The sequence below is a fragment of the Balaenoptera borealis genome (genome assembly GCF_965194805.1).
Source record: "Balaenoptera borealis genome assembly, chromosome: 18".
In the NCBI taxonomy this organism is placed as follows: domain Eukaryota; kingdom Metazoa; phylum Chordata; class Mammalia; order Artiodactyla; family Balaenopteridae; genus Balaenoptera; species Balaenoptera borealis.
The window spans coordinates 1,332,191-1,578,618 of record NC_138877.1 but is presented as its reverse complement, the minus strand read 5'-3'; the positions used below and the strand labels follow the sequence as shown (position 1 = coordinate 1,578,618).

The following is a 246,428-nucleotide window of genomic DNA, read 5'->3' as shown; positions in this document are numbered from 1 at the left end:
AGCGCTTCCCTTCGCCTCAGCCCCGTGGGGAGGCGTCCCTCGCTCCCGTCATGGCTGCGGGAGGAGACGACGTCCTCCATCTTGTCGGGGCCGCGGGGGGAACTGGGGGCAACTCCGACTCGTCCCGGGAAGCCCGGGCTGGGCCCCGCCGCCCGGCCGCCGGGACGGCGCCCGCTGCCGGCTCCGCACCTGGCCCCGGCCGGCGCGACGGGGCCCGGGCCAGACGCCGCTCCCGCCTCCGCTGGCCAAGATGGAGGCGGCTGCGGGTCCACGAGCCGGGCGCCTGCCTGTCGGAAGGGCTGGGCCGCCCCCGGCGGGGCCGCCGCGTCCCGGCCCCTGGGCCTCTGCCCTCGTCGGCCCCGAGGCGGACGGGTCGACCCCGTGGCGGGAGGGAACGCAGGTGCTGGCCGGGCTGGGCCCGGTCGGGCCGGGCGAGTTCCGACCAAAGTGACACCTGGGCGGCGGGACTCGGCTTTTGTTCGCCGTCTACACCTATGTCCCGGGCGCACGTCACGGGCTGTGCGGGTCCCGAGGTTCCACGTAGTAGGAGGCGAGCGGGGAGGCCGCCCTGGCGGCCGTCGGTGGGACTGCAGCCGACGCTGTTGGGGAGTAAATGGATGGATAAAGTGGACCCAAATTTCAGGATTGCCTACTAGTAAATAGACGGGTGTTGTTACACTTTAAAGTTCAACACGATGGTAAACAACATGAACTTTTTTTTTTAACATCTTTATTGGAGTATAATGCTTTACAATGGTGTGTTAGTTTCTGCTGTACAACAAAGTGAATCAGCTATATGCATACATATATCCCCATAACCCCTCCCTCTTGCGTCTCCCTCCCACCCTCCTTATCCCACCCCTCTAGGTGGTCTCAAAGCACCGAGCTGATCTCCCTGTGCTATGCAGCAGCCTCCCACCACAGTGTTCCATCGCAGCACTCTACAATAGCCAGGACATAGAAGCAACCTAAGTGTCCATCGACAGATGAATGGTTAAAGAAGATGTGGCACGTATATACAATGGACTATTACTCAGCCATAAAAAGAAACGAAATTGAGCTATTTGTAGCGAGGTGAATGGACCTAGAGTCTGTCATACAGAGTGAAGTAAGTCAACATGAACTTTTTAATGAAGTTATAATCATCCATGAAGGTCTCAGTAAAGACCGACTTTATAGAGACGCCACTTAGCATAGTCTAGTAGAAAGTGAGATTCATTACGAATAAAACAATCAAGTAGTCCTCACACCTATGGCTAAATGCAATAAATATACTGCTCTTAATTTAAATAATTGGAGGATGTCCAATATGTATTTAAACCCACTTTCTCAAAATGGCATCATTTATTTTTCTGCATTTTATTTCTTAATTATAAAATTTTTCAATTTTTGATAAAACAAAATAACCTTGTAAGACTCTGTGTATTACACAGTACTGTCCTACATTGACATTCTTGATGTCAGTATCTTCACAACAGAAATGTCCCCTATTACCAAATGCAGGGCAACACTAATCACTCCGTGAAAACTTACAGTACCATCCCCTTTCTGTCGCCATGTACCGTTGCAGTGAACTTCTCTTCATTGAATTTATAGTTAGTTAGAAGGCTTAAGTAGAGGTACTTCCAAATAAGCTCTGTCATAGACTTCAGTGATAAATTGGATTGCTGCGTGCTGTTCAATTTAAGGAAGCTCTATACTGCTACTAATTATGAAATTATTGATGTTTTATAATTAATTAACAAGACTAATAATTACTGTAGTATATATTAGTCACATTTTGTATTCATTCAAATCCATTTGTGCATGAAAATGTTCACTGGGTTACCTACGTGATATCAGGGAGAATTTTAGCTGAGAGTTGAAAGCTGGGGGAAGAAAAGGTTTTGTGTCATAATTTAAAGAAAAACTACACTTAATTTTATAGAAAAGTACTTATAACAATAATTATTTGAATGTTCACAACAGAACTATTCATAATTTCCAAAAGGTAGAAACAACCCAAATGTCCATTAACTGATGAATGCATAAACAAAATGTGGTAGATCCATACAATGGAATATTATTCAGCAGTAACAAGGAATGAAGTTCTGACACAGGCCACCACATGGGTGAACCTTGAAGACATGATGCTAAAGGAAGTAAGCCAGACATATTCCAAAAAAGTGTATGGAGTGTCTTTTTGGAGCAAATTGATTGTAATGATGATTGGACAGCTCTGAGTATATTAAAAACCATGGAATTGTTCACTTTAAGTGGATGAATTGTATGGTATGGAATTATAACTTGATAAGGCTGTTACTAAAATTGTGTGTGTGTGTATGTGTGTGTGTGGAGTTATTCTGTACTAACCACAAAAGCATACTAAGCTTTGCAGGAAGGCAACATGAAGACTTGAGCAGAGGACTTGCATTTCAAATACTTGTTTGGCCACTCAAACCCTTGAGCAAGTTATCTTCTAAGGCTCAGTTTGGCCATTTATAATATATAGTATTGCAGTGTTGTAAGGACCAAATAACTCCTATGAAAGCAATATACAAATATTAGAAGTTGCTAAGAGAGTAGATCTTAAAAGTTCTCATCACAGGACTTCCCTGGTGGTCCAGTGGCTAAGACTCCATTATCCCAAGGCAGGGGGCCCAGGTTCGATCCCTGTTCAGGGAACTAGGTCCCACATGCCACAACTAAGAACTCGCATGCCATAACGAAAGATCCCGCATGCCACAACGAAGACCTGGAGCAGCCAAATTAATAAATAAATTTTTTTTTTTTTTTAATAAATGGAATGTACTGGTTCTTTTTTTTTTTTTTTTTAGAAATTCACTTTCTTTTATTTATTTATTTATTTATTTATGACTGTGTTGAGTCTTCGTTTCTGCGCGAGGGCTTTCTCTAGTTGCGGCAAGTGGGGACCACTCTTCATCGCGGTGCGCGGGCCTCTCACCATCGCGGCCTCTCTTGTTGCGGAGCACAGGCTCCAGACGCGCAGGCTCAGCCATTGTGGCTCACGGGCCCAGTTGCTCTGTGGCATGTGGGATCTTCCCAGACCAGGGCTCAAACCCGTGTCCCCTGCATTGGCAGGCAGATTCTCAACCACTGCGCCACCAGGGAAGCCCTAAATATTTTTTTAAAATAAAAAAATTCCTCATCAGAAGAAAAAAAATTGTAACTGTGTGGTCATAGATGTTAGCTAGAGTTACTTTGGTGATCATGTCACAATATATACATATATCAAGTCATTATGTTGTATACTTGAAATTAATATAATATATGTCAATTATACCTCAATACAAATAAGTGTTAGGTACAATTGTATTTTTGGAAACCAAGAGCTCACCAGTAATTGAGATGCAATATAACAGCTTAGGAGGCAGGCTGCCCAAGTTTGAACTTGCTTTACCCACAACGAGCTGGGTGATTTTAGGCATATGTTAATTTTTTGAAGAACCTCCATGCTGTTTTCCACAGTGGCTGCACCAGTTTACATTCCCACCAACAGTGTACAAGTGTTCCCTTTTCTCCATGTGATTGGTAGCCATTCTGGCAGGTGTGAAGTGATATCACATTGTGGTTTTGATTTGCATTTCTCTAATGATGAGCAATGTTAAGCATCTTTTTGTGTGCCTGTTGGCCATCTGTAAGTCTTCTTTGGAAAAATGTCTATTCAGATCTTCTGCCCACTTTTTTTTAATTAATTTTTATTGGAGTACAGTTCATTCACAATGTTGCATCAGTTTCTGCTGTACAACAAAGTGAATCAGTTATACATATGCATATATACATTCTTTTTTAGATTCTTTTCCCATTTAGGTCATTACAGAGTGTTGAGTAGAGTTCCCTGTGCTATACAGTAGGTCCTTATTTGTTACCTATTTTCTATATAGTAGTGTGTATATGTCAATCCCAATCTTCCAATTTATGCCTCCCCCACTTTTCTACCCACTTTTTTTTGTCAGGTTGTTTGTTTTTTTAATATTGAGCTGTATGAGCTGTCTATATATTTTGGATAATAACCCCTTATCAGTCATATCATTTGCAAATATTTTCTCCCATTCAGTAGGTTTTTCATTTTATTGATGGTTTCCTTTGCTGTGCAAAAGCTTTTAAGTTTAATTAGGTCCCATTTGTTTGTATTTGCTTTTGTTTCCTTTGCCTTAGGAGACAGATTCAAAAGACTATTGCTATCATTTATGTCAAAGACTTTTCTGACCATGTTTTTTCCAGGAGTTTTATGGTTTCTAGTCTTACAGTTAGGTCTTTAATCCATTTTGAGTTTATTTTTGTGCATAGTATGAGAAAGTGTTTTAATTTCATTCTTTTACATGTAACTGTCCAGTTTTCCCAGCAACACTTATTGAACAGACTGTCTTTTCTCTATTGTTTATTCCTGTCTCTTTGTCATAGATTAATTGTTCATAAGTGTGTAGGTTTATTTCTGAGCTCTCTATTCTGTTCCATTGATCTATGCATCTGTTTTTGTGCCAGCACCATACTGTTTTGATTACTGTAGCTTTGTAGTATAGTCTGAAGTAAGGAAGCATAATTCCTCCAGCTCTGTTCTTCTTTCTCAAGATTGTTTTGATTGTTTTCTTAACTTCTCTTCCTGATAGTTCATTGTTAGTGTATAGAAATGCAACAGATTTCTATATATTAATTTTGTATCCTGCAACTTTACCAAATTCATTTGATGAGCTCTCTCAGTTTTCTGGTGGCATCTTTAGGATTTTCTATGTACAGTATCATGTCATCTGCAAACAGTGACAGTTTTACTTATTCCTTTGCAATTTGTATTCCTTTTATCTCTTTTTCTTGTCTGATTGCTGTGGCTAGGGGTTATGAAATTTTTTGATCATGACAATCACTAGGATATATATTATACATGGAGACATAGTACAAACCCACCTTCATACATAATTACATATCTGAATCAAAAGTTTCATATAATTGTTTCATTTACTACCTTAGATGGATTTTAATATTTTCTAATCTATTTAAATCTAGTCTATACTGTTTTTTGTTTTGTTTTTTGTTTATTTGTTTGTTTTTTAATGAACAGTGGTTCCAGCCCACCAAATTGACTACATGGCTTACAAACCATGGTTTGAAAAACATTTTTCTAGAGAAAGCAAATCATGGATAAATTAAGATTCTAAAACAGAAGTGAAAACACAAGATGATACTGAATACTGAGAGTAGTCTGGAATGAACTATAGGTTGAAAAACTCATTTTTAAAAAAATAGAGATTTAAGTTGCCATTCTTCCTAATATATGAAATACTTATTCCTTCCTAAAAAAAAAGCTTTACATTTGATGAGACTGAAATGCAGCTGATGAGCAAGTCTCTGGACAAGCATTGTAATGATCTGGAAGAGAACACAGAACTGACATTCATCAGCTCTGTGACCCTGGACCTTCCGGAGCCTCAGTTTCTCCTTCAATAAAATAAGGGAATTGTGCATAATATGCTCTTGAAGTAAAGTCCACTTTTATCTTCACAGTTTTCTCATCCCTCAGGATCCCAGTGTGTCCTCCAGCCCCTCTCACTTTCCTAACTTATTATGAAGGTTGCCTTCCTCTCAGTTCCTGTGGCTTTTTTATTATTAAATAATCCAATGTTTACCACTATATATGTGTGTATATATACATATATATGTGTGTGTATATATATATATATATATATATATATATATGTATATTCTTTTTTTTTTTTTTTTGGCCACACCACGCTGCTTGCAGGATCTTTGTTTCCCAACCAGAGATCGAACCTGCACCCTCTGCATCGGATGCACGAAGTCTTAACCACTGGACTGCCAAGGAAGTCCCATACCACTATATTCTTAAGAAAGAATGCTCTTCGCTCCGCCTTACCTGTTTCACACTTGAGTACAAGGACCCACCATGTTTCTCATTTTATCTCCCAGGCAGCATTGCCCACCCAAGTGCCTTCTAAGCTTTAGCGGTCCTGACTGCAACCAGAAGCAAATTTTTAAAAAGAAACTTATATTCAGTGATTATGGAGGTCCTCTCCAGTAATTAAATTCTATGATTTTTATAAAATCATAAGCTGAAAATAATGATTTAAAACTTAATTTTTGCCCATTTAAGGGTTCCTTATATTATCAACTTTCTTTTTTTTTTTTTGAGTTTCTGTACTAGGTAGCTATTATTCTCTAAGAGATTAAAACCTAAACTTAAGCAAGTCTAACAGTTTTGAATTTAGCATACTTACTTTTTAAAATATTTTTCCTACTTCCATAGTTAATAAATTCAGTCAGTGACAAAAGCAAAAAACAAACAGTAACAACAACAAAACTTGGAAAACCTGTGCAAAAAGTGCAAAAGAAAAAGAAAATTACCTGTAATTCTTTACCCAAGGATGGCTATTGGTAACATTTTTTTTCAACAGACCTTTTTTTTTTTTAGCAGTTTTAGGTTCATGGCAAAATTGAGCAGAAAGTACAGAGTTCCCATGTACCCACTGCCCCTACACATGCACAGCCCACCCCACTATCAACAATGTCCAACAAAGTGGTGCATTTGTTGTGTCAATGTGGATGAACCCACATTGACACAACATACTCACTCCAAGTCCATAGGTTACACTAGGGTTCACTCTTGGTGTTGTACATTCTGTGAGTTTTAACAAACGCATGATAGCATGTACCCAACATTATACCATCGTAAGAATGGTTTCCTGCCCTAAAAATCCTCTGTGTTCCACCTATGGAACTCCATCCCTGTAACTTGTGCCAATCCCTGACCTTTAGTGAGAAGGTCTATAGTTTTATATTTTCCAAAATGTCATATAGTTGGAATCATACTATGATTCCAAAGGCTGGGTAAACAGCCTTTTCAGATTGACTTTCTCCACTAACCAGTAAGCATTTAACATTCCTCCATGGCTTTTCTGGCTTGACAGCTCATTTCTTTTTAGCGCTGAGTAATATTCCATTGTCTGGCTGCACCACAGTTTATTTATCCATTCACCCACAGAAGGGCATCTTGGTTGCTTCCAAGTTTTTGGCAGTTATGAATAAAGCTCCTGTAAACATCCATGTTCAGGTTTTTGTGTGGACATATTTTCAACTCATTTGGATAAATACCATGGATCAAAGTGAACTTTTGCATTTCCACTGGTAATGATGAGAGTTCCTGGTGTCCACATCTTCATCAGCATTTGGTGCTGTCAGTGTTTTGCAGTCTCACCACTTAATAGGTGTGTAGTGGTCTCTCCTTGCTATTTTACATTGTTAACATTTTGATGTATCAATATTTTTCCACAGAATGTCTTCAAATATTTATATCACCAATAAAAAATGTCTTGTTAGAAGTGAAGAAGAGATTCAGTAAAAAACTGGTGATATCTAGAAGAATAAAATCATCATTGAGGACTTCCCTAGTGGCACAGTGTTAAGAATCTGCCTGCCAATGCAGGCGACACGGGTTCGAGCCCTGGTCGGGGAAGATCCCACATGCCATGGAGTAACTAAGCCCATGCGCCACAACTACTGAGCCTGTGCTCTAGAGCCCGCGAGCCACAACTACTAAGCCGGCATGCCACAACTAATGAGCCTGCTCTCTAGAGCCCATGAGCCACAACTACTGAACCCATGTGCCACAACTACTGAAGCCTGCATGCCTAGAGCCCATGCTCCGCAACAAGAGAAGGCACCGCAATGAGAAGCCCCTGCACCACAACTACAGAAAGCCCGCAAGCAGCAACGAAGACCCAAGGCAGCCAAAAATAAAAATAAATAAATAGAGAAAAAAAACCTGTTTAAAAAAATCGTCATTGAGAATAGGATCATCATCTCTGTTTTGTTGTTGTCAGATAGGTAAAAAGATTTTAAGATGAGATGCATACGGTGGAGACTAATATGTAGCTACAGAAGACTTGCGCTTTGGCTTCCTTCTACCCTAAAACAGAAATCATGTCCAAGGATCTATCCATGGAAAAGTGGGACCCGGAATGACTGCATACTCATGACAGGTAGAGAAATTAAAAAAAAAAAAAAAAAAAAGACATGCTTATTTTTTATGTGTGATGTGATATAAAACGGTTGTGGGAAATGCTTTTGAGACACCATATCTATGTCGATAAGAAAGTAATTTTGAATTCAATTGTCATTTTTTAAATGCAATAAAGAATTGTAATCAGGGTTAGAGTCATCAAGCATGATAAGACAGAAAAGTTTTATCAGCTAATGCTTAGTGGTACTGTATAGCACAGGAACTATATTCAATATCTTGTGATAAACCATAATGGAAAAGAATATGAAAAAGAATATATGTGTAACTGAGTCACTTTGCTATACAGCAGAAATTAACACAACATTGTAAATCAACTATACTTCAATAAAATGAAAAAAAAAAACCCTAACGCTTAGTGGTAGTAACAAAAATTAGTCATTGTTATAGCATTGTGTGGAACTTTTAAGATTTTAAAAAATTAATTAATTTATTTATTATTTGGTTGCACCGGGTCTTAGTTGCGGCACGCAGGCTCCTTAGTTGTGGCATGAGAACTCTTAGTTGTAGCATGTGTGTGGGATCTAGTTCCCTGACCAGGGATTGAACCTCGTCCCCCTGCATTGGGAGTGTGGACTCTTATTATCCACTGAGCCACGAGGGAAGTCCCTCAGATCTTTGATGTTCATTCCTTCCACAAATGTTAACTGAGTGATGCCAGATACTATGACAAGTGCAAGGGATAGAACAATGAATAAGACAGATATAATCCCTAGCCTCATAGAGAGTATAGTCTACACTCGATTAGAAAGATCTGACAAACACTAAAATGAACGAAAATGAACATGAATAAAATAATTACAGTTGAGTGCTCGGAAGGAATTAAACAGAGCTTCTTAACAGGGAATATCAGTGGAGACCTGTGCTACTGATCGTGGGAAACCTTTCTGAGCAAGTAACATTTAAATTGATATCTGCCCTAGGAGCAGCCATTAGAATAGCAAGGGGAATATTGTTCTAGACTGCCGGAAAAGCAAGAATTAAACCCATCCTAAGAAGTGGAGATGAGCAGGGTGGAGCGTAGTGGACCAAGGGAAACAGTGACACCTCCTGAGCAGGCAGTGCCCAGCAAGAGCAGTTCAAGGAGGGTTTTGTAGGCTGTGCTGAGGAGTCTGAATTTTCTTTTCGTGCCTGGAGAAGCCATAAAGAGGGTTTTTAAGTGAAAAAGTTATACAGTATGATGTGAATGTTAAGCAGATAACCCTGGCCACTTTGTGGAGGATGGCTCGAGGGCAGCAAGAGCAGAATTTGGGAAGCTGATTTGTGGTCTGGGCAAGAATTGGTGCTGCTGGCCTCAGCAGGGAGGTAGAGCGGTCAGTAGGTTACACTGAGATAGAAGGGTGCGGGGTGCAAATGCACACTGAAAGTTACTTCTAAGACGTAGGAGGGACTTCCCTGGCAGTCCAGTGGTTAGGACTCCAGGCTGCCACTGCTGATCCTACAAGCCGCGCTGCGTGGCCAACAAAAAAAAAAAAAAAAAAAAAAGACTTAGACGCTAGTTTAAAGTTTAGACGCAAAGACTTTCTGATATTAAAGTGTTAGCAAATCTGATCAATTTTGTTCAAGAAAAGATGAGAAGATTCACACACACAAAAAGCTATCTATCAAGAAGAGCAGCTGATAGGAGAACAAGAAAGTAATCCTAATTTGAATTGACTGGATTTTTGAAAGAAATATAGTCCAAACTTTTGTAAGTAAAACGTTATTGAGCGTTCTACTTATGAGTGCTTTTTACTTTCTTTTTCCACAAACTTGGAAAAACAGCTGTTAGGAATACATTAATGCTTCTGAATACAAATAAATGACTGTTATTTGTAACTAATTTCAAAGCTGTCCAAGTTCTGTTTTTCTAATTTAATTATTTTCATATAATACCATAATAGTTCTTTATAATACTAGAAATAAACTTGAAGCGTTTTTTTCTTTCATTTTGTTCTTGTTTTATGTGTTTTTCAGTTAACCGAGCTGCCCTGGAGTCGCCCAGCTGCCCAGGTGTATATACAGGATCACCCAACTGCCCAGGTATCTATCTATCTATCTATCTATCTATCTATCTACCTATCGTCGCCCAACTGCCCAGGTGTATATACAGGATCACCCAGCTGCCCAGGTATCTATCTATCTATCTACCTACCTATCGTCGCCCAGCTGCCCAGGTGTATATACAGGATCACCCAGCTGCCCAGGTATCTATCTAACTATCTATCTGTGTATCTATCGTCGCCCAGCTGCCCAGGTGTCCCGGAAAAAGACCTGGGGCGGCGGGACCTGACGGGCGTGGCGCGGCTCTTTGGGTGGCCAGTGGGGCAGGGCTCCCAGTCCCACCCTAGGACACACGGGCCCCCGCCTGCAAGGCGCAGCCCCCGCCGCAGGCCCCGCCGGACGTCCCCCCGCCGGCGGAGGAGGGGGCCGAGGGGCAGCCAGCAGACGCGATGTGAGAAGCGGGAGGCAGGCTGCGCAGCCCGAGGGCAGAGCGGCGGCCGCCGTGCAGGTGCGGGAGCGCGAAGCCGCGGACGAGGCCGGCCCCGGGGAGCTCGCGTCCCGCAGCCTGCGTCCCGGGCGCGGACCGGCTGCAGCAGCGGGGCCCGAGGTGAGTGTGCAGCCTCGGGCCGTTTCGGAAACGTGCCGGTGGAGGGCGGGAGGCCGGGCTCGGGAGAGGGGGCTCGGGCTCTAGAGACCCCCGGCCGGCGCGCGCCGCGGGGCGGGAGCCCGTCTGGGAGGCCCGGGGTCCGGGCCGCGGCCGGGGAGGGAGGCGGGGGCCGGCCGGGGCCGGGGTTGGGGGCACGAGCTCCGCGGGGGCCGGTGGGGGGGCCGGCCGGTGGGCGGTGGCTGCAGAGCCTCCGGGGGCCCGGGCCGGGGGCCGACCCACGGTGAGCGGCTGGATCTCAGGTGAGGGGGATGGACGGTGCCAGCCCCCGACCTCGGCCTGCATGTTGAGCCCTCGACCCTCTCCCTCACGCCCCCTGCCCGGCGCTAGGTCACTGCCCACCCAGTCCTGCCCCCGGAGCTGCGGCCCCTGGGCCTGCTGCGCTGGGAGCGCCCTCAGGACGGTCTTCGGGGTCCGCCTTCCCCGCAGGAGGGTAGAGAGTAGAAGGCCTTTCCGCGGCTCCAGGATCCTGCCAGGCGGTCCGGGGGCTGGCCGTCCTCTGGAGCCGGTGCGGAGGTGTGGGCAGAGTTCTGCTGTAGGTCAGCCCAGGGACTTAACGAAGCGCTAGAAACTTCGTCTCGTACCGAAAGACTTCGTTCGGGATCAGACTGCAGGCCCGAGCGATGCTTCTTGCCGCCCCTTTTCACAGGGATCGCTGGGAGGAATGATCCTCCTCCTGGGTGTCTCGCAGGCCTCCCACACCACCTATCGTGGACCACAGGACCCTCTGTCCCCTGCTGACACCTGTCCCTTCTTCCCGGCTTGGTGGCCACGGTGGATCCCCTCTGCCCTGGATGCTGTGAGTTTAATGCTGGCGGGGGAAGCAGAGGACGGGAGGGACCAGAAGCAGGCTCCCGGGGTCAGCTTTCTTGCTCTGCATCGTCCTGGTCTTAGGGGCCTGAACAGCACCCCGTCTGTGAGAGCTCCAGGCACCTACAGAGCCGCGGGCCCCCGCCCCTGGCTGCTGGGTCGTGCGCTGCCTGGTCCTTGGCGCCATCTTCCCTGTGGCCGAGCATCTTCCCTGACCACAACGACATGAAGCGGGAAGTCAGCCACAGAAAAAGAAATGAGGAGAAAATCATTACATGGAGACTAAACAACGTGCGACTAAAAAAAGCCAGTGGGTCAACGAGGAAATCAAAAAGGGAATTAAAAAGTACCTTAAGTAAGAGTTTCTATAAAATTCTACTTTTTATACATTATTAGTTGAAGTGCATAGTACATTGTGTCGGTTTAATCAAAGTTAGCAATGTAATTCATATTTCATTGGTTAAAAAGTGTCTAACACTTAGCTTTATGGGCCTAGAAGTTTTTCAATTAAAACTTATTTACATATTTTTGTTGCAGAGTAATATCATAGGATGGTCGCCAGCAGACTTTCAAGAACAAATATATATTACACTAGGATAAAATTCTATGGGGGAAGTAGAAAGGAAATGAAGTTCAAGTGAGAAAAATGAATCATGTAAAATTTCCTACTACTGAAGAATTTCTTGTTCATGTACTTTTTAAATTTTTTCTTATTTATTTATTTATTTATTTATTTTGGCTGCGTTGGGTCTCCGTTGCTGTGCGCGGGCTTTCTCTAGTTGAGGCGAGCAGGGGCTACTCTTCGTTGCGGTGCGTGGGCTTCTCATTGCGGTGGCTTCTCTTGTTGCGGAGCATGGGCTCTAGAACACGCAGACTTCAGTAGTTGTGGCTCGCGGACTCTAGGGAGCACAGGCTTCAGTAGTTGTGGCGCACGGGCTTAGTTGCTCCGCGGCATGTGGGATCTTCCTGGACCAGGGCTTTAACACATGTCCCCTGCATTGGCAGGCGGATTCTTAACCGCTGCGCCACCAGGGAAGCCTGACAATACAGTATTTAGATGCCATTGAACACATTAATAAAACTGACTTAAGATTTGTATTTTTAATGGACATATTTGCACTACACAGAAATTATGTTAGATGTCACTTTATATGTGTAAAAGGGTTTATAGTTCATCAAAATCTTTCTAGAAAGTATGTGAGCAAAAGTTTAAAGACTGTTGTTTGAAGGTCCAGCTGAAACATTACTCCCTTGGTCGAGTTTCCCCTACCCTTTTCCCCTCCTCTTCCGCAGAACTTTGCTACAGCGAAGAAAATACTGTAATGTAGGTGGAAATATTTGTTGTCTACAGGTCTTCCCCCTGTTCTCTTGGGGGGCAGGAATGATAGGTTATTTATCTTTGTATTCCCATGCGCGTTGTAGCTATAGATGCAGAACATATACTTACTAATTTAATTCTATTATATAGTTCATAAAAATTTTCCTAATATAGGGCATGTCCTAGAGTTTAAAGTGGGAATAGGTTATAGCATGTCTCTGGGGAAATATGCATTTTAATCCCCAAATGCACTGACAAAATGTCTGGTTCTACCTAGAGAAACTGAATTGAAACCAAGTAAATGGCCCCAAGCCATCTGCAATATAGTCCAGTGGGCCTCTCTTACAGAAACATCAGGAAAGCTAAGTGAAGATGTAAGAGTTATTTGGAACTAATTGGCTTAAGAAACAAAATCTTTTGTTGTTTTCAGAAAAAAATCTGGAGGCCAGTTAGTATTGCAAGTGGGGAATGGGGAGGAAGCTGGTGTGGTAGTGACCAGTGTGTAATGTAGCAAATATCAGATCGTGTAATAATCAGACAGTTGGAGAAAACTTAATGACTTTGTTTAAATAAACTAAGGGGACATGTTTGCTTTGAATCGCTTCCAAATTCTGAGTAGGTTAATAATTTTCTTCTCTCCATCACTGCGTGGAAGAAAAAAGCTGCTTAATCATGGTGGCACCCAATTTTGGCTTACCATTAAGGATGAACACTTTTTTTTTTTTTTTTTTTTTGAGCACGAAGCATGTGGGATCCACCAGGGATCGAACCCGCGCCCCCTGCATTGGAAGTGTGGAGTCTTAACCACTCGACCGCCAGGGAGGTCCCTAGGATGAACCCTATTTCACTTCTTTATTTTACTTCTTTCTTTTCCTTCCTCCTGTTTTTTCTTTCTTTCCTTTAAAATTAGGTAAATTAGACATTAAGACATCAATCGGAACCCTCTTCACAAATCTTTCAAGTCCAAATTATTAATATAATAATATTCTGTATTTGATTCTATGCTTACACAGGTATGTTTACATAAACATTTATACTCTTAAAATATAAAATGGAATCGTATTATTTATCACTCTCACATTGGCTTTTTCAGTTAATGATATGGTACAGACATGTTCCAGATCAGTACAAGTAGGTCCACCTAATCCTTTTTTTTATATATAAATTTATTTATCTATTTATTTTTGGCTGCATTGGGTCTTTGTACGTGCTTTTCTCTCTAGTTGCGGCGGGGTCTACTCTTCCTTGCAGTGCTCGGGCTTCTCATTGTGGTGGATTCTTTTGTTGGGAGCAAGGGCTCTAGGCAGGCTGGCTTCAGTAGCTGTGGCACGTGGGCTCAGTAATTGTGGCTCGCGGGCTCTAGAGCGCAGGCTCAGTGGTTGCGGCGCACGGGCTTAGTTGCTCCGCGGCATGTGAGATCTTCCCGGACCAGGGCTCGAACCCGTGTCTCCTGCATTGGCAGGCGGGTTCTTAACCACTGCGCCACCAGGGAAGCCCCCCACCTAATCCTTTTTGATTGCTGCTTAGTAGTCTACAGTATTGCTATGTGGTACTGCCTTGGTTCCCTCATTTGTAATCGTTAAAGGAAAAATCCATAGGCCCAAAATGGCATCACTTGTGCTAAAGCCTAGATTTAACGCCTAATCTAATTACAGTTTCAACCTTCCCCAGAAATGTAATCTTAACCAGACAGTTTGGAATTTTCTGGTTGGCACCAATGAAGTAATCCCATCCTCACCCCCACCCCTCCCCCTGCCCCCAACCAAGAGGAAGGAGAGGCAGTCTGCATGACAAAACCCTTGCCCAGTCCTTTATCCCAAAAAATGATGTCCTGGCCCCAAATAACCCTTTCTTTTCTTTTGCTAATGACTTCCTTGCCCCACCCTCCAGCTTATAAAAACCTTCCATTCTGTACAGCTCCTTGGAGGGCCCTTCTATCTGCTAGAAGGGATGCTGCCCGCTTCATGAATCTTTGAGTAAAGCCAATTAGCTCTCCAAACTTAGTTGAATTTTGTTTTAAACACAAGTTAGGTGTGATGATAGTACTGACCACATGGGGTTGTAATGAGAGTTGGAAGCTTTGATATACGTGAAGAACTTAGTATTGTCCTGGCACACGGGATGTGAACTGCGGAAGTTAGGGAGAAATACCCTGTAGTTCCACCTCCTTCATGGCTAATAGTAGATATTCTGCAAAAAGTATATTCCCTAATTTGTAATTATTTGTATATTAATTACTGCTTAGGGTATTTTCAGTTTTTTTACAATCACAAATTTAGCTGCAGTAGGCATCCTGAAACAAAAATCTTACAATTTTTAACTTCTTAACAATTTTTTGCTTCTTAAATAACAATAAAAACTGTTAACAACCAGTGCTGATGAAGTATGAGAAAAAGAGTTACACTCATGTACTAATAGTTGGAATACAAACTGGTAGATGAATACAAATATCTGTTAGAGTTAAAATTTGCATATACTATGATCTCATTCTTTTTTAAAATTTTTTTTGAAAATTAAAAAAAATATGGAACGCTTCACAAATTTGCATGTCATCCTTGCACGGGGGCCATGCTAATCGTCTCTGTACCGTTCCAATTTTAGTACATGTGCTGCTGAAATGAGCAATGATCGCTCATTCTAACTTTAGGACTCTAATCTACAGAAACAGATATAGACTAATTTTCAAAAATTCAGATATGTATTAGGTTTTATGTACTAAATCAAATATTTATGAGAAAACTTTTTAAAGCTAATCCAAATGCATTTTTTCTTTTGTCAAAGCGGAATATTAACTTGGGTCATGTGGACAAAATATGTCCTATCAGTAAACAAAGGATGTTGTGGTCATAAAGCCCTCAGGGATGGCATCCCCACTCCCATCCCAAGGTGTGCCCTGAGGGGATTCAGGAGGGAGAAAACAGGATACTGGCCCTGGATAGTTAAGATGCATGTCAAAAGAATGGTTTCAGGGGCGACTTCCCTGGTGATCCGGTGGGTAAAACCTCGAGCTCCCAATGCAAGGAGCCAGGTTTCATCCCTGGTTGGGGAACTAGATCCCGCACGCCACAACTAAGAGTACGCATGCCGCAACCAAGACCCGGTGCGGCCAAAATAAATAAATAAATTTATTAATTAAAAGAGTGGTTTCAGAGAATTAAAAGAATTAAAACCATTAAAAGAATGGTTTCCGAGACTTCCCAGGTGGTTAGGACTCCAGGCTTCTACTGCTGGGGGCGAGGGTTCGATCCCTGGCTGGGGAACTAAGATCCTATATGCTGCTCAGCCAAAAAAAAAAACCTTTCCTAGTAAATCTGAGAATTATAGCAATTAGTAGATACTAGGTAAGAAACTGTAAACCTCTCTTACTTGACTGACTACTCATCAATGCTTTTAAGTTCTTTCTCTTCTTTTGAAAAAATTGCATGCCTTTTCTTGACTTAGAAAATCCCTTATCTGCAAAAATAAGGCTCTAAATAGGACAATCCATGATTAAATGAGCAGACAAGAATAAAATATTATATGTACCAAAACCACTAAATGTTCTAAGATCGGTGCGATGAGGTTATTTTATGGGAAAAATTACATATGACACAATCCATTAATTCTGGAAAAATCTGAAACACACCGTCTTCGTGATAAAGTTTACTCTTTAGAAAATAGCATTACAGAGAAGTTCTTCTATGTTATATCCTTTACACGTTGGACTTTGAGAATTAATTAAAAGGCGTAGAAGAGACACAGATTTTCAAAAACTTTATTCTTGCTGGCTAGAGAGGCCCTCATTCCATCTAACAAGTACAAATCATGCTTAGAATTTTAAAGACTCTTTTGAAACCCTCCTCATAATGTATTTTGATTAGTGACATAGAAGCTGAAAAGGGTTACAGAGAGGTTAAAACCCTTGCCGTTCACATAGCTAATTGGTGTTGCTAATAGTCATTTTTTATTTCAATGAAAAGGAACTCTAGAACAAACCATCTAGACTTGTATACTACTTGATAACCCTTCCTAGGTCGTTCCTCTGTATCCTACATTAGGAAAATTGCAGCAGTTTACTGAGCAGCGACTCTGGCCCAGAGAGTTGATGAGGAAAACCTCACGCTAGCAGCCATTATTTATGGCTAGGCTGGAAGCAGCATGACTTTGGTCCCAGGGGTAAGAAACTTGATGTAGAAGGGATTTCACTTGACAGCTGAGATGTCATTCCCTCCTCTGATATCCTCTCTAACTACTGTGGGGAGATACTACAACCCCTGAGGAAATGAAGTAAGCTAGCATCTTGTTAACCAGGAGTGTCTCAAAATGGACAAAAATAATTTGCGTTGCAGAGATCAGCATTTGGGTGATCAGAAATTGCCTGCAGTTGAACTTGCTGCTTTCTTGATGCAAAGGAGCTAGAAAAAGACAATAAATCATACCTGTGTTTCTGTTAAGATGGGGAACTAGCATAGGATGCTGGCTTCCCTCACCACTAAAATCAATTTTGGAAGAATTTTGTCATAAAAATTTTGTTAAAATATTACTGGGGTGGTCTTGGCACCCCTGTAAATCACTTGACAGCACTGGGGAGGGCTTATTTCTGGGCTATTTATTCCACTGTTTATAGGTCTGTCTTTAAGCCAGTACCACACTGCTTTAATTACTATAGTTTACAGTAAGTTTTGAAATTAGGAGCTGTGAGTCCTCCAGCTTTCTTCTTTTTCAAGATGACTTTGGCTTTGGGATCCCTGGAGATTCCATATGAATTTTAGGATGGATTTTCTTTTTCTTTTCCTTTTTTTTTTTTTTTTTTTTGGCCACGTGGCATGCAGGATCTTAGTTCCCCCACCAGGGGTCGAACCTGTACCCGCTGCAATGGAAGTGTAGCATCTTAACCACTGGACTGCCAGGGAGGTCCCAGGATGGATTTTCTATTTCTGCAAAATCATTGTTGGGATTTTGATGGAGATTGCATCGAGCCTGTAGACCACTTTGGGTGATATTGTCATTAACAATATTGTCTTCCAATGAACACAGGATATGTTTCCATTTATTTGGGTCTGCTTTAATTTCTCACAGCAATATTATGTAGTTTTCATTGTATGTCTTTCATCTCCTTGGTTAAGTTAATTCCTAATTCCTTAGCATTGTATTTGTCTTTGATGCTCTTGTGAATGGAATTATGTTTCTTAATTTCCTTTTTTGTTTGCTTATTATTAGTGTATAGAAAAGTAACTGATTTTTTTGTGTGATTTTGTGTCCTACTACTTTCCTGAATCGGTCTGTAAGCCTTGTTCCTGATTTGAGAGGAAAAGTTTTGAGTATGATGGGTTAAAACCCCATTTAGCTGTGGGGTTTTCATGAATGACTTTTATTATGTTGAGGTAGTTTCCTTCTACTCCTAGTTTATCAACATTTTTTCTTTTTTGGCTGCACCAGGTCTTAGTTGCTGCATGTGCGATCTTTGTTGAGGAATGTGGCCTCTTTTAGTTGCGGCATGCAGGATCTAGTTCCCTGACCACGGATTGAACCCGGGCCCCCTGCATTGGGAGCGCAGAGTCTTAACCACTGGACCAACAGGGAAGTGTCCTTGTCAACTATTTTTATCATAAAGAGATCTTGAATTTTGTCAAGTGCTTTTTCTGCATCAATTGAGATGATGGAGTGCTTTTTTCTCTTCATTCTTTTGATTTTAAAATTTTAAAAACTTTAAATCCGAATTCAGTTTGCTAGTATTGAGTATTTTTGCATCAATGTTCATAAAGAATATTGAACTTTAGTTTTCTTTTCTTGTAGTGTCCTTGTCTGGCTTTGATATCAGATTATGGTAGCCTCATAGAATGAATTAAGAAGTGTTTCCTTCTCTTCAATTTTTTGGAAGGGTTTGATAAGGATCGATGTTATTTCTTCTTTAAATGTTTGGTGGAGGGGCTTACCTGGTGGCTCAGTGGTTAAGAATCTGCCTGCCAGTGCAGGGGACATGGGTTCAAGCCCTGGTCCGGGAAGATCCCACATGCATCGGAACAACTAAGTCCATGTACCACAACTACTGAGCCTGTGCTCTAGAGCCCGCGAGCCACAACTACTGAAGCCCACGTGACACAACTACTGAAGCTCACGCGCCTAGAGCCTGTGCTCCACAACAAGAGAAGCCACCGCAAGGAGAAGCCCGTGCACCTCAATGAAGAGTAGCCCCCACTCGCCGCAACTAGAGAAAACCCGCGCACAGCAACGAAGACCCAACGCAGCCAAAAAATAAATAAATAAACAAGCAAACAAATAAATTAATAAAATAAATATATTAAAAAAAATGTTTGGTGGAAATCACCAGTAAAGACATCTGGTCCTGGGCTTTTTTTTATTGCAAGGTTTTTGATTACTGAGTCAATCACTCTATTAGGAGATCTAATCAGATTTTCTATTTCTTCATGATTCAGTTGTCATAGATTGTGTATTTCTAGGAATTTATTCATTTCATCTAAGTTATCCACCTTGTTGGTGTACAATTGTTTGTATGATACTCTTATAATTCTTTTTTTTTTTAATTAATTAATTAATTAATTTTATTTTTGGTTGTGTTGGGTCTTCGTTTCTGTGCGAGGGCTTTCTCTAGTTGTGGCAAGTGGGGGCCACTCTTCATCGTGGTGCGCGGGCCTCTCACCATCGTGGCCTCTCTCGTTGCGGGGCACAGGCTCCAGATGCGCAGGCTCAGTAATTGTGGCTCACGGGCCCAGCTGCTCCGTGGCACGTGGGATTTTCCCAGACCAGGGCTCGAACCCGTGTCCCCTGCATTAGCAGGCAGATTCTCAACCACTGTACCACCAGGGAAGCCCAAATTCTTTTTAATTTCTTAAAATCAATAGTAATGTCCCCATTTCCATCTCTGATTTTAGTAGTTTATCTTCTCCATTTAAAAAAAAATCTTATTGAAGGAGATTTATTTGTTTATTTATTTATTTGGCTGCACCTTGACGCACATGGGATCTTAGTTCCCCAAACTTAGTTCCCCGACCAGGGATCGAACCCACCACATGCCCTGCATTAGAAGTATGGTGTCTTAACCACTAGACCACCAGGGAAGTCCCATGTCTTCTCTCTTTTTTGTTTAGTAAATTATCTAACCATTTGTCAAGTTTGTTGATCTTTTCAAGGAACCAACTTTTGGGTTTTTTGATTTCCCTGTTGTTTTTCTATTCTCTATTTCATTGATCTCTTCTCTAATCTTTGCTATGTCCTTCCTTCTGCTAAGTTTGGGGTTCGTTTGGTCTTCTTTTTCTAGTTACTTATGGCATATAATTAGGTTAGTGATTTCAGACCTCTGTTCGTTTTTACTATAGGCATTTAGGGCTATAAGGTTTCCTCTTATCACTGCTTTTGCTGTATTCTATAAGTTTTGGTGTGTTGTGTCTTTATTTTTATTTGTCTCAGTGTATATTCTAATTTCCCTTGTGAGTCCTTCTGTGACCCTTTGACCCTTTAAGAGTGTGGTGTTTTTTGTTTGTTTGTTTTTTATAAATTTATTTATTTATTTTTGGCTGCATTGGTTCTTCGTTGCTGCGTGCGGGCTTTCTCTAGTTGCAGCAAGCAGGGGCTACTCTTCGTTGTGGTGCATGAGCTTCTCACTGTGGTGGCTTCTCTTGTTGCGGAGCACAGGCTCTAGGCACACGGGCTTCAGTAGTTGTGGCACGTGGGCTTCAGTAGTTGTGGCTCGCAGCCTCTAGAGCGCAGGCTCAGTAGTTGTGACGCACGGGCTTAGTTGCTCCGCTGCATGTGGGATCTTCCCGGACCAGGGCTCGAACCCATGTCCCCTGAATTGGCAGGCGGACTCTCAACCACTGCACCACCAGGGAAGTCCCAAGAGTGTGGTGTTTAATTTCCACATATTTGTAATTTTTTTTTCTTTTTCTTTTTTGCTGCATCGCGTGGCTTGTGGGATCTTATTTCCCACCCCCCCAACCCCCAGGGATTGAACCCCTGCCCCCTTCAGTGGAAGCGCAGAGTCCTAACCACTGGATCGCCAGGGAATTTCCTCTAGTTTTCTTAATAGATGTGAAAGGTGGTATCTCATGTGGTTTTCATGTGCATTTCCCTCATAGTGAGTGTTGTTGAGCATTTTTCATGTGCTTGTTGGCCATTTGTACATCTTCTTTGTAGAAATGTCTATTCAAGTCCTTTGCCCATTTTTTAATTCGACTGTTTCCCTGTTGTTGAATTTTAGGAGTTCTCTATATATTGCAGATTATAATCCCTTATCAGATATGTGATTTGCAAATATTTTCTCCCACTCTGTGGGTTGCCTTTTTACTCTGTTGATAGAGTCCTTTGATGTGCAAAAGCTTACTTTTTTATGAAGTTTGATTTGTCTATGTTTTCTTTTGTTGCCTGTGCCTTTGGTGTCATGTACAAGAAATCATTGCCAAATTCAAGGTCATAAATATTTAGCCCTATGTTTTTTTTCTAACAGATTTATAATTTTATCTCTTACATTTAAGTCTTTGATCCTCTTTGAGTCAAACTTCGTATATGGTATTAGGTAAGGATCCAACTTCATTCTTTTGCATGTGAATATCTGGTTTTGCCACCACCATTTGCTGAAGACTGGAAGATGAAAACATCTTTCCATTTGTTTGTGTCTTTTTAAATTTTTTCAGCAATGTTGTGTAGTTTTCAGTGAAAATGTCTTTTACCTCCTTGGTTAAATTTATTCCTAAGTATTTTATTATTTTTTATGATCTTATAAATGAAATTGATTTCTTAATTTCTTTTTCAGATTGTTCCTTTTTTTCTTTTTTTTGGTCATGCTGGTGTGAGGATCTTAGTTCCCAACCAGGGATCAAACCGGTTGCAATGGAAGCATGGAGTCCTAGCCACTGGACTGCCGGGGAATTCCCTGCTCATTTTTAATGTTTAGAAATGCAATTGATTTTTGTGTGTTGATTTTGTATCTTGAAATTTTACTGAATTAGCCTTAACAGTTGTTTTTTTCCCCCCATGGAATCTTTAGGGCTTATTTCATATAAAATTGTGTTATCTATGAACAAAGATTGTTTTACTTCTTTTCCAGTCTGGATGCCTTTTTTTTCTTATTCTTGCCTCCAACGCTATGCTGAATAAAAGTGGAGGAAACTGAATCCTCATCTTATTTTTGTTCTTAGGGGAAAAGCTTTAAATTTTTCACCATTGAGTTGTTGATTTTTCATATATGGACTTTATTATTTTGAGATCGTTTCCTTCTATTCTTAGTGTATTTTGTGTTTTTGTCATGAAAAGCTGCTCATTTTGCCACATGCTTTTTTGGCATCATTTGAGATTATCATGTGTTTTTTTCTTTTTTCCCTTCATTCTGTTAATAGAGTATATTACATTGATCAGTTTTTGTATATTGGAACTTCCTTGCATTCCAGGAATAAATCCCACTTGCTCATCCTGTATAATCCTTTTTCTTTTTTTTTTTTTTTTTTTTGGCTACGCAGCGCAACATACGGGATCTTTGTTCCCTGAACTCATGCCCTAAGCAGTGAAAGTGCAGAGTCCTAACCACTGGGCTGCCAGGGAATTCCCTATAATCCTTTTAATATACTGCTGGATTCAGTTTCGAATGACTTTCAAGAAGGGCGCCAAGACTATTCAATGGGAAAAGGACCACCTTATCAATAAATGATGATGTCAAAACTGGATGTCAACATGAAAAAGAATGAAGTTGGATTCTTTTTTTCTTTTATTATTATTTTTTATTTTATGTGGTTAAGAAACACCATCATAACCATTTAAAAAATGTATGCTACAATAGTGTTAACTATATGCACATTTTCTGCAACAAATCTCTAGAACTTTTTCATCTTGCAAAACTGAAACTGTATCTATTGAACAATTTTCTTTTTCCCTCTCTCCAAACTCACTGACAACCATGATTCTACTTTCTGTTCCTAACATTGTGACTATTCTAGGTACCTCATATAAGTAGAATCATATAGTATTTGTCTTTTGTGACTTGCTTATTTCACTGAGCATAATGTCCTCAAGTCATCCATATTGTAACATGTGACAAGATTTCCTTTTTTTAAGGCTGAATGATATTTCATTGTATGTATATACAGTACAACATTTTGTTTATCCAGTCATCCACTGGTGGACCTTTGTGTTGCCTCCATCTCTTGGCTATTGTGAATAATGCTGCTATGTTTTCTTTTTTTTCTTTTTCTTTTTTTTTTTTGGCTGTGTTGGGTCTTCGTTGCTGCACACGGGCTCTCTCTAGTTGCGGTGACCGGGGACTACTCTTCATTGCAGTGTGTGGGCTTCTCATTGCAGTGGCATCTCTTGTTGCGGAGCATGGGCTCTAGGCATGCGGGCTTCAGTAGTTGTGGCACGTGGGCTCAGTAGTTGTGGCTTTCAGGCTCAGTAGTTGTGGCTCTCGGGCTCTAGAGCACAGACTCAGTAGTTGTGGTACACAGGTTTAGTTGCTCCACGGCATGTGGGTTCTTCCCGGACCAGGGGTTGAACCCATGTCCCCTGCACTGGCAGGCGGACTCTCAACCACTATGCCACCAGGGAAGTCCCAATGCTGCTATGTTTTCAATTATTTTGAATTTATACCCTGAAGTGGGATTGCTGGATCATACGCTAATTAAATTTTTAATTTTTTGAGGATCCTCCATACCGTTTTCCATAGTGGCTGCACTCTTTTACATTCCCAAAAATACTGCATGAGAGTTCCAAATTTATTTTGTTATATTAAGAACACTTAACACGAGATCTACTCTCTTAAATTTTAAAGTATACACTATATTATTGTGAAGTTCTATATATTCCTTATCAGATATACGGTTTGCAAATATTTTCTCCCATTATGTAAATTGCCTTTCACTCTGTTGATTGTTTCCTTTGCTCTGCAGAAGTTTTAAAGTTTGATGTGGTCTCATTTTTCTATTTTTGCTTCTGTTGCCTGTGCTTTTGGTGTCATGTCCAAGAAATCATTGCCAAATCAAATACCATGAAGCTTTTCCCCTGTTTTCTTCTAGGAGTTTTATAAGTTTGAGGTCTTACATTTAGGTCTTTAATCCATTTTGAATTAATTTTTGTATATGGGGTAAGGTAGAGGTCCAGCTTCTTTCCTTCACATGTTGATATCCAGTTTTTCCAATACCATTTGTTGAAGAGACTGTTAAAAGGTAAACTGAGGCATATTAAAATTTTTAAAGAGTTTATTTGAGCAAAAATCGATTCAAATTTGGCAGCATCCAATCTGGCAGATAGAAAGGAGTTTCAAGAAGCTGTACAGAGGGAACTTCCCAGGTGATCCAGTGGTTAAGACTCTGTGCTCCCAGTGCAGGGGGCCCGGGTTCAATCCCTGGTCAGGGAACTAGATCCTGGATGCCGCAACTAAGAGTCTGCATCCACAACTAAAGATCCCATGTGCTGCAACTAAGACCCAGCACAGCCAAATAAATAAATAAATATTTTTTAAAAATCTCTGGTGGTCAAGTGGTTAGGACTCTACACCCTCACTGCCAAGGGCCCAGGTTTAATCCCTCGTCAGGGAACTAAAATCCCACAAGCCGCAAAGTGCGGCAAAAAAAAAAAAAAAAAAAAGAAGCTGTACAAAACGAAAGGCTTTTATAGGCAGAAGGGAGCAGGAACAGGGAAATTATATGAGGCGAAACTGCAAAAATCATGTTGGTTATTACAAAGTTACTTTCCTTTAGGGGATGGAAGGGGTCTATACGGCAGATTACTTAAGTAGTAATAATCTAAGTAAGACAACTAAAACTATAATTAAGTCTCAGTTTTGTGACATGGGGCTTAGCATAAGCAACTACATTTTGGACCTTTGCACTGTTATCAAAGACCATTTGACCATGTACTTGAGGGTTCTTTTCTGGGTTCTCTATTCATTCCATTGGTCTACAAGTCTGTGTTTATGTCAGGACCACACTGTTTTGATGACTGTAGCTTTGTGGCATGTTTTGAAGTCAGGACATGTGATACCTCCACTTCTTTTTCTTTTGAAGTTGGATTCTTACCTTACACCGTATATAAAAATTAACTTGAAATGGATCAAAGACCTCAGATGAAGTGCTAAAACTATAAAACACTTAGAATAAAACGTAGGGGGATAGCTTCATGACATTGGATTTGGCAATGATTTCTTGGATATGACACCAAAAACACAGGTAACAGGAGCAAAATTAGACAATAGGACTATATCAAAATTAAAAACAGCAAAGGAGGGGCTTCCCTGGTGGCGCAGTGGTTGAGAATCTGCCTGCCAATGCAGGGGACACGGGTTCGAGCCCTGATCTGGGAAGATCCCGCATGCCGTGGAGCAACTGGGCCCATGAGCCACAATTGCTGAACCTGCACGTCTGGAGCCTGTGCTCTGCAACAAGAGAGGCCGCGATAGTGAGAGGCCCACGCACCACGATGAAGAGTGGCCCCCGCTTGCCACAACTAGAGAAAGCCCTGGCACAGAAACGAAGGCCCAACACAGCCATAAATAAATAAATAAATAAATTTAAAAACAGCAAAGGAAACAAGCAACAAAAAAAAAAAGGAAAAAAGAAACAATCAACAGGGTGAAAAGTCAACCTATGGAATGGGAGAAAATATTTATAAGCCATGTATCTGATAAGGGATTCATAGCCAGAATATATAAAGAGCTCCTTCACAATAATGTATTGTACACTTACAAATGTGATCAAGACCCCTGTGAACTAAACTCTGACACAGGGCTGGAGAGTTGATATCACCCGAGGTAGGACAGTGAAGGTCTAATTGCCAGCTTTGCCAGCTGAGAGCAAACTGCTCCTGGTGGGCCTTATGGACAGGGACGTGTTCTTTCTCACCTCTAAGCTCTCACTCCACAAGTCCGGGAACAAGTAAAGGGGTACAGCCAGCTGCTGAGTATGTCTATTCCAATTATGCATTGTGGAACTGGGAGAAAAACACAGGATGTGTTTGGGGACCCACGGGGCTCACTGTGTGAAAGACGTGAGCTAAACCTCCATTGATCACCTGACCTCCACAAGCCCCTACTCTGACTGGGGGGCCACAGGGACATAGGGTCTCCTGAAATCAGTGTCCATTCAAAGCCAGTGTCCAGTAGTCCCTGAAAAGTCTGATCATTTCCTTTTCCCCAAAGCACAGTGAAGCTGGTAAAAGGCCATCTGTGCCTTTGGTGAAGGCTGGGAGGAAGATTAACAGCATGAATTTCGGGCAGTGCCCTGGGAACCTTGCTCTGAGGACCTGTCCTCTTGTTCATTCAAGGGCTCTGAACCTGTAAACTAGCTCAAGTGTGGGAACTGATTGATGGGCCATGATGCCCTGATTTTCTGATTCAGGTGAGACTTTCATTCAACTGACCTAGAAATTTTCTGATTCTACACATAAAGTAAGGATGTAATAGGCTTCCTATCTATCTTATCTGTAGGAACACAGTCAACTAGCCTTTGGCAGTGGGCCCCTCCCACCTGGGATCCAGTTATTCCCTGGCATTTCGGTTTCCCAAAGCATGACTGCAGTTCCCACTGGAAGGTCCGGCCGACAGAGAAGAGTGACCACGGAGCTCTTCAAGGGTGCCAGCTCTCCCCTCACAAATGTATTTCTCCCAGTGTTAGTGAAAGGTAGGTGTTCTGGACCTTCCCAGTGCTGGTGAGTAAGTCTTAAAAGACAAATCCACTCTTAACATTTGAAGCTCCCTAAGCCTTTGTCTCCCTGCCTCTTCATTAAACTAAGGCAGTTCTGCTATTTCCAGCTCACGATTTGGGCAACTTTTGGTCCACGTTTCAGCCAACCAACCAGATACCGTTTTCCAACTCCCAGGCGGCAACATTCAGTGCAGACTCTCTGCTTCGTGCGCTCGAATCAATAAATTAGCCTGATCTGGACTCACATTCCCTCCACCGTTCTCCCAGCTCTCAGTGTCCGTCCCCACCCTTCCCCCAGACTCCTGGCTGTAAAAATTAGAGACTCAAGGAGTTCTTTGGAGCGCAGTACGCCTCCTCAGGGGCCGCACTTCGTGCCCCCCCTTTAGGTACCCGTTGGCACATGACTAGCGAGTCACGGGGCTAGGGTGGCCGAGGCGGTGGCTCCTGAGGGGAACCCCCTGCGAACTGCCTCAGGCCAGGCAGGGGCGAAGAGCCCGACTCCACCTGGGAAGGGGAGGGGGGCCGGGGGGCTACTTCCACGGGGGGTGGGGCTCTCCACCTGTCAAAAAGACTCATCAGAACTCGGGGCTCAGTGTCCCCACCTTCCCCAGGGTCTTCCCCCCCCAACCCCCCTCCCTCCACCTCGCAGAATCCCCTGCTCGCAAAGCAGCACCCTCACCTCCACAGCAAACACACGGTGGGACTGGCAGTTCGCCTTGTGACTCACTGTAAATCACAGCAGGAGACTGTGCTTTTTTGTTTTCAGCCACTTCAGCCCTGGCGCTACAAGAGATAAGAGTCTCCTTCAGGGAAGACACAGCCACCTTCGGGTCATTATACAACACTTGAGCTGGGAGTCTGAGTACCTGAGCTCATCCTTTTCTTCCACTACTTTGTCCAGCAACTAGTCGATCTCATTATGTTCATTAGTTTTTCCAAAATGCTTGCAAATATTTACAGTAGCCAGGACATGGAAGCAACCTAAATATCCATCAACAGAGGAATGGATAAAGAAGATGTGGCACATATATACAGTGGAATATTACTCAGCCATAAAAAAAGAAGAAAACAATGCCATTTGCAGCAGCATGGATGGACCTAGAGATTGTCATACAGAGTGAAGCAAGTCAGAAAGAGAAAAACGAATATCATATAATATTGCTTATTTGTGGAATCTAGGAAAATGGTACAAATGAACTTACTTGCAAAGCAGAAAGAGTCACAGATGTCGGAAACAAACTTACAGTTACCAAGGGGGGAAGGGAGGTGGGATGAATTGGGAGATTGGGATTGACATATACACACTGCTATGTGTAAAATAGGTAAGTAATGAGAACCTACTGCATAGCATAGGGAACTCTACTCAGTGCTCTGTGGTGACCTAGAAGGGAAGGACGTCCAAAATAGAGTGGATATATGTGTACCTGTAACTGATTCACTTTGCTGCACAGCAGAAAGTAACACAACATTGTAGAGCAACTGTACTCAATATCAATTAATAAAAAATAAATAAATAAAAATAGAAGAGATTGCAGAGGAAGAAAATGCTCACAAATATCATATTCACAGTCATCTGCCTCCTTGCTTCTTACAAGCGATCTATTAGGAGTATCCGATGGATATATTTTGTGCGTCTCGATCGCCAGATCACACCATGGACTATTAGTAAGCTGTTTACTACTGGAACTAGGGTCATTAGCATCTTTATATAATTAGATTAGGGGCCAATTCCAGAAACTCCAGGCCAATTCCGAAAACTCATCCTTAATACTCGGCTCGTCTAGAGCCACTCTTGGCACCACAATCTATTCGTCAGGGTTCTCCAGAGAAACAGAACCAATAGGGCAGGTGGAGAGAAACAGAGACAGAGAGACCTTAAGGAAATGGCTCCGTGACTGTCTGCACTCGGCAAGCTGGCAGCCAGAGACAGCCGACAGGACAGCTGCAGCCTCGTCCCAAGGCCTGAGAAGAGGGGAGGTCATGGTCTAAATCTAGTCCAAATCTGCGGCCTGGGAACAGAGAGATGGTGTAAGTTCCACTCTGAGTCCTAATCCCAAGACAGGTGAGGGCCAGCATCCCAGGCTGAAGACAGTCAGGCGGAGATGGAACCCTCCCTCACTCAGCCTTTGTATTCTAGCCGGGCCTTCAGTGTCTTGACTGAGCCCCAGCTTCACGGGGGGTGGGGGGCCACCTTCACTTGGAGGGGGGGCGCTATCTGCTGTACTCAGACTGCCGGTTCTAATACCAACCTTGTCCAGAAACACCCTTCAAGACACACTCAGAATAACGTGTAACCAAATATCTGGGCACCCCATAATCCAGAGAAGCTGGTACGTTAAATTAGCCATCACAGCCTAGTTTCCACTCCTCCAACCCTTCGTGATGTTAAAAGCACCTAGTTCCTAGTACTGAATCCTGTATCAGTGAGCGTCCTCATAAGACATTCAGTAACTGGATGACATTTTAATAAAAGTACTATTTTAAAGGATGAAGGGAAACTACAAGGTGGAGGGAAACCACGGAGGAGAGTGTCATGTAGAGCCAGGGACCGAGTGTGCCCTGAGGAGGCCAGCAGGGCTGTACCCGACCCGGAGGGAGAAAGCTGAACGAGAGGCTTCGAGGTGGAACTGTGGCCTTTGGTCAAGGGACTCAGCCGAACCACAGTGACCCCACGGGGATGTTTCCACTTCACTCTCCTTCCTCCCTAGGGTTGTCAAGTTTAGCAAACAGAAAACAAGACACCTAGCTCATTTTGAGTTTCAGTTAAACAACAAATGATATTTTAGCATAAATGTGTTCCAAACTTTGCCTGGTGCACACTTACACTAAAAAATTATTCATTGTTTACCTGAAATCCAAGTTTAACTGGACATCCATATCTTATCTAGCAACATGATTCTTCCCTCCAGTTTCCTTCCAGACTCAACTGGAGGTCAGAGGGCACAGGAGCCTGTGTGGTGTGGTCCATGCACGTTCACCTTCGCAGATCAGAGGGCAAGATGGAAGAAAGTGGAGAATGGGTGTGGGGAGACAAATACACGTACGTAACAATCCTCTCCTGATTAGAATACCTGAAGGGCACCTGTTGTCTGCATCAAACTCTGAATAATAAACCCTTTACTAGGTTGAGAAACTTTCTTCTTTTTTAGGCCTTTATTTTTTCATGGCAGCTTTAGGTTTACAGCAAAATTAAGAGGAAGGCACAGAGAGTTCCCGTAGACCCGCCCCCGCCACGTGTATCATCCACGGATACCAACATTTCCCACTGTAGGGGTACATTTGTTACAGTTGATGAACCTACATTGACACATCATAATCACCCTAAACCCATAGTTTACCATAGGGTTCATTCTTGGAGTTGTACATTCTATGGGTTTATAAACACGTAAAATTATAGTATCACACAGAGTATTTTCACTGCCCTAAAAGTCTTCCATGCTCTGGTTATTCATCCCTCTCCCCACACAACCCCTGGCAACCACTGATCTTTTCTTTTTGTTGTCTCCATAACCTTGCCTTTTTCAGAATGTCATAATGGTGGAATCATATTGCATGAAGCCTTCTCAGATTGGGTTCTTTCACTTCATAATTTACATTTAAGTTTCCTCCATGCCTTTTCATGACATCGTAGCTCATTTCTTTTTCACACTAATATTACATTGTCTGGATGCACCACAATTTATTTATCCACTCACCTACTGAAGGACATGTTAGTTGTTTCAAGTTTGGCAATTATGAATGAAGCTGCTATAAACATCTGTGTGCAGGTTTTTGCATGGACGTAAGTTTTCAGCTCATTTGGATCAATACCAAGGAGCATGGTTACCGGATCATATGGTAAGAGTAGGTTTAGTTTTTTAGAAACTGCTGAACTGTCTTCCAAAGTGGCTGCACTGGGGCTTCCCTGGTGGTGCAGTGGTTGAGAATCCGTCTGCCAATGCAGGGGACCCGGGTTCGAGCCCTGGTCCAGGGAGATCCCACATGCTGCGGAACAACTAAGCCCGTGCGCCACAACTACTGAAGCCTACACACCACAACTACTGAAGCCCGCACGCTTAGAGCCCGTGCTGCACAACAAGAGAAGCCAGCACAGTAAGAAGCTCGTGCACCACAACGAAGAGTAGTCCCTGCTCGCCAGAACTGAGGAAAGCCCACGCGCAGCAACAAAGACCCAACGCAGCCAAAAATAAGTAAATAAATAAATAAATAAATTTATTAAAAACAAAAAAGTGGCTGCACCGTTTTGCGTTCCCACCAGCAGTGAGTGAGAGTTCTTCCTGCTCCACACCCTCAGCATTCGGTGTTGTCAGTGTTCCAGATTTTGGCCATTCTAGTAGGGGTGGTATCTTATTGCTGTCTTTATTTGCATTCCCATAATGACATATAATGTGGAGCATCTTCTCATATGCTTATTTGCCATCTGAATATCTTCTTTGATGAGGTGTCTGTTAAGGTCTTTGGCCCATTTTTTAAATCAGGTTGTGTATTTTCTTTCTTTTTTAAAAAAATATTTTATTTATTTATTTATTTTTGGCTGCATTGGGTCTTAGTTGCAGCGCATGGGCTCTTCCTTGAGGCGCATGTGCTTCTCTCTAGTTGTGGCTCACAGGCTCAGTAGTTGCGGTGCTCAGGCTTAGTTTCCCTGCAGCATGTGGGATCTTAGTTCCTTGACCAGGGCTTGAACCTGTGTCCCCTACATTGGAAGGCAGATTCTTAACCACTGGACCACCAGGGAAGTCCCTTTATTTATTTATTTATTATTATTATATTTTATTATTTTATTTTATTTTTGGCTGCATTGGGTCTTCATTGCTGCACGTGGGGGCTACTCTTCATTGCGGTGCGCGGGCTTCTCCTTGCGGTGGCTTCTCTAGTTGCAGAGCACGGGCTCTAGGCATGCAGGCTTCAGTAGTTGTGGCTCGCAGGCTCTAGAGTGCAGGCTCAGTAGTTGTGACACGTGGGCTTAGTTGCTCTGTGGCATGTGGGGTCTTCCCAGACCAGGGATCAAACCTGTGTCTCTTGCATTGGAAGGTGGGTTCTTAACCAATGGACCACAAGGGAAACCCCTGTTTTGTTTTGTTTTTTAAGTATAGTTGATTTACAATGTGTCAGATAGGTTGTGTGTTTTCTTATTGTTCTGTTTTTAAGAGTCCTTTGTATATCTTGGATAACAGTCCTTTATGAGACATACCGTTTGCAAATATTTTCTCCCAGTCTGTGGCTTGTCTTCTTGTTCTCCTGCCATTGTCTTTCCCAGAGCACAAGTTTTTCATTTTAATGGAATCCACATTATCCTTGATGTCTCTCAAGGACGGTGCCTTTGGTGTTATATCTAAAGAGTCATTTCCATACCCAAGGTCAGCTGAGGTTTCTGCTATGTTATCTCCTAGAAGTTTTATAGTTTGGCATTTTACATTTAGGCCTGTGATCTATGTTGATTTAATTTTTGTGAAGAGTGTAAGTTCTGTGTCTAGATTCTTTTCTTTTTTTTGTATGTGGATGTCCAGTTATTTGAGCACCCTCTGTTGAAGGGATTATCTTTGCTCCATTGTATTGTCTTTGCTCCTTTGTCAAAGATCAGTTGATCTATACCCATGAGGGTCTATTTCTGGGCTGTCTATTCTTTTCCATTGATCTATTTGTCTATTCTTTCACCAATACCACAGTGTCTTGATTACTGTAAACTTATGGTAACTCTGGTAGTGAGGTAGCATCAGTCCTCCAACTTTGTTCTTCTTCAGTATTGTGTTGACTCTTCTAGGTCTTTTCCCTCTCCTCATAAACTTAAAAATCAGTTTGTCCATATCGACAAAATAATTTGCTGGGATGTTGGTTGGGATGCCATTGAATCTATAGATCAAGTTGGAAGACTGACATGGTGACAATATTGAGTCTTTCTATCAGTGAACATGGACTATCTCTCCATTTATTTAGTTCTTCTCTGATTTCATTTATTAGAGGTTTGTAGTTTTCCTCATACAGATCTTGTACATATTTTGTTAAATTTATATGTAAGTATTTAATTTTGTTTTTTTGTTTTTTGGGTTTTTTTAAATAGATCTTTATTGGAGTATAATTGCTTCACAATACCGTGTTAATTTCTGTTGCACAACAAAGCGAATCAGCCATATGCATATACATGTCGCCATATCCCCTCCCTCTTGAGCCTCCCTCCCATCCTTCCTATCCCACCCCTCTAGGTCATCGCAAAGCAGCAAGCTGATCTCCCTGTGCTATGCTGCTGCTTCCCACCAGCCAACTGTTTTACATTTGGTAGTGTATATATGTCGACGCTACTCTCACTTCGCCCCAGCTTCGCCCTCCCACCCCATGTCCTCAAGTCCATTCTTTATGTCTACCCCTTTATTCCTGCCCTGCAGCTAGGTTCATCAGTTCCTTTTTTTTTTTTTAGATTCCATATATATGCATTAGCATACAGTATTTGTTTTTCTCTTTCTGACTTACTTCACTCTGTATGACAGACTCTAGGTCCATCCACCTCACTACAAATAACTCAATTTCATTTCTTTTTATGGCTGAGTAATATTCCATTGTATATATGTGCCACATATTCTGCATCTATTCATCTGTTGATAGACATCTAGGTTGGTTCCATGTCCTGGTTATTGTAAATATTGCTGCAATGAAAACTGTGGTGCATGTCTCATTTTGAATTATGGTTTTCTCAGGGTATATACCCAGCAGTGGGATTGCTGGGTCATATGGTAGTTCTGTTTTTAGTTTTTTTAAGGAACCTACATACTGTTTCCCATAGTGGTTGTATCAGTTTACATTCCTACCAACAGTGCAGGAGGGTTCCCTTTTCACCACACCCTTTCCAGCATTTATTGTTTCTAGCTTTTTTGATAATGGCCATTCTGACTGGCATGAGGTGATACCTCATTGTAGTTCTGATTTGCATTTCTCTAATAATTAGTGATGTTGAGCATCTTTTCATGTGCCTCTTGGCCATCTGTATGTCTTCCTTGGTGAAATGTCTGTTTAGGTCTTCTGCCCATTTTTTAACTGGATTGTTTGTTTTTTGAGAGTGAGCTCCATGAGCTGTTTGTAAATTTTGGAGATTAATCCTTTGTCTGTTGTTTCATTTGCAAATATTTTCTCCCATTCTGAGGGTTGTCTTTTTGTCTTGTTTATGGTTTCCTTTGCTGTGCAAAAGCTTTTAAGTTTAATTAAGTCCCATTTGTTTAGTTTTGTTTCTATTTCTGTTACTCTAGGAGGTGGGTCAAAAAAGATCTTGCTGTGGTTTATGTCAAAGAGTGTTTTTCCTATGTTTTCCTCTAAGAGTTTTATAGTGTCTGGTCTTACATTTAGGTCTTTAATCCATTTGGAGTTTATTTTTGTGTATGGTGTTAGGGAGTGTTCTAATTTCATTCTTTTACATGTAGCTGTCCAGTTTTCCCAGCACCACTTATTGAAGAGGCTGTCTTTTCTCCATTGTATGTTCTTACTGCCTTTGTCATAAATTAGGTGCCCATATGTGCGTGGGTTTATCTCTGGGCATTCTATCCTGTACCATTTATCTATATTTCTGTTTTTGTGCCAGTACCATGCTGTCTTTTTTTTTTTTTTTAATTTTTTAAAATTTATTTATGGCTAAATTGGGTCTTCGTTTCTGTGCGAGGGCTTTCTCTAGTTGTGGCAAGTGGGGGCCACTCTTCATCGCGGTGCGCGGGCCTCTCACTATCGTGGCCTCTCTTGTTGCGGAGCACAGGCTCCAGACGCTCAGGCTCAGTAATTGTGGCTCACGGGCCCAGTTGCTCCGCGGCATGTGGGATCCTCCCAGACCAGGGCTCGAACCCGTGTCCCCTGCATTGGCAGGCAGACTCTCAACCACTGCGCCACCAGGGAAGCCCCATGCTGTCTTGATTACTGTAGCTTTGTGGTATAGTTTGAAGTCAGGGAGCCTGATTCCTCCAGCTCTGTTTCTCTTTCTCAAGATTGCTTTAGCTATTCGGAGTCTTTTGTGTTTCCATATGAATTGTAAGATTTTTTTGTTCTAATTCTGTGAAGAATGCCATTGGTAGTTTGATAGGGATTGCATTGAATCTGTAGATTGCTTTGGGTAGTATAGTCATTTTCACAATATTGATTGTTCCAATCCAAGAGCATGGTATATCTCTCCATCTGTTTATGTCATCTTTGATTTCTTTCATCAGTGTTTTATAGTTTTCTGAGTACAAGTCTTTTGCCTCCTCTGGCAGGTTTATTTCCTAGGTATTTTATTCTTTTTGTTGCAATGGTAAATGGGAGTGTTTGCTTAATTTCTCTTTCTGATTTTTTGTTGTTGGTGTATAGGAATGCCAGAGATTTCTGTGCATTAATTTTGTATCCTGCAACCTTACCAAATTCATTGATTAATTCTAGTAGTTTTCTGGTGACATCTCTAGGATTTTCTATGTATAGTATCATGTCATCTGCAAAAAGTGACAGTTTTACTTCTTCTTTTCCAATTTATATTCCTTTTATTTCTTTTTCTTCTCTGATTGCTGTGGCTAGGACTTCCAAAACTATGTTGAATAATAGTGGTGAGAGTGGACATCCTTGTCTTGTTCCTGATCCTAGTGGAAATGCTTTCAGTTTTTCACCACTGAGTATGATGCTCACTGTGGGTTTGTCATATTATGGCCTTTATTATGTTGAGGTAGATTCCCTCTATGCCCATTTTCTGGAGAGTTTTTATCATAAATGGGTGCTGAATTTTGTCAAAAGCTTTTCCCGCATCTTTTGAGAAGATCATATGTTTTTTATTCCTTAATTTGTTAATGTGGTGTATCACATTGATTGCTTTGCGTATATTGAAGAATCCTTGCCTCCCTGGGATAAATCCCACTTAATCATGGTGTATGATTCTTTTAATGTGCTGTTGGATTCTGTTTGCTAGTATTTTGTTCAGGATTTTTGCATCTATGTTCATCAGTGATATTGGTCTATAATTTTCTTTTTTTGTGATATCTTTTTCTGGTTTTGGTATCAGGGTGGTGGTGGCTTTGTAGAATGAATCTGGGAGTGTTCCTTCCTCCCTCTGCAATTTTTTGGAAGAGTTTGAGAAGGATCAGTGTTAGCTCTTCCCTAAAGGTTTGATAGACTTCTCCCATGAAGCCATCTGGTCCTGGACTTTTGTTTGTTGGAAGATTTTTAATTACGGTTTCAATTTCATTACTTGTGATAGGTCTGGTTATATTTTATAATTCTTCCTGGTTCAGTCTTGGAAAATTGTACCTTTCCAAGAATTTGTCCATTTCTTCGTGATTGTCCATTTTATTGGCATATAGTTGTTTGTAGTAGTCTCCTATAATCCTTTGTTTTTCTGCAGTATCAGTTGTGATTTCTCCTTTTTCATTTCTAATTTTATTGATTTGTGTCCTCTCCCTTTTTTTCTTGATGAGTCTCACTAAGGGTTTATCAATTTTGTTTATCTTCTCAAAGAAACAGCTTTTAGTTTTATTGATCTTTGCTATTGTTTTTCATTTCTATTTCATTTATTTCTGCTCTGATCTTTATGATTTCTTTCCTTCTACTGAGTTTGGGTTTTATTTGTTCTTCTTTCTCTAGTTGTTTTAAGTGTAGGATTAGATTGTTTATTTGCGATTTTTCTTGTTTCTTGAGGTGAGATTGAATTGCTATAAACTTCCCTCTTAGAACTGCTTTTGCTGCATCCCATAGGTTTTGGGTCTTCCTGTTTTCATTGTCATTTGTTTCTATGTATTTTTTTATTTCTTCTTTGATTTCTTCAGTGATCTCTTGGTTATTTAGTAGTGCACTATTTAGCCTCCATATATTTGTGTTTTTTGCAGTTATTTTCCTGTAATTGATTTCCAATCTCATAGCATTGTGGTCAGAAAAGATGCTTGATACAATTTCAATTTTCTTAAATTTTCCGAGGCTTGATTTGTGACCCAAGATGTGATCTGTCCTGGAGAATGTTCCATGTCCACTTGAGAAGAAAGTGTATTCTGCCACTTTTGGGTGGAATGTTCTATAAATATCTATTAGATCTATCTGGTCTATTGTGTCATTTAAAGCTTGTGTTTCCTTATTTATTTTCTGTTTGGATGATATGTCCATTGGTGTAAGTGGGGTGTTAAAGTCCCCTACTCTTATTGTATTACTGTCGATTTCTCCTTTCATGGTTGTTAGCATTTGCCTCATGTTTTAGGATGCTCCTATGTTAGGTGCATAAACATTTAAAATTGTTATATCATCTTCTTGGATTGATCCTTTGATCATTATGTAGTGTCCCTCCTTATCTCTTGTAACAGTCTTTATTTTAAAGTCTATTTTATCTGATATGAGTATTGCTACTGCAGCTTTCTTTTGATTTCCATTTGCATGGAATATCTTTTTCCATCCCTTCTCCTTCAGTCTGTATGTGTCCCTAGGTCTGAAGTGGGTCTCTTGTAGACAGCATATAGATGGGTCTTGTTTTTGTATCAATTCAGCCAGTTTGTGTCTTTTGGTTGGGGCATTTAATCCATTTACATTCAAGGTTATTATCGATATGTATGTTATTATTACCATTTTCTTAATTGTTTTGGGTTTGTTTTTGTGGGTCTTTTTCTTCTCTTGTGTTTTCCACTTAGAGAAGTTTCTTTAGCATTTGTTGTAAAGCTGGTTTGGTGGTGCTGAATTCTCTTAGCTCTTGTTTGTCTGAAAAGCTTTTGACTTCTCCATCGAACCTGAATGAGATCCTTGCTGGGTAGAGCAATCTTGGTTGTAGATTTTCCTCTTTCATCACTTTAGGTATATCCTGCCACTCCCTTCTGGCCTGCAGAGTTTCCACTGAGAAATCAGCTGCTAACCTTATGGTGATTACTTTGTATGTTATTTTTTGTTTTTCCCTTGCTGCTTTTAATATTTTTTCTTTGAACTTAATTTTTGTTAGTTTGATTAATATGTGTCTTGGTGTGTTGTTCCTAGGGTTTATCCTGTATGGGACTCTCTTTGTTTCCTGGACTTGGGTGACTATTTCCTTTCCCATGTTAGGGAAGTTTTCAACTATAATCTCTTCAAATATTTTCTCAGACCATTTCTTTTTCTCTTCTTCTTCTGAGACCCCTATAATTCAAATGTTGGTGCGTTTAGTATTGTCCCAGAGGTCTCTGAGATTGTCCTCAATTCTTTTCATTCTTTTTTTCTTTATTCTGCTCCTCGGCAGTTATTTCCACCATTCTGTCTTCCAACTCACTTATTCATTCTTCTGCCTCAGTTATTCTGATATTGATTCCTTCTAGAGTATTTTTATTTATTTATTTATTTATTTATTTATTTATTTATTTATGGCTGCATTTGGTCTTCGTTGCTGTGCACAGGCTTCCTCTAGTTGCGGCGAGTGGGGGTTACTCTTCACTGTGGTGCACGGGCTTCTCATTGAAGTGGCTTCTCTTGTTGTGGAACACAGGCTCTAGGCACACGGGCTTCAGTATTTGTGGCATGCAGGCTCAGTAGTTGTGGCTTGCGGGCTCTAGAGTGCAGGCTCAGTAGTTGTGGTGCATGGGCTTAGTTGCTCCACAGCATGTGAGATCTTCCTGGACCAGGGCTTGAACCCATGTCCCCTGCATTGGCAGGCAGATTCTTAACCACTGCACCACTAGGGAAGCCCTAGAGTAATTTTAATTTCAGTTATTGTGTTGTTCATCTTTGTTTGTTTGTTCTTTAGTTCTTCTAGATCTTTGTTAAACATTTCTTGTATTTTCTCAGTCTGTGCTTCCATTCTACTTCCGAGATTCTGAATCATCTTTACTATCATTACTCTGAATTCTTTTTCAGGTAGATTGCCTATTTCCTCTTCATTTATTTGGTCTTGTAAGTTTTTATCTTGCTCTTTCATCTGTGACATATTTTTTTGCCATCTCTTTTTTTTTTTAATGAGTGGGATTGTGTTCCTGTTTTACTGTTTGTTTGGCCTGAGGCTTCCAACACTGAAGTTTGTAGGCTATTGGGTAGAGCTGGGTCTTGGTGCTGAGATGAGGAACTCTGTGAGACCTCACTCTGATGAATATTCCCTGGGGTCTGAGGTTCTCTGTTAGTCCAGTGGTTTGGACTCGGAGCTCCCACCACAGGAACTTCCCCCCAGCCTCGGGCTCATGAATCAAGATCCTGCAAGCCACGTGGGGCGGCAAAAAAAAAAAAAAAAAAAGAGAGAAAAATAACAAAGTAAAAAAACAAAATTAGACTAGGAAACTAACAGATATGTTAGAAAGAATGTAAAAATAAAAATATAGATGAATCAACAACCTGAAGGTACATCAGTACCACAATAGTAAAAAAGAGGAGGAGGGAAAGGAAAAAAAGAAAAAAAAATGGTGGGGAGGAAGGCCTTGGCTGTGGAGGGCGGGGCCTAAGGAAGGGCAAGGTTTGGGCAGTGGGCGGGGCCAATGCTCAGGACCCACAAGGCTGGAGAAGGCCCTGGGAACTATGGGGGCTGGGGCTTAGGCTCAAGGAACAGAAGGGCCCAGGCGTGCCCCCCCACCCTGGTCTCAGAGGGCAGGGACCTCACCTGGGAGCCCAGCAGGCTTCCTGGGCTCAAGCGCAGATGCCCTCCTCTCCTCTCCTCCGGTCTGGGGTCTGGGAGGGTCCCTCCTGCCTGCCTCTCCTGATCTCCCTGGCCTCAGGGGCGCTGACCTTGTCTGGCTTCCACTTCTCCTCCACCCTCGGTCCCCCTGCGTCCTACCAGTTTACTTGGGGGTTCCTCCCATATCCTTGGGGGTCAGAGTCCCCCACCAGCGGCCGGCAGACACCCTAGTTGTGGGGAGACCTAACTCCGCGTCTTCCCACACTGCCGTCTTGACTCCACCCCCTAAGTGTTTAATTTTGGAGGGTGCTAATGTAAGTGGTATTTTGTTTTTAATTTAAAATTCCACCTGTTCACTGCCGACATGTAGGATAGCAAATGACCTTGTATCCTGCAACTTTGCTATAATGGCTTTTTTTTTTCTTTCTTTTTTTTGGCCACATGGCATGTGGGATCTTAGTTCCTTGACCAAGGATCAAACCCGTGCCCCCTGCAGTGGAAGCTCAGAGTCTTAACCACTGGACCACCAGGGAATTCCCCAAAATATTTCTTTTTAATCCGTTGAAATGATTGTATGGCTTTTCTTCTTTAATTGATTCAATTTATTGACTGTGTTAGGCACTTTTGTAGGAGCTCGGGATACACTAATCAACAAAATATAAAAATTCCCACCTCCTTGGCCCCTTGAAGGGCAAGGAGGGGACCCTTCCTGTTTCTTCCCAGCTGAGGGACCATGGCCAGACCCTGGCAGGCTACATGGCTCCTGCTGGCCATTCTGGTGACCTGGTACCTCATTTATGGAGCAAGAAAGAAAACCTTTATGAGTGTCCAGTAGTGTCTGCAACAGAAAATAATGTGACAATCACAGTGTCTTTTGTGACCAACGAGGAGAACAGGGAAATGCCAAGTAGCTTCCATGTGGTTCATGTCCTTTTGCTCCAGAAGCAGCAGATTTCTGATCACATGGAGTCCCCCCATTTACACCGAGATGAGGGGACCACCTGTCAAAAGCTGGAGATACTAACTGTCTTTCAGGAAGGAGAGCTTTACAGCAAATCTAGTGCTACTTTTCAGTGTTTTTTACTTTGGTTTGGAAAGTACAAAATTCTGCACAAACATTGCAACAGTGACAGCTAGCTCTCCTGGAGCACTCCAGTGGTTACTGTGTTTGAGGGTGTCCTGTAATGAGCAGTAATTCCCAGTAGAGTTTATAAATGTTTGTTGACACATACAGAAATAAAAATGCCTGCCGTCCTACTTTGTAGAGACACAAAGTAGAATAGAGGTGACCCGGGCTGGGGTGGAGGGAACGGTCTGTCATCGCTCAGTAGGGACAGAGTTTCTGTTTGGAATGAAGAAAAAGTTCTGGAGGTGGATTGTGATGATGGTCACACAAGAATACGGCGGTACCTAGTACCCGTGAACTGTGCAGTTAAAAATGATTAAAATAGGGGACTTCCCTGGCAGTCCAGTGGTTAGGACTTTGCGCTTTCACTGCTGAGGGCCTGGGTTCAATCCCTGGTCGGGGAACTAAGATCCCGCAAGCCACGTGGCACAGCCAAAAGAGAAACAAACAGAAACATGGATCCCCTTGGTAAAAAAAAAAAAAAAAAAAAGAAAGAAAACAACAATGAGATACCACTATACACCTGTGAGAACGGCCAAAATCCAGAACACTGATGACCCCAAATGCCACCAAACGCTGGTGAGGATGTGGAGCTACAGGAACCCTCGCCCGTGGCCTGTTGGGATGCCAACGGCACACCTGCTGTGGAAGACAGCCTGGCAGTTGTCTTAGTCTTTTCCTGCTGCTGCAAGAGAATAAAGTAGAATTATAAACAACACAAATTTTTTTTCTCCCGGTTCTTGAGGCTGAAAGATCCAAGATCAAGGCACCAGCAGATATGGTGTTTGGGGGCGGCCCTTCCTGATCAAAGCCAGAGGTCTTCTCACTGTGTCCTCACAGGGCAGATGGGGTCTCTTCTGTGGGGACAGTGATCCCCTTCACGAGGGCCCCATCCTCATGACCTAATCACCTTCCAAAGCCCCACCTTCTAACACCCTCACTTTGGGGTTTACAACTTCAGCATATTCAGTTTCTGACTGCAGTTTGTACAGAGCTAACTACACTTTTATCATAGGACCCAACAAATGCTCTCCTTGGCATTTACCCAAATGAGTTGAAAACTTATGTCCACACAGAAACCTGCACAAAAACATTTATAGCAGCTTTATTCATAGTTGCTAAAGCTGAAAACTTGTCCTTCAGTAGGTGAGTGGACAAACAAACTGTGGTACATCCATACTGTGGAATGTTCTCAGTGCTGAAAAGAAATGAGCTATGAAACCATGAAAAGACATGGAGAAAACCTAAGTGCATATTGCTAAGTGAGAGAAGCTGATCTGAAAAACCACACGCAGTGTGATTCCAACCATGTGACCTTCTGGAAAAGACAAAACTATGGAGACAGTGAAAAGATCAGTGGCTGCCAGGTGGAGCACAGAGGACTTCTAGGGCAGTGAAACTCTTCTGCTTTACTCTAATGGTGGATACGTGTCATTATACAGGCACCAAAACCCACAGAACGTGCAACACCAGGAATGACCCCAAGTGTACACTGTAGACTCTGGGGATGAGGATGTGTCAGTGTAGGTTTACTGGTTGTAACAAATGTCCCACTTTGTTTCACGGTGTCCATAGTGCAGAAGGCTTGTGGGCTCAGGGAGCACACAGGAAATGTCTGTATTTTCTGCTCACTTGTGCTGTGAACCTAAAACTGCTCTGAGAAATAAAGTTCATCAACAAACACACACACGGTGGTTCCTCAAAAGCTAGACATAGAATTACCCTGTGGCCCAGTCATTGACCTCCCAGGTATGTATCCAGAAGAATTGAAAACAGGGATTTAAAGAGATAGTTGGACACTAAGTTACAATATTATTCACAGAAGGCAGAAACGACCCTAAGGTCCATGAGTAGTTGATGGATAAACAAAATGTGGTCCATCCACACGATGGAATATTTTTCAGCCACAAAAGGGAAGGCAGTTCTGTACATGTTACAACACGAACCTTGAACATGTGCTCAGTGAAACAAGCCAGACACAAAAGGACAAGTATTTCACGAGTCGAGTCACATGGACCACCTAGAATAGTCACATTCGTCGAGACAGAAAGGAAAATCATGGTTACCAGGGACGGGGGAAGAACAAAACTGAGAGTTATTGCTAAGTCGGTGTTGGGTTTCTCTTTGGGATGATGAAGAATTTGGAAATGGATGGTGGTGATGACTGCACAACATTGTGGATGTAATTAATACCACTGCACTGTACACTTCACATGATGAAAGTGGCAAATCTTAAGTTAAATATATTTTACCACAAATTTTTTAAAAGGGCAAAAACACCACCTATTTCTCAAATTAGAGAAGATAAAATTTCCACACAAATAATACTGAGCATCTGTCAAAATTTTACTTGAATCATTAATGTGGATTTCTATGAACAGTGATAAAAGGGATGCTGTCATATGACTGCTAGATTATATGTAAAATCAGCATTAATATGCTATAGCAAAATAAAACCAGAACCTTCGGGGTTATAGTCTTTACTAGTCAGGAAAAATTTATCACATTGTATTATCCAGCTCAGGCTGCTGAAACCGAAGACCACAGTCTGGGTGGCTAACACAACAGAAATTTATTTGTTCATAGTTTTGGAAGCTGGAAGCCAAAGACCAGGATGCCATCAGGATGGGTGCATGGTGAAGTCTGTCCTCCTGGCTTGCAGTGGCTGCCTTCTCACCGTGTCCACACCAGGCCTCCTTGCTCTCTTGCCCCTTCCTGCTCTTGTGAGGCCACCAGGTCTACCGGACCGAGGCCCCGCCCAGTGACCTCACCTCACCTTCATTCCCTCCTTAGAGGCCCCACCTCCAAACACAGTCACACGGGGGGTCAGGGCTTCAACAGAACTTGGTGGGGGACACAATTCAGTCCATGGCACACATCTTACTAGTTTTTTACAAGTTAACCTTTTTTTTGGTGCGGGGTGGGGGGGGGGCTGGGGAACGCGCCACGTGGCTTGCGGGATCTTAGTTCCCTGACCAGGGATTGAACCCAGGCCCTCGGCAGTAAAAGCCCGGAGTCCTAATCCCTGGACCACCAGGGAATTCCCAGGTTATTATTATTTTTTTTTGTGGCTGCTTTGGGTCTTCATTGCTGCACGTGGGCTTTCTCTAGTTGCGGCGAGCAGGGGCTGCTCTTCCTTATGGTGCGCGGGCTTCTTATTGCGGTGGCTTCTCTTGTTGCAGAGCACGGGCTTTAGGCGTGCGGGCTTCAGTAGTTGTGGCACGTGGCCCCTCATCATTTGTAAACAGCAAATTGTTATATTTCCAGAAGTAGAAGACACTCAGGCTAGCTCGTTAGAAAGTGCTAGAGCCAGATATTAAGTTATGTAATCACCTTTTTTTGTTTCCAATTTTGGAAGATTTTCCTAAACAAAATAGATTATGGACATCTCTCCAGGTTAATTGATAAAGCTCTAATTCATTTTGATAGCTGAACGACTAATCCACAGTGCAAATGTTCTACAAATAATCTATTCCCCAATTATGGACTGACAGGGTTTTTTCCCAACTTTTTAGCACTGCAAGTGATGTGCTTTTATATCTTTGTGTATATATTTCTTGATATTGAAGCTCCAGTTCCTATAAGATAGGTTCCAAGCAGGAATATCTAAATCAAGGGAAATAGATATTCTCATTTAAATGCTATGGCCACATCTCTTCATGAAGTTTGACAGTTTTAGGTGTAGTCCTGTGCATATTTCTAACCTCGTTAGGTCAAAACAACCCTAACAAGGGACTTTCCTGGCGGTCCAGTGGTTAAGACTCTGCGCTTCCACTGCCGGGGGCACAGGTTTAATCCCTTGTTGGGGAACTAAGATCCCATGCCAAATGGCGTGACCTTAAACAAACAAAACCCTAACAAGATTAAAAATACTGATATCCTGTTGACAGCTGTTGACATCCCATGAAAAGATGACAAGTAAATTTCATGCTATGAACTTAATGACAAAGACTGCTCAAGCTCCGAAAATATAACCATATCTCTTTTGGTTTAGAGAAAATGTTAGTATTTTTCTGTTTTTTTTTTTGTTTTTTTTTAAAAAAAGCTCACACAGAACAACTAGGATGAAAAAAAAATCCTCGGATGATATCTACAACAAAATTAGATGGTACAGCAATCCCAAGATATCCGAAACATGAGCATACAGCAACAAACCACCTAATGCTGCAAGAGGTAAATGGTATCAGCATCTGTGCCAGAGGAAGCAAAGAGAAGAAACAACACCAGAGAAAAGTCAAATCCCCAAATGACCAATCGGTATTCCCAGGAAGGCCTGTGAGCCAACTTGAGAGCAGAATCTGAAACACCAGCGGTTTGTGCAACGTGTTGTCAGTAAGATACAAAGGTGCTGAAAGAGACTGCCACCCCAAACTCTCAAAACTAACCAGCCTAGTCTCTCTTTCTAGGAGTGTTAAAGATTTAAGCAGCTCAGGAACTAAGGAGGAAAATGAAAAAGAGAGTCCAGATAAAACAGGGTGGATTGGGAGGCAGTCCTTTTATTTAGTCTCAGGTCAGCGGCCTTTTATTTTTTAACTTTTCATAAAGGCAACAGAAGATGGAGCCATAGAGCTGTAAAGTCAGGAAAACAAATTACACCTCCCATCTTAAAGTTTGGGAAACTACTATAATGTAAAAATAAATAACTGAAACAGATCCATGCTGAATCTTATATAAGATTAATATTTTTTAAAAATAGAGAGTAAGAAACCAGATAAGTTCCCTAAAGAAAATAAAAGGAAGACATGCTTACAAAACAGACGGAAACAATGGCCTAGTGTTTCAAAACTAGTTAAAAGACATTAAAAATTATAAAGAATTGAAAAAACATGTAAATAAGAACCAGAGAAAATCAGGGATGAAGTAACATAATTCAGAAAAGAATCACTTCAGGACCTTCTCTCGTGGCGCGGTGGTTAAGAATCCGCCTGCCAATGCAGGGGACACGGGTTCCAGCCCTGGTCCAGGAAGATCCCACATGCCACGGAGCAACTAAGCCCGTGTGCCACAACTACTGAGCCTGTGCTCTAAAGCCTGGGAGCCACAACTACTGAGCCTACATGCCACAACTACTGAAGTTTGCGTGCCTAGAGCCCGTGCTCCACAACAAGAGAAGCCACCGCAATGAGAAGCCCGCGCACCGCAATGAAGCATAGCCCCCACGCACCACAACTAGAGAAGAGCCCGTGCGCAGCAATGAAGACCCAACGCAGCCAAAATAAATAAATAAACTTTAAATAAATTTATTTTAAAATATATATATATATATAATTCAAGAAAATTTTGTACCAAAATTTAAAAATTGAAAGGACAACACTCTGCATCTGGGAAAACTGACCCTGAATGACGTACATGGAAACATATTTTTTTTTTTTTTTTTTAAATTTACACCATGTTATAATTTAATTAAATTCCAAAAAAAGCAGGGAAAGAGAAAATACAATAAATACACAAAAGAGGTACTGGCTTACGATGTATATTTTTTAAATTTAAAAAAAAAAGAACAAAAGGGAAAGATCTTAGAAGTACATACGCCTAAGGTATCAGAAGGTTAGGAAAAAGAATTAGATTAGATATAAATGAAATACAGAATAAAAACTACAGAAAATAACAACACTACAAGTTGGTTTTCTGATAAGAATAACAAAATTGACAAACTCTTATTGACACTGAATATCAAAAAAAGAGATAAGACCAAAATTATTAAATCAGAAATCAAAGAGGGTACATTACAACAGACTGAAACTGATTCTACAGAAATCAAAAAAACTAGAAGAAAATACTAACACAGTTCTATGCCTAATTTTAGATAACCTAGAAGAAATGGATAAATTCTAGGAGAAACACAACCTGCCAAGACAGAAGCATGATGAAATTAAAAATCTAAACAAACCTATAATCTGTAAGGAGATAAGTCACTAATCAAAAACCATTCAACATAGGAAAGCCAAATAACTTCACTGCAGAATTCTATGCAAAATTTAAAAACAGTTAAGACCAACCTTCCTTAAATCCATCCCCCCAAAATTGAAGAAAATGAAACAGTTCCAAACTCTCTCTCAGGTCAGAATTACTCAAAGACCAAAGTCAGACAAAGACACTACAAGATAATCTGAGACTAAAGTCGCTTATGAATAATGATGGAAATATCATCAATAAAATAGTAAACTAAAATAAACACAACATTAAAATTATTATATACCATGACTAATGGCATATAATTTTGAAATATAAGGATGGTTCAACATATGAAAGAAAAAGACGATATGATCATCTCAATTGATGCAGAAAAAGCAGCTGACAAAAGTCAACAGCATTTCATGATAAAAACACTCAATAAACTAGAAATACAAAAAAGTTACCTCAACATAATAAAGGACATATATTAACAACCTACAGCTAACATCATACTCAGTGGTGAATAACTTAAAGCTTTTCCTCTAAAATCAGGAACAAGTTGAGAATACCTGCCATCACTATTTCTAAAAACATATTACTGCAAGTCCTAGCAAGAACAAAGAGGCAGAAAAAGAGATAAAAGGTATCCAAATAGAAAAAGTAAGCATTACTTTTTCTCTCTGTTGACAAATGACATAATTTAATATGTAGAAAACTCTGAAGGTTCTGCAAAAAAAACCCAGGGAGACCAGGTTCCTGTAGGTCTCCAACATCACGTCACTGTACAAGGCCCTCTGAGCAGGGTCCAGGCATTCCCACTTCTCCTGAGAGAATTCTATGGCCACATCCTTGAACATCAACTGTTCCTGAGAAAGAGCCATTGCAGACTCCAGTTCTTTCCTCTTCCTCCTCTTCCAGGCTTCTTCCTCAGACAACATGAGTCTTTAGAGGTCTATCCTGTAACGGCGACGTCTGGATTTACGCGGGGCGGAGGGCCGGCTGCTGGGATTTAAGGTTCGTAGTGACGCCCACACCGGAAGGTGGAGAAAGGTGGACCGCGTTGCACTGACTTAGAAAGGAGAAATTTAACGCTTTCCAGGGACATGGGCTCCGAGCTCTACGCTTCCGTTTCCATAAAAAAATCGGAAACATATTTTTTTAATTGTTAGACTTTTTAAAAAAGAAATGAAAAAGAAAATATTCTTTGGGGTCCAAAGTACAAGAAATGAAAGAAAACTGATTGTCACCAGAGATTCTTTTTTTTTGTTTGTTTTGTTTATTTATTTTTGGCTGCATTGGGTCTTTGTTGCTGTGCATGGGCTTTCTCTAGTTGCGGTGAGCGGGGGGCTACTCTTCGTTGCGGTGTGCGGGCTTCTCATTGCGGTGGTTTCTCTTGTTGCGGAGCACAGGCTCTAGGCACGTGAGCTTCAGTAGTTGTGGCTCGCAGGCTCTAGAGCACAGGCTCAGTAGTTGTGGTGCACGGGCTTAGTTGCTCCGCGGCATGTGGGATCTTCCTGGACCAGGGCTCGAACCCATGTCCCCTGCATTGGCAGGCAGATTCTTAACCACTGCACACCAGGGAAACCCCAAACACGTTTTTGAAAACTGCTGTCAGTAATTATGTTGGTGTTAGTGTTGTTATTATTCTAAGTCTGTTTTATGCATATTATGGGCTACAGCATAAGAGAAGTTTCTAATTATATCACTCCTAATGTCCTTGAGAATGAAATTTTCAGTGTGAAAAAAGAAGGCACAGATCTACAATAGAATAGGTTAAGTGAACACCTTTAGTTCTAAATTTGAATTGACAGTATTGGTATGAACTCAAGAAGTGTTTCCTCTTTGCAGGAGAGGGAGTATAGATGGAGACAGGTTTCCCGGCTTTGTCTATTGAAGTGCAAGGACTGGATGACTGATTCCAGGTCTTGGGTGGGAAATGTATACCGTGAGCCTGGAGCATCTCGTCACCCGAGGTAGTGAGGACCCTAGTCGTGTTATGTTTAAAGTACTTGAAAGCTAAATTGAAGAGGCTCCCACTTGACAAAGATAAGGCAATCTGAGCAGTAAATAAAATAATTTCCATAGACTGAAACACATCAGATATGCTTAAAACCATGAGCCTTTTATGATATTTCTTGTAAAAAAATTGGTCACCTTTGATAGATATGAGGGCCTATTGGTTGTTGAATTGTAAGAGTTCTTCATATATTCTGGATACTAGACCTTATTAGATATATGATTTGCAAGTATTTTCTTGCATTCTGTAGGTTGTCTTTTCACTTTCTTGACAATTGCCTTTGATACACAAGTTTTTTTAATTTTGATGAGGTTCAAGTTATTTAATCTTTCATTGCTCAGGTTTGGGTCATGAAGATCTACCAAGGTCATGAAGGTTTACCCTATGTTTTCTTCTGAAAGTTTTATAGTTTTAGCTCTTTTATTTAGGTTATTAATCCATTTTGAGTTAATGTGTTTTTCGAGTTAATTTTTATATATAAACCACTTGTAAAAATGTACACATTTCATTGCTTTCCATATAGATATCCAGTAGTCCAAGAATCACTTGTTGAAGAGACTATTCTTTTCCCAAATTGCCAGAGAAATTAGCAAGAAAAAGTAAAGAGCAAGGCATGGATGTACCTTGAGGACATTATGCTAGGTGAAGTAAGCCAGTTACAAAAAGTCAAATACTGTATAATTCCACTTATATGTCAAAAATCATAGAGACAGAAAGTAAATGGTGGTTACCAGGAGCTGGGGGAGGGGAGAACGGACAGATGGTGTTTAACGGGGGGTAGAGTTTCAGTTTTACAAAGTGAAATACGGGGCTGGATGGTGGTGATGGTTTCATAACAATATGAATGTACTTAATACCATTGAACTGTACACTTAAAAATGGTAAATTATGGGAATTCCCAGGCTGTCAAGTGGTTAGGACTCCACACTTTCACTGCTGAGGGCGAGGCCAAAAAAATAAAAAGGTAAATTTTATGTCATGTGTATTTTACCACAATAAAAAAAATTTTTAAGAAAGTTTTTATGTGTCTATGTAAGAGATCCAAAAGGAAAAATTAGGGATAAGTAGGGTGAGGCAATATTTTTTAAAATAGTTGAGAATTTTCCAGTATTAAAGAAAGATATGAATTTCCAGAATGAAAAAGCATACTTAGTTCTGCACAAGATAATTAAAAGAAGTCCTCACAGCAAAAATCATAGTAAAGTGACAGAATATCTAAGACACAAAAAAATTTCCAAAAGAGAAATTAAAGTGTTTATACAAAAAAGTCAAATTATAATAATTATAAACTTCTCATTAGGTACAATACATATCTGAATATAATGCAATAGTATTTTTAATGTGCTGAGGAAAAACAATGGTCGACTTAGACCTCTATATCTACTTAAACGACGTTTCAAGAGTGAGAGCAAACACACACTTCCCATGACAGAGGCTGTGCGGTTTCCCCCTCATTGCCCCTCACTGAAAGAACGAATACATGCGATATTTCAACAAGCAGGAATTTTAAACAAGAACCGAAAAATGGCATTCAGGAAGCATGGTAGAGAAAGAACATGTGCATAAAAGAAAAAAAAAAAAAGGAGAAGAAAATAGGAAGAAAACATATGTGTATATATGCTGGAAAATATAAATAATCATGCACTGCATGAATTAAAAGTGTGATAAGAATCATGTCTAATTGGAAGAGAGTTAAATTAAGGCAACCCCTGTGGCAGGAGGTGTAGGCCATGGCCTGGCGGTCAGCCTCCGTGGCTGAGGAGGCCACCAGGCAGCGGTGACAGCGGGCGGGCCAGGATGATGTCACCCGGGTTGGTTAGGACTGATGGCCTCTCAGCTCCAAATTCACCCTTTTGCCTCCCGGGTGAAATGGATTTGGGTCCTTCGGTGTTTTTTCTCCTCCAGCCGGCACGACGCCGAGGCGGCCGGCAGGGGGCGCGGGAGAGCGCACTGCAGGAAGGAAAGGACTCGCACCGGCCGGATGTTTGACCTCCAGACCCCGCGCTGCACGCGAGGCCGCCTGCAGCCCGGGGCCTCCCCGGGTCCGTCCCCACGGGCTCCAGCTTCTGCGGGGTCGAGGCTGCAGGGGACGGAGGCAGCATCTTCCCTGGCGCCAACCCCAAAGGAGGAGTGACCCGCTGAACCCGAGTGAATCCCAGCAAGCTCCAGGGAGGAGACCTCAGTCAGTTACCTGGACACAGCATCAGGAATTCTAGTTAAGTGCCAGTGAGTAGATTTCCAGAAAGTTCTGCTGGTGCCGCCCTAACAAGCATTCTCCGACACTCTTGAGAGTTATGGTCACACCACACCCTACAGACCCTGCGGGTGAGGGGTCTTCCTGGGGGCTCCGCTTAGCCTTGAAGGTGGCAGCCGCTCCTCACGCTGTCACTCTGGTCTCGTCCCTCCTCGCCAGCCAGTTCCTGCCACCCAGCCTCCTGTTCTAGGAGTGAGTCACACCTCGAGGGCAGGAGCTCTGCAGACCGTCCTCGCTTCCCGCGCTTCCCAGCCCCCCTCAGATGTGGTGGCTCGTGACGGACTCACAGGAAGTTATTATAGTCACGGTGTGTTACAGAGAAAGGATACAGGTGAAATCCACCCAGGGCGAAGTGCGGGGGTCCAAAGGCAGATCTCTGGTTGTTCTCCCCATGTGGGAACATGGGGGGCATTGCCTCCCCGCCCGCGGGTGTGATGTGTGCACACAGTATAGCCAACCAGGCAGCTCACCACACTCCTGGTGTCCACGTTTTTATTAGCCATCAATCACACTCTGCCCCTGTAGGCAGAATTAACTTCTAGTCTCCAGCCCTTTCTGGTGGCTGGGCTGATCCTCTGTCTCCACTTCCTCCTGAGCTTGGAACAGATGTGGCACAGCCAAAGCCCCCATCCTAAATCACACTCTCAGACTGTCTGGTGGCCAAAGCTCCAGGCAGACAAAGACTCCCCTTATTTCATAGACCAAGAGATCACCTCCCAAGAGCTGAGGGTAAAGGCCAGACCTCCGTTCACTACACACCTGTTACAGTTTATAAATTTTTATACTACTTTATTAGTTGGAATATCTATAGAGAGAATCTTTGTATTAGTAATTTCCTAATTCTGAGATACAGTTTCTACAGCAAAAAAAAAAAAATCAATTATTTCTCTTTAGTTACCAGTTTTCAAGATGATGAAGTATTTTACAATTATCCTTCAAAGGGATTATTTTATTAGGATGAGCACGTGATTAATTCAGGGATTGAAACATACATGATGGTTTTAATCCTCTGTAGTTATCATTTATTGATGGTCATAATGTGTCACCCTGGTCATTTCAGCTTTGCTCCTAAGCCCTTTCGCTATGATCTGAGTCATCCTTCATGTTTCCTTGCTCTCTGTTATGACAAGATGTTCCAGGATCATCTGATACATTTCCTGCCCCACACCTGATGCAGTCATTTCTCCAGGGAGCCTGGGGTTTTTAGTGGAAAACGATTTTAGTGTGACTCGAGCCTCACCAGCGGCACATGGCAGAGGTGATGGATATTACCCTCTTAATTAGGCTGCATTATATAAGGACCCCACTTAGCAGACTGCAGAGATATTCTCTTTGCTGGCTCAGTGAAATGAGCCCTTATTTGGGTGGAACCTACATGTCCAGGACTCGTGGGCCACCTCCGGGATTTCCAGACAGCTTCTAGCTGACAGCCAGCAAAAACCTGGGGCCCTCAGTCAGACAGCCTTCGGAAAATGAATGCTGTAAATGCCTGAATGACCTTGGAAGTGGGGTCTTCCCCAGTCACGCCTACAGGTGAGAATGCAGCCCCCCCGCCCCCCAATCCCTTAACTGCAGCCTCGTGAGACCCCGAAGCAGAGGACTCAGCTAAGTCCTACCTGGGTTTCCAACCCAAAGACACGGGGGAATAATCATTGCATTTTTTTAAATTAAAAAATATATAATTTCTTAGTTTTGGATAACAGAAGTCCAAAATCAGTTTAACCGGGCCAAAAGCGAGGTGTTGGCAGGGCTGCATTCCCTCTGCAGGTTCTAGCCCAAATCCATTCCTTACCATTTCCAGCTTCCGGCGGCTACCACGCACCTTAACTTGGAGCCACAGCATTCCAACGTTTACCTCCATGGTCACGTTGCTTTCTTCTCTCTGTGTGTCAGATCTTACAAGGATCCCTCTTATAAGGATATATGTGACTGCATTTAGGGCCCACACTGATTCTCCCATAATCTGCCTAATTCAAGACCCTTAATTCAATTACATTTGCAAACCTTTGCCATATAAAGAAACATTTACAGATTGCAGGGTTTAGAAACTGATATCTTTGGGAGACATAATTCAGTCTACTACAGTTAGTGAGACCCATTTAAAGTTGGCTCATGTGTACTTTTTAAAAACTTTTTATTCAAGTTTTTTTTTTTAATTACACAGCATTCAGGTTGTCTCTCCGTGTGTGAGTTTTGGCAGGTTGTGTCTTTCAAGGAATTGGTCTATTTCAAGTAGGCTATGCCCAAATTTAATTGGTTTCTGCTCTAATTCTTATTATTTCTTGTTTTCTGCTTACTTTTTATTTAATCTGCTTTTCTTTTTCTAGTTTCCTTAGATGGAAACTTAGTTGACTAATTTTAGATCTTTCTTCTTTTCCAGCATATGCATTCAGTGCTATAAATTTCACTCTATGTACTACGTTCACTGTATCCCACAAATTTTGGTAAGCTGTATTTCCATTTTCATTTAGTTCAAAATACTTTAGTTTCTTTTGGGATTTCTTCTTTGACTCGTGTTATCTAAAAGTGTGTTGTTTAGTCCCCGTTTGTTTTGGGATTTTCCAGTTATCTTTCTGTTATTTAATTCTAGGTTAATTACACTGTGGTCTAAGATCAGACACTGTAGAATTTCTATCCTTTTAAATTTAAGGTGTGTTCAATGACCCAGAAAGTGATCTACCCATATGAGCTTGAGAAGAATGTACACTTTAAGGGCTGTAAGTCTTCTTGGAAAATCGACTCTTTTATTAATTAATGCCCTTCTTTACCCCATCTTTTTTTTTTTTTTCCCCAATATTTATTTATTTGGCTGCGCCTGGTCTTAGTTGCGGCCTTCGGGATCTTAATTGTGGCATGTGGGATCTAGTCCCCTGACCAGGGATTGAACCCCGGCCCCCACTGGGAGCACGGAGTCTTTTTTTTTTTTTTTTTAACATCTTTATTGGAGTATAATTGCTTTACAATGATGTGTTAGTTTCTGCTTTATAACAAAGTGAATCAGCTATACACACACATATATCCTCATATCTCCTCCCTCTTGCGTCTCCCTCCCACCCTCCCTATCCCACCCCTCTAGGTGGTCACAAAGCACCGAGCTGATCTCCCTGTGCTTTGCGGCTTCTTCCCACTAGCTATCTATTTTACATTTGGTAGTATATATAAGTCCATGCCACTCTCTTGCTTCGTCCTAGCTTACCCTTCCCACTCCCCTTGTCCTCAAGTCCGTTCTCTACGTCTGGGAGCACGGAGTCTTAACCACTGGACCACCAGGGAAGTCCCTACCCCTGTCTTTTGCCTTTTGGTATGCCTTATATGTCTTGATTGCCAGACATAATATGCTGGGTGAAAGGAACTGCTGTGATTAGGCCCTTCGTAATGAGGTGGGGAGAGAGGGGAAGCCATCCAAAGCCCTATGACTGGGTCTTGGTCTTAGGGAGCCTGTGAACTTCACAAGCGTTTCTCTGTTGTTTATTTCTTCACCATTTCCCGGGAGAGGATGGCCAGGGTGGGGGTGAGTTGGATATTTGCCTTCTCTCAGGTGAGAGGCCAGAGGGGGCTGAAGCTGGGTGTTTCCCTTCCCCCAGGTCAGGTTAGGCTCTGGTTACATAGTTTCTCCTGAGGGCAGGTTGTTGAAAAGAACGGTGTGCTCTGGCTTCAAAACGGTTCCCTTTTCCTGCCCACTGCAGGAAGCAAGAAGGGATTTTTCCTGATATTTACTGTAAGAACCTGGTCAAGCTCCTGGATGTAAAACTCACAGAACTGTACCCGCCCCCGCTCCCCGACTGGGTCCTCTTCAGCTTTTTAACTCTCAAAATTATCCGCACTGAGGGACTTCCCTGGTGGTCCAGTGGTTAAGAAGCCGCCTTCCAACACAGGGGACACAGGTTCTTTCGGGGAACTAAGATCCCACATGCCGCCGGGCAACTAAGCCCGCGCGCCACAACTAGAGAGTCCATGCAGCCAAAAATTAAAATAAATAAATATTAAAAAAAAATTATCCACACTGAGCCTCCAGCCACTCTTCAGGTTTTCCGACCATAGCACTGGTTCGCATGGGCAGTTCCACTCCCGGTCTTGCTCTGGCCAACCAGGACTCCCTGTGTTGGACGGTCTGTTCCTCCACTCCTGAGGGATGTGGTTTGCCTTGTGTCCTCAACTCACTTATCCTGGAAGAGTTGTCGATTTTTCAGTCTATTTAGCTTTTCATTTGTTTTTAGGACAAAGTGGCAACTTCCAAGTGCCTTAGATGTGGAATCAGAAATTGAACGCTGACATTCTTCCTTGTAGTTTTGATTTACAGTGCTCTAGTGATTAGTGATATTGAGCAGCCTATCATGTGCTATTGGCAACTTGTATATCTTCTTTGGAGAAACGTCTATTTATGTCCTTTGCCCATTTATAATTGGGTTGTTTTTTGCTACTGAGTTTCAGGAGTTCTCTATATATTCTGGATATTAATCCCTCACAGATACATGATTTGCAAATATTTTCTCTCTTTCTGTGGGTTGCCTTTTTACTCTGTTGATAGTGTCTTGTGATGCCCCCCAAATTTAATTTTCATGAAGTCCAATTTGCTTTATCTTTTGTTACCTGTGTCTTTGGTGTCATATCCAAAAAATGATTGCCAAATCAATATTGTGAAGCTTTTACACAATGTTTTTTTCTAAGAATTTTAGCTCCTACATTTAGGTCTTTGATCCATTTTGAGCTAATTTTCTATGTGTTGTCGGGTAAGGGTCTAGCTTCATTTTTCTGCATGTGAATATCTGGTTTTCCCAGCACCTTTTATTGTAAACACTCTTCTTTTGTCATTGAATGGTCTTGGCACCCTTGTCAAAAATCATTGACAATGTATGCCTGAGTTTATTTCTGGATTCTGTTGCATTGTTCTATATGTCTAACTTTGTGCCAGAGTCACACTGTTTTTTGCTTTTTTAATTGAAGTATGTTGATTTACAATGTTTTGTTAATTACTCTGTACAGCAAGGTGATTCAGTTATACATATATATATATATTTTTTTAAATATTCTTTTCCATTATGGTTTATCACAGGATATTGAATATAGTTCTCTGTGCTATACAGTAGGACCTTGTTGTTTATCCATTCTATATATAAAAGCTTACATCTGTTAACACCAACCTCCCACTCTATCCCTCCCTCAACCCCCTCCCCCTTGGCAACCACCAGTCTGTTCTCTATGTCTGTGATTCTATTTCTGTTTCATAGATAGGTTCATTTGTGTCATTTCTAAAAAATTTTTTATTTTATTTATTTTTGGCTGTGTTGGGTCTTAGTTGCAGCACGTGGGATCTTCGTTGAGGCATGCAAGATCTTTCATTGCTGCGTGCAGGCTTTCTCTAGTTGCGGAGAGTGGGGGTTACTCTTCATTGTGGTGCACGGGCTTCTCATTGCGGTGGTTTCTCTTGCTGCGGAGCACGGGCCCTAGGCAAGCAGGCCTCAGTAGTTGTGGCTCTTGGGCTCTAGAGCACAGGCTCAGTAGTTGTGGAGCACGGGCTTAGTTGCTCCGCAGCATGTGGGATCTTCCCGGACCAGGGCTCGAACCCGTGTCCCCTGCATTGGCAGGTGGGTTCTTAACCACTGCGCCACGAGGGAAGTCTGATTACTGAACTTTTACAGTAAATTTTGAAGTCAGGAAGTGTCAGTCATCCAGCTTTCTTTTTTTCCAAGATTGTCTTGACACTTTGGAGTCCCTTGAGACTCCGTATGAATTTCAGAATGGATTTTTCTATTTCTGTAAAAATGTCTCTGAGATTTTGATAAGGATTGCATTAAATCTACAGATTGCTTTGGGTAATACTGACATCTTAACAATATTAAGTCTTCCAATCCGTGACCATAGGATGTCTACTTATTTATGTCTTTTTAAATTTACTTCAGCAATGTTTCGTAGTTTTCATTGCATAAGTCTTTCATCTACTTGGTTATGTTAGTTAGGTATTTTATTCTTTTTGATGCTACTGTAAACGGAATTATTTTTTTGTTGTTTTTGTTTTGGCTGCAACGTGCCGCTGCGGAATCTTAGTTCCCTGACCCAGGATTGAACCCGGGCGACCGCAGTGAAAGCGTCAAGTCCTAACCACTGGACCACCAGGGAACTCCCTGGAATTGTTTTCTTAATATCCTTTTCAGGTTGTTCACTGTTAGTGTACAGAAATGCAACTGATTTTTGGGTTTTGAGTTCGTATTCTGTTACTCTGCTGAATTCATTTATTAGTTTTTAAAAATTATTTATTTTTGGCTGCATTGGGTCTTAGTTGCGGCACATGGGATCTTCGTTGAGGCATGCGGGATCTTTTGTTGCCGCATGCAGGCTCTTCATTGCGGGGCACAGGCTTCTCTCTAGTTGTGGCCTGCAGGCTCCAAGGCACATGGGCTCTGTAGTTTGTGGCACACAGGCTCTCTAGTTGAGGCGCGCCAGCTCAGTAGTTGTGGCATGCAGGCTTAGTTGCCCCTCGGCATGTGGGATCTTAGTTCCCTGACCAGGGGTGGAACCCACGATCCGTGCTTTGTAAGGTGGATCCTTTACCAATGGACCACCAGGCAAGTCCCCATTTGTTAGTTCTAAAAGCTTTTCTGTGGAGTCTTTAGGGTTTTGTGTATGTAAGATTATATGATCTGCAAAGAGAGATCATTTTACTTCTTCCTTTTCAATTTGGATATCTTTCCTTTCTTTTTCTTACCTAATTGCTCTGGTTAGAACTTCCAGTACTATGTTTAATAGTAGTGGTGAAAGTGGCATGCTTGCCTTGTTCCCGTTCCTAGAGGAAAAGCTTTCAGTCTTTTACCATCGAGAATGTTAGCTGAGGTTTTTCATACATGACTTTTATTCTGTGGTGGTAGTTTCCTTCTCTTCCTAGTTAGTTGAGTGGTTTTATCATGAAGGGTGTTTCTGCATTTTCTGAGTCAAGATGGTCTTGTGGTACAGTAAGTACCACAGGACTTAGATTACACGGGACTCTCATCAATCCATTCACAGTGCTTTTGTCTTCGTTGATCTGTGTCTGTCACTCAGTAAACCTGTGCCTTTACTATTCTCCAGAAGAAATAATCAAAGGGGGCTCAATCTGTTTTTAAAAAAGAAGGAAAATCACGTTAGCCGTATTTCCAGATATCATGGTCATACGGTATTTCACCAACTTCTATTAAAACCAACAGCGTCGGCTGCAGTCCCACCAACGGCCGCCAGGGCGGCCTCACCGCTCGCCTCCTACGCGAGCCGGGAGCGGCATCCGGGATGGGCCCCGTCGCGCCGGCCGGGGCCAGGTGCAGAGCCGGCAGAGGGCGCCGTCCCCGCGGCCGGGCGGCGGGGCTCAGCCCAGGCTTCCCGGGACGAGTCGGAGTTGCCCCCAGTTCCCCCCGCGGCCCCGACAAGATGGAGGACGTCGTCTCCTCCCGCAGCCATGACGGGAGCGAGGGACGCCTCCCCACCGGGCTGAGGCGAGGGAGAGCGCTTCCAGTTTTCGGAGCGCGCGGGTTCCCCCGCCGCCGGCCTCTGGGCCCCCGGCTCCCACCCCAGTCGCCGCAGCCCCTGCCCGCTCGGCCCTCACGGGGCTCCCAGACACTGGACAGGGAGGGCGTGGGGGACATCAAGGCCGCGGCGATCCTCGGGCGGCGTCGCTCGCAGCCGCTGCGGGGGCAGGCGGCCCGGCTCAGGCCCTCGGGCCGCCCGTGGCCAAGCCGAGGGGGGTGCGGCGGGCACGCGAGTCTGCGACCTGACTCTCACGGGCCGGGCCGGAGTGGGGCCGGGGAAGGAGGAGGTGGGGGTGGAATAGAGGTGCGGGGGTGTGGCCTGCGCCTGATGGACAGGGCGTCGGACCACCCCCTCGAGGGGGGGGTCCTGGAGGCAGGTGGGCGCAGCCAATGTGCGGGCCCGAGCCGCCCGGCCCGCCCTCTCCTGCCCCCAGGGAGGGCGTGGGGGCGGGGCCTGCCGGGCCGCGCCGCGACGCCGGGGCCGCAGCGTCCGCCTCCTCAACCGTGCTGAAGCCGGGACTGGACGGAGCGGAGTTGCGGTTGTTGCCCAAGGGGGGGGAGGGCTGGGGGCGGGGAGGTTCGTTCCGCGGAGCCGCAGCCAGAAGCGGGTGAGGCTTGTCCCCGCCGAGTCTCCAGCCCAGGACCGCCGACAGTGGGGGTGGCCGGGAGCGGCTCAGCCTCCGGAGGCGGAGGCGGAGGCGGAGGCGGAGGCCCAGGCCCTGGGAGGCGGAGATGGGTGAGGGCGGCCCCCGGAGCCTCCCACCGACCCGGGACAAGCGCCCCGCGGCGCGGCCGCCGTCGCCGCTACCGCGTCGGGGCCTCGGGCTGCCGGCGGCTCCGCTGATGTCCCAGGCGCCTTGGCGGGCGGCCCGCGGGCTGCGGGAGTGCGGGCGCGGCCGCGAGGGCCGGGTGAGGCGGCCGCCGGCGGCGGCGGCGGCGGCGGGGGTCGCTAGGGGCCGCCCGCGGCGGGGGCCGGCGGCAGGGGGGAGGGGCGCCTCCGTGGGCGCTCGAGGCCGCGCTCGCACCGTCCCGGCGGCGGCGACGGCGCGAGGTCCCCAAGTTTGGCGGTGAGGGCGCGGGCCGCCCGCGCCGGTCCCCTCCTCTGCCGCCGGGGCCGCGGCGCGCCGCGTCTTCTCGTCACAGTTTATCTGGGCGAGTTTCTAATGGCGGACGCGGAGCGGGCAGGTCTCGGGCTTCGGGCCAGTGCGGGGGTTTCCGCCCCGCGGCGACGCGAGCTGCCCGCGAGTGGGTCCCGGCGCGACGGGGACGGCGGAGGGTGGGCAGAATCGGGGGATAGGATTCCCCGCTGGCGTCCAGGCTGCGCTCGCCCTCCGCCTCCCTCCTGTTGTTCGTAGGGACCGTGTAGTCTCGTGTGGTCGTGGCGGGGCCTTGCTGTTTGTACCTGGCGTCTCGGCGGCATTACGGTGGGGGAGGGGGGGAGAGCGCGGAGACGCCTTGACCTCTTGTCCCTTTGCTCCGTCTCGCTGGTGGTTATGAGCCGGTGCTACGTCCAGCTCGGCTAGGACTAAATCATTTGTCGCTCTTCATTCTAGGACCAGGAATCGCCTTCAGGCCAGTCTGGTGGACGTGTGTCCGAAGCTGAGGAGGACCGCGTCGCCACCGTGAGTAGTTGTCCCCGCGTTTCTGTCGAGTACCGTGAGCGCCGTGCCAGGGTGCGCCTCCGTGGCGCTTGCCTTTCTCTTACCTTGCAGGCGAAGAGCGGGTTTCTGGGGCGGGCCCTGTCGCCAGAGCCAGGCCAGGGTGATCCCTGGGAACGCGCTGGGAGCGGGCGCTGACATTTTACACCGCTGGTATTCTCCAGGGTTCTAAAACAAGAGTTAAAGGTAGCTCCGTTTTCAATCTTTCTGGTTAGCTTTTTTTTTTTTTTTTTGGCTTATGGATAGAAATAATTTTTTTCTTCATCGCTGGATTAAGAAAAATTAGTGAATGTGCTGTTGTCAGGTCGATGGAGGCGATACTTCTGTGTGCGTTTGTCGTCTCTTTGAGGAAGATTTGTGTTTACGCACCCTGACAGCCCTCTAGCCAGGGTCACGTCAGGAGATAGTCTTTCAAAAAAAAAAAAAGAGGAGATAATCTAGTTCTCACCCTAGCCGTGATTCTGAGACTGACCACGGAATTGGTAGTGACAGCCTCCATTATGAAGTTAATGTGTTGTTTTCTTGTTACTGAGAAGTAACCTATGTGCTGTTCACTTTGGTACAATAAAATGTCTAGTGCTCTGTTAGCTGTTCAGTTAATGGCTTTAACACCAATCCTTGCCTGAATCAATAATTTTATTAAGAGTCTGAAAATGATGATTTTTTTTTTTTTTCTAAATCTTATTCTCCATGTATTATCTGGGATTCTGTATAGTGTTAGGTCCTGCCTGTTTTGCCCTTTCGGATCAGTTTTCCACTGGTCATCAAAAAGAAACCTATGATTAGTGCATCTCTCATAGTAGTGTTCCTGCCTTCCCTCTGCCCTTGTAAATCCTTGACAAACTTGGCTTTGCACGTAGGCTGTTACGCGTCACAGCACACTTCATTAGTTAGACAGCTTTTAGGAATGGATATTGTTTCAACTGGGTCATGTTCATAGGATATCTGAAGTGGTGATATTTCACGTTACTTGATAGTTTTGTGAGATGAAGGGATGTGGGTAGGATGCTAGAGCTATGAGGGACCTTCATAGGGAAAGGGAACTAGCGGGGACTAAAAGACTGGCAGGAGATCAAGTCACTGACTCAGGTGTTACCACTTAGAAAAGCCATTTTTCTCAGCAGCGTGTTCCTAGCATGGTTGAACGCAGTGTGCAAAGGGCTAGGTTTAGTGCCAGCCAAATTGGGGTTTACATCTCTGCTCTCTTATTACTTTGGCAAGTGCAAACTAAATAAGAGTCAATAAATGCACATCTTATTCAATTAAATACATTTTTATTATGCACATTTTATAAGTGAGTAAATTGTGTCTGTCTTCCCGATTGCTATGAAAATTGTAAATCGCCTAGCCCATAAGTTATGTGGGACACACACACACACACACACACACACACACACACATTGTTAATGGTGGCTGCAATTCTTATCTTTGTTTTGTTTCCTGATATTTCTTCCGCTTTATCTTTCAACCCTTTTACTGAGCTTTCCATTTCTGCTAAGCTTTTCATTTCCAAAAGCTCTTTTTTATACTAGACATATTAGTTTTATATGGTCTTTTGCTTGTCATGTATCTATCTAGAGTACTGATAGTTTGTGGGTTTTCATTCTCTGTTTTCTTTTTCCTGCATTTTTCTCTTTCCTTTGTTTTTTGTTTTTTTTTTTCTCTTTTAACAACTATTTTTCTTATGAGAAGCTTTTTCCAGATAGTTCATAATTCTTGACAGGTCTACTCATGATTAAGAATTGGGAAATGGAGAATAGATTGGAAGAGTGAATGGAACTTTCAGCTTGGAGCTTCACTGTAGGATGGTTCTTTTTTGGCCAATTGATGGAGAATCTCTAAAGTCGTTATTTTTAGGTCTTTCCTTTTTTTGGGTTCCTAATTCCACAGAAAGGAGTGTTTCGGAGAAAGAGGTTTTCCAGGGAATAGTCTGCTGCTTGGAAGATAGAAGTCTGGATGCCAGCTCTCTGGAAATCAAGGGAGAGAGAGGGGCATTTCATATGCATGCTATTGAAGCATTCACCAGTGCCTGGTGAACCTGAGACAAAGACCTTATGTTCTCTCCTCTCCAAAGAATAAAAGTCTAGAGCTTGGGCCAGGGTGGGGAAAGACATCACCAAAATGGAGGGAGGGAGGGAAGGGTTTTGGGGTTTCACATCCTCCTGTTTTAGCCACCTGCTCCCTTACAGGCTTTGAGCCTCGTGAAGATTCTGCAGCGTAAGTCAGGATGTTTCTCAGCCTTTTCCATCAGGATTTTAGAGGTTGGCTGTCTCAGGCAGAGTTGGTTAACAGCTTATCCACCTGCTCTTTAGCTTATCAAATTTTGTTCCTTTTGTTTCTTCTCTTTGTTTTTCCTTTCCTTGTCAGTAGGAACTTTACTGTTGTTATGGGGGTTTTAGAAGTGATTGAAGTTAGTTGTGTGTGATCAGTCTACAGTCTTAATCCCTACCAGACTATTGATTTCTAGATAGTAGTTTTGTACTTAGACACTTAAGTAATTCTCTTGCTGTTTGTCATAACTGTTCATTTGATTTTTCTTTTTTCCTGTTTCATTACATTTGTGAGTAAAACCTCCAGAATCATCATACACCTTTATTTTGTTTCTGATTTTAAATGAGAATGCTTGTAGTATATCTCACTATCATGAAGCTGGCTTTGGAATTGATGTTATTTTTATGTAAATATAAAAATATTTTAATATTAAGAAAGAGCTGTTCTGTGACAGTGTAAGTCCAGAGGTGCCGTAGAACGTGTCCTAGAACTCATTAGTGTTCAACAAGTTTTTATAGCATACATCCTTTATCTTTTATAGAGTCGCAAAAATATAGGTGTGCTTATAGGTGGCCAAAAAATGAACATTTGAAGCAATAATTAAATAATTAAAAATATTTTCTTGGTGATTTTAACATTTGAAGACTCATGAGCAGGTTAGTTTACCGTTCTCATCACGTACTAATCTTGTCATATTAATATCTCACCATTTCTATTTTAGCAGCTGTTTTTTTAACTGATTCGTTTTAATATGTAAGTTTTACTTAATTGTACACAAACATAATTGAATATTGAATGGCTACTAAATTATTCAATTGGTTTTTTTTTAATAGAAGGTGATCTCAGGAAAATTCATGATACTCAGTTATAACTTAAGAATTCAGCAGAAATTTTTGCAACTTTAAAAAACCGTATTTAAAAAACTAACACTGAACTGCACACTTAAAAATGATTAAAATGGCATTTTATGTTGTATATATTTTACCATAATTTTTGAAAAAAAAGATAATTGTAGCAACCTTTAGGAAATAAAAACTGCTATGAGTTGTTACTAAAAGTAAACACAATAGGGCAAACTGCCCTTATTTGTGTCTTTGTTTTAGTGTTAACTCTTGTCTTTACCCGTAATTAAATACCTTCTTAACTTTGCAGGGTTGTTACCCACAACCTAGAGATAGTTTGCGTTTAAGAGTCTTGCTCGGGTTTCAGCCTAACTTTCTGTTCTTAGGACAATTTTTTTTTTTTTTTTTTTTTTGGCTGCGCTGCAAGGCTTGTGGGATCTCAGTTTCCCGACCAGGGATTGAACCCTGGGCCACAGCAATGAAAGCCTGGAATCCTAACCACTAGGCCACCAGGGAACGCCCATTAGATTCTGCACTTCTCTGTGTGGATTTTCCTTTGATTTTATATTAATTTTCATTGCATCAAACTGAAGATCAATTAAACATTAAATAGTTGTAGATGAATAAGATACCACAGGAAGACTAGGTAAATATTTAAGATTAACTAGGCACTTGTTGAAATCCTAAGGTGTAGGCAAAGTATTTGCCTGAATACCCTCTCAATGGAGAGGAATTTAACATTTTTTGCACTCTGTAATATGTACAGGCAGAGAGAGACTAGGGACTTGCAAGTTAACTTATCGCAGTTAAAACCTCAGAGTCCTTTTTATCCCCATTGGCAGTTTATAGTTTAGAAAAGTAAAACTTAATGAAGTGAGGTAATTTGCTCAGTGTCTTAGCTAAACTCTAACTTTTTCTCTTTTTAGATAATATTATAGAAATGGTTAAAACTTTTTTGTAGTCTTATGTTTATGGAATTAAGAAAGTGATGGTTAAATTGTATACACAATGACTTTTAATAGTGGTTAGGGTTAGGTTTTAATTTTTTTACAATCTGGAATTTGAAAATAGGTGAATACTTAATCTTTTGTCAGAAATAGATGACTACAATGAGCTGAGCATAAAGAATGCTCTTTCTGTTACTTTCTTTGGGAAGATTAAGATAGGACCTAACAGCCACCAGAGGGTACTGTGGAGTGAGCTATAGCTCTTTTCCAAAAATTGTTCTTTTCTGTTCTAGGTTTATTCAAATACAGAAAGGACTGAGAGAATTCGTATATAACAGCTCTTATATTTCATAATTCAGTTTAGGCTGAATTATTGCCTCTTTTCTCTGAAAATCAACCACATAATAAGCTTACTGGATGAGTGTTAACCATGATCCTAATTTTTGTATTTCCTTTATAACCCTTTTAAACTGGTTCCTTAGATTTGTTATTTCTTTATCTTTGAACTAGAGTTATTTGAATGTTGATTTTGTTTTAATGAATTCACTCATCTTAATAAAACAAGTAATTTTTTAAAAAATTGTATACAGTAATTGCATATAATGTAGTGGCTATGAAATAGATTATAGAGTCAGATTTCTTGGATTTGAGTCCTGACTCTACCCTTTCCAGCAGTGGAGACTTGAGCGGGCCAGGCGGATTACTTAATCTTCTTATCTTCTGAGTCTTAGTTTCCTGATGGATAAAATGGGAAAAAGAATAGTTCCTGCCTCACCTTTATAAGCATTTACTGAATTGCTATATTTAACGCCATAGTACCTATTAAGAATAAACATTACCGATTGTATGACTGTAAGTACTATCACTTAAAATTAGTTGGGAAAATTTTAGAATAGAATGTTACTTAGCATATTTCAATATGAGATGTTTAAAATTGAATGATGACTGCTGTATGAGTGACTTTTCTTTATTATTCAACACCCATACAGATCCTACCTCCTTCACTGTCTTGAGCCTCTAAGAAAATTGAAGCCAGCATGTGTAAACTTACCTCAGCTTTCCATCTATTATTTCTACATACTTATATACGTTCTAATTACAACTGGACAAAACCTTGAACAGCATGGGTTTGGACTGCACGGATCCACTTATACATAGATTTTTTTCAGTAAATACTATAGTACTGCACAATCCAGGGTTGGTTGAATCTGCGGATATGGAACCTTGGATTCGGAGGGCTAACTGTGGGACTTGAGCATCCATGGATATCCTGGGACCAGTCCCCTCGTGGATACCAAGGGACAGCCATACACTTACCTTTTCCCCTCTCACTTTTGAGATAAAGGTGACTTTTGTTCATGATCAGTTTCACTACCAGCTATGCACGCATCCTCCTCCTCCTCTTCTCTCATCTGCTTTCAGAGCTGTGCTTCATTGGTCGGTCACCTCTCCAGATTCTTCCAACTATGTCTCTGCTGGATCCTTTTCGTTTGTCATTCTCTAGTGCATAGTAGGTACACAGAGGTGTTTGCTGAATAAAACACAAAGTGGCTAAGAATTTGGAGCCTAAGAATTTGGAGCCCTGAGTTTTGAGTCCTATTTGGCCTTACCCAGATTCGTTTCCTGATCTGTAAAATGAATTAAATTATATCTACATCATGGGTTTTTCAGAATTTTGTATAAAAAACCTATAGCATAGTGTCTGGTGATTCCTCAACAAGGACAAAAAAAATAAAGATTCAGAAACGTTTAATGTTGGAAGCAGAGAATTTGAAAAACAATGACAGAAGACCCTAGGGAAATAGAGTTTGGACGATATCATAGTCATTTTAGTAGATAAAAGTATATTTAGTATAGTGATTGTATTTGGACCCTGAGTTATTGGTAATTGATGGAATTATTTTGAACAATTTTCTGTTTCAAGGAAGGACTTAGATAAAATCACATAAAGTAATTTAAAATTTCACTTGTGCTATTTAATTGCAATAAAATGCAATGATCATAGTATACTAGAACTTGTTTTTCTTTTCTCTCTCTGTCATAGGTTTTTTGGCATAGATAAATGTTCAGCGGGAGGATTAGACTTGACTGAACAGACTCCTGTTTTATTAGGGAATAAAGCCATGGCAGCTAGTTTCATGGATGTAGCATTTGGTGACCCAGCTAGTCCTTTAGTTAATAGATCCAGAAACTCGTCAGTGGAGGATGATGATGATGATGTTGTATTTATTGAATCTATACGACCTCCTTCAAGTTCTGCTCCAGTAATAGCTGATCAAAGAAATTTTATATTTGCTGCATCAAGAAATGAAAAGCTACAAGGAAATTATTCCATAATTCTTCCTTCCTCAAGAGATTTGGCTTCTCAGAAGGGAAGTATAAGTGAGACAATTGTCATTGATGATGAAGAGGACATGGAAACAAATGGAAGGGAAAAGACAATTTCTTCTAGTTTTATTGAATGGGCACTCCCTGGAAGTAAAAACAGAACCAAAGATTTGGATTTCTCCACTTCCAGTCTTTCAAGAAGTAAGGTAAATGCTGGAATGGGTAATTGTGTTATCACTACAGAATGGACTCTGAAATTCATATTACTAATGTTACAACCTTAGAAACAGGTATTAAGCTCTGAATGATGGGCGAGATATGAACTTAATGATTACAAATATAACATCACTATAGAATACCAGCTTGGGAGATGTCGCTAACGGACTGCAGTCGAGTAACTTTGGTGTTAATATGCAAACATACACCCCGTCTTTAACTTCACAGACCAAGACTGCAGTAGGACCTTTTAATCCTGGTAGAATGAATGTGGCAGGAGACGTATTTCAGAACGGAGGATTTACAGCTCATCATAGTCCTGGTAAGCAGTAAGTGATACTAAATATTTTCTTTCCACCCTAAGTAAATAATCTTTTGGCTGTTACTTTTAGTACCTATATCTATTTTATTCTATATGTGAAATATTTTTTGTTAACTTTCGTATTAAAATAGAATTTTTTGCTAAATAAAACTGTGCAGTCTACTCTATTTTACCCAATGTGATTTATATGTGAAGTGTTTTTTTTTTTTAAACTTTGGGTTTATTTATCTATTTATTTATTTATTTATGGCTGTGTTGGGTCTTTGTTTCTGTGCGAGGGCTTTCTCTAGTTGCGGCAAGTGGGGGCCACTCTTCATCGCGGTGCGCCGGCCTCTCATTATCGCGGCCTCTCTTGTTGCGGAGCACAGGCTCCAGATGCGCAGGCTCAGTAATTGTGGCTCACGGGCCTAGTTGCTCCGCGGCATGTGGGATCTTCCCAGACCAGGGCTCAAACCCGTGTCCCCTGCATTGGCAGGCAGATTCTCAACCACTGCGCCACCAGGGAAGCCCTGTGAAGTGTTTTAATTGAAAACTCCCATATCTACTACCTCCATCTTTGTTTACTAGCATCTTTATTTTAATGTAAAAGTCATAGAATAAAAAGATGGATAGTGAACTAAAGGATTAAAGTAATATTACATGACAATTAAATTTTATTTAATTTGTAATTACATAACCTGACCTTTCAATTTTTGCTTTTCACGTGTTTACCTTTAGACTGCTTGTCTCTGATTTTTGGTTTTAAATCAGCACTTTATTAGTTGCTTCATTTTAAATTTGGAAAACTTTCTTACCTTTAAATCAGAGATTTGTTTTTTTCCCCTATTTTTTGGCCGCACCACGCGGCATGCAGGATCTTAGTTCGCTGACCAGGGATTGAACCCCTGCAGTGGAAGCACTGAGTCTTAACCACTGGACCGCCAGGAAAGTCCCAAATCAGAGACCTGTATTTTTAAGACTCTTATGAAGCCAGTTGTGTTCTGGTAAAATATAATGAAAGTTATTTAAAATTTAGCAAATCTTTTTTGCAGATTTTTCATGACTTGGTGTGCTGTTTGTTTTTTCAGTTTTTTTTTTTTTTTTTTTTTTTTTTTTGGTGTTTGTTTGTTTGGGGTCATTTTAGTGCTTTTAGCTATCAGCCAACTTAGAATTTTAGGAAAGGACTGGAAAGTAATTAGAGCTAAGAACCGAATCACTTGTTGTTTTAATGGAATGCTAGTATTTTTTTTTTCTTAAAAAATTTTTTTAAATTAATTTTTTTCTCTGGTTATGAGAATATTACAGAACATTTGAAGGAAATCATAGTTAGAAATAAGAAAATAGTATCTGTCACCTACCTCACTAAGTAGAAGTGACTGACAACTTAAAATTTTGGTTTGTTTGCTTTCAGTCTTTTGCCTCTGTGGTTCTAAAAATAGAATTTAGAGCATATTGTATTTAGTTTTGTGTTCTCTTGATTTATTTAATCTAAATTTTAGTATGTTATGTCATTTTAAAAATAGAAGTTTCAGTGAGTATAAAATATTCCTTTGTCTGAGATATTTATTCCTCTACTTTTTAAGCATTTATATGGCTTTTCATTTTTCACTATTGAAACTCCACACACTAAATGTCTTTGTTTATATTGTTTATTATTTCTGTAGGACAGTTGTTCTCAAACTTTTTGGTCTCAGTTTCACTCTTGGAAATGATTGAGGATCCCAAAGTTTTTTGTTTTGTTTTTAATCTGTTATCATATTAGAAATTAAAACTTAAATTTAAAAGGTATTTATTCATTTAACAATAATTATTATGTGACATATTTTTGATGAAAGATAACTACTTTCACTAAAGAAATTTAGTGAAAAGTGACGTATTACAGTTACACAAATCTTTTTGAAGTCTGGCTTAATAGAAGACAGCAAGGTATATCTAGCTCCTCAAATCTATTTCTACATTGAATGTGTTACAATATTTTCTTTTGTTTGAAGTATAAGAAGAAAATCTGGCCTCACGTACATATGTGGTTGTAGAATGGAGCAATATTTTAGTAGCCTTTTTAGTTAATTATGGATAGTTTTTTCCTTTTCCTTTTGACACAGCACCAAAACTTGATAAGTGGTAGTTTCTTAAAAGTTCTTACAGTGTGAAATCTGAAACTATATAATGAACTTTTCATACTTTATTACATTAAAATTCATTTATCTTTGAATGAATTTTACCTTTGTATGATTTGGTAACATTGTGCTTTGGTTATTTGGAAAGTGTTGATTCACTGAGTTACCTAGGTCTTCTAAATGTTGACACCTTAGAAAGCTGTCACGCTAGCAGTGGTGGATGCAGGTTTTCAAAGATTCTGATTTTCACTCGAAAGCTCATATTTTCTCATTGGCAATAAATACTGTTATTTTTTTGAAGTGAAAGGCTTATTTTAAGAAAATGTCAATAACCAGTTTGTTTTGTCATTCCTTTAAGGCTAGTTCAGCTTGCGATGCAACAGTTTTACAAGTGCTTTTCCACTCTTTCTCATTGTTCTTTGGTATGAAACAGAAGTGGCTTCTGGATGCTTCCCTGTTCATCATACAGAGTATTAAGATGTAGTCAGAGGCTGAAATTTAGTAAAATTAATACTAATTTTTACCTTTTCACCAAGGACTTCTGTTGCATAATAAATAATTTCACTGGCCTTTGTCCCTGGTTCTTGGGAGAGAGAATAAATCCTTGAAATTTACCAGATTCCTAATAACTAGTGATTAAGGCTGAGGGTCACTGGAAAGACCAACTGTGTGACTTGAGTGTTGGGCCTTTGAGCCAGCCCAGCCTCCATGGAGGAGAGAGAGGCTGGGATTGAGTCCAGTCACATGCAGCGAATAATCCCACCAGTCACACCCACACGATGAAACCCAGTAAAAACTCACCTGTGCCGGGTGGGTGACGCTACCCGCTTCCTCAGAGAGAGGGCACAGAAGCTCTGGCATTGGGACCCTTCCTCACCCCGTATGTCTCTTCATTTGGCTGGTCCTGATTTGTATCCTTTAAATAAAACTGATCATAAGTATAGAGCTTTCCTGAATTCTCTGAATCTTTCTAGCAAATTATCAAATCTGAAGGGGCCTTAGGAACCTCCCAGATTTACAGCCAGTTGGCCAGAAGTCCAGGTGGCGTGTAAAGTGAGGGCAGTCTTGCTGTGGACTGTGCCTTCAGAATGGGGGCTGGTGCTGTCTCCAGGTGGTTAGCATCAGAATTGTGTTGACCAGTTGTTGTTGGAAGAACAACAGAAGTACAGGTGCTACTTTTTCTTTCTTTTGTGCAAGTGCCTGATAGTGAAGAAAATTTTACTAGTACAGTTTGGTTCCACTGCCAGCAGTTTTACCCATCATTGCTTCTGCACCATTAGTGCAGATGCCAACACGATGAAAAAGGCAAATAATCTTAGTTTTATTATGGAAATAGTTTGGCCTGGCAGATCCCCTTTTATTTCTTATGTAATGTTGAATAGAAGTGATCAGAGTGTAAAGTTTTGTCTTGTTCTTTTTTTCATTGGCCATGCCTTGCGGCTTGCAAGATCTTAGTTCCCTAACCAGGGATTGAACCCCAAGCACTCAGCAGTGAAAGCGCCTTCTGTTGTCTTGTTCTTGACTTGGGGTGGAGGGGGAGCATTTGACATTTCATCATTTAGCGTATTCGCTTATGTCAAATATAATAAGCTTTTTATGTTCATAATTTATTTAATAGCTTGTGTCTAGTCTTTGCAGTTATAAACAGGTTTCTCATGAATATCTCTAAGTTTGTCACACATTTTCTAGTGAAAAGTTTCTGTAGGTGAAATTGCTAAGTCAAATGTCAACGTATTTTTAAAGCTTTTCATGGTTAATACAGAATGGTCCTCACCAAAAAATTATGTTTTTTGTTGTTGTTTTAATACTGTAAGCTCTCCTCAGGGGTAGGAGTATTATTAATGTTTGCTAAACTGATCATTTAGAGGTGATATCCTCTTAATGTATATACATCATTGAACTTTTAAAAATACTTTTGCAGACTTTTTATGAATTTGTTCATTCATGTCTGTCATCTACGTATTACTATGTACATCTTTTGTTTATTGATTGAGTGAAACCTGAGAAATAATATTAAAAAATTGTGATTTCTATATTGAATGATGTGTTAAGCTTAAAAGCGGTTGAAGATGATGTTGAAGACTTGAAATAATGTCCATTGAAAATCATTCTTTTGGATCTGTTTCTTTCACTCTTCTTTTTAAAATCTTTTATTGCAATGTAATTGGTTTGTTTCTTTCACTCTTATTTTTTGTTTTGTAATTATTTCCTAAATTTTACATGTATATTTTTGCAAGCATGAATTACATCTTATGTATGTAAGTGAAGTTAGAACCAGAAGGCTTGCCATGTATTTCTTTTATGTTTCAGCCTTGACCATTTTTCACCTTCTGGAGTAAATTGAAGTTGTGTATTGAATGGTGAAGTGGATCAGTAACATGCTTTTCAATTTAAAAGCATAGCACATAGACTGATACTTAACTGTAAAAAAGCATACTGTAGTTAGATGCTATACTGTTACTTCACTCAAATTGTGGACATAATTGAGACTAGCAAAAGTTGTTTGATAGTAGTTTTGACTACTCTTGGATGTATTTTTATTCTTGTCATCCCTTTATCTCATTAATTCAAAACTGTATTTTATATTACAGTGATAATTTTTTCATGCCATGAGGTATCAATGATTTTAAAAAGTAACAGACAAGAAGCATTAAAGGACTCCCCTGACATTCATTCATATATTTGAAGACGTTCTTAACTACTTCAAATTTATTTATCTATTTAAACTATTTTGTTTGTGCTGTGGCAATGAATTTCTGTTATCTATGAAGTATGGATGAATTTACAGTGTTCCTGGGTTCTCTAAAGTTCTGTTTCGGGGGGAAAAAGTTACAGAACTATATCCTTTATTTATTTTATTATTATTTTTAAAAAATAAATAAATTTATTTATGGCTGAGTTGGGTCTTCGTTGCTGTGCACGGGCTTCTCATTGCGGTGGCTTCTCTTGTTGTGGAGCACGGGCTCTAGGCGCGTGGGATTCAGTAGTTGTGGCTCGCAGGCTCTAGAGCTCAGGCTCAGTAGTTGTGGCGCACGGGCTTAGTTGCTCCACGGCATGTGAGATCTTCCCAGACCAGGGCTTGAACCCATGTCCCCTGCATTGGCAGGCGGATTCTTAACCACTGCGCCACCAAGGAAGCCCTATCCTTTAAATAATACCATTTGGTCCAGAATTCTAAAAAGAGGGTCTACAGATTTGTCAGGTAAAGAGTGATGGTGAAGATGTCTCTGAAGCTTTCTGAAAGATGGAGTCACTTGTCAAAAAGGACTGTCTTCTTGTCGTTGCTCTTTTCACTCTTTGTTTAAGTTGGATGTAGCATAGTGAAAGCTGTCTAATTTTAGTATTAACCCTAAATTTTGTTTTTGCTTGCTGTCAGCTTTTGTAAAATTAACCAATTTTACCAGAAGACTTACAGAGTAAGATGGTGACCATTGTATTACTATTGTAATTGTTGTTATTATTTAGAGTCAGGGCTCCCCCAGAGTGTCTTACTTTAGTTGCTGTTTGCTTCCCACATCTACAGAATGAAGGTTTTCCAGCACAGAAAAAAGAAAAAAAATAAGAGCAAGATGAGGATTTCTGGAGTTGAGTTATATTTGAATCTAGGGCTTAAGGGTTCAAATTTTATCCTATAAAATTATGGTTCTGCATAAAGTACAAATAAAACTGTGTAATATCTTACGAAAATAAGATCGTGTCCATTAGAATGGACCTTTGAGTCATTTAATCTTTTCATTAACCTTTAGGGTAGACTGCATTTCAGTGAAAGTTCTTCAGCCATCATGTATCTTTATGTAAACAGCAAAATTTCATCAAAGAAAATACTCAGACTTAGAAATTGTTTTTGCATCTGTGTTGTATTTTTGTTGGATTGTAAACATTTCTGGCCATGATACTGATTCTAGGAAGTTCTGCTTCTGATAATAATAGACTTTAGACTAATAATCCCTGTCCCTCCTGCAGAGAATAATGGGGGGGAGGGAGACAAAACATATAAAATATCGAAAGCATCACAGAGCTACAAATACACTGAAAAAATGAGGTTTCTCATATCTGAGAAGGAGCCTCAGAGGAGTCATCTCTTACTTGGGGTTGCTTTTCTCTAATGGGTATGTGTTCAGTTCCAGAAAAGGCTGCTAAGAATCTAAGGGGAACTTTCAACAGACTCACAGGGGCCCACAAAGAAGGACACTGATTTAAAAAATATATACATCGACCTTTGGATTGGGGATGCTAACATACTCCAGATTGTCAATTTTTTTTTTTTTTCAGTTTTTCATGTAAAACTATTAGGGATATGAGGAGGCAGGCCATATAATGAAATAAGAGAAAAAGCAGACAATAGAAGTGAACGCACAAGGGTTGCAGGTACTAGGAGTATCAGACAGTCTACATTTTAACTGCAGGTTTGGCACAGCTGAAGAGAGTGTGAATGAACTGGAATATGTATCAGAGTATTATCTAGACGGAGTCAGAACCAAAAGGGGGGAAATACAGAAAAGAATGTAAGAGACTTAGGACATTTGATGAAAAGGACATGTAATTAATGTCCCAGAAAGAGGAAGAAAGAAATGAGGCAGAAGAGATGTAACTGAGGATTTTCTAAAATGGAGAAAAACATCAACCCTTGAATTCGAGAACCTTTACAAATTCTGAGCAGGATAAATATCCAAGAGACCATTAAGAGACATGTAGAGAAATCATAGTCAAAAATTGGAAGCAATCATCCGCCTGTAGATGGTAGCCTCCTTCTCCCCTGAGTAGCAAAGACTGCTCCCATGTCCTGCCTCCTGTCTGTCATACACAGTGGGGTGTTGCTCCAGGAACTTTTGCTGTGGGCAATAAACCCAATAGCCCCTACCCAATAAACCCTTGATGTCCCCCCACCAAAAAAAAATTGGAAGCAATCCAAATGTCCATCAGCAGTAGAGTGATAAATAGTATCAGCCACACAATGGAATACTCAACAATGGAAACAGATGAACAACTACCTTCAGTGTGAATGAAACAGATGAGATGTTGAGACGAGGGTACATACTACATGATTTCATATGCGAAGTTAACAATAAGGCAAAACTTATCTTTAAAGTGAGGATAGGGATGGCTTGTGGGAAAGGAGGGGAGTGACTGAGTGGAAAAGACATGAGGATCCTGGAAGTTTTCTGTGTGTTTATCTGGGTGGTGGTCATAGAAGTACATATTCATTGTGAAGACAGTCATTGAGCTGTGCACTTAAGATTATAAACTTCATGTGTATGTGTTACTCTTTAACAACTAAAAACCCCACTGAGACACTGAAGTAACTTCACTAGCAGACCAACTCTAAAGAAATACTAAAAGGTTGTTCTTTAGGCAGAAGAGTTTAGATGCAGGAAGAAGTCAAGAATCTCTAAAACTTGGGACTTCCCTGGTGGTCCAGTGGTTGAGAATCCGTCTCACGTTGCAGGAGGCGCCTCTTTGATCCCTGGTCGGGGAACTAAGATCCCACATGCCATGGGGCAACTGAGCCTGCGGGCTCTGGAGCCTGCGCGCCGCAACTAGAGAGCCCACACACCGCAACTAGGACCTGATGCAGCCAAAAAATAAGTAAATAAATAAATAAAATAAAAAAGAATATCTAAAACTCAAATAGTGGATCTGGTACTTACTGGAATTCTGGGCAAATCACCTCTAGCTTCTAGGCCTTAATTTTCCTTGTATATAAGGAGGGATTTGGATTAAATCCTTCTGGGCCCCTTCTCTTAAAATTTATTCTGGGGATAGAGCATGGAAGAATTTGGTTGAGAGACCTTTTATTTCAGCGGTCCCCAATCTTTTTGGCGCCAGGGACTGGTTTCGTGGAAGACAGTTTTTCCACGGACGGTGGGGGGTGGGGGATGGTCCGGGAGGTGATGCGAGCGATGGGGGGATGGGGGGTGGCAGGTGAAGCTGTGCTCGTTTGGACTGCTACTGGTCCCAGGCCCAGGGGTTGGGAACCCTGTTTTATTTGGCCTGTAGACACTAACATGATAAATAAAATAAGAATTTGATGAAATAAGAAACTTTGAAATTAGGAGACATTAAATAGTTGCAGTATAAACAAAGAAAACATTTGCTCTATTTATGTATGCATCAATGCTAAAGTGAAAAAAAACTGCAGAATCTATTGAGCAGTATAGTTGATGTCTCACTTTACATAATTATATATAACTCTATCCCCTTTAAGTATGGATAAGTGTACAAAATTAAAAAGCCCAGAGAATTCCCTGGTGGTCCAGTGGTTAGGACTTCACACTTTCACTGCTGAGGGGCCAGGGTCAATCCCTGGTCAGAGAACTAAGATCCCACAAGCTGCGTGACGTGGCCAAAATAAAAACAAAAACAAAACTTTATGGAATATACTTCATATTTGCCAGCGTATCTTCCTGCGGAGTGAAAGAATTCCTTTGGTTACTTGTTCTGTTTTGTTTTTGCCTGTTAAGATAAAAATATCTGGAAAAGGACAAAATTAGAAGCAGCAGTGGGTAGGAATTTAGAAGTGAAAACAGAGTTGTTAGTGTTGGTAGTATTATGAGAGGTGTTTAGAGCTATAATAGGTGGAAGGGCCATAGACCTTTACCTAACAACAAAAACTATTTTTGAAGAGAGATGACAATAATTCAGTACTCTTCGGCCTTGTTTCTCAAAGCTTCACCATTACTCAAGAGGTAGTTAGAAATGCAGAATCTCAGGCCCCTCCCTAGACTTACTGATTTAGAATCTCTGTTTAAACAAGATTCCCAAGTGATCGTGTATGCATGTTAGGGTTTGAGAGGCACTATTACCTGTACATAATATTGTACCATTTTGAAGCTAACAGTAATATACGATGGAGTCCCGTGTGAAGGTAGGAAAGCTGGGTCTCCTGCGTAATCCACCACCTACACTAATGCCTGGGAAATAGTCTAGAAGGCTGGCAGGTAATTGTAGACAGAGTTGTCTTAAAATGCTATGTCTAAATTACATGTACTTGGAAGTATTTTGGAGGGAAGTGCACTAATATCTACAAATTACTTGAAATACATAGAGGAGATAGATTATTTAGCGGGGTGAATAAATAGAAAACATGATAAAGCAAAAAGTAAAATAGTATAGAATCTATATGATGGACATATTTTTCACAGTAAAATTCTTTCAGCTTTATATGCTTTAAATTTTTCATAATAAAATGTTAGGTGTGTTGGGCTTCCCTGGTGGCGCAGTGGTTGAGAGTCTGCCTGCCGATGCAGGGGACACGGGTTCGAGCCCTGGTCTGGGAGGATCCCATATGCCGCGGAGCGGCTGGGCCCATAAGCCACAACTGCTGAGCCTGCGCATCTGGAGCCTGTGCTCCGTAACAGGAGAGGCCACGATGGTGAGAGGCCCGCGCACCGCGATGAAGAGTGGCCCCCGCTCACCGCAACTAGAGAAAGCCCTCACACAGAAACGAAGACCCAACACAGCCATAAATAAATAAATAAATAATCATTTAAAAAAAGAAAAAATGTTAGGTGTAAAGCTGTTATGAAAATGGGTATCATATACCAGATTATAATCTTTATATTTGTATATTCGCTTTATTTTATAATGTGTTAATATTTTTCTCTTAGAAAAGAAAAAGTACCTTAGGAAGTACCCTGTGTACAGAACATAATGCTTTACTACATGCATTATCTCATGTAGTTTTGTTTTTTTTTTCCCCTGCTGCACGGCTTGTGGGATCTTAGTTCCCCGACCAGGGATTGAACCTGGGCCATGGCAGTGAAAGCGCAGAGTCCTAACCACTGGACCTCCAGGGAAGTCCCTCTCATTTAGTCTTCATAACGCTGATAGGTTGGGTATCATTGTGATTTGTAGCTGAGACTACCAGTACCTAGTTTAAATTGCTTGTACAATCTCTAGCACAGAGGGTCTGACTTGGAGATGCTGGCTACCGCATTGCACAATTCCGGGGCCGCCATTTCCAGTGTTGGCACAATAGAGCATCAGTCACTTAGAGTACAAAGGGGAGAGTCCCCCTGGGGTTGTACAGCAAGGCTTCCTCACTCTTCTCTTAGACTTGTGCAAGATGAAAATTTTAAATATTTTTCTGATGGGAGTTTTTAACTGTTCCATGACTTTTCTTATGTGTTTTCTTTTTAAGATTCTTGGATCTCCCAGTCAGCATCCTTTCCCCGTAATCAGAAACAGCCAGGGGTGGATTCTTTATCACCAGTGGGCTCGCTTCCTAAACAGATCTTCCAGCCTTCTGCCCAACAGCAACCCACTAAACCAGCTAAAATCACTTGTGCAAACTGCAAAAAGCCTTTACAGAAGGGACAGACAGCGTATCAGCGAAAAGGATCAGCTCACCTCTTCTGTTCTACCACCTGCCTCTCTTCCTTCTCTCATAAGCGTACTCCAAAGAAACGCAATGTGACATGTAAAAAGTAAGCTGTACCTTTCAATATGGTTCCATATGATTGGATACTGGCAGTATGAATTTGTGTCCTGAATGTACTTAGAGAGTTGCGGAAGATTCATGGATAGAATTGATGCACAGGTTTCTTCAAGTTTATGTAGCTTGAGTTATCCTAGCATATGTCAGAGCTGTGGGTCATTTGTATTGTACTTACTCTTGGCAGGAAAATAGAGTTTAGATATAGAAATAAATCAACCCTATCCCACCACTGCCTTTGCCTCACCGCCTTCCCCATCCTCTACCTTGGTTCTACCCGGTTGCTAACACCCTTTTTGAATGCTTCTAGAAGTCATAACCTGTGGCAAGGTTCTAAAGGTCATAATCTGTGACAACAGAATATTTTTATCTCTGAATATCTTTCCATATTATTTAGGAACTCTTAGCAGTTAAACCAAAATGAGGATTTTTCTAGATCCAAAAATTATAATTGATTCTTAGGATTAAATCATGAGAAAATGAAAAATGTCAATTACTGTTCATATATATTTGACTTTTATTAAAATGCAGTGTTCTTAGGGCGTTCCCTGGTGGCCTAGTGATTAAGATTCCAGGCTTTCACTGCCGTGGCCCAGGTTCAGTCCCTGGTGGGGGAACTGAGCCACTCAGCATGGCCAGAAAAAAAGAATGCAGTGTTCTTAAATTGTGTCTATCCCTTGTGTTTCAGAGGTGCACCTGCAAAAAAGGCTACTCTTGTTCCTCAAGGGGAGTCAAGTGAATCCTTCCAAAAATTTTGTAGTACATCTTCGTCTCCCTATGAAGATAACCAGAATCTTCGAAAAAGAGTTCTGAATAAATCAAGATGTACAGTCTGCAGTAAACTAACAGAGGTCTGTGATTTTATATCCTAAGTTATTATCTAGGTTAACAGCGATAATTTTAACTTTTAGGTGCTATTATATGTTCTGCCATCGGCCTAATGGATGAGTCTTGAATCGACTCAGTGAAGTTGAAGGGAAGAATAAGCATATGTTAGAATTGTCTCATAACAAATGTCCCATCCCATAGTATGGGGGGTAATCATCCATTTCTGTGGAACTGAATGTACTCATAAAGAGAGCAATAGTTTTATGGTGGATTTCGTTCTTATTAGCCACACTAAATGAAAATGTAGGTTCAGGACATGAAGGAAACAGCCAGTCCTACAAGAACGCGTAGAACAGGTGGAGTGAAAGTATGGAGGTCACTTCACATTTCTTCGGCGGTACTGCCATCTTCCCAGGCATCCAGGGAGTCACCGCTTAACATGGTCCTCGGTGACTGAATTCGGTCTGGATTACCCTGAAGCCGTGTAAATCCCAGACACAATTTTCTCTCAGCTCCCGTAGAGCTGAGCAAAGCAAGAACTTAGGTATACACAGACTCCATCCTGAATGTGGGTGATACTGGTTCCCTTCGCCCACCCCCTACCCCAGTTTTCTAGGGCAGTGAAGTTTATAATACCTACAAATTACCAATCCACTTATTTTTAAGCAGGTCATATCAAAACCTGCTAACCAATTCATTTCCTGTAATTTTTTTTTAATAAATTTATTTTTTTAATTTGTTTCTGGCTGTGTTGGGTCTTCGTTGCTGCACGCAGGCTTTCTCTAGTTGTGGCAAGTGGGGGCTACTCTTCGTTGCGGTGCACAGGCTTCTCATTGTGGTGGCTTCTCTTGTTGCAGAGCAGGGGCTCTAGGCACGAGGGTGTCAGTAATTGCAGCACGCGGGCTCAGTAGTTGTGGCCCGCAGGCTCTGGAGTGCAAGCTCAATAGTTGTGGTGCAAGGTCTCAGTTGCTCCACAGCATGTGGGATCTTCCCGGACCAGGGCTCGAACCCATGTCCCCTGCATTGGCAGGCGGATTCTCAACCACTGCACCACCAGGGAAGCCCCTGTAATTAAATGTCTGATTTTGTTGCTTTTTGTTCTGTGAATCTTATTTTTCCTTTTATAAGATCAAAGCACGATTTTACAAAGAAATCAAAGATGAAAATGAAAGAATAGTGAAATGTGCTTTTTTTAAGTCTTTTACCTGAATGTTTCTTCCACTGAGAAATTACTAAAGGTTCTTTATTTCTGTTGAAAAAACTAGGTATCTCATTTATGGTGCTAATCCAGTTCATTTATTTAATAAATTGGTTTTTGTTTTTAGATTCGGCATGAAGTCAGCGTTAACAATGTAACACATAAGCTGTGCAGTAACCAGTGCTTTAACAAGTACAGGTTGGCCAATGGTCTAGTGATGAATTGCTGTGAGCAGTGTGGGGAGTACCTGCCCAGCAAAGGTGCTGGAAACAATCTCCTAGTCATTGAAGGTCAGCAGATGAGATTTTGCTGCCAAAGTTGTGCTAACGAATATAAACAGGTAATTCTTTTTTAATGAGTTTTTTTTTTTAAAGATTTATTGATTGATTGATTGATTGATTACTATGTTGGGTCTTCGTTTCTGTGCGAGGGCTTTCTCTAGTTGTGGCAAGTGGGGGCCACTCTTCATTGCGGTGCGTGGGCCTCTTTTGTTGCAGAGCACAGGCTCCAGACGCGCAGGCTCAGTAATTGTGGCTCACGGGCCCAGTTGCTCAGCAGCATGTGGGATCCTCCCAGACCAGGGCTCGAACCCGTGTCCCCTGCACCGGCAGGCAGATTCTCAACCACTGCGCCACCAGGGAAGCCCTCATTGTGGTTTTAATTTCCTGATAACTACTGTTCCTTTCTCATCACTCATATATCTTCTTTTGTAAAGTATCTATTCAAGTTTTAGCTCACTTTTTTTATTGGATTGTCTTTCTATTATTGAGTTGTAGGAATTGTTTATATATATTCTGGATACATATCTTTTGTAAAATAAATGTATTTGGAAGATTTTTCTCCTGGACAGTGTTTTGTATTTTCGTTTTCCTAATGTTGTTTTTGAAAAGCCCAAGTTTTAAATTTTGATAAAGTCCAATTTACTATTTGCCTTTCTGATTAGTACTTTTTGTGTCTTGTTTAGGGGCTCTGCCTACCAAGGTTATGAAGATATTTACTTATGTTGTTTTCTATAAGCTTTTTAGTTTTAGATTTTATGTTTACATCTGTGATCCATCTCAAGTTAATTTTGTGTATGGTGTGAGGTAGGGATTAAGGAAGTATCATCTTCCTGATTTCAAGACATTAAAAACCTCAAAACATCGCATCATACACCGTAAATTTGTACAGTTTTTCTTTATCAGTTATACTTCAGTAAACCTGGGAAAAAAGACATTAAAAAGCCATAGTAATCAAGGTGTTATGGTATTGGCATATAAAGATAAACAAATAGATCAATAGAATAGGCAGGCCAGAAACAGAACCACACAAATATAGTCAGCTGATTTTAGAAGAAAGTACAAAATCATTTGGATGGGAAAAGCAAGATTTTTTCAGCAGATGGTGCTGGGACAATTATTTTTTTTTGGTATGGACATAAATAAGCCAGACCTCAGATTATCCCACACAAAAATTAAATTAAAAAAAATTAATTTAACATGGATCCTCAATGTAAAACCAGGAATTTTCTTAACCCCATTTCACTGGATGAGAGTTTAAATGGTTAGTTAGCTTTTAGGGAAAAGTAACTCAGAAGTGCGAGGCTTATTGCACAGTAGGGGAAATAGTGGGGATACCCATAGTTGATTTTTTAGTTTTTGCAAGGAAGGCTTATTTATGTTATCTTTATTATCTTTGTATATATTATGCTTCATATTTAACAAAGCCTTTGGGTGCAGCTTATAGAAGATTGCAGTAACGTTATCTTTTCAAAAGACTACATGTCAAAAATACCTTTTGCTTGAGGGCAGACAGCAGAAGCAAGAAGAACTACAATTCTGCAGCCTCTGGAAGGAAAGCCACATTCACAGAAAGATAAACAACATGAAAAGGCAGAGGACTTTGTACCAGATGAAGGAACAAGATAAAACCCCAGAAAAACAACTAAATGAAGTGGAGATAGCAACCTTCCAGAAAAAGAATTCAGAATAATGATAGTGAAGATGATCCAGGACCTCAGAAAAAGAAGGGAGGCAAAGATTGAGAAGATGCAAGAAATACTTAACAAAGACCTAGAAGCATTAAAGAACAAACACCTAGAAGAATTAAAGAACAACAAACAGAGATGAACAATACAATAACTGAAATGAAAAATACACTAGAAGGAATCGGTAGCAGAATAACTGAGGCAGAAGAATGGGTAGGTGACCTGGAAGACAGAATGGTGGAATTCACTGCTGTGGAACAGAATAAAGAAAAAAGAATGTAAAGAAATGAAGGCAGGGCTTCCCTGGTGGCGCAGCGGTTGAGAATCTGCCTGCCAATGCAGGGCACATGGGTTCGAGCCCTGGTCTGGGAAGATCCCACATGCCGCAGAGCAGCTAGGCCCGTGAGCCACAACTACTGAGCCTGCGCGTCGGGAGCCTGTGCTCTGCAACGGGAGAGGCCGCGATAGAGGCCCGCGCACCGCGATGAAGAGTGGCCTCCGCTTGCCACAACTAGAGAAAGCCCTCGCACAGAAACGAAGACCCAACACAGCCAAAAATAAATAAATAAATAAATAAATAAAAAAGAAATGAAGGCAGCCTAAGAGACCTCTGGGTCAACATTCAACGCAACAACATTCGCATTATAGGGGGGTCCCAGAAGGAGAAGAGAGAGAGGAAGAACCCGAGAAGATATTTGAAGAGATTATAGTCAAAAACTTCCCTAATATGGGAAAGGAAATAGCCACCCAAGTCCAGGAAGCGCAGAGAGTCCCAGGCAGGATAAACCCAAGGAGAAACACGCCGAGACACATAGTAATCAAACTGACAAAAATTAAAGACAAAGAAAAATTATTGACAGCAACAAGGGAAAAACGACAAATAACATACAAGGGAACTCCCATAAGGTTAACAGCTGATTTCTCAGCAGAAACTCTACAAGCCAGAAGGGAGTGGCATGATACGTTTAAAGTGATGAAAGGGAAGAACCTACAACCAAGATTACTCTACCCGGCAAGGATCTCATTTAGATTTGATGGAGAAATCAAAAGCTTTACAGACAAGCAAAAGCTAAGAGAATTCAGCACCATCAAACCAGCTCTACAGCAAATGCCAAAGGAACTTCTCTAAGTGGGAAATACAGGAGAAGAAAAGGACCTACAAAAACAAACCCATAACAATTAAGAAAATGGTCATAGGAACATCCATATTGATGATTACCTTAAACGTGAATGGGTTAAATGCTCCAACCAAAAGACACAGGCTCACTGAATGGTTACAAAAACAAGACCCATATATATACTGTCTACAAGAGACCCACTTCAGACCTAGGGACACATACAGACTGAAAGTGAGGAGATGGAAAAAGATACTCCATGCAAATGGAAATCAAAAAAAGCTGGAGTAGCAATACTCATATCAGATAAAATAGACTTTAAAATAAAGAATGTTACAAGAGACAAGGAAGGACACTACATAATGATCAAGGGATCAATCCAAACAGAATTTATAACAATTATAAATATATATGCACCCAACATAGGAGCACCTCAATACATAAGGCAACTGCTAACAGCTATAAAAGAGGAAATCGACAGTAACACAATAATAGTGGGGGGCTTTAACACCTCACTTACACCAATGGACAGATCATCCAGACAGAAAATTAATAAGGAAACACAAGCTTTAAATGACACAGTAGACCAGATAGATTTAATTGATATTTATAGGACATTCCAACCAAAAACAGCAGATTACACTTTCTTCTCAAGTGCACACAGAATGTTCTCCAGGATAGATCACACCTTGGGTCACAAATCAAGCCTTGCTAAATTTAAGAAAATTGAAATCACATCAAGCATCTTTTCCGACGGCAGCGCTATGAGATTAGAAATCAATTACAGGGATAAAAACGTAAAAAACAAACACATTGGAGGCTAAACGATATGTTTCTAAATAACCAAGAGATCACTAAAGAAATCAAAGAGGAAATAAAAAAAATACCTAGAGACAAATTACAATGAAAACACGACGATCCAAAGCCTATGGGATGCAGCAAAAGCAGTTCTAAGAGGAAAGTTTATAGCAATACAAGCCTATCTCAAGAAACAAGAAAAATCTAAAACAATCTAACCTTACACCTAAAGGAACTAGAGAAAGAAGAACAAACAAAACCCAAAATTAGTAGAAGGAAAGAAATCATAAAAGATCAGAGCAGAGGGCTTCCCTGGTGGCGCAGTGGTTGAGAATCTGCCTGCCAATGCAGGGGACACGGGTTCGAGCCCTGGTCTGGGAAGATCCCACATGCCACGGAGCAACTGGGCCCGTGAGCCACAATTACTGAGCCTGCGCGTCTGGAGCCTGTGAGCCTGTGCTCCGCAACAAGAGAGGCCGCGATGGTGAGAGGCCCGCGCACCGCGATGAGGAGTGGTCCCCACTTGCCGCAACTAGAGAAAGCCCTCGCAAAGAAACGAAGACTCAACACAGTCATAAATAAATAAATAAATAAATTTAAAAAAAAGAACGTGAATTTCTTTAAAAAAAAAAAAAAAAGATCAGAGCAGAATAAATGACATAGAAACAAAACAATAGCAAAGATCAATAAAACTAAAAGCTGGCTCTTTGAGAAGATAAACAAAATTGATAAACCTTTAGCCAGACTCATCAAGAAAAAGAGGGAGAGGACTCAAATCAATAAAATTAGAAATGAAAAAGGAGAAGTTACAACAGACACCGCAGAAATACAAAGCATCCTAAGAGATTACTACAAGTAACTCTATGTCAATAAAATGGATAACCTGGAAGAAATGGACAAATTCTTAGAAAGGTATAACCTTCCAAGACTGAACCAGGAAGAAATAGAAAATATGAACAGACCAATCACAAGTAATGAAATTGAAACTGTGATTAAAAATCTTCCAACAACCGGGCTTCCCTGGTGGCGCAGTGGTTGAGAATCTGCCTGCCAATGCAGGGGACACGGGTTCGAGCCCTGGTCTGGGAAGATCCCACATGCCACGGAGCAGCTAGGCCCGTGAGCCACAATTACTGAGCCTGCGCATCTGGAGCCTGTGCTCCGCAATAAGAGAGGCCGCGATAGTGAGAGGCCCGCGCACCGCGATGAAGAGTGGCCCCCTCTTGCCGCAACTGGAGAAAGCCCCTGCACAGAAACGAAGACCCAACACAGCCATAAATAAATAAATTAATTAATTAATTAATTTAAAAAAAATCTTCCAACAACCAAAAGTCCAGGACCAGATGGCTTCACAGGTGAATTCTTTTTTTTTTTTTTTATAATGTTGAGCATCTTTTCATGTCTTTTTTTTTTAATTAATTAATTTATTTATTTATGGCTGTTTTGGGTCTTCGTTTCTGTGCGAGGGCTTTCTCTAGTTGTGGCAAGCGGGGGCCACTCTTCATCGTGGTGCGCAGGCCTCTCACTATCGCGGCCTCTCTTGTTGCGGAGCACAGGCTCCAGAAGCGCAGGCTCAGTAATTGTGGCTCACGGGCCCAGTTGCTCCGTGGCATGTGGGATCTTCCCACACCAGGGCTCGAACCCGTGTCCCCTGCATTGGCAGGCAGATTCTCAACCACTGTGCCACCAGGGAAGCCCATCACAGGTGAATTCTATCAAACATTTAGATAAGAGCTAACACCCATCTTTCTCAAACTCTTCCAGAAAATTGCAGAGGAAGGACCACTCCCAAACTCATTCTATAAGGCCACCATCACTCTGCTACCAAGACCAGACAAAGATAACACAAAAAAAGAAAATTACAGACCAATATCACTGATGAATATAGATACAGAAATCCTCAACAAAATACTTGCAAACAGAATCCAATAACACACTAATAGGATCATACACCATGATCAAGTGGGATTTATCCCAGGGATGCAAGGATTCTTCAGTATACGCAAATCAATGTGATACAGCATATTAACAAATTGAAGAATAAAAATCGTATGATCATCTCAAAAGATGCAGAAAAGCTTTTGACGAAAGTCAACACCCATTTATGTTAAAAACTGTCCAGAAAGTGGGCATAGAGGGAACCTACCTCAACATGATAAAGGCCATATACGACAAACCCACAGCAAACATCATTCTCAATGGTGAAAAACTGGAAGCATTTCCTCTAAGATTAGGAAAAAGACAAGGATGTCCGCTCTCGCCACTGTTATTCAACATAGTTTTGGTAGTCCTAGCCATAGTAGTCAGAGAAGAAAAAGAAATAAAAGGAATACAAATCAGAAAAGAAGAAGTAGAACTGTCACTGTTTGCAGATGACATGATACTATACATAGAGAATCCTGAGGATGCCACCAGAAAACTACTAGAGCTAATCAATGAATTTGGTAAAGTTGCAGGATACAAATTTAATGCACAGAAATCTCTTGCATTCCTATACACTAACAACAAAAGATCAGAAAGAGAAATTAAGGAAACAATCCCATTCACCATTGCAACAAAAAGAATAAAATACCTAGAAATAAACCTACCTAAGGAGACAAAAGATCTGTAGGCAGAAGAGTATAAGACTCTGATGAAAGAAATTAAACATGATACAAACAGATGGAGAGATATACCATGTTCTTGGATTGGAAGAATCAATATTGTGAAAATGACTATACTCCCCAAAGCAATCTACAGATTCAATGTAATCCCTATCAAATTACCAGTGGCATTTTTTACAAAACTGTAACAAAAAATCTTAAAATTTATATGGAGACACAAAAGACCCCGAATAGCCAAAGCAGTCTTGAGGGGAAAAAAAAAACGGAGCTGGAGGAATCAGGCTGTCTGACTTCAGACTATACTACAAAGCTACAGTAATCAAGACAGTATGGTACTGGCACAAAAACAGAAATATAGATCAATGGAACAGGATAGAAAGCCCAGAGATAAATCCACACACATATGGTCACCTTATCTTTGATAAAGGAGGCAAGAATATACAATGGAGAAAAGACAACCTCTTCGATAAGTGGTGCCGGGCAAACTGGACAACTACATGTAAAAGAATGAAATTAGAACACTCCCTAACACCATACACAGAAATAAAATCAAAATGGATTAAATACCTAAATGTAAGGCCAGACACTATAAAACTCTTAGAGGAAAACATAGGAAGAATACTCTTTGACATAAATCACAGCAAGATCTTTTTTGACCCACCTCCCAGAGTAATGGAAATAAAAACAAAAATAAACAAATGGGACCTAATGAAACTTAGTTTCTTTTGCTGTGCAGAAGCTTTTATAAACAAGATGAAAAGACAGCCCTCAGAATGGGAGAAATTTTATTTGCAATATTGTGCACGAATCAATGGACAAAGGATTAATCTCCAGAATATATAAACAGCTCATGCAGCTCAATATTAAACAACCCAATCAAAAACTGGGCAGAAGACCTAAATGACATTTGTCCAGAGAAGACATACAGATGGCCAAGAGGCACATGAAAAGCTTCTCAGCATCACTGATTATTAGAGAAATGCAAATCAAAACTACAATGAGGTATCACCTCAACACCAGTTAGAATGGGCATCATCAGAAAATCTACAAACAACAGATGCTGGAGAGGGTGTGGAGAAAAGGGAACCCTCTTGCACTGTTGGTGGGAATGTAAATTGATATAGCCACTATGGAGAACAGTATGGAGGTTCCTTAAAAAACTAAAAATACCCAGCAATCCCACTACTGGGCATAAACCAGAGAAAACCATAATTCAAAGAGACACATGCACCCCAGTGTTCATTGCAGCACTATGTACAGTAGCCAGATCATGGAAGCAACCTAAATGCCCATCGACAGACGAATGGATAAAGAAGATGTGGTACCTATATGCAGTGGAATATTACTCAGCCATAAAAAGGAACGAAATTGGGTCATTTGTAGAGACGTGGATGGATCTAGAGACTGTCATACAGAGTGAAGTAAGTCAGAAAGAGAAAAACAAATATCGTATATTAACGCATATATGTGGAACCTAGAAAAATGGTACAAATGAACCAGTTTGCAGGGCAGAAATAAGAGACACAGATGTAGAGAACAAACGTATGGACACCAAGGGGCGAAAGTGGCAGGGGTGGTGGTGGTGGGATGAATTGGGAGATTGGGATTGACATATATACACTAACATGTATAAAATAGATAACTAATAAGAACCTGCTGTATAAAAAATAAATAAAATTCAGGGCTTCCCTGGTGGCGCGGTGGTTGAGAATCTGCCTGCAAACGCAGGGGACACGGGTTCGAGCCCTGGTCTGGGAAGATCCCACATGCCGTGGAGCAACTAGGCCTGTGAGCCACAACTATTGAGCCTGCGCATCTGGAGCCTGTGCTCCGCAACAAGAGAGGCCACGACAGTGAGAGGCCTGCGCACCGTGATGAAGAGTGGCCCCCGCTCGCCGCAACTAGAGAAAGCCCTCGCACAGAAACGAAGACCCAACGCAGCCATAAATAAATTAATTAATTTTTTAAAAAATAAATAAATAAAATTCAAAAAAAATTTATATTGATTACATGTTGAATGACAATATTTTGGGTATAAAAGGTTAAATTAAAAAATGCTCTCTGGTAATAAATAACTATCTTAGGTCATCATATTTGTACGTGGGTGTGTATGTGTTTGTGGATGGTTGACCTGTACCTGCTTAGGCTCTGTGCTGTTGCTCAGTTAAGAACAATGAGTTCATAAACTTCAGACAGATACACTGCTTACCCTCTGAAGAACGTAAGGATGGCTCATAGCTTATCAGTCTTTACTTTCTAAACGAACACCAGAGGGAGGTGCAAATGGGAAAATGAACATAGTCAAAACAGGCAGCAGCCACATATTCAGAATTGCTGGAATAACTATCCTGCCTGCCACTCTGATCCCCCCCAAAAGTGTCTTTGTCTCTTCTACCATGTATGTGTCAGTCACGCACATAGCTCATAAGCAGTTGGCAAGTACAGGAATGATATTTCTGTTTAATACAGAAGTTTTGTAAAGGTGCTTTCCCCCTACCACGTTAGTGTTTATAAGTGGTTAGTGGCAGGCCTTCACGATAGAAAGCCTTGGTGATATATGAGGACCTTAAGGAAAAACTGAAATCTTGCAGTTAGTGGCTTATCTCAGAATAGCATGCACAGTCATCAGTGTAAAGATGGAATCTGGGTCTTGGCCACTGACCTAATGGGGGGTGATTTTGTCCCCCTGGGGACATTTGTCAAGGTCTTCCAACATTTTTTTTTTATCACAACTGGGAGAGTGCTCCTGGCATCACTGAGTGGGGGCCAGACAGGCCTTCACAACAAAGCCAAGTATCAGTGGTGCCAGAGTTGAAAAAGGATGAGTAGGCAGCTGGAGGGTGAGTGTGTGTGATAGGCACAGTGAGAAGGAGAACTAAATTTGCATCTTCCTCATTGAGAAGTCAATAGTGATGCCTAAAACTGGGAGGAAAATCAGTAAAAGCAATACAAACATGTTATTTTGATATTTGGAAGTGAACACGAAAAGAATCAGCTAAAAATGTTGAAAGTAGTTAACTTCTGGGAAAGGGGTGTTAATTAGTTTAATTTGTTTTAATTAGCCAGGTATAATTAGTTGATGTTCTTTATTAAGTGTATATTCAATTTCAAATAAATAAAACCTTTGAAATATGTTAAAGATACTGAATTTCAGAGAAGTGTCTTACCCAAAGTCACACAGCTAGATTTGACCTCACACTTGAAACCTTAATTAACATGGGGAACTAAGATCCCGCAAGCCACGTGGTGTGGCCAAAAAAATGTATATAGTATATATGCTCTAGTGCATCTGATACCAACATTTAATTATACGTAGGCCATGAGTTCCCTGAGGCTAGGATCTACATTGGATTCAATTTAGTGATCTCCAGAATGATGAGTCTTAGATGTGCGGGGAATTATAACAACTTGACTGCCTACTCACTGCTGAGAAACTCAGGAAGGAAAGAAAGAAGCCCAAGGCTTGGGTTTGGTAATGTTAAAAAAAAAAATAACACTAACAGTCCTTGGCGTTCTGTTTCTTCTTAAATATGCTTTTCTGGTATAGTCTTATCCAATCCCATAGTTTCAATTAATACATATTTTGATGACTTCCAGAATATAGATCTTATTCCTTCAGTTTCACACTAGTACATCCATCTAATTTCCATGTGAATGTTCCACAGATATCTCAAACTCTGTGTCTAAAACTGAAACTCCAAACCTGCTTTCCTTCTTTGTTTCCCAAATCAGTAAACAGCCCCATCCGGTCAGAAACTTCCCCCATCCCGGCAGAAACTTCTGGTTATATTTGCTCCTCTGTCTTTGTCCCCAGAGCCGCTCAGTTACCAGCTAACCCAGATTCTATTCCCTACCCTCTCCCGGTGCTGTCTCCAGCACCACACCCTCGATGTGCCCGCCATCCCCTCTTGCCCAAACTGCCCCCACAGCCTCCTGGTCTCTCTGTACGCTGGCCTTCCTGAGCACCGGAGACGCTGTGCCATCAGAGCAGTCTTTCTAGAGCACAGACCTGATCGTGTCACTCCTGCTCCTCTTCGCTCAGCGCTGTGTCTGCGTTCGGGACTGAATCAGAACAATGCTCTTAGTTCCTTGAGCTCCGTTGTATACCGTGGTCAAGTTGTACCCTGTACTAAAATGTTACAGCTAGCAGGATGCCCTTCACAGTGTATGCACCTGTGTTATTTTGACTGTGTTTTTGCATTTTTGTTTTACTGACTCCAGAAGAGCTAATGTGTCTTTTCATGGGATGGAGTCATACACTGTGTGGCACCTTGTGACGGACTTTCACATGTCATACTGTTTTCAAGGTGCATCCAAGTCATAGCATATATCTTTACTGCACTTAACTTTTATTCCCAAATAATCCATTGTATGGATAATACCACATTGTTATTTCTCCTTTTTGGCTACTGTGACTAGTGTTGCTGTGAACACTTTGTGCAAGTCTTTGTGCGGACATATGTCTTCATTTTTGCATTGTTGTTAACTTTGAGGAGTTGCCCCTGTGTTCCCCGGCAGCAGCACCATTTTACGTTGCCACCAGCGCCTGAGGAGGTTCCGGTGTTTCCACACGTCTGGTAATGCTTGTCATCATCTCTCTTTTCATTGTAGCCATCCTAGTGGGTGTGAACGGGTATGTGGTGGTATTGATTTGTAGTTCTTTGATGATTAATGATAAGCATCTTTTTCATGTGCTTATTGGGCATTTGTATATACATTAATTTTTTTCAGTGTTAATAATTTAAAATTGTAATCTATTTTTCCTCAGATGATGGAAACAAACTCAAAAAAAGTGCTAGCATCAGAAAACAGGAAAAGGAATGCTGTTAGAGAAGAAAATGAAAGAGAATTGTATGGGTCATTGAATATACTTTTGGAAAAAATAGAAAGAATACCAGTGAAAAAGGAAAAGACTTCAGAACTACAAGTTTCAGCAGAATGTAGCCAAGATACATCATTGGTCCAACAGGATGTGAATTTACCTCCTTCTGTGTCAACCATAGCTGATAAATTTCAAGAGCAACTGGAAGAGAAACAATCAGAAGACTCCATTATACCAGCTGTGCTTTCTGCAGATCCAGGTACATGGCCCCGAGTTTTGAGTATTAAAGAAAGGGACACTCTAGTTGAAAATGATCCACCTCAAGTGAGAAATTTTAATTTTCCAAAGGACAGTACTGGGAGGAAGTTTTCAGAAACTTACTATACAAGAATTCTTCCAAATGGTGAAAAAACCACTAGATCCTGGTTACTTTATTCGATCTCGAAAGATTCTGTGTTTTGTCTGTATTGCAGACTCTTTGGGGAAGGAAAAAATCAACTAAAGAATGAGAATGGGTGCAAAGATTGGCAGCATTTATCCCATATTCTTAGCAAACATGAGGAGAGTGAAATGCACATCAACAATAGTGTTAAATATTCAAAATTAAAATCTGATTTGAACAAAAGTAAAACTGTGGAACATAGATTACAGGAGAAAGTGGGAAAGGAGGGTGTGAAGCTGTTGTACACCTTAGACCCGATCTGACATGATGAGGTCACACACTTACTCAGACCTGTACCCTGACAGTCAGGTGCCTCGTGCTGAGGCTCCCAGACGGAGTGATTCATCAGCTCATTAGCAGTAAGTATCATAGCAAGTAGCTAGTAAAGATGGTTTCTGCTCCAGCTTCTAAAGCTAATTGGATTTGTAGTGATTAATGCCGATTTCAGTGAAGGCAATTGTTGATCTTTTCAGTTTTTCAATTCACACCTTTTAAAATGGGCACTTCAGGACTGACATTTGACTGGTGTGGCTAATACTCTGAAAGAAGGAGGGAAAGACTTGAATTTATCAGTACCAGTCGAACAAGGTACTTATGTGAACAAGCATTGTTACTCAGAAACAGAACGGGGATCTGAAACTGCAGCTTTTTGCTATTAAACCAAATACTTATGGTTTATTTCATTTGGGCAAAATGTTATTTTATTATTTGAGCAAAGCAGCATCATTTGTTATGTTAAATAGATTAAAGTGGTGAATTTGTGTTTTATTGGTTTTGTTTTGTTTTAACTTAATTTGTAAATGTTTTAGCTTTTATTGTCATGTAAAAACTATAAGCATAAAGAGTGTATACCTATTTTTATGTTGGTACAAATATAAGAAATATTAAAATAAAAATATAGTAAGTTAACCTTTTTGTGTTGTGGCATTTTTTTCTTTTCATCTAAAGGAAAAATACACTTAAGAAAATCAAGGGTGTCAGTTTTTTCAAGTGGTTAATCAGTGTTCCCTTCACCTTGTATTTACTAATTCTCCCTTTGTTTCTTGTTTCTGACAGCAGTTCTGTTGTGTATCCCATCCTTACATACACTTGTCTCAAGGCTTTTCCTGTGAGCGGTGCCTGAGCAGATCAAGATGTGTCCTTGGTGGGGCCAACACGGGAGCGCTTGCAGACTCTAGGGGAGGCCAGCGCAGAAAAGTGTTTGGGGAATAACCAGGAAGATCATTCTCATTAGTTTATAACCGTTTTGTTTTCTGACAGCTGGACCATTTCAGTCTTTCATATTTGGGCCTGAATGGGGCTCCGGGGTGTTTCCAAAATCCAGCCTCCTCCACAGGCCTGCGGGGATACTCCGAGCCTATCCAGTTCTGAAGTCCCTCTGCAAATGGTTTGTGTGCCCATTATTTCATGAACACTTACCTGTTAATCAAATGACAGATTTGTCATGTGATTGTCTTAGATAGACGCTTGGGTATCTGAGCAAACTAATGAAATCAACCAGTGGCCACTTTATCCATTGAGAAAACAAAATTAGATCCTCAACTTTTAACTTCTTTCATTTCTTCAGCATACTGCAGGCACACCTATGAGGCACGTGGTAATGAGTTAAATGTGAAAAATTCAAAAGATGTAGGTGCTGGGTTTATCCGTGTTCACTGTAAATTTCTTCCAACTTTTTGATGTGTATGAAATTTTTCATAATGAGATATTGAAGAAAAAGTCAACTGTAAATTCAGAAGATGATAAAAGTAAATCTCTCTAGCCTGGTGAATCATTTAGTTTCTTTTTCCTTATCTAGCTCTTTTTTTCACATTGTAAAATTAGTATGGACTCACCTTAAAGAAGGAAGAAAGAAAACAGTAAATGAAAGTCCTGCTTACCGTCCCCCACTCCTCTGCTGCAGGATTTGTCACCTCTGATCTGGACATACCCAGGGTCTGTTTCCATCATTTTAATTTCACTGAGAAAAGGCATTAGAAAAAAATTATCTCCTACTACAAATTTAATATCAAAAATTAGGAAGGGCAGTTCAGAATAACAGTCCTCAAGAAATGGCAATTTATTGGTTTTGTCATCTCACAGAGCACAACTGAATTTTTTTCATAAACCTCAGATTTTCAAAATTGCTGTCTTCAAGACTCTTACATTGGGGCTTCCCTGGTGGCGCAGTGGTTAAGAATCCACCTGCCAATGCAGGGGACACGGGTTCAACCCCTGGTCCAGGAAGATCCCACATGCTGCAGAGCAACTAAGCCTGTGCACCACAACTACTGAGCCTGCACTGTAGAGCCCGTGAGCCACAACTACTGAAGCCTGCGTGCCTATAGCCTGTGCTCCACAACAAGAGAAGACACCACAATGAGAAGCCCGCACACAGCAACAAAGAGTAGCCCCTGCTCCCTGCAACTAGAGAAAGCCCGCATGCAGCAACGAAGACCCAACGCGGCCAAAATTTATTATAAATAATTAATTTAAAAATAAAGAAAAAAGAAAAGACTCTTACCTTGAGCCATTTTCTTCCTGTGATCCTCCATCCCTCCCTTACTCAGTACTGTAGTCAGTCAAGTAAGAGTTGCTAATAGCCACTGTGTATGTATAAGTTACAGTTAGCTGTACAGGATGGAGAAGTGAATGAGTAATTGGATCAAAGAGCTCAGTCAAGTTCGGTGGAGGGAGTGATGCTGTATCATTTTAGGTCGTATCACTTCTGTTTCAAAGCTCTGAAGTTCCCCGTTGCTTTCAGTTTGAAACTCCAGCTCCTTGGCATCAGTGGTAGACCGTAGGGAAAGAGGTGGTGGATAAAGACAACGTGAAGTACAGAATTTGAGAAGTGGAGCATATCTCTCATAATGTTGAACTATAAAGTGTGACCATGTTAGGATGAAATTAAGAATTTGAGAAGTTAACTAGAGTTGAAAGAATAATCTGAGCCACATACCCAAGTCTTTGTTTTTGAGAAAGTGAGAAGTTAGTTTGGGAAAATAGTGATGTGATATTCTGGACTAGAGAAGGTTTTCAAAAGCTTATGACTGATTTTTTTTTTAAGCAGCTGAGTTGTGTTTTGTTTTTTTTTTCCTGGCCACGTCGCACAGCATGCCGGATCTTAGCTCCCCAACCAGGGATCGAACCCGTGCCCCCTGCAGTGGAAGCGTGGAGTCTTAACCACTGGACCGCCAGGGAAGTCCCAGCAGCTGAGCTTTTAAGCTTGGAGAGTAGATGGTTATGAATCACTGCCCTGGAAGTCACATTTGGAGTGAAGAGCAGTTATTCCAGTTCATGCCTACAGATAGAGCAAGGGAAACCTAAAACCCGGGAAATGCGACTAACAGCTCACTCACACGCGTGTTAAAAAGACTTTCATAAGCCACGTGCTTACAAATTAATAGAACTGTAAACCTCCAGTTTACCAAACCAAACTCGGGTCGCCCGCCCGAGGCACAGCAGTCAATCCACTGACCCGGCTTGTGGGGAAGGAAAGTAGCATTTATTTGCAAGGCACCAGCAAGGAGACCTGGCAGCTAGCCCTCGAATGCCCCGAATTCCCTGGTGGCTTCAGGGCAAGGGTTTTTAAAGACTAAAATTAGGGTAAGGGTCTTAAGTGTGTGATCAGCTCATGGTTCTTCTGATTGGTTGGGTCTTAACACACAGATTTCTGTCAGTCTGGCTCCAGTTTGCCTGGGTCTCTGACTTTGTTAAGCAGTTTCCATGCGGCAGGGCCCTGGTTTCTGTGAAATGACTGAAGGCTCTGCTCAGATTGTTACCTACATCCCTTGAGGAGGAACTGGAGGTCCTGCAACTGATTTATGGCTCAACTGTTGTTCAAGCTACTATTACTTGTTTCTGCATTTTCTCACTTCTCTAATTATTAGCTGCTTGAGTCTGCTCTTTGGAACTCAGGGAAGACCTAGGAGATCAAAGCTTTTCCTACAAACGAAAGGTGGGGAACATGGAGAGGCTTATACCCAGGAAAGCCGCACAGGGTCCTACTCAGTTTCACTATTGAAACTTACCAAGGGAGCAAAAAAGAGAAAAATAACCAATATGAAGAACCACTGGAGATCCTATGGACACTAAAAAGTAAGAAAGTATTGTGACCAACAGGTCAAAGAGTTTGACAAATTTGATGTGATAGACTAATCACTTGAGAAACAACTTACCAAATCTGTCCCAAGAAAAAATAGAAAATCTGAATGGCTTGTCTCTGTTTAAGAAGTTGACTCTGAAATTACAAGACTTATCACAAAGAAAACTGCAGGCTCAGATTCCTTCTCTGGTGAAATCTTCCCTAGGGAAGAGACAATACCCATCTTGAACATAAACTCCCAGAAAATAGAAAGAAAAGGGCACTTCACAACTTGTTTTACAAGGCCAAAAATATCCTGACAAAGATACTGAACGAATATCAAAGAAATAACAAAACCTGACAAGCATAATACAAGAAAGAAAAGTTACAGGCCATCTTCTTTCATCCATTTACTTTTTTTGGGGGGGTGGATATGCCACGTGGCTTGCGGAATCTTAGTTCCCCCACCAGGGATTGAACCCTGGCCCACGGCAGTGAGAGTGCTGAGTCCTAACCACTGGACCACCAGGGAAGTCCCCAAACTCTTATTCGCATAAGGATACCAGTCATATCAGATTGGGGCCCACCTAATGAAGGCATTTAAACTTAACTACCTCTTTAAAATATCATCTCCAAGTGCAGTCGCATTCTGCGGTCCTTGTGGTCAGGACTTTAACACGCGTGGGGTTTCGAGAGGACACACCAGCTTTCGCCTTGGCACAAGGACACTTACTATTGGGCCCCAGCAGCCTCGACCAGCTTCACCTGTAATTCCTTCCTACCCATCCCTCCAGGGACTTGGCTTTCTAAACTTCCTGTTTCCCCGAGAGGCAGACCCTGTTACGACTCCAGGTTTTGTGTAAATCGTCTCTTTACCTGGTTTGACCTTCCTCACCTCCCTTATTTTTGTTTGCATATTTATTTGCAAGCAGAACCCTGCTATGTGTTCATAATTGATAAGTTTCAGGAAACGATTTAGGTATCCTTAAATGCACAAATTCCCCTCAAGAAAGAAGGTAATTGGCAGTGCTGACAGGCTTTGGGGAGGCCCGTAGCTCTCAATCTTGGTTACATCAGGTGAGATCATCTAGGCACCATTGACAGGCGGAAGGCATGACCAAGAACCGCAGGCTTGCAGGCCAAGAGCTTCTTCCTGTATCAGTGCAGGTGTGGCCTGTGCTTTCACTCTCCGCAGATTCGTATTACATCCTTGAACTGAAAAATGACTGCATCTCTTTGTGTTCTTCCGCTAAATAGCTCCGATCAAAGTTTAAAAACTCTATGGTCCTGCCTCCTCCTCCTTCTGTGGGTGAAACTCTGCTTATCCGTAAGTCGCGGGCTTCCCTGGTGGCCCAGATTGTCACTCCCTTTGCAGAGAAGGACGTTGTCTGGTCAGGGCCTCCTAGTGCCGCCGCTGTGGGCACGTGGAGGCTTTCACAGGGCAGGGTCCCCGCCCGAGGCTCCCGCGGGGCTCTCGGGGCGAGGGCGCACCCCACCCTGGAAGCCCCGGCCCTGATCCAGCCTCTGCGCCGCCGCCCATCGCGCAGATGGGGCTCCAGGAGCCGGGCCCAGGTGCATCACCCCTCCTCCTGGTGCCTCTCCTGGGCCGCAGGGCGCGGGCACTGGCGCACAGACCGCGGGCCGAGCCCCGCCTGCGGGTGGTGGGAGCGGAGGAGGTGGGGACGCTTGGGGGGCACCTGCGGGAGCCGGGAGAGAAGACGGGGCCCGTGCCTGCGGCCTTATCGAACTGACCTTAAAACAACTCCGGGGCGTCCCTGGTGGTGCAGCGGTTAAGAATCCACCTGCCGGTGCAGGGGACATGGGTTCGAACCCTGGTCTGGGAAGATCCCACATGCCGCGGAGCAACTAAGCCCGTGCGCCACAGCTACTGAGCCTGCGCTCTGGAGTCCGCGAGCCACAACTACTGAGCCCACATGCCTAGAGCCCGTGCTCCGCAACAAGAGAAGCCACCGCAGTGAGAAGCCCGTGCGCTGCAACGAAGACCCAACGGCAGCCATAAATAAATAAATAAATCTATAAAAAATAAAAATAAAAACAACAACAAAAGCAAACCCAAAAGATCCTCCAAAACTGAAAAGCAATGAAACAAGGAGGGAGGTCAGGGGGGAACAGAAGAGAATATCCAAGAACTGTGGAAGTGTAAATGCAAGTCATGGGAACACCAGAGGAAGAAGAAAGAAAGGAACAGGAGAAATATTTGAAACAATAATGACTGAGAATTTCCCAAATTAATGTCAGATACCAAACCACAGATCCATGAAGCTCAGAGAGCTCCAAGCAGGATAAACACAAAAACAAACTACACGTGGGCATGTCGTGTTCAAACGACAGAAAATTAAAGGAAAAAATCCTGAAAGAAGCCAGAGCAAGAAAACACCTTAACAATAGAGGAACAAAGATTATAATTACATTTGACTTCTCCTCAGAAACAAGGCAAACAAGAGAGAGTGGAGTGAAATATTTAAAGTGTTGAGGAAAAAAAACACCATTGTAGAATTCTGTTCCCTGCAATCTTATCCTTCAAAAGCGAAGGAAAAATAAAGACTTTTTCAGACAAAGATAAATTGAGGGAATTTGTTGCTACTGGATCTGCTTTGTAAGAAATGTTGAAAGATGTGCTTTACAGAGAAAGAAAATAATATATGTCAGATACTCAGATTTATATAAAGAAACTAAGCACTGGAGAAGGAATGTGAATATAAAATAAAAACTTTTATTTTTCTTATTCTTAATTGATCTAACAGATAACTTTGTTCAAGATAATAATAGCAACAATATATTAAATTATACATATATATGCTTGTATATGGATGAAATGAATGACTGAAATGATACAAGGGATGGGAGGGAGGAATCAGGATTATTTTACTATTACAAATTGCACTACCTGTGAAGTTATCAATGTTATTTGAAAGTGGTCTTGGATTAGTTGTAAATAAATGTATATTGCAAACTCTAGGACAACCACTTAAAAAAGTAGAAAAATAAGTACAACTGATATGCTAAGAAGGAGAGAAAATGAAATTATAAAATGCATAGTTAAAACCACAAAAGGCAGAAAGTGTGGTCTACAAAAATAGGAACATGATACACCATAATGGAAAAGAATGAAAATGAATGTATTATATGTATAATTAAGTCACATTGCTGTACAGCAGTAATTAGCATAACATTGTGAATCAACTATACTTCAATTAAAAAATATAAATATAGGGCTTCCCTGGTGGCGCAGTGGTTGAGAATCTGCCTGCCAATGCAGGGGACACGGGTTCGAGCCCTGGTCTGGGAGGATCCCACATGCCGCGGAGCAGCTGGCCTGTGAGCCACAGTTACTGAGCCTGCGCGTCTGGAGCCTGTGCTCCGCAACAAGAGAGGCCGCGACAGTGAGAGGCCCGCGCACCGCGATGAAGAGTGGCCCCCGCTCGCCGCAACTAGAGAAAGCCCTCGCACAGAAACGAAGACCCAACACAGCCATAAATAAATTAAAAAAAAAAAAAAAAAAGACTCCATGCTGTCAATGCAGGGGACTCGGGTTCTATCCCTGGTCAGGGAACTAAGACCCCACAAGCCACGTGGTATGGCCAAAAAAAAAAAAAAAAAGTAAATGGATGATTGCAGGATACAAGGTTAATACACAAAAGTCAGTAATGTTTTTACACACCAGCAATGAACATGTGGAATTTGGAATTACAAACACAATACCACTTACATTGCCATCCAAAACAAATGAATACTTAGATATAAATGTAACAAATTATCTACAAGATCTATATGAGGAAAACTACAAATCTCTTATGAATGAAATCAAAGACTAACTAAGTAAATGGAGAGATAGTCCATGTTCATGAATAGGAAGACAATATTGTCAAGATGTCAGTTCTCCCTAACTTGATCCATAGATTCAATGGCATCCCAATCAAAATCCTAGCAAGTTATTTTGTCGATATGGACAAAAACCGATTCTTAAGTTTACGTGGAGAGGGAAAAGATTCAGAATAGTCAACACAATACTGAAGAAGAAAGTTGGAGGACTGATGCTACCTGACTACTAGACTTACCATAAAGTTACAGTAATCAAGACAGTGTGGCACTGGCAAAAGAAAAAGAGATCCATGGAACAGAATAGAGTCCAGAAATAGACCCTCATGGGTATAGATCAACTGATCTTTGACAAAGGAGCAAATGTAATACAATGGAGCAAAGATTGTCTTTTCAACAAATGGTGCTGGAATGACTGGACATCCATATGTAAAACACTGTATCTAGATACAAACCTTACATCCTTCAAAAAGTTAACTCAAAATGGACCACAGACCTAAATGTAAAATGTAGAACTATAAAATTCCTAGAAGAAAAACTGGAGAAAGTTTAGATGGCTTTTGCTTTGGTGCTGACTTCTTAGATACGCCAAAGGCACAATCCGTGAAAGAAAGAATTGATAAGCTGAACTTCGTTAAAATTAAAAGCTTCCGTTCTGTGAAAGACAATGTCACAAGAATAAAAAGACAAGCCAAGACAAGCCATAGGTTGGGGGAAAATATTTGCCAAAGACACATCTGATAAAGGACTGTTATCTAAAATTTACAAAGAACTCTTACAATTCAACAATAAGAAAACACCTGGTTAAGAAATGGGCCAACGACCTTAACAGACACTTCAGCAAAGATGTAGATGGCAAATGAGCATATGAAAAGATGCTCCATGTTGTATGTTATCAGGGAAATGCAAACTCAAATAAAAATGATATACCACTGTACCCCTGCTAGAATGGCCAAAATCTGGAACACTGACACCACCAAATGCTGGAGGATATGGAGCAAAAGGAACTCTCACTCATTGCTGATGGGAACGCAAAATGGTGCAGCCACTTAGGAAGACACTTTGGCTGTTTCTCAAAAACCAAACCCTTACCATATGATCCAGCAATCTCGCTGCTAGTATTTACCCAGAGGATGGAAATATTAAAAGTCCACACAAAAACCTGCACACAGATGTTGTTGTTGTTGTTGTTTATAATTTAATTAATTAATTTATTTTTGGCTGCATTGGGTCTTCGTTGCTGCGTGCGGGCTTTCTCTAGTTGCAGCGAGCAGGGGCTACTCTTTGTTGCAGTGCGCGGGCTTCTCATTGCGGTGGCTTCTCTTGTTGCAGAGCACGGGCTCTAGGCGCGTGGGCTTCAGTAACTGTAGCACGCAGGCTCAGCAGTTGTGGCGCACGGGCTTAGTTGCTCCGCGGCATGTGGGATCTTCCCAGACCAGGGCTCGAACCCGTGTCCCCTGCATTATCAGGTGAATTCTTAACTACTGTGTCACCAGGGAAGCCCCAGACACAGATGTTTATAGCAGCTTTATTCATAATTGCCAGACTTGAAACAACCAAGTTGTCCTTCAGTAGGTGAATGGATAAATAAACTGTTGTACATCCAGACAGTGTAATATTATTTAACATTAGAAAGAAGTGATCTATAAGATCAGGAAAAGACATAGAATACTTTAAATGCATATTATTTAGTGGAAGAAGACAGACTGAAAAGGCTACATAGAAATGTTCTGGAAAGGCAAAGCTATGGAGACAGTGAAGAAATCAGGGGTTAACAGGGGTTGGATGGGGAGAGGGATGAATAAGTGGAGAACAGAGGAGATTTAGGGCAGTGAAAATACTACGTGGGATACTACAATGCTGGATACACATCATTATACATTTTTTCAGACCCACAGAGTCTGTACAACACCAAGAGTGACCCTAATGTAAACTCTTGACTCTGGGCGATGATGACGTGTCAGTGTAGGGTCAATAAATGTAACAAATGTCCCAAGTGGTGGGGATGTTGATAGTGGGGAGACTGTGCAGGTGGAGGGCAGGGAATGCGTGGGAAATCTCTGTACCGTCCCTTTAATTTTGCAGGGAACTGAAAACAGCTCCAAAAAATAAAGTCTTAGAAAAAAGATGATATTAATAGTACATACCTTAAAAGATTGTTGTGATGATTAGTAAGTGTAAAGCAATTAGAATAATTCCCAGCACATTTTGGTTTGTAACCACTGCGAGTGGGGTGTTACTGGCATCTACTGGGTAGTAGCCAGTGATGCTGCTAAACATCTCCTCACAAAAAATGATTATTTGGTCCAAAATATCAACAGTGTTGAGGTTTAAAAAACCTGCTCCAATGCTTCTGAGGCACCCTGGTGTGGACGGTCTGACCTAGGGAATGAGTGTAGCAGAAGAGGAGAGGAGGACTTGGACCTGTGGTTCTCCAACGTTCTCAAGTGAAGATTCCCAGGAAAGACAGAGAGAGTAAGGAGTGGCCAGTGGCTGTGAGAATATCAGGGAACATCGTAGTGCAGAAGGTAGAATAGTGTTTCAAGAAGGTAGGAGGGAAGCGATCGATAATAGTACTTGTATTTATGATGCCAGATTATTTTCCAAAGACTATACTTTAATTCATTTAATAGGCACAATAACTCTGTAAAGAAGGTATTCTTCCCACATTACACATGAAAAAACTCAGGCCCAGATCTACAACATCAAATGCTGCTGAAAGATCTGTGATATGACTGCTGCATCTGGTCAAAGTGGAAGCTGTCTCCCATGGTGACATGAGAGGTTTCAGAGGCATGGAATGTGGGATAGACATCTGATCAGTGTGGCTGAAGAAGAAATCAAGGATGAGCAAATTGAGACAGAAAACAGACAACTCTTGTTTCCTTCCTTTCTTTCTTGACTAAAGAAACAGTAGCTAAAGGACAACGTGTGGTGTAGAGAAGGTTTTTTCCTTTTCTTTCCTTTTTTTTTTTTCCCAAGATGAAAGTTTTATCAACAGTTTCTTTTGCTGATGGGAATAGTTCCGTACAGATCAAGTAACTAAGCACTTGGAAGGGGATTAGGTAACTGCAGAAGCAAAGAACTTGAAACCTGCCATCCAGTGGTTTGGCCTAAGAGGGGATTTTTGACCATTCATTCATTGTAACAGGAGGGAAGGCAGCGCGTGTAGCTACATATGGAATTAGGTTGGTTGATTTGGTGCTGATAGAATGAGACAATTTCATTTACTGTGCCTTTTTTTTTGGAGAAATTAATAAATTTGACAATATCAGCTGTGAGTGAGGTGGGGAGGATCTCAGTTCCCCAACCAGGGATTGAACCCGGGGCCACGGCAATGAAAGCGTGGAGTCCTAAGCACTGGTCTGCCAGGGAAGTCCCAAGATGTACTTCTACCTTTCCAAAAACTTCTCTGTATCTCTACTTAGTCAACCCCTCCCTACCTCCCAGCTCCTGGCAACCACTGATCTGTGTTCTGTAGCTAGTTTTCCAGAACGTCATATATTCGGTATGTAGCCTTTGAGTCACATTATTGCGTCTATCAGGAGTTTATTCCTTTTTACTGCTGAATATATTCTATTATATGAATGTACCACTGTTAGTCTATTCACCAGTTGGACATTTGGGTTGTTTCCAGTTTTCGTTGATTACAAATAAAGCCCTATGAACATTTTCATGCAGGTTTTTGTGTGAACACAAGTTCTCATTTCAGTTGGATGAATAGGAGAGGGATTGCTGTTCTAAAGTAAGCATTTGTTTAAGTTCGCGAGAAACTGCTGAACGGTTTTGTAAAGTGACTGTGAATTCATTTCTTTTTAATACTCAATGAAGACCTACCACGTGCCAGGAGCTGTACTGGGCAGAACTGAGTAGTTTGGCCGACCCAGATTATGGCTTGAAGATCTTAAAATATTTGCCATCTGGCGCTTTGCAGAAAACGTTTGATGACCCTGTCCTAGGGTGTGGTCCATAGGTGTTCACGGAGTCCTTCTCTGAGGTGAATAATCAACACCACAATTATGTTATAGAATTGGATTTTTCACTAGGAAATATAATAAAAACTTGCTCTTGAAAAGGGCAGAAATGTGTTTTTACTTGTTTCAATCACTGGGAAATACCTCGTTATTCAATGCTATGTATAAAATCTGCAAGTTTTCACTTTCTGCTGTCATTGAAAACTGAGCTGGGCATCTAAGAGAATGTGGATATTTCCCGAATCACTGCGTTTTCACACACTGCTGCAACTTCCAACATCACTGTTACCTACGGAGTTAGGGATCTGCCTTCCTCTCAGCCGTGGGAAGGCTGCGAACAGGGACGCGCGCAGAGCGGTGCGCATGCGCGCGCCACCAGGGCCCCGTGGGCGCAGCAGTACGCAGGCGCGTTGGCACCGGCGCGGCTTCGGCGGAGGGGCGGGGCTTGTGCGGCGTCTCTCCTTCCCACCGCGGTTGTGGCGGCGCCATCTTGGGCGAGCGGCCGGGGCGTGAGTGCGGGCGGCGGGCTGGCAGCGTCCTCGAGCGCGTCCTTCCCGACCCCGGTTCTGTGCGCGGACATCGACACGCAGGTCGAGCTCTAGGCCGGGTCCTGGGGGGCACGCGCTGAGATGATGCTGAGAGGAAACCTGAAGCAAGTGCGCATCGAGAAGAACCCGGCGCGCCTCCGCGCTCTGGAGTCGGCGGCCGGCGAGGGCGAGCCGGCGGCCATGGCGCTCGCCCTTCCCGGCGAGCCGCCCGCGCCCGCCGTGCCCGCCGAGGACCGGCCGGCCGAGGAGGGCGGCTTCACCATCGACATCAAGAGCTTCCTCAAGCCGGGTGAGAAGACGTACACGCAGCGCTGCCGCCTCTTCGTGGGGAACCTGCCCACGGACATCACCGAGGACGACTTCAAGCGGCTGTTCGAGCGCTACGGCGAGCCCAGCGAGGTGTTCATCAACCGCGACCGCGGCTTCGGCTTCATCCGCCTGGTGAGGGGCGGCCGGGGGCGGGGCGCGGGGCCCCGGGGGCCGAGAGGTCGTCCCTCCCCTCCCCCCTCCCTCCTCCCCCCTTCCCCCTCCCTCCTCCCCCCCTTCCCCCTCCCTCCTCCCCCCTTCCCCCTCCTCCCTCCTCCCCCTCCTCCCCTCGTCCCCCCTCGTCCCCCCTCCCCTCGCCTCCCTTCCCCTCGCCTCCCCTCGCCTCGCCTCCCCTCGCTTCCCCTCCCCTTCCCTCCTCTCCCCTCGCCTCCCCTCCCCTCGCTTCCCCTCCCCTCGCTTCCCCTCCCCTTCCCTCCTCTCCCCTCTCCTCCTCTCCCCTCGCCTCCCCTCGCCTCCCCTCGCCTCCCCTCCCCTCGCTTCCCCTCGCCTCCCCTCGCTTCCCCTCGCCTCCCCTCCCCTCGCTTCCCCTCGCCTCCCCTCCCCTCGCTTCCCCTCTCCTCCCCTCAGCGCGTGCCTCGTGTGAGGGTGCTTCCCACGAGGACTTACCGCTATTTTATGTCTCGCTTATACATTGTGATACTAGAATAGCACATATTTTACCCCTTTTGAGTCTGAACCTTAATAGGTTTTCCGACATCATGCATAAACTGTGCCTCCCTAATTATCTTTAAAAGAAATTTGAGCAGTGAGTTTACACTTACAGGACAAAAGAGCTACTTTATTAGGTTTTTCTGTGTGCTTTGTGCTCGCAGTGTCGCTTATACAAAGTTAATGTAATTCGTGTTTAGATGGATTTTTTTTCCCCCAACAGAATATCTTTCTTAGAGGGAGAACGTCTTATATAAATAAGTGGGTTTTGTGTCTGTTGTCTTTCTAGTTTGATCCTCAAATTTTATGTTCATTGCAGTTTCCCGAAGCTTTCTTTTTGGAACTTAAACTTTCCAAATCGAGTTCTCTCCGTGAGTAGACAAAGGCAAAATTTTAATATGTAGAGAAAACTGATTATAATTCAGTGACACTAGTGTTAGAACATTTGAAGATCTAAATGGCTTCAAGAGAAGGGTTAGACATTTTCTTAAAATTCAAGTTTAGTAATTGGCATTTTGAACATAAAATTATAAGTATGTTTAATTATTCTTTGGACATTAGAGAAACAGCCTTTCACTTGCTAAAATTATTTTTAACGTAAATCCAAAATTTATCTTAAAGGAAGTTAGGGTTTTAGACTTCTACAATAACGTATTATAGGCAACTTTTAGTAAACTTTCCAGAAGGGTGTTATTTAACATTTTCACAATCTTTGGCCTCTGGCACCATCTTGTTCTATTTGAAGTCGACATTCTGGAGGAAGAATGGTAAGGCTGCATTTCCCTGTTTTGGAAGCCTTATACTTAAGCCAATAAACATTTCTTTTTTGATGTGGAAAAATCTTTTTCCTTGCTAATTTTAAAGCTACTAAAAATTCTTCCTCCCTCAGTGTGTCTGCACTGTCCAGTAGAATAGCCACTGGCCGTATGTGAGTGTTCAACACTTGCAATGTGGCTGTTGTGGCCGAGGAGTTGACTTTTAAATTTTATTTATTCTTAATTAATTAATTTTTTTTTGTAATTTTTTTCTCAGTTTCCCCATTTTTATTTTTTATTTTTTTTCACACTGTATTTTTATTCTTAATTTAAATAGCCACATGTGGTTTGTGGCTACTATATTGGAAAATACAGGTCCTCGCTTTTTTTTTTTTTTTTAAAGCTTGCTCCTTCCCTTTATTTATTTATTTATTTTATTTTTGGCTGTGTTGGGTCTTCGTTTCTGTGCGAGGGCTTTCTCTAGTTGTGGCAAGCGGGGGCCACTCTTCATCGCGGTGCGCGAACCTTTCACTATCGCGGCCTCTCTTGTTGCGGAGCACAGGCTCCAGACGCGCAGGCTCAGTAATTGTGGCTCACGGGCCTAGTTGCTCCGTGGCATGTGGGATCTTCCCAGACCAGGGCTCGAACCCGTGTCCCCTGCATTGGCAGGCAGATTCTCAACCACTGCGCCACCAGGGAAGCCCTCGCTTTTCTTTTCTTTAAAAAAATTATGGAATTATGAAATGGGGAGGTGAGAAGGGCTGCTGTTGTCCGCTCCTTTGAGATATGCTCCTCTAGACTCCATCACCCTAAATTTTTGTGTAGGAATGTTAAAAATTTGTCAGTTGGAAATTAGAATTTAGTTTATGAGATTTACTTCATGGATAATTTTACTGTTTAATCCGAACTCTGTGTTTAACAGGTAGATTTAAGAGCTTTAAATATTTCTGAGTTATTATGTATTTTTTTCTACTTAGAAAAATCATAGTGCATACCTGATCTGAATATAAGTAATGGTATGGTGGCTATAGTGTGTACTGGTGGTGTAGTGGCTCTAAAATAGTGGTATAATTTGATCTGATTTGTGTTTTTAGGAATTCTTTTTACTTGTTTAGTAGTTAATGTATAATTTATTTCTAGTTAATTGTAGTTTTCCAGTTAATTGATGAGGTGAGGCAACATTTTTGAGATGGTGTATGTAATGGTGGGGAAAAGAATTTAAGTGGCAGCTACTCGTGAGGTTCTAACCCAGATTGTGAGTCCATGGTACATGAGCGATGAGAAAGACTGTGTGTAATTTGGACACATTTTGTGGAATTTTAGACCCAGACTCTGCTTTTTAGGTTTTGGATGGTTACTGACAATTTAGATTGGATAAATTAACTGAAAAGTTGTAGTTCATTTTAAAGCAAGTTTACTGTAGTTAAAACTGTCATTAGTGTGACTGGAACTTGGTTTCTGCTTTTATTTTCCCCTACTTTTAGCTTTAGTAAACCAGATTTCTGGAGCAGTGATTCACAGAAGTGTGGTTGGTCCCCGTCCAGTAACTTCGGATCTCTTCCTAGTGTAAGCAGAAGTCCACTTAAATTATTTTCCCTGCCATTCATGCTAGCAGTGCTGACCCTAAACCATCTCAAAAATTGTTCACTGGGAATTTCTTAGAAAAGCAAATTCTAGGGCCTCACCCTTGATCTACTGAATCAGAAAATTTGGGGTTGGGGCCCAGCAATTTTGAGATTTAACCACCCTTCGATGTTATTCTGATACTTGTTAAAGTTTGAGAACCATTGTTCTAATTAAAGAATTAAAATCAACTGAATTTACTTTTAGTCAGTCATTGGGGACTAAACCCCCTCCTCTAGCTTTTTTATGTTTAATTATGAAATGATATGTGCTTCTTATAGAACGTTCAAATATTAGAGGAGACGTAGCAGAGAATGTAATGGGCCTGCCCAGCATATAGTTTGAAGTCATCTTTTATTTCAGGGACATTCTCTTAATTACAACTCTAACATTAGCAGATCTTCCCTACCTTAGTACATTTACTAAACATGATCACTGTTAAACATTGTGTAATTTTTCCATAAAAATCAAATTGTACCATACACATTTTATTGTGCTTTGAGTTTTTCATTTAATATAAACATCTTCAACATCTTTTCATGGCACTAGATTCTTTTTAATGACCACATTGTATTTCACACTATGAATGTACTGCAGGCTACTTAAGCAACTTTACTGAATGACCACAAGGATTTTTTCATTTTGCGTCAGTGTATTTCCTTATACTTATTAACTTATTAGTACTCTTGCGGTGGGGAATTTTCACCATTAGTAAACAATGGGAGAAAAGATCATGTGCTTTGGAAAGAGCTGTTGGAAAGTGAAAGTGGAGCCAGTGGAAATCATTAGACGCTAGTTGAAGCAGTCTCTGTTTTGGGGTAGTCATGTAAGTTTCTTTTTGTTTGTTTTTTGTATTCCTTTCAGTTAAGAACCTGTAGTTTTACGTTTTATGAAGAGTGATGCAGGGATACCAGCTGGAAGGCTGTATTTATGGTGATGGAGGTTGTGAATTTTGTATAGATTGAAATCAGCATTTGTGTGTGATCTTGGACAAGTTACTTTGAACCTTTATAAGCCTGTTTCCCCATATGCGAAGTGAGGATAGTAACAAAACGCACTTTACTAGATTGTTGGTAAGGATAATGAAAGATAGTGCACACACACGTGTGTGTATATGTATATATATGGGGGGAGGAATGAATGGCTGGCATGTAGTAACCACTTAATAAAAGTTATCTTATTGTCATTGGGAGCTATGAAGTAAAGAAATCTTTGATTCATTTCAAATACATAATTTTAATTGACTTTACAGTTACTTTGGTACACATTTGGAGCAGTGGTTCTCACATGGAGTGGTTTTGCTTCCCAGGGGACATTTGGCAATGTCTGGAGACATTTTTGGTGGTCAAACTGGGGGGTGGTTCTACTAGCGTAAACATCCTACAATGCACGGGACAGCCCTCCACAATAAGAATTATCTTGCCCCTAATGCCACTAGTGCTGAGATTGGGGAACCCTGATGTAGAACCATTTAAAACCATAAAAAGTATAAACTTTGAAGATGGACTGTGGCATTGAAAATTCCTGACAGCATAAACATTTTATTTGGCCAGAAAATATTAAAAATTGAATTTGTTGCCAACAGTAAAAAAGTACTTGATTTAACATAAAAATGGAGATTTCTTGCTCATCCTGAAAAAAAGAAGATACGTGACATTGTCACTATGTCTGACTGAATCTGAACAGGAGATGCCCTCTAGAAACACTTGACAGTTTTACAAAGTCCTCACCAGGCTCTCTCTATTCCCCTGCCCACAAACATACTGTTATGAATAATTTCAGAGTATAGAAATGAACATTCATACACTTAATGCCTAGATTCTACAATTAAATTTTGCTGTGTTTTTTTTCACATATCTCTTTATCTCTTATCTCCATCCGTCCATCAGTCCATGAATCTTAAACACTTCAGCATGCTTATCATTAACTAGAGTCCAATATTGTTTTTTAAGGTATTTGAAATCTACATATAATGAAATGCACAAATTTTAACTGTATGATTTCATGATTTTAGATCAAGATGTTATCATCACCCCATGAAATTTCCTCACGTTTCTTCCCATTCGCAGTTATATGTATGGCAGCATTTTAATTCAAGACTCTATTCCTAAAATCTGCCTCTCAGAGTTGCTGGATTACCTGACATCTTAGCTGCAAAGGACATATCCCTTGTTAGATATTCGTGAAATGTTTGCTGGTACTACTACTACTGTTACTAAGTTAAGAGTAATAAACAAAATGGCCATTTTGAATATCTATAAAAAGGTTAGGTTCATTTGTCTTTGTAAAATTAGTTCTGTAGGTAGATTTTTGCTTAAGTGCAGTAATTTAAAACTGTTGTGAACATTTTAGGGATTGAATAAAAAGCTATTGTGACCTTAAGACTTTTCATAAGAAAGTACATTTGTACTTTTCTCACAAATGCATATAAAGCCTCTTTCAGTTTTTGCAGGGAAGTTTTCACAGCACAAAAAGAACATACTTGTAGTAAGTTTACTAGTTTGTTGTTTTAGATGCCTATGTTTTATACCAACTTTGAATTCTTCAAGAAGGAAGTTCTCTTAACTTGTAGTTTCAGCAATGAACATATTTTCTAGTTTATAATAAGTGTATGTGCACTTTTCTGTATAATGGAGAGAACTCTTTTTTTGGGAGAGAACCCTTACAGCCCATGAATGTGTGTTTGCTTCTCTCACTGAAGTGGTGAGAAATGTGTGGCCCATGAAAGTATTTCAGAAGAGGTGATTAATAACACCTGATAGTAGTTTTTTACAGATAATATAAAAGAGAAATGGAAATAAAAATGGAAAGGGATTTGTCTGGCATTGGAGAGGTGGTATGCTTTATTAAGATACAAATATCAGAACCATGGAGTGTATAGAGAATTAATATATTTTCAGTAATAGTTTCTAGTAACTGGTAATCGGTCTCAAAAAGTAATTATGTGTTTCTTTTAATACATGTAGGAGATTTATCAAAGATACTACTTTGAATATTTAATAGCTGGTAATTTGTTTATGAGTAGATCATCTTTAAGTGATGACTTTTTACACGACATTGAGGTTGGAACTTTCTACTTAAAATGTTGAAAATTAATATCTTTAAAATATTAATAAAATGCATGTGATACCATCATTGAAAGACACAAAAACAAAATGACCTTATCAGTCATTTTCTAAAGCTGCCCAGCTCTCCTCCCTAGAAACAAACCACTATTTAAAATTTTTTGTTACTGTAATTTTTAAAAGGTGATTTTTTTCTTCCTAAAAAGGAGTCCAGAACACTGGCTGAAATTGCAAAAGCAGAGCTGGATGGCACCATTTTGAAGAGTAGACCTCTCCGAATTCGTTTTGCTACACATGGAGCAGCCTTAACTGTCAAGAACCTCTCTCCGGTTGTCTCCAATGAGCTTCTAGAGCAAGCATTTTCCCAGTTTGGTCCAGTAGAGAAAGCTGTGGTTGTCGTGGATGACCGTGGTAGAGCTACGGGAAAAGGCTTTGTGGAATTCGCAGCAAAACCTCCTGCACGAAAGGCTCTAGAGAGATGTGGTGATGGGGCATTCTTGCTAACAACGTGAGTTTAAACGTCTTGTCATTCTTCTATACAGTTACACATGGGCTTCTCTCTGTTCTCACTTCTTTATTTGTAGTGCATTCTCTATGTTGCCTTGGCATGTGGTAAGTAGGTGTTGAGTAAATACTCAGTGAATACAAATAGGGTATATTTATGTACCGTCAGGAGTCATACTTTTTTCAGACTTCAGTGTACTGATCCATTCTACATGAATCTCAGGAATGTTTTGTATTACAATTTTTGTTCAACTTACTGAACGTCTATTGTGTGCAAAGCAAAATGTTACGTTTAATGAATGAATGACATTTTAATCAACTTTGAAGTATAATTTACATGTGTTAAAATGCACCCAATTTTGCATGTAGAGCTCAGTGAGTTTTTAAAAATGTATGTATGTAGTCATGTAACCTACACAGTCAAGATATAGAACATTTCCAGCATCCAACAAAAGTTCCTTTGTGTCCTTTTGCAGTGACTCCCCACCTCTTATCCCTGCCTAGAGCATCTTATCCCTGCCTAGACCGCTCTTGATCTTTTTGTTATTATAAATTAGTTTTGTCTTTTCTTGTATTTCATAGAAATGAAATTAAATAGTGTGTATTCTTTCATGTCTGATTTGTTTTGCTTAGCATGTTTATGAGATTTCATCCATATCACTGGATCAGTATTTTGTTCCTTTTTATGGCTGAGTTACAACTTTGTCCGGTGACCTGTGGGTGGATGTTCAAGTTGCTTCCAACTACTGGCCATTGTGAATAAAGCTGTTATGAACATTTGTGTACAAAGCTTCTTGTGAACATTATGCTTTCATGTGGCTTGGGTAATACTTAGGAGTAAATGACCATATGTTCAGCTTTATAGGAAACTGCCAAAGTGTTTTCCAAAATGTTTGTACCATTTTACATTCCCACCAGCAATGACTGAGAGAGTTCTAGTTGATCATGTCCTCACCAGCACTTCGTATTTTCAGCCTTTTAGATATTCTAGTGAGTGTAGTGGTGTCTCATTGTGGTTTAAGTTTTATTTTCCTAATGACCAATGATGAGCATCTTTTCATGTGCTTTTTGGCTATTTTTGTGTGTTTTGTGAAATGTCTGTTGACATTTTTTTGCCTGTTTTTTAATTGACTTGTTTGTCTTACATTATTAACAAATCTGGGTACAGGTCTGTATTAAGACTATTTCTCCCAGTCTGTGGTTTGCTTTTTAATTTTTTAAATAGTGTTTTTCAAAGGCAGAAGTTTTTATATTTTGTGAAGTCCAGTTTATTAATTTATTTTCTTTCATGCTTTGTTCTTTTTGAATCCTTGTATGATATCTTTGCCTTTCCTCAGGTAGCAAAGCTTTCTCATGTTTTCTGGAGAAATTTTATAGCTTTTTATTTAAACCTGTGATTCGTATTGAGTATGATGGGAGGTAACAGTTTATTTATTTGTCATAGATATCTGGGTGTTCTGGCACTATTAATTGAAAAGATTATGATTTCCCCTTTGTTACCTTTTACCTTTATCAAAAAACTGGAAAAAAAATCTGTACTCTTTTCTGTTTAATTGATCAGTATGTCTATTACACCAGTACTGTACTTTCTTAATTACCTTATTCTAAGCTTTGAAGTCAGATAGTATCATCCAACTTCATTCTTTTTGCAAAATTGTTCTGTTTATTATCATTTCTTTGTATATCCTTACTGGTTTTAAAATCAGCTTGTCAATTAAAAAAAATTCTGCTGGGCCTTTTTTTTTTTTTAAACATCTTTATTGGAGTATAATTGCTTTACAATGGTGTGTTAGTTTCTGTTTATAATCTGCTGGGCTTTTGATTGGAATTGCTTTGAGTTTACAGATCATTCTGGGGAACATTAACATGTTCTATCAACCTTTACCAATCCATGAATGTGATGTATCTCTCCATTTACTTAAAAATATTTTAAAGTAATTATGATGGTCATTAAACCTGTTGCCATATTAACATGTCTTTCCTTTCAGTTTGCCCACAGGAAAGCTCTGGATATGCATTCTTACTTAGTCTTCAGACTGAATTTGGTGTAAAAGTTCCTTAGTTGATTACTGAATTGATTTCTTTTATCTGATACTGTGCCCACCTCTGGCACTTGTGCTGTTGATTGGGATCATTCAAATATTTTAGGATTTGGGGAATTGGATACAAAGACAATGTAAAAAAAATTGTTTCCTGGCCCCAAGGAGCTTCGTTTGGTGATTTGTAAAGCATTTTTCAGTTTGTTTTTGACAGTTAAGCATTTGTGCTAAAACTGTTTTATAGCAGATGTAGCATGAATTACAGCTCTGCCAACTTGTTCTCTCAGAGACTTGGGTCTTGTTCCCTTTCCTTAGAGATGCTCTCTCTCCAGATCATCACAGGCCTTGCTCTTGCATTTTATTCACATTTCGCTAAGATGTTATCTCCTCAGGGAAGCTGACTGTTTTATCTTAAAATAGCCTGATGCTTTACTTTCCAATTTATTTTTCTTCATAGCACTTAGTGTTAACTTGCATGTCTTTCTCTGCGGTAGAATATAAGCTCCACTAGGGCAGGGACTTTGTCTGGCTTAACACTATAATCCTAACATTTGTATTCTGATATTTCTTGGCCACATAGTAAGCTTGTAATAGTTACTTAAAGAGTGAAGGAAGGCAAGGACTAAAGCAGTAGGCAAGGTGTGTGGTTAGTATGTTTTTTCCACTGCAGGCTTTGATTAATTGCTGTTTTTTAAAGTCATAGCCAGGCATTGGTAAATATTTAACTGTTTCTTACAGGTAGCTTTTAGAATAATTTATAAACAATTTTGAGGGAATGGGCAAGGTGTTGAACATTTTATGTGTCTTATTTCATGGATTTCCAGAACTACACTGGTTATTATTTGTTCCATTTTTCAGGTGAGAAAATTGGCCCAGAGATGTTAAGTAATTTGCTTAAGATTGCACAGCAAATAAATGGTGGAGTTTAGTCTGATGCCAAATCCCTTGCTTCTTTTTTTTTTTTTAAGTAAATTTATTTATTTATGGCTGCATTGGGTTTTCGTTGCGGTGCATGGGCTTTCTTTAGTTGCGGGGAGCGGGGGCTACTCTTCATTGTGGTGCGCGGGCTTCTCTTTGCTGTGGCTTCTCTTCTTGCAGAGCAGAGGCTCTAGGCGCGTGGGCTCAGTAGTTGTGGCACACAGGCCTAGTTGCTCTGCGGCATGTGGGATCTTATCTTCAGGACCATGGATCAAACCCACGTTCCCTGCGTTGGCAGGCGGATTCGTAACCACTGTGCCGCCAGGGAAGTCTCTCCCTTGCTTTTTTTTAAAATTTTATTTATTTATTTATTTATTTATTTATGGCTGTGTTGGGTCTTCGTTTCTGTGCGAGGGCTTTCCCTAGTTGCGGCAAGTGGGGGCCACTCTTCATCGCGGTGCGCGGGCCTCTCACTATCGCGGCCTCTCTTGTTGCGGAGCACAGGCTCCAGACGCGCAGGCTCAGTAATTGTGGCTCACGGGCCTAGTTGCTCCGCGGCATGTGGGATCTTCCCAGACCAGGGCTCGAACCCGTGTCCCCTGCATTGGCAAGCAGATTCTCAACCACTGCGCCACCGGGGAAGTCCTCCCTTGCTTCTTATACTGTGCTGCAGGTGGAGTGGTTTCTTCTTTCTGTAGACTCTCCTTGCTCAGGTCCTTTGTTGTTAAACATTCTCATGGAGCTCAGGATGCTCTTCTCCCTGCTGTTCGAATAGTTGGTCTCAGCTGAAGTGTCGCTTTATGGAGAGGATTTTCTGGACTGCGTTATCTAAAGTGGCCCCTCTGTTATTCTTTCTGACAGCATCGTTTTTTCTTCTTAGGTCTTAAAATGGTTCTTTTGTTTACTCATTTTTTTGGAGGCGGTGGGTCTCTGAGAAGACTTTCAGGGATTGTTTATCATTGTATCCCTAGCCCCAACTGCAGTCTTGGTACCTGTTAGGTAATCAAATATTTACTGATGGACTGACTGTATCTCAGATATCTGAGGTAATACAAGTGATTTATAGGAGTGGTATCATAGGGATATAGTTTCTAAATGTAGACATCTTATGTAATCAAAATTTTTCTTGAAAATACCTTTAAATTGTCATAAAATGTTGTATACTACACATGGCTTTAGGTAAATGGCCTTGTACACAGTATATATAATGATTACCACACAGTATGCAAAAGTATGTGTAAATTATATATCTGTGCTGTTTTGAAATTACAAAAGAGGCAGGAAAATAGAAAAAAGGGGAAATTAAAAAGCTTCACCTATGATAATAAAGGTATGCCCACATCTTTAAACATTAGAATCACACCTAGAGCAGCAGAGGTGCTCATGCCTGGAGCTCACAGGAATTGAGGAGGCATAATGATAGGTGCTCACTTTTCAAATTTTTTTCCCTTTCCCTTTTTTTTTGTTTGTTTGTTTTTTTAAAGATCATTGCAGGTTAACTTAAATGAAGATATAGTGGTCTGTTCTTACTGTTTTCCAACTGATACCCTAAAGATGATGTTGGAGTTGCTTCCTTAGAAGGAGGAAAAAGTGTCTTGTTTTTTTTTTTTTTTTTAATAAGATATGTGAGGTACATCCTTAACTTTTTTTTTTTTTAATTTTATTTATTTATTTATTTATGGCTGTGTTGGGTCTTCGTTTCTGTGCGAGGGCTTTCTCTAGTTGCGGCAAGTGGGGGCCACTCTTCATCGCGGTGCGTGTGCCTCTCACCATCGTGGCCTCTTGTTGCGGAACACAGGCTCTAGATGCGCAGGCTCAGTAGTTGTGGCTCACGGGCCCAGTTGCTCCGCGGCATGTGGGATCCTCCCAGACCAGGGCTTGAACCCGTGTCCCCTGCATTGGCAGGCAGACTCTCAACCACTGCGCCACCAGGGAAGCCCCAAAAGTGTCTTGTTTTAATTTCAGTTTAGAGAAAGATATTTTCCCTTTAAAACAATCCTTTAATGTTAATATAAATGTTATCTACATTCACTGATTGTTAGCATTTTGTCATAGTTTTTTCACTATATGTACAAATTTGTTTTTTTCTTTGCTAATTTATTTAAGAGTCAGCAATGGATAACATACTTGACCCCTGATTACAGTACTTGGCATGTATCTTCTATGAATAAAGCCACAATATAATTGTCACACTGAGGAAACAATGTTTATCCAATATTGTTATTTAATATTGAATATTAAAATTTAATTTTACTTGAATATTATGTTTTCCCATTGCCTAGTAATGTGTTTTATAACTTATTTTTTGCAATCAAAAATCACACATTGAATTTATTTACTTCTATTATTTCCTTTTATCTGTTTTAGCTCCCCAAATGACAAAAATCTCAGTGTTATGACATTGGCATTATTATTATTTTTTAAATTTTATTTATTTATTTTTGGCTGCGTTGGGTCTTCGTTGCTGCCTGCGGGCTTTCTCTAGTTGCGACGAGTGGGGGCTACTGTTCGTTGTGGTGCACAGGCTTCTCATTGTGGTGGCTTCTTTTGTTGTGGAGCACAGGTTCTAGGCGTGTGGACTTCAGTAGTTGTGGCACGCGGACTCAGTAGTTGTGGCACGCGGGCTCAGTAGTTGTGGCACGCGGGCTCAGTAGTTGTGGCTCACAGGCTCAGTAGTTGGGATGCAAGGGCCTAGTTGCTCCGTGGCACGTGGGATCTTCCCAGACTGGGGCTCGAACCTGTGTCCCCTGCATTGGTAGGTGGATTCTTAACCACTGTGCCACTGGGGAAGCCCCAGCACATTTTCCTCTTGAGGTCTCTTCTGAGTTTTCTCTAGGGTGGTGGTGGCCTTGTGGTGTTGAAGTGGAGGGTGCAGGTGTCTGTCGTTGCTGGCCTCGGTTCAGGTGTAGTTCTTACTTGGCTCTATTACTCTTGGAATGTTTGTGGCCCTGCCATGGCTTCCATTGGTTTAAGTGGTCCATGTAGTGCATCTTCTTCATTTTGTCCCTGGGCCCCTTTGGGTCCTCTTAGAGTACTAGGTCCTCCTGTGGGCTGGGTGGGCTCAGGAATTCTTGACTGCTTTCTCACACCTCACTGGGTTGTGTGTACTCTTGGAGGCTGTGTTTACTTATTCTTTATTATGTTTCTGTTTTTACATGTTGGACACGAGGTCTCACCCTGGAGAATGAGGCCTGTGAGTCCCTTTTCTTTAGGGTTCCCACGCATTTTATCTGAGGTTTCTAATCTCGTTGTCTTCATCACCCCAAGGTATTCCACATCTGCTTCTAATTCATTTTCTCTCTAAAATGTCTTCATTAGCCCAGGAATAACTTTATAAATAACTGTTTTATATCTTTCCTTTCCCTACAGTGGAGGATTTAGTCTCTTAATCTCTGGACCTTTATTTGTAAAGGGAAGCATTCTGAACCTCGAAAGCCCCTTCACCTCTCTAGCTCCTCTGTTAACACCTCAGAAATTAACCGTGACTTTTTTCTCTCTGAAGCATCTCTGTTCAGAAGACAGTATAAATAGATTTTAGTCTGTTTGCATGGTGAGAGACTGGTAGCAAGGAAAATTTTAATATCAGTATATCATGTACTCCAGTTACTTCTCTTGTCTTTCCTCAGTGAGCTTTCCCTTCCTTTGGAAAACAGTAAAGGAGGGTTTCCAGGTCAGATCTGTCATCATCCACTCTTCTTGTCCCCCCACCCCATTTCCTCCTTGAATGTGTTGCTTCTGGCCCCCCCTCTTTCCCTTTTTCTTGGCTGATAATCTTTTAGGTCTCATTTTAGGTTTTAGAAAGACTTTTCCTTACAAAACCAGTTGGACACAGAGGGAGGCTGGCAGGTGGGCGGTGGTGGGAATTTGAGGCGATGGGATGGGGGGATGAGGACGACACACACAGGATGAGAGTCGGGTACTTGCTCTTCTGCATCGTGCTTTGTAAAAGTTAACTGCGGTGCTCACGCATCTTCATGGTTGATGTATTTTTCTGTCACCTTGAATAGACTCCATGCTCTAAAAATAAGCACTCATCTTTGACTTGGACATTCACCTGTGTCTGTGCAGCCAATGTTGTTGACCGATTTGAGACATTTTTCTCAGGAAAGAAATTTTCCAAGTATGTATCTTGGAGTGAGTATAAAAGATTTCTAGGAGGACATTAATTCTTGATACTGTGTTAATTCTTATTAATGCTTTTTGCCTGTCCAGGACCCCTCGTCCGGTCATTGTGGAGCCCATGGAGCAGTTTGATGATGAAGATGGCTTGCCAGAGAAGCTAATGCAGAAAACTCAGCAGTATCATAAGTAAGATTTTACTAATAAAGATAATTTACATATGTGCTCTCAAGGGTATTTATTACTTCACATTTGTAATTGAGTATTGTTGGATTGTAAGGTGTGCTGTTTAGTCCTACAGTCTGGTTAATAGAGTGGGCTGGTCTACATGGAATGCTAGTTTTCTTGTGTATATTGGTAAAATGTTAACTTGACTTTGAAGTCTCAACTTTTACAACTGGGGCATGGATGGGGTAGGTAAGAGGATACTGTCAGTAGTATTTATGCCAGAGAAACAATGAATTTTTTTTTTTATATTTATTATTTATTTGGTTGCACTGGCTCTTAGTTGTGGCAGGTGGGCTCCTTAGTTGCGGCTCATGGGCTCTTTTAGTTGTGGCTCGGCAGCTCCTTAGTTGCAGCATGTGGGATCTTTAGTTGTGGCAGGCGGGCTCCTTAGTTGCGGCTCGCTAGCTCCTTAGTTACGTCACGTGGGCTCCTTAGTTGTGGCATGTGAACTCTTAGTTGTGGCATGCATGTGGGATCCAGTTCCCTGACCAGGGATTGAACCCGGGCCCCCTGCATTGGGAGCACGGAGTCTTATCCATTGCACCACCGGGGAAGCCCCAACAAAGAATTTTAGATATGAAAATTTCTGTATTTAGTATGCTTCAGGTGTATTATGAATTAAGAGTTAGGAGACTTTTTGAAATATTTATTTATTTATTTATTTATTTTTTTATTTATGGCTGCTTGGGTCTTAGTAGCGGCACGTGGGGTCTTTCGTTGCGGTGCGCAGGCTTCTTTATAGTTGTGGTGCCCGGGCTCCAGAGCCCGTGGGCTCCAGAGTGTGTGGGCTCTCTAGTTGCGGCACGCAGGCTCTCTAGTTGTGGCACGTGGGCTTCTTGCCCCGCGGCATGTGGAAGCCTAGTTCCCTGACCACGGATCGAACCGGCGTCCCCTGCACTGCAAGGTGGAGTCTTAACCACTGGACCACCAGGGAAGTGCCATGAGTTAGGAGACTTTTCGGCAGGGGTGGAGTGGAGAAGGTTCTAGTTAAATAACTTGGCAAAGAGTAAGAATTTTCTTAAAGATGAAAAAGAAAAATAGCCTGTTTTCAAAATGTTATATGTTATTCTTTTCCAATTACTTTTCACTCAGTGTGATTCAGATATTTTTGCATAAGTTGCCTGTATGAATATGTTGTATTGTTCTTAACCAGTCACTCGTTTATTATAGTAAATAAAACTGTAATGGACTTCCCTGGCGGTCTAGTGGTTAAGACTCCGTGCTTCCAAAGCAGGAGGTGTGGGTTTGATCATCTCTGGTTGGGGAACTAAGATCCCACATGCTGCATGGAGCGGCCAAAAAGAAAAAAACAAAAACCCTGTAATATTTGCATGCATGAGTTCAACAAATATTGCAACGCCTTTGTGCTAGGCACTGTTCTTGGTGCTGCCAGTGCAACTTAGAACTGTTTTTGCCCTCACAATGCTTACGTTTCTAGTGGCGGGGCTATACAATAATTAATGAACCAAAGATTATAAAACATATTAAGTAATGAGAAATACCATTTAAAACCAAGAAAGTGAGGTATGATGGCTTAGATCAAAGGGTATGCATATTTAACTGTGATTAATACTGCCAGATGGTTCTCCCCAAATATTATACCAGTTTATACTTATGGGTGTATGTATAAAAGTATTTTTCTTCATCCTGACAGAAGATGGATGTTATGATTTTAAGATTTGATAGTTGAGGCTCAAAATGACATTTTATGCATGTTTTAATTAGCATTCTTTGATTTTAGTGCAGATGGATATTTTTCCTTGTAGTTGATTTAAATGACAAATACGGGTGCCTATTATTATTTTTTACATAAATTTATTTACTTATCTTTGGCTGCATTGGTTCTTTGTTGCTGCACACGGGCTTTCTCTAGTTGCGGCGAGCGGGGGCTGCTCTTCGTTGCAGTGTGCAGGCTTCCATGGTGGTGGCTTCTCTTGTTGCAGAGCACGGGCTCTAGGCATGTGGGCTTCAGTAGCTGTGGCTTGCAGGCTCTAGAGCGCAGGCTCAGTAGCTGTGGTGCATGGGTTTAGTTGCTCCACGGCACGTGGGGTCTTCCTGGACCAGGGCTCGATCCCATGGTCCCTGCATTGGCAGGAGGATTCTTCACCACTGCGCCACCAGGGAAGTCCCACAGCTGTTTCTTGTTACTACACTTTCCCCTCTGTGACCACCTCTCCCTTTATCTCCCAACTTTGTCCCATCCACCATCTTCCCCTCCCCACCCCAAAATAAAAGTTAAAATTTGTGATTGCAAGCCATCTGTACTTTTATTGATGAGTGAGAATTGTGTTCTTATCAGTACTTTTGAATAACTGAAGAATTTCTTTGACTGTCAGGTACATTCACAGGTCTTAAATTTTTTCGGTCATTTATTCATTCATTCAAAGAAATAAATACTAAATGTGTACAATGTGCTAGATATGTGCTAGGAACTTAGTTACAGTGGTTAACAGAAATTTCATGTACTCAATGAGTTTATAGTCTAGCAAGGCAAACAAGTATTAAGCCAACTGTAGTAAATTAGGCCTGTAGTTTTTGGCCTAGCCAATGAACCTGGTACATAACACTCAGTTAACTATCTGCTTGTATTACTATCCCTAAAAGTTATACTTTTAGAGAGAAAAATCTGACTTCAGCCAATTAACTTAAGGGACATTTGGGTTGTATGTTGCAGGCTGCCTTATATAAAATTGTTGAGTGAAAACCAGGAAGGCCTTATTGGAGGTGATAATTAGGGGAGTGCAGATTGTAGCATCTGATTGCCTAGGTTTGAATCCTGGTGCCCTTACTTACTAATTAGTTGGGCATCTTTGGGCAGTTTCTCAAACTTAGGCTTGTTAAAACCTGTTTGACAATGTTGCTGTGATATATTTCACGGAGGGTACTTGTCAACAGAGCCATGAACTTGTAAGAGCTCAGTGAATGGTAGTGTTTGTTGTTCTTACATGTCATTTTACCTTTGAAACATAACATTTCTGTATGTCTTTCCTTGTAAATTTAGGGAAAGAGAACAGCCACCGCGTTTTGCTCAGCCTGGGACGTTTGAATTTGAGTATGCATCTCGATGGAAGGCTCTGGATGAAATGGAGAAGCAGCAGCGTGAGCAGGTTGATAGAAACATCCGAGAAGCCAAAGAGAAACTGGAGGCGGAAATGGAAGCGGCCCGGCACGAGCACCAGCTGATGCTCATGCGGCAAGGTAAGACGCGTTTCCGTGTAGGTGTCCCCGTTGACACCTATCACTAAGTCGCTAGTTAGGGGTTTAGAGACAGTTGAAACTGAAAATGCTAGAAAGAAACATTTCACTTTTCTGAGAGAACTTCCTTAGGAAAAAAACTTATTAAAAATAAGTTACCTACATAAGTAGTATTGTTGGAGGTGATTAAGGTTGTTAACTTTTGCCAGAAGCGAGTACATGCTTCTGCTGGCAAAGAGAAGCCCAGTGGGGTGATTCTTGGTATGTAGTTGTGGCATAAAGTCACATATCAAGATTTTGTTTGGTGGAAAGAAGAATTATGGCAAATGCTGGCTATTTAAGATTCTTACTACATGTCAAAAGATTACAGATGGATATTCCTTGAGAATAATGATTCTCAGAGATGAAAAAGATTCATGTGTGCTGATGGGTATGGGAATTCAGGAATACTAAATTCTGAGTATTTGGCAAGAACATTTTAAACACTTGAGGCAGAGCTAACTGAATTTTTAAGAGCACTCATAACAGGTGTTATGCATAACATAACATTTACTCGCATTCATTGGTCAGATACCTAACATGACAAGCTGCTTAAATATATCTCAGAAGCTTACTTCTTCCCATTCCTGTTTCTAGGTTTCTTTATTTTTTATTTTTTTAATGCTATTCTTGTCTGCTTACATTCTTTTTATTTATGTATGTATGTATGTATGTATGGCTGTGTTGGGTCTTCGTTTCTGTGCGAGGGCTTTCTCTAGTTGTGGCAAGCGGGGGCCACTCTTCATCGCGGTGCGCGGACCTCTCACTATCGCGGCCTCTCGTTGCCGAGCACAGGCTCCAGACGCGCAGGCTCAGTAATTGTGGCTCACGGGCCTAGTTGCTCCGCGGCATGTGGGATCTTCCCAGACCAGGGCTCAAACCCGTGTCCCCTGCATTGGCAGGCAGATTCTCAACCACTGCGCCACCAGGGAAGCCCTCTAGGTTTCTTTTTATCCCTGTCTATATTGTTTATCTCTCCCCTTTCTTCTTTCCTGTTAATTCTCCAAATAACTTTTTCTGGTTCTTCCTATCACTCATCTTTTCCATTATCCGTAAAATTTTGTATTTCTTCTTTTAAAAAATTTTTATTCATTTATTTTGGCCATGCTGCGCAGCTTGTGGGATCTTCTTTCCCTGACCAGGGATCCAGCCGGTGCCCCCTGCAGTGGAAGCACGCAGTCATAACCACTGGACCCCCAGGGAATTCCCCAAATTTTGTATTTCTTAAAATAAAGCATCTGATTGCTTTCTATTTTGCTCTTAAAGTTTTTGCACTTGTTTTTTTAACTTAGCACTTCAGTAAAGTTCTATGTACCTTCTCTTGGCTGCCTCCAGAGATCACGGCGCCGTAGACAGCTGCCCGATTTCTGCAGCAGGCTTCTTCTTTTTTTTAAAATAAATTTATTTATTTATTTATTTATGGCTGCATTGGGTCTTCGTTGCTGCACATGGGCTTTCCCTAGTTGTGATGAGTGGGAGCTACTCTTCATTGTGGTGCGCAGGCTTCTCATTGCGTTGGCTTCTCTTGTTGCGGAGCATGGGCTCTAGGCGCGCAGGCTTCAGTAGTTGTGGCACGTGGGCTCAGTAGTTGTGGCTTGCGGGCTCTAGAGCACAGGCTCAGTAGTTGGTGCATTGGCAGGCGGATTCTTAACCACTCTGCCACCAGGGAAGTCCCTAAAGTATTCTTTATACTAGAGCCAGTATTTCTTTAAAAGGTGAAAATTTGATCATCATTCATCTCTGAATCTTTTTGGTAGATTCTCATTTTCTTTTGGGTAAAATCCAGGTTAGTTTTTTTTGTGTGTGTGTGTGTTTTTTTTAACTGTTCAGTAAATGTTTATCGAGCAATTGAGCAATTACAGTCAAGTCACTGAATAACCGCATTGATGCCAAATAAGTTAAAACAAACTCAGCAAACACTAGAAACTAGTCAGACATTTCTGGTTTCATTTGGACCCTAAACCTAGCGTTTCTATAAACTGTATAACACTCTTTTTCTAATAAAATTGAACTCATTCATATCATATACTAATGTGTTTAAACTAGTTATGTTTATACTAGGTCTCTTGCAGAAATTTGAAAATTGTTATCTAAGAGAAAGTTTTAGAATCATAGGCTGCTTAGACCTGGAAGAGAGAGCTTCATATCCAGCCTTAGATTTTATGATTCAAAAATTTGGCCAGGGACTTCCCTGGTGGTCCAGTGGTTAAGAGTCTGCTCTTCCACTACAGGGGGCCGGGGTTCAATACCTGGTCGGGGAACTAAGATCCCTCATGCCGCCCCTCATGGCCAAGAAAAAAAATCGGCTACACACCAGAATCAACTGGGAAATTTAAAAAATTTTAATTTCCCGGGCCTCATGGTTGCTCTAGCACTTCTGTCCAGTATGAATTGTTCTCAGCTCTTAGCCTGCCATGCACTTTGCCACTTTATTTTCCTGCTATCTATGGTCATGCCATAGTTAGGAAAAACACTGATTAGATGTGTAAGCATTTGTGCTGAAAGATATTTGTTGTTGCTACTAACAGGCAGTAGTATAACAGTCATTACTTGAACCCATATTGAATGTTGGTTGTAGAAGACACCATGTGAGGTACTGAGGATGTAGTGATGACAAAGAACAACATTTCTTTAGGCCTCGTAGAGCTCTTGTGAGCTCTTAGAAAACTTTGCCTCACCCCTAAGGGAGTTTTGACTTTCGAAGCCAAGTAATTTTGTAGTTATTTCCTATGAGCTTTCATTTTATTGCTTTTTGTGTGCTTATTTATAACCCATGTTAAGTTTTTGTTTTATAATATTAGAAAAGCACATTGCGTAGTGTATCTTAGTCCTTGCTTCTAGGTTTACTTCTCCTGAAGTACATCCTGTATTTCAGCAAAAGTCTGCAGGTGATAAATTCGTTTCAGTGTTAGTTTGTTTAAAAATTAAAAAAAAAAATTTACAATCTTCTCTTTTGTTCTACAGTTTTATGTTTTATCCAGCGCTTTGAAGGGTGTATTCAGGTTGGGGAGCAACTTGAAGTAATCTTAGTTCTTTGGCTCTGCAGAGACACAGGGCTCTCTAGTTGACCTATCATGGAAATGGAAAGCTCAGACAGCACAGAAAACTGTCCTTTTCCCTGGCCCCGCCTTCTGCTTTCTTATAGGAGTCACTGTTTCCTCTGTATTTTAAGTTTCTTCTGTATCCTTTAATGAAAAAAAAAATCATGCATATGTCAGTAGATGTGTGTGTGTGTATTTATTTATAACCAAGAAGATCCTTTTTATCTTTTTTGCTCCTTGCTATTTTATTTTCTGTATAAGTGTGTACATATAGATCTGCTTCATTTTTTAAATGGCTGAACGATACTCTGTTAAATGGCTATAATTAGTTTTGCTCATCCTCTTTTAATTGATGTCTAGTTCTCTTTCCAGCCTGTTAGTAAAAACAATGCTGCAGTGAATATGTATATATCTTAGCAAATTTTTGTAAATGTTGATTCTTACTGGACACACCAGTTCCTTTTAACAGTTGCTTCATTTCTATTTTACTGCTGTTTATGTAGTCCTTTCTAGATCCAAATCCCATTATACTTAATACAGGTTATTTTTTTGCTTCACTATCTGTTTTTGATCATCAGTATAGGAGGCAGTTCCTGAATTTTCGTTATGGTTGTTTTTGTATTACCTTTGTTACTGTAATTGTATAACTCTCAATAGATAATATTAACTGCCATTCATTTTGCTATTACTCTGTCCTCCTCTATCACTGGATTTTATATTTTACGTATCTTTTTGTACTGATAAATAATAGAAGTATAGTTTCTTTAAATATCTTTTTTAAAACAATTTATTTATTTTATTTATTTATTATTTTTGGCTGTGTTGGGTCTTCGTGGCTGCACGTGGGCTTTCTCCAGTTGCGGCGAGCAAGGGCTACTCTTCATTGCGGTGCGCGGGCTTCTCATTGCAGTGGCTTCTCTTGTTGCAGAGCACGGGCTCTAGGCACCCGGGCTTCAGTAGTTGTGGCTCGCGGGCTCTAGGGCGCAGGCTCAGTATTTGTGGCGCACGGGCTTAGTTGCTCCGTGGCATGTGGGATCTTCCCAGACCAGGGCTCGAACCCGTCTCCCCTGCATTGGCAGGCAGGTTCTTAACCACTGTGCCACCAGGGGAGCCCTAAATGATATCTTTTGATTCTTGATTACCAAAGGCAAAAAGAAAAAGGAAATTGGCATATTTGCTCCTCTTTTCCCTTTTCCTCTCAACTTTTATTTATTTTGCTTCTGATTTGTTTGGATTTTTGACATGGACTTAATGTTTAGTTTTTTCTTTTTTTTTTTTAAAGTGTAAAAACTTTTTATTTATCTTTTATCTCCTTCCTTCCTCCTTCCCTCCCTCCCCCCCTTTCCTTCCTTCCTTCCTTCCTTCTTTCCTTCCTTCCTTCTCTCTCTCTCTCTCTCTCTTTCTTTCGAGAACATTTAAGCTCTACTCTCTTAGCAACTTTGAATTATAGAATACCGTGTTATCAAGTATAGCCACCATGTTATACATTAGACCTCAGGCTTTATTCATCTTATATCTGAAAGTTTGAACCCTTTACCAACCTCTTCCTATTTCTCCCACCTCCCAGCAACAACATTTACACTCTCTTGTTTCTATGAGTTTGACTTTTTTTAGATTCCACATATAACTTACTGTGCAGTATATTTCTTTATCTGTGTGGCTTATTTCACTGAGCATAATGTCCTCAAGGTCCATCCATGTTGCTGAAAATGGCAGGATTTCCTTTTCTGATGGCTGAATAATATTCCAGTATGTGTGTCTGTATCTCTATACTGCATTTTGTGTGTGTGTACATTATGTATCTGTATGTACACACCACATCTTTATCCATTCATTTGTTGATAGACATTAGTTTGTTTCCATTACCTTGGCTATTGTGAATAGTGCAACGGACAGTGGAAGTGCAGATGTGTCTTTGAGACCCTGTTTTCCTTTTAATGTTCCTTAACCGTAGTTCTCACATGTTTCTCACATAATTCTCTCAGCCCTATTTTAAATACGTTGAATCATGACTTTTCTGTTCATCACTCGATTCTCTGATGTTTATCCTTGTGATTTCTGTCAGAAGGTTCACAGAAACAATGTTCCTGCATCTTCTAAAACATCCATGGTCTTGTACTTCTTAAAAAAATTAATTTATTTTTGGCTGCGTAGGGTCTTTGTTCCTGTGCGCGGGCTTTCTCTAGTTGCTGCGAGCGGGGGCTACTCTTCGTTGCGGTGCACAAGCTTCTCGCTGCGGTGGCTTCCCTTATTGCCGAGCGTGGGCTCTAGGCGTGCGGGCTTCAATAGTTGTGGCTTGTGAGCTCTAGAGTGCAGGCTCAGTAGTTGTGGCGCACGGGCTTAGTTGCTCCGCGGCATGTGGGATCTTCCCGGACCAGGGCTCAAACCTGTGTCCCCTGCATTGGCAGACAGATTCTCAACCACTGCGCCGCCAGAGAAGTCCTCATGATCTTGTACTTTAAACCCTCTCTTGAATGGCGTAAAATTCATGCATCTTTCTCCCCTTTCTTAAGTACTTGATAGTATGTTTCTGTGGGAAAGTCTGAGATAAGCCTGGATTTTTTTCCCTCCTTGTGACTTGATCCTTTTAACAGGCTTCCATATGAATTCTTTTAAGGTTCAGTAACTTATCCAGGATATGTTTTCCTCCCAAACATTTTATGAGAAATTTTACACATAAAAAAGTTGAAAGAGGGGAAATGCTTTGTGGTCCAGTTGTTAGGACTCTGTGCTTCCATTCCAGAGGGCATATGTTCGATCCCTGGTTGGGAAACTAAGATCCCACAAGCCACATGGTGTGGCTAAAAAAAAAAAAAAAAAAAAGTTCAAAGAATTTTAAGGTATGTAATACTTAGATTTTGTTACTAACATTTTACTATACTTGTTTTATTACATCTTTCCATCTGTCCAGTCTTATATTCCAGATGTATCTTATTGTACATGATCATACTTTTCTTGGGACCAGATGTGCCCTTTCAATCTATAGATTCGGTTCTTATATTTCTAGGAAGGAGCTGTGTTAGATCAGAGAGCATACGTTTAGTCTTCATGACTTGAAGGATATTACATTGAGAGAACACTTTCCTACAGTCTAGCAAATCAGACTTAAAATTTGTCCATATTCCCCTCTATTCCCTTTTTGCTGTATACCCGTATTTATGATATATTGAAATTATAGATACAGTTTTATGTCTTTTATGTTTGTTAGGTACGCAGTTTTAAATGTTATTTGGTCTAGTAGTGAGTAGTGCTGCAACTGATATTTTATGTTTGTGGATCTTTGGATTTTTTTTTTTTGGCCGCGTGCGACTTGCAGGATCTTAGTTCCCCGACAGGGTTGAACCTGGGCCCCTGCAGTGAAAGCACCAAGTCCTAACCACTGGACTGCCAGGGAATTCCCTGGATTAATAAGAAAAATTCCTATGAGTGTGATTTACTGGGTTAAAGGATAAAAAGCACCTCAGGTTACATGTTTTTTGGGTAATATTTTCCCCCAGAAGAATATTATCATGGCAGTATACACATATAAGCTTTAATGAAATTTCAGGAACTCTGGATATTAGCAGTTTAAAGGAAATAATGTGGAAGATGTAAAATGGTAGTTTTGTTTTAAGTTGATCGTGCTCCTCATTACTGTTAGATCATGTGCTTATCTGATAGTTTGATTGTCACATCCTTTGAGCTAATTATTATACCCATGTTACTGGTGAGAAAGCACGATCTGAGAGGTTAAAGCACCTGTCTTAACTGGCCCCGCTTAAAAGGAGAAGATCCAATTGTCAGAAAACATTCATGTTCTTTTCTTATTCCTTTTCATGGAAGAAAATGTAATTTTACATTTATTACTATATGTGTCCCTGATTTAAGAACAGCTAACCTACAAAATCAATAATAAAACTGTTACAGGATGCACTGTATTGACTTTCTTGGGTAATTAACGATAGTAAGATACTTCCCATGCTTTGGCTTATTGAAGCATTTTCCCTTAGGAATATAAGTAGATTGTATATTTTTGGTCTTTACAAGTCTCGCCAGCTGTAGAAATTGTATGATAGTTATGGGGTCTCAATGTTGGTTGCAGAATGGAGTCATCTAGGGAGCTTCAAAAAAAAAAAACCTCATATCTGGTCCACATCCCAAGAGATTTTGATTTAATTGGTCTGTGGTTAAAAGGTACTTAAGTAATTCTAATGAGCAGTCAAGTTGACAGCTAATGGTAAAAATGTTTGAACTTAATTGTAGTCATGTTTGGGTTTTAAGATAGCTAAATGTTTTCTCAACTGGCATGTTATCAGAATCGCCTGGTTCCTATCCCATATACCAAAGCAGACTTTCCTGAGCAGAGTCCCAAAATCTTAAAAAAAAATTTATTTTTAAGTTTCTCAGTTGAGGCTGAACAGCCAGGTTTGCAATGCTGGCATTTTGGAAAGAGCTTTGGAATAAGGATAGATTTGGCTCTACATCCCAGTTGAACCATGTAGTGGCTGGATGGCTAGAGCACATTTATAATCTGTCTGGATCTTTTTTATTTGACATAATTAATACATAACTCAATCTGTAGGGAGGATAATACCTTGTTATAATTATGATGCCTATGTTGTCATGGTTAAGATGTTCAGAGTTACTGGCACATGAAATGTTAACTTTAACTGTTAAGTATTATGTTAAATGAATTCTGAATATAGCAATTTATTAAGAAACATTCAATTAAGATAATTTATGTTCATTTTAGAAATTTCAGGTAACATGATTATAGAAAAAGAAAATAAAAACAACCAATACTTGGGTTATTCAGGGTATTCATATATCTGTATATGTGTATATATATATTTTATGCATGCGTGCACATGTAATTTGGTAAGATAGTACAAAGAGTTTTAATACTTGGGAAGTTTATACACTGCTTCTCAGATGTGCAAAACAAATGTATCTTTCATTATCTTATTCTGCTGTGGAACCCCTGTTCTTGATGATGTGACATGGGTTGGTGACAGTGGGAATGCCTGTCCTGTTTAAAGTGGTCTTGTTCATATCAGTGTTCAGCCCTTTTCCGCTTTCAGGAACTGTCTCCTCATTGCCCTCCTTGATACGACACAGACTTGATGCAGGAGGAAACCTGCTGATAGTGTTGGGAGGGATGTTTTTGAGTTTTATGCCATGTCCTATCTCATTATTCGTACTGTTTGGTCTGGTTCTTACATGCCCTCTGCTGATGGTTCCCAAGGCATCTTTTTGGGCTTTGAGCTTGCTGCTGAAAAAAATTCTAATTTGTTTAAAACTATGTAAATGAAAATGTAGCTACTATTCTATTTTTAATATGTTCCAGGCCCTGTGTTAAAACAGTTACTACCCATTTTAATTTCTTAATACAAGGATAGATTTATTATTTTCTTCATACACATGAAGAAATGGGCCCAGAAGTGATACTAATTTATTACACAGCTTATAATCTTTCATTGTAAAATGATGTGATAGACAAAAAGAGAAGCTAGGTGCATGAGTATGAATAAGTTGCTACATCTGTTGCCAGTCATAGAGAATCTATATGCTTATGAATATAAAAATACAGAAGGGGAAGCTAAAAATATTAATCTGTAATCAATATCTTGTAGATTTAATGAGGCGTCAAGAGGAACTCAGACGCTTAGAAGAGCTCAGAAACCAAGAGCTGCAAAAACGGAAGCAAATACAACTGAGGTAAAGAACATCGTTATAACATATACGTGAATATATGTAGGTTTCATTGTGTATGTTATGAATAAAACTCCCAATGCCTGTTATCAACAAGTTATATAACTTGGAAAATACAGGGGAAAAAACCCAAAAGTGTCCGTTTCTGACCACATTTAGGGAATTATTCCAGAAGATAACATAAATCTTTGTTATTCTGTGATTTTTATAGCTGATTATGGACACTTTACAGACAGTGTGAACTTACATAAAGGGCTTAGGCATTAGTTCGTATAATTTACTGTAAGAATGCACCGTGATTTACCGGGCCATTTTTCCAGAGATGGATATATTTGCGTTGATCTTAGTTTTAATTTTTTCATGTGTATAATACTACTATGAATGCCGTTAAGCATTTTTGTACTTGTGATAATATGTTTAAAAAAGATATCTGGAATCCATGGTAAAAAGGGTATGGGCATTAAAGATCTCAGTACATAATAGAGAACTGTGATGGGCAACTTAAAATCTTTTAGGTTAAGTAAGGAAGTTTAAGGGAGTAGTTGATCCAAGATGTAGAAACAAAAATTAACAGCTTTTCTTGTACCTGCAGTATTCAGTTGTAAAATATGAGATAAGTATTACTCTTACAAGTTTCAAAAGTCATAATTAGGAATTGTTATAAACAAAGCTATGATAGATTAAAGCAGACTTAAAATTTTGTTTTGGAAGTGCTATAAAAGTAGTAAGTGCTTGTGACAGGAAGTTAGGTGCTCATGGGAAATAAAGTGAAAAACTGTTAATGAGTTTGAAGTGTCTTTACAGTCAGGTGATAGGTACTAGACCGTATATTTTAGTGTATTTTTTCCAACTTTGTACCTGATTATACCAACGTTTGTGTATTTCTGTCTTGGTACTACTCTGATTTTACTCTAACCTACTTATTCTCAATTTATGGTACTTGGCAGGAAGCATCAGCATTCTAACCTAGGAGATTGTTAGAAAGTCTGAAGCCTTCCCTCTGAACTACTGAATCATAAGCTGATTCACCTGTGCTTTGGTAAATCCTCCAGGTGACTCTGGTGCATCCTAAAGTTTGAGAACCACTGGTGTAAATAACTCCCGCCATGAACTTCTTACACGAGGGACCTTTTTCAGTTTCTTTCTTGTTGCTTCTTTCCACTTCATGTAAATGTGTTAAAGTCTCTTCTACTTGTACAAAGAAAAGGAAACCTCCTTTCCCCTAACATAAACCTACCTGAATCCGGCTTTCTTCTCTTACATTTATCCTTGACAAGTAGGCTTTTAAAATTAGTGCCCTATACTAGTGTGCTAAAATAATAAGTAATTAAAACTAAACAATGTGGGGTGCAAACTACTATGTATGGAATGGATAAACAACAAGGTCCTACTGCATAGCACAGGGAGCTATATTCAATATCCTGTAATAAGCCATAATGGAAAAGAATATGAAAAAGAATATATATGTATAACTCAATCACTTTGCTGTACACCTGAAACTAACATTGTAAATCAACTGTACTTCAGTCAACAAAAAGAAAAACAAAAACAAACCAAGAAAAAACAATCAATGTGGGAGAACCCAAAGTTGGGTATAAAAATGTAACAGATGAACTTAACTATATTATATATAGATGGATAGCATTGTCACACTGGAAGGAGATGGGGAAGAAAATAAGGAACCTAAATAACTTTGGAAAACCGTATCTTGATTGAATACTATAGGCTAGTGGCAAGAACAATATATAAATTCTGTAATCTAGTTAGTAAATGTATTTCTCATAGGGATATAGGTTTGCAATTCTGAAACTACTTTATGTATATACTTTTTTTCTCTCTTTGATCAAGACTTTATTGAAAATAATGTATATACTTTTTTAAGTGAATATATTAGTACAGATCAATATGAACCAGGTTTTTCATTGTTGGAGAAAGAAAGAAGGGAGAAAGGCTAAAATTAAAATGACTCCTGTGATGTTTAATGGGGAATCTAAGTATCAGTATGAACTGAGTGGCATTTAATCTAGACAGATACAGAAATATAGACATGTATATATACATTGGTTTGTATACATATACATATTTCCTAGCCCTGTCCATCCAGAAGCAGTGATGCCTCAGGAACAATGAGCTCATCTAATGCCCAGATTTTTGTTTCTGAGCACCATTCTCCAATAAAGGGAACCAGGGCTTTTTGGAGAAGTGGTTGATTCCAGGATTGAAAAGTCCAAGATGAGCCTGACAAATCTTGGGTCAGAGAGAAGCGAAGTACTTGAACAAGGCTAGGGCGTGTTGAGAGAACACAGGAGCCAGACTGAAGGCGCTCCTAAGGGCCGAAGTTGGAACAATTTCAACAACAAAATAAAAAATGATAGTATTAGATTTTACCCTGTTGAATAAAGTAAATATCCATGAGTGTGTGCTGATAGAAGTTATTTAATGAGTAAGTAAATAAATGGGGAGAATGGACAGCTCTTCCTTAGTTGTTAGAAGTAGAATTCCAAATAATAAATGTGAAAGGAGTCTGAGAGAAAAATTACCAATGGGTGAATACTGCAGTAATACAGGCACACCTTGGAGATACTGTGGGTTTGGTTCCAGACCACCACAATATATTGCAATAAAGTGAGGTTTTTTGTTTCGCAGTGCATATAAAAGTTACCTTTATACTATACCGTAGTGTTTTAAGTATGCAATAACATGATGTCTTAAAAAACAATATGTGTATCTTAATTAAAAATACTTTCTTGCTAAAAAATGCTAACCATCTGACAACACAGGGTTGGCACAAAACTTCAGTGTGCAAAAGCAATATGCAGTATTTGGGAAGGGCAGTAAAATGAGGCACGCCTGTAGTTGTTTCATTCAAGATTTCCCAGTAGGTGCTAAGGTTGTTGCACAAAACTTGGGATACAGGATATGTGGAGTCTCAAATTTGTATGAGGTACAAATGGAAACATAGTAAATTTAAAGTGGAGAAGCCCAGCAGATACCACCATTACCAAGTGTTTAGGTTCATATCACCCTTAATAAGAAGACATGGACACCAGGAACCCCTTGATATGATGCACCCAGAAGTATACATTGTCATTTCTGTGGTTTTCTTGCCAAAGGTTCATAACCTTACGCTAGTCGTGAGAAAACTTAAGACAAACCTAAATTGAAGGACACTGTACAAAATAATCAGTTCTCTTTAGAAGTGTCAAGGTCATGAAAGAGCAAGAAACACTGAAGTGTTACAGACTCGAGGAGACTAAAGAGAAATAATAACTAAATGCAATGTGAGATTCTGGATTGGGTCCTGGAACAGAAGAAGGACATAGTGGGGAAACTGGTGAAATCTGAGTAAGACCTAGAATTGAACTGTAGCAGTGTACCAGTGTGAATTCCTGGTTTTCATAATTGTACTATGGTTATGGAAGATGTTAATATTAGGGGATGCTGCATGAGGGAGATATAGGGACTCTGCTATTTTTGCAACTTTTCTGTAAGTTTAAAATTAGTTGGAAATGAAAAAATGAAAAAGAGGACTCTAGGTACTGGGGATACAGTGGAAAACAAAAGACACAAGCTCTGCTGGTGTGGCACTTAGGTTATGTGGGAGGGAGGCAGACATTAGTTAGAATATGATCAGATTATTAAAAAGAAAGCGAAGCGCACAAAATAGAACGCAGTACTTACTGGAATTTTTAATAGGTTACTTGTCTCATAATAAGCGAAATATTGGTTGCTTGACATGGTAAGTATTCTATGTACCTGGTAATTTTTCACCGAATGGTCTTTCATTAATCTTATTTAATATTGCAGAGGTATATCGGATTCAATTTGGAATTCAGATAAGTGTGTACTAACAATAAAGATATCTCACCAATTAGGTGATAATTTGATGGGTAACTTTTATGGTTGGCTGTATTCTAGCAGATACAGCCAGTGATAAATCTGTTAATCTTTACCTGTGCCTGTGGAGTTTGTTTTGAAATTAATTGTAAGAATTGTTTCTTGATTTAAGAAATGTAAATAATGTGTTAAAATTGAGTAATTTTGCAGCATGTGTGAAGGAAAGGAAAAAAATAGTGTCTAGGAAGTTACTTTACTAATAATTGTGAAATATATCCTGCCCTTGCAGCACAAAGCAAATAAAAGTGTAGCAGTTAGTCTGCAGAGGTTGGTCTGACTCAGGCGGCTACCACGTGAGACAGCCAGAGAGTCTGGACACGGCCTTTTTGTTTACCTTAGTTGGAAGACTGAAAAAACTGCTTAAGAAAATATATTTGAAAGAAATTAAATAATTTGGAGTATACAAAATTTTCTGGTTTTCATTTCAATGCTACAAATAAGTTAGGTTTTCTTGGGTCACTTCTTCAGAGGCTGTGGCAGTGAAGGTGGACAGGGCTTAGATGGGCTGGTTCCGGCTGTAACTGGCCCACTTAGTACTTGTTCATTTGTTCTCTTCTTTCCTTCCCTTACTCCCTCCTACTCACTCACCTACCCGTCCATCCATTCTTTCCCTTCTTATGTCGTTTGACAAAGTATAAAGATCATCAGATGGACTGAGGCCTTTGGTGGGTGTGGAGGCCGTAGTGCTGGCCTGGAACGAAGAGCAGGGCGGTTTGATGTTGGTCGCATCATAGCTTAGTGCCTGGAGCCTCGCAGGCTTCAAAGTCCTATTCAAATAGGAGACAGTCAGTGGGCTTCCAGTTAAAATAAATTGTAAAATTGAGGTTTTGTCAGTTTCCAATTAAGTATAACATGAAGGGTGTTAAAATTCGTCATGCTTCTTTACTTATTAGTTCCATTTGTGAATATAACCTAGGAAATTATCCTTGATCCAAGAGACATTAAATATAAATATAAAGATAATTGTTAAAGCATCTTGTGGAAGGAAAAAAACTAAAAGCAAACATACGTACAGTAGGGAATGTTCCTATATGTTTTCTGTAAATTTATATTATGGAATTGTCAGTGTGGTGTAATCACAAAATAAAGTAGAAACTCTGGAATTTATAGACAATGGAATGGAAGGAAAAAAATAGCAAATGTTTAAAGTGATTTTACACCTTTTTACCATATTTTTTCTCCAGATATAAATGTAGTCTCACATTTTATCAGAAAAAAATTGCTCTAACAGTGGGGAGAAGTACATTATAAATTTTGTTTAAAATATCTTTTGAATTAAAAATGTTATGGCAATACATGTTTTAAAAAACTCACATGATACATATGTGTACAAAAGAAAAAGGGCAATGCTCTTGTCTCCCCAGATTATCCCCAGTGTGATAGAAACTCTCATACTCTCTCCTCTGCTCTTACAAATGGTTTTTAGATGCAGCAATAGGAATACTATTGTTTTGCTTGCCTTTTTTCTGACACTGTACCTTAGACATTGTTTCATGTCAGTGAATGCAAATCTGCCTCTTTGTAATGGTTGTATTGTGTTCCTTGTCCCTCATTCGTAATTGAATGTCTTCAACCTTTTGCCTTTAATTAATGTACAGTCTTGTATCTGTGTGTATACATCCTTGCACACATGTATAGATATTTCTGTTTAGTTTATTGGAAATGGATTTGCACACATAAAATTGTTTGCTACACGTTGGTCCTCAACAAAGTCATTGTTGCAATCTTGAAGACCAAAAAGCTTTGAGTATCATTTAGTGGCAGGATCTGACATGAGCCTGTTTGATGCAAAACCTGACCTGTTTTACTTTGTGGTCATGCCAAACCTTTGTTATATTCGTAGAATGTGAATGTTCGTCTTATTACAGAAGTATTAATGGTGTTGATTATTGGGTACTGCTGGGATATCATAATAGGTCCTACTGGGGATATCATAATAGTATATAAACCCTTTTTAAAGTTGGAAAAACACATGTGGCTTTAGAGTTTTTGAATAAGGGAGATTTTGCTGTCACGATGTACATTTTCAGCAGTGTATGAACATGAAAGTATTTTCTTAAACATAAAGTTTACGAGTGTGTTAATGTACTAGAAATGGATTAACCGGTTTATTGGAATATTCTGTTTCCTTGAATAGAGTTGTATACTGGGGACTTAGATATCTCAAAATAGTCTAGATTTTGCTTGAAATACCTTAGGAACATTGTCTTGTTACTTGCACATGGTCTGATATGAAGTCCTAACAGCCTGTTTTCTTGCTGGCTGTGGGTGAAACCGCCATTTCTTTTAGTTCAGGTTCTTGAGTTTGGTGTACAAAACAACAACAACGAAGTATCTATCCTTGGTGTAGAAGGGTGCTTATAAGAGTAGCCTGGAAAATGAGACCTACTGAGGGGGCATCAACATTATATAGTCTTCACTATTTAAATTACTTTTTTGTTTTTGAGTGGAGAGCATGTATATTTGAGTTTGCATTGATTTAAATGTCAATATAATGTCAGACTATTACTTTAATATTATTTTGTAGGTTTTCCCTCTTAATCATATTGTAACTAATTATGATTTAATAGTAATCCTGCACATACATATCTTTTTTGTTTGTTTGTTTTGTAGTTGTTGTTCCATGCTTGATATCTCTGGGGCAGAGGTTGGCATACTTTTTCTGGGAAAGGGCTACATGGTAAATATTTTAGGCTTTTCATGTCATATGGTCTGTGTCTCAGCTGTTCAGCACTGCTCTAGCCCAAAGGTAGCCACAGACAGTGAGGGAATGATTGTCCCATAAAACTTAATTTGCGAAAACAGGTGGTATGCAGACACCTGCTCGAGGTGCATACTTTCCTCAGTGCATTAATGAAATGGGGGAGAGAACGTTTGTTAAGGCTTGCTTTTGCACATAGTAGGATTTTTGTCTAGGCAGTGTGGTCTTTTGCAGTGTCTTGTATTGGAATAGGTTCTGAGTGTCTTTAAGAACTAACTCTGCTGTGCCAGTGGTGAATCCCAGGCTTTCTCTTTGTACAGTAATAGAGTACTGGTTTGAGCTTTTGGTTTCTGGATTTTTTGACTGTAAGCATATAACTATCCTAGTTATATGCTGTTACTTTACTTTTTTGATTTACCCTAGATAAATTATTTTATTGGTTTGTTTGATTTATTAATGGTTTAGAGCAAAATAAAAGGAAGGTAAATCTGGTAAGCCACTCGTTATCACAGATTTGGCATAATGTATAAATAAATGATATACATAAATGATTTTGTTTTACCTGAAATAAAATACCGTATTATGGCTTATATGTCAACCACCCTGAGTTTTTATTTAAAAATCTCTCAGGCATGAAGAAGAGCACCGTCGTCGTGAAGAGGAAATGATCCGACACAGAGAACAGGAGGAGCTGAGGCGACAGCAGGAGGGCTTTAAGCCAAACTATATGGAAAATGTAAGTAAAATACTGGTTAACTAAAATGATTTTACATTGTCAGGTGGATGATATATATTTAGAATTCTTTAGATTCTGCTTTATATAGTAATATATTTTCTAATATTTCTGAATTTGTCATGTTTATGTTAAACTAACAAATTTCTTAACCTCTTACAGGTAGTAAATTAAAATTAGTTTCTGAAGACAATCATGCTTTATGAAATGAATATTAAATTTTTCTCCATTTTACTTTATCTTTTAATTCCTACTAAATTAGGAATCTTGATAAATTCATCATCTCCACTTGACTGATTTTCACCATTAATTGATATTAAAAATTCTTTAGTTTGGTAGACATATAGAAAATTAGAAGTAGTGTGTGCTCATCGCTCAGCCATAACAGTTATCAGTACTTGGCAGATCTTTTTCATCTTTAAGTATACCTACTTTCCCTGATTTTTTTATATGAAACCCCTGACTTCATATGATTTCATTCGTATTTCAGTATGTATCTCTAAAAGATAAGGACTCTCAAAAAATGTCTTTATCATATCTGAAAAATTGCCAGTTATTTAATATTAATTAGTAAAAGCCCCAGTTTGCCCAAGTCTTACTTTTTTTTTTTTTTTAAAGTAATTGGTTTCTTCAGATCGGTTGATAAATCCAGTCATTTTAGTCTATAGGTTTCTCTCCCTCTTTTTCGTTTTTTCCTTATTTTTTTTTAAAGAAACAGCTCCTCATATAGAGTACCTCACGTCCTGGATTTTGTTGACTGTATCCCTGCAGTGATGTTCAACAAGTTTGTTTATGCCCGAATTTCTTGTAAACTGGAGTTAGTTCCAAAGACGTTATCTGACTCAGGGTTTTGTTTTGGGGAGGCAAAATGGTAGGGCAAAAAAGGATACTTCAAGTAGGTTATAACCCACAGGGTCTTAATAATAATTAACAGAGTCTCATTGTTCACCTTAGATGAATGCCAGCGTAACAACTCATTCTAAAAAATACTTACCAGTATTTTTTTCCTCTAGCTGTTCAAAAGCCATGATTCTTTAGTAAGTAAGTTTCTGAGGCTAAATGTATTAATTCCAATCATTGGTGTCTTTTTTCTGACTGTCTCTGTCCCTGTTCTTTTGTCCCTGGAAAATTAAAAAAATTTTTAAATTAAAATGAATACAAACAGCAAAATAAATCCTAAGTAGAATAGCAACAAGAACTTTTTATCTCACCTTCCATCAAGTAAATATCCTTTGAATGAAAATTATATGGCATTTAAATTAAGTTAGAAATTTTTTTATTATTTATAAGTCACACTAAAAGTTTAAATTAATAGATTTTTAAAATCCCATTAGAAAATTAGTTGAGTACATTTTTTAAGCATTGTGAATTTTCTTTTTGAATAATTTCTAGCATTATTGCAATTCTCTTTTCCTCTTGGATACATAGCACTTGCATAGTGACATTTAAACGGTGGTCTTCTCCTTTTTCATAGTTACATTTGAACATAAGTCTGTTGGATTTATCAATGTGAGGATATTTTATGATGTTATAAAAGAATGTGGAATTAAAAAAAATTTTCAGGCGCATATATTTTCAAAACTAGTAACTAGTGTTTTTATTTTAAAATACAGTCAAGATGTAAACCACATGTGATATATTTCTTAGAGAAATTTTATTTCATTCCATTGAGGATTAGGAAGTTCTTCCCAGTTCTTTTATGTACCTCAACATATCTTTTTTTAAAGTGCCTGCTTATAGTAAAGTTGGTGGAATTAGCTTTCTTAATATTTTTCTGGCATAAACTTTATATTCTTGGAGCAAATGTGTAGCTATGTGTAATGATGTAAATCATTTAGGGACCAGAAGGAAATGATTAAATAAAATATATTCTGTTAAACTTAAGTTGGCTACATCATAAGCTTGATTGCAAACTCTTCATTCTTTGAAATTTCACAGTTTTTAAAAAACTTATACCAGTGTTTTTTAATATGTTCAGTGGTATTTAATATAGGTATAATTAATGAAGGACAACAGATAATTTCGACTTTACTTTTCTATTGAAAAACTATTTAGAAACGTTGCTACAGTTTAAAATTGAAATACTGCAAATTCTTAAAAACATTTGAATGTTTCAAAATCATTTTAGTGGTGGGTAAAATTTTATAGATAGCCAAGGAACTTTGAGAATAAACAAATTAGATATTTAAAAATATGACAGATTTATTGGCATTTCAAAAATAGATCATTTATTGTTTCACAAGTTTATGCTCTTAGAAAACTTGGATGATCAAATATTTTAATATTAAGATATTTTTAAGTAGTTACTTAAAGTATGTGTTGCATATTTGAAGCATCATAAGATTAATTTGGCTGGAGCAGAGGTCTGCAAACTGTAGCCTGGAACCTCCACCCATTTTCATACCACCCTACCACAGAGCCGAGAATGGTGTTTACATTTTTAAAGGGTTGATGGACAAGAAAAAAAAGACTACTAAACAGAGTATTTTTGACCCACAAAACCTAAAATCCTCTTTGGCCCTTTATAGAAAAAGTTTGCTGAATCCTGGGCTGGAATGTTGGTGACTTTTTTTTTTAATTAATACTCAGGCCACAAAGTCACTATGTTCTTAATTTTCTGGAAAGGAATCATAGTATGTAGTAATGGAATTAAATATCTAGGGGAAAATACAGCCTTTGTTCTATTTTTAGATTTTTTGAGATTAGAAATTATGAATAGACACAAGTTTTTCATCATTTTGATATCAGTTTTATTTGGTTCCTAACTCCATAATACTCGTTAATATAAACTAATCAATCACTAAAGAAATATTAACAAAAGCTCTGTACTAGTCTTGACTGGTTTGTGTTAATAGAAGAAACATTGAGGCCATTGTTGCATTACTTATTCTTCATTTACTTTGAAAACAGTCTTCGGGAAAAATTGTTAAACAATTTTAATGTTTGTTTTTGTTTTTAAAAGCTTTGAAATTAGGCCCTCTTATGTGCTTCTCTTTTTTCACTGTTCATTATAAAGGGAGGAATCAAATGGTAAGTGTTCAGCTTGCCTGGGTAATAAAAGTCATGTAGGTTTACTTGGTTCGTTTTAAGATGCCACCTCACGTTTCTTTCTAATTTTCCTGTTAGGAATATTCCAGCACAACTAATAGTATGGACTTTGAAGTATAAAATAAATATTTATTTTGTCTTGAATAATATATATATTTTTTAATGTAACAAAAGACGCATCTGGGACTTCCCTGTTGGTCCAGGGGTTAAGACTCCTCACTCCCAATGCAAGGGGCACAGGTTTGAACCCTGGTCGGGGAACTAAGATCCCACATGCTGCATAGCGCGGCCCCCGCCCTTCCCAAAAGAAAAGATGCGTCATGTCTGGTCATGGTTTTTGGTTTTTTTTTTTTGGTTAACTTTCAAATTTATCATAATATTATGACATACATGTGAATATATTTTTAAGAGTTTCAAGGATATGCCAGCTCTTCATCAATTAGAAGCTGTCATTTTAACTTCATACCTTATTCCTCCTAAGAGGAAGTCCTGCTCTTTGGTAATAGATCTGGTAATTATAGATTAAACATGTTAGTTTTCACTCCTGTAGCATAACACATTTTTGACTCCCATAACAATGTATATATTTTTATTCTGTGCCTTAATTACGTTTAGGTTTATCTTTACCATAGTGTATTTGAACCGTTTTCTAGATAGTATTTATTAGGTTGAAATTTTCTACTTATCGCAATTTTACAGCTTTTGAACACATCACAGAGGTTATTCTTTTACAGTAAGAATTTGTGAGACTGTTTATGATTGTCCTGTGACTTTTTAATATTAGGTTGTTTCACTTACTGTAGATTCAGTAGTTTAAACATTTAAGTACTGCTATGTACTAGTCTTTATTTGTGGATACAGTTTGGTTTGGAGTAAAGGGGAGATTTTAATTAGAATATTTTTAAAATGCAGTTTCCTGGAGTAAACTTTGCTTTCTTGGAAAAATGAGTATGTCATAAAATATCTAAATGTCATTCTGGCTTTAGTAGTTGCATCATGTAGTTATAAAAATACTTTGATTAGGAAAATTGGGGCAGTGCTCAGATTGGATGCTACTTTGTTTTAAAACTTAAGAAGTTTCTTTATCTGGCATGGTAAGTATTAATGTTTGGTTTTTAGTGAAGAAGAGAATAGCCCTTCATATCTGTTTTAAGATATATACATGAATTTATATGGAATAAATTTTATTCCTGTTTAAGTAGGTGAGACTGGCCCTCGAGAAATGAACACGTGCATAAAGACCCGAATGTGTATTATATACCAAGGCAGTAATATGACCCATGTTCCTTAGAGGTATTCCTTTGTAGCTCCTGGGATTATTGAACAGAGAGACCACAGCAGATGTAGCCTGGCTAAGAGGGTAACACCTCTTCCATGGTAGTGTTTCAAGTTGTGCATCATAAGCACTCAGGGAGCTTTCAAAAAATGTGGGTTCACAGGTCTCCGTCCTACTTAATTGATTCATTTGTGATCCCAATAGATTCTGATGGGTTGTCCATTGACAGTTTCGACTAAATACTGTAGTTTTCAATCTTTGCAGCACATCTGTGGAACGTAGAAAAGAAAAATGCCTGAGATCTAATCCAGTGGGTCTGGGTTGGAGCCATGGGATCTGCATTTTAAAAAGCTCTTCAGCTTGCTTATTTTCATTGGCAAAGATCGAAAACCGCTGGCCATGTGTTGCAGTGAGACATATGTTGAGATGAGAATAGTAGTAGCAGTTGAATTTTTTCTGGGACCTGGGGAGTTTTAAGGGAGAGCTCAGGGTCATTGGACATGGCAGACACAATTCACACAGTTAACGGTATAAATGGCACAGCATTCTCTGTGAATCGTGCTCTGTGGGATTTTGGTGTGGCAACTTTTAGTTGGGCTTTCATCCTATATATGGAAGGGACTATTATCTCAAATGATACATTAATTTTTAGTTTTTAAAATATTTCATCTGGACTGGAGGTCTACAGATGAGGGTAAGCCAGGCCAAATCTGAACGCTGCCTGTTTTTTTCTGAACAGTTTTATTGGAACACAGCTGTATTTATGTTTTGTTTATGGCTGCTTTGCCCCAAAATGGCAGCATTGACTAGTGGTGACATAACTCTGAGGCTGTGTCAAGACTGTATGGCCAGCAGAGCCTGGAATACTGTCTGGCCCTTTCCCCAAAAAGTTTGCCGACTTCTGATCTCAGGCCAGTCTGAGAGTTGGGGGGGAATCTATAAAAAGTGGCTCAAAAAAAAAAAAAAAAAAAAAAAGTGGCTCATGTTAACCAAACTCATAAAGAGTTTGTGACTTAAAATGTAATTATATTAACTTATATGTTCTTTTTCAGTGTTTTTTAGAAGGTTTATTGAGCAGAGTGCCTCATATCCTAGAACCTTGGTTCTTGGTTCTGAAGAATCCAAATTAGTATTCAGAAGGTTCATTAGTAGTCATGGGTATAAATCAGAGCAGAAGTTATGGGAAGAGCTGATAAAGGTCACTGCCGGCCCCCCCACCCCCATATCGTGGAGTGCTCAAGTCTTTGTTTCAGTCAGTTGAGACAGAAAGCATTACCTCCTTTTGACCAGGACTGCAACAATTGGCCTGTTGTTTAACTTTATGCCAGTGCCTTCTTGTTTCTTGAGTGGGTATTGTTTCTCTTATCATCATTCCTTGATTTAATTATAACCTAACCCCTCCCCCCATGTTCCCTGTACAAAACTCAGAACAGAAACTCTAGTCAGTCATGAACTTTCATGAATAGGTGCTGCCAGAGCCAGCTGGTCCCAGTCGTCCCTTACTAACGAGGAGGTACAGATACGTTTTCTGAAGTAGTTTGTGAGTTTTTGAGAGAAGCTGCCATTTTGTGGTTTTCACATGGCCATCACTTCTCTTTTTCAGTAAATTATTTAGCTCTAACAAGTAATTTGGTTGTATTGAAGTAGAAGATTGCGTTATTTTGGAAGGCTACATATCTGACACATTTGAACAAAGGACATACTTCACAAGGGGTTTTTATAGCCTCTTCATCATCCTATGGAAATAACTGAAGAATTATTTGCTGTAGTGTTCGGAGTCAGATTTAGGTGTGGGAAGGTTATTACCTATTGCTGGTATAATGGCAGCCCGCTTCTGATGGTTTGGACGTGATGGTAAAAATCAGAATGGATAATAACAGTTATATTGCAGTGGCCTCTCATAGAATGCTCTAGTTGTGCCCAATTTTTTGTTATTAATATGTTTTCATTTATTTATTTACTAAAATAATTTGGTTTCCTACAATGAGCGAAGAACTTTTCTGAATATTTAAGGATGGTACATAATTGGAACTTAGACTTTTATCGTCAAATGAAAACAAAGATACATGTTTATAATGCTAACATATACTCTAGGAAGTGATCCTTAGGATTTTGATGATTTGGGGCATTTGTGTTGAAGATATAATATCAGTTTTAACCAGCTGTTGAAATCTTTGATCACTTCTCAAAAGGATTATTTAATAATTTTAATATCTAATTATTTGTAAGGAAAACTTTAAAATTTTCTTTTCTTTTTTAACATCTTTATTGGAGTATAATTGCTTTGCAATGGTGTGTTAGTTTCTGCTTTATAGCAAAGTGAATCAGCTATACAAATACATATATCCCCATATCTCCTCACTCTTGGATCTCCCTCCCACCCTCCCTATCCCACCCCTCTAGGTGGTCACAGAGCACTGAGCTGATCTCCCTGTGCTATGCGGCTGTTTCCCACTAGCTATTTTTCACATTTGGTAGTGCATATATATCCATGCCACTCTCTCACTTCGTCCCGGCTTACCCTTCCCCCTCCCCGTGTCCTCAGGTCCATTCTCTACGTCTGCATCTTTATTCCTGTCCTGCCTGTAGGTTCTTCAGAACCATTTTCTTTTTTAGATTCCATATCTATGCGTTAGCATACAGTATTTGTTTTTCTCTTTCTGACTTCCTTCACTCTGTATGACAGACTCGAGGTCCATCCACCTCACTGCAAATAACTCAATTTTGTTTCTTTTTATGGCTGAGTAATATTCCATTGTATATGTGTGCCACATCTTCTTTATCCCTTCATGTGTCGATGGACACTTAGGTTGCTTCCATGTCCTTGTAAAATTTGGAGTTTGAATCCTTTGCAGTTGCTTCGTTTGCACATATTTTCTCCCATTCTGAAGATTGTCTTTTTGTGTTGTTTATGGTTTCCTTTGCTGTGCAAAGCTTTTAAGTTTCATTAGGTCCCGTTTGTTTATTTTTGTTTTTATTTCCATTTCTTTAGGAGGTGGGTCAAAAAAGATCTTGCTGTGATTTATGTCATAGAGTGTTCTGCCTATGTTTTCCTCTAAGAGTTTTATAGTGTCTGGCCTTACATTTAGGTCTTTGATGCATTTTGAGTTTATTTTTGTGTATGGTGTTAGGGAGTGTTCTAATTTCATTCTTTTACGTGTAGCTGTCCAGTTTTCCCAGCACCACTTATTGAAGAGGCTGCCTTTTCTCCATTGTATATCCTTGCCTCCTTTATCAAAGATAAGGTGACCATATGTGCGTGGGTTTCTCTCTGGTCTTTCTATCCTGTTCCATTGATCTATATTTCTGTTTTTGTGCCAGTACCATACTGTCTTGATTACTGTAGCCTTGTAGTATAGTCTGAAGTCTGGGAGCCTGATTCCTCCAGCTCCGTTTTTCTTTTACACAAGATTGCTTTGGCTATTTGGGGTCTTTTGTGTTTCCATACAAATTGTGAAATTTTTTGTTCTAGTTCTGTGAAAAATGCCATTGGTAGTTTGATAGGGATTGCATTGAATCCGTAGGTTGCTTTGGGTAATATAGTCATTTTCACAGTGTTGATTCTTCCAATCCAAGAACGTGGTATATTTCTCCATCTATTTGTATCATCTTTAATTTCTTTCGTCAGTGTCTTATAGTTTTCTGCATACAGGTCTTTTGTCTCCTTAGGTAGGTTTATTCCTAGGTATTTTATTCTTTTTGTTGCAGTGGTAAATGGGAGTGTTTCCTTTCAGATTTTTCATCATTAGTGTATAGGAATGCAAGAGATTTCTGTGCATTAATTTTGTATTCTGCTACTTTACCAGATTCATTGATTAGCTCTAGTAGTTTTCTGGTAGCATAAAATTTTCATCCAAACTCGGACAAGTGAATGTGAGTACTATGTAAAATTACTTTTTTTTTTTAACAGCAGGCATAAAATAAGCTGTCTCAGGCAAACCAGGATGTGTGTGTGGTCACCCTAATCATGTATTACGATTATAAGTAGCGTTTTCCCCCTCTGTTTTATCATTCATGTTTAGAAGTCTTTTGAATGAATCCAGATTGAAATGGTTACCATGTCCTTTATATTCTTTAACCACTTCATCAGAGGACACTTTGTTGGACTTAATTATTTCTGTGTCATATTAGATGACTCTAGTGTCTTCTTCGGCCTTACCTCCCATTAGAGTTACAGAGGGGCTCATATTCCACAAAAATTCCCATATCCCTTTTTCCCTCCTCGGGAGTGTGTATGCTCAGCACATGCGTAACTTTCCCTGACTACTCACCCCAGGTGTGATCCTATATCTTTTTTTTTTTTTTTTAAATAAATTTATTTATTTATTTATTTATTTATGGCTGTGTTGGGTCTTCGTTTCTGTACAAGGGCTTTCTCTAGTTGCTGAGAGCGGGGGCCACTCTTCATCGCGGTGCGCGGGCCTCTCACTGTCGCGGCCTCTCTTGTTGCGGAGCACAGGCTCCAGACTCGCAGGCTCAGTAGTTGTGGCACACGGGCTTAGCTGCTCCGTGGTATGTGGGATCTTCCCAGACCAGGGCTCGAACCCGTGTCCCCTGCATTGGCAGGCAGATTCTCAACCACTTCGCCACCAGGGAAGCCCCCTATATCATTTTTAATATGATTCTTTTTTAGTACTTATATTGCCATCTAATTATTTTCTCACAGTTGTCCAATATTTGAGCCCTCTTGAGTTTTTTGAGGTCAGGAATCTTGTATTTGTTATATTGTAGTTACTGAGATGTAAATTGGGAGAGTTAAATAGTTGTTTGATGTCTTCTTTTTCAAATGACAGCATGCAGCTCAATCATACAGTTTTGAGGGTTCTTTATGAGCCACCAAACCTCAGTATTTTTATTTACTACTAACATTTCAGATGTTCAGCATCAGTAGTTTTGAAACATAGGTGACATTGAAACACACCTATTGATGTATTTTTGTAGAGTTCATAATGGAATCACACAGTAAAGAGTAAATTTTAAATTTATTTATTTATTTATTTTTGGCTGCGTTGGGTCTTCGTTGCTGTGCGTGGGCTTTCTCTAGTTGCGGCAAGCGGGGGCTACTCTTCGTTGCGGTGCACGGGCTTCTTATTGCAATGGCTTCTCTTGTTGCGGAGCACGGGCTCTAGGCACGCGGGCTTCAGTAGTTGTGGCTCACGGGCTCTAGAGCACAGGCTCAGTAGTTGTGGCGCACAGGCTTCGTTGCTCCGCGGCATGTGGGATCTTCCCGAACCAGGGCTCAAACCTGGGACCCCTGCATTGGCAGGCGGATTCTTAACCACTGCGCCACCAGGGAAGCCCAAGAGTACATTTTAAACAGTAAAATAACCATTTTTTGTGCTTGGTTTTCAGCACACGTAACTTTTTAGTATGCAGATTCCACTTGACTATCCCTTCAAGATAGTCTTATACAAAGACTGGAGGTTCCCTTTAGTAGGAAAAATTTGTTCCCTGTTTTTCCTGTGTTCAAAACAGTCCTGAGCCTCATAGAGGATACAGAGGGGAATCAAGCCCAGGGTCACATCTTTGAGGATTTTAGAGTATTTTAGGGACCGAGGACCTATGTGGGGTAGGTTAAGAGATGCAGCTAAAAAGTTCTGAGAGTTTAGAGAAAATTGTATGCTGGAGAGTGAGTGTGTAGTCTCTGCACTGTTCTGGGGCTCTTTTGGGTGCATTTTAAAAACTGATGTGATTGGTTTATTATTCCACTGTGTTGTAGGTATACCTCTGTCTTTTCATTTGAAATGGTAAGTTCTTCTAATCTTAACTTGGTTGAGAATGGTCAGATCTTTTAGGTAATGTTTACCTTTTTAGAGGGGTCGGAGAAGAGGAGAGTCAAGATTGGCGAATACAAGTGAACTAAAGTGAACATGTTTTTTGAAATGTCCACTACATGCAGTGCAAACAATAGGAATTTTGTTCAGTTATTAAATAGCTTGAAGTAATAACAGAAGGTTCTAGGAAGACATAAAAACTTGTTAGTTCTGCTTTGTGATTTCTTGTTGTAATATTTAGAGCCCCCTACAGGAGTTATCCTACACAGTGATTATGTAAAAAAAAATTTTTTTTAGGCCCATCAGTATCCCGTATCTTCTGTACTTCATATTGAGGGCATGAAGCTCTGTAGTATCACCTGAAATGTCAGAATTTTTCTACCAAAGCAAACTAGATAAATGTGAATATCGGTATCCATGTGTAATTATTAACAAACTGCTAGTGGCAGGGAGTAGAAAACTTGGGTTTGTAAGTGTGCTCTGCTGATGAAATGCATTTACTTCTGTTTAAAATTTCAAGTAATTTAAAGTAAATGGGTGAGTTTGCCTCTTTGTCTTATGATATCCTCCACTACACTGTGCACCACGTTTCAAATCCTGTCTTTTCTGGTTATAAATTTGCCACGATTCTCATGATATATATAACGTCTTAATTTGACGTATTATTGCTTTTTCTAAATCCTGCTTTTAAACAATAGAAATGCTTGTATAGTAGTTTATCTTATAACTGTAAATTTTAAATAACTTTTTGAGTTGTATTTAGTTATCATTTAAATATTTTAAATATTACTATATTTTGAATATGTTGCTTTGAGTTATCTACTTAGAAACAATATATAATTTGTCAGGATTTCAAAGCTTCTGGTAGACTGCGAAGATAACTTGTTTTATGTCTAGTATCACGAATAGAAAAAGATACTCTCCTCTTTTAAATACGTACTTAATTCTTCATACATTGGAACACATGTGCTTTGTTCGCTTTCTTCTGTTGGTGGGACCGATTTGGAATTGCTTCTTGTGCAGCTTATATTTACTCTTTAATTTAATCTTTCATCCCTTGATCTGGCCAGTCATAATAGTTGTTTTGATTTTGATATGGAAATGTACTGAGTAAGAGGTTATAGGTAAAGAAATGCAAACCAGTCACCAGTATTATATGTGCATTGGTAAGATGTAATTAAAAGTATTATGTCTGTGTTGTAGTTGGTATTCAGATTGCTGATTTCTTTAAGAGTTTGGGATAAAATAGCTAAATTTGAAGAATAATTATATATATTCCTAATTAATTTCTTTTTTTAAAATTAATTAATTTATTTTTATATTTATTTTTGGCTGTGTTGGGTCTTCGTTTCTGTGCGAGGGCTTTCTCTAGTTGCGGCGAGCGGGGGCCACTCTCCATCGCGGTGCGCGGGCCTCTCACTATCACGGCCTCTCTTGTTGCGGGGCACAGGCTCCAGACGCGCAGGCTCAGCAGTTGTGGCTCACGGGCCCAGTTGCTCCGCGGCATGTGGGATCTTCCCAGACCAGGGCTCGAACCCGTGTCCCCTGCATTGGCAGGCAGATTCCCAACCACTGCGCCACCAGGGAAGCCCCTAATTTCAGTTTTTAAAAGCAGCTTTTCAGAGGGAGTTTGCCATGGCAGTTGAAAAGGCTAAACTTGAAAATGTCCCTCAGGTATATAAATTAGAAATAAAATTCTAAGCTCAATATAAATTTGTTTAAAAAATTGATTTGTTTAAAATATTTATTCCCTTCTGTGTTTTGATGCATGCTAGATTATGTGTAGTTATATTTAATTCATCTTCAATTAGAAAGCCATCCTGTGTTTTAAAAAGTAGCAATTAATTTTGCTACATGGTCAGTTGAATTTGAAAGTGACCTCAGAACAATCTGTTTACAAAGTTACCTGAACCAGGCTTTAAAAATACACTGTTGAGTGAATGTAGTTTAAGAGGCGCTTGTGTTTAGGTTAATCAGTACAGTAAGCTAAGAATAAAGCCCCCTACTTGTATTTGTGGTTCCTTCTATTTCTGATTCAATATTTAACAAGTAAGAAATGTTTATTATTTCATGACTAAAACTTGTTATATAAATTAAGATATAATTTATTCAAAAAGAAACATTTTTAAAGTTTTTAAAAAGTTAATTTTATTAGAGTAGTTTTAGGTTCACAGCAAAATTGAGCAGAAGGGACATTTCCCACGCACCCCATTCACCCCACATACGTACAGATGCCCTCACGTCAGAGTCCCACCAACATCAGATTCCCACAGCATACAGGGTGCACTTGTGTCTGACACATCCTCATCACCAGAAGTTCATAGTTTACATTCGGTGTTGCACATTCTCTGGGTTTTGACAAATGGCAAATGACACGTACCCACCATTCAGTCTCACACAGAGTAGTTTCACTGCCCTAAAAATTCTCTGTGCTCCACCTATTATTCCTCCCTCCCCATAATCCCTGGCAACCACTGATTCTTTTCCTGTCTCCGTATTTTTGCCTTTTTCAGAATGTCATATAGTTGGAATCATACGATATGAAGTCTTTTCATATTGGCTTTTTAGTAATATGCATTTAAGTAAGGTCCCTCCTATATGTTTTTTCATGGCTTGATAGCTCTTTTTTTTTTTTTTTAATTCATTTATTTATTTTTGGCTGTGTTGGGTCTTCGTTTCTGTGCGAGGGCTTTCTCTAGTTGCGGCAAGCGGGGGCCACTCTTCATCGCGGTGCGCGGGCCTCTCACCATCGCGGCCTCTCTTGTTGCGGAGCACAGGCTCCAGACTCGCAGGCTCAGTAGTTGTGGCTCACGGGCCTAGTTGCTCCGCGGCATGTGGGATCTTCCCAGACCAGGGCTCGAACCCGTGTCCCCTGCATTGGCAGGCAGACTCTCAACCACTGCTCCACCAGGGAAGCCCCTCATTTCTTTTTTTTTTTTTTTTTTAAATTTTATTTATTTATTTATTTATTTATGGCTGTGTTGGGTCTTCGTTTCTGTGCGAGGGCTTTCTCTAGTTGTGGCAAGTGGGGGCCACTCTTCATCACGGTGCGCGGGCCTCTCACTATCGCGGCCTCTCTTGTTGCGGAGCACAGGCTCCAGACGCGCAGGCTCAGCAGTTGTGGCTCACGGGCCCAGTTGCTCCGCGGCATGTGGGATCTTCCCAGACCAGGGCTCGAACCCGTGTCCCCTGCATTGGCAGGCAGATTCTCAACCACTGCGCCACCAGGGAAGCCCCCCCTCATTTCTTTTTAACATTGAATAATCCATTATCTGGATGTACCACAGTTTGTTTATCTTTTCACCAAATGAAGGACATCTTGGTTGTCAGTTATGAATAAAGTTGTTACAAATATCTGTGTGTAGGTTTTTGTGTGGACATAAGTTTTCAGTGCCTTTGGGTAAATAACGAGGGGCGTGATTACGGGATCATATGGTAAGAGTATGTTTAGTTTTGTAAGAAACTGTTAAATTGTCTTCCAAAGTGGGCATACCAGTCTGCATTCCCACCAGCAGTGTGTGAGCATTCCTGTTTCTCCACATCCTCACCAGCATTTCCTGTTGTCACCATTTAGGATTTTGGACGTTCTAATAGATGTGTTGTGGTAACTCTTTTGTCTTAATTAGCAGTTCCCTAATGAAATGTGATGTAAAGTTTCACTTAAGCAATCATAAACCTGAGGAACATTTCCTCAGTACTCATGGGGGCAGATATTTTGGAATGCAAATTGAAGGGAAAACCCCACTATACATAGTATATTTTGAAGATTGTCTTATGTTACTTAAAATATCCCCCCCCCCAATATAGCAGTGAGTGATATAATGTCTTGGAAAGACATTGGAAAGGTTTTTTATTACTTGAATTAAAAATGTTCAGTCTTCCACACTTTCTCTGTTGGTTATGTTGGAAAGTTTGCATGCTATTATTTGAGCTCTATTAATAGGAACATTTCTTGTTTCCCTTTTTAGTTTATTAGAAGATTACTTTCTTGATGCACACCTTTCCATAACTTAACACTTTTTAAATGAGTGGATAATTTCTTGGCAAAGTGGCCTACTTTTTTTGTGATTTTATTTTTCTTTATACCTATTTTTACAAAATATTTCACATAATTGATTTTTGTTCCATTCTTTACTTGTAAATATGTTTGTTACCTAGTGTTTCCAGATGCTGACAGTTTGTTTTCTCCAATGAAAACAAACTGTCTATCTAACAGTCTTATTATTCTTGTATGTAAACTTCTCTAGTGAAGGAAAAGCTATATTTCCAAGTGCTAAGAGTAATTTATTTTTGGAAAAATTCTAGGAATATTTAATGATAAAAAGGTTGCATATTGTTACTTGCCAGAACTTATATGTTTCTCTAGAATTATATTTCTTTTAGATTTAAAAGCTTTATTTCAGCATTTTTATATCAGGATTTTTAGCATTTTTTTATTAAGACATGGAACCTACGTGGCACATTGTGATCCTTAGATAATCCTTAGAAGTTCCTTTAGAGACACACACGAGAGGACTTCATGAATTCAAGAAGAATGATGGTGGCTGTTAGGACTTAGACTGATCAGTGTGTGAGGTGAGCACATTTTGTCATTGACTGCAGAATGTTGTTCCAGTTGATAATTACATAGAGTCAATATTTGTTTAAATTAGATTACCTAAAAAACCCTAAAATATCTTCAAAAGTCACAGATTGATATCCTAAGTATTAAAGGAAAAAAATCAGTATTATACATAAAATAATGTCAGGTTCTGCACATTGGGGTATACTGGTTTAGTTAATTTACATTAGTGCAAAATTTCTGCCACTTTACATTTTCATGAGTAAATATTGACTGGAATTTAAAAACAGTGGTTATCAAACTTTTTGGTTTCAAATCCTTTTTTAAAGCTATTAAAAATTATTGAAGACCCCAAAGAGCTTTATGTTTAGGTTATATCAGTGTTTACCATGTAAGAAATTAAAAGAGAAATTTAAAAGAAAATGTGTTATAGTGGGAAGAGTGGCCTTAATTTTACATTTTTTTTGAAATTTCTTTAATGCTCAACTTTGTGTAGTGGGAAGAATGGTATTTTACTGTTTTTCAGTGTTTGGCTTTATAAGAAAATGGCTGGCTTCCCATATTTGCTTTTGCATTCCACCTATTGCAAAATGCTCTTTTGGTTAAAAAATACAAAGAGAATCTGGTTTCACATGGATAAGTAAATGGTGAGAGGTATATATATTTTAACCTTTTCAGATAATTGTGAATATTGTTGTTTGATACTGCAGTGAAACTTGACAAGCAGTATTTTCTTAAAAGTACTCTTTTGCATTAGAATCCATTGGTTTACCTTTGAGTGGATCTTTTACCTATGCATGAGTTTGTAACGTCATGTACCAAGCTGAAAAATACTGACCCATTGAGTTACACAAATCATACAAATGTTAATGTATTTTGTTATACAAAGTTAAAAACAAATCACACTTCTTAATATCAACCACTCATCAGAAATTACTGCCAGGTACACAAGTCACTAATCGGTTTGTCTGTCAAATGCTGTCTCAAGTAAACATCTTGCTCCAAGAAAATGTGTCTTATTCAGCTTTCAACCCAATCGTAAGAATGGTTTTTTTTGAAATAACCACCGTATTCAGAATGCAGCAGAAATGCTTAATGTATATATCTGTTTTGTTGCATAGAATAATAAAGACACGTACCTAAAGTTAGAGATTTAATAAAATTAATCATTTTTACTGCTTCATCCAGGTATTCATAGTTGAAATTATTATTATTATTTTTTTCATATAAAAGAGTGTTTTAATTCTTGTCCTTATAAACTATAAAGACAATCATGATTTGGAAATGAGACTATACCAAACAGTGGCCAAAGAAGAATTGTCTATTCTATGCCTTCTCTTTTGTCTGGTCACTCGGAAATATAATGTTATCAGCTGTAGTTGTTGTTGCTTGTCATCTCACATTATTTTTATCCATATACTCACCATAGTCTACCTTCCCGTCCACGTAAATTCAAGACCCCTTTTTCACGTACTGATATGCCACATCTCTGAGGCCTGGTCAGAATACTGAAAGTCTGTGCCATGTTTTTGACTGACCTCACCCATTTGGTGTGCTTCATTTTCCCCTGATCTCCACATCTCACTTGCTGCCAGAGAAAATATTGGGACAGGGTTATTCCTTCCACCTGTCTCATGACAGGGTCCTGACCTACTCGACGAAGTAACTGAACACGAGTCAGAGATCCTTCGAGAACCAAACTGGTAGCTGTTTCAGACCCATGTCTTAGAAACTGATAACTACCTGTACTACAGTTCTTTGAGGACTTCCCTGGTGGTCTAGTGGTTAAGACCGTGTGCTTATATCGCAGGGGGGCCCGGGTTCGATCCCTGGTCGGAAAACTAAGATCCTGCATGCCGTGGCTTGGCCAAAAAGAAAAAAAAATAAAATCCAGCTCTTTGAAACATGGCTTCTGTTTTCTTTTTAAAAATTATTGATTTATTTGTTTAAAAACTTTATTTATTTTTTGGCTGTGTTGGGTCTTCGTTGCTGCGCACGGGCTTTCTCTGGTTGCGGCGAGCAGGGGCTACTCTTCGTTGGGGTGCACGGGCTTCTCATTGTGGTGGCTTCTCTTGTTGTGGAGCACAGGCTCTAGGCGCATGGGCTTCAGTAGTTGCAGCACACGGACTCAGTAGTTGCAGCTCACGGGCTCAGTAGTTGCGGCTCACGGGCTCTTGAGCGCAGGCTCAGTAGTTGTGGCGCATGGGCTTAGTTGTTCCGTGGCATGTGGGATCTTCCAAGACCAGGACTCGAACCCGTGTCCCCCACATTGGCAGGCAGATTCTTAACCACTGCACCAGCAGGGAAGTCCTGTTTTATTTTCTTACAATCTAATCTTCAGTCTTTTCTGGATGCTCTGGCTGGGACAGCCATAATTGAAATCATTTAACTGTAGTTGTATTGTAATGTCCAGAGTACAATGATTACTGGTAAAAATTGAATGCCAGTGCCTTGGTTTGTGCTGAAACACCAGGATTTTTGCCCATCATTGCTCTTGCACCATCCCTGCGAGTGTCTCAGTGAAAAGCCCAATTAGACCAGTGTTAGAACTGTGTTCTAATGAAGTAGTTTTGAGTTTGTGCACGTCTTGGATGCGTCTTGGGGACTCTCTTCACTCCAGGAACCACACCTTGAGAACCTTTTTGTTGGTGGAATGCTGCTTTGATATGCGGCTTTGGCATCAGTTGTACTTTACTTTCTTTTTTGGTAAATTTAGGCATATTTCACTGACCAGCTTTCAAGAATGCATATGCAGAATTCTTTTTTTTTTTTTTCCATAAAATACAAATTAACATTTTATTATTCAATTTAAAGGCAGTGAAATGTGAGAGAGGTTTCAGCTTCCTGGGAAATGAACTTGAACAAAAGAAGCAAAATGTGTCTAACTAGTAGACATTGGTTTTTTTTGGTTGTTTGTTTTTGTTTTTGTTTTTAACATCTTTATTGGAGTATAATTGCTTTACAGTGCAGAATTCTTTTAATCAAAAGGCACAGCCTCTTATAAACATGGTAAGAATACATTAAAAATCTTGCCTTTTGTTAGTCTTGGAATTCTTGAAGAATGAAGGTGCCCTGTGAAGAAGAAAATTCTGTGAACTCTATTTTGGCAGAAGTTTATAGGTCAGCTCAACCACTTGCTACATGTATGACCCTGAGTAAGTTATTGAACAGGTCTATGACTCAGTTTTATGATCTCTAAAATAGGATAACAGTCGACCTTCATCATGGGTTGCTATGAGGATTTATTGAATTAATTAAAATTGAGTGTTCATCATAGCTTTTATCATTTTATATTGCACTGCAGTCTTTTGAGATTTTTACATATAAGTTGTCTATTAAAGCACAATAATTTTTGGTAAAGTAATAAAGCATCATTAAAATTTGTATTATAAAAATATCACACATGTATCAGTTCTAATTTAAAATATATCAGAAGAATTTGTAGGAGAATTGAGGGCCTTATTTGTGTATTGCTGTTGGGGTGGGCACATAGTTACTGTGCACTTACTCAAGCGATTCTCCTTATGCATATTTGATACATCAGGTTATAATGGGAAGTGCTGTCTTAATTTCTGTTGATAACACTACCCTTAAGTATTATTTCTGCCTCTTGCATTTTAATAGAAGTATGTAGTAGCGGGTTTATAAAAAGTTAGAATAACCTTAAAATATGACTAGGAAGCTAGGGTGTTGGGGTATTTAAGGGGGATTTGAAAATTGAAGTCTCAAAGAGTGAGACTAATGATTACCCTCTGTTAGCGATTAGATATTGCCTTTCTAGTCTTTTATAGTTAAGACAAGTCAAAAAATATGTTAACACCTTTGTCCTCAAAAAATGTTGGGGCCATAAAATCCATGTATTTTACTCTCTGGTGCTGGAGTGCAAGCAGCTCTTTTTGCAGAGTATCTCATATAAATAGTACCTGGAAGATTTTGGATATGCCCAAACAGTCCACACTTTGTCAATAGGCTCTGCTGATGAGGAAATGACAGCTTGGTTTAATTTATTGATAATAGTGCTAAGTGTGATGAGAGAATAGTATTTTCCCTATAATTGCAAAATTATATGACTTCATCAGTAGTCAGTTTTATAAAATAGCTTTTTTGCTGGTCAGTAATAGTATCCATTAATAGTCAAATGTTTTATGATGAAAGAAATTTATTTTTTGGAAAGTTAAAAGTTAGCTTTGGGAAAGCTTTGGTATTTACGTTTTCTAGGCAATGAGAAACGTTTCTTCATGAAGCTATTATGTGAGTGGTTTTTTTCTCGTATCGTAGCTTCATTAAAGGTTAACTTTTGAGGCATCTGCTAGGTTAGATGGGCAGTTGATTTGCTGCTTAGTGGCATTTATCTATCATAGGCTTTTATTTCCTTTATTTCTAGCTTTATAGGTGTTTTTCACTAGTATTTTAAAACCAACCCATTTTAATAAGACTGCTTTTAAAAGTAGAAAAATGATGCTTTCTTTAGCTTTAGACATTGCTACTTTTGCCTCAATGTTTTTTATGATTGCTACATTTAACACACTCGTCTGGTATTGCACAAGATCATTAAATAATAGTGTAAATTTTAATTACGAGATTTCATTGAAGTTAATTCTATATAACTATTGTTGGTAAATGGGTTTTTAGGAAGTAGTTTCTGTACTGAAACTTAAAACGTTTTGTACATTTGTATGGCCTTTTATGTCACAGGTAACCTCAAGAGCATTTTGTTTCAGAACTTTCCAACTGTGTAATAACACTTTTATTTCGGTTTCCAAGAAAAATTCTTGTTCAAATAAAGGAAGCAATATTATGTTGAGCTTTCAATAATTGCTTGTGTGTAGTGGAGGCTTTCATGCTATATCTGTAGGTCCTGGGTGAAATAATGCCTGAGTAGTTGAATAAAAATGCAAAGGTGAATTATAATATTTCAAAAATGAAAATTGTCTATAACCTTATTTTTGGTTTAGTACCCCACAGCTGCTTGTGTTGTGTGTTTGAATACATTTGAATACGAAAGTGGTAACGGTCATTTCTGTTTTAAGACTTCAGAGACCTGGGAAGGAAAAGTAGTTGGTCCTGGTGGTTATTATTGTTAGATTTTTCTTCTCTTAGCATCTAGGCATGTGTGTATGATCTCTTGGAAGAATAACATTAAAAATATCCTGTAGTAGGTTTTTTGTATGACTCACTGATAATTTAGCAATATAAATTGGGTGCTCTAAGCACTTGCAGTATATTAATTAAGCCTGGGAGACTGAAGTTTCTTTTCAGTGTTCTTATTAAGTAAATGATGTCGGAAATTTAAAAAAAATTTTAATGGAACATGATGTCGCAATTTATTCTTTTCTTTTTGATTTTAGATGGGAAATGTAAAGTCCTAAGATCGATAGGTTGACTGTGACAACTATGTTTACTTACAGAGAGAACAGGAAATGAGAATGGGTGATATGGGTCCCCGTGGAGCAATAAACATGGGAGGTAGGGATTTGAAGCAAAGCCTTCTGTCACTTACTTGTCATTTTTCAGGGAACTGTACATGCTATTTGTGGTATCTACATATCAGTAACAAACAGAAATTTGGAACCAGCATTTGTAAGTGGTGAAATTTCTTACATTTATTAAATGAGAAAAAAAATACCAGTATATTAAAAGTACATGCCTAGGAAGAACATTTTTATTTTGTTTATTCTTAGGCTAAAAGATGTATTATGTTTTAATAGATATAACAAAAAGAAACCTGTAAACAGGTTTTGGTAAATGACCTGAAACTTGTTGAGTCATCACATGGTGTAATAAAGCTATGTTGTTGCATTTTTAAAAATCAGATTTCATGCCTTGAAATTGGCTTTTTTATTTTGGAATTTTGATAGTTTCTGAGTTGTAGTGTCTATAAACTTTTTGAGAGTATTTTATTTCTATTTTAAGATAATTTTTTGTGTAACTTTGAGGCTATTTTTATTCCTTCTACTGAATGTTTAACTTATTTTGCCCTAACCCACAGTATTGTGCACAGAACTGCACTGTTCGGAGACATCTATGACTTGTCAAGTAAATGAGATGTGTCTTGCATATTTAGGCTAATGTATATCTTTAGAGTTGATGTGAAGTTTTTAAGAAAGTGCCTATATTAGCATCTTTAATATTGATTTCTTGTATAACCAGGTTGTCAGGGCAGCAGTATCAAGTAGATAAGCTAAGGGAAAAATAAGTATGGGATGTTTTCATATGTCTTATTAAGTTTGAACTGTCATACATTTGAAAATTAGGTAAATAATAAAATTTTATATATTAATTTCACATTGTCCCACAGAAGCTGAGGTTAGAATCTTTATATAAAGTCAAATGTACATATTGTTGTAAAGATCACATTACCTTAACATTCCAGTGTGCGTCACATTAACTCCCACTGAGGAAATCCAGATTGTACTTGGAATGTACACGTAGCGTGTGGAATAGACATCTTAAAGCCTCTAATATGTGGATCGAGCATTTTCCATGACCAAGCGCTCCTCCCCCATGCCAGTTCCTTTGCCATTGCCAGTTAGATAATCTAAATCATTTAACACAATTGCTGTTTACTTCGTCACTTTTCTTATCTACCAGAAAGTAGTTATTGAGCATCTCTGATATGCAAAGGAAGCACGAGACATAACCCTTAACCAAAAGAGCTTAATTGTGAAGTTAGTACAATGGATACATGAAAAAAGTTAGTGAACCAAGAGTACATGAGAAGTTCTAAATTAGGAAGCACAGTTGAGGGTCTAGTAATGTACAGGTAGTTCAGTATTTATGTCTTTTTCAAAGTAAATTGTGGGCTGGTGTATAATATAATCCAGTTGGATTTAAGCATTTTAAGTGTGTCATTAACATCAGAACCAAACTTGAAACATTTGTGATGTTTCAGAGACCATGAAAACATTCTGACTTTCTTACTTGATTAGCAACTTTATTAGAAGAAATGGGAGAATATACTTTTAGATTCCTTATTTAGTGAGGAATTTAAGAGAATTAAAAATTTTAATGGCATTTTATTCACCAGAGAACCATGTTTACATTTGAGCACTTAATTAGCTCCCCTAACATCCATCCACTCCATTTAATTTTCTCCTCTTTACATTTTATTCAAAGTGAGACTTTATTCTCATGATAGTTACGGATCCGTGGAGCTACAAGTCCTTATCATGCAGTTGAATGTCACTGTTAAGTTGGTAAATTGTCATATCCTGTCAAGTTGCATGGATTAAACATGACAGATTTTCTGGTCTGTTACCAGTGTGTACGAAGTGGAACATAGTTTATAAAACTGCTTTTCAGGGGACCAGATAATTCTAACATTCCTTAGATCTTTAAATTTAGTCTAATTACAGCCATAATTACTAAAAATAAGAGTCTACCTCAACTAATGATAGTTTTAAATATTTTTCATTTATTTTATTATACCCATACTTGTATAGTTATATTCGTATCTCATAAGTTAGGTGTGATAATTATGTTCTATTAAAAGAGAATAAAAAAAAAACCCCTAATCCTTGATCTGTTCTTTTTGGGGAAAGTTGAGGTAACATTCCTCCTGGATACTGTCTCTACCCTTCCTCATTTCACTTATGGGAGATGTTGTGGAAGTCTAGTAAAAATTTTTATTTATAGCTATCTTAAGGGAACAGAAGTATTCTTGTGTAGTTAAAGTGTAGATTGACTAACAAGAACTGTTGGGCATTAAGGAACTGCTTCCTTCCCTAGGAAGTGGCTGGGGTCCTGGGGATTGGGTTCAGGAGGAGCAGGAGTCTGTTGCTGGGGGCCGGCAGGGAGTCCGATTGCTTCCTCTCAGCTGCCTGGACGCGGTCCTGTGCAGGTTGAGCTGCACTGGGTACTGTGTAGAGTTGTGAGTGTGAATGAAAACATCCACTCCTATTATATGTGTTGTTGAGAAATTGAGTTCTCAATGTCATGAAATTAACTAGATAATGAAATACTAGAAGAAAACTCAGAATCAGTCTTTCTCATGAATTTTTAATGATAAACAAGCATGAGTAGTTTAAAAATTTTTTAAGTTCAAAGAGGATACCCAAAAATGTTGTATTTGAGGCCATTATAAATGTATTACAGCTTAAACATTATTATTGCAGTTAACATGAAGCAGGTGGATGCATATCTTTTGATGAAAAAATTTGAAGTATCCGATTGTTCTCATTTCCAGAATTTCAGCATGTTGAAAAAATTCAAACAGCTGTGCTAATATTTTATCTGTATTTGGTTGCAGTTGCTTTTAGAAATAAGTTTTGTCATGATGAATCATTTCAATTTTTTTGTTTGTTTCTATTGCATAGTTCTATATAAAGTTAAAAAAGAGTACCTCCTATAATTTTGGGAGATGTTCAGTAATTATATAAAAGCCAAGAATTTATTTACAGTAAACTTTGTGTGTGTGTGTATGTATGAGGACATGGTTTCTCCCTTCACAATTTAATATAATTTACATGCTAGTATTTTTAGTCATGACTATAAGAAAATTAAGTGGTTTCCTAAGTGCTAATCCTTTGCCATTAATTTAAACTGGTAGAAAGTTGTCACCACTCGTAAGGGAGTATTTGGTTAAAAAGCAGACTACAGCAAATAATACTGATTTTTTAAAGAAAACTTTAAAGCTTTTATAGTCTCAAATGTGCTAAAAATAATTGATAGTTTTCTCATTTGTTTTATGTACATTTGTTTAGCAAATATAATGCTCTATCAGAGTAGATAATTGAGTGTCCCATTCTCAAGGAAGTAAAATTTTGATAATAGTCTTGTTATATAGATTGCCTAAGTATTGTTAAATTTTAAATGTTTATCAACTAAGATAGGACAGCTCTAAGTATAGATTGTTTTACGTAGATGCGTTTAGCCCAGCACCTGCTGGTAACCAAGGTCCTCCTCCAATGATGGGTATGAATATGAACAACAGAGGAACTATACCTGGCCCACCAATGGGTCCTGGTCCTGCCATGGGGCCAGAAGGAGCTGCAAATATGGGAACTCCAATGATGCCAGATAATGGAGCAGTGGTAATGTATCATAAACATTATTGTGATTATATTCAATAATATATACTTCTGCCCCAAAGGTAACTTCACACTTAACATAATTTGGCATCATTTGTTTTGTCAGTAAAGATCAATATCCAATGAAGAAAAGGTAATTTTGTGAAGTTAGATGGTGATTTATGAGAGGCAATTTTTTAGTTTCCCAAGAGTTAGGAATATGATCCATGGCATGCTTTTGTACTTAAATATATAGCAGATATATATGTTAATTCTAGTCATTTTACAGTGATTTTAATTTAATTTGTATACACCTCTTACCAGCATTCAGTGTAATGGTCAAGTATTTTGTGATTGTGTTCTTATTCCTGTGTGAACTCCTTACCTTTGGTGGGGTACAAAACCTCAATATGTGTGAAAACACAGTTTTCTGTCATTTTTCATAAAAAAATCATTTATGAGTAATTTCAGAGAATTTAACTGTAAAAAATTTACATTAAAGTTTTAAAATATATTTTAAACTTACATTGTTGTATTCTTACTATAGACTTACAAATTATAATTAAATTTGATACTAAATTTAAAGTAGACAATTTCATTTCTTGGTTTGAGAGTGTGAAGATATCTTTGTGTGGGTTAAATATTATAAAACCATTTTTCAGTTGTAATTCATATTATATTTGAGAATCAGTGGCAAGACTGCTACTGTTTTTCATTTCCCTTAAAGTCTGTCACTATTTGAGACGTTATATTCCTATGACATTTTCTCATTTGGTTCTTTTTAATGGTTGTCCTAAGTAACATTTAGAAAAGGGAAATTAGTTGATCGTATATTTGGAAAAGACAGTTCAGTCTTGGAACTGAAGGGGCGCCATTGCTGCTGAGAAAGAAAAGGTGCTGCTGTTAAACGCAGACCTGCCATCAGCTCTAAACCCCCCTGATCTCAGAGACGTGAGCAGTGAATGTGCGTCTTAGAACTGATGGATGCGGTGTTCTATTATTTTATAATTTATTTACTTTAAATACAGTCCTTTAAGAATTTGGACAAATTGGACATGCTAACAGGTTTTTTAAATGAGTGTTAACATAGGGAGATAATGAGGCAGTGCCGTAATATCGACTGTGATCGGGTCAGATGTTGCATACTAATCAGTGTACCTGTTTCCTCCATTGGAGGCTTATTTTGTAGTAAAATGTCTGAGAGCTAGTAAAAATTTGTAAATACTTTGGTTAAATTTTGTGTAGCGTATAATCATCACCAGAGAGTTAAAAGTAAAAGTAACTGGCCTGCTTTTCCATACCTCCCGCAGAAATGGTAAAGTTTATTTAAATATCCCCGTTAGTCTTTTTCACAGTGATATTTTACTGCTGCATGTAGGGAGTTCTGTTCAACCTTTGAGATTAATATATGTGGTTATTACTATGAAGTTTTACAAAATACATAATTCAAGTGTTAATTCTGCTATTAGTAGTACATGCTAATTGTCAGCTTTTAAAAACTAAATCTGTTTTCCCAGTGATAGTCTTCCAGAAAAACACCTCAGAAGTTTTCATACTGAAATTATAACTCTGTGTTTATGCTCATGCTTTCTATGTTAAAAGCACTGCTATTGAAATTTTTATGTTTTCTTTTTCAAACGATGTGATGCTGCTCCCTAGTTTTGTCTCTCTGATTTTAAAAAAACAGTATTTTTATTACACGGCGCTGTTACACGCAGTATAAACTTTAATGAAAAAGAGAGAGGGAATTCCCTGGCCGTCCAGTGGTTAGAACTTGGCCCTTTCACTGCTGAGGGCCTGGGTTCAATCCCTGGTTGGGGAACTAAGATCCCTCAAGCCGTGCGGCGCTGCCAAAAAAAAAAAAATTAAAAAAAGAGAGATCAGAACAGTATAATAATAACTAATTAGGTTTAAGGTGGCATTCACTTCATGAAATCAGTTCTTTTTTCATGAAATTGGGACATAGCATTAGCAAAATGTAACTCTTCATTCAGATGCTTCTTTTATTTTTTGAACATAGTAACTAATTAAATTGCTCCTTTCTTCCTTCTATGTGTGATCCTGATTCTGCTGGACTTTCTGCTGAACTTCATGACACCACCACTTGGGATTTTGCCAATTTTTCTTGTCACTTACATTTGGCGTGTTCCAAATGGACTTCACATGTGTTATGTGGTATTATATAGCACAATGATAGATTTCCGCAAGGACCACCGTCTCAGATGGGCTCACCTATGGGTAGTAGAACAGGTTCTGAGACCTCGCAAGCACCGATGAGTGGTGTAGGTCCTGGTAGTGGTGGTCCTGGTGGTTTTGGTAGAGGAAGCCAAGGGGGCAACTTTGAAGGCCCTAATAAGCGTCGTAGGTATTAAACATTCTTTCATTCCTGACTACTTAGAGGAAAACAATACACTTTTACCTGTTACCTAGAAGTGGTTTTATTGTTATTGTATGTAGACGTTAAAATTTTTTTTTTTGTAAAACTTGAGGTTTTTGTATTTTTCTTTATTCATAAGCTTTGTAGATTAGAATGGTAATGATGATACTCATCATTGTGAATGTTGAAATGTGTTTGTGACTTTAGCTAAATATAAGTATGCCATAGTACTGTGAATTCTATGTAGTTAATCTCAATAAAGAAATCATCTTGGATAATTTTAAAATGTTATTAGTGGTATTCTCTTATAGTTTTACTAAACTTTGCTGTAACAGTAATACTTTGGTTGCTTTAACTAATCCCAGCCATTTAAAAATGCAAATGATTTTCTGTTTTTTAGTTTGTGCAAGTTGCCCTGAAGATAGAAGCTTAGTGAAAACTGATGTCACTAAGGGGCAGACAGAGTAGTACATTGGGGAGGGCGGGTATGGGGATTACATCTGTATGCACCATTAATGATGTCCTGTGAAATCAGAGTTGCTGTCTACATTTCATGTAGATTCTGAATATTCAAATATTCTGAGGAGGAATATTAAGGATATCTTTGTCCTGTGCTGATTTTTCCAAATAAATCTTTTGAATCTTGGAAAAAAAAAAACCTGTTTGAAGGCAAATCTCTTTTGCTTATAAAATAATGTCTTATTTTTAATCTTATCTGCTATTATTTATTTGGTGTCAATATCTAGATCTTACCCTTTAAATTTTCTTTAAAATCAAACAATACTGTTAGGTTGGATGTTAGGTGAGGATTTGCTGTGTGATCTAGAAGAAATTGAGCATTTCTTGAGCATGTTGGTTTCTAGAAGTGTTCAAGGTGGCCTGACTCTGCAGGGTTGTGAATGTTCTTCTGTCGCTCAGGAGTCTCTCCAGCAAAACTTGTCTGACAGGCTAGGTGTGCTTGTCTCCCAGGAATACAGTTCAAGTGGTGATTTTAAAAAACAGAATTAACTTGAGTATGGCTAGTGTTATCGGAATCAGATCTCTCTACTGTCAAATATGTGTTTTGAAGATTGATTTTCAGTAGTATGGAGAAACATCTTATCACATTGGGATTTTTATTCCAAAACAGAGTCCTCGTTATATTTAAAATTCTGTATGTTAGACATGTTTAATTTAGAATTACATTTGAGGAATCATGTATTTAATGTAAATCACAAATCTGAGGCATCAGGCATTGGTCATAGCATAGTTGTTTCTCACATAACATTTCAGTGTGTTAGTATATCATGCTTTTAGCATTTTTCTGAAGAATAATGTGCTTTTTAAAAGTGAACAGTATGTAAATATTACCTCATCTTTGCATGGTTTCTGTTTTTGCTGGAAGGCATACTTCGGAAAGAAAGAAGTTTGGTTACTTATTTAAATTCTTGCGTAAAAGCAGTTGAGTGTAAAGCATGATTGAGATGCATGCTTTTGTATCAAACTTTTCTTCTGTACTATTTTATGTTCTAATTTTTAGACACAACAGTATGGATGGAATTGTTTTCTAAAATTTGCAGTATTCTTTTGTTTTTGGCAAATCTTTGAAAACATGATATGGAGATTGTAAAATAATAATCAAAGACTATTCTCATCACGTTTTCCGTGAGAGTGAGTTGGCAGGGAGTGGGATTTGTTCTGATTTGTGACATTAATTGCAGTGTGGGGAGTTTTAACATCAGTTATGTTTTTTGTTTTTTTTTTTTTAGTTATGATTTTTAAGTGATGTCTCTTGCACCTAAATATATACCTTTCCCATCATCTGTTATTTTTATTCATATAATCCTTAGGTAATGTTTAGCGTTGTATTTTGCGTCAAAGCTGAATTAAGATTGGGAGAAACTTTATCCTTGATGTTAATTCCAAGCTATCTTTGGCCAAGGCTGTGAAATTCTATACGATTCATTCAAGAACATTTGAAAGCATTGCACAAAGAGATGCCCTAATCTCCTGAACTTTCTAGTGTCCGGCTCACTCTGGCTCCAAGAACAGAGCTCTACACAGCTTTGTCCCTGCATCGAGAAAGTCCTTGTTCCAGTTCTTACCAAGTTTACCCTGGGAACAGTCAGCTTCTGAGTGACAGTCAAGTGGAGCATCTGTGAATTGCTAGTTATTCAGTTTTTAGTGTTTTTGTCCAGTTAAACAACTCTGTGGCTCGCTCAGTCATTGTTTTTTCTTGTGAAAAAGTATACCAAGGAAGACATTTGAATGTCATTTGCTTAAAACCAGTAAATATAAAAATAAAGAATAGTACTAGCTTTTCTAAATAAGTGTGAATTTGTCATATATGCTCCCATAATTCTTTCCATAAAAAGATAATATGAAACAATTTTAGTATTATAACATCACAATATTATGTTTCTTTTTGTGTAATGATTTGAAACACTGAATTTAAAGTCTGCAGGATTTAGGTTTCATATGCTATTATTAACATGCACAAAATAAAGGAATACCCGTTTTCCAGTTGTTTTATTTTAGCAATGTATTTTGTTAATTTCCCCATTTTTGTTTATTTTGAGAATAAATGTATTCATTTTCTTCTTGACAGATCCAGTTTTTAAAGAACTGTTGGTTCACTTGTATTTCATAAAGCCTAATTTGTTATTCTTCATTGAGTTTTCGGATTTTTCTGCTTAAAATCAGTGCTGAGAGTTCATTGGAAGAGATTAAATATTTGTTTTTTATCCTACAATATCAATAATGGAGAAAAATATCTGTTTTACTTGGAATTGCCATTTAATAGAAATAGAGATTATCAGCAATGACAGTAACTGAATTGGATCTTGTTTCCCAAATACTAATTGAAATCATACCATCACATTTTATTCAGAAACGTACTTGTGGAGTATTTCAGAAACTTGGTGTTATATGTAAACTCTATAGTAATTGCTAAATGTCATGATGAATGGTTAATAGTCACTTATTAATAATTTGGGGTTGGGTTTATAATTACAGCTTAGATTCTGGATGAGAGAAAACATAAATATGTGATTGAAGGGAAATGTTTTGTGAAAGAATGTGATCAAATGTATGTTTAACCTTTAAAAAATTTGATATTTGGTGTCAAGTGGCACTAATGAAAGGGACACTTTACTTGGAAAAACAGAGGAGATTTCCTGGGGAGTAGTGCGATATTTAAATGTGGTGTGTTTTTTTTTTTTATAAGAGTTTTGTTACAATATCTAATAATATGTTAAAATATATTCCTGAAATTTGAGAGGGTAGCAGTGATTTTAAAGTCAGACTTATTTTCAAGAATAAGGGAGTGAACACCCACATACCTGACTCGTAGATTCCACAGTTGTAAATGTTTTCCTGTCTTTACTTCCTAGTTGGTTAGATACTCCTAGACAGGGGCTCGTGGAGTTGGGGCAGGAGTGCTACTTCAAAGTAAGCAGCCAGGCCATCTCTTAAGTGGTGTAGCCCAGCGTGGGTTATTTCATCATAAATAAATCAGGATTAAATGAATTGACAGTAGTTTCATATTTTCCAAACACGTTATTTCCTTTCCAGCGCCCTTCACTATTAAATTTTTAAAAATGGGAAGCAGTGGTAATGTGAGTAAAGTACGGTTTCTCAGCTGTGTAAAATGAAGTATGCGCAGTTTCCCAGTTGGACGTGGTTAAGTAACTTATGGAATGTCACTCTGGGAAAACGGTGAAGAATTTCACTATTTTTAATAGTATCTGATCATAACTTTTAAAAATAGTTTGCTAATCTTTAAAATCAGGATTTATGCATTATATATTGTATTAGTTCTTTTTTTAATCACTAGCACTATCTTCTGAGTGTAGGAAAAATGTTTTGAAAGTTTCTTTTGTTTCCTTGATTACTGAATAACATTATTACTGGTTGAAGTTTGAACCTTACATGACTGAATATTTAAAGGTCCAGAGTGCTGTGTTCCCTTGGGAATATTATTTGACTTTTTATCTTTTTGTATAAAACCATGTTTAGGTTATAAATATCTTTAAGTATTCCTTTTGGTTGAAACTTATTATTAGATTATATTTTTATTTACCTGGTGGAATTAGCAGTGTGTACTTTTTTTTAAATGATATTTTCAGTAAGAGAAGCTTTTATTTTTTTGATGAAGGGTACTGCATTTCTTAGAGTAATATAGCCAGAGTTCATAATACACATTTTAAAAAATTCTTTTTCAAGTATATTGTATTATGGCTCAAATCACTTGTTATAGTTACCAACTCCTCCCTCTGTAACAGATACTCTTATTTTGTTGACTCTGTTTATTTAAAAATCTTCAGTTAGAATTACTGTTTAAATTTGTCATTCTGAATTAAAGTAATGAATTTCGAAAGAAACAGTATTCTGCTTGTAAGTAAAATGTCAGTTCTGTTTCATAGAATATAATCACCCAAATTTCATGCAAGGCACTTCTGTTTAAAAATTAAGACTTGAATTATTAGGATTAGGTAGAATTAAGATGTGTATTTAGTTTGAATACATGATTTTTTCTTTTTAATAGTCCCTTATTTTTTAAAAAGTATAAAAAATAAATAGTTTTTAGTTACTCATTAAATACAAGAGCCCTGCATTGATTGCTTCAGTTATAATGTAAGTGGATCTCGTATGTCTTAAATGGTCCATGTAAGTGTGGTGGTGGTGTTGAAGGTTTTGGAATTGATGTTTATACCTGGAATTTGTTTCCAGCTCTGAAATTGTCATTACAAAATCAAATTCATTTTTATTATGTGTTATACATCTTGGTTTAAGGTAGAAAATTTATATATACGAGGTAGTATAAAAAACTTAAATGAGTAGCCGCAGAAATCCGTAAAGTTTCATGTCCTATTTTTGTGACTGGATCTCTAAGACACTTTCTTCCTGGAGTTCTGACTTCTTTTATGCAAAATGTCAGCCAACCAGACTTCTGTGAATGAGATTTTGCATATGTTTATCTTTGCCATGTTTGGCCCAAGTTACATACATTTTTATTTTTGTATGTTTAAAAAATTTATTTTCTGCAAATTATTCATATTATGTAATACATGAAAATAGAGAAACCATCTTATTTTATTGTACATTTTGCCAGAATAATTTTAGTTAATTTCTCCTCAGGGTATATTTAAATTATTAGATAATGTAAATTCATATCAAATGTGATACAAGTGTGGCCTTGCGTTTTTATATATTAAGAAAAAGCAAACAACTTGACGTGGTTCTTTCTTAATAATTTCTGATCTTTTTAGTGTTGGGGGCAGTAGTAACTTGCTCAGTGGCTGTTTATTCTATAATGTTCACTCTTTGAGTTGGTTAGAACATCTTCATGGATGTGGTTAGAATATCTTAAACAGAACAACTGTGGAGCCAACAGTTTAGCAAACTGAGCGTAATAGTTGGAGTAATTGTCTACAAAATGGTACTTTCTCAGTCATAAAGAATTTTTGGGGAGCCGTGTCATTCAGAATTTCACTGTATTCATTTATTTGTTGTACTGATTTTGTACTGAGAGGTCCTAGTGCCATCTGGACCCTTTCCACGGCTGAGATACAACAGTGGGGAAAAAAATCCCTGCTTTAAATTAAAATACAGGAGCTATGGATGTCCCTCTAAATCGATGGTTCTCCCACATAAGTGTGCATTAGAATCACCTGGAGGGCTCATTAAAACACAGATTTCTGGGCTGCACCTCAGAGTTTCTGATTCAGCCCGTCTCAGGTGGGGCTAAATAATGGGCATTTCTAACAAGTTCCCAGGTGATACCGATACGTTGGGTCTGGGGACCTCACTTTGAGAACCTCTGCTTTTAAAGTGTTACTCTAAAGAGGCACAGTAACATTTTTGGTTGGTTGATTTTTGGTGGTGGTGGCATACATGATTGTCCTGGTACGTTGCGTATTCTGTAGGACACCTGGCCAATTGTTGAGACAAACCAAAACACTCTCAAGCTTTCCCAGCTACTGCCAACTGGCAAGAACTGCAAAAAAGTCCATTATTCTTGACCAGGCTATGTCATGGCTATTGAGTGCTGAGTCTTAGACATAATGTGTGTTTATTATATAATGCTCTTTTTGAACTGGGACTTTATTGTTGTGTTCACAAATCTAGTTAATTCAAGTGAAGAGAGAACACAGAGAAATATAAATACATTCTGAAAATTTTGTAAAGTTTTTCACTTAACTTATTTTCAACTCTCCTTACCAGTATGAGAATGAAACGGTGTAATAATTTGTTTTTGTGTTAGTGTATTTGAACATGCGTGTGCCAGATGACAGGTGAAGGTGCTAGAAAACTCCTGATCTTGGCTTACCATCCTGATAAATATGACACTATGTTGATGGATTAAAATGACGGCCTTTGTGTGAGCTCGTCTTTTGCTTTTCTAGATTGAGGATAAAGATTTGATAAATGTATTTTCTAAGTCCATGAGTATATTTATTAAATGTAATTTGCTTTGCAGCTTCGATTTTCGTTAACTCACTTTAGAAAGTAATGCCCACTGAGGAGTTCAGTAAGTGGAAATTGTTAAGTAATTTTAAGCTGTAAAGAGCTATAACCTGCCTTGTGAGACTTTACAAAGATTTATGCTAACGTATATATGTGATTGAAAGTCTATTCAAAATCATACAGTACGTTGAAACAATGAAATTGGTCCATAATGAGAGCACATAGTTAATATATTGACAATAGTTTCTCCAAAAAAAATTGTGACTGTGGTAGTGCAAAGAAATAATCGCCTGGTTTGCAGCCTTCTAAATATCTCGGAAGATAGTTTCTAGAACATTGTGGTGTGTGTTAGCTAAGAATATCTGTGCATAGAGAACAAGTGTGGAGACTTGTTTCTTATTGTAACCCAGCTGTCTCTTGGGCGCCTCTCTGTCCTGCTTCCGACAGACTAACCCTAACACCAGGAAATCCACTTTGACCAAGCATTTTTCTGTTTTTGTGAGACAGAAATGGGTGTGGCTCTGGGAAGGCATGTTATCTGTGATCAAGGAAGTCCTGTCGTCCACAGACCCTGCCCTCATTTTTATTAAGGATTCAGATTCCTTGCTCCTTGGGAGTCCAGGACTTAGGAGGCTCAGCTTCTACCCCAAGGTGACTCATTAACCTATTTTCCAGCAGGAATTCTCATGCAGGATAATGAGAGTAAAGCTTTGTTTCATCCATCCTCTAAAGCAAATTTATGTGGATAGATTTGTAGATGCATTTTTTTTTCTTGTTTAACTGTTGATTACTAGTTTTCTTCAACCAAAATATGATTTGAAGTCCTGTGGCAGTACTTGGACACTCCAGTGAATTATATCTCTGCAGAAGTCGGTGCTTAACTATGTTTGGGCAGAAAAATGATAAATTTTGAAGAAGGAAACTGTCTTGCATTTCTGTTTCCAGTCTATACATTAGTGAATTTTTCTGACTCAGATTGTGATTTCCCTGTACTTCTTGCTGCCTCCACCCTCCCGTATTCAGCACCCCACCATTATCCTTCTAGGGAGTCATAAAAGGGTTATGATCTGTTGCTGCTATTTAGATTTATGCATGATGATTTATTAGGAAAATTTAAAAGACCTTGTTTTTTTTGCTTCTTAGCTGTGTATTATGCTTAACGGACCTTTGTCTGGAGCCATTAAATCTTGTGAAATATTTGTAAGAGGGTGATCAGAAGTTCTTGCTCCAGATTTGGGGGGTGGGAAGTACAGTATAGAAAATACATATTCACATTCTTAATTTCTGCCTTGCAGTGTAATGTGCTTATATTTGAAGAATAGTAAATTTAATCCATATCCTAATGTTTGTGCCTCTAGTGTTAGAGGTAAGGTAAGCTAAGGTATTCATATTATGATCTTTTAGACCAATGACTGGATGAATTCTCTGGGTTAAAAATACAGATCTGATAATTTGAATTATCTTGCAATTACTTGAACAATACGGAGGAAGACTGCCTGTCACAACCAGTTTCTAGTCATTCTTTTTTTTACAGGTCATATAATACACATATTAAATAATTTAAGCAACATGTAAAACAGTCCTGGTTTCAGCAGTTGCCGTGTTGGCAGTGGTATCTTGCGGTCTGGGCACTGCAGATGCAGCTGTGCCCAAAGCACACCAGCCCTCAGCTCCCTGGCACGTGCATTCTAGATCTGGAGAAACAAAGTGACAGATGATTGAGGTAACTTATCACCTGGTCATCTGGGTAGAGAAAATGACAGCTGCTTTAGATAAGGAGACTGGAAAATGACTGTCTCAGGAGGTAAGGGACAGCATCTTCTTTGACGTAGTCCGTGTTGATGGAATGGAGTTGTCGCGGGCTGGGGGGTGCAGTCCGTTGGCTGTAGGAGCCCCACTCTCGTGTGGCGGCCACAGGTCGCTGCTGGGCCTTCGCCACAGGATGGGTGAGGCTGGGGGGTTTAAATTGTATTATAATTACCTTAAATTCCGTTATCAATACGGTGTTAAGCATGTTTGGAACAACTTGGGTATGTGAATTTACTTTTGCATTTTTAGTGAAATCTAAATACACATAAGTATTATAGAAAATTTACCATTTGAATTAGATGTGTAAAATATACACAGAATTGCAAAGACTTAGTATGAAGAAAAGAATAAAATATCTCAATACTTTTTCATATGGCTACTTGTTAAAATAATATTTTGGGTATATTTGGTTAAATAAAGTATACTATTCAGCTAATTTCATCCGTTGCTTTTTTCCGCCTTCAATGTAGCTTCTAAGAAATTTAAATTTTCTTTTGTTTCCATTATTTTTCTTCTGGGAAATGCTGGTCTAGGATAGTAACTGCCAGATTTTATTTTTTTCCTTACATGATTTTAATCCCCGAATCTTGTTACATGGTCTGTAATTATGAATCTGTTTATCTTTTAAAAATGAATAACTTGAGGTTGAACTTCAGGGTTTGCTAAGTATATGCTCACCAAGAGGTGTCAGGGTGAGATTGCTTTCCTGTAGGGTGATTAGCTGGTGTTTTGTATGGGAGTGGCAGATGGGGCAGAGCTCCCAGTTCTCAAGAAGTAGTTGTACACATTGTCTGCATTTTACTCCCTTCACTTTTGTTGCTTTTGTTTATTTTCTACGATACTCTCTTCATAAAATATTTAATATTACAAGTCCTGAAGAAGCTTTATTGTCGTACAGGATTTCTCCTAAAACTTTGTGTGAAATTTTCATCTTCATTTATTTACTTAATTTAATCCAGGATGTCAGCTCTGAGAAAGTAGGGACCTTATCCATCATTTAGTGATTTATCCTCATTTCCTAGCAAGTCCTTATTAAATGCTTGTTTAGTGAATGAATGACACCAACTGTAGGACAGACTCTGTATTTACTAACTGGAACACAAAAATGAACAAAATATGGCACCTGCCCTCTCGGGATTCGGAGTTTATGGATATATGTGGAGCTGTAAGCAAACCTTTAGACCAGGTGGCAGTAATGAAGCAACTGGGAAATGCTCTGAGAACCCAGAAGCGAGTGCCCACTCACGCTGGGAAGATCTCACTGAGACGGCCACTTTTGAGCGAGTCTTGAAGGTAAGTACTTGCCCATTGTAGGTTTTTAGGCGGGAGCGGGAGGGAAGGCTGTGGGGTGGTGAGGACGAGGCTGGGGCGTCAGTGAGCAGGTAAGAGACGAGAAGTGAAGGCTGCTCCAAGCTGTGGAGCCTGAACTTCACCCAGAAGGTGAGGGAGTGGGAGTCGGGACAGTTCTGAGCGCAGGAGTGGCTGGGTCGTAGATAGAGAGCTGGTAGACCGCACAGACCACCGGTGCACTCCCCAGCCCCCGCCCCCAGCTGCACACGCTGCTGGGAAGGATCTTTGGTGTCTGTGAGGGTGGTTCAGATTCCAGACAGAACCATGTCACATGTAGAGCATGTTTAACAGACCACAGTCGCCCTTGTGTCCCTGGGTTCTGTATCCACGGGTTCAACTAACAGTCGATTGAAAATTTGGAGGGGAGGAGGGGAATTCCAGAAAGTTCCAAAAAGCAGCCCTGAATTTGCCACAGGCGGCTGTTTATATAACATTTCCATTGTGTTTGGTACCGCAAGTGATCCGAAGACCCGTAATGCATAGGAGGGTGCGCACAGTTTATATTCAGATCCTGTGCTGTTTTATAGGAGAGACTTGGACATCCTTGGGTTTGGGTACCTGAGGGGGACCTGGAACCAGTGCCCTGCAGATACTGAGGGCGACTGTAATGATTTGGTGGGAGGGGGAGACGCAGGGCGGCCTTGTAGCGCCTGGTTTGGGTGCTGGGCTGGTGGTGATGCCCTTCGCTGAGGCACAGAAGGTAAGTGTTCAGGACTGGGGGTGGGTGTAGCTGCTCTAAGGAGAGGGAACATATGTCCACTGGGTTTTGTAATATTTTGGTTTTGAGCTCCTACAGTGGTTTGTCGGGGTTTTAAAAACTGTATGAAGCTTCTGTACCTGGTAAACAGCAACCTCTCAAGGCCCTGTCATTTATCACTGAAGGTGACTACAATACCCTCCTGTCTGGTCCTGCTTTTACTGTCGCTCTTGGACTCACTCTGCACATAGTATCTTGTGCTTCCTTCTGAAAAGTCCCTCTGCTGTTTCAAATGCAATACTTCCCGTCTGAATTAAACCCCAGCTGGTCTCACAGGCCACAGGGCTTTACTGGATCTGCTCTCAGTGTGTGTTTCCCACCCCACCGGCCTTCTGTCTGTTGCTCAGTGAGCACTGAGGTGTCTCCTCTGTCTCCCAAGGTCCCTTAAGGAAGAGACTTTTCCCCACAGAGCTAGATGCCACCCCTCCTCATTCCTGTCGCTTTGTCAGTGTATGACACTGGTTTGTGTTGTGCGTGCATTTTATTCATCTTTTATCAGTGTTCCCAGTATCATAGCACAGTTGGCACTTGCATGTCTTGAGCTGGTCTGAGGAAAATAGGGAGTAATGGCATAGATTTGAGTTTTTCAGTACCAGCTAATGTGTGTGGACAAGAATCCCAGATTGCTTATTCATTCAGTAGACGGTTATTGAGCAATTTTTGTCTCAGCCTATGCATAAATAATGAAGAAAGTGGAATTGGTCCCTGCATACTGTGTGCTTGAAGTCTAGCGGGTGGTGAGAGAAACCAGGGGGAGAAATGCAAGTTCTTAGACAGCTGTCATCATAGTGGAGACTCAAAGCAAGAAGAGCCAGCAGAGGATGTGAGGGAGGCCCAGTGTTCCATAGACTTTGGGAGAGTACGTACGTACCCTTACGTGTGTCTCCATAGAAATATGTCTAAAAAGAAAGTGTGAGGAGAAAGAGGGAAGGAGAGCAAAAGTAAAGGGAGTGGTTTGGGTTGGATGGAGGGGAGGGGAGGCGGGGTTGGTGGTGTGGAGAAGGACAAGCGTCTCACCACTGGAACAGTGCTCAAGGGGCTCTTAAATCTTTCAGCGTGAGAGCTCTCCGGGCATGTTTCCTGTGTTGGCTGAGCTGCACGCCGGAGCTTGGTGTTGGAGGACCCCCGGGCACGGGGGGAGGGGAGCAGGTTATGAAGCGTTCTCTCCAGGAGAGTCAGGTGTTTCTAACTGAGTGTGAACTGAAGGCAAAAAAGCACGTAATACGTAGTTTGAAGAAACTTTCCTCTTTTTCGGTCTTCTGTGTTGTTAATTTCTATTCAAGTGTGTGTAGTTATTCCGTACTCTGAGGGGTCCTTAAGGCTCCCGGCTCCCTTCCACCCCATCCTGTTTTTACTTGTTTGCTTCCATTATTGTGGTCTTTTGCTTAACATTTATTACTGTTCAGTTGGGTGGATTGGAAGGATTTTAAAAATTATGTATGAAATAGGCATTGTTTGCTTTTCTGGGTTGCCTTTAAAATGTTTCTAGAACATAGATTAACCCTTTTCTTAATTACATCAAAGATAGTACTTAGTTCCTGCATTTTGGTTTTTGCCTTTCGTTTGCTAAACATAGTATTTTCTTGTAAGTCTCCTCACTAGATATTTTACAGTGAATACAAATTAATGTGTGCAAGTTAGGAAGCGTGTGGTTGCCATCGTCTGGGGACCTGCAAGAAGCAGTTTTCTGTTTTGAGATTTTTTTCTCTCCTTGACCTCAGAGCTGCTGAAAAGTTGGGAGATAAATGTATAATGCAATATTTGGAAAGGTTTGAAAAGTTTTTCTAGTTTACGTTATGGTGCCATTTCGGTTAATAATCAGCATGTTACTGTTGTATATATTGTCTGACTTCTGTCAGAGGTCAAATAAATGTAACCAGGTCAAGTTAGACAGACTTTTTTTTTTTAATTTATGGCTGTGTTGGGTCTTCGTTTCTGTGCGAGGGCTTTCTCTAGTTGTGGCGAGCGGGGGCCACTCTTCATCATGGTGCGCGGGCCTCTCACTATCGTGGCCTCTCTTGTTGCGGAGCACAGGCTCTAGACGTGCAGGCTCAGTAGTTGTGGCTCACGGGCCCAGTTGCTCCGTGGCATGTGGGATCTTCCCAGACCAGGGCTCGAACCCGTGTCCCCTGCATTGGCAGGCGGATTCTCAACCACTGCGCCACCAGGGAAGCCCCTAGACAGACTTTAATTAATTTTTTCTATAAGCTAATATGTAGTATTTGAAATACAGATATATTTTAATACATTTATTTGAACCATGGTTAAATTTTCTATATACTTAATAGTGTAGAAAGAATTGGTTTTTAAGACCAATTAATTAGGTGTTTGAACTATTTAAGTTTTTCATAAATGTTTCCCCAGCATCCTTTATCTTTACCATTTCCTCAGTTTCCATGAATCTTCATCACCGTCTTTATGTGGCTCCCTCCTCACCCCAGACTCCCCTCTGGAGGCCTCCTTTTTCTGCTTCCACCTGAGCTGTCGCTGGTAGAACAGCAGTGGCGACACTGACACCGGCCCCTTCGGCTCCAGTGCTTTTCTGGAACGTATGTGTTCTCGGTGAGATTACCGTTGAATGAACACTGGAGAATTCGTTGTGACAGTTAACTGCAATTCTTTTCCTGTTTGTCCCTTAATAGTTCTTTTCTTTTGGATGGCCTGTGAACACATACCACTCAGACAGCATAGGTGCTAGTGCTACAAAGAGTGTTGCTTTTTTTAAAAGGAATTTTATCACATCATTAAAAATAACATAGGTATTAAAATGCTAATTTAATGTACACATTTTGTTGCTGTCATATGATAACTTGGATATATGTTAATTCTGTATTTTTCAATAAAATAAATGATTTTTAAAAAATGTATAGGGCCCACGAATGAATTGTAAGGGAATATATTATTGTTATATTTGGGAAGAGCCTAGGTTAGTATACGCTGAAAGTGGCTGGTGATTCTGAATCACTGATTCTGAAGAAGGTCTGTCAGCTACATTCAGAAAGTATTTGCTGCTTTTAAGAGCAAGGCAGCCAGTGTGGGGTAGACTCGAGGTGCTCCTGTTCTTGAGCAGCGTTGACTCTCGGTTAGAATCCAGCACAGTAACTAAAGGACAGTGCAGGAAAGGGGGGTGAACACCAGCAGGGTAGCACCTTTTAATAATCAACTTGAGACTTGTGTTACATCTGCATGAATTGGGAAGCAGATAGAAGAAAGGAAAAATTCAAGAAAGCACGTGTGAATATGGAATAAGTCTTGGAATCTTGTTATCAGAAAAGAATATCTTTTGTTGTGATGGGCTCATTGGAGTAGGTTACCTAGTATCCCATTACCCGTTTTAAAACATCACCTGCTGTGTGCACAGTTCAGTGGCAGAGCTGGGTATACCTGGAGACTTGATGTATTACACACGGAACCTGCTGTCCAAAATTGTTACAGGGAGTGTGGAGAAGAGAAATGGAAATAAGATAAACTAATTGGGAAGGATTTGCAAAGGATGAATGAGAGGGAATGTTGTTGCTTAGGGTGGGAGGGTTAGAGGACCCTTCAGAACACAAGGGGAGAATTACTGAATGAGCGTGTCCAAGGATTTGGGGAGGTGGAGATGTCCGAGTGGCATCTCCAGGATGAGTTACATCTTGTTTTAGGAGCAGGTGGTATCAGAGAGGGCCCATGATGAACAAAGGCTGGGGGCTAATAAAGGTGTATGAAGCAACAAGTTAGCGAAAATGAGACTGGAAAACTAGTCAGCTCTTACTCCATGATAAAGAACCACTAGCAGATTTTTGGCAAGAGAGTGAGGGTCCTGAGATTTGTATTTCATAAAGGTTTAACTAGATTGTGGAAGGATGGCTTTGTACTCAAGACTGCAGGCAGGACAACCAGTTGAGATCTGGAAAAGGATTGGAGAAGAAGAGTAGGAATCAAGATGTATCGGTGAATTATGAAATGGTCAGAATGTGGTGGTTAATTGAATGTTGGGGAGGTGACATGGAAGAAAGCAGGCAAGAATGACTGGTTTTGAACCCCAAGGCAGGTAATTTTGGTGCTACCCACCTGTACGAGCAGAGCAGCAAGGTCAGGATTGAGGGCTTCAGGTCCTTGTGGCGTCTAGAACGGGTGCTGAGTGTGTAAAATCACTCTGCTTAGGAAATGGTCTTGGCTCAAGAATTCTGATTGTCATCAACAAAGTAAGCCCCAGTTGATGAATGAAAGTGTGAAACAAATAGTTCACCAGTGCAAAAATTATAGAGGTTAGGGGGCTGATACACCCTTTACACATCTGTAGATGGCTGTTTAGGTCAACCTTGAAGCTTTTGGTGGACTGAGTCTCATACTGGAAGCCTTTAAGGCTTCATAGAATACCGCCAACGCATTCATTAATTACAGACAAAAGCATTTTATAGAAATGGGCGTTTAATACAAATTACTCATTTTATTCATACTTGGTTAATGGCCAGCATGAAGCAATGTGGAAACCAGGGGTGGATTAACCCCTATTTTCTTATTCCTCAAGCTTAAAAGTTAACCTAAATAGGCCCTGTACTGTAGCCTCATTCAAGCCCTTCTTGGAGATCTAGAAATAATCCTTTGCACACAATTGTATTTTAGAAAGCATTAACATCTAATAAAAATCAACTAGCCTTCAAACACTATTGATGCATAAACTAATTCAATATAGTTTTGAATTTTTTGAATAATATGCATTGGTACACAAACGTGGAAATGAAAGATGGTGCACAGTGAAAATTTCTTCTTGCCGTCTACGCATCACCCAGCTTCTCTACCCAGGGTCAGCTGTGGTTACTAATTTCTTATGTATCCTTCCGGAAGTTTCTGTGCATTCCCAGGCATATTTGTATACATTCTTTTTTTTTTTTTTTTTTTTAAAGATTTATTTATTGATTCATTCATTGATTGATTGCTATGTTAGGTCTTCGTTTCTGTGCGAGGGCTTTCTCTAGTTGCGGCAAGTGGGGGCCACTCTTCATCGCGGTGCGCGGGCCTCTCACTATCGCGGCCTCTCTTGTTGCGGAGCACAGGCTCCAGATGCGCAGGCTCAGTAATTGTGGTTCACGGGCCCAGTTGCTCCGCGGCATGTGGGATCTTCCCAGACCAGGGCTCGAACCCGTGTCCCCCGCATCAGCAGGCAGACTCTCAACCACTGCGCCACCAGGGAAGCCCTGTATACATTCTTAATACATATGTAAGCACACTGTACACACTTTACCATTTGCCTCACAATATTCTGTTTTGGATATTGTTCTAAATCAGTGAGTATAAGAGAGATCCCTCACTCTTCTTATACTTACTGGTAGGTCATTGTTAAGTATGTTTACCAGATCTTTTGGGGACAGTGTTTCATTGATACTTCGTTTTTCCCCCTGTTATATGCTTCATAGCATGTTGTTGGATACATGGGATAGAGCATGTGTGTGAATATGTCTATAGCATAAAATTTCTACTAGTTGAATCACTTGGTCATTGGGTATGTGTGTTTTTAATGTTTTTTATTTTTATTTTTAAAACTTATTTATGTTTGGCTGTGTTGGGTCTTCGTTGCTGCACGTGGGCTTTCTCTAGTTGCGGCGAGCGGGGGCTACTCTTCATTGCGGTGTGCGGGCCTCTCATTGCGGTGGCTTCTGTTGTTGCTGAGCACGGGCTCTAGGTGTGCGGGCTTCAGTAGTTGTGGAATGTGGCCTCAGTAGTTGTGGCTCTTGGGCTCTAGAGTGCAGGCTCAGTAGTTGTGGCGCACGGGGTTAGTTGCTCCACGGCATGTGGGATCTTCCCGGACCAGGGCTCGAACCCGTGTCCCCTTCATTGGCAGGCGGATTCTTAACCACTGCGCCACCAGGGAAGCCCCTTTAACGTTTTTTAGATGCTGTGCTGCCTGTCCTTACAGTGGACAGTGAGAACTTAACGTTATTCCCGCCGGTCCCCAGCCAAGGGCATAAAGTCAGTAAAGGCCAGATGTGGATAAGAACTGGTGGCATCATTGCAGGTAGTAGTAAAAGTTTAGGAAGAGAAATTACACGCGTGAACTGGGGAGAGCCTTGAAGAAGTGTAAAGTTGGCTAATGAGAATTGCAAGAATTCTTGTGTTTTAAATATTAGGTTACATAAGTAGATGCCTATTTCATTAAATAAACTGTGTTAATGTCCTGGGGAGAGTTATCTGTACGTTAGAGTTTTAAATGACGTGGTGAGTATCAACAGTTTCCCTTACTAGAGGTACTGCGTGAGTTTAATAATGGCTCAGTGTATTCTTTGTGATAGACGAGGGCATTTGACTCAAATTCAGAAATCTTCATTTAAAAAAAATTCTACAGTTCTTCAGCGATGGGAATGAACATTATTAACATTGGTGTGCCTGACTTGAAGTTCCTTTCTTAAATATCAAGAATAGGAAGGGGCTTCCCTGGTGGCGCAGTGGTTGAGAATCTGCCTGCCAATGCAGGGGACACGGGTTCGAGCCCTGGTCTGGGAAGATCCCACATGCCGCGGAGCAACTAGGCCCGTGAGCCACAATTACTGAGCCTGCGCGTCTGGAGCCTGTGCTCCGCAACAAGAGAGGTCGCGATAGTGAGAGGCCCGCGCACCGTGATGAAGAGTGGCCCCCGCTTGCCACAACTAGAGAAAGCCCTCGCACAGAAACGAAGACCCAACACAGCCAAAAATAAATAAATTAATTAAAAAAAAAAATAGGAAGAACCGAAAAGTCTTTCTTTTAGAAGAATCCTTCCCCTCCCGTTTGCTGTTCATATTAAAATTTCACTTTGAATTTTAAATCTTGTATTACTTGGAAATACTGGAGGGGGAGATACTTCATTTACACACCAAAAAGGGCGGAGTCTCTTAAGCTGTATTTTAAGTTAGCTTTACCTAGAATTAATAAACTATTAAAAAACACTTGTGTTCATTCCCAAAGAATTATGGTTTGTTATTCAGTGAATTATTATATAAATTTGAACACTTCATAGCAAAATGAAATGATTTTTTTTAATTAAAAAGTTTCTGTTTCTTAAGATAGTAGTAATTATGTGTACTTTGTACACCCAAGGACTGAATGAGTGTAGTTTGCTGTTTGAAAAATTGGAATCCCCTTGGTCACAGGTCACTTTTACCAGTATCCATTGTCATTGTGAAGTGTTCTCTCTCCGAGGTGTAACCAGAGAGGAAAGGTTGTTTTGTTTCCTCATGCGTCGTGGTTATTAGATCACGTGGTGTGGCCGGGCCAGGGCCGTGGACACAGCCGGGAGTGCACATCACTGGGCCGGGGAGACAGATTTGTCCATTTTAGCTCGGATGGTCGGGGAGGCCTCCCTGAGCAGGAGGAGGCTTCTGAGCTGATGTGAATGACAAGAGGAGGAGACTTGGCAAGTTGGACTTGAAGGCAAGCCCAGTTCAAGCTGAGGGTGTACCATTTAGCAAGGAAGGGATTGTGGCTGGAATGGAGTGAACCAGGCCAAGGGTGTTCTCAGCCCTCTTTTTTTCCCCATTTTTGTCTGACTGAGGCCCCCAACCCTCCCATTCAGTGAAACTTCAGCACCGCAAATAGCTGTTTATATACTGTATTTGTGCTTTACACATAAAAAGAGTTAAGATTTTTGCCATCCAACTCATTTTCTCCCTCTTGGGGCAGTTCTGGCCCATTGAGAACACAAGACTAGAGCAGCATGTGCCAAGGCCACAAGGCTCACTTGATGAAATGAGAAGCCGTAGGAAGGGCTTGGGCTGGGCAGTGATGCGACCTGGTTTATGGTTCAGAAAAGACTTGTGGCTGCTCCCGGGGACTTGACTGAAGGAGACCCCAGGGGGCAGGCAGACCATCCAGACCAGTCAGTCCAGAGAGGCGGACGGTAGCTGGGCTTGGTCCCCCAAGGCTACTAATGACCGGGAGACGGAAGAGGAGGGAGAGTAGATGGGTACCGCACTGATGGTCATAGATGAAAGGTGTCTGTTTAATGCTCAGGGCAGCTCGGGCCAGGTGCCCCCTGAGACACACAGGGAGGTTACCTATGGACCCCACTGAACTGTAGCCAGGAAACGGAAGGAGAAATTTGAGTCTGATTTTCAACCTAGATACCATTTAAGTTTCCTATTTTTCAGTCATTTGGATATAGCTAGATGATCACACACACACAAATTTACAGTGGTCAAAACCCCAGAGTTATTTCAGCTCGCTTCCTCCCTCCCTCCCTCCCTCCTTCCCTCCCTCCTTCCTTTCTATATTTGGCTGCGTTGGGTCTTCGTTGCTGTGCGCAGGCTTTCTCTAGTTGCGGCGAGCGGGGGCTACTCTTTGTTGCCCTGCGGGGGCTTCTCATTGCAGTGGCTTCTCGTTGTGGAGCATGGGCTCTAGGCACGCGGGCTTCAGTAGTTGTGGCACATGGGCTCAGCTGCTCCGCGGCATGTGGGATCTTCCCGGACCAGGGCTCAAACCCGTGTCCCCTGCATTGGTAAGTGGATTCTTTTTTTTTTTTTTTTTTTTTAAATTAATTAATTTATTTTTGGCTGTGTTGGGTCTTCGTTTCTGTGCGAGGGCTTTCTCTAGTTGCGGCAAGCGGGAGCCTCTCTTCATCGCCGTGTGCGGGCCTCTCACTATCGCAGCCTCTCTTGTTGGGAGCACAGGCTCCAGACTCGCAGGCTCAGTAGTTGTGGCTCACGGGCCTAGTTGCTCCGCGGCATGTGGGATCTTCCCAGACCAGGGCTCGAACCCGTGTCCCCTGCATTGGCAGGCAGACTCTCAACCACTGAGCCATCAGGGAGGTCCTGGTAAGTGGATTCTTAACCACTGCACCATCAAGGAAGCCCCTGTTTCAGCTTTTTGTTTTGTCTCATCGGGAACCTGCCCCCTATATTTTGTGCCTTTGATTCCATACTTCTTTCTGGGGAGTCAGTTTAAACGCCTGCCTACTCATTTTTGCTTTACTGCAGTAGGAGTGCTCATGCATTAGTATGTGAACAGTTTCAGTTGAATTCCATTTGTTTCTGTTAGAATTCAGAGATTCTGAACCACTGTATTGAGGGATGCTGCTGTGAATTCCCTACGGCGTAGGGGCTCTCATTGCACGTGCTCACTGCATTTGGTTGAACCCGTGAACAGGCAGCTTTTCCAGGCTCACGCTGGAGTTAAGTCAAAGTGAGATTTTTTAATATCACACAGTTTTTTGTCAAAGTTGAGTGTTCTCGTAAGCCTTCGTGGTGACTGAAAGCGGGAAGTAGCATATATGGTCTAAAAAAGGGAGTAGAGGGGGCTCTGAGGCACCCACACCACTTGGGAGGTCCTGTCTGGCTTTGAGGAGGGGGCTCGGGGTCCCCGGCCGAGCAGTGGGACAGGGGGCAGCCTCCGAGCTTTGCTGAGGCGGGTGTGTTGCATGTTCAAATGATGTCGAGACACAAAAAGTTAAGAAGTGAGATTTATGACTGTATTTTATGGGGTTTTTATGCCTTGTTTTTGTGTTTTCTGTTAATCTGGTTTGCACAGTCTTAATTTCTCAAACTCTGGTAATCAGTAACCAGGAAATTCTGTGCATTTTTAAAATATGACACAAGATTTTTTAAAAAACTCTCCCATTTTTAGACTTTTCAGTCCCTTTTTTAAGATGAAATGTTGGCATCTTGTGTTCAGAATAAAGCATTAAAATGTTTAACCACCTCAGCGTATTTTCACGTAAATACCATTTAGGACACACTGACTCAGAAGCAGCTCCCAGCAAGGAGGGCTTGGTAGAAGGTGCTCAGGGAAAAGGAGCGTCCTGGCCTCACCACTGACAGCGCAGCGCCTGTTTTTTACCCTGCGTTTAAGTACATTTAAATAGATGATCAACTCACAACAATTCACATTAAACTTGTTTGGTGTTTGAGTGGTTTCTCCCCAGTACAACATTGTGATGTTATTTACTGCATATGAATGCATAATGGATTCTGCCAGAAATGTTTTTCCTAGTTTGTTGATTTACATGGTATCTTCAAAGTAAGTAACAGTAGATGCTGTTTTTAAGTGGTTTTAAGTATATGTTGAAAAATACACTTATTATCAAAAATAAATTTGATAATTATCAAATTATCATTTGGTAATTCATTCTAGTTCCTTTTCATTATATATGAATATGGTTAATTCGTGAAATAACTACTGTGGGATTCTTTGATGTGGCAATAATTTACTTGGAATATTGAACTTTTACAGAAAACCGTGGACGCTGAACATGTAAGTTCATAATGATCATGTCATCTTGAACTAAAAATGCAGTTTTTTGTTGATGTAGTTGAACTTGTTTTTAAAACTTAACCTCATTATGGAACCACAGAGGCAGGATTTCTTTGACTCTTTTGGGCAGGGCACTTGAGAAATCTTAGGTGATTGTAAGACGATAACACTGCTGGGTTTTTTCCTTTTGTTTTGAACAGTTTTACTTTTTGTTTGTTTGTTTAACTTGAAATGCCTTCGTAGGAATCTGGGGACAGAATTCAGTTTGAAAATTTTCAGTGGTATCTTTCACTTCCAAGGCCTTTTTTCTCTCATCACAGTTGCCTTGCAGATATGGCAAATAGATACAGGTCTGGGCCTTTGAAACTGAGTTAATGTTAACTTTTCTTACAGGCACTAATTATGTTTCGTAAAATTATCAATTTGTACTTTATTAGATTTTATATGAATCTTTGCTGAACTTTACGTTGATAACTACAGTAAATGTTATTTATGACCTTTGCGGAAAAAGATGGCATGTAGTATCAGTAAATTATTCTCCTGAAAATTTTAGTTGCCCTCAATAAAGCTGAATTTTTTTTTTTTTTGGCTGCACCGTGCAGCATATGGGATCTTATTTTCCTGACCAGGGATTGAACCCGTGCCCCCATGCAGTGGAAGCACAGAGTCTTAACCACTGGACCAACAGTGAAGTCCCAAAGCTGAAGAAACTTTTAAAAAATAAATGTGCCTTGTGCCTAAAAAGAAAAAGTTTCAGTCTTTATTTGTTTCTTCAGTATTTTCCAGATTTCAGTGTTATGTAATACTTATCAGTGATAGATGATTCTTACCTATTTACTTGAACATGACCTTATTTTACATACTTACTTCTTTTTTTAAAAAAATTAATTTATTTTTGGCTGCCTTGGGTCTTCATTGCTGTGCAGGCCTTCTCTAGTCGCCGTGAGCGGGGACTACTCTTTGTTGTGGTGCACGGGCTTCTCATTGCGGTGGCCTCTTTTGTTGCGGAGCACAGGCTCCAGACGCGCAGGCTCAGTAGTTGTGGCTCACGGGCCCAGTTGCTCCGCGGCATGTGGGATCTTCCCAGACCAGGGCTCGAACCCGTGTCCCCTGCATTGGCAGGCAGACTCCCAACCACTGCGCCACCAGGGAAGCCCTAAGTACTTATTTCTTAATTTTGAGTTGCTACATGAACTTTAAAATAAATTCTTTTCTGATTCTTTAATTTAAAAATAATTAAAATTTTGCTTTTTAAAAATTTGGACTTGCCTGTTATGCAAAATTTGTGAGTTTTGTTTGGCAAAACAAACTGATAGCCTCAGTTTTCATAAACTTTAGAACTTGTGTGCTCTTTTCCAGTCCGTCCATTCTGTGTCAGGGGCAACAATTTGTCTAGTTTGATCATCATATGTTAGTTTTCGTTTCTGAACTTCATACTAATAGAATCTTACAATGTATACACTTTTGCCTGTGGCCTTTTTCACTGGACATAGTGTTTTTGAGATTCACATATGTTGTTGCATGTGTCTTATTACCCCTGAGTGGACATGCCACACTTCGTTGAGTCTCCTGTTGATATATTCTTGGAGCAGTTTCCAGTTTGGGGTTGTTAAGAATAAATCTGCTCTGAACATTCTTCTACAAATCACACTTTTCATTTTTCATGGGGAAAATACTAGGAGTGGAGTTGCTGAGTGTAGGGCATGTGTATGTTTCTTAGAAACAGCCAAGCAGCTTTCCATAGTCAGCTCGGCCTCGTACCCCTTGAGCAGTGGTGGATCCTTGCCAGCGTCAGTGTTGTCAGTCACGTCAGTCTTCGCCATTATTGTGTGTGGAGGCATATCACTGTGGTTTAATTTACGTTTCTCTGTACCTTCTGATGTTGAATACCTTTTCATATACTTTTGGCCATTCAGAGACCTTTTCTTGTGAAGTACATTTGCCCTTCTCTTATTCACCATGCTCTTAATTGCTGTTTATAACTAGGTTGTGTGGTTTCACTACCGGCTGATGTAAGACTCACCGATCTATGTATAACCTATGATATTTTAAAAAAAAGATTAGGTAGCTTTATTAGAATTCTGAAAAGCCAGATGATATTGGGAATCCAAAATCGAATGTTCATATTATGGATTTTTGTATAATACCAGCTGAAAGACGGAAGTTATTTATTACATAATTGAACTTGTGGTGTCTGGCAACTTGTGATAACTTGGGTGGAAGATCCATGGATGTGATAGAAAATCAAAGCCTTAGTTTGTTATTTTTATTGCAAATTTTCAACCCGAAAGAGTCATGTGAAAATTAAACATGTTGAGAAAATTTGCCTTCTAATTAATTAAGTCAATTTGAAGTATATATATATATATATATATATTTTAAATAAATAAATAAATTTATTTATTTATTTATTTATGGCTGCGTTGGGTCTTTGTTGCTGTGCACGGCTTTCTCTAGTTGGGGCAAGCGGGGGCTACTCTTCGTTGCGGTGCGCGGGCTTCTCATTGCGGTGGCTTCTCTTGTTGTGGAGCACAGGCTCTAGGCGCACGGGCTTCAGTAGTTGTGGCTCGCGGGCTCTAGAGCACAGGCTCAGTAGTTGTGGCTCGCGGGCTCTAGAGCACAGACTCAGTAGTTGAGGCGCACATGGGCTTAGTTGCTCCGTGGCATGTGGGATCTTCCTGGACCAGGGCTTGAACCCGTGTCTCCTGCATTGGCAGGCGGATTCTTAACCACTACGCCACCAGGGAAGCCCCAATATTTTCTTATTTGTTCATCAGTTGAAGTTGTATTACACTGTATTACATCAAAAAGCAGGGAAGAATATGTAGTTGTATTAGCATGGGTTTTACAGGTTTACAGCTTTCATGGGTGTTTTTTCAAGTTTCCTTGGGAAATGATGACTTGAATTTTTGGCCTTAATCTTTTTGATATACTGTTCTCTTAAGTCACAAACTGTTTCTCTGTATTCTTTGAAGATACATTCTTTGTTGCTTAAAGAGAATCTGTTAGGTAACAGAAGAATAAAATTATTTCAGTGAAGAGTATACTGCATATTTTGGCTGTTGTGAATTGCCTGTAGTAATAGCATTTGGTTTATTTATTATTTTAGCAGCCGGTATTGTGGTCTGTGTCTTTGCCATCAAGGCAGAGGGTCACATTCAGTTGTGAACGCTGTTGTGTGTTGAAAGATCTCGGATGGTGACTTTGATCATGTGGACGTCCCCTCCCCCATAGCTACAAATTTCAGAACTTGTTTCTCAGAAGGAGGCCCTGCTGCAGAACAAGCTAATAAAGAATGTGGTTCCTTTATGGTTCGATATCATGGGAGTCTGCTCCAGAGGAGATCATTACCTTTTAGGTTGATTTCTGGCAAGGTATTTTTCAATTTGAGTCATTATTAAAATCCTATTTCTTGGGTTTTTACAATTCATGTGTTGTAATTGGAAGAGCTTTTGTAGAGTATTCCTCAGCCTCCATACTTGTTGAATTATGTAGTATTTATCTTTTATAGTTATTTCTTAGAGTGTACTTCTATTATTTATATATAATTTATATTACATAATACAAACTATGTAGTTTGTTCATGATTGACTTGTGTACTCAGTGGAAAATGAGATATTAGGTACATTGGTACGTAGTTGACCATTAAGAATGTGCCTTCTGTAGTTTTAATGTTTTATTCTTTCAGAAAAGTCATCATAAAAGTGCCTGTGGTATTGGCCGTTCACATTTCTGACTATATGAAAAAAATCTTAGGGTGTGGTTGGAGGAGCCTTTTTTCATTTTTACCAACTATTTCAGATGTGTTGGCATGAGAGGGTAAAATCAAACATTAACTCACACAGTTCTTACCCAGTTTTATCCTAAAATTAATTTAAAACAGACTACTTTTGCCACATAGTTTTGTTACAGTTATGGCTTAAGATTTCAGTTGAAGTCCTTTTCTTAAGGAGTTCCCTGGCAGTCCAGTGGTTAGGACTTGGCACTTTCACTGTCGGGCCTGGGTTCGATCCCTGGGCAGGGAACTAAGGTCCTGCAAGCTGTGTGGCACAGCAAAAAAAAAAACAAAACAGAAAACGTTTTCTTTAAAAGCAGTTGTTGGTTGATTTTCATATTTGGGTATTCTTCAGGATCAGAAAATAAGAAAGTGTATCACCTTTCTAGGCCCTCCCAGATCCGTGACTCCACATCACGAGCGTCACTGCATGGCTGTGGATCAGCACATCCGTGACCGTCTGATGAGAGGTGGTCACAACCCAGTGCACAGTAAACCTGGCCACGTAGTTATAATACCACCTCTTTAAACAGAACTCTAGTGATAGTTCTTTACTATTAAATTAAAGGATTAAGATAAACCACCCTTTTAAAGACTCTTGGCAACTAGAAGTTCCTCAATTCTGGAGATAACCTTTTTAGGTTTCAGCGTAGTTAGTGCTTTGTAAAACTTTCAGGTTCACATTTTTGAAAAGTTGAGAAGACAGTTAAAATTTTTAGTAGTCCTGGTGTCATTGTGTCTTTAAGGATTAAGTAATCCAGTTGCCCAGTTTGATTTATGGTTCCATTTATTCTTCTTGTCATCCTTAACTTTACCAAAGGCAAAGTATATATAAGTGATACAGTTATAAAACCAGTGTAAGAATGCTAGTTGCAGATGGAAGTAATATGCGAGATAATTTTTGTTGATTTATGGCATGCTTTGCTTGAAAAAATATTGAAGGTTTTTAAAGTGGGACCATGGATCCTATTGGATCATTGTGGCGTTATTAGTGGAATCTATGAGTCTGATTAATTCACATGCAGAATTTTGTGTATGTAATTTTTGCATGCACTTTTTGGCGGGGGGGGGTCATACTTCATCCAATTCTCAGGTGAATTTGAGACCCAAATGAGTTTTGAAAACTACCAATTTAGGATAATTATTTCCAGTATCTTTGGGTCATGTACCCTCACTTTAAAAATATTGAGCCCAAAGCTGGGTATTTATTTCTCAGTTGTAATTGTGTACTACTGCGCTGATATTTCAGGTATGTTACAAAACACATTTCATAGGCATGAGGTAACAATAAACATAAACCTGGACCTCAGCAGAAAATCTGGAGTGCCTGCTCTCTCGGTAGGTAAGCAGGTCGTCTTCTGATGGAGCACAGCAGACACGTTTGTGTGCCCTGCCTTGGTACAAGCAGAATAAAATTTTGTACATAGGGTAGGAATCAGGATCCTATGTAGGATCTTGGATTATAAGGGTCTTGGGCTGTGGTGTGCTGAGGGACCAGCCGTCCAGACAAGAGGACCTATGGAAAATAAAAAAGGGAGACTTTTCAGCGTCTTGGATTTAACACTGTTTACTCTGATGCTGAAACAAAATTGAGCTGAATTTTAAGTCAGTTGATGTTCTTAGAGGAAATGAATTGAAAGGAAAATCCTTACTGAATGGACATAATCAGATGAGGTAAAGACTAAAACGGCGTCTTAAGGGAACTTGATTCCTGTCATGGACTGTAGGAAGTGAGTTATCGCTTGTGTTTTTTAATTGATCGTTGAAACTTGTTTTTAAGGGGCTAAGTCTGATTTTATTGTAATCCTAGGGGAAAAGAAAACATGGATGAAGCTACCTGAAATTTGGTTTCCGGGGTGAACCAAAGTCGAGAGACAGGAAACGCTGGAGTCTCCCTTCAGGTCAGCACCTGTTGTCACAGCTCCTTCCGCCCTTCTTCCTGGTCCCCGTGTCAGAGTTAGTGGAATAACACTGCATAGTTCATGGCAAAGTTGAAACCTCCGCTTCTCTGCCTGTCTTCTTATGCAACTCCCAGCGTCACTGCCCTTTTCTTTGAGGAAGATTTCAGGGTATTTTTAGCTCCAAATTGCCCTTGTCTATCCCCACTGGTAGTAATGTGTGTATTGATTTGTCTTCAGGCAAAACTGGACTGGGAATAGCAATGACGTGTTACATGGGTCTTATTTACGAAGGAAAAAAAAATCCCTCTTGTTCTTTAGTGATTCCAAGCCTAAAATTTTAGTCTTGTGGTCCTTTGGAAAGTGTGTACTCTTAAAATGGTTTAATATCATAAATTCAGATTCAAGCTAGGGACACTAGCTCCATTTCTCCCTTGCTGCTTTCCACCCTTTTTTAGAGGATAAGTTTTTCCATTATTTTATTAAGTTTTTTCCATTATTTCTTAAAGACATAAAATTCTTTAGAATCATTTACGCTATGTGATCTGTATGATAGAACTGTGATGATGGTATGTTGCCACCCTAATAGATGCAAAAAGTATTATTTTAAGTATATTTCTTCCCTAACTCCCCACCCCCTTACATGGTGCTTCTAACCTGTTCTTGTTCCAGCTGTGGTCCTGGGAACCAGGAGCTGAGAGCTGCTCGCGAGATGAGAATCCCGGTACACACAGGCTCATCGGATCAGACCGCCCAGTTTCACACGGTTCCAGGGGGTTTGCGTCCAGACTGAGTGAGCAGCGCTGATAGGTACCATACCTTTGGGAAATGTCACCTTTTCAAAGTATCTGATGTCTCGTAGGCACAAAAATGTGACAGCTGTTTCTCGCGCTATTATCCAGCTCTAGAAAATTAACGTTGGGTCGTGGTTCTCAAAGCTGGTCCCTGGATCCACGTCACTGTCACCGGGAAACTTGTTGAAAATGCAGATTCCCAGGTACGTACTTGGTCTCCTGAACAATAAAATCTTCAGGCGCGCGCGCGCGCGTGTGTGTGTGTGGTGGGGTGGAATCCAACAGTTTATTTTTTAAATTTTGGCCATGCTGCACAGCTTATGGGATCTCAGTTCCCCAACCAGGGCTTGAACCCAGGCCATGGCAGTGAAAGTGCCGAGTCCTCACCACTGGGCCGCCAAGGAACTCCGCCCCCCCCAACCCCCCTTTTAATTTATCATGCTTTATTTTTAAAAGCTCTCCAGGTAATTCTGGTTTTTACGGATGAAATTATAATTGCCCTTTGAAATAGGTTTACAGAGAATCACTTTATATTCTTTGGACATTTTGTTGGTATTAAATTTTCCAAGTGTTTCGTTAAGTAGGTTCCTTACTTAAATAAAATTTGAAGAAATAATCTCAAAATATACGAATAAGGAAAAAAAAAACCCCTAATGTACATAGGTGAATTGTGCTGTGATAGTGAAGCTGTGGTTTCATGTGGCCTTTTTTTTTTTTTTAAATATTATCTTTGGTGTCTTTTTTTTTTTTTTTTAATTAATTTATTTATTTATTTATGGCTGTGTTGGGTCTTCGTTTCTGTGCGAGGGCTTTCTCTAGTTGTGGCAAGCGGGGGCCACTCTTCATCGCGGTGCGCGGGCCTCTCACTATCGTAGCCTCTCTTGTTGCGGAGCACAGGCTCCAGACGCGCAGGCTCAGTAGTTGTGGCACACGGGCTTAGTTGCTCCGTGGCATGTGGGATCTTCCCAGACCAGGGCTCGAACTCGTGTCCCCTGCATTGGCAGGCAGACTCTCAACCACTGCACCACCAGGGAAGCCCAATGTGGCCATCTTTTGGTTAACAGTATTCTGGGGTTTTTTTTGTTTGTTTGTGGTTTTTCTTTTTTTCTTTTAGTTAAATAACTGCTTTTCATTCCAGATCTTATTTTCTGGTCAGTGAAAAGAAACTGTTCATTCCAGGAAGAGATTAACTTTATGAAAGTTAAATAAAATGCCAGATATATATATTTAATTCTAGTAGAAGGAAGTAACTTGACAGTTTCCCCTTTTAGAAATCTTATTTAAAACATTGGTTCTCATACTTGGAAGATGCAGCAGAATCTCTTGGATCAGAACACAGACTGCTGGGCCCCCAATCTGTGGTTTAAAGGCCCAGGAATTTTCATTTCTTAACAATGTGGTGCTGCTCTGGGCTGAGGCACAATGAAATACTAGTTGTAGAAAGTTTTATAGGCCAAATATACAAATTCAGGTCTTGAATATTTTTTAGGTTTCCTGATCAGTGATTCTAGCCCAGTAAATTATTTTCTTTATAACTGAAACCTCTTTGTTCTTCCTTTACAAAAATATGCACTACTACTTCCTGTTTTCTAACAATTAGTTTGTCTTTTTTTTTTCAGGTTATTTTGTGGGAGAAAAAAAATTTTTTTTAATTTATTTATTTTTGGCTGCGTTGGGTCTTTGTTGCTGCATGCGGGCTTTCTCTAGTTGCGGGGAGCGGGGGCTACTCTTCGTTGCAGTGTGCGGGCTTCTCATTGTGGTGGCTTCTCTTGTTGCAGAGCACAGGCTCTAGGCACGTGGGCTTCAGTAGTTGTGGCGCACAGGCTTAATTGCTCCGCAGCATGTGGGATCTTCCCAGACCAGGGCTCGAACCCGTGTCCCCTGGATTGGCAGGCGGATTCTTAACCACTGCACCACCAGGGAAGTCCGGGAGAAATTATTTTAACGACACAGGAGAAACAAGCCAGAAGAATCTTTTATTTTTTAATTTATTACTCTATAGAAACAGTCTATGGATACATGAGCAGTTATGACACTTTCATCCAGGTTGTTTTCCTAAGTTATATACTGTCCCCCTGGCACACTTGCTGGCTAATGCTGGCAAACGTTATGGTCACAGAGCAACCACCCCCCCCCCCCCCCAATAAATGGAAATCATTGGAGGGTGTTTTTTTTTATCACCTCATGTAACCTGGAAGTTTGGGTCAGTCCTCAAGAAAGGAACTACTCATAAGAAATTTGGCTTTGTTCAAGTGAGAAAAATCATGTTTTCGCTAACACATATAGCTTGGCCGAAGGGAAGCAAATAACGGGGACGTGAAGTCAAGGCACATACTGGGTGGTGGAGCAGCGGAGCTGATCGGGTAGATTCCACCTGGGGCTGGCTCTCTGGGAGCTCGGATGACTGTTTGCCAATTTCGTTTTAATTTGGTCCTGATCGAATTGTGAACCTCATTGTTACTACCATTTTCCAGCCCAGTAGCAAGGCTCTTCTGTACCAGGAGGGAGCAGTCAGGCCTGGACATCCCAGATTTTGTTGGAAAGGATCATCATCTGCAGGTGAGCAGAGGATGGAGGGAAGTGGTATGGATTCCATCAGTTTTCTTCTGATCCTACTTAGTAAAGCTTTAGAATGTCAAAATAACTTTAGGGGTTTGTACAGTATTATGCTATGAAACATATTAACTGCATGAAATATTAAATTTTTCTAAATTCTTACATATATATGTTCTTGTACATATAAATTTATATACATTTTTTTTTTTTTGGCTGCGCAGCATGTAGGATCTTAGTTCCCCAACCAGGGATCAAACCCACGCCGCCTGCAATGCAAGCGCGGAGTCTCAACCACTGGACCACCAGGGAAGTCCCAAATTTTTCTAAATTCTTCTTTCATTTTATAAACCACCTCTCGGTGTTCTTCTTGTATCCGTGTCCTACTTCTCCCTGGTCTTTGCTGATCATCCTCCTTACACTTGTATGTTTTTCCCTGTTTTTATGCAAAGACACTGGAGTTTCATGGTTAATGCTTTATAAAGGTCTTTTGCTGTCAACTTTCTTGATGCTAAAACCTTGCCAGCGGTAGTAAATTACTAATAAACTAGTAAATTCTCATATAAGGTAACTGAAAGGTCTCCGTGTAACCCTGCCGAGTAGAATTCTAAAAGCAGCACCTGAGCTTCAAATTGCAACCTCCTAACATTCCACTGAATACATTCTACAAATTTAAGAATTTAAGATGGGAATGACTTGAGAAGATAGTGTATGAAGTTGAGTAACTTGTATTCCTGGACTAAATCCAAACTCCTCATCCGACTGTAGTTCAACATTTATTGGCTGGTATTAGGTACTAGGCACTGCTCTTTGGTACTGGGTATTGTAGGCAAAAGGATGTGTAATGTGCTTTCTACTGCAGCATACTAATTAGTGGTGACCAGATCTGGGTGGTATGGTTAGTAAGTTAAATTAATTGGATAACCCAATTACGCATCATGTTCTTACCTCAGTATATACTGGAAAGTAGTGATGGCTGAGGAGTGATGATTTTTAATCAATCAATTTAAGATAAAACTGAAGTAGAAAAATGTGTACTAACTGCTCTTCAGTGAGTCTGGATCAAGAGCCATGCGTCCCGCTTGAAGTTATGACACCGCCCGTGGCCTAGAGGGTGAAGCTCTCTTAGGCATTCTGTACTGTGTGCCCGGTAACTACACAAGCCACAAGGAGATGGCTTTGCTTTCCACAGGTAGTACTAGCATATCTGCAAACCTCTGATAAGGTGCTGCTTGAGAACTGCTTTGTTTTTCAGGGCAGTCATTGTTCACACTTACTTAAATATCAAAGTAGCAGCATTAACTTAAGTATCTGATGCGATTGGCTCCACTTCTCATCATGTGGAGAAGTTCAAGACCTCGTCATCCTGGTCAGAATTTCCCCACCCCAGGGCTATAGAGAGAAGCGAGTTCAGGTGAAAAGAACTGTATTAAACCACACAGCTCTACAGTGGTTATATTCCTAGCGCTCTTGTAAAGGCGTTACCTAGGCCTGCTTTTTAGGTGACGGGAATGTTCTTTAGAAACCCATTTCTCTCACGTGTATTGGACAGGGTGCACCGCTGCTGACACAGATCTCGTGGCTGTGAGGTTAGACGCAGTAGGAGTACAGCATTCAGTATAGTTGAAAAGTCTAATCCCAGCCCTTGTTTAGCTAAACTATACATTTCGTATCCACCTTGTTTTGAAGTCCTGAGACTTCAGATAGAAAGAAGCTAGAAAGACCAGCCATTGTGGTATTTTATTGAGGAAACTAGGAAAAGGCAGTTGTACTCTGAAAAATCTATACAGTGTGTGTGGTTAGCTCTTAGTATCCACAGTTTCTGCATCCACAGACTCAACAAACCACAGATGGAAAATAACTGGGGAAAAAAAAAATTTTCCAGCAAGTTCCAAAAAGCAAAACTTGAATTTGCTGCACACCAGGAACTCTTTACATAGAATTTACACTGCATTTACAACTATCTACATAGCATTTACCTTGTATTAGGTATTGTAAATTAATCCAGACATGACTTAAAGTATATGGGGGGGATACGCAAGGGGTTAAATGCAAATATGACACAAGGACTTGAGCATCCTCGGATCTTGGTATCTGAGGGGGGGGTCCTGGAACCAATTCCCCATGGATGATGAGGGATGACGTATGTGACATTCTGAAATTTTTTCATTAAAATTGTAACCCACGCAATTATAAAACTGATCTGGAAATTAACAATTTTATACATACATTTCCATAACCCAGACAGCTTGATTCATTAGTTTGCCAAATATTTCTTGAAAGAATATAAGCATTAGACCTGTGGGCAGTCACCCTTCTCAGGAGGCAGAGTGTGGCAAAGCCTGGCTGGCATTCCCAGTGTTCAAAATAAGTAAGTAACAAGATCTGGCTGTTCAGAATGACTTGGATTCCAAGAACAAAGATAAAGTTCACATGTAATATCCCCTTTTATGCTCATAATGTCTGGTTTCTGGTTTTTTTTGCTATTATCTCAGATTCTGATTTATTATCTTCTCAAACAATAAAGGGTAACTGCAAATATACAAAGTTGTCACCTACTCGGGATCTGTGTCAGTGGCCCGTTGGGAAGATCAGACCTCCTCCCTCGAACCTGCCTACCACCTTAGATTAGTCCTACTTCAAGGGCTGCAAACTCACACCTTAACTTAGTGCTAACGTTCCCACTGGATTTTTTTTTTTTTTTTGTAAACACAAAAATTCACTAGGGCTAGTAAAAAATTTCAAGTTAAAAAAAGTTTTAATTAAATAATCCTCATATGAACCATTCCACATTGTGGAAAAACATACAGTCTGGACACAATATCTAGATTTCAGAACACTGGCACAAATACTTACATCTGTGTTTTATATGTTAGATGCACCATGCCCCATCTCTCAGACTGTAACAGGTGACAGGCCTTAAATGCAAGAGGCTTACAGAAGAAACTTTTTTAATTTGGAAGTGTGAGCTGTGCCAGAATTCCAAACTGCTTTGAAGAGTGTTTAGAAATAGGTCTGAGAATAACTCTCTCCCAATTCTTTGGTCATTGCAGCTGTACTCTGTATGCACCTATTAGCAACTTAACCTGTTGAAAGAAAAAAAGCATATATTTCAAGAGTTCCCCTTTGTTAGTTAGTTAGAAGAGGGGAAAAAAAGCACACATGGGCAAGACTTGTTTCCCTTCTTTGGCAATACTGTCAAATTGGTTATCAGTGTGGGTTGTTAGACTACCATTATTTTAATTAAAAAGTCCAATTGGGTTTTTAGGTTACTACGTTAATTGTACTGTTACACAGACTGTTCTGGTCCTGATAGTGATCATACATGTGGCAATTAAATATCAAAAGCACAGAACATCACCAGACTGCTGCACACCATGGATATCAAAGAGGGTTGAACCCATTTCAGACCCAGGCAGGCACACCAGGAACAGCATGACATTCCTGAAAATCTTCTCTAATAACGTGACCTGAAGGAACGACCTGAGCAGTGACAGCAGATGCAAGGAGATTCTCACCTTAGCAGACGGCGCTTCCGTCAACCTTATAAAGAGTTTATTGAGGCCTGCGGCAGGGCTGAACGAGTAAACAAAATGACTGTCCTGGGGAAGAGACCAAAAGATAGATCAGCATTTTTGCAGACAGACTTCTCCATCTAGACACAGCCAGACTCCAGAAACCTTTAAGACTCTAATGATGTAGAAGAAAATACAAGTTTGTTTGAATTTCTTTATAAGACAACATGCTGTGATTTCTTTACTTTTCCATTGCGTTAAAGAGAGAACATTTTTCTGGAAAAACAATATATAGATTAAAAATTTCGGCATTAGAATGTATCCAGCCATATACAGCATGCACGTTAAAAAATCTTCATAACCAGTTAATTTAAATTCACCCTAAGGAGAGAATTTTATATGTGGCAAAGGAAACATAGGCAACGATTCTTCAAGGGCATTTTTAATGCTAAAGAATGTACATAGCCACTAGTAGTTTAGTTATTATATATTTGTATTTTAAAACGTTCACAGTGGGGCTTCCCTGGTGGCGCAGTGGTTAAGAATCTGCCTGCCAATGCATGGGGCACGGGTTTGAGCCCTGGTCCGGGAAGATCCCACATGCCACGAAGCAGCTTTAAGACCGTGTGCCACGACTACTGAAGCCCACGCGCCTAGAGCCCGTGCTCCGCCATAATGAGAAGCCACCGGAATGAGAAGCCCACGCGCAGCAACGAAGACCCAACGCAGCCAAAAATAAAAAATTTATAAGACAAAAAGTTCACAATGAATAAAAATCAAAATTATACTGTGATTACCTAAAATTAAACTAAGCATAAATACAACCAGTGCTATTCAGTGCTTATATTTCGGTTTTGAACCATGCACAGGCATGCTTTTCTTCCTTTTTGAATTCCCTAAATTTCCTTTAAGTGATCATTTGTAATTATAGTGGCATTAAAAGGCATAATATTTAAATAGGATGTTTCTTGTACCATAAGAATTTATCTTCAAAACGTTAGTTCCAAGACTTGGTAAACATAATTTAAAGCACAGATACCAATTAAAACAATTTACGATTATGGATTATTGCCATTTCCAACAACTACAGTTAACAGAAGAATTTATGTCATCTGTGCTTTTGATCAGAAGACTGTACTCCTCAGTAATGAACTATAGAAACTCTTACCAGGAAAACAGGGAGTTGAAATTTATCATTTAAAACAACAGCTTGTACACTACACGGTCCACAGAGGCGAGCAATGACCTCTTTACCCAAAAAGTTTGCGTGGAAAATAAACAGCAGGACGCCGGAGCCTGAATTGGGGAGATACAAATAGAGATTTTAATTCCCAACCCACCAAGGCCACTTTGCAGAGCCTGAGGGAGGAGGCCCGGTACCCCGCCCTCGTTTGCAAGATTTGAGCGGTCCTCCAGGTGCAAAACCTGCTGGTGTTTATCTAGTGCTTTTCAGACCGCAGAACCCTTTTTACTTTTAGTCTGAGTAGCTACTGACAGCTCATCAACAGGCTTTTTAAATACGCTTTTTCTACACTAAAGTTATTATTTTTTTAAGTGGTATTTAAAAGTTCCTACTGAATTTATAAGTGTCAATGGAAGCGAAACCTGTGGACTGTGGTTTTTGAGTGTGGGTTTGAGGAATTTTCCACTGTCTTCCACATACTATTTTGCCTTTTCTGAATTTTCTTATAATGCCAAAAAAAATCTCATTTTGAAAAAAAAAAGTTTGGGTAAGATTTGAAGCTTTTGAATATGCAAAATATTCTGCAAGATTCATTCTCTGAACAAAAACTGTACTTTTGATAATATGAAAGATACATGAGTTGTTTTTTAATATGATGTTAAAAACTTGTGAACGAGGAGACTTCATAAAAAGACCCCAAAGAATGACTGGCTTTAAAATTTGTTCAGGTTCCAGGAAAAAAAGGGCACACCAGGTCCCTGGCTCTTTTATCTCCTTTCAAGCTATGTGAGGTTTGACACAGGGTTTTGCTCTCCGTTTTATGATGCAGCTTCCCTGCTCAGAGCACCGAGGATGAGAGGAGAAGGAAAGGCCCGCAGCAGACACAGAGGCTCTTCTTGTTTTCCCCTCAGCTCCGCTGTGAAAACGCAGCTGTGTCCCCGTGACTGTAGAGCAGAAAAGGCAGTGGAACCTCGTCAGACAGCCTGTGGGGATGGCCGTCGGCAGTGAAATCCTATTAGAAAACACTTTCACGAAGGTCATGTTTCTATTCTGCCGACCACAGTGAGTGGTATCCAGCAGAGGAATGGTCGTCCTTCGTCAGCTCTAGCCTGACTCAGAAATACTCGATCCATACGCAGAATATGACACAACGGACCCTAATCAAGTTCCTGGTGCTTGTTGCATGGTATCAGTATAAATTGTTTCTCTTCAGTTCTTAAGAGCCACACACCCCTCAAGAGACCAAGGTCAGTGTTTGTTCAAACTTGAGTGCTTGCAAGTCACCCAAGATCTCACCAAGGTGTTGGCTGAGAGTCCTGGTCTGGGTGGGGCTCTGAAAGACGACACGACACTCTGAGTCTCGAGGGTCAGGAATATCTACCAGGATCTCACATCTGAGGACGACAGGGCATCTTTGGAAAAAACCGCTAGTGGATGCAGACGTTGTACGAGTGCAAAACCGGCCGTATGTAACCCAGGACTGTCCCGCTGAACCGAAGCACAGGTGTGGAGGTGGGTGACCGGCCAGTGCAGGGGCTCAGCTCACCAGCGCGTGCCTGGCGGTGCAGGCGGTCCGCGTGGACTGTCAAGACCACAGTTCACTATCGCTAAGGTGTTGTGAATGGCTGGCTTTGACGGGTAGAGCTATATTTTCTTCAACTAAATTTCCATTAACAAATACGTATTTTTTAAACGGGTGGGTTGTTTTTTTGTTTTTTGTTTTTTAAATAAGCCAGAACCCAGTTTCCTACCTTTTAGGCAGAGACACTGTCACCTCCACTCTGTATACGGAGCACCCGTGTCCTGGAGGAGGGGCCATGAGCAGAAACTAGGAAGCAGAACTGAAGTTCTCATCTCTTGCTACTAAACTGTACTATGGGACAAGACATATTCATTTTTCTTTGTCTCTTTAAAAGGGCAAGACTATTAGTGATAATAAAATTCAGGGAAAACATTGATTTTGGGCTTATCATCTTGAAAGCTAAATTTTAATAAGTCAATTTTAATAAAAACTAGTATAATTATTAAGACTCAACTTGCATACTTTTAAAACGAGTGCTAACACGCTGCTGTGTGGACCCCTTGGGGTCATCTGGGATGGTGAGTCTCAGCTGCGTTTCTTTTTTTCTGCCAGAGCATCAGTGCTGTTAACTATTGTACATAATTATTACACATAATGGAATTTGTTAAGGTTTTATTAAAAGAATAAAGAGTTCTGCCTGAAAATCAGTTTATAATGTCACATTTCAAAATGAGAGAAAACACAGGCTTACCTTCTGGTATGTTCTGTGGGGTTCTGTAATTGAAATCCATTGAAAAGTCTGGGCCCTCACAGAGACGATGACATGCTATTGGGAAAACTGGTTCTAGGAGAGCAAGACGCGCTTCAAAGTAATCCTTTATTGTTTCTTCTGCTACTCTTGAAAGTCTAATAAACAAGTACAGTAAACGCTGTTAATGTTTGTGTAGGGAAGAACCATGAGCTACAACATCATCAGACTGTTGAATACAATGAGGCTTTCCCAGATCAACCTTAAAGGGAGAAAGAAAAAAAAGGCAGCAGCCTCTCTCCTGCTTCCCTGCTCTTTTTCCTTAGCTCTCACACCTGACACATCACATGCCTGTCTGTGTTGAGGCTCCGAGTGGGCAAGTCTGTGCCCCGCGGCCACCCCTGCCCTCCGTGTGGTGCCCGGCGCGCAGACAGAGCTCCGTACACACTCCTCGGATAAGTCAATGAATCAGAAATAAGAATTCTGTCAGAAGATAAACCCAAGAACTGCCACACACAGAAAAGTCTTGTTATAGTACTTAGTTTAGAAAGCAGTCAAATAAAATGATTACTGCTAATTCCAAAAGTCTTTTTAGACAACGCTGCTGGGAAGGTAACCAACCCACCCCCATCCCAGGATGCTCTGGTTCAAGGAGTGTGGAGTCCCAAGAACCCTTTCATCACAGATGCAAAACCAAGCCCAGCGTCCCAGGAAGCCCTCAGCCTTGGGCAAACCAGGCAGGCTGGTCGCCCTGCCTGCTGGCCGCCCGGTCACTGCCACCCGGGTGGGCGAAGGCCGTCTGCGTGGGCAGAGTCCCCAGGCACACACTCCCTTTTTGGCCTTTGCCTTTTTTGTTTCCTGTCTGAAGTTTACCTTATTTTCTGCTTAGAACATGGATCCTACATCTGGAAGGGGCATAACCATCTTTCAGGTGTGAAGATCCAAGTCATGTCCTGTGTTTGGTGGGTGAGGAGGAGCGGGGAGGAGTGGCTGTCCCTGCCCAAGGCTGCCGACCCGGGGCTCTGTTACATGGACAGTAAACACCCTGCCTGCACTCGCTACTGTTCCTGAAGCTCCTGTCACGTACGTGTGGCCAAAATAAGCAACAAAAAGCTACTAAATTACTTAACGTGAACTTCCAATAAAATAAAATGATTTAGAATTCATTTGAAAAAGCATGAACTTGAACGGGTAAACTGTGGTAATTTCCAGACAATGTAATTATTATTCAGTACTAAAAAGAAACGAGCTCACCAGGCCATGTAAAGATATGGAGAAAACTTAAATGCCTGTCACAAAGAAGCCAATCTGAAAAGGGCAAATACTGTATGATTCCAACCAAACGACATTCTGGAGAAGACAGGAAAGGTATCAGTGGTTTCCAGAGTTTGGGAGGAACAGGCGGAGCACAGACGATGCTTAGGGCAGTGAGACTACAATGTGGGGACACGTCATTACGTTTGTCCAAACCCACAGGATGGACAACACCCAAGGGGAACCTCAGGGGAACCAGGGGCTCTGGGTCATGAGCACTTGTCACTGTAGGTCCATCAACTGTAATGGACACACCACCTGGAGAGGGTGTGCACATGTGGTGGCAGGAGGTATACGGGAAATCTCTACTTTCTACTCAACTTTGCTCGGAACCTAAAACCTCTAAAAAATTATCTGTTAAAAAGTTTAAATGGTTTTAAGAAAATGTTTGGGAGCCAAGTTAAGAGCATAATTAAGATTTTAAGATGATACTCTTAATATAGCGTTAAGTTTGACAGTTTCTAAGTCCTCAATAACTTGCAGAAAAATAATTCATACACCACTTTTAAAATTCATCATCTTCTGAGACCACAGACCTGTCAGGACTTGTACTTGACAATCTTTTTCTGAGCAGTTACACACAGGCCACTCCAATTATGTGTCCAAATAGGCACCAGGCACATTCACTCCACACTTACGTCTCTAAGTGATTCTTCAGCAGGTCATACACCAGCACATTGTTACACTGCTTTGCGAAATGCAGCGCACTGTTCTGGTGCTTTGACAGAATGTTGCAATCAGCCCCGCATTCAATGACAAGGCGGACGATGTCTGAATTTCCCCTTTTACAGGCCTGCGTCAGGAATAAAGGAGTAATAATTACTTGACTGTGGTCAGTGTCCCTCTCTCTACGCTGAGCTGGGAGTTGGTTCTCCGTGAAGGGAGGGAAAAGAACCATTGGGGTCGGAAACTGTCTGGGAAGTGCAAGTGCTGTGGTCCTTTTCCTCAGTGAGCAGGACAGACAGGGCTGCCTAATTCAGACCATAGTCAAACGCCTCTCCCTCCTGGCCCTCCTCCATCTCTGGCCTTTTCCGACCCTTAATGGGCGACCCCTTTCAGAGCCAAATCTGAGTTTCCCGCCTACCTCTCTCCTGAGCTTAAGATCCACGTGTAAAACACCTAAGCATTTCCAGGTCCATTGCGTGTAAAAATCTTCCATTTGTGCTGCCCGTGTTCTCTAACTTAAGAAATAGGGGACCAACCATCACCTTCAGTTACTAAGTCCTGTGAATTTGACCTCGTTAAGACTGCTCAGTCTGTCCACTTCTGTCTCCACTGTCACTACTTCGGTGCAGACTATTATTATTCCACTTAATTTTAAGAACCTCCCTACAAGTCTGCAAACCAATCCATTCCCCCCACTGTAACGGGGGACATTAAAAACAAACAATGCAGCGAAACCCAACCTTTATTCTGCTTCTGTCTTTCTCCAGGCTGGCCCTTCAGATGGCTCCCCGCTGCCGGGAGGGTTAGCCCCTAGCTCCCTGGCACAGATGCGGAGAGCCCGCCTCACACCCCCGCCTCACACCCCCCACCCCCGCCATGCTTCAGACTGTGCGGGCATCTGCTGTTTAGGATGTGCCTGGTGATTTCTCAATAAGATGAAGTTTTAAATTCATGCTTTCATGTGCAACCTGTGCTCTAAACATACTTCAGGAGAAATACACAAGGAGAACTGAAATTCAAAAGGAGGGCTCCTGGACAAAATAAACATTTCCATGAATCAAAAATGAAACAGAGGGCTTCCCTGGTGGCGCAGTGGTTGAGAATCTGCCTGCCAATGCAGGGGATACGGGTTCGAGCCCTGGTCTGGGAAGATCCCACATGCCGCGGAGCAACTAGGCCCGTGAGCCACAATTACTGAGCCTGCGCGTCTGGAGTCTGTGCTCCGCAACAAGAGAGGCCGCGACAGTGAGAGGCCCGCGCACTGCGATGAAGAGTGGCCCCCGCTTGCCACAACTAGAGAAAGCCCTCGCACAGAAACGAAGACCCAACACAGCCAAAAATAAATAAATAAATAAAAAATTAAAAAATAAAGGAATTCCTTAAAAAAAAAAAAAAGAAACAGAAACACCAGCAGTGAGCAAGGTTTAACCCCCAAGCGTGGAAGAAGGCCGAGGGAGCAGGTGACGCAGGCCTTTAGAACTGCACAGTCAAGCACAGACTCAGGGCCAGGGCACCCGCCAACTGGGGGCTCTGACCAGGCTGCCTTCCAGACTCGGGAAAGAAGGTTGGGAAGAGGTACCACAGACGCACGCCTTCTTGGTGAGCAGCTCACACAGCTGCATGTAGGGAGCAGGCAAGTGGGCCTCAGCCTCCACGCACGGTACAGGGTCACAACCTGCCGTGTGGACAGCATCTCAGGCCAGAAACCTGGAGCTGCCAGAGGAACGTGCTGGACTGGGCGGGGTCCCCTAGAAGCAAATGCAAGACTGCTACACAGGGAGGGGGGACTTCAACAACCTTCCACTTGAAACTGTCTGCATGGGGCTTCCCTGGCGGTGCAGTGGTTAAGAATCCACCTGCCAATACAGGGGACTCGGGTTCGAGCCCTGGTCTGGGAAGATCCCACATGCTGCGGAGCAACTAAGCCTGTGCACCACAACTGCTGAGCCTGTGCTCTAGAGCCCGCGAGCCACAACTACTGAAGCCTGTGCACCGCAACTAGAGAAACCCCGTGCGCAGCAACAAAGACCCAACGCAGCCAAAAATAAACAAAACCACCCCACTGTGCAAACCACAATTCCAAGCACAGAAGATGAAGTCACCAGTGTGAAATAGTAACACGTGCACATCCCTCTTTTCTACGCCCAGGTCTGCACAGGGCACAGTCTGCTCCCCTTCCACTCACACGTTTCATCCCTGCTGACCTGGATCTTGAGGACGTGGCTTAGCCACCTGCCAGGTCCATCCCAAGGCTGAGCTCAAATCCACATTACTGAGCCTGGCGTCCACTGTACATAAGCTCATAGCTCCCTGGGCTCTTACCACCACGTCGCTCATCACACTGAGTAACTGCCTCTTTGCGGGTCTGGTTCTCCCACTCAGCTGCGACCTGTAGGCCCACAGACAGTCTTGTCCCCATCATACAGCAGCCCCAGCACAGCAGCAGCTGGAGACCCCAGCAGGACCATGTTGCATCTGAGGGGAGGACTGCTCCAAGGGAGGCATTTACCTTCATTAGAGCCGTCTCACCATTGCTCTGCTGGACGTTTACAAAAGCTCCTGCTTCCAAAAGAATAGCCACTGTCGTTAAAAAGTTCTGTTAAAGAAAAAAAAAAAAGTAAATTTAATTCCCCAAATTCTTTACAAGTAATATTTCTAGACGTTTTAAGATTTTTATTTTATTTTAATTTTTATCCACCAGGAAAAGTACTCAGATTCTATCCCAAGCAGGATGGTGAACACGATATAAACAGCTCCCCCGTGCAGGGTCCTGGGAAAGCTGGAGGCTGCGGGGAGCGGCCCCAGCACAGGCACTGGCACAGCCGCGCACCGTGTGCCAGACACTCCAACCTCAAGTTTAACCACTGGTTTCAGCATAAGAAACTCTGCATATCAATCCTTTAATAAGATAATATATGGGAACATTTTAATTAAATTATTAACCAAAAGGAACACGTAATTTAGATTGGAAAAGATTTTTAAAAGATCTAAGAAATCAATATTAATACCTTAATGAGAATTTCTTTTTCAATATAAATCACTTCCAACTAGATAAATGATTTTGCAAATTCAATTACAAGGTACGACTGTCAATAAAAACATATCCATTTATGACAAGTTACAGATGAACTGAACTATGAAAATTTAAAGTTATGTGACTGTAGGACCGGTACATTTCCCTGCAGAGACAGACTCTGTCTCGGTCCCAAGACTATCGAACCAAAGCCTTCTGAGTGGCCGACCTTCTCGGCAGCATGGATGAGCGCGGTGGTCCCGTTCTTCTGCCGACCGTTCACTTTTGCCCCCTTCCTGAGGAGCAGCCTCAGCAGGTCGTCCTGCCCCCCAGCTGCCGCGAGCATCACCAGCGTCATCCCGCTTGAATCCTGTATTGGTTTTGTTTATGAAAAAACATGTCAATGTTTAATCAGAAAAATTTTAGAACTAAGTTTTTTCATTTACTATGTTTCAATGTGAAATCACTGAAATACATTGACTTATGCATCTACGTACTTAGGTTCTTCACTAAAATACCCTAACAATCAGAAACTAATAACCTTTAGAATTTTTCCATATGTGTTACCATAAAATTTTACAACTTCCACGTATTAATTTCTAAAGGCATATCAACACTCTGCTTGATACAAAATGAACAGTGAACGCTGATGCCACATAAATGGCAAAGGTACTTACTTATCTCAAAAGTCTCCTGTGTTTTAGGGAAAACAGGTGAAACGCATATATTCATTATATTCATTTGGTTGGCCCAAAGATAGAAGGCTAGAAATGACCATGAGAAGTCACACAAGTCCATTCTATTGGTTACAAACTAAAATGAATGCTTTCTGGATGAGACAAATGTTGGCCTATGTAAACATAACCGTTGGGAAGTGAGAGTTTGAGTTCTCTCTAAGGATACAGAAGGAAATTCAGAAGTGGCAAACGGGACATTGATATGGTTAGTTTCTGAGAGTCGGTAACAAAATAGAGAAATTAAAGAAAACTTCTTTTAACAGAGATAAAACTACAAAAGGCTGACAAAAGAAAAAAAGGTAACTATTAGCTAAAATATTTCCACTCACTAGTTCAAGCAATGACCATATGAGAAAACCAAACAATTTATTAAATAACATTTGATAAAACCAAATTCCAATAGTACTAATTAATTTAGCTGTAATCTGAAAGTCTAGCAAAATTTGCCTGTCTGAGTAATTGGAGGGAACACAAATATAAGAAAAATGATTCTTAGCAGTAGTACTTTAGACAGACTCAAGAGGATCCACTTAAATTGAAATAAGGGGACTTCCCTGGTGGCGCAGTGGTTAAGAATCCGCCTACCAATGCAAGGGAAAACGGGTTCGAGCCCTAGTCCGGGAAGATCCCACATGCCACGGAGCAACTAAGCCCATGCACCACAACTACTGAGCCTGCGCTCTAGAGCCCGCGAGCCACAACTACTGAAGCCTGCACGCCTAGAGCCCGTGCTCCGCAACGAGACAAGCCACCGCAATGAGAAGCCTGTGCACCGCAACGAAGGGTAGCCCCCGCTCACCGCAACTAGAGAAAAGCCCGCGCGCAGCAATGAAGATCCAATGCAGCCAAAAATAAATAATAAATAAAATAAATTAAAAATAAGATGGTTACACCATCTTATGTATAAAGTATCATACTGTCTTGATTACTGTGGCTTTGTGGTATAGTCTGAAGTCAGGGAGTCTGATTCCTCCAACTCCGTTTTTCTTTCTCAAGATTGCTTTGGCTATTCGGGGTCTTTTGTGTTTCCATACGAATTGTAAGATTTTTTTGTTCTAATTCTGTGAAGAATGCCATTGGTAGTTTGATAGGGATTGCATTGAATCTGTAGATTGCTTTGGGTAGTACAGTCATTTTCACAATATTGATTCTTCCAATCCAAGAATATGGTATATTTCTCCATCTGTTTATGTCATCTTTGATTTCTTTCATCAGTGTTTTATAGTTTTCTGAGTACAAGTCTTTCGCCTCCTCAGGCAGGTTTATTCCTAGGTATTTTATTCTTTTTGTTGCGATGGTAAATGGGATTGTTTCCTTAATTTCTCTGATTTTTCGTTGTTGGTGTATAGGAATGCCAGAGATTTCTGTGCATTAATTTTGTATCCTGCAACCTTACCAAATTCATCGATTAGTTCTAGTAGTTTTCTGGTGGCATCTTTAGGATATTTTATGTATTGCGTCATGCCATTTGCAAACAATGAGTTTTACTTCTATTCCAATTTGTACTCCTTGTATTTCTTTTTCTTCTCTGATTGCTGTGGCTAGGACTTCCAAAAGTATGTTGAATAACACTGGTGAGAGTGGACATCCTTGGTCTTGTTCCTGATCTTAGTGGAAATGCTTTCAGGTTTTCACCATTGAGTATGATGCTTGCTGTGGGTCTGTCATATATGGCCTTTATTACGTTGAGGTAGGTTCCCTCTATGCCCATTTTCTGGAGAGTTTTTATCATGAATATGTGTTGAATTTTGTCAAAAGCTTTTTCTGCATCTATTGAGATGATCATATGGCTTTTATTCCTTAATTTGTTAATGTGGTGTATCGCATTGATTGATTTGCGTATATCGAAGAATCCTTGCATCCCTGGGATAAACCCCACTTTATCATGGTGTATGACCCTTTTCATGTGTTGTTGGGTTCTGTTTGCTAGTATTTTGTTCAAGATTTTTACGTCTATGTTCATCAGTGATATTGGTCTATAATTTTCTTTTTTTGTGATACCTGTTTCTGGTTTTGGTACCAGGGTGATGGTGGCTTTGTAGAATGAATTTGGGAGTGTTTCTCCCTCTGCAATTTTTTGGAAGAGTTTGAGAAGGATGGGTGTTAGCTCTTCTCTAAATGTTTGACAGAATTCGCCTGTGAAGCCATCTGGTCCTGGACTTTTGTTGGAAGATTTTAAAATACAGTTTCAATTTCATTTACTTGTGATAGGTTTATATTTTCTAATTCTTCTTGTTTCAGTCTTGGAAAATTGTACCTTTCCAAGAATTTGTCCATTTCTTTGTGGTTGTCCATTTTATTGGCATATAGTTGTTTGTGGTAGTCTCTTATAACTCTTTGTATTTCTGTGGTGTCAGCTGTGATTTCTCCTTTTTCATTTCTAATTTTATTGAGTTGTGTCCTCTCCCTTTTTTTCTTGATGAGTCTGGCTAAGGGTTTATCAATTTTGTTTATCTTCTTAAAGGACCAGCTTCTAGTTTTATTGATCTTTGCTATTGTTTCCTTCATTTCTATTTCATTTATTTCTGCCCTGATCTTTATGATTTCTTTCCTTCTACTGACTTTGGGTTTTCTTTATTCTTTTTTCTCTAGTCGTTTTAAGTGTAGGGTTAGATTGTTTATTTGAGATTTTTCTTGTTTCTTGAGGTGAGATTGAATTGCTATAAACTTCCCTCTTAGAAGTGCTTTTGCTGCATCCCATAGGTTTTGGGTCATTGTGTTTTCCTTGTCATTTGTTTCTAGGTATTTCTAATTTCTTCTTTGGTTTCTTCTGTGACCTCTTGGTTATTTAATAGCACAGTGTTTAGCCTCCATGAATTTGTGTTTTTTACAGTTTTTTTCCTGTAACTGATTTCCAATCTCTTAACGTTGTGGTCAGAAAAGATGCTTGATATGATTTCAGTTTTCTTAAATTTTCCGAGGCTTGATCTGTGACCCAAGCTGTTATCTATTCTCGAGAATGTTCCGTGTGCACTTGAGAAGAAAGTGTATTCTGCCACTTTTGGGTGGAATGTTCTATAAATATCTTAGATCTATCTAGTCTATTGTGTCATTTAAAGCTTGTGTTTCCTTATTTATTTTCTGTTTGGATGATTTGTCCATTGGTGTAAGTGGGGTGTTAAAGTTCCCTACTATTATTGTGTTACTGTCGATTTCTCCTTTCATGGCTGTTAGCATTTGCCTTATGCATTGAGGTGCTCCTATGTTGGGTGCATAAACATTTATAATTGTTACATCTTTTTCTGGGATTGATCCTTTGATCATTATGTAGTGTCCCTCCTTATCTCTTGTAACTGTCTTTATTTTAAAGTCTATTTTATCTGATATGAGTATTGCTACTCCAACTTTCTTATGATTTCCATTTGCATGGAATATCTTTTTTCTGTCCCTTCGCTTTCAGTCTGTATGTGTCCCCAGGTCTGAAGTGGGTCTCTTGTACACAGCATATATATGGAAAATGATTTAAAAATTATAAAATACGTATGAATACATCTAAAATAAACGTACAAGAACTATATGAAGAAAAAAGCCCAAAGAACTTTGCTTATGGGAATAAATGAAGAGCTGAATGAATGTAGAGTTGTCATGTTCCTGGATGGAAGACTCAAAATGTAAAAATGTCAATTCTGAGCCAAATTAATCTATGTATTTCATGTGATTTTAAAGAAAATCCCAATAATCTTTTTACTGCAATCCTAAAGGATTCAACCTAACAAATCCACCATTAAAGCAAGAAAACTAAAGAAGAAAATACAAGAATCTTTTCTAAGCAAGGTAAGACACCCAAAAGCCATAAAGGAAAAGATCAACAGATATGACTACCTAAAAATAAAAATCCCTCCAAGCAATAAGACTCAAAAAATAAAAACATAAAAACAGAGAAAGGGTTAATATGCTTCCATTAAAATCTTTACAAATCAGTATGAAAAAACCCAGCAACAACAGAAAGCTGGGTGATTTCCCTGGTGGCTCAGTGGTTAAGACTGTGCGCTTCCACCACAGGGGGCATGGGTTTGATCCCTGGTTGGGGAACTAGATCCTGCAAGCCTCGCCGTGCGGCCACACACACACACACACACACACACACAAAACCAAAAAAAACAATAGAAAGATGGGCAGTTGTTGTAAATAGGCAACTACCAATGAAACACAAATGGTGACATGAAAACGAGGAGTCACTTTCCCCTCAAAGTGCGGAGGTTAAACCACAGACAAAACAAGGCAAATCACGGCTAAACCTAATGGTTATTATTTGGGGTTGGAATTACGGGACCTGTAATTTTCTTTCTTTTTAAAAATAATTAATTAATTAATTTTTGGCTGCATTGGGTCTTTGTTGCTGCACGTGGGCTTCTCATCGCAGTGGCTTCTCCTGCTGCGGAGCACGGGCTCTAGGCACACGGGCTCAGTAGTTGCGGCACGTGGGCTCAGTAGTTGTGGCTCACAGGCTCAGTAGTTGTGGCTCACAGGCTCTAGAGCGCAGGCTCAGTAGTTGTGGCGCACGGGCTTAGCTGCTCCGTGGCACGTGGGATCTTCCTGGACCAGGGCTTGAACCCGTGTCCCCTGCATTGGCAGGTGGATTCTTAACCACTGCACCACCGGGGAAGCCCTGTAATTTTCTACGTTATACATTTCTAGAATGTTTGAATCCTATAAAGTGAACATGTATCACTTTTATAAAAGTTAAGAAAAGAAAGAATAAAACTGAATTATTTTAAAAGAGTTACTTTCCAGCTTCCTTTCATGAGATTTTTATAGACACTTTACCTCTTGGTCCAGGTTATATTCTTCACTTGAATTAAGTGCAACCTTCACAGTAATATAATCCCCGTTTTTCACAGCATCCCTCAATACATCTAAAATGAAAGAAAAGATAAATTAGGTTTTACATACCTAGATTCATGAAGGGGATCCCCGTAATTCCAGAACTACTCACTGCTTGGAATTGCATCGGCTGTTTTAAAATTCTCATCTTCCCCATCAAGATGTTTTTGAAAATCCTCTAATTTCATCCATTCCAACTGCAAATCCATGCCGAAACTCAAAATCTGTTGTCTGCCATCTGGAACACAGAAGAGCCTTATTAAGATACATTTTTCTGGACTATAAAAAAATACAGTGCTGTTTTATTAAATATGTGGTGCCCTAATCAGAATGTTACACACACTTTGAACATACGTCACTATGTAACTGAGTCTCTAGTTAAATTTCTGATTTTCTTTGGGAAGTAACACGAATTATCCACTTTTAGAGGTCACACACGAAAAGGCATCAAGACAAATAGGTATACTATTAACTGTAAAATAATAACATGAATTTTGGAAGCTGAAAGGAAGCGAGAAATCAAGGATTCAGTACAAGGAAGCTCTAACATTTCTTTCTTCGGCCGTTCTTCTTGGACAGATGGTCAGCCCTCCTCATCCGGAAGGGCCAGATGCAGAGCGTCAACTGCACTGCACCACCTGACAGGAGGGGTGGCTCTACACTGCTCCCCGCCTCCGTGTAGGTACAAGCGTTCTGATCGCAGAGACCAGACCCGTGAGTAAAGAAGAGCCACTGCCTGTGGCCCTGTCGCACTCGGCTGGGCTTCTCCCCCTGGAAGCGCCGCCATGACGCCCCCAGCGCCCTGTGCTCCGAGCCACCCCCCAGCATGCACGAAGCCAGCGCTCGTTCCCACCCTCATGTGTCTGGTCCACGGGCTTGTCAACACCAGGGCTGAAAACGTTCATTCTCCATGGGCAGTGCAGTGGAGGGGATCTGGGGATAATTCAAAATGACTGCACTAGTTTAAAAAGTGAAAAGCAAATCAAATATTTGATGATAAGAGATAAAGGATTTAAATACAGATGGCCAGCAGGCACATGAAAAGATGCTCAACACTGCTAATTTTCAGAGAAATGCAAATCAAAACTACAATGAGGTGTCACCACACAATGGTCAGAATGGTCATCCTCAAAAAGTCTACAAACAATAAATGCTGTTAGTTTTCCTCAGAAAACTAAAAATAGGGACTTCCCTGGTGGTCCAGTGGGTAAAACTCCGAACTCCCAATGCAGGAGGCCTGGGTTTGATCCCTGGTCAGGGAACTAGATCCCACGTGCCGCAACTAAAAGGTCCCACAAGCGGCAACGAGATCCCACATGTGGCAACAAAGATCCCATGTGCTGTAACTAAGACCCGGAGCAGCCAAAAAATAGAAAAAACAAAACACTAAAAATAGAGCTACCATATAATCCAGCAATCCCACTCCTGCACATATACTCAGAAAAGGCGAAAACTCTAATTTGAAAGAATACATGCACCCCTATGTTCATAGGAGCCCTAGTTACAATAGCCAAAACATGGAAGCAACCTAAATATCAACAGATGCATGGATAAAGAAAATGTGGTACATATGTACAATGGAATATTACTCAGCCATAAAAAAGAATGAAATAATGCCATTTGCAGCAACATGGATGGGCCTAGAGATTATCATACTAAGTGAAGTAAGTCAGAGAAAGACATATATCATATGATATCACTTATATGCGGAATCTAAAAAAAAATGATACAAATGAACTTACTGACAAAAGAGAAACACAGACATAGAAAACAAACTGATGGTTGTCAAAAGGGAAAGGAGGGGAGGGATAAATTAGGAGTTTGGGATTAAAAGATACAAACTACTATATATAAAATAGATAAACAACAAGGACCTACTGTATAGCACAGGGAACCATATTCAGTATCTTGTAACAACCTATAATGGATAAGAATCTGAAAAAGAATATATATATGTATGTATAACTGAACCACTTTGCTGTACACCTGAAACTAACTCAACACTGTAAATCAACTATACTTCAAAAAAAAAACAGTTAAAGGATTTAAAAGCGTCCCATCACAGAAACAGCACAGCCTTTGTTTCTTTGCTCCACGTTACATGCATGGCTCTGAGTAAGTCGCATATATGCTTGCTATACCTCACCTCCTGAATAACAACCGTAGTGGACACAGTAAAAGCAGCTAACATTCAGAAAGGAGTGTCAAACTCATGAGTCAATACATTCAATCCATACCCAATAATCTGTGAGGGAGACGCGTCCCGGATGAGGAAAGCCGTGTCTGCACTGACATGTATCTGAGTCCTCAGCTGGGCCCCCCACTCCAGGGCAATGACACAGGGAGATGGGGAAGCAGCACAGAGCAGGGCTCCCAGAACTGAGACAACACCTCCAGCTTACACAGCTACAGCAGCCGGAAGGGTTATGTGGCAGCTCAGCCAACCGGTTTAAATCCTATGTTCATTCTGTTCATTCCTACCAAGTACTGGACCTTGACTCAACATCTGGCAGTTTTAACTTTTTCTGTATTTTAAATAAAAAATTAGACATATACTAAAAGAATGTATGTTACAAGGTGAGCCTCTGTGAACGCAGCGCTTACCTGAACACAGAACCAGTGCAGGACATGGTCTGTTCCCATCTGCCCCTCCCCACCCCAAACACAGCAGTCAGTCTGTCATTCTTTCTTTTTAAAAAGTCTTGCCAAGGGCCTTCCCTGGTGGCGCAGTGGTTAAGAATCCGCCTGCCAATGCAGGGGACACGGGTTCGAGCCCTGGTCCGGGAAGATCCCACATGCCGCGGAGCAACTAAGCCCGTATGCCACAGCTACTGAGCCTGCGCTCTAGAGCCCGTGCTCCGCAACAAGAGAGGCCACCTCAGTGAGAAGCCCGTGCACCACAACGAAGAGTGACCCCCGCTCACTGCAACTAGAAAAAGCCCACGCGCAGCAACAAAGACCCAACGCAGCCCCCCCAAAAAAAAAGAAAAAAAAAAAGCCTCGCCAAAATATATGTATCATAAAACAAATGTCCCATTAGTTTTGCTTTTTCTCAGGTTTATAAAAACTGGTATCTGTGATGGCTAATTTTACGTGTCAACTTGAAGGGGCTAAGGAATGCCCAGAGAGCTGGTAAAACATTACTTGTGGCTGTGTCTGAGAGGGTGTTTTTGGAAGAGATTAACATCTGAATCAGTAGACTCAGTGAAGGAAGAGCTGCCCTCATCCCATGGGGATGGCGGGAGCCGCCTCTCTTTTTGAGCCGGGCCATCCCCCACCTTCTCCTGCTCTAAGACCCCCCCACCATGTGTCACCACTAGTCAACCTGTCTGGTTCCTAGATCTGCAAGCATCCGATTCTCAAGGTGCTGCTCTGGCGACTTGCTAATCTACCTTCCCTGTGCCAAGTCAGCGTATACCTCCTACTACAGTTTTATAGAGTAAGTTTGATTTCTACGTATATTATACCATCTGATAACAGCTTTTTTGTGGGGTGGGGGACACGGGGCTTCTTTTCCAATGCTCACGTTTTTCATTTTCATCGTCTTACGGTGCTGGGTGGACCTTAATATAATTTGAATGAAAGTTGGGATAGAAGGCACCCTTGCATTTTTTTTTTGGCCGCAGCATGCAGGACCTTAGAACCCCGAGCTGGGATTGAACCCATGCCCCTTGCAGTGGAGGCCTGGGAGACCGGACCACTGGACCACCAGGGAAGTCCCTTGTTTCTGATTTAAAAGAAATGTTCCCAATGTTTCGTTACAAAAGATGTTTGCCAAACGCTTAATGTTCTTTACTGATTGACAAAGCTCCCTTGCTAGGCTTTATTTTCTAAAAATCAAGAAGATTATTAAATCAATTTCCCTGTACCAACTGAATTCCTAGGGAACACCCACCTTGATCATAAGAAGTTATGTATTTACAAGTGGCTGGATTCAATCTGCTCCTGTTTCACTTGAGTTTCCACATCTGAGTTCGTGAGTGAGCGGAGCCGGCCCTGTCCTTTCCCCTCCTTGAACAGTTCTGTCTGGTTTGGGGACTGAAGTGATGATGGGCTCCCAGAACCCACCTGCTTTCGGGAAGACTTCTTTGTAAGTTTGATGAACTCTTGCATATGAAATCATCTGTGCCTGGTGTTAAATTTGTAAGACTATTTTAAATTACTGTTTCACATTCTTTAATAGTAGTAAGACTATCCAATTTCTGTATTTCTTTTTGGGTCAGTTTTGTTAAACTGTATCTTTCCAGGAATTTCCCATTTCAATCAGTTTTCAAATCTATGGTAAGAAAATGCTCATAGAATTTTTATCTTTTTAATCTGGACGCCATCTATAATGGCGTCTCTTTTTTCCCTGGAAATACTGTTTAAGTCTTCATTCTTTTTTCCCTTAACTAACGGTGCCCCAGGCTGCTCTATTCTATTAGTCTTTCAATGAACCAGCTTCTGGGTTTTACCAACGCTCCACTGTGGGAGAAGGTCCGAGGTGCTCACCGCCCACACCCCGGCCAGGAGGGGGGCCCTCACATCCTCCCCTCTCCTTGGGCTGTATGTTGTGCCCACTGTTCCCACAGTAGCAACAGTGTCAAGGACACAGCCTGGAGAGAGTAAAAGCTGCTAAGACCACCTGGATTGAACTAAGGCCTCCTCGTAAACTGTTAAGATCCTGCGGCCCCCAAGACGGGCCTCCCGGAAGTTCCCTGCTAGTGCAGCCTGCCACCTCCCCATCTAGAGTGGCTGCCTCTTTCCTGGGTCTCTCCCTGCCCTCTGTGAACGGGGCTAGTTTCAGCTTTCACCCAGGAGCTCCCCAGGTGGCTGGACCAACACCTACTGGACCTAGTCTTTATTGCTTGGTATCTCAACAGCTGTGCTGCTATTTGGTATTTGCCCTCTGGGCAACCCACTTCCCCCACCCACCCCACCCCCCCGCGCCCCAAGGCACTGTCCCAGCCTCCTGCAAGCTCAGCAACGTGCCAGAGGCCTGTCTTGTCTGTATCCCAGAGCCTAGTTGCTTTGCAGTAATAGGGCCCCCAAGCTACCTGCTTTGCCATATATCCCAAATATTTCAGAACTTCTCTTCAACTGTTTCACGAGTTATACAAAAATTTATCAGATTAACCTCTTTTGTTTATTCTGTCCTATCCTTTTATTACTCTTCTCCGCAGCTACTGTCCTATGTACTCTATACACGGCCCTCCCCCCTCCTCAGCTAATTCCGGTATCCTCAGGATAGCACTTACAATCTAACCTCATTTAATAAGTGTTATTTACTGCAAAGTTAAAAGGAAAGAATACAAGTAAGTTTGTATTTGATAGTTTTCTGAAAGAAATCTAGTAAGATATACCATCAGACTGCTTGGCAAGAGTAGGTAAGGCAGCAAACCAGAAATCTGTATAATTTCTAAATGTGCTGAGTGTACTAGATCAATTTTTGTTCAATTCAGTAATCACAGAATAATCTACGTCTTCAATATAAAATGTTATTTATTCAGGAGATTCAAATGGTTTTCCACTCCATCCTGAGATCAGAATGACCGTGGGAGAGGAGAGGAAGGTGAGGGGGATAGCTCAGTGCACAGAACAGAGAACGCTCCGCAGAATGACTACGGACACACCTACCAGAATTCTCGTCCGCTTGGGATGTACTGTCCACAACCTCTTGACCGCCTTCTGCAGCTATATATGCCCATGTATCAGTCTCATCTCTCGTATTTCTCCTTTCTTTAAGTAACTGCTTGTTTTCCTTGGTCTTGTGGTCTTCTGTGACTTTACAATCTGGTGGTACTTCTTCTCTTTTCCGATTATTCTCAGGAAAATCATTTTTTTCTTCTGTAGTTAATTTAAATAAATCAAATGCATTTCTGATTTCCTTAAATGCTAGTGAAAAAAATAAATTGATAATAAATGAGTCACAAATTTCTGTTGTAATCAAAAGAAAATCTGGGTTAGTGTTAAAAAAACAGATATTTTCTTAATTCTTACTAATATCTGCCTTGGTTAGAAAGTCTGGTCAGGTTGACTACCACAGCCATGAAGTTCTTTCCATTCGTCTTTCTGTTGGCTGCTCCATATTCAGAAAGGACGTCCAAAGTGAAAGGTTATTATTCTGGGGCTCTGAACCGCTCCCAGCTTTGACAAAGGCCACTGCAGACAGCGAGCCTCAGAATAATCCTAGCCACACCACCAGCTGTCCTTCTGCTGAGACAACTGCCTCCAGTTGTATCCTGAAGGTAACCTTGTACAAAAAGGACTTCTGGCGGAGAGTGGGAGGGGTGGAAGGGTGTCAGCACGCTGACTGTGGCCTGGCAACACTGCACCTGACGCCTGTGGAAATCCACTCGCTTTTAACTAAAGATATGAGAAAAACTCTATTATAAACTCTGGGTACATAGCGGATAGGTTTTTTTTACTCAATCCTTTCATGTTAAAGAGGGACATCTTCTCAGTAGCACTCTTAAGTCACTGCTCATTTATCTTCCTCAAGAACTGCACAGGCTTGTTTCGAATAGTTTAAACACCTGTGATAAACTACAGTTTGCTAAGAGTACAGGTACTCTGGTTAATGCTCAAAATGGTGTGGCCAGCAGAAAAGCAAGCATTATTAAATATGAGTGCAGTCCTTACCAACACAAATTGAACCTTTTTTTTTCAATAGAAAAGCTAGTCCAAAAAAGGCTCTCACTCGATAAAGATTTATTGTTTCCAAATCACAGTGAAAGGAACTTAAGTAATTTACCAATTTTGTTTTCTACTATGTGCCTTAAAGATACCTCACTAAAAACTAGTACCTGGGGACTTCCCTGGCGGTCCAGCGGTTAAGATTTCGCGCTACCAACGCAAGGGGCCCGGGTCCGATCCCTGGTCAGGGAACTAGATCTCGCATGCCGCAACTAAGAGCCTGCCTGCCACAACTAAAGATCCTGCGTGCTGCAACTAAGACCCAGTGCAGCCAAAAAAAAAAAAAAGACATACTTAAAAAAAAAAAAAAAAAAGGTACCTGACATAAGAGAATGACATATGCAGAAGGTAATATTGTATAGTGACAGTACTGAGGTTGATTGTTACAGACATATTTAAACTCTGAGTATTAAATGGTGACATCCTAATTATTTATATAGAACATTGGTCCAATAACAAAAATACAGAACAGCAGCTAGAAATTTATCTCATTCAATGTTCAGAGATAAAAGGGTTAACCATTCTCTCCATTATTTTCTGCAGATAAGTCCTTTTTTTTCATATTTAAATCTGATGGCAGCTGAGTTCTGGCATTTTTCCAAGCTACTGTATGAAGAGGATGCTGAAGGCCATCGCACCACAGCATACTGCAATGTAAGGACTCTCACGTTCATCAATTCTGGCACACTTCCAAAGTATACCCAACAACCCAGCTTTATTTCTGTCCAGGAGGCTGGGTGCCAAGCATCCGATATAAGCGCAGGTACACATAAGCAGCAAGATTACGGTCAGCAGACTATGAAAATTGAAAATGGCAGACACAGTGAGGCCCGTGAGGCCACATCACCCTACCAGGCCTGGATCAGAAGCAGACAGGTTTTAGTTTCAGGGATACTGAAAATCAGACTCCCTGGAGTGCCCTTATGAACTTAACGAATAGTCGTTTAAGACTAAACAGTCACAGTAAAAACGTACCTGAAACTGACAGATAAGATACTCAGACGAAGAAAAAGTCATTAACCGGTTCTAATCTTACAATATTTTGAATCTCCAATCACTCTCTAAAGGATAGATGCTTAAAACTGTTGCATCGCTGTGAACAGGTACAGTCTTTACACTATACTCACCTGCACACAACCCATCAAAGCACTGGCTGCTCCTTCCCAGAGCCCCTCAGCCTGAGGCTTACTGCCAAGTCTAAACTGAGGCCTAGAACCCAAACCCACTTTTAATATTACCTCAGTTACACACAGCTTTTGGGAGAAAACCCACAAGAAATCATCCATCTCTTAGAAATCACTGCTTCCACGAGAACATGTGTTCCAAGTACTTTCTGGTGTGTGAACTAAAATATCCAGTTTTATTCAAACACTGTAATGGTGAATGTTTTATAAAGAACTTGTTCCAGTACTAATATGCACTATGGATTCTTAATTGAGCTATATCTTGATGTGATCAAATGTACATTCATTATATTTATACAAATGACACAGAGCTAAATAAATATATAAATAAATATATTAAACAGTAGTTTATCTCAGCATCTACTATAAAAGAGATACTTATTTACTTTTCTGTCATAACTAATCTCCTATCTCTCTAAAGATAATGTATTCCCAACCTGAAACTAAAACAACATTGTAAATTGACTATACTTCAATAAAAAAAATAAATAAATAAAAATAAAGATAATATATTCTATCTCATACCCAAAAGGAAAAAGAACAAGGTGAACAGAAGGGGGGAGTTAATTATATTAATAATATAAATGATTACATAATTAACTAAGATAACTGGTAAACAAAAAGTAGCATACGGCTACCAGTGAACGAATTTTCTAGCTCTGTGACCTTGCAGCTTAGAAAAGAGAGTCTGTCTTCACAATGAACTAGACTCCTTGTCTGAAAGACCCATGTAAATGACAAATGTCAGTATTCACACTCACTCTTTAATGCCTTGGGCTCTTTTCGGCCTTTTTCTTCCTTGTCCAAATCATGCTTTTTCGGGTATTTTTCTTTGGGTTCATTTTTTTTGGTCTCTTTCTCCTGAAAAAGACACATGTAAGACCCAAAACAAGAACAGAAAGAGCTGACACCGATTCTGAAAACTGGAAAACAGGTTCCTGGCGTCAGGCCCCCCTTTTGTGCACTGTGCACGTGGCCCCTGATGACTACATCTGCCCTCACATCAGCTGCTCCCTCAGTCAAGTTTACCCCTCAACTTCGACAATTTACAAAATATCATATTCAAAACCCAACAAGTTTCCTCACTCTCTTTGAATAATTTTTTATTAAAAATAAAACATATAAAATTATTTTTATAATAGTGAGATAAGCTCTATTAAATATATCTTTGCAAGAATTTAAAGACTCAAGGTTAGCGCACTCTGTGCTATTATTTAAGGAAAAAGTGGTATATTCTTTTCTCTTTTTTTTGGCCACGCCACGCTGCATATGGGATCTTAGTTCTTCGACCAGGAATCGAACCCATGCCTCCTGCACTGGAAGAGCAGAGTCTTAATCACTGGACCGCCAGGGAAGTCCCACAAGTGGTATAGTCTTGAGACAACAGGGGGAACATACAAGTAAGATGTGAAAAGCTAATAAAATAAGCTGACGAAGCTATAAGCTTTATTTCACAAGGCTACAGAGTAGCTGAGTTCCTCTAAAAACCCCTGACTTTTGTTCACAAATTAGCCCCCAATTTTCTAGTTGCGGTCAGTCCAAAAGAAAGCAAGTCTGGAGACTGTTGGGGTGGTTCAAAAGCTGGATGATCAGCATTTATAACTGCCTCTCACCAATCAGGCTTGTAGGGGAGCAGAATTTGCCTCCCCAAATATGTCTCTTGGGCGTATTACTTCTTTTAAGCTGGTTAATTTTGAAGAAACAGCAGGCATGGGGAAAACTCTGAAAACCAAGTAGGAGTTACCCTCTTGTGAGAAACATTTACATCTGTAAGGGAAATCTCCGTTTGTAAGGGTGTCTCCCAAACCTCCAGAGACAATCAGTGGAGCAGAAAGGACTTCCATCTGTGTGACCGCCCCGCCCTTGTCTACTGTGCTTTGCCTGGTCGCTGCCCCTAACTGCTTCCCCATCCTCAACATCCTCTTTGGTCTTTGGCTGAGGACGGTACAGGAGGTGAGGACTTCGTCCGTTTTGGCGAGTTACTCCGTTTTCCTGGGTCTCTTCCATGCGTACGTGTTATTAAACTTGTTTGATTTTCCCCCTGTTCATCTGTCTCATGTCAATTAATTCTAGACCAGCCAGACGAACCTAGAAGGGAGAGGAGAATTTCTTCCTCCTGATACACTATTACCTCCCTAATGGTAGAAAAGCTTCGTACACAGACACACCTCAGAGATACTGCGGGTTCGATTCCAGACCCCTGCAAATAAAGCGAGTATTGCACTAAAGTGAGTCACAATTTTTTTTTGCCTTCCAGGGCATATAAAAGTTATGTTTATACTACAGTATTAAGTGTGCAACAGCATTATGTCTAAAAAACCGTACATACCTTAATTAAAAAAAAAATACTGCTAAAAAATGCTAGCCATCATCTGAGCTTTCAGCCTTTTCTGCGATAGCAACATCAGAGATCACCGATCACAAACGCTGTACCACCTACAGTAATAACTTCCCCAGTGGTCAAGACTCCGCACTTCAACTGCAGGGGGCCCGGGTTCGATCCCTAGTTGGGGAAGTTCCGTATGCCTCGTGGGGTGGCCAAAAAACAAAAGTTTAAAATACTGCAAGAATGACCAAAATGTGGCACAGAGACACGAGGTGAGCAGATGCTGTGGGAAAAATGGCGCTGATGAAGTTGCTCGACGCAGGGTCGCCACAGACCTCCAATCTGTAAAAAAGGCACAATCTGTGAAGTGCAATAAAATGAGGTTGGTCTGCTGCAGCTTTACCGTTTCCTCTTCATTATCTGTGAAACTTCTTGACCAACCAAGAGTGCTAGCTTGATCTGAACGTTTGTGTGTTGTGTAAGATGTAAGCTACAGTCCTTCAATCAGATCAAACCATCCCCTCCACCCTGCCCTGGGTACTCACCTCCGTACTCACCTCCCCCGGGGAGTCTGCGGGCCTGGAGCCTCTCTCCTCCACACATGGTCTGGAGCTCTTCTGTGCTGGGGCGGAGGCAGCCATTGGCTTATCTAACTCAGCGCTACTTCGGCCTTTGTCTGGATTCCTTTGCTTTTTCTGTGTATTTTTCTTCTCTGAGAGGCTCTTGTTTTCTAGCTTTTTGCTCTCTTTAAGTTCCTCTGTCCTTCTCAGTTTCTTTTTTTTCCTCTTTGCTTTGACATCGTCCTCATCAGCACTTACAGTGCCATCCTGCTGTTTATCAGAAATAGTATCTTGAATCGCCTCGGGCTCTGCTTTATCTTTGGCAGCTTTAATTGGCTGCTTCTCGCTTCTGTTGTCAGAATGTAAATCCTCACTGTCTTCTTCCTGAAAAGGGGAATCATTAAGGACACTCAATTCGAAGTCCACCTGAGATTCAACACATTTCTCTTTTTTTGTTTTTCTGTTTTCTTTGGAATCTTCTCTTCTTTTAGTCTTTAAGTCTCTTATTTCACCCTTTTTAACTTTCTTTACCTCCTTAGTTTCTTTTATATCATCTTTTTTGGGCTTTTTGGACTCCTTTAATTCTTCTTTGGCTTCCAAAATTCTTTTCTTTGTCCTTAAATCAAAAACCAAACTTTCAGAGGAGCTCTCCAGGTCTGGTTTGGGTTTATCTTTTAGTTTCCCAGTCTTTGCTTTTTTCTTTTTCAGATCATCTGGGCTTTTCTCTTCTTTTTGCCTTAGTTTTTTCTTTTTCTTCTTTGAAGAAGTGTCTTCGTTGGTCTCACTTTGTTGATCACTATCAGAGTTTGCCTCAAATATGTCATTATTTAAGGGCAGTCTCTATAAAGTATAAAAAAGATTTAAATACTCGTTAACATAGTAATTTAAAAGGTTGTGAACAGTAGTACTAATGAAATCTGGTAGGAATTCTTTTCTCCAAGCAGTTTCTCAACTCCTTAAAATTACTTATGTGAATTAACGTTGTACAATAGTACTTATATTTCTGATTTAACAAATAGGTCTTGGTGGTGACGAAAAGGGTCAGTTTAAGGAAACAGATAAACACAGAGGGACAGAAAATGTCAACGCTGCTGTAGGTTCCAACAGTCATATGTATGGTGGGTTGCACATGATTCCAACTTCAGAATTTCCAGAAACACCAAGGAAGTAATTTGTACAGACTTTACTGGATGCCAAAATAGTAGTTACAAACCCAAACGCAAAGATTTTTTTAAGACTTTGGATCCCAGAATATCTTTAAACTTGCTGTTACATTTCACAGTTTACATAAGAAACGAGCAAGACTGAAAAGAAATCTTACTTCCCCAATTGACTTGGTTTGTGTAATGCAGAATCTGAAATATCTCCTCTGGAAAATATTTTTTCCTATTCTAAACAAACAAACAAAACCCCATTAGAATAAAGTCTCCGTATAGATACAAAAACACTATGCAAAGCATTTTCGGTTCCCATTTCCCCAAATTCTCTTCTAAATGACCTGGGGAAGGAAAGGAGGGAGAGAAAAGATAGGTGTGTTTTTAGAAGTTAAAAGACCACCACCAAGGTTACTAAGGTAGCGGAATGTGGTGGCATCGGCAAAGCTTTCTGACTTCTCCTACAGCGCTTCATAAAGACAGAGCAACTGGAAAGCAAAACAAACCCCCCACAGATGACATCCATAACCCAATTAGGTGGCCAAGTATCCCAAGGAACTCCAAAATATAAGCTGGTAGGGACAAACTACTAATAGCCGTAAGACCTCTGTAGCATGAATATCTCCACAAGAGCAAGCAAAGGCAGCAATGAAAATGGGAGAAATCACTGAAAAGTCTGGCAGGTGACCATGGGGGGAGCAGCTGAAAGGGGAGGAGCTTTGGGCACCAGAGGGTGCAGGGCTGGTCCAGGCCCTGGGGATGCTCCCTGCCAGGATGGCCGGGACAAGACCCACAGTGAGAAGCTGCAGAGACCAGATTCCAAATAAAGCAGGACAGAGAAATAGAAAGAAAGAAAACAGAAGATTCAGACGTAAGTGGTGGTGGTGGCGGGGCAAAAGCAGAGCCGGAAAAGCCCTCACGGAGTCTAAGGCTAGACTGTCCAACCCTCCGAAACACAGTAAAGAAGGTCGCCCAGCAGCCATGAAGCTAAACAGATTATCCTGTTCTCCTCCTCTGCCTTCTAAGATCTCAGAAAAAGAAATTTCACATAAATATAAGCAACAGAAATTGATTAGGATAGAATATTTTACTAAACTGTTATAAGAAAAAACAGACTAAGGAAAAAAAACAAAAAAAAAAACAGACTAAGGAATAGAGTAACTAACCTAAAAAGGACAACAGCATGTCCGAAAGACACGCCTACTTTAAAAAGAACCAAGAGGCCCCAAATGTAGTCACTCATTGTAAGCCCACCAAGACCTAAAGCCTAACCTCTCCCGTAATTGGAATTTTAAACCCTTCAGTCTGGAATTTCCTGGTCAGGACTAGTGAGGTAACTTCCCTAGTAAGACCCCCAGTCTCCCCCTAAGGGAAGGTGACCCAGCCTGAAATCATCCACTCTTTTAACCTCCTCATCCCACCTCCTCTGCCAGAAACAACCTTCCCTTTTATACAGCTCCTGGGAGCATCCTTCTCTTTGTTAGATGGGACGCTGCCCGATCCGTGAATTGGATAAAGCCAATTAGATCTTCAAACTGCCTCCGTTGAATTTTGGTTTCTACAGAAGAGTGAAAATAAAAAATTTGAGGCATCAGGTAAAAAGGCTAAGTCATTTATAAGAGAAGGAAACTCAGATTTGTCATTAGAGAGCAGTACTTCAAACTGGGTATGGAGGGAAAGGAAGGCAGGGAGAACAGGTCCTAATTAACAACAAACAAATAAACCTCTTTATCAAACTGATAACCACAGAGAAGAAAAAAAGAATTAATCCAAGTAACTTTAGAACAATCAACACCCGAAGTGAATATACTGTAAGGACAAAAAGAACTGCAAATAACTTTGGAATTTTACAGTAGAATGGGCATAGCAAATCTGAAACTGATTTCTAATTATTGTAGGACTCAGTAAATGAGTACATATAATGTTGATGAGAACCAGAGTTCTCATGGAAGAAAAGGGAGACAGAACTGCGGACAGTGAGAATGATAGGAGGACGCTGAGGTGATGGACCGAAATTACAGACATCGGTGTGAACTTGACTTAAAACAAATAAACATGTATTTTTTCCCTTTATCTCTGTCTAAAGGGCCTGAAAATAATGATGTCCCAGTAGCAATAAGTACATCTTGGTTTCTAAATTCTATTCTCATCTAAAAAGAATCAGGATTCCCTGGAAAATAGGTGATATCAGGGCCAGAGCAGGAAAGTACATGCTACTGGGACACCTTGTGCCAGAGAGCAAAGACATGCCCAAAACCGACAGGGACATAGCAAGAGGACACAGGAGCTGGCCTAAAGGGGCTCTCACGAGCCAATGTGGGACCGTTTTAGCATTAATGTAAACAACAACGGTAATTAAATAAAAAGATCCCATGAGTGTGTACTGGTATTTAAAAAATTCAAGGGGGTGGAAGGAGCTGCTCTTTATGGGGTACAAAATGAAAAATATGGAATAACAGGGTCAGAAAGTCATTATTGGAAGCCACCACAGTAATAACTAATTAAGGCAACATTCTCCAAAGTATTTTATGGAACAGATGAACTTATTTGCAAAGCAGAAACAGAGTTACAGATGTATAGAACAAACTTATGGTTACCAAGGGGGGAAGTGGGGGGTGGGTGTGGGATGAATTGGGAGATTGGGATTGACATATACACACTGTTGATACTATGTATAAAATAGATAACTGAAGAGAACCTACTGTAGAGCACAGGGAACTCTACTCAGTGCTCTGTGGTGACCTAAATGGGAAGGACGTCCAAAAAAGAGTGGATATACGTATATGTATAACTGATTCACTTTGCTGCACAGCAGAAACTAACACTACACTGTAAAGCAGCTATACTCCAATACAAATTTTAAAAAAAGAAAAAAAGATTCTACAAAGTATTTTAAAATCATGGATGAGAGGTTGTTGGGGAACAAGTGATTCTCACCATCTCAGAGATTACTTATAATCGGGTTGCTTACTATCAGGTTACTTATTGTCAGATTACTTACTATTTTACAAGGGAAAAAGGTACCTTTAAAAGGGGAGAAAAAATGATGCGCCTCACTTTATCACATAATTATAATTTAACATCAGCAATGAGATAACTGACACATGGCTCATCTCTCGATGTCACGTACCTTACCTACAGAATACATTGGCCAGAATGTTTACACTCAATCTACAAATCATCTAATTCCAATTTTAAAAATACTATTTGTGATTTAACATTAATTAGCATTCATCTAATTCCAATGTGAAGAACCTTCTATAAAACAACTGGCCTGGAGTCTTAAAAGGCGGGCAAAGGGCTCTGGAGTGCTCTAGATGAGAGGAAACCGAAGACGGGAGACTAAACGCATGCAGGACAGAGAGCGGTGAAGGACACGCCAGGACCTCCAGGAAACCCACACGGTGTCACCAGGCACCGGCTGTGCATGGGACAACAGCACTGCTGCTGTCACGCTGCTGAGGTATCACCAGTCCTGATGCAGCAGAGGGTCTGTGCTGCTATGATACACATGGTCAGGAACACAAAGGCAAAGTCTGCACCTCGCTCAAGGCTCACCTGAAAGCTACCCCTTTGGTTTAAGCAAGTTCTGTAAGAGAGACTTCTCTACCTTCTCAAATTTCCCTCAGTCCTGAAGAGTTTACAACTGACTTCCACCTTCTTGAAAACCATTTTCCTAAAGACTAGTGTTGACCTCCTCGTTTCCAAGCAGAATAGCCTGATTTTACTTAAATTTTCTGCATTGGTAAAAGGGAAAAGGGGGGAAAAAGAGGAAGAATAAACGAAGCTTGCTAGGTGTATGACTAATATTACTTCAAAAAAATTTTTAACAAGAATTCTAAAACTGAATTATTTTCTCAAAATACTTACAATCAATCAGATTCTTAGTTGGAACACAGTAATAAGAAACACTATCCTGCACACTCCACCAACTCCCCACTCTATATTTTCAGCCCAGATCTCCCTCTTCAACTCAGACCCATGTTGCCAATGCGAGACTGCCCATCTTCACTTGGATGACAAGTAACTAAAATCTCATGTGTTCAAAACTGGAACTGTTCCCTGAATAACACCATCACTTATCTAGGTTCCCAAGCCAGTAACCTGAGCCATCTCTGACACCACTTCTTCCTTCATCAGCTCAGTCACCGATCCTATGTGCATCAATTCTCCAACCTCCCCACCTCAATTCAGCCCCTCACCTCTCCCCGCCAGCAGTCTCTCCCCACTCCAGAGTCAGGTCAGGACCACAGCGTCTCAGAATCACCTTCCCAGTGATGTTAGTAATAAAGGCAGAAGGAATGTCAGAATTAGAAAATCACTATTTTCCAACCTGCAATGAAATAATAGTTCTAGGCAACAATCATCAATGGCTCCTAAAACCTACACACGAAATGTGAGTTTTCTAATGGTGGATCAGACTGAAAACACCTAATCTCAATGATCCTGTTAATCTCACTGGAAAGGAGTCAGCTAGACAAGATGGGCCTTCTGATGTGTTATAGCACCACTCATGACCATCCTTGCAAAATAAATAAATAAACCAATAAACGCGAGAGCAATCCTGCTTCTACATCTAGCTACCGGTTCACAAGAACACAGGGGACAGAGGAACATGTTAAAAGCTATCGTGTGCTCATCCAAACCCAGAATATGGGAAATTCTACAGAACAACAATGTGGTCTCTTCATCAAATAAACATGATGGGGAAAAATGGGGGAAGGTTAGAGGAAGAAGCTGCTATAGATTAGAAGAGATTTAGAGATTATCAATGATATACAACATGCAGACCTTTTTCAAATCCCAATTCAATCAAATCAACAAAGACGTTTTGTTTTGTTTCTTTGAGACAGCTGGGGGAAACTGAACACGTTATTAGATAATAGAAGATATTAAGAAACAAGTGTAAACTTTTTTGGTACGATAATGGTATAGCGGTTATGTTTTCACAATGTCTGTAATCTAATAAAGTTTTGCAGGGTAGAGTGATATGACGTCTGGAGTACTAAAGTATTTGCCTTAAAATACTCCAGCAAGTAAAAGGGGAGAGTGGGAGCCGCAGACAGGAAGAATGGCGAAGTCCTCATAGTGACCGGAACTGGGTGATGAATTCTCAAGTCTCACGATATAGCCTTCTGCATTTTTATATGTCCAAATTTTCTTAATAAAATTCTTCAAAAAAGCAAGTTCCTAAAACATAAACCTCATCACACGACTTCCCTCGAAACTTCTGCCGGCTCTTCTACTGCCCAAATGGTTGAGTTTAAATCCAGGTGCATACACATTTCTTCCCAATTTCTGCCCGGTGTCACTCCTGCTCCTTTCCAAGCGAAAGCTCTGGCACTTCTCACCATTACCCCCAAATCTGTGCTTTTGCAAAACTCTGCATCTTTGTACCTGCCTCCCCTCCTAAGACCCTTGAATTTCTCATCTCTTAGGGCTTCGGCCAAATGACAAATCTTCTGTAATGCACCTTTGATGCTTATCCTCCGACTTTCCACAGCGGCCTCACAGCTGCCCGAGATCGTGTCTCACTCCGTGTTTCAGGTTCCGTCCACCTGGCCCTCCCCTTCACGTACCGTGAGCGCCTTGAAGGCAGAGGCACATCTTATTCTTCTTCCTCCTAATGACTGACATATGAGAACTGGATTTTTTGAATGAATGAACATGAAATAATTAGCAAACAAGAGGCTGGAGTTATCCCTTTCATCAGGTAAAACAACTTAAAAGAAGTCCACAATTCCAAAGACTCTCACCTGTACAAACAGAAAGACCCCCGGGGTCCCACCCACCCCGAACTCCACAGCTGGGACCCCACAGCGTGAGGGCAGCCTCCTCTCAGCGCAGCTACTCGGCGCCTCCCTGTCGTCCCACTTGGTCCTGGCCACCAGCCAGGCTGCTGGCCCCATGTGGTGGCGGCAGGGTCACCCGTCGGCTGCTGCCCAGCACAGCTGATTTACAAGGCCGCATCAGCTTCTGGTGCACAGCGAAGCGATTCAGTTACACCTCCACACTTATGTCCTTTTCCATGATGGTTTATTACGGGTATGCAGATAGTTCCCTGGGCTCTACAGTACGACCTTGTTGTTTATCCACTCTATAGATAATAGTTTGTATCTGCTAACGCCAAACTCCTGATTTATCCCTCCCCCACCCCCTTTCCCCTTTGGTAACCATCAGTTTGTTTTCTATGTCTGTGAGTCTGTTTCTGTTTCGTAAATAAGTTCATTTGTGTCATATTTTAGATGCCACATATAAGTGATGTCTTATGGTATTTGTCTGTCTGACTTACTTGGCTTAGTATGACAATCTCTACGTCCATCCATGCTGCTGCAAACGGCATTATTTCATTTTTTTTGAAGACTGAGTAATATTCCACTGTATATATGTACCACATCTTCTGTATCCATTCACCTGTCCATGGACATTTAGGTTGCTTCATGTCTTGGCTATTCTGAATAGTGCTGCTACTTATCCTAATTCCTCAGTCACCTGGGAAGAACTTTAACGCTGGCTCCTTAGCACATAACTTTGAAAAAAGACTTTTCCTCTGGTCATTAGACTACTCCCAAGATAGTTACAACCTGTATGTTTTATATATAAACGGGTGGATGCAAATAAATAATATAGCAGTTTGGTTTTAGGCTTCAAAATACTCTGTGTGAAATTATTATTTAGCATGTATCAAATGAATCAGTAGGTTAGTTGCACCAGGGTAATCCAGCCCTGGAGTAACTGGCCAGATTCAGTGAAGTCAGGACATAAAAAATAGCTACCATCTGATGAACAGTTGTTTGCCATCAAACAACAGGTATTAGATGATACAAAGGAATTAGTGTTAACTTTTAAAATAACTAAAAAATAGTCGAACAAAATTAAAACCACACATATCACAAGTCTGAGCACTTTCAGTATACTAGTAATCTGTCTTCTTACTCATTTTAATAGTTTCACACATAAAATAAACATATTATTTATTACCCAAATTAGGACAACTTTGAAAATGAACGGGACCCTGATCACAGTCACACCAAGTCAACAGGCTCTTAAGCTGGGCTGCCCGCACAGATCAGGGTCAGTCACCCTGCTCTGCCTGGTCAACACCCAGTCCACAGGAATGGCAATCAATACTGTATGCGAGGTGTGATGACAAAACAACTGAACAAGGTACACACACCCCAGCACCACCCCCTCTACCTAACCACCTCTGGAAACCATGAGCTTTTCAACAGTGCAACCATTGCTCAAATAACTTTTGGAAGTTCACCCCTGCACCTTTAGAACCATCACCACGCTTTTCTTGGGTACAAAGAGGAGGCGTTGCTAGAAATTTTCTTGCATGACATATAGATTCTTATGAAGACAATTCCAAAATAAATAATTTAAAACCATTTTGGGCCATGGAACTATTGGAATAAATGTTTACGTCACAAAATGTACACTCAAAAATAAAGCTTATTTGGGTGCACAAATTCTAATTCATTTTACATTAAAAGAGTACATATATTTATTATTTTACAGGCAGTATTTCAAAAAGCAAAAAAAAAAGCTATCCTCAGACAAATTTTAAAATAAAGGCAAAACTATCTCTTAGCTGAGTAGTAGGGACACAGATGATTATTAAAAAACACAGTTGTTTGCCGGTTAGAATATGTACTGATAAAAAATTATTTTAAAAGAAAGGCAGGGGCTTCCCTGGTGGCGCAGTGGTTAAGAATCCACCTGCCAGTGCAGGGGACACGGGTTTGAGCCCTGGTCTGGGAAGAACCCACATGCCACAGAGCAACTAAGCCCGTGCGCCACAACTACTGAGCCTGCGCTCTAGAGCCCGCGAGCCACAACTACTGAGTCCACGTGCCACAACTACTGAAGCCTGCATGTCTAGAGCCCATGCTCTGCAATAAGAGAAGACACCACAATGAGAAGCCCGCACACCACAATGAAGAGTAGCCCCCGCTCACCACAACTACAGAAAGTCTGCAAGCAGCAACAAAGACCCAACACAGCCAAAAATAAAATAAATAAATTAAAAAAAAAAAAAAAAAAAGAAAGGCAGCAAAATCCTTTTATATGGTACTACTCTTAAAAGTAAGATCATACATGGACAACTTGTAAGGCCCCTCAAGAGCAAAAGATAGATATGATCTATCTTCATAAAACTGTGACCATTTAAGGGTCTGGCCCATTTAAGACACTCTATATTTACTTGGGGAAGGAAAAAAAAAAAAAAAAAGCTATCCCTAAAAAAAGAACCAAAAATGTAAAAACAATAAAACGTTGGCGTGACAGGCCAGTCGAGGTTCTCCTGTGTCCTGTGGCATCAACCATCAAAGCTCACGCAGACCAGCGGCTGCCTTGTCTGTCGATTTTCAGTCCACTAAAAATGAAGGTCTGGAGAGTCTCACACAAATGAATGTTAAATAGCACCTCATTTTTTCTTTTTAGCTTCAAATACCCGATGGTCGGTAAAAAGGTATCCGAATGCTAAATGATAAAAAGTATTTTAATGAACAAACACCATTTCTGCATCATGTATATTTTCTGGTGAAGAGCATCAACAATCACTTTTTGGGGTATTTTAGAAACCATTTCTAACTTCTGTGATGCTTACTAAGTCCTAAGCAAGCAGTGCTCCCAGATTTAAGTAGATAAACTGATGAATCAAATAGTCTTAAATACTGCTGTAGTAAAACCTCTTCACAAGACAAAGATTTTGGTGACTGGGAAATATCACAGTTTTCACAGGTAGCAAATGTTTGTTTCTTGCATGCACAGAATGATGACGAGAGGAACGAAGCACTTTCTCCTACCGGCTCTACTTCTAACCCTACGGTGAAAGAATCACAAGAACTTATGAACAGCACTATTTTGCTGAAGTGGGAAAAGGTCAGCGACCAGTGCATTTTTGCCATATGCCTGTCCACTGACACTACTCAATGATTAGGTCAAAAAGTCACAGCAATATAAATACTGGAACACTTTATAAAAGAATTCAGGAGAAAGTTCACCTGACATAAGAAACAGAGGTTTCAGTCTTATAAAAATTCAAAATGTTATTAGTGCCTAGAATTTTAAGTTACTTATAAAATAGTAAGGATAGCTTAGAAAAAGGCACTTCCAAGTGGAGAAGTGTCTTCCTAAAACTAGGACAAGGATTAAGAATAAGCCTCAGGGACTTCCCTGGTGGTCCAGTGGTTGAGAATCCGCCTTCCAATGCAGGGGAAGTGGGTTCGATCCCTGGTCGGTGAACTAAGATCCCACAGGCCACAGGACAACTAAGCCCACTCGCCGCAACTACTGAGCCTGTGCGCCACAACTAGAGAGAAGCCCATGCACCACAACGAAAGATCCCGCATGCCACAATGAAGATCCAGCGAGCCGCAACTAAGACCAGACGCAGGCAAATAAATTAAAAAATTTAAAAAAACAAGAATAAGCCTCAAACAGACCAGTCGATCAGGAATCACTCTCATTCAGACTGTCATCAACAACTTTAAATCAAGAGAGTTGCAAGTTGGGCTTAACCAGAGCCTTGGTAAAGTGAAAGGGCCAATAAAGCCAGTATTCTATAAGTCAAGACTTCTCGGGAGAAGTTTCAGCAAACTTATCTCACTAATAAAGCAGGAAAGTTAGAAATAAATTTAAGAAGATTTCAGTCAAAATGTCTAAATTTTGAGAGTAATATGAACCAATCACTTAGTAAGACAGGTGCATTTGTGTTTGTATAGTGTTTTTAGTGAAAGAAATAGGGAAGGAGGGAGTAGGCACCCATTCTAGAAAAGTGAAGTATAACTGTAGCAAAAAACTAAAGAAAACAGTCTCTAATCTGAACTCATCTTGTAAAGGATTTCCTTTACAAAAATTTTAAAAGTACTGAAGGTTTTGCTTAGTAATTTAAAAACTGTATTTATTAAAGACCCTGCCACTACAGCATACAATTAAAAAACTGGTAATTCCACTCCTATAAATGGATTTCAAACTACAGCCCAAACCAAAAGAAAACCTACCATAGTGGTTAAGTGTGGCTGCCTGCCTCTGTCACTACTAACGGGTGAATCTGGGCTGGCACTGAACTTACCTAAGCCTCCGTTTCTTCATCTTAATCCATGAAAGTGTTGGCCCAGCATTTGGCACAGACAGAGGACATGTGCTGGGTGAGCAGAGGCTGCCTCTATCACGGCTATTATTATTAACAACCGCTACACACAGTCAAGTCCCAATACTGTTTTTGTCATTTAAAAAATACTAAGTATGTAGTTGAAACTCAAGTTGTAGGGAAAGAAGGGATCAATATTCAGCCCTTAAAAAATAACTTCAACAACTAAGACTCTTTATTGTGAGCAATCTTCACTATATAGTTCTAAGTTCAAGAACCTCTGTCAGTATTCTAAAAAAATGATAATTATTTCTAATGAAAAAGAAAACTAGGGCTTCCCTGGTGGCACAGTGGTTGAGAATCTGCCTGCCAATGCAGGGGACACGGGTTCGAGCCCTGGTCTGGTAAGATCCCACATGCCGTGGAGCAACTAGGCCCGTGAGCCACAACTACTGAGCCTGTGCGACTGGAGCCCGTGCTCCGCCAACAAGAGAGGCCACAATAGTGAGAGGCCTGCACACCGCGATGAAGAGTGGTCCCCGCTTGCCACAACTAGAGAAAGCCCTCGCACAGAAATGAAGACCCAACACAGCCAAAAATAAAAATAAATAAATAAATAAAAAGAAAACTAAAAGCAAAAGCAAGAAGTTGAATTAGAGTCAGTTCAATTTATAAATAGAAGCTATAAATGAAACTTACAAAGAAAAGTAAAATGGGAAATTCTTAGAAGATTCATAAATAAAGCCAATTCAATAATGTGTGGAATATGAGAATCAAGGATAAAACAATGGACAAATCCATAGAAAGAAACTCTTTTTTTTTTTTTTAATTTTCAATTTTTTAAAAAAATTTTATTTATTTGGCTGTGTTGGGTCTTCGTTTCTGTGCGAGGGCTTTCTCTAGTTGTGGCAAGCGGGGGCCACTCTTCATCGCGGTGCGCGGGCCTCTCACTGTCGCGGCCTCTCTTGTTGTGGAGCACAGGTTCCAGATGCGCAGGCTCAGTAGTTGTGGCTCACGGACCCAGCTGCTCCGCGGCATGTGGGATCTTCCCAGACCAGGGCTCGAACCCATGTCCCCTGCATTGGCAGGCGGATTCTCAACCACTGCGCCACCAGGGAAGCCCGAAGGAAACTCTTAAAACAAGTTTGTGCATTAGTTTTAATGTTATCCCACTTTAGACCACCATCAAGTCTTTTTTCAAACTGCTGATGATAGAAGTTTAACTCATCTGAGTTCCTTTGAATTCTTTATCCTTCCTTACCACCAACAAGAGCTACTAAAAAACAAAAAAGTGGTTAAAAATTGAAGTGGAAATAGAAAAGAAAAACAAAAGACCCGGAGATAATCAGACCTGTGAATAATCTGAAACGGATTAAAATTTATAGCTTTATAAAGTGATCTAAGAATTGTTTGAATTAGCAGAAAAGTCAGACTTAGAAATATGTTAATAATGCTGATTAAATATAAGAGTATGTGTTGTATCTGTAATAGTAACATGAATAGCATAAAAAATATTCCTCAGGTATACAAAAACATGATGCTCACATCATGGACGAACAAGTAAAGTTTCAACACATCTCTTTTCTCCCCACTATCATCTTACTCTTAACTTAAAGGAAAATAACAACATGTCCAAACTATACCTGTTTGTCACCTGCAATCACAGCTTGGCTACAGAAAAAAGAGCCCGGCAAAAATCAATGAAAGCATTCTATGAGAATCAATTGGCTATACAGAACTTACAATAGGAATGTTGTATATTTTATTATTATTTGTAAATTCCTTACTATACATTCTGTATATTATTAAAATATATAATAAACTTATTATACTAAAAAAAACCACTATGAGATAAAATATAATACCTGGACATCTTTCTTCACTGGTTTAGCTTTGTTTTCCGCAACTTTCTTCCTAAATTCAAGAAGAACTTCTTTACAGTCCTCAAGGTGAACCTCAGGCTCCCAGGTATCATCATCTGGTGTGTATCCTTTCCATCGAACTTTATAAACGATCTTGCCCTGTTATATAAATTAAAAACAGGCAAATAAAGGATATTAGACTTGATTATAGTTCCACAGCCATGCAGTTGCTGAGAATACATGAACCAACTTGAAATGGAGATTAAAATCATGATAAAGACTGTTCATCTCCTGAGATCATTTGTGAATTCCTTAAAATACATAATGAAAGTCCATCCGACTGAAGTACAGCTGTAGTTTCTCCCTCTGAGGGCAACTGCTTACTATAGTGGAATAATAAAACATCAGTCATATTTTAATCTGTCCCCTCCTAATGTGAATCAGCCTAAAAGCCTCTCTTAAAATGTTCTCTGCAAGACATGAGAAGCTGGTAATTTTAACAGTTTCTGGGGAGAAGGAAGGAAGGAGAGTCAATCTTCAATCTATTTTGCATGTATTACTTTTCACTTAATAACTAATTTTTAAATTAAATAACCACAATAAAACAAACATAAAAAAAAGTTCATCTCCTAAAGCAAGTGGCAAAAAAAAAAAAAACCAGTATCACACCAAAAGCAAAAGCAACAAAAGCAAAAGTAAACAAGTCATACTATATCAAACTAAAAAGCTTCTACACAGCAAAGGAAACCATTAATAAAATGAAAAGGCAACCTACTGAATGGGAAGATATTTGCAAATCATATATCTAATAAAGAGTCAATATCCAGAATACATAAAAACCTGATACAACTAAAAAGCAAAAAACAATCTGATTAAAAAATGGGCAGAAGAACTGAACAGTTTTCCAAAGAAGACATACAGATGGCCAACACGTAGCTAAAAAGATGCTCAACATCACTAATCATTAGAGGAATGCAAATCAAAACCACAGTGAGTTGTCACCTCACACCTGTCAGAATGGCTATTATCAAAAACAGAAGAAATATCAAGTGCTGATGAGGATGTGGAGAAAAAGAACTCTTTTGCACTTTTGGGTGAGACTGTAAATTGGTGTAGCCACTATGAAAAACAGTATGGAAGACCCTCAAAAAATTAAAAACAGAACTACCATATGATTCAGCAATCCCACTTCTGGGTATTTATCAAAAGAAAATGAAAACACTAACTGGAAAAGATATATGTACCCCCATGTTCACCGCAGCATTAGTTACAATAGCCAAAAAGTGGAAACAATCCAAGTGACCATCAATAAATGAATGAATACAGAAAACGTAGTGTGTGTATATAGACACACACATATATATCACATACGTATATAATCATATACATCACACATATATGTATGTACACACACAGACACAGAATATTATTCAGCCATTAAAAAAAAGAATGAAGTCTTGCCATATGCAACGACATGGATGAACCTCAAGGGCCTTACGATAAGTGAAATAAGTCGGAGAAAGATAAATACTATATGATCTCACTTACACATGGAATATAAAAAGAAAAACAGGGCTTCCCTGATGGCGCAGTGGTTAAGAAATCCGCCTGCCAATGCAGGGGACGTGGGTTCGAGCCCTGGTCCAGGAAGATCCCACATGCCGCGGAGCAACTAAGCCCATGCGCCACAACTACTGAGTCTGCGCTCTAGAGCCTGCGAGCCACAACTACTGAGCCCACGTGCCTAGAGCCCGTGCTCCGCAACAAGAGAAGCCACCGCAGTGAGAAGCCCGTGCACTGCAAGGAAGAGCAGTCCCAGCTTGCTGCAACTAGAGAAAGCCCCCACGCAGCAACTAAGACCCAAGGCAGCCAAAAATAAATAAATAAATAAATTTTAAAAAAGAACAGGAAAACAAACAAACAAACAAAAAAACCCAAGCTCACAGATACAGAAAGCAGATCGGCAGTTGCCAGAGGCAGGGGTGGGGGTGGGAAATGGGTGAAGGGGGTCAAGAGGCACAAACTTCCAGTTACAAAATAAATATGTCACGGGGATGTAATAAATGTACAGCATGTGACCATAGTTAATAATACTGTACTGCATATTTGAAAGTTGGTAAGAATGCGGATCTTAAAAATTCTCATCACAAGAAAAAAATTTTTAGATGTTAACTAGACTTACTGCGGTGATCATTTCACAATATATACAAATATCGAATCATTATGTTGTACACCTAAAGCTATTATAATGTTATATATAATGTCAATAATACCTCAATTTTTAAAAAATTAAAATAAATAAAACCACAGTACCATCAATCCATTTTTTTATAAACCAAAGACTGAGGTCTTTTTCTGATTATCTAAGCAACGTGCAATCTTTGAAAATCAATGAAAAACAGGAAAAAACAAATAAAAGTCACCTCAAAATACTGATAACAATTTGATCTATTTCCTTCACCTTTTGCATTTATAAGTATATATTTAATGTATATATACTTAAAACACTGGGATAATACTATCAGTTTTTTTCTTGCTTTCTCACTGATATATCAAATAGTTCTTGCTTTAATATCTTCCAGAAACATAATTTTTAACGACTGAACATTATTCCATCATATAAATACAACAAAAAATACAATGACAACTTTCCCTTTGGAAACCAAAGGTTGTTTTGATTGTTTCCAATTTGTGTTTTTTATAAGTAACACTGTGACTCTGATTAGGTTGTTAGAATAAATTCCCAAAAGAGAGACCAACAGGATCAAATAATAAAGCCATTTAAAGATTGTAAAAATGCACTGTCAAATGTCTTCCAGAAAAGATGCTCCAACTTTCACCTCACCAGATACAAGAGCAGGGATCAGCAAACTGTAGCAGGGCCTGCCTCTGTTTTTGCTCATCCTGTAAGCTAAGAATGGTTTTACATTTTTAAATGGTTGAAAACAAATCATCCAATCATTATGTTGTACACCTGAAACTAATGTAATATTCTCAGTGAATTTCACTTCAATTAAAAAAAAATTAAAACACACACACAAAAACAAATCAAAAGAAGAATCATATTTACATCAAGTGCCTCAAAATGTGTTGTGCACTGTCAAAATCTCTGCATTTATTGGCTCACTTAATCTTTAGAATAACCCTGTGAAGTATTAATATTCATTTTACAGATGAGGAAACTGAAGCTTCTAGACAGACTAACTACTAATGATTACACAGCTAAAGAGTAGTTCAGCTGAAATCCAAACCCGGGACCTGGGCTGCATGCAGAAAGTCATCCCGCACTGTGAAGGCAATACGTGTAAATGCCAAAGGCAGATGCGGGTAACACGTTCTAGTGAGTTCCCAAGAAGGAAGATCACTGTCTTTGAGAGAAGGAAAGTTTTTTAGGAGAATGAGGTCACATTTCTACCATGATAAGGAACACCAACTCTAAACCCCCAAATTGTCTCTCAGCCTACAAAGTCTAAAATGTTTACTATATGGCAATTTACAAAAAAAGTTCTGCCATATTCCACATCCACTTACAAAATTATCATTAAGTCATTTACATTTTTTCTTTGAAAAATTACCTGCTATGTGCCCACTTTCACCACTGCTATTCAACGTTGTACTGGAAGTTCTAGCCAGAGCAATTAGGTAAGAAAAAGCTATAAAACGCATCCAGGTTGGAAAGGAAGAAATGAAACTATATTCATGGATGATATGATTCTATTTATAAAAAAATCCCAAAGAATACACAAGAAAGTAACCAGATCTAATAAATGAACTCAGCAAAGTTGCAGGGTACAATACACACAAAAATTAATTGTTTCCATACATCTGAAATGCCCAAACCAAAAATGAAATTAAGAAAGCAATTCCATTTACAATAGCATCTAAAGTATGAAATACTCAAGAATAAACTTAGCTAAGGACATAAAAGACTTGCATACTAAAAAACTACAAAACACTACTGAAAGAAACTAGAGAAGATACAAAGAAATGGAAAGACATCTGTGTTCTTTGGTAGGAAGACTTAATATTGTTAAGATGTCAACACTACCAAAGTGACCTCAGGTCCCTATCAAAATTCCAATAGCCTTGTTTGCAAAGGTAGTAAAGACAAACCACAAATTCATATGGAATTGGAAGAGGTCCTGAATAGCCAAAACAATCTTGAAAAAGAACAAATTTGGAGGACTCACACTTCTTGATTTCAAATTTTACTACAGAGCCACAATAATCAAAACAGTATGGTACTGGCCTAAGAACAGACACATGGAGTCCAGAAATAAACCCACACATCTAAGGCTAACTGATATTTGATAAAGGTGCCAAGTCCAATGAACAGGGACACAAATTGTGCTGGGACAACTGGATTTTCACATATGAAAGAATGAAGTTAAATCCCCATCTCACACCATACACAAAAATTAACTCAAAATAGATCAAAGACCTAAATTTAAAAGCTAAAACCATAAAATTCTTAGAAGAAAACACAGGGGTAAATCTTCAGGACCTTGGATTTGACAATGAATTCTTGGATACAGGCATACCTAAGAGATATTGTGAGTTTGGTTCCAGACCACTGCAATAAATATCACAATAAAGCAGGTCACACAATTTTTTCGGTTTTGCAATGCATATAAATGTTATGTTTACACCTTGGTCTACTGAGTATGCAGTAGCATTATCTAAGAAAACAATGTACCTACCTTAATTAAAAAACACTTTGTTGCTAAAAAATGCTAACCATCATCTGAGCCTTCAGTGAGTGGTAATCTTTTTGCCATAGTAACATCAAAAATCACTGGTCACAGATCACCATAACAAATATAGAAATAATGAAAAAGTGTGAAATATTGTGAGAATTACCAAAATGTGACACAGAGACATGAAGTGAGCATGTATATATGAAGTGAGCAAGGTATATATACAACATCAAAACATCAAAAGCCGAAACAAAAGAAAAAAATAAGTAAAATAACTTCATCAAAAACAGAAACTTTTGTGTGTCAAAGGACATTATCAACAGAGTGAAAAGGAAACCCATATAACTGGAGAGAATACTTCCAAATGACATCTCATAAGGGATCAATATCCAGAATATATTAAAAAAAAAAAAACTCCTCCAACCCAAAAATGAGACAACACACTTAAAAATGGACAAAGGAAGGACATGAATAGACATTTCTCCAAGAAGATATACCAATGACCAATAGCACATGAAAAGATGCTCAACATCACTAGTCCTTCGGGAAACGCAAATTTTAAAACCACAAGATACTACCTCTCACCCACTAGGTCAAACAAAAACATAGAAAGTAACAAGTGTTGGTGAGGATGTGGAGAAATGAGAACGTTCTCACATTGATGGTGGGAATCTAAAATGGTACAACTGCTGTGGAAAACAGTTTGGCAATTCCTCAAAAAGTTAAACAGAATTACCTCATAATCCAGTAATTCTACTTCAAGGTATCTACCCAAAAGAACTGAAAACAGAGACTCAAACAGATATCTGAACACACATTTCAGGGCAGCATTATTCACAATAGCTAAAAAGTGGGAAACAACCCAAACAAACAACAGATGAATACATAAACAAAATGTGGTGTATACATATAATGGATTATTCAGCCTTAAAAGGGAAGGAAATTCTGATACATGCTACAATATGGATGAACCTTAAAAACATTATGCGAGGTGAAATAAGCCAGACACAGAAGGAAAATACTGAACTGGCCAAAAAGTTCGTTCTGTAAAAACCCAAACGAACTTTTTGGCCAGCCCAGTATTTATGATTCCATTTATATGAAGTACCTAGAATAGGGAAACTCATGAAGACAGAAAGAAGAATAGTGGCTGCCAGGAACTGAGGGGAGGGAGAATAGGGAATTAGTATTTAATGGGTACAGAGTTTCAGCTTGGGAAGATGGAAGAGTTCCAGAGCTGGATGTTGACGATGACTGCACATCAGTGTGGAGGTACTTAATGCCACTGAACCACACACTGAAAAATGGCTGAAATGAAAAAGTTTAAGATACACATATAAAATGCATATATATAAACTACATCAAAAACATTTTAAAGTTACCTGTTGTATCTTTTGCCCATTTTCTTGCTCATTTATGAGAATTCTTCTTTTTAATACCTCTCTTTTTGGCCTTGCCACGCAGCTTGCGGGATCAGTTCCCCGACCAATGATTGAACCCGGGCTATGGCAGTGAAAGTGCCAAGTCCTAACCACTGGACTGCCAGGGAATTCCCTTTCTTTTTAATACTTGATGGCTATTAAATCTTTGTCATATATATTCCAAATTCTTGTTTTTCCAGATTTCTGATTTTTCTTTTCTGCTTGATACCCAATCTCACGGAGAAGCAAGAACACACTCATGCAACAGTTTTCTGCATGACCTGCAGAGCACCATTCTAGCTATACTCTTAACGCTTGTCTGATTTTATTCATACAACCACCAAGGCAATAAACTTTCCAAACTGACTGCCAACCACTGTTCCCTCCCACTGCACCCTTCAATCATGCCCACACTGCCTTTCAATCATTCTGCCATCTGTAGAAAGACCAAGCATTAGCATCTAACAGGATTAGAAACTAAGAAATAGTGGGAAAAGAGTAGCCTCTTAACTTTCAGAAATAATCCTGAAAATCTTTATAATTTTAAAATAATAATTAAGAGTCTATGTTGGGAATTCCCTGGCGGTCTAGTGGTTAAGACTCCGAGCTTCCACTGCACGGGGCGTGGGTTTGATCCGTGGTCAGGGCACTAAGATTCCGCATGGTGGCCCACCCCCCCACACACAAAAAAAAGAGAGCATGTCAGTTTAACGGTTCAGCTATATAACTGGGTGCGGGGCAGTGATTATAACAACTGAAAAGGCATGCATAAGCTTTTTAGCAAAACAGTGTGGAAAGAGAAAACTATTAATACACAACCTTGTAAGAGCTTCTATGAAGGCACAGTTAAAACTGGAGATAAACCAAGCTGAGAGAGTGGCTTGCTTAGCTCCTCGTGGCAGCCCTCCTGCTCTTGGCACAAATACCACGGGAGAAGTTACGCCGCTACAGGGGAGTGGAGGGATGCCTGAATGTACCCAACAACAGGGCGCGGAGACCAGCGATCCTTATTTGTGGGCCACCTTAGTTTTGTGTGCATAAAAATAGTGCTAAATTTGTTACTCAAAGTTGCTTTTAAAAAACACTATTTACTTTCAAATGGGCCAGAAAAAAATGTATATAAATGAAGAGAAAAAAAAAATAAAGCCAATATCAACAACTGGGGGATCTGGGTAAAGGCATATGGGAGATTCTACACAATTCTTGCAACTTTTCTGATGATTAAAAAAAAAAAAGGCAGTAATGAACACATATAAATTTAATACTTGTTACCAATTAGGTTTGATCTAGTCAATGAGAATGAGGGAGTATTAACAATCATTCTCAAGTACAAGGAGTACATCTCAATTTTAGCTCCAGATTTAACTGACTGATAATTGTTACAGCCTTCATTTCAGCAGTTTTGCTTCATTTATTCATTCAACAAATATTTACTGAGGGTCACTATGTGTATAGCAGTATACAAAACAAATGAAAACCTGAATTACATGTTTTTTTAATAGGAATAATGTCAACCCAAATATTGCCCAAGACTTTGCTGTATATTAAGAAATTTCATGATAGCCCTGGGATCTAGAAACTTATCTTCAAAATTCCCAAAATGCCTATTTTCTTGGTAGCCACATTTTCTTTTAGCTTAATCAGTGGGACAAACTAAATGGCAGCAGATGGTCTGTCCTCTTATCCTCTTAGGTTGTATATACTAGATAATTAGCTAAAAATTTTTGTTGGGCTTCCCTGGTGGCACAGTGGTTAAGAATCCGCCTGCCAATGAAGGGGACACGGGTTCGATCCCTAGTCCGGGAAGATCCCACATGCCACGGAGCAACTAAGCCCGTGCGCCACAACTACTGAGCCTGTGCTCTAGACCCACGAGCCATAACTACCGAGCCCATGTGCCACAACTACTGAAGCCCCCGTGCCTAGAGCTCATGCTCTGCAACGAGAAGTCACCTCAATGAGAAGCTGGCGCACTGCAACGAAGACCCAATGCAGCCAAAAATAAAAAATAAAATAAATTTATAAAAAAAGAAGCAGAAATAAATGAAATAATAAAGAAATATATAATCTAACATTAAAAAAGGATAATATACAACCAACTTTGGTTTATTCTATGAACACAAAGTTGATTTAACATTAGGAAATCAATGTAGTTGATCACATTAGTGATATAAAGGAGAAAAATTATGCGATCATCTTAACAGATGCAGGAAAAAATTTAATAAAATTCAACATCCTTTCGCAATAAAAGTATTTAGCAACTAGAAATAAATGGAATTTAACAAAGGGTAAATACACACAAATTAATTGTATGAGCAACAAACAAGACAATGAAACTTTTCAAAAGACCATTTACCACTGCATCAAAAATATCAATTATACTTAAAAATCAACTTACTAAGACCTCAACATAGAAAGCTATAAAACATTATTGAAAGAAATTAAATTGATCCTAAATTTACCCACAGATTCAATGCAAATCCCAATAAAAATTCAAAGTTTTTAATGTGTGCAAGGAAATTGACAAGTTGATTCTAAAACTTACAAGGCACTGTTAAAGAATAAAAAGACAGATTTGCTCAATGAAACCTGATCCCTACATTATACTATACACAAAATCAATTCCAAGTGAAATGTAAATATAAAATCTGAAAGGCAAAACAACAGAGCTTTCAGAAAAAAAAAAAAAAAAAAAAGAATATTTAGGGTAGGGAAAGATTTCTCAAACCAGACATAAAAAGCACTCAACATCAAGACAAAGATTAAGTTTTTCTACATTAATCATACGAACTTCTACTGACCAAAAAAGACATAGCAGGAAAAGAGATATCCATGACATCACCCACAAAGGGTCTGAATCTAGAATACAACAAATTAATACAGAAAGACAAAGTAGAAAGAGATCTGAAGAGGCACTTCATAAAAGATAACCAAATGACCAAAAAGTAAGTACTGGGTTGGCCAAAAAGTCCGTTTTTTGGCCAACCCAATATATGAAAGGATGCTCAATGATTTCAACACTGATTACTAGTGCAGAATCCAGAGAAATATAAATTACAAGTAGGAAATACCATCAGATACCCCACCAGTACTGGCTAAAAGTATAAAGACTGACAATATCAAGCGCTGATAGGATGCTTAACAAAAGGAATTCTCATAAACCATTAGCAGTAGTGTAAACTGGTACAACCAATTTCAAAAACAGTTTCCACTTAAAGCTGAAGACACATGCATCCTGTCTGAACAATTCCACTCCTAGATGTATACAACCCAGAGAAACATTTGTGCACAATACACCAGGAGACATGTTAAATAAAGTTCACAGAAGCATTATTCACAATAGCCAAAAACTGCAAACAACCCAAATGCCCATCAACAGTAGTAGAAAAGAGAGACTGTAATATGTTCATACAACTGAATACAGTTGACCCTTTAAAAACATGGGTTTGAACTGTGGGGTCCACCTATATGAAGATATTTTTCAATAAATATATTGGAAAATTTGGACTTCCCTGGTGGCACAGTGGTTAAGAGTCTGCCTGCTAATGCAGGGGACACGGGTTCGAGCCCTGGTCCGGGAAGATCCCACATGCCACGGAGCAACTAAGCCCGTGCACCACAACTACTGAGCCTGCGCTCTAGAGCCTGCGAGCCACAACTACTGAGCCCATGTGCCACAACTACTGAAGCCCGCACACCTAGAGCCCGTGCTCCACAACAACGGAAGCCACCGCAATGAGAAGCCCGCGCACCGCAATGAAGAGTAGCCCCCGCTCACCACAACTAGAGAAAGCCTGCGTGCAGCAACGAAGACCCAACACAGCCAAAAAAAAAAAAAAAAATATATATATATATATATATATATATATGAAAATTTTTTGGAGATTTCCAACAATTTGAAAAAAGTCACAGATGAAACACATAGCCAGAAATACTGAAATGATTAAGAAAAAGGTACGCAATGAATGCATAAAGTATATGTAAATACTGGTCGATCATTACAAAGACATAAGGTGAGTGACATTTAATGTAAAATTAATGTGTTAGTTTTCTTAATGTTTTATAACTTTGCTTTCAAAGAATTATATTATCATATTCTTTTCTAATTGGAGGAAGTATTAGCTTATTATTACAGGTAAGTGACTTTTTAAAAAATGTAATAATGTTTCTGATACTGTACTATGAATGTGACTGTAATACCATATGCCACAAAAATTTTCTAACAATTCATTCATTAGTGTCTAGGCTAGGCTATTGTGAAGCAATTTTATCGATTACACTAGGCTACCATAAAGTATGAATCAATAAACTTTTTCACATTATCTTTTCATTTTTGATGTCCAGTGCTGGTAATATATATAACATCTACAGTGTTTTGCATCATATAAGGCAATATTGATGTAGGTTCTGACAAGCAATTCATCTCATAAACAGAAGATGTAAACTTAGGGTATAAATTACTGTAAATATATTTTCTCTTCCTTATGATTTTTAAAATATTTTCTTTTCTTTAGTTTACTTTTTAATTAAGGATACAGTATACAATACACATAACATACAAAATATGTGTTAACTGACTGTTTCTACTATGGGTAAGGCTTCCCCTTCTGGTAGAAGGCTGTTAGTTAGGTTTTTTTTTTTTTTTTTTTTTTTTTTTATTAGTTAGGTTTTGGGGGAGTTCATAAGTGGCTTTTCAGCTGTGCGGTGGTCAGGCACCCCTAGGTCCCAAGCTGTTTGAGGGCCAACAACTATGCAGCAATGAAAAGGAAAGAAACTATAGCTCCAACAACATGGAATAAATCTCACAAAGATATTGTTGAGAAAAAAAATGCAGACACACACCAAACAAACTTAGTGAGATTTCATTTAAATGAAGGAAAAAATTTTTTTAAATATGGGGCTTTAGGTACAGTGCCTACAATTCTTTGGAACTGGCAAAATTAAATATTGTATGAAGAAGTGAATCATCTTAATTCTGAAGATATTACCCTCCTAACCAAATATTTTCTGAATATCTTTCACCTGCCAAGCATTGTGTTAAACGCAGGTGATACACCTATCACCTCAAGGTGCTTACAAGGTATTTGGGAAAATTATACATAGAAATGTCCCTATCTTTACCGCAACTAACAATAAGCTTGATGACGCTGGATTTCAGTTATTTATCCCCCACTGGACAGGAGAATCTTTAATGTCAGCAACTGTGTATGCTACAACTCATCTCTATATCCTCAGGACCTAACACAGCACCTACCCATGCAGTAATTGAAAACAAAAAAAGTCTGCTGAATGGACAAAAAAAATTAATATAAGGTAGCGTATGACAAATGGGAAATAACAGACAATAAAAAGAACACAATATACAGAACGACCACCGTGTAGGGCCTCTGGTCATCTTACACCTATTTACTAAAACAGATTATTTTCCCATTGCCCATCCTCCCACCCTCTCACCTTCCCCCAGCCTCCAGCCCACAATTCATTCACTCACTTAACAATCTGATATACACAAAGCAATCACGGCATGATAGGCACTGGATTAAAGTGCTAGCGATAACAAATTAATAAAAAGCATAGTCTACCAAAGGAGCCTACAATCTAGCAGGGGACAAACATGTAAAGAACGATAAGCTTGAAGGGCATAAAGGGGGAAGCATCTCACTCTGCGGGGACCAGGGTGAAACAAGGCTTTCACAGAGACACTGAGCGGGAAGCGCCGGGCAGGGCGCGGCGAGGAATTCAAGGCTCCTGCGAGGCTGCAGGCACACGCCGCGCAGGGAGAGCGGGCGAGGATGCTCAGGCTCTCAGACCCGAGACGCCGCCCCCCGGGGTGATGGCGCGGACGGGGCCTAAGAAGGAAGCCTCCTCTCAACGTCCCCGCGGCGTGGACATCCGTCTACACCGCCTCCAGCGCCTCCCGAGCGGGCAGCACCACCCCGGCCGCGCCGACTGCCGCGCCTGAGCCCCCCCTCCCCGGCCCGGGCCCCGCACGTACCCCCTCGACCTTCATGTCCAGGATTTTCTCCACCTCGAACACATCCTCGCCGTCATCCTCGCTGTCCCCGACGGCCTCCGCTCCTTGCGCGGCCTCGTCCTTCTCTCTGCCCACCGCTGCTCCTCCCTCTCCTTCGACTCCGGGCGACTGGCCACTGCCGTCGGCACCCGAACCAGGAACTGCAGCCGCGCTCGACCCCTCCGCCTCCGCCTCCGCCGCAGCCATAACGGAGCTCTGCCAGCCGCGGGGAGAGCGGTTGCGACGCGCGCCCCTCGCTCGGCCCCGAGCCCCCGCCAGCAGGATGCCGCTGACCAGAAAACGCCAATGGCGGGCTCGAGACCCCAGAGCGACGCGCGCGCACAACAATCACGTCAGGGCGGGCGCGCCGGAGCCCCGCACCGCCCACAGGAAGCGGGTGGGCTGGCCGAGGGGGGTGCCGCGGGCGGAAGGAAGAGCAGGGCGATGGACGCGCGAGGAGAGGCCGCGGGGGAGCGCCGGTGGGCGGGGCTTGAGGAGCGTGGGCGGGGCGTGGGCTGAGGGAGAGGGAGCCGCGGAGGGGAGGCAGCGCTGTAGCGCTGGTGGGCGGGGATTGCGGCACGTTGGCGGGAAGTGGGCGGGTCGAGAGGGTCAGTGCGCGGGACAGGTTCGTGGCGGGTCCTCTTCTCCGCGCCGCCCGCTGCCCAGAGCAGGTGATGCTTATCTGGGTGATTTTGATTCGATTAACGCCTG

General features: G+C 40.3%; 3 protein-coding genes, 1 long non-coding RNA gene and 1 pseudogene across 28 annotated transcripts; 2 read left to right on the top strand and 3 right to left on the bottom strand.

The window, feature by feature from the left end:
* Positions 1–19,345: 19,345 nt before the first annotated feature.
* LOC309615421 lies at positions 19,346–156,578 on the bottom strand. The gene is made up of 2 exons (XR_014236812.1): positions 140,269–156,578; positions 19,346–19,621 (listed from the first exon to the last, which is right to left on the bottom strand). It is a non-coding gene; the product is annotated as an uncharacterized lncRNA (long non-coding RNA).
* LOC309615394 (zinc finger MYM-type protein 5-like) lies at positions 58,119–96,080 on the top strand. 15 transcript variants are annotated; one of them, XM_082364945.1, is made up of 9 exons: positions 58,119–58,351; positions 59,297–59,365; positions 65,506–65,995; positions 66,234–66,327; positions 76,564–76,849; positions 77,546–77,708; positions 79,011–79,223; positions 89,859–89,942; positions 90,134–90,264. In XM_082364945.1, exons 1-8 carry the CDS (start codon positions 58,134–58,136, stop codon positions 89,913–89,915), a joined length of 1,590 nt encoding a protein of 529 aa, XP_082221071.1. In that variant the 5' UTR covers positions 58,119–58,133; the 3' UTR covers positions 89,916–89,942; positions 90,134–90,264. The 15 variants fall into 15 exon arrangements, with proteins under 15 accessions (XP_082221071.1, XP_082221070.1, XP_082221059.1 ...); XM_082364944.1 differs by having other exon boundaries at positions 89,785–89,942; XM_082364933.1 differs by lacking the exon at positions 89,859–89,942 and having other exon boundaries at positions 90,134–96,079.
* PSPC1 (paraspeckle component 1) lies at positions 102,958–199,131 on the top strand. 9 transcript variants are annotated; one of them, XM_082364952.1, is made up of 12 exons: positions 102,959–103,495; positions 109,679–109,980; positions 117,146–117,241; positions 120,282–120,478; positions 129,168–129,252; positions 136,475–136,580; positions 183,167–183,187; positions 188,773–188,863; positions 189,533–189,670; positions 189,763–189,857; positions 192,129–192,213; positions 197,735–199,131. In XM_082364952.1, the coding sequence occupies exons 1-8, from the start codon at positions 103,136–103,138 to the stop codon at positions 188,791–188,793; spliced, it is 1,188 nt and encodes a 395-aa protein (XP_082221078.1). In that variant the 5' UTR covers positions 102,959–103,135; the 3' UTR covers positions 188,794–188,863; positions 189,533–189,670; positions 189,763–189,857; positions 192,129–192,213; positions 197,735–199,131. The 9 variants fall into 9 exon arrangements, with proteins under 9 accessions (XP_082221076.1, XP_082221078.1, XP_082221079.1 ...); XM_082364953.1 differs by lacking the exon at positions 197,735–199,131 and adding an exon at positions 192,432–194,911; XM_082364955.1 differs by lacking the exon at positions 183,167–183,187.
* On the bottom strand, positions 193,207–246,180 carry MPHOSPH8 (M-phase phosphoprotein 8). Of its 2 annotated transcripts, none has more exons than XM_082364931.1 (14): positions 245,700–246,180; positions 233,590–233,745; positions 220,460–221,314; positions 218,350–218,449; positions 215,346–215,603; positions 209,842–209,967; positions 209,673–209,761; positions 204,398–204,538; positions 203,665–203,751; positions 201,128–201,282; positions 199,179–199,333; positions 196,891–197,018; positions 195,726–195,809; positions 193,207–195,293 (listed from the first exon to the last, which is right to left on the bottom strand). In XM_082364931.1, the coding sequence occupies exons 1-14, from the start codon at positions 245,922–245,924 to the stop codon at positions 195,252–195,254; spliced, it is 2,601 nt and encodes an 866-aa protein (XP_082221057.1). In that variant the 5' UTR covers positions 245,925–246,180; the 3' UTR covers positions 193,207–195,251. The 2 variants fall into 2 exon arrangements, with proteins under 2 accessions (XP_082221057.1, XP_082221058.1); XM_082364932.1 differs by having other exon boundaries at positions 220,472–221,314.
* Positions 217,008–217,247, bottom strand: LOC309615777 (protein kish-A pseudogene; annotated as a pseudogene). The gene has a single exon. The product of its transcript is annotated as a protein kish-A pseudogene (transcript).
* Positions 246,181–246,428: the final 248 nt, after the last annotated feature.

Excerpts from the sequence above, each read along its gene's own strand:
- PSPC1 (XM_082364948.1), top strand. The coding sequence starts at position 103,136 with ATGATGCTGAGAGGAAACCTGAAGCAAGTGCGCATCGAGAAGAACCCG. Across the intron at positions 117,242-120,281 it reads AAAACTCAGCAGTATCATAA|GGAAAGAGAACAGCCACCGC; the intron begins GTAAGATTTTAC and ends TTGTAAATTTAG. Across the intron at positions 160,269-162,430 it reads TGCCAGATAATGGAGCAGTG|CACAATGATAGATTTCCGCA; the intron begins GTAATGTATCAT and ends GGTATTATATAG.
- MPHOSPH8 (XM_082364931.1), bottom strand. The coding sequence starts at position 245,924 with ATGGCTGCGGCGGAGGCGGAGGCGGAGGGGTCGAGCGCGGCTGCAGTT. Across the intron at positions 209,762-209,841 it reads AGCCGATGCAATTCCAAGCA|ATGTATTGAGGGATGCTGTG; the intron begins GTGAGTAGTTCT and ends CTTTCATTTTAG. Across the intron at positions 204,539-209,672 it reads AATATAACCTGGACCAAGAG|GATTCAAGCGGGATGACGCT; the intron begins GTAAAGTGTCTA and ends AAACCAATACAG.
- LOC309615394 (XM_082364933.1), top strand. The coding sequence starts at position 58,134 with ATGTGCGGGCCCGAGCCGCCCGGCCCGCCCTCTCCTGCCCCCAGGGAG. Across the intron at positions 58,352-59,296 it reads GGAGCCGCAGCCAGAAGCGG|GACCAGGAATCGCCTTCAGG; the intron begins GTGAGGCTTGTC and ends TCTTCATTCTAG. Across the intron at positions 77,709-79,010 it reads TCTGCAGTAAACTAACAGAG|ATTCGGCATGAAGTCAGCGT; the intron begins GTCTGTGATTTT and ends TTTTGTTTTTAG.